A 255161-nucleotide genomic window follows, 5' to 3' on the forward strand; every position below is an offset into this window, starting at 1 on the left:
GGAGGAGGCGGCGGCGGCGGCGGCACCGGACCGGACTGGACTGCGCCGCGTGCTCCCGCGGGCGCGGAGGTGAGCGGGGGGCGCGGGGACCGCCCGGCCGGGCGGGGGCTCCGCGCTGCCGGGGGCGCGGCCGGGCAGCGCAGGGGTGTTGCCGTCCGCTTGCGGGGGTCCTTCGCCGCCTTCCCGGGGTGGCGGAGGGGGGAGCGCTCCCGGGGAGTCGGGCTCCCCTTCCCGCGGGACCCCGAGTCCGGCCAGCCCCTGCCACGGCGGGAAAGCCGCTGCCGCCGCTCCTCTCGCACGGCGGGGCGGGCGCTGTCCCGGACGGCCCCGGCTTTCTCCGGCGGAGCGAGCGCTGCCCCCGCCACGTCCTGCGAGGGACAGCGGGGTCGGGCCGCTCCCGCCGAGCCCGAGGGCGCGTATCGGGGCGCCGGGGTCCGGCGGCAGCGGGCGCGGTGTTACCCCGGGTGCAGCCGAGCCGCCAGCGCCCTCCGCGCTGCCCCCTGGCCTGCGGTGTCGGTGGAAGGGAATTACGGAGCGAGGATCTGCGTCGCGGCCCCTCGGGTGGTCCCGGCGGCAGGGCCCCCTCAGGGGCGCGTGGGCACCTCAGCCAGACACCTGCTCCGCGCGGAGAGCACGGCGGTGGGGCTGGGCGCTGCTCCCCTGGAAGCCCTTTCCCTGCGGCGGGGCGAGCGCGGCCCCTGGGGAGCCCGAACAAAAAATAGCCGGAGTGGATCCCCCCGGCCAAGCCCCGTCAGGTCCCTGCCTGGCCCGGGCCGCTGCCCCGCGCGGGTGCCCAGCCCGGGCCGGCTGGCAGGGATGCGGTGCCCTACAGGGCTTTTGTGGGATGCATTGAGTGGGGAAGTGCGAAGTCGCCGTATCGTGTAAGCTGCGTGTTCTTTGTAACCTGCACGTTTTGGCAGGATCAGGGGCTGGTTATCGGCGTTTGCAGCTTCTCTGTCTGCAGTCAGCAACTAGTTGCTCCGTTTGCCTCTTTGGAGGGTTGTTATTGAGACTGGCAGCAAAGACACCCAAATGCTGTGGTTGGGCTCGGCGTTGTTCTCATGAGAACTTGGAGGGCGCCTGATACAGAAACGTGGGCAGGGGAGAACATAAGGTGTGGGTTAAAGGGAGTCGTGTCTTGCAGCATGAATTATGAAATGCCCTTCAGTGCATCGTGCACTTCACCTGTTAATTTGTGTATGCAAACACAATCTCTGTCCGTCTCAGTGGCAACTGCCTTTTTTGCAAGAAACAAATTACTTTAGAGTGCTTCTCTTCTTGCCTGGGGAGAAAGTTGTTCCCACCCTCTAACTTTTAAATTACATTTCCAAGTTAGATTAGCTTGGCTAAAACAATGAATGAGACAAAGAAATAAAATATTTCTGTTATGCCAAATATGGACACAATTAAAACGTGCAGTAAAGCTGTTACTTTAGAGCTTTGGTGCTTCTCGGGCTGTTTTGGATAACAAACATACAATAATGAGGTATAATTGCGACATCTTAAACGTTTGTTCTTTGGTCCATTTTTTTTTCCCCCTTTAATCCTTTGAAAAGTGTGCAGAGGCTCCTTAGGAGTTAAAATTTTGCTTGGCTTCTATTACGCATCCCAGTCCCAGCGAGTCTTGGTAATCTGTAGTTCACAGTTGGAACGGCTGTGTTGTTCCCCACCTCCTCTTGCTGTGCTTCCTGCTCAGAGGCACCTGCTGATACCAGCAAGCAGCCCAGAACCTGTCCTAGCTGCCAGCTTCTCTCCTCTCCCACCCACGGTAATGGTGGGAGCCTCCACTGGGAACAACTTCGAGCTGCTTCTCCAGAGAGGCAGCACGAGAAGGGAATTCTGACCAGTCTCCTGGTATCTTTGGTAACTCGAGACCGCCATCCTCTTACAAGCAGGTGACCTCTGTCACCTGGATTGTGCTTATCTGTCAGAAGACAAAGCTGAATGCCAGCCTTTATGCTGTGCCTTTTCCTTTCATGCCTTCCTTCCAAATACTGATTCCTCCCCTTTCCTGGTTCTGGCTGACTGTTACCTCATCTAAAGCAGTACAGGGCTCGTTGGATTGAAAACAGTTTTTCCTGTTCTATCTGTCTTTACATCTAGGTTGGGATGTTTTCTTCCCCGTGTCTTCTCCACTCCTTTCACTAGGAGTGTCTCTTGTCTAGCTCAGAAGGACTCAGGTCTGAGATCAGTCGTTTTCCACTCTTGTGTATTAGTGCTGGGACTCTGATGATTCATTGCCTGCAACTCTGTTTCATTAGGATTTGATCCTGTTTTTCCTAAAGCATATGGATTTATTGAAAGTTTCAAAATGAGGTTCTTGAACATTGCCTGGGGCATGGTTGGTCAGTCTGTCTGTCTGTCTCTCTTTTTTTTTTTTTGGGGGGGATGTGTGGGAACCCAAGTTAGAAAATAATAATGTTGAATACTGCTTTGTGATGGTGGAAAACTAGCTAATACATTTTTCATTTTTAAATAAGTAGTAGGGAGGAAAAGTGTTTTTCCTAGTTGAGTATTTCTTTAAATTAATGCAACACTTCATTGCTTTGAATGGTTAATCTCTTTCCACCACCTTGCACCTGCTTTTTTATGCCTCTCTGCTTCTATGATCATGAACTTGGGAGGAGAGGTGTGAACATACAGAGCCCTGTAATAGCACCTGGGTATTAATGCTGACTTAAATTTGAAACACTCTATCCTGATCCACTTTCTTTGTAGCTTCTCTCCTTTTTACCATGCCATTGAAATATTTTCCATCACTCCTGTGATTTAAACCTCATACAGGTTTTTATATACGTTTTCTATTCTTGTAAACACCCGGATAACGTAAGGTGTAAGATTAGAAAATCCGAAACAGGAGAGAGGAGTTCATTGCTACCTGTGCAAGCTTTTGAGAAGAAAAGGTACAGTGGATGATTTTGTGTTCTTTTCCATTGACTTCAGTGAAGCTGTGAGTGGCTGAGTCCTTGCAGACCAAGAGAGAATTTGCCCTAAGGCTCATTTCTATGATTTGGATCTGTTTGTTCGTGTACAGTCTAGTGATGGATCTCTGGCAAAAACAGTGAAGTTTTTTCATCACCATTATACAATGTCAAATTGATCTGGGTTGCTATTAGCTCCATGTGAACCCTGCTGAGGAGGCATACCGCTAAGCCAGTGCCAAATTTCTGATTTGATGTTGTTCTTGTGCCAGTGCATTAGCTGAACTTGAGCTTTTTCTGTTGAATTTTCCTGTGACTGCTTTTTGCTCAGGGGCTGTCTGTCTCCTATCTGAGTTTGTATTGTGTGGTATCTTTGAATTTTAAAATTGTTTTTTTGTAAATTCTGTTTTGTTTTTGAGATAGCTTCCAAATTTCCATAAAATCATGAGATTCCTCATGATACATACAAATCATACATACAAATCAAATACATACCAGATGTATTTGAAAAACTTTAATTTGTTTTCTCTGAGACTTTTGAATTAAATCTGTTTCAATAGATTTGGCTTATCAAAATTGTGGGGTTTGTGGAAGTCGTGCTCTTATTTGAAGATTTGCTGCTAATAACAGCATTTTTATTTAGAAGGAATCTGTGTAAGAAAAATGCTAAAACCCATTGTGATTCTTTTAAAGTTGTTTCATGGTAATCTACAGGTAAAAACTCTCCTAATTATTTAAAGCTTTGCATATGTTCAATGCTTAGGATGTATAGGGTCCTGTTTCTACCAGCTTCTCTGTCCTTTCTCTCTGTTATTGAGCTGGCTCTGTTAACCTAGATGCTGAAGTAAATTATAAAGGGCAGCTTAATCAAACTGTGGTCTTTCTTCTCTGAGTGTATTTTGGGAGGTAGTGTAGCCAGACCAGTAATACTGTAAGTTTGTGCTCAGCAAACATAGAGACTTTAGGGGCTACACACTATTTTTTCCCTTATTGACAATCGTATGAAAAATAGAAAGGCTAAAAAAGTACTACATTAGCCTAGATGGTTAAATCATCAGCATATTGTTAGGTATTTTAATGCAGTTTGGATTTGAACCATGAATTCAAAGGATTTAAACAGGGTCTGTTTGATCCAGTTAATCCAGTACCATAGTTAGAACTGTGTGCAGTCAGCATTAAAAGCATATCTGAAATTAGCAGTGGAATAATATTTGTTTTAATAAGTTGAGATAAATATATTCTCTTACAAAATTGCTCTGAGCTGAGATTAACAGGTAGTTTTGGTACCTACTGTGGGTGATTTAGAGGTATTCTTACTTCTATACGTTCTTGAAATCTAGGCACCTAAAGCTGTTTGAAATCTCGGTGTGGATAAATATTAAACAATTGCCCTGTGAAAGACTTTTGATTCACTAAATTTTCCTTCTGGATTGAGAACTTGATAGCCATTGTACCTTAGATTTGGTGTCTTTTCAGTGCAAGGGACAATGTCCAGTGTCTGTGATCTGAGTGTCCCTATTGTCCTTTGTTGCAGGTTGCGGAGATGGTACAGTCCCCTCTTGTGCTGCTGCTGCTGCTGGCAGATAGGGTTTGAGAGGGCGTGATCCCAGTGGCTGCTGCGCTGACTGTTCAATGTTTCAAACCCATCCAAGGAAGTAACACTCTCCTCTTCAGGGAGGCTGTAAAATGCATGTTATGAATTGTCTCTCCTTGGTCAATGATAAAGAAAATGGGGCTATTCCAGTCGCAACGGGATTAATGAGCGAGGATACGACGGCAGCACCTCAACTTTCTCAGCCTGCAGCATCACTGCCCCCTGCGCCATGTCCCCTCACAGGGGCTCCCCCGGCCCCTCCGCTCCCCCCGGGAATGCCGCCCCCGCCACCCCCCCCTCCGCCACTGCCTGGCCCCAACATACCTCTGCCTCCACAGCTGGTAAATGGGCACGACAGCCACGGCAAAAAAAAACGAATGCGGAGCTTTTTCTGGAAAACTATCCCTGAAGAGCAAGTCCGTGGTAAAAACAATATCTGGACAATTGCTGCAAGACCACAGTATCAAATTGATACAAAGACAATTGAGGAACTTTTTGGGCAGCAGGAAGAAGCCAAACCCCAGGACTCCCGAAACCGATCTTTAAAGTCTTCGTTTAAAGAGACTAAAGAGGAGGTAAGAATTAAAGTAAAACCTCTTTTTTACATAATGCTGTAGGAGTTGATGTGAATTCTGCCTCGCCTTTGTCTCTTTCTCTGTCATGTTTCATCCTTACGGCAAATTTGTCTTGATTCAAAGGAGAGGGGAATGATGGGAAGCATAAACTCTTTGTTCTTGGTGGCACATATTTGTTTTTCAAAGACCTAACTGTGTTTTATTATTTTAACTTGCTAAGTGCTGTGATTTGATCACCTGTTAAAATAAATATGAATAAGTGGAGAGAGCTGAAAGCATCTGTATTTACTCATGTTGGATGGCCTGTGAGTTTCCAGTGTGGAACACAATTGTATTGTCTTTTCAGCTCTTCCTCTATGTCTGTGATGCAAACAAGGTGTTGTACATGCAAACATGTACCAGGCAGGAGAGAAGAGGGTCCTATTTGCAAGGGTTAATGCTGTATATGCCCACAGTGTCCTCGAGGCATCAGGAAGGGAAGTATGACACCAAGGACATAGAATATAATATTGTGATTAAGAGTACTTGTTATTTGGTAATTTTAAAGTTTCCACTTTCATAAGCATGACTTTCATGCTAAGGAAAATTTTATTTCATCTTCCCTGCTTTTTCTGGACATGAAGATAACCTTCCAAGAAGGTCTGAAGATTGCCACTGATTTCTGTTCTGGTGGCGAGGAGTGCTCTGTAATGAGTACTCTCAGGTTCAGACACTCTCCAGGGAACTGATAAGTAGCTTTTCTAGTTCTTAAATCCTCGTTTATAGACAGCCTCTTTGTGACGCCTGAATTGAATTGTCTCAAGTGATCTTTCTCTGAAGTAATTGGAGGGCTGAAATGCAGATTTAATCACTGGTGTGTGTCTGCATACGTGTTAGCTTGTAAACAAAATACGGAGGGCATGAGGCTAAGAGATGTAGCAATGCATCAATTTTTAGTGAGAAAATAGGTACCTGAAGTTGCTGATATCTTGCAGGACTCAGGAGATGTCAAAATAAGATCAGAAGGGACAAGATGAGAAACCAGTGCACTGATAGCATGCATGTTGTACATATTAAAATTAAAGGTTTAAAAAGGCATGTGTATTGCAGGCTCTGAAACCCTGACATTGGGAAGTAGTAATTGGGGCCATCATCAGAGGTAGTCGTTAACCTCTGCGCTGTTTTCAGGCTATGTTCATCTTTGAATCAGGAGTGTGGTGAGTGGACTTCCTGTGCCATGTGCAGATGTACAGAGCTCCGGCCTCCTGTGTTTCCTCAGAAGCTCCCCCTTTCAGGACTGCTGTGTGATAAAGATCTAGTTCTATTAAATATTACAATAAGTTTCATAAACTGAACGTGGCCCATAGAGTGCAGTAGGTGGGTCAGAGAAAACCCCAGTGTGCTCCAGAACTCAATGCAATGTTAAAGATTAAAATCAGAGGCCTGCAAAACCAGGGATTCTCCAATATACAATGCCTTGGAAACAAAACCCTGCCTTGCTAAAAGTTACTGGTTTTGTTTGTCTGTCTGGATGTTTGTTTGTCTGATCTGGTGGTGCAGTGTATTTGCCCTGCTTGATGCCTGTGCACGCCGGTTCAGGGCTCCCACGGTGACTTTGCACGTGGCAGGTGACGAGGCAACAGGACTTGCCTCTGAGTGATGCCCCTTGAGTGACAAAACTCACTTAGCTCGCTCGCTAAGCTTTGTCAAGCATGCTGCAGCAGTGTGTCAAACAGTGGTGAGCAATTTCTGATGTGTTAATGGACTTTGCAGTCCTATCTGCTTAGGGAGGAGGGAAGGAGATAATCCTTCCCTCCTCAGATGCTATGTGTTATTGGAAGTGCGGAAGTACAGATGCGCAGCAGCTCACGTGCTTAACCCTGCTGCAGGCATGGTTCAGCAAGGGGCTGGAGATCGGAGGCCCAGGCCTTGTTTGTGACTCCTGCCACTGGTGCTGTCTGCTGCCAGCACTTGTTTTAATGTGGGATGGTTATCCTCAGCTCGCCCTGGTAAAACCTACAGAGGCTGACAGGAGCTGGGGGCAGGCTGAGGTGCGCAGAATCAGTGTGACCTTGTGGAGAGCGTGTTAGTGTGGGGTTGAGGGAGCTCTAGTTCTGTTTGTGGCCGTGTTGCTGGCCAGCAGGGGCAGGTGGACAAGACATTTTGTGTTTCAGGTACCTCTGTTCCTTTTGTGTAAAACACGGTTGATTTTAGACAGTGCTTTATGGTCTAGCAATGAAAACTGTTCTTTGAAGTTTACATAATGGAATTAGCCTAGCTGGCACAGTATATCAGCAATGAATTTTCAAGATAATTTCAAGTGCATAAACTCAACTTTTGCTTAGATCCAAATCTGAAAAAAATAGCACATGTCTGAATTGCTGTGCAGAAGTGCATGGCCAGAGAGTGCACTGTTGTCACTATGGGGTCCCTCTTGGTGCAACGGTGAAGTTTCCGTGGAAGTGGTGAAGAGTTACTCTACAGCCAGTGTTGAGGGCATTGCCCCAGAGACTGTGGAGGAGATTTGGGGTTTCATACCTTTGCCAGAGATCGCTGTTGATTATGAAATTATGAGCAGTTTTGGTAAAAGTTCTACACATGTAAGGCTTACAAGACTGCATGTCCTTCTAATTCCTCACTTGACAGTGATTTATACAGGGAATTTAGATGTAACATCATCGTTATAACAGAAGTCCCTTTTGACGTTTGAGTCAAACTCCTACAGCAAATGCTTTCCTTTTTGTAAACAAGCCCTCACCAAGCCCTTAGGAGATTAATTAACATGTTTCCTTCACTAAAGGCTTAATTTGCCCTATGGTTCCATGTAATTTGAGGCTCTGAAAAATAGGGGGTGCAAGATTAAGTTTACACACCAATTTACTTTCCCCATTCTTCAGTGGTGTCCCAGTGTGGCACAACATGCACTCACCCAGGCTGTCATCAGCCTGGCAGCGGAGTGGGCAGAACAGCTTCTGGTTAGCCTGGGGAATTAGTCTTGCTTTCTCCTTCAAACTGTGTCTTTGCTCCTGTCTCTCACCTCACCCCATCTGTCTGCTGGCTCTGGACAGATATTGGATAATATAATGCAGATACTGCACCCTCTGTAAACATACTTAAGCAGCTCAGCAGAGTGCTGTGAGGTTCTTAGTTTGTTTTCTGCTGCAGTAGTCTTCTGCTCTTTGGGTGAGTTTTGATGACTTTGTGAAAGGGTGCAGTGAATTCAAGAACCTGTGCAAAGGGATAGCGAGAACAGAGAGAAGGAAGATGGAAGAAGTGAACAGAATCTCTCTTTCTTGTCCCCTCCCCTAGATATGCCCTCTCTCTGTTTTCCCTGTGCCTGCTCAGATGCTCATTCCACCTTCTTGAGAGCTGATTCAACCTGTTAATCCAGTGAAGAACTAACAGCAAGAACCAGATGAGATGAGTGCCAGTACCTGCCTAAGAGAGCAGGCTGGGAACGTGACAAGGGAGGATGACACGGAGTGGGACAGCGCTTTAGTAAGCTGCTAGGTTCACTCTGCTGCACCGTGACTCCAGGCATGGAGTGATGAGTAGTGTGTTGTAATGTGAAGTGGAAGTTGAAACAGGAAGTTATTTATATCCTACCTAAACTTCAGCACCAAACCTGAGCCACCAGGCTGTTCCACGCTTGCTGTAATTTGTAAACTGTATCCCACCTTGTGAGCCCCCATTGTTCTTATGCGAAGAAAGCATACAATGTTTTGTTTTACTGATCTGTTAAAGTAAATCCACTTTGTCATGTTTCTGTTCTTCATTGATGATTTCATGGCAAGAAACTTCTGTTCCATTTCTCCAGTCACTACAAAGTCAGTTTTGATGTGGGTCTTTTTGTGTCTCCCAGGACACTCCTCTGAATCTTTTGCATTGATTACAAATTTGTGTTGGGGTTCAGGAGTAGATATCCTCTTACCATCAACACAGCTTCACCGTGGTATTCAGGCTAATTTTCCCCTTCTCATAGTGCCTTGAAAACTGAATATGTCTGTGGTGGATTAACATTTGTCAAACTGAGGCCTGTTATTGTGTGATCTGTGCCCACTGCAGATTTTGGAAATGTGCTGGGTTGAATACTCTGGTGATGAAAAGCAGATTCATGAGTAAATTGCTGTCCTTGGTTTAAAGATTGCACTGTTTATAAAGCAGAGGTGGCAAGTGTCTGACCTGTGATGCTTTGCATTGGATAGCAAAGTGCAGGTGTGGAGATGGTGGAAAGTATCTGAGAGAATTGCAGTATTTCCAGTTTCAGAGAGTAGAAGATGAGAATGGAGAAAGCTCTCATGAATTTATCTAAAGTAAATCATAAGAAACCGTATGAGAGGTTTTTTTTGCTGTAGAGAATCCCAGTGAGACTAGGAATGCCTGTTCTCAATTCTCAGTTACAGTCCAGTGTAACTTTTTGAGTCAGGAAGTCCGGGGGTATTACTGGTGGACAGCACTTCAAAGCCTCTTTGGGTGGTGAACAGAGCCCTGAAACGTGCAGTGCCGGCAGCAGTGTGTGAGCAGAAGACAGGAACAGACTGAGCAGAATTTAGAAAAAGCTGCGGTAATGTTTAAAGGGTAAAAAGCAACAGCAGACAGTGCTCTGCATGAGCGAAATCAAATGAAATCTCAGTGGAGAAGAGTAGACATTGTGAACAGATGTTCAGGCTGAGGTTATGAATCTAATATGTAACTGAATGTGAGATGGAAGATCGTGTATTTGTGTGCAAGGAGTAGGAACTTGTATTTATGGAGTGTCTGCCAGGTTCCCCTTTTCTCCTCCTTGTGCTCTCATCTGGAAACTCCTCGAAGGTAGTTACATAATGACAGCATTTTCAAACACTTCTGATAAGCTTGAAGTAGACACCAAGCAAAGAGTGACCAAAAACTGAGCCTTGTTCTGATTGTGTGCTTAAACAAGAAATCAGGGGAGAAATAGAGTACAGTCATATACAGAGCAAGAAGTGTGTGTAAAATCCTGGTACTTGAGAAGAGCTATGACATTTTTATGTTGTGCTGATAAGACAAGTGCAGCTGTGTATGTTCCCGTCTGTTGTTTTCTTCAAGGGGAGATATTAAAAAAAAAAAAATTCTGTAATTTGTTTGAAGTTGTACTGTAAATCTGAGTTGTGCCATGGAAAACAGAGGTTTACTCAGCTGACGATCAGTCTTCTTGTAGCAGTTACTGACTGTGATTTAAAAAATGTGCACAAGATTAACTCTGAGTATGCTTAAATACCCCAAACAAACCAAAAGCCAAATGATGGTGAAGCTTATAGGCTTAAAGTAGTACAGAGAAATCAGAGAATTAGGGGTGACCGGAGCAACTGGAGACTGGAGCTACAGTTAGAGAGGTCAGTGAGAGGTCCCTGCAGTAAAACATTTGAAAAAGATTAGATACTGCAGGGGGAGAGATAGTTGAACCTGTCCTGTGTTAAGGGGCTTTTCCTTAATGATCTGTTGGGGGCCTCTCAGCTCTTAAGATAACAGGAGAATAAACCACAATCTGTCCCCTTATCTCTGCATATGCTAAAACTGAAGGTCTTCAGGCTACCAATCATCTAATTAAAACTAATATGCTGATATTTCCTGTGTTTTCTAGTCTTTGCTGTTTTCAGATGAGAGGAAATTCCAGGATTTCAGAAAACTTTTCGATATGACTCACTATTTCAGGAGAGGTGTATGTTGAGGGTAGCCCATTAATCATACCTTTATTTTCACTGTCACCAGCTGACTGCAGGCTAATTCAATTTCGTGACAATGCCAATGTTGCTTTTATATATCTACTTCTAATCTGAGCACTGTTACAAAGGTCAAAATGCCTTTCCAGTTGTCAAAACCACAAACAGCATGCGAGTCCAAGAGTAGTCTTGAACATCTATATGTACTGAGCTCTTTTATTGTAGCAGTCAGGTGGAACTGTTAAGGTGAAACAATTCTCTTGTCCTTGTAAATCTCATGACTTTTGTAGCTGTTATCACTAGAATAGCTGTGGTAAAATTTTAACCTTAAGGACACAATTTGCTGAAACAGGGCAAGCCTCTCAGGTTTAAACTTGTATGCTGGTACAGGAAGAAAAACTAGTATAAAAGAGGCACTTTTATTTAAAAATTTTTTACAAAATTAGGGGAGAATATTGCAGGGTGTTTTGTTTGGTTTTTTTCCCCTCTGCCTAATCCTCAGAATTGTACATGTAAGATGATACAGCAAACCAACTTTGAAATACAAAGCTGGGAGAGACTGTTATTTTATTATGGATTTCTGTTTGCTTCTAGGTAAAGCAAACAGTTTTGAGCATCATCTGTTTCAGGGTTTGATTCAAGATTGACTTACTTATCTTCCCCTGAATCAGTGTGGCTGTTAGTTGGCATGAATTAAATCAGTAATGCACCTGACCTCTGCTTAGAAATCCCATCCTCACATTTGTCAGAAAACCTCTGAATTTACATGGGTTTTGAAGTGCGGTGTTCACTAATCTTGGGGCTTTCAAATGCAATATAGTGTATTACTGCATAAGCAACATTTTGTAGATGCAGGGTTATGAAATAAGCAAGAAGAATGTTTTTACTTTGTAATGAAATAGAAATATTGATTCCTTCCTTCCTTATATGTTGCTATGGAATTTTTTGCTTCACTTGGAAAAAGGTGATGTGAGTGTGCTGTGTATTTCTGTGGTATAAACTAGTTTTGCAGTATATAAGTATATATAATATATATTTTGCAGTTGATAAGAAGTGACTGTATATTTATTTGGCCTGGGATTTGGTGGCAACTGCAAACAGTTACCTGTAGCAATTTAAGAAATTATATCTGCATTATACGCTATTTTCTTAGGTATTGTTAGATTAATCTCTCTTGCTTTCTCTCCCAGGTTTCCATTTTGGATGCAAAACGAAGTATGAACATTGGGATATTTCTCAAACAATTCAAAAAGTAAGAATTCTTTGTGGTTCTCATAAAATATATACATTGTGTTCTGTTCCTTGTGGAGTTTTCAGTTTTATGTCGTTTTCTCAAAAGTAATTTGACATAATTTGTTTTCTAGTATGTTTAGTTTTGAGCGCCTTTATGACTTAGCAGCAAACATTTGGAGTTTGCTGATGTTAACCAGTTGAAGGGAGTTTTCAGGTATGGTTAAGGGAAGCCTCATGTAACCTCTTGTAACACTGCCCATGAACTGCCTTTCCTCTCTTTAGAAACAATTAGGAAGGGGCAATGTGAGGAACTTTTTTAAGAGCGAGCTGTTTCACTCCTGCCTGTATTCACTGATAATGTTGCCCTTTAATAAAGGCATCACCGAAATGGTGTTGGAGCAGCGCTGCTGTGGACACTGATGCATCCACAACCTCTTTATAACTCTGTTGAGTAGCCCAGGCATGGCTTTTTGAATCTGTGCAACTGTTCACCCTGCAAGTGTTAGAAATGTATATGCTCAATTGTTTTTTCAAGGTCTGCTGAATCCATCATTGAAGATATTTATCATGGAAGGAGTCAGCCCTATGGTTCTGAACTGCTACATGAGTTTCTTAAATTGTTACCAGAAGCAGAGGAGGTAAATAATGGTTTTACGTGGAACTTACTTTTGGTAGAATTTTGCTTACTGGGATTCCAACATGAAGCTCTGTAAAACAGGAATCTCAATGCCTTCCTGAGAGTAGGGAATAGGGAACCACTGAGTGCAAAAATTTAATCTTCATTTGACTTATGGTATTGAGGTCGCAGTGTAGTCATTCCCTTCACATCAAGTAATTTGACCTGCTTTTAGGGAGCTGATAAGACATTTTTTTGTTTTTATGATGTCCCTTTTGTCCCATAGACAGCAAGATCTGGAACCTTCCTATGTACAGGTAACTTGCTCTAGGGAGGTCAGAAAATTCAGAATCCAAGTATATTCTAAGCAAACAAATTTCCCTTCTTTGGCACCTGCCTCATGCTTTCTCATTGCAGTGCCTGTGAGTTGGATATTGGTAGCCCTGTGCTGCTGCCTTTTTGCCATCTGGTTCACTGCCTGCTTGGTGCATCCGGGATCTGTCTGTTCCTGGGCCTGGTCACTGGGTTCCAATAGTGCAGCACCCGTGGAATTTGCTACCATGGCTTAGTGCTCAAAGGAGACGTGTTAGAAGGCACAGAATTACTAGCATGACCTTCTCAGTGTTCCTGTGATCACCATATGACCAACATCCAAGAGCAGCTTTTCCCCTTCCAGTCCCAAACTTCAAGTCTATTCACATGATTAAAGAGGTGAAGCTCCATCAACTGACCTAGGAGCCCTGCTTAATGATGTACAGTTCCTTGGCTGCTCACTATTGGCACTGACCCATTTGTATGTACTTGAGAGAAATGTAAACCACAAACCTGACAAAATTAGCATTAGAATTGCCTGAGTGCTTCACATCAAAGTGAGTGACTGAAACTTGGGAAATTGCTAAGTTAAGGTCCACATACAGATCAACCTCAACTCACATGCTTTACTATTTCGAGGTCATACTGTCAAAGCACTTTGTTTCCTCTGTAGAGCAGCAAATCTCAGGTCCAGTCATCAGTAGAACATGTTAAAACCTTTGCTGTCAAATTTATGACCCTAAATTGGGCTGCCTTTGCAGAGAATCTTGTAAAAATTGTGTTATGTTATTTTATACTTGATTAATGTATCTCTTAGAGTTGGGGGGATATCACCAAGTTGAAAGGTAATTAATAAAAAAAAAAAATAGGTGACAGTAGTTCTGGGACCTCAAAACCTCTTCCCTCTTTGTTTGCGTTTTAGTACATATTCCATTATATAAACAGAACTTATCTCCTTCCTCTGAAAGTCAGAGAACAATGGAGTGCTCACTTGAAAGAGAGTGACTCCTAGTTAACTTTGTGTATAGTCAGAAAATTAGACTGAAAGAAAAGTACTTTTTCTTCTTTTCCTCTTTCTGGCTTAGATCTTGGTTGTTATTTTATGACAAGTAGAAAATCTTTCTATTAATGTAGTCTGTGTGATATAACTGTTGTCATTCAGCTAGCATTGTAATGTAAGTTGTTGAATTTTATCAATTTTGTCTGCAATGCTCAACTGGATGCATTAGCTACCCAATAGGTACTACTAAGAGTAAAAAGGTGTGTTTATTGATTTGACAACAGGTCTGTCCCTCAAGATCGTGGGGCCAGAGAGCTTACTAAGTGCTTTGAAGGAGTCACTTGAGAAATTAATGGAAGATATTCTGTGATACAGGAGAGTATTAGAAATTGAGGGGTATCAGACATGAGATTTGTTGCTGTTCCCATGGGAAAGCTGGAAAGAGGCTACTTTCCAGTGTGCAGGTGTTTGTATGTATTTAATTGATTTCATGCATCAGAAAAAGGAAATTGTTTAACCTTTTTGGATTTTTCCCCTTGAGAGCTGGGTAGGTGGTGGCAGGCAAGACAGGGAGAAAATCCTGAATGGAAGGGACTGATGATTCTGCTGGTATGGAAAAATGTTTCCATGCCTTCACGTCTTCATGCTTGATGTGGCCAAGGAATAAGTGGGTCCAGTAAGTCGCTCACTACAGTGGCTCCTAAAATTTTAGTGTAGGCAGTTAAAAAATTCGTTCTTTTTAGGAGCCTCAGAGCTTTTTATTTCTTTTTCACTATTTTCCCCCTAAATGTATGTTCATTGTTCTCGTGCTATGTCCCCTTAGTTTTTCTTAGTTTATTGCCTGCCTCCTAGTCTGAATAGCTGTCTCCTAGAATAGTGATTCACCATTTGCTAAGGGAAAGGCATCAGAAGTTTACGGCCCCATATACAAATAATCCAGAATCACTAGAGATACCAGGTGAAGTGGTGTTATTTGTTCTGCTGTTCCCTCTTCTGTTTAATACTCCCTTATTTCTTTTTGCCATATCACATGAGATACCTTTGGCAAGCTGTCATCACATTGGCCTTGCACAATGTTGCACCCATCCTCAGCAAGGATTCCCTGGGATTGCCCTTAAGATACTTCCTATTCTCCTAAAGACCTGCTTTGTTGTTGTAAGAGTTGGCAATTACTCTGAGCAGAGACTTAAGCACTCCTATCCTAAAAGGTTAGTGGCTGTTCAGTTACCAGGGCAAACTGTCTCGTGTAACCGTGGGTGGGCTTCTGCAGTTCCTCTCTGTATGCCCTTTGCAGTAGCTCAGGTATTTACAGTCACATTTGCCTGTATGCACAGGTTTCTTGCAAGCTGGACGGAGAGCCAAGTGCCTTCTGCTAGGCTTGTGCTCTGCACCAGTAACTGTGCTTTGAGATGTCTTCTGCTTTTTCTTTTCCATTTTACCATAAATCCTTAAACTGTAAAAGTGAAAGGAGGGAGAGGAATGCCATTCCTGCTCATAGCTTTAGCAAGGGCAACTCTGGACTATTTTGTTTCTTCTTTTTTACCAAGAAGTTTAAGTTTACAGTTTACCTAGTGTGAATAAACACCAGCTTTGAACTCCAATCGTATCTTCTCTAGAAGTGTTGTGATACACAGTCACATTACATGAATGTGCCCCTGGTCACTTGTTTGACGTTTTTGACATATTTTAGATCATTTCAGTTTATAGTATCTCAGGCACCTGAGATGGTATTCGAGATTTTTGACAATGGAGGCCAGGTACTTGGACTAACAAATACATTTAACATCTGTTGTCTTTAAAATTATTCTAAATGCAGTACTGTAATGTGGCAGCTCTATTTGCATGCAGAAATAGGTGTCAGTACTACTAATTTTCTAGCTGTTTTCTATGAAAAATCCCAGCAGCTATCAAAGCTGTTGAGATTTTTGCATGTAAATGGCAAATACCAGCTCCTTACTGAATGTTTTTCTCGAACTGAGTAAGACTATTACTGACGTATTGGCACTGCTGTGAAGTCTTTCCTACAACTTAAAACGTTTGGGTATTTTCAAATGTTTAATTTGAAAAACTTGACAAATACTTGAAGCTGGCCATCATGGAGCTTGCTGCAAGGCTCCGCTCAACATTTTGTTCAGGGCTGTTTGTGGGTGTATGGCCTGGCCACTATACAGTGGTTAGAAAAAAGTCCAAGCAAATGTATAAAAATTCTCAACACATTAACAAGTAGGGTAAGATCACTGATTTTGTTTAAGCCGTCTTAGATGTCCTGCTGTTTGTACCATACTGTGCTTAGAAGTTTTTTAAGGAGAAAGAAACACCTATTTGGAATCTCATCTGCTTCATCCCTTTTTTCAGTTTGGTTTTTTTTCCAGGGAACCTTGACTGAAGCACTGGTCTTCTCTGCTGTATCACTTCTGAAAAGATTCCTAGCTGTTTCTGAATGATATCCTGTTGAAATGGCTGACAGCTTTAATTTACTGGAATCCTGACTAAAGCAGAGAAGAAGCTTTTAGCTGCTTTTATGTGCATATCATTGCAGTCTTCAGCAGGCCCAGACTGGAAAAGTTGAGAGAGTCCAGTGTTTAACGAGCTAGAGTAGCCAGAATTTGTACTTAAAATATATACAGAAGAGCGCATATAATACTGGCAGTCAGCTCACCTACACACATGCACGCCCAGGTTATCAACACAATGTCTTAACTTCCTTAATAATGTCTCAAGCCTGTCCTTTGCTTGTGTGCTCTGATTTCAAACCCTGGTCATCCGTCACCTGCTTTACTGGAACAGCTCTACCCTTTATGAACCCTGTCTGTAGTTAACTGCTCCCTCCTTTCCTCAGCTAGTGCTTTACAGGGCAGACCATCCTTCAGAGCTTTCATCTCCTCTTCCTTTTTTGCCCTTTATGATTACCTGCAGGTTTTTCTCCATTTCTTTTTATCATTTGCTGATAGTGGTTTGCCACTGCCCAGGCTTGTGAACCCCATGGTGCCTCACTCCCTCATCCATCAGCTGGTTTCCCACATGCCCTTGCAGTTGGATTCCACTGTGATGCCTTTTGGGGCTTTGGTATTTTTTAACTCTCTTTTTTGTTAGTGTCCTGATTATTTGCAGAGGTATGGACATATTAAATAATAATTAAAAAACCACAGAGAAAATGTTTATTCTTCTTCTTCAAAGCTCCTGCATAGATACAAGATCTGCAAGGTACCTGTTGTATGCCATAAAGTAAAATCCCACTATAAGTGCTACTGGTAGCTCAAAAATTACCAAGAACTTGAATACAGTAGCTTTCGTGTCTGCAAGGTATAATGACATACTTGCAATGGGCATCTCTACTGCAGTTGTTCACAAATCAAATCAAAGATCAGGCTTTCTATGTTTCATAACTGTTCTTGAAATAAAGCAAATTACAGATGTGAGAACCTTGTGTATCTAAAATCAGATTTAGTGTGCATGGGCATGCATGGACAGTGCAAATGCATATTCCGTATACAAATATAATGAAAAATTAAATTAGTAGCTCTGCACCCAATTTGAGTAATACAGAGCTGAGCATACAATGTAATTATGCTCTCTTGCATACACACATTACACTGCCATATCTCAGTACGTGCCTGCCTACTCTTGTGGGAAAGTTTTGTTGTGCTTGAAGAGAGAAGGTCAAGGCCAGAACTGATAGGGTTATTCATTAAAATTTTATAATAAACCACATTTTTTAGCTCTCTTGTGTTCTCGGACTAATTATAAACCGATCTACTATATCTGTTAACATTATTAATAGTGAACATAGTTGTCAATCCCCATAGTTTCTTTGCAGCTCCTGGCTGCAGTTGGTATTTGAATTTGACTCCCATTTCTGGGAGCCATCAGAGAATCTTAGGTTTTCTTCCGGAATACTTGGACAATATGGCAGCAGCAAGTAGAGACAGTCCCATGGGATTTTGAATAGTCTCCCTTGGAATGTGTAATGACAGACATCCAAAATGTGTTCCTGTAATTTTTAGCTTTGGGGTTCAGAAGTTGGTTTTTTTAGTTTATTGGTAGTGTTGATAAAGTCAAATAACTTTTTTTTTTTCCCCGCATGGTGAGAATTATTTTTCAATTATGAAATTTTTAAGAAAGAGGGAACACAAAAATTGCTATCCTGTCTTTACTGTAGCTTCTTCCCAGACTACTTACTGTTTCAAGGCCAAGATAAGAGATTATTTAGTCTTGTCTGTGAAAAACTTAAGACATGTATGGAGAACGAGGCTATGTTTGCCAAATTCCGTGGTGAAAAGGACCATACAACTCTGTCATGTTCCTGTTTTGTCTGTTTGTGGAATGGGTCACTGTTCTCCACCATCCTAGGGTTTTGGGCTTCTTGGGTGAGCTGCCTTGATGCTTCTTACAAAGGTAGTTTGGGATATCTAAGGAGGAGACAGTGTTAGGGTTAGGCAGTAGATGTAGGCTGGGAAAAGTGTAAGCAGGTGGTGAGCACATTTTTGTTTCAAGTCTGATTACACAGACTTTCTTCTGGGTTGACTATTGGCCAAAGCTTTCTGCATAGTGACATTCACACCCCATCCTACCCATCAGAAGGCAGGCTCAGTCAATGTCTTCTGTTGTGCATGTGTAGGAATGTTCCTCCTCTGAACTAATTCTGGGATTTAGAATCCCTTGTACCACTTCAGGCCTTTTTCCTACTAGGGTAGAAGAAAGAGGTTTTCATCCAGTGCATGTAAAACTAAAATTCCACATAGAAAACATTGATTGCTACTTACTGTTGAAAGTATATTTAAATACAGTACTGGTAGCATCAGTAAGTTAATATTCCTGTGAGTGCCTCAGGATCTCTTCTTGTTCACTTTTTGTATATTTAAGTCTTCAAATTGCATCTTCCTATAATTACCTGTGGCTTATATGCTATGAATTTGGTGAGGTGGCGTGGGTTTTTTTGGTGGGCTGCTTTTCTTTCTTTCCTCCCTCTCTCCCATATCTGAATGCCTGTATCCTTTTCAGGCAAAATCTGATGTTTGCAAGATACTAAAATGAGGTTGGAGAACTTGCAGGCTTTTTTGTTTAGGTTGCAGACCACTATTTTTGGGAAGCTAGGTTAAAGAACACCTTTAAAGACTGAGATAGGAGACATCTCCCACTCCCCACTTAATGATGTAGAAAAAGTGTTTATTTTGGGTTTGTTTCTTGCTCGTTTAACACCTTAGAATTATCAGGAATGTCAAGTCTGGTCTTTCCTGTTTTTTTGTTGGCAGACTTCTTGAATTACTCAGTAAATTAGGAGTTTTCTCAGGCCTAAAAAAAATGGGTATGCTGTTTATCTTTAGAAGGAGCTTTTGTCTGAGTGTCTTGAGTTAAATGGGGGTCTGGCAGTGTTAGGAAATGGAGTTAGATAGCCTGAATAAAAATTGCTCTCTGATTAGAGGTCTCTTTCTTGGTCATAAGAGTTTGTTAGGTTTTTTTCCTGTTCATTTGTTTGTTGATGTGTTTTTTAATTCGAAAGGAAATTCATTTTTATTCTGGGTTTAATTCGTATTTTTTGTTTTCTCTTTCTTTATGTGTTCTCAGCATTTCCATTTTTTTATGATGTGGAAAAATGGGAATAAAGCAGAAAAAAGCTGTTAAAAGAATCCTTTTCTCCTACTAGTTCAGAACCCTGATTTGGCATAGCATAATTGTCTTTCACTACAGATCAATTACTTTTTTACTGTCAAAGCAGAAAAATACCTGAAGTGATTAATTTGTAGGCTGATTCTTTAAAAAAAAAGTGTATATCTTGCTAAATCATGGCAGCTGGGTAACTGTTGATGCCCTGGTGTAGTGTCCCTCTCTCAAATAGCTGAATATGCTTTCTAAAACTGAAGACTATCTGTGTAAATGTGGTTGTGAATGGGCTTTAAGTGTGATGTTACACACAGGAAGGATGATGAGGTGATGTCTAAATCAGTGGAAACATACAAGTGCTGCTAGGTGTGAACTTGTTGGTCTGGTTGAATGAAGAAATAGTGTAACTGAGAGTGAGCTTTGCTTTTGGACACAGTTGCTGTGTTGGAAGATATGGAAGAAATTCCAGTTACGCTTAAACATATGTGCATGTATTTTTCAGTTCTTCTGTATAAACAAATAGTAAGTAAGTGGGTGGATCGGTGGCTTCCAGATCATGCAAATATATGGATTTTGGTGGAGCTGGGAAGGAAGATCAACAAAATTAATGCAGTGGTATTTCCTTTGCATGTAAATGGTGTCCTCAGAGTACTGGGAGTACTGACAACAAATTACTTAAAATGCAAGAGTGCATTTATCTTTAAAATATTTCATATGAATGAAAAATATACAAACTCAAGATGATGAAGTTTACCCCTTAAGAGCATTTTAGGGGAAATGGTTGAAGCAAGTATCTTGAAAAAAAACCTGTAACTTAAAGTTTAGTTGCATCATGCCAGTAAGATCAAGGCAGTCCTATGCTGGATATTCTGAACACAGTTAAATTATGTACATCACAGTTGTGGAAGAGTTGAGGGTCATTTTTCAGATCATCATCAGTATCCTAAACATAGTGATGAAAGCAATCACTGATCAGAAATCAGAATCACCAATCCGAGTGATGGCATCATGGTTTTTTCTGTTGGACTGTGTAGCCAGTTTTTGGGAGAAGAGTGACATTATTTTTTAGATTTTTTTGTGGTTGGGGTGTGTGCAAATTACAGGAGCTTGAGACAGTGAAGCCATTCAGTCACTGGGTGGACTTTTCAATGCCTTCTGTTAAATTTACTGCTTTTCAAGGTGTTGCCTTCCAAAGTCAAGTTGATCTTTGATAAAATTCTTTGCTAGTGTTTTTTTCTCTTTTCTAGGTAAAGAAATTAAAAGCCTTTGATGGAGATGTATCAAAACTGTCTCAAGCTGATTCCTTCATGTATTTACTAATCCAGGTGCCAAAGTAAGGAGATAGTAGGTTTATTCTGTTTATGATAAGTGTTCTTTTTTGGCTGTCAGTTCTAAACCTGTTTGTGTACTCCAGCTATGCTCTTAGGATTGAAGCCATGGTGTTGGAGACGGAGTTCTCACCCTCCTGTGCTTCTCTACAGAATGACATGAAAATTATAAGACGGGCAACAAAAGGTAATTAAATATGTTGGGACATGCCTAATACTCTTGTTTTTGTTAGCATGTTAATTAGTCTGCATTACGAAGACCAGAGCTTGAATTTCAGGTACCTTAGCTATTAAAAGGAAGCTAACTCCCATCAAATGACAAATGCCATCAGGGTGGATCTTTCCTTCCAAAATCAAGAATCTGGAGACTTTCCATACACTAGCAACAAATTCATTTTCGAAGCCTATAAGTAATGTATCCTAAATTAACAGAAACAAAGGTGTCCATGACCAAATTAGGATGTCATCTTTTGAGTACAGTTTGCTCGCTCCTGCACTGCTCTCCCTCTGATGGAATGTGGTTGTTACACCTCTCTGCTCATTCTTTCAGAGATCCATTGAAAAAAATGACTTTTCTAAATTTCTCTGTGTGCCATTTCCTTTTGAGGTGTCAGTATTGATAGGTTAAAATCTTTATTGCAGAGAATACTGTTGCTATTCCTTTGTTTTCTGCTAATGTTCTCTATGCTTGTCTACGTGTTTTGTTCTTTACATTTCACAAGTTTTGAACTGCTGCAGCTGGTTACTTTTTAGGTAATGTAGTGTCTTGTACTCTGCAAGAAAATAGTTGATTTCCTGGTTTCAGTTAAACATTAATGTTGACCCTTTACAGTATCTTGAGTACCTCTTTGTCCTGTCCCTCAATATGAAATTCCTATTTCATGTTGGAAATTTTTTGACAGGCTAGTAGATCACTGCTTAGACTGCTTCTGGTGGTATAAAAAGGTGCAGTAAGTAAAATACTCAACTATGAGCGCTGGTGATTAGAATAGTCCTTTCAAGTGAAAGCAAAGGGAAAAAAGCCTTTTCCCACCAGTGGGGATTGAACTTGTCCTTGACTCAGGAAAGTGTGCAGTACCTTAGGATTAGGTCTGAGTTTGGCCTTTTATTGGGATCTCTTTCAAATCATTGTTCTTTGTGTTTTGAGCAACAGACATATGTGAGGGAATATGTTATGTATAAAAGCAGCCACACCTTAATGTCCTCCTTGTCCTTCACCCAGGACGTATGTAAACTGGTGAATTAATTCCCTCCAGAGAGGAGACACTTTGGTCTCCAACTCCTGCATCAGGCCAGTCACGCAAATCACTGACTGGGCTGTCCCTGTGTTCAGTCCACTTTGTCATGCGCACTTCTCCATTTGGTCTTCTCACTTCAGGGTTTGTTGATAGCCTGAAGTTGTTTAGGAATTTTGTCTCCTTTTCTACTGCTGTCTCCTAGGCTTCTTTCCTGTAATTAAACTGAGAGAATATTTACTTCAATTCTAATGCTGGTAATCACTAAGGGTCAGGATGGTCTAAACAGCCTAGTGGATTCTCATCTAGCCTGCAAATGGATGTATGCCACAGTGACGCGGAGCAGGCTCTTACTGTGGGAAGTCTTTAGAAGTTGCTTTCTCCTCTTGGCCTTGTGAAATTTGCTATTCTCTGATTTATTCTCTCCTCTTTCTTCCTCCTTGCTTCCTCACCTATAGCTTGTTAGATCGAAGGTTATTTAATTATTTCTGTGTTTTTAGGCCGCCAGTATTGAAATCCAAATGTACAAGGGCTGTGTGCTTCCAAAATGATTGATTACTGTATTGTGTTGAGCGGCTGAATGCAGGATAGATTATAGAATGTGGACTTGGAAGCAAAATAGTTTTTAAAAGTATTTACACTGCAATCAAGAGGATTCCACCTTTTATTTTGTTCATTAATGTAAAATATAGTACCTTACATTAAAACCAGCTCATGGTGATTTTCTTGCCATATGGGCACTTGCAAATTTGGAGTTACTTTGTTTGTTGTACCACATTTATTAACTCTTTATAGTGTTGAATTTCCACATGTTATTTCTAAGGCAATCCCTCTGGTGCACATACATTTTTTTTTGCACATATATTGGTTTTTTGCTCATATGTGGCTGGGTGAAAAAGTGTATGAATTCAGATGGAACACTGCTGTGCATTTTGCACATGAATGAATATATTTACAAATGTTCAGTGTTACAAATGGCTTGTGTGATGGGAAAGCTTTAAAAGGCAGTTTTGTTCCATTTGACTCTTTGTCACACTGAATGTAACTTTGTGCTAAATCATCTTTGATATGACAAGTAAAATAAATGCTGCTCTGAGTTGGTGATCATACAGAAATAAAATGATGATTCATAGTGGGAGTGGGATAAGCAAGGAAGATTTAAACATTGCCTGTTATCTTTTCAAGCCTTGTGGCCAAGTCTCCTAAAAAAAGAATAATTGTTCAAAAGCCCAATCCTGGCAGATGGCAAATGGATCCTGCAGGGTGCAGAACACTTGCCTCACACTGGAACAATGAGTAGGTGGTGAGGATACTGAACTGCTTGCATGAGACACTTCACACATTGCAGGATTAGGCCCCAAATGTTTCCTTAGCTGCTGGAGGTTGCCTTGGAAATACTACACTTGCTAAGTTAAAGTCTGAACATACACTTGAGGTCTGTTAGTTGTGCTTGTGAATTGGAAGTATATAGTGCCATTATTTTTCCCACGACCTCTTCAGTTTATTATAGTTTCCTGTCAAATTTTAAAAAAAAGCTGAAGAGGAGATTGGTAACTGACTATATTTCTAAACAAACAATTGTTAGACAGCAATTTTCTTGTTCCTTACAGAGTTAATGACTTGTGAGGAACTGCATTCCATATTGCACTTGGTCCTTCAGGCTGGGAATATTATGAATGCGGTAAGTGACATCCCAAAGGGAGATGGCTGATGGACCATACTTCCTTGTTAATACTGCAGTGCTCTCATGTCATGCCTCAGCTTCTCATGTGCTCTTTTGCAAACTGTGTCTTTTTAGGGAGGTTATGCTGGCAATGCTGTTGGATTTAAATTGTCGTCACTGCTCAAGCTGGCGGATACGAAAGCAAACAAACCTGGGATGAGTCTGCTGCATTTTGTTGCTCTGGTATAGAAAAACTATTTTGCTGGTATAAGCAACTTCTACAAATACAGGTCCATTAATTGATAGACAATAAAAGGGACCATGTGCCTCAGAAAAAAAGCAGCTTTCTCACAGCTTTGATCTAATCTTCACCTTTCTTCTCCTGCCACAAAATTCACCAAAAATACCTGGTCATCCTATCTGGAACCCCATGGAAAGCTTTAGTTTTTATATCATGTAGAAACTTGCCTTCATCAAACCTCTTCATTTTAGATTTTTTCTTACTGTCCCAAATTCTTACACTGTAGAAGTGTCTTATTTTGATAAATATTCTCTCAATCTTCCCATTGAATCTTCTGAGCAGCCTTTTTGATAGCTTTATTTTCTCCCTTGATGACTGATTTGTGTTTTTTAAAGCTGCTGCAGTCTTTTTCCAAGCTATTTTTCCTTCCTTTCAAATGTCTTGATTTTAGAAGGGAGAGAATTTAAATGCATCTATATGACTTTGGCTATCTGTGTATAAACTGGCTTAACAGATTTCCAACCAGCAAACAATAGGGTATTAATTGATGTTTGTGCAGGAAGCATCATATCTGCTCAGACAATGGCATCAGTACATCATTCTTTCCCTAACATTCCTTATTGATACATCTGGCTTGTGTTTACTGGCAGAAGCAGCTGTTATTGTACACTGCAAAATGGAAGCTGTAGTTTAAAGTCTCCAGTTCTGATCCCTGCCTTTTTTTAAGGGGTGTCTTCCACTCAGTTGTGTTAGGATTGAATGGGAAGAAAAACAGTGCGGGAGAGAAACCTTTAAGTGCCCTCCCAGAAGCTTTAGAACAGCCAGACTTAGGGACTTTGGCATGGTGGTGGAATGTTAATGGATTGTGTGTGTTTTGGTTTTGTTCTGTTTGTTTCAGGAAGCTCAAAAGAAAGATGCTGCTCTTCTCAACTTTTCAGAAAAAATTAGGAGTGTTCATGATGCTGCCAGGTGAGTTAAAAGAAAACTGAAAACTTACGGTTACACGGTGACTTGGAATTTTCTCATTTGTGAAACAGTGAGGCTTATTCAGGAAAGTCTTGGCACAAAAACAGATTCTTACAAATGTTTACTGCAGCTTTGAGGTCTTCATTTCCATTTACTAGCAGAAGTATGCCTGCAATGTGCCTTCAGGTACGAGGTTTTTTTATTACATGATCTCCATAGGTTTTTGGTATTTCTGTCTCTGTCAAATACATGTGCCTGTTCATTACTTTTAAGGGATTGAACTAAAAGCATGTTTACTGTTTTTCCTTAAACCAATTTTCATCAGTCTCTGAGTAGGCTACAGTACTTTTCCAAATCTGGTACCAGAGACAGGTGCTGGCCCTGGCTTCACTGAGATGCTTTTTGAGGTTTCATTTGCTGTCTTGGTTGGAAAATCTGAAGGGTTTGTGGCTCTGAATTTTTTCAGCTTAAAGTCCTAAGCTGCATAATTTTAAACTGAACCTGATTCGTACCTTGATAATTGTACTTACTTTTGTGAGACAGTGTGATCTAAGTCTGAAACCTGGAAGCTAGCAATGCTGAAGTTCTGTTCCCAGTTTTGCTACTTCCTTACTCTTGAGCTTAGGGCAATCTATTTACATTCTTTTCCCAGCTGCACAGTGGATCCCGTTTCTTAGATCTGATGGAGGGTTAAATAATGTCTGCAAAAGACTGAAATCTTCTGAGGAAAGGAGTGGCCGTGGAGTTAATCAGAAAATTTTTGAGGGACCACCTGTGTGGCTCTCTGCCATCCAACCCACACACCTTTTTGGCAGTTTGCCATGTGGCCTGCTGGGGAATGTGGCTTTCCTCAGCATCCAAGCCCCCTGGCAAACAGGAGAGGAACAGGCAGAATCCCAAATTTCGTGATATTTATTTTCTAACCACTTTGTCCTTTGATCACATTTGTTAACGCTGGAAGTCTTCTGCTGTAACTCATGCTGAAGTCTATTCAGGGAGTGCATTCTGTACAGGAAAATGAAACAAAATTAAATATGTACCTCACCACTGGGCACGAGGAAGGTCTTTAGAGAGAACTGTCATGTACAAGTTGCTCATAAATCTTCTCAATTAGAGCATGTTAAAACAACTACCATTATGTTCTTTATTTTTTGTTGTCTTGCCTTCTTTACTTGTAGGCCACCCTCTTCCTCCTTCATGTTCAGAAAAATGTAGCCTGTATTTCCTACTGCTTTCTTTAGTTGCAAAAACACCATGTTTTCCCAAAACAGGGAACTAAACTTTGCAGGTGAAGTAAGCAAAGAAAAACCAGCACACATTATATTCATGTGTCTACTGACACACGTGTCACCGTCTGCTGCCATGTGCATTTTAATCAGGCTGCCACAAGTTCTTCAGCTTTACTGTTTGAAAGTCATGCTGGTGGTGAAACAACCTTAGGAGGAGCACGTGTACAGTTGTTTGTTCTTATCATTTGGCAAACTGTAGTGCTTCAATTCCTAGGCAAAGCTTAGTTCTCTTATGAAGGAAGTGCCACAGGTTTAGAAGCATTTACCCTTGAAGTGACTGGGACATTTAGGTGGGAACTCCTGTTGTGTGGAATGTGGGCCTCCCAGGAGAACACTTAGATTACACCAGATCAGAGCTCTTTCCTGTGATCTTCAATTTCTGAGTTCCCTTTTCACAGCAGCAGCTCTGCTGCTGGTATGTGGTAGAAGGATGAAATATTGTAACTGCTGGGTTGAGACTGTGTAGGTTGGATTGCTGTGACTGCTTAGAAGAGTGTAACATGCAATTTCGTGATGCCAAATGCTACCGCCAAAATTGGTACTCCTGGCTGACAGTCTCTTGTGGCCCCCTTTTTGTGGTAGCTCCTGCACTCAGTCATGTAATCAGTTGGACCAAGCAAAGGCTCCATCTGGAAGCAAATTGGCTTTTTCCTTTTCCTAGGTTAATTTTCAGTTCACAGAAATGGCTGGCCATCTCAAAAAGGAGTGCTAGGACAGGCACCAGGAGAGAAAAGGAACACCTAGTCAAAGGCAGGGCAGCATTAACCTTTCTAAGGTTAGGTGAGTAGGGTGGGTAGGACTGGCTGGAGCTAATCATGAAACCACACCCCATGGGAATCTTTTCAGGTTGCAAATAAGGAGAAATGTGCTTATCTCTCTCCTAACTTTCAGTGTCTACTGTGGAAAGATTTCCTGAACAGGCAGGTCTTGTTTGATAGCCCGTTTGCACCTCATGTAAAGCATCCGATTTTGCAGCATGTTGTGGCTAACCTGTGGGCCACTCCTTCTCCTTTGATAAAGATTCTCTGTATATGCTGTTTTTAGGTTATCCATTGACAATGTAGAAGCAGAGCTCCACTCACTGTCTGTCAAGACAAGATCTGTTAAAGACAGCCTCCGACGAGACCCAAAACTCTTTCACCAGATGGAAAGCTTTCTCCAGGTTTGTAGGATATCCGTGTTTAATGTGTTACTGTCGCCTGAATACAGCAGCATTCCTCAGCTGAATGTAATTTGTGTGGACCTGTTAATAAACAGAAGCATTGTTTTTATATGCCTGCCCTGTCAGTTGTACAAAGGTGTTCCAGCCTCATGCTGTTTGTCGAGTAAGAGTGTTGGAAGGACTGTGTTTTTACAGGGAGGGATATTGAGTGTACATTGCCCAAGGCTTGTTAGGCAAGCACATTTAGTGCGTGCGAAATTACTGATGAAGATCAGTAGTTAAAATGTAAGACAATTTGGAGTGGTCTCTGGTTTTGTACTTTGCAGCTGCCCAAAGAATAGTGTCTGCATGTTACATTATTCTGGAGCACATCAGTTTTAGCTGAGGCTGTGCTGTGCATATGAATCTTGATTGCTGGGTGACTGAAGAGATATTGTTAGAAGCTGGAAGGTTAGGGGACTGTTTTCTCTACTAATTTACCCTTAGCACAGAGTCTCTTATTCAGAGACACACCATTATTTCTGTGTGGGTTCTCCTTTTTTATTTTTTTTTTATTAGGTACTGCAGAGACTTTACAGGTCTGGATGCATATAGCACTTACCTTGGAAGCAGAGTTCTTGCGATTTTCTGAGTACGTGGTGATGCCTGGAGAGATACATATTATACTTCAATTAAATGATTTTTTTCTGTTTCACACTATAGGTAATTATTAAAAGGAGGCAGGTGTTGATCTGGAACTTAACCCACCCTGATTTTCAACTTGCAAATGTAGTTAATAGTCCCTGTAGTTTTTCAGGAGATAAAAAGCTGATGAAGAAAGGGGCAGGTTAAGATTGAGATACCTGTCCTCATTCACTCTGAATTGTTGGCTTTTATCCATTGCACCCAGACTCTTTAATGTTATGTTTTAACATGTTTGGAATTTTTTAAAATTTAATAGCTTGCTCTGTGTAACATGACAATCTTGTTTAGGCCACATTCCAAAAGAAATGTTGGGGAAAAAAAAAATTTTACAAATGCATACCTTACATAAACACTTCCAGTTTTTGTTTCTAAATTACAGGTGATAACCAAGCTGATATAGAACTCAGCTTTGATTATTTCACCCTTGTGAAATAATTAGTGAAATATGTGGAGGAACTAATTTTTAATGTATGCTTTTATCAGTTGTCCAGTTTATCTTCAGGTTTTATTGTGGGCTTTTTTCTTTTTCCTCTTTTTTCTTTTTTTTCTTAAGACTAGCAAGTCGTATTTGTTCCTATCCTAGTGGTATAATTTTCCAAGTAATTCCTGAAAGCAGGGTTGGATTAAGTGGTCACAGGTGCCTCCAGCTGCATTCTCCCACCCCAGTGATACATTATGAAAAATATTTAGGCAACCATGAATTAGAGACTAGATTTGTGTGAAAAATTAACTTTTCTCATCAGGTTACTTTGAGCTACAGGTGGTATCAGACGTGGGGTTGTGCAAGAATGGAACTGGACAGCTGGTGATGCAGATAGAGGAGGCAGGGGCACCTGATCAAAGTGTTTCAAGTAGCTGTGCTGCTCAAAGTCTAATCACAGCCTTATTCTCTTCCTCTTGAATCTTCTTCCACTAAACTACTCCCATCCTGTCTGTATTGCTCTACACTTACGATTCAAAATGCTCCTTTATGGGAATATTTTCTGGGTGTCTTAAAATACACATATTTCCAGCAGTTCCTTACCTTTCAAGCATGAAAACCTTTTTTATTGTGGTCTAGGGTCCCCTTAGGAAGGAATTGATTTTGTGATGTGTATCCAGGAATCAGGTCACATGTGTTCTTGGAAAAGTGAGGAGGAGCAATTAATCCTTTATGCTTAGTTGAAGGTTGAAGAGGAACTGGGAAAATAAGGAATGAGGAGCTTTTGAGGAGCTTTTAAGGATCTCCCAGGTGGTCTGTCAATGTTCTAGTAGAGTCTTTGGTTTTACTCATCTAAAAATTAAAGCTGTAAGTTTGTTCAAGAGCTTTTGAACTTTTTCCTGGTTTCTGTCCTAGTCACTAGAATGGACATTTTGATCAGTCCATTTTTCTTGACCTTGTTTACTCAGTTTGCTGAAATGGCATGTTTTCTTTTGTTAGTAGGAGCTCTCCTTCAAAATGTTAATTTCCTGGGCTCTGTAACAATTTCTGGGTTGGAACATGAATTTCGTAAGTTCCTAATATATACATGACCTGTTGGGACTTTAATTTTTCTGTCTGGTTCATGTGTGTATGGTTTTTGCTACAGTTTGCTGTAAGGCATCTAAAGGAGCTTGAACACCAGAAACGAGAATTGCAAAAGGAGGGAAATGCTCTCATTGACTTTTTCTGTGAAGACAAAGAAACTATGAAGTTGGATGAATGTTTCCAGATATTTAGGGACTTCTGCGTAAGATTCAACACGGCTGTTAAGGTAAGAGCATTGAATGAGATTCTCACTCTTTTGAAATGGATATTGGCTCGTGTGAATTAAGTTGGTTTTTCTGCTTAAGGGGCATTTTTTATCTGATAGTATTTGATCTATTTGCTCAAATGGCTACAGAAAACTGCACTCCTGTAAGCATTCCTTGCCAGAAGCCAGGTGGGAAATGGCCACTGTGAGCAGCTCTGCTGCTCTGCATCTTCTGTTTCAGGCAGGCGAGACCACTGGGATGATACATCAGGTTTGTTCATTTGCCTGCTTGTAAGTGGGCCCCTTCCTCCTCTTTCGGTGAGGAAGGCTTGTGACTGCTAAGCTGAGCTGTGAGACATTGCACAGACTTCCTGACTATTGCTCGCTGTTCAGGCCTTGGACTGGTAGTGTTGGATCACTGGAAAGGCCTTGAGGTGTGGCACGCCATTCCTTGGATGTACTTACTAGCCTGAATCCACACTAGCTCGGGCTTTCCACTGCCTTCCTTTACATGACTAGAGGCACTTTACCAAGTAAAGTAAGGGCTGTGTATTCTGCTTTGTCCTTCCAAATTATTTTTGTGGGTGAAAACTTAAGAAGTGGAACAGGCCTATGGCAGGCAAGATACCTTATCTCCAGTGTGAGCATTCATTCACCAAGTACCCTGAATTGGTCCTAAATAATTCAGGAACTGTACTAAGATGGAGGAGTCAGTATTGGCATTGGTTACAGTTTTGGTTCAGCAAAGTCTGTCTATTGTTACAGATATTTCTTAGGTCTTTACAAATGGCATGCATTAATTGGATCCACGCCCTTATGCAATCTGCATTTGGCAGCACTTTGGATAAAAGCTTTAGTTCAGAAAGAAGAGAACAGTCTTGATTTGTAGTGAGCTGACTGGATGTTCAGCTAATGTGTCTGTTGTACCATTAGCTTACCTAACCTTTACCACCCAAGACAGCACATAGTTATGTGAACGTTGCACAAATGTATAAAACCAAATGGTGATAGCTATTGCAGTCAGTTAAGCAAGAGGTGACTTCATCCATATACGTTCAAATATTTGGGGTTGAGGATTTCATTCATAGTCACATATTACAAGTGGTTGTTGGACAGCTATGACTTTTGAGGTCCTCTCTCTGTAGTAAGCAGCTACACTCTAAAAAATTACAAATTAGACTCTTGCTTGCAAATTTTGAGAAGATTTGCTTGCTAACTGTGGATTGACCGTTGTTCCTACAAAATTGGCAGAAGAATTGGGAATAGAAATGGCAGTTCTGACAAAAGAATGTCATGGGTAGACAGCACATCCAACAGTCTAAAAAGATGGCTTATACCACAGTGGCCATGTGTACATATTTCAAATGTTTAAACATTTTTTGCAATTTTTTGACATGCTTAACTGTGTGCATAAAGTAGATTTTTCCTTTGAATAAAATTTCCTAAAACATGTCCTAGGTGAGGTTAAAATGTTCTTTTTCTAATATGGAATATGGTAATAATATCTGCAATTTTTTTAACCATTTCTCTTCACAAGGAGATATTTAAAGTTGATATTTAAATTCATTCTGTAATCCCATACCTGTGAAAGAAAGCTCCTGCCAAACATTTTTCCTGAAATGCAAGTTTTTCCTTTCTTAGATGTTCAGGTTTCTTAGGTCTCTAATGCATCTTATCTTTCAGAGCCCAGTGTAGTCTCAAATCCACTTTAAGAGGTGTAGATTAATCCATTCATCACAAAGCATTAGGCTTTTGTTTACTGAAAGCTTTCAGGTGACTTCTTCTAGCTGTGCAGCTCTTCTGTTGTCACAACAACAGGATGATCAAACTACACAGAGCTTTAGACAAATATAGGTGTGATTTTTTTTGAACAGTGTGTCATTGATCAGAACAGATTTAACAACATGCTGGAAAATCGTGCAATTTTTGAATCCTCTGTCAAGACTAGCCTCCCCCTTTCTTTTGCTACAGCTGTACTGGCTGCAGCAAGCCAGGTTCTTCATTTCAGAAAGTAATGCAGAAAGTTCAACCAAAGGTACAGTTAGATTAAATCTGAAGCCTAGAGGTAACAGTTGAAATGCTGATATTCACAGTAAATCACTGCTAATTGTTTTATTAAAAAGGCATTTACTGTGTTGTCTTTCAAATTCAAACTACCTCTTCTATGGCTTCCTGAACCAAAATCCCTCAGTTTAGCTGCCAAAATCTCCATCCTACCCTGGGCAATCGCTGTACAACAGTTGCCAGTTTTTGAAACCAACAGTGATTATGAGATCCAAAATTTGAGCGAGACATTGAGTAATGGTCCTTGAGTGGTGTCACTTGATATCTAAATCTCATGCGTTGTATTAACTTTTCTGTTTGCTTTCATATGCAATTAAGCAATGCCTTTTTGCAAAATTTTCAATCTGTAATGTTAGAGGAAAGTAGCACTGTGTAGAAATTGCACTTGCTGAGGAACAATTGCAGTTGTAGTAAGGTAGGTTGGAAGAACCACGTTGGCCGTGCGCTGGTCAGACAAGTTTGTCTTAAAATATTAATATAATGATTAGGTAGAGGTTTACTCACCTGATAAGACCACCACCTTTACACCTAGTGGGGGTTTGATGTTCTCCATCTTGCATCCGGAACTCTTTGGCTCAACCAAAGAGTGGTCGGGCACTGGAAGAGGCTCCCCAGGGAAGCGGTCACAGCACCAAGGCTGACAGAGTTCAAGAAGCATTTGGACAATGCTCTCAGGCACATGGTGTGACTCTTGGGGATGGTGCTGTGCAGGGCCAGGGGTTAAATTCAGTGATCCCTGTGGGTCCCTTCCAACTCAGTATTTTCTGTGATTCTAAGATGTGACATCTGCTTGGGTTTGATGGGTCATGTTGTTGGTCTTTGCAAGGTCTGGTGCATTTCTTTTGCCTACGCTGACTGGCTGGATGTTTCGTCACCATTAGTTATGCAGGGAGCTGCTCTCCATAGGGTTAATGGTTGCAGGCTGTGGTTGCCACGGTGATTTCATGTGTGTGTATGTGTTGGAGGTTGGGAGTGGGTGATAGCAGTAGGAGCTAACTTAGATGGGAAGAAACAAAGGGAGAGAGAAAGGAATGTGTCTTGTTCTCATGCATAGGACACTGTCCTCTGAGACATATATTTGTGATTTTCCTCCTTCAGGAAAATAGGGAACGAGAGATCCAGGAACTTCATAGTCTGCAAAGGCGAAAAGAGCTGGAGGAGAAGCGTCGATCCTGGGCAGCTGGAGAGCTTGGGAGCTTTGGGCGGAGCAGCAGTGAAAATGATGTAGAGATGTTGGCTAAAAACGGACTTGGAGAATTTCTTCCCTTCTTGCAGCAGAGGCCTCAAAGCCCTTTGTACAGAAACACAAATTCCAGACGTTCTCGACTTTCTTTGGGGATGACTGCAGACAGGGAGTTGCAGAGTTTCCTGGAAATCTCAAAAGACGAGGATCCAAACAAGTTTAACAGCCTTCCCCGTGCAAACACCCGACAAGCAAGACCAAACGTAGCCTGGACGGAATCCAAAGAAACAAGAGATCTCAACTTAAATACCTTGCACTTACACCAACAGTCTGAAATGGAAGTGAAAAATGGTGGCTCAGGGCAGGTGCCTCCAGCTCAGCCCAGTCACCTCTGTGGCTCGGCTGGTCCTGGTGCCCATTACTCACAGAGGAGCACCGACTACAACGTGCACACTTCCAACGTGTCCTGCGAGGAGTCCACAGATATAAATGCTCTGGCCCTTGCAATTGAGGAGCATGAACTTGTTAAAGGGTTATGTAAGTTTGATATTCAAGGAGCAAAGCGTGCAGAGAATGCACCTTTAACATATTTAGAGGATGCTGGTGGAACAGACCTGGAGACTCTGGATGATCTCAGCTTTCATTCCCTGAGCACTGCCGATGATGAGCTGCCTCCAGCTTCCAGAAGTTCCAGAGAGGCCCGCAACCATCAAGCCAAGGCAGTGGGTTGCAAGAATGAAGCTTTAGAGCCCAGCAGCAGCAGCCCTATGTCTATGGATACAAGTGTTTCAGGAAGCAGGGAAGATGGGCCAGTGTGCTACATGTCAGATACCACGACTGATTGTTCTTTGACATTGGACTCTGAAGAGGGAAATGATTTTAAATCGGCAGGCAATGAAATAAGAAGTGAGGCTGGCAAAGCATGCTCTTCTGGCAATGATGCTCAACACAAGGCTAGGTCATTCTTCTCAAATCTGAATTCCACCTGTGACAAGGAGCTGCCACTTTCTGCTTCTGCAAATGATAAGGATGATGCCGATAGCGAGCACACCCCTCCTAAAGAAAAACCCATAAAAAATAAAGATCTAGCAGGACCAAAGACAAACTCTCTAAAAGATCGATCTCAAAGCTCCACAAAACCCAGTGGCACTCGGCCTAGCCACACAGCTCCTTCCAGACCTGTCAGAACTTTGAATGCCTCTGAGAACGAAAGTATGAGGAAAGTGGTGCCTATTTCTCGGTCAAACAGGGCACCAAGCAGCGTGAAAAAGCCAGAACCCAAGCCAGCCCTTCGTGAAAGCAGTACAGTGGAAAGTCGGCTGTCTCACCGCAGCTCTGTCCGAGGCACAACAGACACGCTGCCAAGAAGTCCCTACAGGCACAGCATGTCAGTGGAAGAGCCAAAGTTACGAAGGGGCACTGTCACCTCAAGCAGTGCTCACTTTGAGAGGGACAGAGTCGCTCTCAAGAAGCCAAGCTCTAAACCCATTAGAAGTAATGTCAAATCAAAGACAGATGAAACAAAGATGTGTCGCTCCAGTGTAAAACCCCAGACCCCTGCAGAGGACACCAAGGTTGCCACAGTCAGTATTCCCAAAGCACCACCCGCGGTCCCAAACTTTGCGAGGAATACAGTGGCCTCTTCTTCAAAGCGTGCAAAAGTGGATCTATCCAGTTCATCCAGACCTCCACCCATTACCAGGTCTGTGTCCCAGAGGCTGCCTAAAGTGAAGCCAGCAGCAACCTCTGATGATCCAAATCCAAAGGAGAATAGTGTGAGTACCTTAAAGAGAGCAAGTAGTGCCAGAGTGGTTGGAAGGAGCATCCTGCAGGGAGAAGCTGTCAGCACGAAAGCAGAGCCTGCACCAAAGGAACAGGGAACAGTGGAAAAGGCATCTCTTAAACTGAAGGATGCAAACCGAACCACAATTGGTAAAATACTAAAGCCATTATTGAAATAAGGGAGAGGGGTTTTTTAACCTTGGAATGTGAACACTTGTCCAACCACTGGATGTCTGTGTAGTGAAATTCCTTAAAACAGTAACCTTGCCAATACATGGCATCATGTGCTCATTGAAGTACAGCACACTGTTGGAAAGGGGGCAAGTAGTTGTGTTCTGGTCTAAATCCTTTTTTATTAATCTGAATGTATTTAAAGCTACTGTGATGGAATGTGAGCAGAACAGCAAATCTTTGCATTTGTGATAAAAAAGGTCACCAAAAGCTGAAAAGTTTTAAGAAGTTTTAACTACAAGATGAAACACTTTGTGACAAAAAACATGGATAAAGGCCAGTTTTTTTGTGTACATAAGATTCTTCCTAGGACTCAAGCCTTTGTGCTTGTTGGTTTCTTATTTGATGTCAAAATGAATCCTGTGGAACAGTACTGAAATGAACTTAGGTGATTGTGCTTTCCGTTGCTTTCATTGGAATTCCTTGGATTTGGGAGCTCTTTTTGCCTGTTGCAAAGTCCATTGCTGGCAATTGGACAGACTGGGAACTGCTGGCCAAAAAATTGTAAAACAAGACATTTGCTGTTTGCGGCTGTCTTTAACCTCCCTGAAGAATTTATAGCATGTTTTATGAATGTGTGTCTGGGGAAGGCTTTCTGCTGGGCAGGAGGCTTGTTCTCCAAGAATGTGGCAGCATTGTCTTGCATGCACAAGTAGATATGGCCGGTGCTGCATAGGATAGCACAGCTGGAGGCTGTGCCTGTTGGAAGGGCCATTGGCATGACGACTACTCCTGACTTGTTTTGATCACGAGCAAACTTGCCAGCTTTTGGTCATACAGAAGTGCCATATATTTATGATACATATCAGGATGTTTGCAGTTCAGCTCTAGAAGGCTGCAATGCAGTGCTGAGCACTTTCTTACCATTCCATGTTTCCACTGGTTTGTATACTACCAAACTACTTGAATGTTGCAATGGCTCTGATTGAGCCATTAGTTTCCCTGCCTCCTCCTCCTCCTCCACTCCCTCTCCTTGTCAACAAGAATATTTAGCATGAAACACAGAGCTTACGCATGACAATGTTTTTGTAGAGTTTTTTGGTTGCTTCAAATGTGGTTTTTAATGTTTAAAGACTTTAAAGGAATTAAACTAGCATTTGATAAGCTTTTTGCAAAGTAAAAACACCCCTTTTCCCCTGCAGATATGAATTTTAACTTCTGCCAGACTTAAGATACAGAGAATGAGGGAAAACTCAGCATGCTGTGCATCTTCCCAAGAGAAATATATTTAGGTGGGGAAAGTGCTGTTCTCCTAAGCATTTTATTTAAAGAGTTGCCTTTTGTTCATTTACAAATGAAGCCTCATTTAAGAATAAAATTTTTTTGAAAGGGAAATTCTCTTCGGACAAGTGGCGTTGACATACTAGTGATAGATCTGTTTGTCTGCTCTATCCCTTCGTGCTGGGAGAGTGTAATTCAGTGAGAATGAGCTCACATGCGTCTCATGGGCTGGTATCAGGAACAGCTAAGTTTGAATCTGGCAAGGGGCCTTTAGCTCCTCCCACATACCAGCCAATCTTGATGCAGACATCATACCCAAACACCAAAAAGTATTGCATAGGGCCTCTTGTTTGAGTCTGTCCCACAGGGAGAATTTATAGAGCCCGCTTTTCTGCAAGGGCAAATATTCTGCTTTTTGGATAAGCTTTTCGGATACTGCCTCCCTTGTGGGTTAGATACAAAAGCATCTCCCTTCTTTTTTGTACCTGTGTGGCTGTATGCACATCTGCAAGAGCAGATGATTGACTTTTTTCCTTTTTTTTTTTTTAAGAAACCAACAAATTCTATTGGTAGCAAGCTTGAAAAATAATTTAAATGTGTTTGGAACATGTAAATAAATTTCTATAAACCCGTGTAAAAGAAAACTGACTGTATTTAATGGAACATTTATACATTTCGGAGTAACTCAGTAGTTTAATAAAGTTCCCATTTACTGGGTATGAGGTTTGTACTTTCTCCTTCCTGTTACACTCTTGGCTTTGGTCCTGAAGATCTCAAGCAACTGAGTCTGGGTGGGTGACTGTGGGAAGGACTTCACAGCAGAAACTGTGGTTTGTTTTTATACTAAGATGTGCAATTGAACTTCAGTTTCTGAACATTTTTGGGGTGAGACTTTCGGCATGGGTTTGGGTATAACACGGAAGGCATTAGATGGTAGACGCAGCACTTTGTGTACACACTGGATGTTGTGGCCAAGACAAATGTTCATGGCACTAACAAGTCTGGATCTGTCGCTATCTTCATGCCTTTGAGCTTAGCACACTTTATTGAGAAATTCTGGTCTACAACTCCCAGGACTGTGGAAATACAGAACAGCCTGTTTTGCAGGAGCGGGTGGTGACTTTTGCACTGCAATTGTGAATTTTTCAATTTTGTCCCATTCTCCCATTATTTTTCCTTCTTTACTGCATACAAAAGAACATCTATTCAGCAGAAAAAAAGCGAAATCCAGCCAGCCTCCTTGTCCTCAGGGAGCACTTCCTCCTCTCTGCTATGGAAATGATTTCTGGACTGGAATTGCTGCTTTTTGCAAACTTGTTTAGCCCCTGACTTTTCTAGTTTGGTGAGTGTCTCTCCCCATTTGGAGTGGCAAGCACCTGCTGTCTGCCAGTGCTGAGTGATGGCTGCTGGTGGAATCTACATGGGAAAGCCCTTCACCATCAAAAGGTGTGTCTCAAAATTTTATGCTTTTTAAATTTCATTTTTATGTCAAAAGGGTTTATAATTACCAATTCATTATTTAAACTACCAGGTGTCAGAGACAGCAATGCCCTGTAGGTTAAATTTCCCATGTCATACAATTTTCCCGAAGGCTAGTAGGGCATAGCACTCACCTGGTTGCAGTTGGCTTTCAAGAAAGAACAGATGCCTTTTCTCCAGCTTTGTTCTACTGAATGGCTGATGCTTCTGACTGTGACCAGGGTGCATCAATCTCCTCTGGTCACTACTGAGGTGGCAGTGAAGTGGGGGAGCCCAGGGGACCGTGAGGGGAATCTGGAGCTGTGGAGCTGGTGAAGATTAGAGAGATAGAGGGAAGCTGTGGGAGTAAGAGGTACTGATTCATACTTGGAGGAATTTAATATTCACATCTCATGTGGGAACTGCATACAAATGAGGGGCTCAGTGCATCCCTCATTACAACAGCTCATTAAATTATCAAGAAAGACAGAAAGGGTTCCCATCACACCTCCCACAGTGTACAAGCCCGGACTATGTCATTCAAAATAACCCATCAGTATCTTTCCAATCTTAGGGTCCGTCTGTGTGGATGGATGCAGAGAGCCACATGCTGGCTCCAGCCTAACCCTTCCTGAGCCAGCTCCGTGCTGGAGGCGTTCCCTGGGCGCTGACCCTGAGCTCCCACCCCGGGGCTGTCGCTGCACATCCTCCTGGGCTCGGTGCCTCTGGCCCTGCTGTTCCGCCAGCGCTGCCCAGAGCCCCGGCTGCCGGCAAGGCCTGCCCGCTGCTGCGTGTGAGAACGTAATCCCGGTGAGAGAGGCCCAGCTAAACACTGCTTCTTTCAGATTTGGCTGCACAATGTTTTCCATTAACTTGATACATGCTGTTTACATCCTACTGTGGCCAGTGCCAGAGATAACTGCCTTGGGAACAGCTCCCTACAGGTATTGTTAACAGCTGCTGGAAACAAAGGAGTTTGTTTTAGCCACGTCACTATCTAAATAGCCAAAAATACGTTACTTTTTTATTACTTGTAAGCTGATATTAAAAACTCTGTCATGTTCTCCTGGTTGAAAGATGCCTTCTGGAAATCTTGTATGCTATTAAAACTGGCATCTGTGCAACTCTAAAAGAAAGTGACACTGAGGCGAGGGACATGCGAAGGTACTTGTTGCAAGGTGTGTGATTGGCACCACCAGCATCAACTACTTGCACTCAGAGAAAATTGTTTCTAGCCAGTGGTTGTTCCCTGCCGTGTAACTGGTTCCCATGCCTTTTCAGTCTGAAGGCTGAGGTTGCAGGATAGGCAATGGTTGCCTTGGCTGGCAACTCGCTCTGCTTAAAAAAAAAAAAAAAAAAAAAAAAAAGAGAAAACAAAAATCCTCAATCTCCAGCTGTTGACGTCCTTACTTTCAGCATTGAAGCACTGGGGATATGAGCATGTTGACCTTAGTGGTGGTGTTTAGGGTGAGGTTGGCAGTGGCTGAGCAAATGCTCAGCAAGGGTGGCCTTGTCGGCATGGAGGGGAGAGAGTTACACGAGTTTCTGAGTTTCTGAGACCGTTCACACCATCTGAAGCAGACAGACTCCCTTTGAACAGAGATGTGCCTCTTCTGCTTTTGATCAGGTCTGAACAGTAGCTCCTTGTTCGTCCTATTCTATCCTTATTTGTTGGGAAGAGGAGGTGGAAAAAAGCGAGAAACTTTGATGCTTCATTGTGGGTCAAGTGGAGCAAAGATAGGAACTCTACCTACTTTGGTTTTTGTCTTTTTTAAACAATAGGACTTTGACTCATAAATAGAGTTGTTAGCTTCAAATAACTCTCTGCTGCACAGGGGCAGCCGATATTTTCAGTGGCTGCAGTGATCCAGCAGCAAAATAAGCACAAAAGCAAGAACTGTTTAGCTCCAGAGCACATCCCAGTGATTGTTTCCTCTTTGCTCTGAAAACAAACCCTAGCAACTGAACCCAGACAATGTTCATTTGGGCACCCAAGAGGAGCTGGATAGAAAATATTTTATTCCACTTCTAAATATTTATTTACAATTAATTTTACTTCCCTTTACTCTTCCATTTCATTGTCATTAGAAGTAAAAAGGTGACCTTCAAGAGAGCAGTAAAGCAGGGCTGAGGGCTGCAAACCTACTATCACCTTCACTTCCCTGGTGCTTGCTCCTCGTGGTCCTTTTCTGTAGGTTTGGGGAAGCAGATTAATAGACTATGTGCACTTTTGGTAGTTTCTTCAAAAGAGTAAGATTTTACATCTTTCAGGTGAGCTAGCACAAGTTGTGGGAAGAAACTAAATATATATCTAAGGTGGATATGTGCTCCATTGGTGTTAGGAATTACCCAAGCCCAGTAACTGGTGTGCTTTGTAGGGAAAAGTGCATAAGGAAAAAAGTGACAACAGAAAATAAGCACAAGTGGAGACAAGTGTTCAGAACCCACACAGGTCCCTTTCTGTCTGCTGTTTCTGGCAACTCCAGGTTTAAACCACAGTCTCCAGGAGAAACCAGAACTCCCCTGTGCCTGACTCCACTGAATCACTGCAGAAAGCAATTGCCTGAGAGCTGCTGGAGTCGCTTGAGTTCTGGGGCTGAAAACAGGACACGTTGCTAACCTCATATTTTGGTTTCTGGTGTTTCTCACGCAGCATTTTAAACTGATTCAGACATATTCCCTATGCAAATCTTTAATCCCTGTTGTTAGGAAGAAAAATGGGTGTAAATGTGGTTTTGATTTTTTTCCCCACCCTTTTACAGCTGTATTTATCCCTATATGTCCCATGACTGCTTCCTCCCACTTTTGTTTCCTCTGTTATAATCTTCCATCTTCCTCTTAAATTTTCCATCATCCGCTAATAACTCATCCCTCTATCTTATTTTCACGTGGCAGGCTTTCTGTACTCTTCCATTTGCTTCATCCTGCTTTCTCTCCGTTTCTCAATTCCAGTGGCTGTTTTGCTCCATCGCTTTCTTCTTTCTGCCAGTGTGAGTCCTTCCCAAACGTCTGTCTGCAAAATCTGCAAACTGAGACTTTTTGCTGCCAGCTTCCAGTGAGGTGTGGGAATAGAGGAACAAAATGAAGTCAGGCTTTTAAGGCTCGCATGTCTGTATTTTGCAGCTTTGCCTTGTCACTGTCGCTGGGGGAGGCTGTTACTGAGAAGTGCATCTTTGCATCTTTTCTGTGTGAACGTCGCTCGCCCCCTACGCCGGGCAGCTAATGATGGAGCTGAGAATCTGAGCGCATGGGGTGATTTTGCAGAGGTGGGTGAGGAAAGTCTGTTCAAATAAAGGTGTGACTAATTTAGCTTTGCGGTGTCTAAAAAGCCCTAATGAAAGACTGTCGACGACAGCTTCAAAAGCCATTTGGTGAAGTGATTTCTAACCCCACCCATAGTCTTGGTACCACGAGCAAATATGTTTGTGCCGTCAGTTTGGTGCTGCTTCCCTGTGCACCAGAGCAAAATAATTGTATTACTGTTTCTTAAATTTGCACATAGCTTTTCATGGTACGGACTAAGGCTCCAGTATATTTTGGGTTTCTTTGATAGGGTAAGGACAACAACCTTTTTATAAGAGCACATGAAAGCCCAATGATGGCTCTTGAGGAACATATACTCAATTTTCCTTCTGCTGAAAGTATCTAATCACTCTGTGAAAGAGAGAGCACTTGGAACACATGCAGTGTATTCATACAATATGCACTGCTTATTGCTGCAAGTACTTGGTGCTCACGTGTTCTTTCTAAAAAGAATGGAATCCTGTTTAAGACAGTCTTTCCTCCCAGGAGGTTATAGCCTAAGCAATTGAATAATAGAGCTGAGAAGGCGTCTGCAGAGGTCACCCAGCCCAGCCTCCTGCTCCAAGAAAAGCTAACTTCACACATAGGTCACTTTGCTGGGGGCCATAGGGTGTTGTTCTTAGCACAAAGTAGTTATAAGAGGGAGGAGTATGATTTTGCTACTGAAATAAGGGTTCTGAAGATGGGAAAACCCTAAGGAAAATGCTGGTCTTCTGTAGGCTATGGCTTGAAAGCTGTTTGCCACCTAGTTCAAGGAATATATTGCAATTTTTAATGCTAGCCTGTCTGAGGCTGATGTGAAGTCAATAAAGCAAGTAAGGACAGGAGCTTGGCAAGAAATGCGAGAGAAAACTCAAAAGCAGCAGGGAACCTACTGAATGCAAGAAAGAAAGAAGTTTGTTGCTTAAGGGACACCAGAGGAAACAAAAAGAACAGTGAAAGTTGCAAAGGCTTGTGGGAGCAGTGGACATTTGCAGTTTGGATGAAGAAAGAGGAGGAGAGGTGAGCCAGGCTAGCCAGGCTGAGAATTGATCCAGCACTGTTAACCTGAGCACAGGTGAATGTGGACAGGTGCTGGCAGCTCCATAACCGATCTTTGGGAGACTGAGGAATGACCCTTGTGAGTTCAGCAGCTCAACTCTTCCTGACAAAAGTTTGCTTACCCTCTTCTTAAAGGAATTAAGTGCCAAATAGAATAGTAAGTTACAGTATGTGTTCCCAATGACTAACATGTGTCCTGCAGGATGTGATGCATCTTTATATACATATACAGTTAAGCAGCAGGTCTCCTGGCAAAGGTGATACTTCTGATGCTTGTTTTTTCTTGCAGTGTGGCTTTATGAATGAAACCAGCACCCTGACACTTACAGTAGAGCTGCTGTGGTCATCCCAAGTAGTACAAGTACTCATATGGAGAGTGCAAAATGGCAGCTAACCAGGAAGCCTAGAAATCTAGCAACTATTTCTACACTGCTGCAAAATACTGTCCGAGCTGCTGTGATGGATTTTATGCAATCTGTTGCCAGAGACTTGAAACTCAACTGGATGGAGCATGGGCTGGATCGTCTGGCAGCTCCTGATGGTGCTTTTAGTGGCATCTAAAAAACAATGAGACTGGTTCATACTCCAGTGGAGATGGTCCCAGATCAGAGTTCATGCTCTGAAGGACCTCATATGGAGTAAGGCAGCAAAGGAGATGACAGTAGGGAGAATATGAATTGCACAAGCCAGATCTTAGTCCCTGCCCTCTCTGTGTGTACCTTGCAGTAGGAATGTTACCAATTTTCACTGACCACTTGGATCTACTAAAAGATATAACCACCAAACCAGACCCTGCAAGACAATTTACAAATTATTTGCCAGTTGAAGGTACACCACAGAGGCCATGAGTGGAGTGTTAGCAAGGGGAGCTCTTTAAACAATTGTGAGGAATATCCCTGAAATCTTGGTCTATTCCTCATCTGTGCAACAAGCAGAGGAGCAAGGCCACTGGGCACAGCCCTGTGTCCATGGGGTCCCAGACGTTGTGGTGTCCCCAGCCCTGCCCAAAGACAGAATCTGAAATAATGAGAGATGTGGCATAAGCAACACATGGGAGAAGGGCATATGGAAATACAGCAGGAGACTTTTGTAATTGTAGAAGCAACCAACAATATTAGAAAAGACCATAAGGCAGAGATTTACAAGAATGTGTAGCTTGAAAATTTAGCATAAATTGGCACTGGGGTCCATGGCTGATCAAGAGGTCCATTGTATGACTGAGTTTAAACTCTTGTTTAATGGAAGTACTTCTCTGAATAAGTCTCATTTAAAGTGCAGTAAATATCTCTGAATAAAATGTCCAGCCTTAATATACAACATTTTAAATGACAGTAAAATCACCCCAACCTTTGGTAAATAGTTTGAACACATAATCACGCTCTCTGTTTAAAACTGTCATAGGACTTCTAGCACAAATTAATCGGGGTGGAGTGTCTAATTGCTGGTAACTGGATCTGTTACATTGCTGTGTGCCAAACTGGCAAGCTCTTATTATCATATTTCTGCTTGATTAAGCCTTTGCAGGAAAGGAGTTGTGATTTGCCCCGCTGAGGATCCACAGTGGCTCAGGGGTCAGCCCATGCTCCAGGGACAGCGCGGGGTGTGGAAACACTTGGGAGATGGGAGTCCCAGTGTGCTCCCACTGCCAAGCTGGGATGGGGGAACCTTGTTCTCAGCAGGCCATGGTGGCTTGTGGCATTGGGGGCATTGTTGCTGCTCACAGGCACTGGCTCTTGGCCTCAGGCTGGTCCCCCCTCAGCTCCATGCAGTCGGAGGCTGCCATGGGATAGCAGCCCTGGCTGGCAGGGTGCTGCCTGCCCTCTGGCCTTGGGAGACCCACGGGATCAATTTAGAAACCTGTTCAGCAGAGTTAAATTTGACAGCAAAGTTAAGTGGAAGTTCTGGGACGTTGGATCTGTGATCACTGTTTCCTGCAGTGGTTTTAAAACCACTCTAGGTAACCCAAGTTCAGTCTCTGTTGCATTAAAAATGTGCCTAACAAAAGGGACTTGTTTCAGAACTACATGATGGTTGTGTTTAAAAGGTTGCTTAACCAGGCATCCACTATCTGGCCAGTTAGAGTCCTCATGCTGCTGGAAATCACCAGGGTCGTCTTTGGCCAGACCTGTTGTACTTGCCATTCCTTTCTCCCTGATGGGAACAGTGTGGATGCTGATAAACCCTATGACTTTCCCCTTGTTGTCTTCTGCAGCTGGCCTGCAGCTCTTTGGCCTGGTCCCCCTGTCCCTAAGCAAGGAAAATGTATTTTCCAGTAAACCTCTCTCCCTTCCCCTCATGACTGTGTTGAGCATTCCATAATTAAGGAGACTGTGGTAATGTCTAATGATTCATTTACTGATACCCTTTTAAAAGGGAACTCTGTCCCCTCTTCTCCTGGATTTCCTTCCCTCCTTTCCTTCCACTAAAGCTGATGAGAAACGTTGAGCTATCCTACAGATTAAATGGCAGCTATTCCACTTCCTTCTCACTTGACCATTTTTTGACTGGTGACCATTTTCTCTATTTTAAGGGTGCATTTTAGAAGAGGGAACTCTTTTTTTTTCTTTTCCTTTTCCCCCCAATCTTTTCTTTTGAGCAAACGTGAGCTGTGCTGCTCCCGGATCGCTCCTGGTCCCTGTGCTATGGCAGTGAAACGTCTCTCAGTTGAGCACAACATGTTTGCTGCAGTGCCTCAAGGTGACTATAAAACAGGTGCCCTCATCTCGGGTCATTCTCCTTTATTGATGTTATTGCAGAGTCCCGTGCTATGGCAACCGAAGGAGTTGCACCCTCTGGAGCTGGAGTGGGGCGGAGGGATGAAGGACTCTGCGATTGCTGTTGGGGACCAGCCCTGCTGCAGCCGGTGCCAGCGCCCTGCCAGCGCAGGTGTTTATCCAGCACTGCGGTGAGTCACGGGTGCCATGCTCCACCAAAGCCACCTCCAGCAGCCTCCCCATGAATCACTGCAGCCTGAGAGGACTTGCAACAATTCCTGGGCCACCAGAAGGATGATCTCATTGCCTGCTGAGCAGAATAAGGATAAAGTCACGTGGAACTCTGCTCCTGAAGCCAGGAACATGGCATCCCAGCAAAGAGCTTTCAGGTGACCTAATCAGGCATGTGATTCAACATTACAGGACCAAACACGGCAAAGATCCTTCTCGCAGGGAAGGAAGAAAGGAAGGAAGAAAGGAAGATACTGCAATATACAAAGAATTGACCTGAAGTGGCTTTCATAACAAAGCTTGTAAGGCCAGGAGGAATGATATGGCACAGGGTCTACAAAGGACTTAGCTTTAAGCAACTCTCTTAGCATTGACTGTTTTCGTCTCCTTTTATGATTCTCCAAGTGGTACTGCCTGTTTCGAGTGATCACAACGTGAAGTCTGATGATGTAATCTTTGCACACTGTGTCCAGCCCATGGAGCTGAGTTACTGCAATACCGGTTCAAACTCACTTGCCAAACCCAGCTGAAGGATTTACTCAAGTTTTTCTCCAGCTGAAATAAAGTGCTTTTGTCTCTTCTAAAAAATTAATTTGTGGCAGTTTTCCATTTCCATTGAATTTGTTGTTATTTCTAGGAACGTGCTGATTTCTGAGCAGCCATCAAGTGGTCTTTCCTGATTTCAAATATAAAAAATAACATTGTGCTCCATCTTGTAAGACAAATCTTTAAATGCTATGAAAAGTGCTAGTTATTTTAAATGCATGGACTTCTAAAATCAAAACCAATGCAGAAAATTGGTAGACTTTTTAAAATCATCTTGAAATTGTACAAGGCAGATCATTTTACAAAAATTAAAAATCAACTCTTTTTTTTTTTTGGTTAAGAAAGAGTGGGGGGTGGATTTGATGAAGTTGGAATTTGCATCTATGACAATGAAGCAGCTCAAAGCTGTTTCTTGCTGCTATTGCTGTCAGCTGGAGTTCAGATCTCAGGAGAAAGTGGAGGAAATTTATTCCCAGAGATCCCTGGGGTTTCCAGATGCCATATCTGCTGGCTCTAAAGCATGCGTGGGAAGCTAGTGGGTGGCAGCGAGGAGCAGTCAGCAGGGCTCAACTCCTGCACATATTCACTCCTTGAACTGTGAGTGTTGGCCATCATCCCTCTTCCTGGGCAAGGTATCCACACGTGTTGGTGCTAATTGGATAGTGCTGACAATCCCCAAAGTAGTATTTTGGCAGCTGCTTTCCATTCCTTGACTCTGTTAGGTGTATGTTGGTGGCTAACCACATGTAACAAGCACGGGTTAGATAATGAAATCATTGGGGTAAGCACTGATAGGACTGAAGAAAATGATCCCAGAAGGGACTTCCTCACTGTAGACCATCAAACAGCACCACCCAGCTCACATCCATTAATTTTCCCTTCCCCAGGCCTGATATTGTCTTACATCATGGAAAAGCCTTGTGAAAATCTCAAATGAGGATGAATGTGGTGGTTCTCAGCAGCAGGTTGGTCCAATGGTATCAAGCACCACACCTGAAACACTTGTGAAAATTGGCCTGATGTTTTCCTCTTCTGTTCAGCTTCTGGTTCATTTATTGATTTCACGGCAGCTGAACTGCTTAGTTAGTAAAAGGGATGAGCTGCTACACTAGAAGAAAGAAGCCTGTGGGATGCACTGCATGACCTGAGAAGCTCTCTAATGATTTTGTAGGTAAGATGGAAACTATCAGGTAAAAGCCTCTTACCTTTCCCAGGAGAGCTACTTTGCTGGGGAATGGTGCATCTGGGCATGGCCCAAGCCAGGGCTGGAGCACCAAGGGCACGATTTGCACGGCCTCTGCGAATACCAGCTCTGTTCTGGCTTGCAGGGTTTTAAGGAAGTGAACTGCAATTGTGATGACATCAGGCAGCTAACATCAAATTCAGGCTTGGTGAACTCTGAACGTGCCTGCTCCATGGAGGTGAATCTGGAGCCTTTTGAAAGGACTTTCCTTAGCTGCTGTGCTCGCTCATTTGAGTCATAACCACAGCGTGCGTGGTGCTGCCCAAGTGCAGCAAATGACACAAGGCTTGCACGTTGGGAGAGGTGTCTCAACAGCTTTCCCTGCAGCATGTTGGGTAATCTTGAAAATTCTGATATTTTTCTGTTGAGCCCACTTTAAAAAGCCAGAGTGTGTGTGCATGAGAAGGGGTGCGGGGTAGTTGCTGCTTTCCACATTTCACTCCTACGGGGGATGGAAGGGCGCACTGGCTGCTGGTTCCCCAAGGTGGTCCATGCTCTCTGAAAGCTTTAGAGATGAGGAGGTGGGCAAGGAGCTAAAATCTTTGAATTATGGCTATAAATGGAAGAGGGGGGTTGAGATGTTCCCCACTGAAGTGGCTGAAAAGCCGAAGTGTTTGGAAATGTTCTGAGCACAGAGGAAACAAGTTGTTTATGATCCCACAGCTCTCTCAGGCCTGCTTTATGCACAGATATGGCCATAAATGATTTTTGAAGAGCTACACAGGGCTGGAGAAAGACAAAGAAGCAAGTTCTCTTGGTCGGTTGCCTGGCTTGCTGGAGGGAGCCCCAGAGCCTCATGCCAGGGAGCAGATCCTTCGGGGAGGGGATGCTCCCAGGGTGACTGTAGGCCGACAGAGGTGACGCACAGGTCATACATCCCTGATACTTAGCAATGACCAAGCCAAGGCTACAGTCCTGCCAGGCACAGGAGGCAGTATAGCTCCCTCCTCTGCTTTCTGCCCTCCCCACAGAGGAGCACACAGGTGAGCATGGTTGGGGCCTTGGACCCCCCAAATCTGTTGCCCCCAAATCAGTGCTCAGCTCTGCAAGCTGGATGCAAGCACTTTGTTTTCATGGATGAGAAAGCTCAGTGTGCCCCAATATTTTTTTTCTGCCCTGTCTTTTATCAGTTTACTCGTCATAATAAGATTATGCTTGTGTTCCTCTTGGCCCATCCCAGAGGTGCCTTGTATCTGCTAGGAATAGTCAACAGTCACAGCCAAGCTGTCTTGTTTCAGGATGGCTAGCTGGGGCCATGTGAATGGCACACCCTGAAGTTAACTGTGTGACTGCAGGACTCCTCACTGCCAGATGATGTCTTAATTGCTTGAGACTGCAGCATAGCCCAGCATGTGAACCGAGGGCTTCCTTTTGGGATGCACCTGGGTCTAACTAGTGAAATGTACCATGAGGCGTCCAAAATACGAGATAGAGGTCTACTTTATGTGAAGGCACTTCGGTTGAAGGAAATGTGTATGGTTATGGTATCTAATAGAAAATATCCTGAAGACTCCCTCCTTTCTTCAGACTGTTTTATATCACAGAGCTGTGCTGCTTTTCTGGTAGTTTTTGATATTCTGAGCTTTTGAGAAGTAGAATCCTGATGCTTCCTAGTGAAGAATCTGGCTGTACTGCCGCATGTTGGAAACAAAGCTTTGCTATTTAATTTTTTTTTTTTTTTTTTTTTTTTTTTTTTTTTGAGAGAGAGAGAAGAAGGAGGAATACGGTGGGCAGAGCATAGGGGATGAGATGATTGAGACAAGTGGAGCCAAAGGCATCAGCAGGTAGTGACCAAGTGGTATGAAATGTCAGCAGGTAGGAGCAGGTGCCCAGTGTGATTCCTTGAAGAAGAAGCTGCTCCAGGAGCAGTCGGGTTGAGGCATGCACCATGTAAGTGGTGAGTTGTTCATCATTACTCAGGGGAGCAAAACAAATGAGAAATCAATTGAACATCAAACCATTGTTTCTGATTGCCTGTGTTGAAAATAATGATTCATTGAGTGCTTTAATTGATTCATATACATGGCTAGGAGCTCCAGTCTTGATTTATAGATCTCTTCACCAGTCAGGCTGGAAAGTCTTGCTCTCACTCACTTTATTTGTACAACAAACATCCTTTTCTCTTGGCCAACCCACTTAGAAACTTTTTCTCTCTCTGATTGTTTACTTTGCCTTTAAGAGGCTGGTGATTCCCCTCACTTATATGGTGCTTTTTAATTCTTTTTCTAATTAGCAGAGGAGCCTGGAAGGGATGGGGATGGCTGTGCGTAAAGTGCTGGGCTCTGTGCCCAGCAGGGCAAGCAGACGACCCCATCCTCAGAGAGCTGCAGTCTACAGTGTACCATGGATTTATAGTGTCCACTGCCAAATAAGTGGGAAAGAGAACATTTGGTAGCTTAAAAGCCTTTTGTAACTCCTTGTGAGATATACTGTGGAATACTTTATGTCTGGCAATCTGTATGCCCTCTGTACATAGCAGCAGCTGCTTGCAGGGGTAGAGGAGGCTGTGCCTTGTCCTTGCTCCTGTCTCTGTTATCCACATGCCCAAGGAGGAGGTGTTGGAGATCTGTCTCTGCCACAGCAGTTTGATAAGTCGTCAAAACAGAAGGGAAACAAGGGGGTGTTTGCTGTAGGTGAGCAGAAGGAATGGGAAGGGAGGTGTATGCCGGCTTGTGTAACCTGTGGGTGGTACCATGGTGGGGAGAGGTATCAGGAGAGCTGCAAGGGCAGGGAGGTCCCATTGGGCTGATTCAGGAGAGCAGGTCTCTGGCAGTGATGACTGAAGGGGGCACAAGTGGAGAAAGGAGGGAGAAAGAAATTTGACAGTTATCTCAGAGTTTATTGGGTGGCTAAGGCAGAGGCAGCCTCTCACTAGCCCTGTGTGCCCCCAGCCATGCAAAGGCAAACGCCCTGTCCGTCCCTTCACCACCCCAGCCTTATCGTGGCTGGATTCTGTTGGGTTGCATGGCTCTGCCTACGTGTGCCCTGAGGTCAGGCTGTGGGGAAGCAGAGTTATCTGGGAAGAGCCTTCTCCAGCCAAAAATACCATCATGCCACCAAGCTCCTTGACTCATGGCAACCAAGGTGAGATGGCGACCAATAAACTGGGCAAGAGAAAACAAACAGCAAGAGAAAAAAAACCCCAAACGGTGGCAATCTCTTGCAATTATTTGCCACCAAGTAGAAGAGTCCTAACTCAGTTGCCCAGGGGCTAACTAAGAATGGAGCATGACAAGTTGCTCACAGGAGCTGTTACAGGATGAACTGGATTTATCTGTCTGAGAAATAATGCTTTTCACCAGGTTGTTTTTCAGTTGGTTAACACTTTTTTTAAACACTTCTAATTTAAACACTTTCTTTTTTGAACACCTCAAAAACAAAAGTTACCACTTTTTTCACTCAGCTCTTCGCTGTGGTGCTGGGGCTGGCAGGGAGAGAGAGACAGCACAGGAGTTGGGAGCTGCAGGGTGGGCAGGAGCTGCTTTTTTGCTGTTCCTGCACTCCACACCATGGCTATGGGGCTTTGGCTGGCAGACCTGCAACGGTCTGGTGAAAAGGGTCTCCAGCTCTGGACCCACAGGTTTCCTCTCTGATTTGATCAAATGTCTTGGCTGGATCTGTTTGGCAGTAGAACAGCTACAGTGCTGCTACATATGTTTGTCGGTTTTTGGGTGACACATTTTTGCATCGAAATGGAAGGAGTTCATGTCCTGTGTCTGCTCAAGAGAGCCCTCAGAAGTGAGAATAAATCTAGAAACACCTCCTGGTCTGTGCCCAAGCTGTCTCTGATGCTTGGAGCCCTGAGTCTCCCACTGCCTGACAGTGTAGCACAAGTGGGTTATCCGCCTTTTTGTTCCACCCAGGAAATTCTGGTGTGTTTCTGCAATATTTTGGAATTTTGAAAGGCTGTAAGGGAAGGCTCTGACTCCTTTGCCCCATCCAGAGAAGCTGTGCTGGCAGGTGCTGGTGGGTTGGTCCCTGTGCTGACTGTCCAGCTGCAGGAGATGAAGTGACAGTGAGCTCTGTTGAAGCTGGGTCTACTTGTTCCACTCTTTGATGTGTAACTTCCCTCTTTCAGAAATGATTCAGTGAAGACAGCATGGATTGAATATGGTGAGGGAGGGCAGGATTACAGAGCGGGAACTCTGGCTTTGAAATAGGGTGTTTTGGGGAGGTAGGTAGCTTGGAAGTTCAGACAAAGCAGTTTGTGGTGAAAAGAAAGAAGAAAAGAAAAAGATGCTAAGGATGTTGCTGGGTTAATAAACAATGTGATCATATAGCCACAGACAGGGACCAACACCTGGAAGGATGCTGGTGTGCTTGTGCTGCCTTTTACTTCTTTTCTCGTTACTGGTTAAAAGACAACAATGTAAAATAAATCTGGGGATGATTCAGTGTTCCCCTTCCACAGACCATACGTTTGCAGGGAAGTGTCTCTGTAAGCCTTGCTTCAGTCCTGGTTCTGCAAAGAGGTTGCAGGAACTCATTATTCATGATCTTATCTTGCTACCTGAAATACATAAATAGCCTAAAGGTTCCTCTTATGGACTTCTTCCAGTTCTTTGATGTGCCAAAGATAATTTCTATACATACTCCCTCAACCTGTCCCCACTCCCTACCTAAAGTTTAATGTTTCTACTTGTTATGTTTACCTGTCTGTACTAGACTGTAAGGTCTCCAAGGCAGGGACCTTGCTGTCTTTCATGTTGAAGTACCTTGAAGGAGTTGTAACTTCAACAGCTATACAATGTGATATAAATTATTAAAGCAATGTCAACTAACAGAACTCTTTGGCCTTTTCTGCACTAGGCAAGTTTTCCACAGGGCTGCCAGCTGTTCCTGACACTGGCTTGGCATGATCTGTGCCAGCAGCACCAGCAGCCCATTCCCAACAGGCAGCCACTGTCATGAGAACACACAGTGCCTTGCAAGACAATCCTGTGTCTGTTACAACAAGCGGGCTGATGTAGCCTGTGCCCACTTGCAGTCAAGCTCCTTATGAGGTGTCAGCAGTGGCAAGGCTTTTTGGAAAGCCTCCACTTGAGAGAAATCACCCTGCCAGCAGCAGGACCCCATGCCCCCATTGGTTTAAAAACTATCTCCCAAAACTTCTAATAACTCGAGTCTCACAGTGCTCTGGATTTAAGCTCCCTTGTGTGAGAGTGACCAGTGAAAGCAAACAGATGCATCTCTGCCTACAGGAGATAATGCAAGAAATAGGAAGAGCCAAACAACATGTGCTCAGATTCCTCATGGCTCTGGTGCATTCCTGGGGCTGGAACCCCCATCTCACAGTGTTTCTGGGAGCCTGCCCCTGGCACTCGAAGTCCACAGTGCACTTGTAGCCGGGACTCTCTCACCTTCCTCCCTTTGGAGCCGGTTTCTTTGAGCAGCCTGGGATGTGTCAGGGAGAGACCTTGTTTTTATAACCTCCTGTTATGGCTGGAGGTGATGCCTCTGTGGTGACAGCTGGGGAGCAGGCTTTGATCTGGTGCATCAATGCCTCCTCTGGGAATTCAAGCCTCTGAGTCTTATTTGCCCTGGGCAATCATCAGGAGGATTTCCCCTAAATAAAGAGCCATCAAACCTTATCAGCTGTCTTACCATGCCTGTGTCACCGCTCTTTGAAGACAGCATCTGCTACAGAGAGGTCAGCCAGAGCAACCTCTGGGTAAAAGTCCAGTGTGCAGACCAAAGCAGTGCAAAACTGGAGGGACATGTCCTGGCATTGGTTCAGCCCATGGCATCCCAGCATTTCAGGGACTAGCAGCCACTGGGCCAAGAGCTCAAGTCCCTGTTAACTCCCTGCCAAGAACATGGCCTTTCTGGCCTCCCTTTAGTTTGCAGTAGGTGTGGGCAGGGTGCCTTCAGCAAGGTCTCACCAGCAGCGGATGCATCCCGCTCACCTACGAAAAGACTGCAGAGAGCCTGCTGAGCCTTGGCAAGGGGGCAAGTTGGGCTGAGGCTGCTGGCAAGCAGGTGTTTGGTCCTACAAGGGGTCCCTGGCACTCACCAATAACAGCCTGAGGCTGGGCTGTCCTGCTGCAGTGGTGGAGAAAAAGCAGGGCTTGCTTTTGGGTTTTGCAGCGCTCATCACTGCAGCATCCTAGAAATGAACAGGGGCTGGTGGAGGAGCAGAGTCAGGATTAAGGATGGGAAGCTGGGACATCCAAATTCTGCTTCTGGCTTTACTACATGCCCTTACTTTGCCTAACTGCAAAAATGCTGATAATGCCATCGTGTTTTTCACACCAGTTTGCCTTGAAAAGATTGACCATGACATTTGGAGGTAAACTGCAGAGCTAAAGTGCTGTTGCACATACAGGTTGTTTTTCTTCTTTAGAGAAGCTTATTTCCAAAGACAAGGGAGTGGTGATGTTAAAGGCCCTGTAAACTGGTTCACGTGCGGAGCTGCAGACCCTACGCCCGGCCAGACTGCCTTGCTCGGAGCAGGCTCTACAGAAGACCTCAGAAGTGCCTGTAGTTTTGGTTACTTCTTTCACACATCTGCTCCTGCGTACTGCTCAAGGCTCTTCCATATTTCTTTCAATCAGAACTATTCTTTCACTGACCCAAGCCTGCTGTTCACTGATGAATTGGATGCTGTTCATTGCAGCTTGAAATACTGTTTTGCTACTCTTAATGCCTCCCATTCATTTTCTGTGGTGATTGGATTCATAACAGCAGAGATGCAGCTTTCATTGATACTTGATGCAGCAGCAATACCCTCAGCAAAGGCTTTTTTGTACATAGGCTCCAAACCTTTCAACCACGCTATCATAGAAAGCCATAATGTCCCTTTTCTGCAACGGCCCGAGCCACCTGCAGCCCCTGAAAGAGGACATTGTTTCCCCAATTAACCAAACAACATGGGCAGTGTCTGTGCTGGTTGCAAGGGAGGGCTCTGGGTAATCTTTTGCCCTGCCCCAATCCCTCACCCTCCACATCCCCCCATCCTGTTTGAGGCTGAATTTCAGCCCCACTGTTGTTTAAAATTAAATGCAAGAATGTTTGCAGGGTGGGTTATTTTAGCTGCTAAATGAGCCTCCTGATGTTATGCTCCCAGGTGAGGCTGGCTCTGCTGGGGTGGCAATCCTGCTAGGAGGGATTCTTGGTGCTGGGGCTTCACATGATCAGACACAGTTTTCTTCTTGCCTCAAAGTGACCACTGGGGAAGTGGGGGTGTTTTTCTTTTTCCTTTTATTTTTCTGTTTCTTTTTTTCTTTTCCGAAAAAAGCACTTGTGTGGGGAGAAGATGCTGCACTATTCTTTTGCTCACAGAAAAGGAGTCTGACAGCTTAGCATGGTTCAGAGACAGGAAAATTACTTTGTCTAGTGAATATTCTAAAGAGCTGAAGTTACAGGGTGCAATCAAAGTCCCCTGTTTAAAAGAAGAGCTGTCTCACTCCTGCTAAGCCAACAATTTAATTGTTTCACTCATCTTTGCAGAATAACTTTAGAGAAGGAACGGTGGAAATGTCTGTAAATGCTTTCTGATAAAGAAAAGGAATATTCAGACTGCAATCCATGCTGACAACCAAAGAAAAAAATCTCTGCCTCAACAGTTAAGTGGTGGTTTATTATGGGCATATCCTTGCCTATTTCACTGAGTGGAAAAAGGAGTTGTCACCTGCAGCTCAGCGCTGTCAAGCACCACCCAGCAGCAACACGGTTGCCATTTGGCATGGTGTGGTACCAGCCCTTGCTTGTTTTGAATAAACAGAGTTATGTTTTGAAGGGAATAGCAATGCTGTTTAAGAAAAACAGAGTACTAAAAGAAAGATGGATTATGTACTGAGCAGAAAAATGCCAAGAGATGGCAAAGATAATCTCTGTGCTGGCCCACTGCAGGCCCCTGGGAATTGTGGTGCCTGGAGAAGCAACTGGTGGGTTGTTATCCCAAGAGATGCAGAGAGGTGGGCATAGTGCTTTGAATCATAGCTTTTTCTCTGCCCCAAATTTTGTCTTTCTTCCTTGTGGTTGTCTTGGAGGGGATGGAACACTGGAATCACCTCTGGATCTCAGGAGCAAGAGAAGTCATCTTAAGTGTTGGGCTCTTGTAAACATTCCCCCTCTCCTTTCAGAACCTGTGCCTATATTTGTGTCCTGTTCAGTTTCCAAACAACTGCTGACACAAAGCAGGCACGAGCCTGCTCTGCCCGTGGTGTGCACGGTTTGGGGTGAGGGGCTCTGGGGAAGTGGGGGTGCAGCAGGGCTGCCCTCAGGCAGGGCTCCTGCGGGCAGGCAGGGGTGAGGCCATCCTGGGACTCCCAGATGCAGTTCCTACTAAAGCCCTGCAAAAAAATACCTGGTGCAAGAATAACTTGCCAGGATTCCCCTTTCCTGCTATTTTCCTTGAGGCCTTAGCCATTTGTTTATCTTGTGGGAGAAGTCCACAGCTACAGTTAGCTTTGCATATTTGATCCTGTCTGAGGTAATTTCTTCATCCTATCTGCAATATTCCTATTGCAAGCATCTATAAATGTTTCATTGAGGTAACACAATTGCTCAGTGAACATATTACCTCTATTGTCCCTGTGATCTCAAATACAAATGTTGTGGCAGTCACCTCTTGTTTGTGGGCTTAGTGACAGAGGCCCCAGGAAGCAAGTGCCAGAGCTGGCCGTGGCTGGCACTTTGGAGCTGATGTCTGCAGAAGCCCTGGGAGCCAGGCATGGTGCTAAACGCAGGGTTAGTGCTGAATGCCTCCAGGACATCTGCTGAGAGGGCTGCAGTCAGTTTTGGAGCACAACCCACAGCAGCAAGTATGATTTTTTAAAGGAGGCAGGGCACAGTGCCTTTGGTTCCTACTGAGCAACCTTGGGATTGTGGGTGTGTGGCACTCTTGAAAATCAGGCTGTACTTGAATGGGAAAAGGCAGAGAGATGTATGACAGGAATGATCAGAGATGCACAATGCTTTCTGTATGAAAAGAGACTGAATCAGTCAAATTTAGCCTAGAAGAGGGAGGACTCGAGGCTGTAACAGGTCTGCAATGTGAAGAACAGAGAAGGAATGGCAGCAGTTGCTCGTAAGGCAAGAGCCGAGGGATGTTAAATGAAATCATCAGGCAGAATTTTTTTAAGCCATAGAGAAGGAAGTCTTTTTTTCACCCAACCATAATTAATTGGTGGAACTCATTGCCATGGGATGCTTCAGGTGCTGAAACTATACATTGGTTCAAAAAGCAATTAGGCAAATTAATGGGAAAGCAGACTATGGAGGCCTGTTAGAGCTGCTGCTGCAGATGCTGCCTATGGCCTGGGAAGTCCCTGGACTGCCTAGTGCTGGGATTTGCAGGGTTGCATCAGGCTCACTGCACCCTTCCCCAATAACCCCTATGGGCCAGAGCTGCAGAACAACTCTAGTGTATCTTCTTTTCCCAGGGCACATTGTGCCAGACTGGAAATACTCCCTCTGTAAGGATTTTTCTCAAAGGTAAAAATCAAAGGACTTCTGAATATCATAGTGAGGTACTGGGAGGGAGGAGAGCTTGGCAGCCCTCACTTGTCTGAAGTGCATTACTGTGGGAGCTGTGTCTTTGCCTTTGTTCCCCTCCCTGACTTTCATGCTGGCAGCAGTGTTTCCTGACCAAGGACAAGCCAGCAGTGTGGGTACCAACACAGTCAATGCAGTGAGGGTAGCAGGACACAGAGGGGAGACAGGGTCAACTTAGCTGCTGTAGCTGCACCTTTAGCTTTACTTCCATACACCTGGACACCTTGTCCTTCACTCCAGCGCACTCTGGTAATTGTGGCATGTGAGATGCTACTAGATGCAGGCATAACATCAAGAAATTGCAAGGAAACAGCTCCCACATACATACAGATGGAGAGAGAGGTGTGGTCTGCAGACTGTGATTAAAGCTCAGTGCATTTACATTTTAAATGCTTTAGTACCCAGTCAGTTTAGATAGCTTAACCTGTGAGAATTAGATAGCTTAATTAGACAGAAATAGAAGCTGCACAAAGAAAGCTCTGTAAAACCTCAGGGCTCTAGGGACAGGAGCCCCAACCTTGACTTAATTTTTGTTTAATGCGGCAGTTGGCTAGGCACTTTTTAGACAAGCATAAGAAGAATTGGAAAGAAATTTAATGTGCAAAGATATGAAAAACAAGACTTGTGATTTGTTTATTACATGAAAGAATACAGAGCTTAGGATAAAAGGGTATGAAATAAATGCCATGGGAACTCAAACAGCTGCACTTTTTTCTTGGCACAGAGAGAGGTAAAACACAGATTGTGTCAGGTTGCTTCATCTGAACCTGCCTGCTTGGGTTAAGTGATGCTAACATTGGCCCTAGGTCTGCCCTACCCAAAGGTCTCTGCTGCTTTGCAAGGAGTCACAGTTTTGGGGTGGGCTCTTGTATGCAGCCATCCAGAGTGTGCTGCATGAAGGGCATAGGAAACCTGATGAGGTGTTTGCTGTGGTTGCAGGAGAGCTCCCTCAGGGGCTACAGGCTTGGGGTCATAAGGATACCAATCACCCTGATAAGGGGACAGTCAATGAAGGTGATCTACAGAGAATAAATCCGGAGTGACTCCAAGGCTGTTTATCGCAAACCAAAAATTACCTTCGGAAACCGGTCTTGAAAAACAACAGAGGTGACAGCATTGCTTACTTGTGGCACAGCATTCCTGGCCTTCCATGGAAATTTGTGAGCTCTGCTGTATAATCTGGTCTCTTACTCCTGGTTATCCTATCTTAATCACTTGGAAAAACTGTATTCACCCAGGAAAAATGTACTCGCCTCAAGGCGTGCACGCGTGGGATTATTTACCTGTGCTCCGGAAGGGCAGATCTGCTCGGCACAGGGATGGGCAGCGCGCCCTGCAGGGAAACCCTGCTCAGGCTGTGAGCAGCCGTGCTCAGCCTTTCCCCCACTGGACAGCAGACAATTCTTCCATAGAACTGGGAGCAGTTGTTGGAAGGAAGGATCTGCAAGCTGCAAGGGCATCTCCTATGCCCTTCATGCATCTCTTGGATGTGCTATTATTTTTGGTTTAAACTCTCCATCCAGTTAATATCATACTTCTTCCTTCATTGTTTCTTTCCTTTGTTTATTCTCTTCTCTCTCGCTTTCCTCTGCTGATGCTTGAGAAACACCAGAGAAAGGTTCATTTCAGACACTCTTCCCCCTTGTCCTTCCTTGCCCACCCCATGTGCACTCAGCTAGGCTTTCTCTCCTTTCTCTTTGCCTGTTTCCTACTTTGAGACTGGCCCCAGGGTTTGTCTCTGCAAACAAGCAACCCCCATCAGGGTGGTGGGAGTTCCTTGGGATGCAGCAGGACACCATTGCCCCCTGCCCTCTCCCCAAAGCTGAAGCTCTGCTTTAAGGCCTGAAGTGAAGGGGAAAACCTGTGCAGTGTCAATCCCCAGCTAGATAGCACAAGGTAGTGAGGAGGGAGAGGCTAATCTATTCAGGTCATTAAGACGTGGGCAGAACTTAGTGTGTCCTAACGATCTCCTTCGAAATCCTATATGTATATAATTCATCTTGTGCTCCAGTGGATCCTGCCTGAAACTGGTATTGCAATTCTGTTTCTATGCATCTGGTTTTGTATTCAGTACTTTGAGGTAGTTTACATAAATGGGTGGCTTTAATTTGCATTCCCATTTGTAACCACCTTGCAGCTGTGCGGGGTTAGGCTCCCTCCACCCAATTTTTGGCAGGGGCAGAGTTATGAAGGTGTAAGGAGCCCTCTGTGAGGTACCAGCTGGAATGTGCTCTGCATGTAGCAGAGGATGGGGAAGCTCTGCAGTGTCACCTGCCCTGCTCTCACTCCTCCTGGCTGCTAGGAGGAGTCTGTGCCACCCTGACCACACAGAGTGGGGCTACAAAGGCTGTGACAGTCTGAGTCAGCCCATGAAGGACGCGGAGAGCTGGCTGGGACAGCTTTAAAGCTAACTGGCTTTATCTGTACAAGGGTTTGTTTGGTTTCCTTTATGAGTGATTTTGAAGGATCAAATTGTTCCTAGGACATGCTTTCCAGGCTGACTGAGTTGCTATTAGCCATGACCACACCTGCAGCCAGTTGTTGGCACCCCTGTCCTGTTCCACACCAGCATGGCAATTGTGGCAGGGCATAGGACTGCTGCACCAGTGTTTCGCTTTGCAGCATCTACCACAGCCCCACTGCGATCTTGATTTGGGGTCTTTGGATGTGACCACAACAGATACCTTGTGAAAGGCCAGGCAGACCACTTGTAGGCACGAGTATTTCTGCTGTTGAGAGGCACCATTTATTCTGGCAAAGCAAATAAGGCTTTCACCTGTGAGGGCAGGGCAGCAAGAGGCCTCCCTGACAGTTGTTGTCTTTTCATTATTACCCAGTGAAAGGGTCCTAGGAAAAAGACACCATCCTGCTATCTGCAGGGCATCTCACACTGCTCTAACCAGCTTTAATTTTAGCAGCTTGGCATAACTGGGTGTGTATGTCTTTCATGTCTCCCTTTGCCATCTGTCTCTGAAGGCTTCACTGGAGCTTGTGGCCTGGAGCCTACATGTACAGCAGATGAACGCAAGGAAATGACAGAGAGATTTATGTTAATTCAACATTCTCCAACACTCAGAGCCATTGCATTGGTTGCAGGTCAAAGCTGAAACTTTCACTGTAAACAATAACTAACAGATGCTATACTTAAAGCCAATCTCTTGTCTGTCCTGGGAGGACACACAACTCCTTGGTAAATGCAGGAACCAGTTGTGGGGATTACAAAGTGGAGTAGAAGGGGCAGGGAGGAAAAACAACACCATGTTTAGTGCTAAACCTCTGGTGAACAGTGTCAATGGTAATATAAAGGCAGAGAAAAGACACCTCACCTCACATCTTTCCTGGCTGGATGTTTTCTGGCTGAAGAATTGATTTTGGAGTTTGGCAGACAAAGAAAAACTGAGACAACACCTGTTGTTTCTGGCAGACCTAAAAAGTCATTCTGTCTCCAGATTGTTCAACTCTCCTCAGTGTCACCTGTAAACTCAGCAGCAGAGTCAAAACAAAGCCTTGCCATTTCATCCTGGTGAATCTTCTCATGTGACAGCAGCTTTTAGCCAAATTTTCCTGTCTCTCAACCAGGGAGCAGGGCTTTTCCCAGCTGAACCCTGGTATCCAAGAGGACTGGCATGGCAGCACACCCCTGTGCCTGGCTGGGCTCACAGTTTTGGCCAGTGACTACTATGAGGCAGAGGCTGCTTTTACATCTCCCTGTCCCAGCTGCCTGTGTGTAGGCAGTAGTTACAGGGTCACACCTCTAATCAGTGTGTGGACTCAAGAGATGCCACCTGAGCGCCGGCATCAGTTTGGACCAGTATAAACCTATCAGAGGACAAGGGATTTATTAGTCTTTTTTCTCCCCACACCAGCTATTTGGCAAGCTCAGCCTGCTCATTAGCAAGGGAGAGCCATTTGCCCAATACCATAACTAACAGGAAAGTGCTGTGAACTATGGCCATATGACAGGGATTTGGTGGTGTTTGCAGTCTTCTTCTAGCTGAAAGAGGCCCTCTCCCTCTTGCTCCCAGCACAAACCACTACCTTTCAGAGAAAAAAGTACCTTCCATTCAGCTTACTCTATCAGTAACCCCTGTACTCAGCTGTGCTGTGCTGTGAGGGGCTCTGGGTAGAAACAGAGACACCAGGTCTCCTTGAGCCTCCTCCTGCATGCTGTGACTCACCAGCTCTTCTCTTTCATTCTCCATCAGGAAGATGAGAATGAAAGACCCCCTGAACAGCAAAACCAATCCATGCCTTTTTTATGCAGTGTCTCAGGGTAAGGTGTTGCAGCTCATGGACAGGATTGCCTTTGAAATGAAAGGTGATCTGAAACTGTCAGAACCCCTGCAACTGGTCTCTGCCATGTCCCTAGCACAGGTGCCAACACCCCAGTTCCCTTTTTAGTTCTCTCTCCCCCTTCTTCCATTTCTTGCACTGAGCTCCTTGGCTGCACTACACTGTATGAACTTGTAGTAGGATTAATGTGACTTGAAGCCTGAGGCTGTATTCAGCTCAGATTTATGTCAATAGGCATGGGGTCCATCGTACTGGAAGGCAAGTAGGCCAGCAGCAGCTGAAAGTGCTCGTTGTCGCCTCTGCAGCCTGGATGTGCAGGAGAAAACATCAGGTTTGAGGGGCCAGGAGCTGGGGATCCTCTGACAGGACACTCACATGGCTCTGCCTCTGGGTCAGGGCCATGCTGCCACCATCCCCTTGTGCCTGTGAGGATGAAGGAAGATCTTCATATGCACCATAAGCCATGGTTGAACTGGGCTTTTGGGCAGTGAGGTTCCATGTGCTGGCTGCTCCAAGGCCCCATAAAACTGGGGAGTGCAGAAGCCAGAGAGGACCCCTAAAAGTGCAAGGTGACCACATGTTTCTTACAGGGCAGAGGCAAATCTTGCAAATCCCCTCGGGCCATGTCTGTGCTTGGGGCAGGCTTTGGCATGCTTAGCCCTGTGACTTGCCTGCTCTTGCAGAGTCACCAGGGGCTGCCCAGCCAGGGTGCATGGGGCTCAGGGCCATCTGTGTCCAGCTCCCCCAGCACCGCAGGTGTGATGGGCTTGCACGAAGGTACCTGAGTTTTCCCTCTCCAAAAGGTGCTGCAGCAGAACTGGAAGTCCTGACAGGAGGCTGCTGTGCGAGCGTGCTGGGTGGCTGACGAGCCTTGGCAGGTCTGGTGGCAAGCCTCCTTGGTGGCACAGGGAATGGTGCAACGTGGGACCTGGGAAACGGAGCACCTCTGTACAGCCAGGGAAGCTTTAATGTGACAGTAACACACCAGAGCTCCCATTTGCCTGTCAGGTAGCACAGCTGAAGTTAAAGGATGAATTACCCTTGGCCAAGGACGCCATCTAAGTTTGCCTAAAGCCCAGTAAGGTAGGAAAAAAAGTTTTATTTTACATCTTCCCAACATTAAATTTCAACTACAGCAGATACTGATTTGCTTTCTGAAATTAACTATCAAATTAGCTTAGTAATTATTAAAAAGCTATTTCTGTTCATTACAGTGGGGTAATACATGGCTAGACTCTTCAAATTTATTAATCTCCTCACAGCTGCTCACCAGGCACAGAGGGCCTATTTTTTCTATCAGGCTATGATCCTACAGCTTTAGTCCTGTGTGCTCCTTGAGGCTTTCTGTAAAGCATCAGGTGCTTACATCACACTTCAGTGCCTGCATGTAGCAAGGCTCACTCATCCTTCTGTTTAGTAATAATGCAGCTACCAAATGTCACCTGTCACAGGCAACTAAGCAATGTGACATTGGTGACTCACCCCACATTCCTGGGAACACCTTGGCCACAGACACACTTTTGTGAGTGTACCACACCCTTTCCTGCAGGCTTTAACACACCTTGACTGCAAAGCACCTTAGCACTGTTGGCTTGAAAAAAGTGGTCTTCCGACTGGTTAGCCACTTGGCTACCATTACAGAAACCTACTACTGTACGACCCGCTCTGCATAATGTACTGTTAAAAATCTCAGTGGTGTCTGCTTGCAGGTGTTTGCCACTTAAAGAGCTGGGATGCAGAAAGCATTCATTTTAGACTAATCGTAAACTGAAGTTATCATAATATGCGGAATAAAGAAAATAAAAGATGACACACTCTTTGTAGATAGATCCACTTGATTAGGTAAATATAAAAAATAGGCCTGTTTTGGGTAATACATTTAGACTTGGACAGAAGCACTATATTTGCAGATTCATTCCATGGTTTATTAATACTTTTTTTCTCACATTACCATGTAATTTGTATAAGTGCATTGCAAAGTTCCAAGATTTGGTTTTGTTTTCACATTGGTTTCTCACTGTAATGCAGATTTACCTTATCCCTATTCCCATTTTAACACATAACCTAAAGAATATTTAATGTTACAAGCTGTGGTTGTGTTTGCATTCTGCCCCTAGCTCACTACAGTCCATTTTATTTGTCAACAGATAAAATGAAAATCTAGGCTGGCAATCTGCATCCTAAAATTTTTTTAGATGTTGCAATGACCTGATTTGCTAATATATTTTATTTTTACGTTTCCCTCCTTTTGTTTCCACATTCACTTATCACCTCTGTTTATAACATCTAAAAAAAATTACAAAGCAGATTTCCCACCACCACACTTGTTTAGTTATGGAAGCATTTATAAGTAAAGAAGTTTACAAAATAAATGGGATGGTTTTAACATCTTTACAGTGGGATAACCCTTCCACTGTGGGGAGCAGGGCAGACTTAAGCCTGCCTGTCTCCAAAGAGATGGAGACAGAGCACAGCAAATGCCCTGTGTAAACAAGACCTGGCAGTGTCACTTCTCTCAAGTGTTTCCACCGAGCCACTTTTCAGCCTCTCAGCACCACTCCCCATGCAGGATGGGCGTGACAGGTGCTTTGCAACCTGGTGTGCCTGCGTTTTGATTGTTTCCCTGAAATTTTTGCTCTGTTCAAACCATGAGGATGGGGTTTCATTTTACAATTGCTTTTCCTGCAGAACCCCTCTCCAAGGATGACAGACAGGCAGTTTTGTGTCCAGTTTTCTGCCACCAGATCATCTGAAAGGCTGGAAAAGCAACCACAGGGAAAGGAGAGATTCCTCCACTCTCCCAGGCTCTCGAGGGGGCTGTTGATAAGCAGAAGGGTTTTCACTAAATGGGCAGGCCAAACTCCCTGTTCTCTAGATAACCAAAATAAGCTATTACAGAGACGGCTTTTCCACCCCATAAACTGTGGGCCATACAGAAGCCCCTCCTTTCATTTCCCAAACTCAATTTTGGCTGCCAAATCTACCCAGACTGACATCATCCTCTGCTAAGGGTGAATCAGCGTAGTTGGGGAGTATGGTTTTGCAATCCCTTAATGACAATTCGCCACAGCTTGTCCCTGTATCAACTGTCCAGGGAAACAACATTAGTGCCCAGTAAGCAAGAAACAAGTTGCAACTTGTGACTTAGGCAATGCAGCTGATGCTGCAGCCGTGCACACGGCCTGCGAGGAATTTTGTTGCTCAGCTCCATCTAGTGGCACCGGCTTCGGAAGAACGGCGGTAGCCGTGGGAGGGGACACGTCTCGTGGGGACGGTGGGTGTCCATCAGGCGTATTTAATTACAGCTCTTCTTCTTCGGGTAGATGCATGCATAAGCGTGCATATCACCGTGGATCTCTATAGTAATACATACATAAAAGGGGCAGAAGAGTTGAAATGATGCAGAACCACCAAAATTAGGCTCAAAGCTGCTCTGCATAGTCTCTTGTTTGCGTGTCACTCTTCTGCTTTCTTTAGGGGATGTTTTGCTCAGTTACTGCATCTTGTCTCAGTCAGAATATGAGCTCTGGAACCACCACTGGGTGTGCCTGCATGTCACTTCATGAGACATGAGTCTCAGGTCCTCAATCCTGAGCTAAACTGCTCCCTGAAATGCAGTAAATAATACTCTAAAAGGAGTGGTGAGATATGACAGGAACTAATGCAAGCATGATCCAAAGTAGCAGTGTGGGTCTCGAATCTGTTGGGGAATGCTTGGGCTGGGTCTCAGCTCCAGCCCCAGAAAGAGCTCGGCCAAACAAGCCTGGATATGGAGTTGCAAAATGCCATTTATTCCTGGCCAGGGATCAGCTAGGCTTCAGTGAACCTTGGGAAGTCAGTTCAGCTCCAGGAGCCAGAATGAGTAAGATTCATGTCCATCTGTTGGCAGGTTGTAACACTTTTTCTTTTTGTATTTCCCATGGCAACGTAATGTAGGAGAACCAGAAAGTGAGAGTGACTCAAAGCAGTGGAGAAGGGGTAATGCCAAAATCAGCAGGATTGTGAAAAGCCTATTTGCATTTTTCCCCAGGGATGCTTGTTTTTAATATAGAGAGGTGCTAAAACTAAAGATATTTGCTTATAATGACATGGGTTTTCTTAATGACATCCTCAAATAGGAATTTCTTGGACATACTGCTCCATTTGGAGATCACAGTGAATAGCAGGGGTTCGCACTCTGCACTTTGCTGAGTAGAGGCATGTTTGGAGCAGCTTTTTGAGTCCTCAAGATCAACAAATCCATATGAAAGCAATGCTCAGCTTTTACATACAGCAGAACCTCTCAACTTCAAAGTGCTTTGCACACATTAACTCATCTGAGATGCGTTCCGTCATGAAACTGTTATGCCCTTGGTTTTTTGTACCATGCTATTATTATATATATTAACCTGGTGCCTAGAGGCCCCACTGAGCTCAGGGCTCTGCCATTCACAGACAGAATAAGAAAACAGCTTCTCTGTGTATGAGCTCACAATCTAAAAGAGTAGCACTGGATGGGAAAGGAGAGAGAAATACTGGGAAATGAAGCACGCCTTGTGTCACTCAGCCAGCAGCTCGCAGGCCACAAGCTTTACGAGTTCGAGGCCAGCACGCAAGCCCTGGGCTTCCATGCTTCCTGTTAATGTCAAAGTTGGCAAGAAAGCCTGACAGCCATTTTACCTCCAGATTCGAACAGGCCAATACAGTCAAAATTGTGTGCAACACCCTCTCATCTAGTCTTTTGCTTGGGTCCTTTCCTTCTTGTCCCTGAACCCAAACTAAGCTTTATTCTTATTGAAATCACTCTTTACACACCACATATAACCGCCCCCCGCCCCAGTTATAGCGTCTGGTGTTTGTGACCTGAGGGGGACAACTCACACATCTAACTTATAGGGTTGTGTATGCATACACACATGCTGAAGTGGACACTGTGTCAAGTCTGACATTTCTCATCTATAGGTTACCATTGTACCTGCACTGCAATGTCTTGAGAGTTTGGCCACAGAACAAACTGATGGGTTTCTGAAATCTGAAATGCTGCTAGAAGAGCTTTTCTAGCAGCTGCGAGAGTTAATTTGTTCAATGCTTTGAAACTACAAAATAACAGAAGAATAGGGAATATCATTATTACTAACAGGACTTAACATAAAGAATTTGCCCACACCAGTGAGGAGCAGACCCATGAATTCAAAGTAAATTCAGAAATGTGCATGTAAAGTGCTAGAAGGCTGTGCAACCTGGAGCATCTTTGGGGGGCAAGAAAAAACAAAAAAAAGGAAAAGAAAATCCAAGGAAGCTGCAAATACAAATAAATTGATTGCAAACCATATGTTGCAAACCTCAGGAGTCAATAGGTACAAGAGGGTATGTCCAGATGTCAAGTATTTAACTGCATGTAGGTTTGGAGACCTGATGCCAGGACCCTTGAAACAGGAGGACCATTAGCTTCCCAAGAATAATTCTGTGGGAAATCAGCCCTGAGCATCAGGGTCCTAAGAATTTACTACAGACTGGAGATCTTCTTGTGGGATTTGACTGTGGCTACTAGCTGTGTAGCAAATCTCTGGAGGATGGCTTTGGAGCAGTATGGAAAGGCTGGCCTTCTGAACTACTTAGGTAGACACTTTCCTCCTAGAATAATTTCCAGTGTGCTTTAGAGTATTATCTTAACATCCTTTTGACAGCTAGTTTGCTCAGCTTATATTTTATTCTCCTCCCTCCTGCCTTGTACAAGGAGATATACTTGTGTAAGTCTTTCTGGGGCAGAGGCTTGTTCTGCTTTTATGTGCCTAACATAATAAGGCCCCACCTTGAGGGGCCCTAGGCACTGCCCTAATAAATAAGCTGAATTAATTGCACGTTTGTCTCCTTTAACCATGTGGGAGGAATAATGCTAGTGGACCTTTATCTTTTGTCAGTTTTCCAAAGTTTGTTTTGGATGTTCATGACAATTCAGGCATGTGCCATAGAACTTGCCCATGCAATCTATCTTGGTGAAGAGCCTAATTCCTGCGGCTTTTCTGGGGCTTGACACCAACTTTTAAAGTAATCTTCTACTCTGGTAACTCAAGTTCTTGGGACAGCTCTCTGTCCCTCTGATCAATTTCACACTGGCTTGATAATGGCAGTCAGGAACAGACAAACAGCAAATACACAGATTATCTAAATTGTGGAGAAGCAAATAAATACTTGTAAAGATTTTGCTTCATTTGCACTTTGCCTTTATGTAATTTATCACCTTTCAACATGTTGCCTGCACTTTTTAATTACTGCAACCCTTCCATCATATTTGTAATTTTAAAACGTAATCGTTGTAGTAAAATATACACGTGTAAGTCAGGATGATTGTTCTTTCTTGTTTGTTTTTGTACTATTCGCCTTTCAGATAGCTAGGTTATATAATTGTTCCCTTTGGCTTGCGATCAGGTTTTCAGATTAACGATGGCTCTCCTGTAGTGCACTGGGGAGTTGACATATGGCTAATCCACCTGGCGGGCTCTGGCTCCTCATTCCTTAAAAGCATGCGGATGGAGGATTTTAATGTTAGAATGGCACTGTCAGTCATGTATTAAGTGAAATCAAGCCCCCAATCTCCATCTCTAAACAGGTGCTAGGAAAAACAAGTTCAGTGCTGGAATGCAGTGCTGCCACTCTTGCACATGGGCTTGCAGATATGTAGGAGCCTTGGCTTCCTCTGCATAGGGGGGTATTATACACACTTAGCAATTCTGAGTGTCAGACATGTATAAAACTCAAACCCATCTTTGTTTTCCCTAAAGTAATCATAATTAAAAAACACCTTTTTGAACCCTCCTCTGATGGATGTAGGACATATGATATTTTGTCCTACCTCCAGAGACACCCTACCAGTGAGGTTTCCATGACTCAATTTATTACTTGCTCTTGCCTAATGTGTATTGAGTGAGTATCCAGCAGACCATCTAATCAGACTGCAACACTGAAGTGGCAAGCACTGAACAAACAAGAGATGACAAGGTGGTCAATACTTTTTAAGGGGTGTCAAACAAAAAATCAGCTGCAATGTACACCTCAAGTGTGTCTTAATACAACATTTAACTGTAAGGATGTGACTAGGTTGTGCCCTCAAGTATTTGCAGGAATGCAGGCTCAGGTCCACCCACACAGACCACCAAGCAAGGTTTCACGTGGGTATTAAGGTATGTGTGCCCATTAACAGCAATTTGCAAGGGAGAAACCTGATAAACAGCTCCTTTGCCAGTTGTTGTTGGGTCGTTGACACAACAAGGCAATAGAAAAATAACTTTTCAAAAAATGCTTCTTAGATACAGCAGGCGGTGTCCCTTCAGATGGATGAGGGCAGGCTGTTCTGGAGCATGTAATTGCATTTCCCTCTTCAGAAGGAAGATACTTGTAGAGTTCAAAAGGGAAGTATTAAACAGATATGCTAAGAAAAATGCTATTTTCAGGATTTAGAAAGAGGATTCTAAAAAGCCAAAGGTTTTGAGAAGGCCTGAGGAAAACCACACAATTAGATTACCAGATCACTTTGCAAGTAACCAAAAAAACCCTGTAATAAAAATTACAGGATATACAAAGGAAAACAACTGTGAAACACTGAGATGCTGTCTTCCCTGAGAATAACGATCAGTTCATTGCTATCAAAACAAGACATAAACAAAACTGTGCCATAGTGATATTGTAGCATGAGATGGTGGAAGTATATAGTGGTAGGGAGAAATAAGGGGAGGAAGGAAGTGTTTGGCCTGCTGGTGCTGCAGGTGGGGAAGTAGCATGGGCACTTAGGATACTCCAAGAAGAGACTGAGCAAAGAGTGTGCTTTTTGGGTGGAAAAGACAGAGAACAGGAGCTAATTCAGACCAAATTTGAAGTCTGCAAGTTATTATTAGATTTTATAGCTTAGTTCCTTCAGATTTTGAGAGTCAAGAGGTTAACACATTACATTAAACACTGAATTAGTTCACCTACTGTAAGTAGGAGCTCTGTAATATAAAAAACCCTACACATGCTTTCATTTAACTCATTATCAGTTAAATGGTTGAAAGAGGCAATGCATCCAAGGACATCTGAAGACCTTACTGTATCTTTTTGTTGTACTCACTTCAGTGTGGTCCTACCACTAAGCTTTGGCAGCAATTGTTAGAAAAAACATTGCATTTAAAAAAAATTTGCATCAAATTTGCAGGCCTAGCTCTCACAGCTGGGGGCAGAGGAGAGGCTGCCTTTGACTTTTTTTGTCAAAGTTGGGTTGCACGCTAGAACTAAAAAAACATTTTCCCCAAATGAATTTTCACTCAGAATGAGCAAATGGAATTTCCCCAAATGAATTTCTGACAGAAGGGGAAAAGCTGAGAAAACTCGGCTTGGCTGCTTTATGCTTAGCAACCTGTAAACCCTGCAGCTCGCACCTGGCACGGCTGCCCCGGCCGGCCCTGACGGGCGGCTGCAGCCTCGCCGCTGAGAAAGGTCACGAAAAGCCAGCAGAGGCGGCCACTCCGCAGCGCTTCCCGCTAGCAGATGGCACCGACGGAGCTCTTTAGAGAACAGTTGGGAGATTTTCCTCCTCCTGCTCGTTAAGGCGAGAGGAGAGCCCGGCCAAGGGTTAATTAGCGAAGTGGGTGTGGCAGCGTGCTGCAGCCCAGCGCCATTCCAGCCGGCCCCGGGCGGCTTTGGGGCTTTGCTCCTGGGGTATAAACGCCCGCAGCTGGGACGCTGCCGGCTCTTTTGGGAGGTGCTGCAAAGAAAATGCTGGTTTTTGTGGGGGCCGGGCGGCCTGGAGCACCCCCCTCACGGCTGGGGCGGCCCACGCTGCCGCTGGGTGGCGCCAGAGGCCTCGCGGCGGGCGCGCGGCCGAGGGCCATTCCCCGCTGCCCGGCCGCCGTGCTGTGTAAATTCACGTAAATTTCCCACTTTTTCGTGAGGGGAAGGGAGTGTGAGGCACACATAGGGCATGGCACAGGCTGTGTAGCAGAGTAAGAGATGAGGCTGCGGTTGAGAGCTGTTTAAAGTCTGTGTTAGAGCTATTTATGGCGGGGGTGATGTGTGTTTCCCTGGGGGTCTCGGTATCTGCTTGAAAATGTTACTTTGTCTTTCGTGACATGCGTTAAAAAATGGTCACGACTGCTGACCAACATGCTTAAAGGTACGTGAAGTAAAGGAAAGTAAAGAAACCTGAGACTTGCTGGTGCGAGAAGATGAATCTTGGCGGCCTCTTGGTGACTGATACAAGAACTGGATCTCAGCGCTGTGAGCGAGACCGAGACCGTGCAACTTCTGAAGTAAACTACCGCTGAGCACCACAGGCTGAGCGCTGGTGCTTTTGGCAGAGTTTCAGTTTTGTTTTCCCCTTAGTCTGAAGAGTCAGACTAAAGTTTCTGTTCTCCATGAAGAGATCCAGTCTTGATTTGGAAACACCCAGCAAAGATGAAATCACTTTCCCTAGGTACCTTGCTTATTTGGTTAATCACCTTGTAGATTACACCTTTGTCTGATTTCACAAATTAGTTTTCTTGGCTTGAACTACAGAGTTTTTCTGGTGTGTGTGTGTCTTTCTTTACTGTGTTAAAGATCTCTCTAATTTAATTTTCTCCTTTTGAAGGATTTATATACTGTAACTGAATAATCTCTTTTGTCTTCCTTTTGATAGCCCAAACAGCTGGAGCTCCATAGGCCTCTCCTGCAAAGTATTTTCTTGAGCTCTCACCTTTTCTTTGTGGTGCTTTATACCTCCTCCCAAGTTCTTAATCAAAGATCTGAGAAACAAGCTCTTCTTCCACTGCTCCCTTCCCCTGCAGCACAATGCAAAAATAGGGACTGTACATACTCATTTTGCTTCTTCCGATGTATCTGTAGTATCTTAATTTTGTCTTAAAAATTCTTCTCAAGTTCTTTGTTTTCTAGAATACGCTGTAGTCCTGTGAGGTTTGTGCTTGCTATTCTAACATTTATTGTGTTGCATTTGCTTGAGTGCTATCTGTTACTGAGCTGAATTTACTTACTATCTTTTACCCTTTGTCAGTCTCACTATGTTAAACACACGCGTATGTATCAGATGTACAAACGTGTGTGTTATATACAGTTTTATTTCATAGAAGAGGTAGGAAAAAGACTTTTATTTCTGGGCTGTGTACCCAGAATGAAACCCTGCAAAACCCCACTAGAAACTTGCTCAGCTGATAATGTTTCCTCACTATCTTTGTGAATTTGCCAGTTAGCCAATTTTGAGTGCATGTGTTTTCATTGGTGCATGGTAAGAGCTACCTTTTAAATTGCAGTACCCTGCAGCTCTGTGTCAAGTGCTCTATGAAAGTTGTTACACTTCCATGATAATCATTGGTAATCGATCCCGCAGTCTCAGAGCATGCAATCAGGTTTGTGAGCCAGTGTCTATTTTCTGTATAATTGGACAGGCCAGCCCTACTTATGTTCTCATCCTTTCATTCTTTATTGATTGCATTGCATGGGTTTTGCCATTATCTTGCCATGCACTGAGGGTTGTAATTACTGAGGTCAACCCAGTCTCCTCTTCAGTGAGTATCAGTACAGTGCTTCAGTCTCCTGGCTGGTTCCCAGTTGTTTGAAGGGGAATCTCTTCTCAGTGCAATCAGAAGAGGTATGAAATTAGATACTGCTGCAGCCCCTAAGTCTCATGAGCAGCTTGATGCCAAAGGCCTGGATAAATGAAAAGTAATCATGACACTGATACTGTACTGATTTGTTGATCCACAAGAACATCTTGTGTCTTTAAACCTCCATTTGACCTTCATGTTCCTGTAAATTTTATACTCTTTAAAACATTAGTCTGGAAAGGCAAATACTGTACTTCTTCTATAGCAATATGTTTTGCATAATCCCTAGCATGTATTTAAACTCCATTTTCATTCTTAGCAATGTATTTTATTTTCTTCATATGTACAATGAAGAGTAACTGAAGGACTGCCTGTATCATTTTACCAGACTCTAATCTTTAACTGGGTTGTAACCAATTAATCTGACTAGGAACAGACACAGTTATCAGAGCAAACAGCCATCTGCTCATATCCTCCCTTTTAGCCACTGTACAAAGTAGTCTGAAAGACGCAGTGCAGGAAAGAGAATGGGCAGATAAACCGGTCTCCAGAATGATCCTCCAAAGTATCTTATCTTTCTTTCCAGGAGAAAGGGATAAGAATTGAATCCTCAAATTGCATTTGTAAAGAGGAGTTTCATAATTAATTTCCTTCTGCTTTGCCTGATTCTCTGCAGTTGGAGCTGTACGTTTTGCTAATTGGGAAACTTCTGTTTCAGTAGTGAGCACTGTTTGGCATTTCCAAATCCTACAGATAGATGCAGGCAGCCATCTTAGATTTCACAGTGTGGTTTAGCCCTACCCATTAATATCTATAAAAATAATTTGAGAGTTTTGGAAGACCAAAGATTCACACATGCAAAATAGGGAGTTAATTAGAGAGGGGATGGTTTTTGTTTGTTTTGTTTTTAATTTGGATTTTTTTTTTATCTAAATTATCAAAAATATTGGTGTTTTTTTTTTTTTTTTTTTAAGTTGGAATTATATTGCTAAACTTAGGAGATTACATCTGTGCTTAGCCTCCCGAGGTGTGCACCGGGGTGGCTTTTAGTGGTGACTGTAGTTGTGGGTATGCCTAGAAGTTTGGAACAGGAGCTAAAACCTTACTGACTATAGACAGCAATTTCATTATTGATTGGAATGGAAGGTCACTTAACCATTGGTCTTCATAATGTGGTTGTTGAACAAGAGGAGAGGGGTCTGATTTCAGTCGTATTGGTAATTTTTTGCTTTTTCATTTAATACTGTGATACACTGTGTGACTTTTGTGCTCATGAAAAAGTGTTTTGTATGACAGGTGCTTTATGAACTTAAAAGAATGAGCTTGTTCTTCACCCTCCCCTGATTTTCCTGTTATTCCAGTCCTAGCTTTAAGTCCTTCCCTGAAGCACAGACTCAGCAGCATGTTGGATGTAGGGCTGTGTGGTGACGTCAGTCAATTGCATGTGTGTCAGAGCTCTGAAATGCTGTATGAGCTATTAAATGAGGCTCCTGGGTAAATGTGTAGCTGCTCCCAATCTGTAGAACTGCAGCTGTTTCTGCTGGTGGTGATGTCCCTTTGGTCTTGCAGCCATACCCCAGGCCTGCTGCTGTCACTATTCTGCATGGGGTGTCTGAGTGATGGCTCTGCTCTGTCACGGGGTACAAAGCTGGTGTGCGCAGATGTGCGCGATGCAGTGATAATGGGCAATGTTGAAATGTTGCCACAAGGAAAGTTCCATTATGATGTGGAAAAAAAAGTCCTTCCCATGGGGGTGGCAGGCCACTGGAAGCAGAGCCAGAGATGTGATCGCTCAATAGACATTGAACCTCAAGTGGACAAGGCCCAGGATCTCAGTATCTACCATGGAGTTACCCCTGTGTGAAAAATGTTTTGACTAGGTGACCTCCGCATGTTGTTTTTAGTCAAGAATTTTTTTTTTTTGGATGATTCTTCTGCAGTCATTAGTTCCGATTCCTCATACCAAAGTTCATTCTGGCTCTCTGGACGATAGAAGTCATGTTTTCACCACAATATGATTAAGAGACGTCCTTATGTTTCTCTCTGAAAATTACCTTTTTTTTCCAGGCTTCCTATCTTGGTGGCACCTATCTTGGAAGTCACTCAGATTCCCAGAGTAGCGGAATTCTTGTCTACTTTCCCAGGTGTGGGTCAAGGCCTTAGGCTGGAATACAAGCTCTAGAGCATAAGGAATCAACAGTGGTTATTAAAAAAGGTGATTTTGAACTAATGGGTGTGTTCTTCACTAATGTGAATCTCCTATTTACTTCAAATTACAGTAGTTAAGATCCAAACAGTAAATATTACTTTAAGGTACTGAAGCAATAGCTGCATTTCTGATTTCCTTGCTGGGAGTGAGTGGCTTAGGTAATTGGGTTCATTGCTATTTGGAGCATAATCAGCAAGCATTCATTCTCCATACAGCCAGCATATAAAATTTGCAAGAGCTGCATACCGTGCGTGCTCAATCAGTGTAAATCATTTAGCAGCCCGCATAATGGATGTCTGGCTTTTGGACTAAAAAATCCACTTGGTAATACAGGCAGATGAGTCATGAACAAGTCTTCCTGTTATATATAAAATTATTATATCCACAAGAGACTCTGAAAGCTGAAGAGATTTTAGCTTTCCAGACAGCAAAGGCAAAGATGAAATGCTGTTACAGTATTTTCATTTATTCTGAGTATTTTTATTCAGTACCAAGATGGCATTTTGTTCACTTAGTAATTATTACTGACATAGCCCAGCTCTAATCTCTTGAGGGACTGCAGAATATTCTTTTGTTCAGTGAGGGTTCATGGTAGTGATGAACAGATGTAAGCGGATCTGTCTTGAAAGTAAGTTTGCAGCAGTGTTGAATAGCTGCAGACTCTTTCCTGCCTGAATCGGAAGCTGGCGAATCTCCTCTGTGCTTGAGGAGCAGTGTGCAGTTGCTGTGGGAGTCAGAGCCTTGCTAATAATTCAGCAGAGATTTCCTGAGATTAAACTATCAGAGTATGGCTCTCATTTAGACCACTGACATCAGAGCAGGAGTGTGTTGGCTGAGTATCAGCAGCTGCAAGGGAGGCAGATGATGAGCTTCCTCCTTGCCAGTGGATGTCATATCCCTAAACATTTTCACTTGGTATCTCTGCCAGTCAGCAAATGCTATGAGCAGTGAACCATGCATTTGAGCTCACTTTCTGTCCTTCCTTGAATAGCTCCTGTGTAATAGGAGAGGAAACATTGCCTCCTTCCACTGCATACCACACCTCTTGCTTTCAAAGTCACAACATTAAGGAATCAGCAGGAAAATCGAATACCTTACTACTTCTTATTTGAAATGAAACCTTGTTTAGCTCCTCTTCAGATAAAACCTCTCCTCACTAACAATTATTTTTCCTGAATTTTGTCTCGACTCTCAGAAAATTTTCTTCTCTTGGCATTTTGCCATTCTCTCTCCATTGCTTGTTTGTGCGCCCATATCACAGATGAACTAGGACATCTTTGTAAGTGTGACCTTTAGCTGGTTTCTTGCAGAGAATAAAATGCCATGGGTCAAACTCACTGATTCTTAGGGTTTGCCTGGGTTGCCTCATTAAGCAGGATTTGGCCTTGTAAGTCCTAAAGAAAAAGGGGTTAATTTTTGTATGACATTTTAGTTGCTGGTGTGAGGTGATTGTTTTTTGGTTGGTTGATTGGTTAAGGTTTTTTTCTTTGCTTTTGGGGACTTTAAAGCAGAAAGCACTGATCAGGGGTTTCGAGTTATCCTTGAAGAGCCTAGGAAACTCTATCAGTTACATTAGAGTAAGAGAAGAGGGAAGAGGCTCTCTTGGGTTTTAAAATGTATGTACTGATACTCTGCACTTGTTTTCAGTCCAGAGCCTCCAAGTGCTCCATAATGATAGAGAGCTAGCAATACCTGCTGCATCAGGAAAGGAATCCTGCTCGCACAGAAAAATGCAGTTATGGAAATCTGTCTTTTTAATGCTGCCACAAAAGGATAAAGCACTTTGCGAAGATCTGGTCTCCCCAGACTCACAGTTCTAGCTCCAAGTAAGATAAGGGATAACAATTGCTCATAGATGTATAAAGAGGAGGAGGAATAAGAGAATGTAGATTATAGATCAAAGCTGTAACATTTTGTAAATGGTAATATGAGAACCTCCTCTGGGTCATGGATCTTTTTCATTTGATTTGTCTTTCCTTCCTGACTTAGCAGATAGGGTTCTCTGTGCATAATTCTGTTTCTCTCTTCTTCCCCCACCTCTTTTCTTATGCCTAGAAACCCCTGCCGTAGGTCAGGGTGATGTGAGCTAGCTGCTTACCTGCTGTACAGCATCAGGATAAAAAGGGCCCTGCTGGAAAGGGTGATGAGTGATTTGCGTGAATCTCACTAAACCCAGCCTCCAGTTCAGTTTTCTTCAGTGCTAATGGAAATACTTTCTCATTTATGTGGACAGTCTTGAGGTGACAATCAGACTCAAAGCTGCCCTTTGGAAAAAAAATAAGGTTTGTCCCTAGGACATGATGTATACCCAGCTGCTTCAAAAAGCCATCCTGGGATGGCTGGTTCAGTTGATGGAATCACGTACTGAGGTGTCACCAGTATCTCTGCCCTGTCTTGCACAGTGCTACAGCTTCAAAGCACTGAGCAACAATAATCATGAAAGACTTCAGGGAGCTAGTGAAATTCAGCAAAGTGCATTAAAAAATGGAGGAAGAAAAGACTCTGGTAAGGCAATTAATTAGATTAACAACTAGCAATGTTTCTTTCATTCTCTTTCTAGATGGGGAACAAAGAGATGACATAGACTTTTATTCCAGAAAAAGTCACTCTTCAGTGAGAGAAACAAGGTCTTCCCAAACTTTGCTGGTGACAGAAGGCAAGGAAGGGTAATTGATGAACCATTGTAGGTACAAAAATGCTGTTAGTGAGGATTTTCTTGCTATTTTTCTAAGTCCGTGAGAGACTTTTCTCTCTCACAGAAGAGGTAGCAGGGAATGTAAACAACCAAGCCACCTGCAACCTTGGAAAGTCTTGTTTATGGTATAGTAGAAAATATTTTGATAATGGATGTTTTAGGATTTTGGCCAATCACCCCCAAGGGGTGGCTGGTCCTTTGTCCAATTAGACTATGAAGAAGAAAGTCTATAAAAGGTTTGTAAAATAATTAAATAAATTAATCTTGCTACACAATTCCTGCCTGCTGGATCTTCTCCTCCTCCTCCTCCCTATGGCTGCGGGACACGGTGATATACTGTAGGAACCAAGCCGGCGGTAATAAACCATCATGCAGATGTTTACAGAGCTGTTAAGATTTATGTGTGAAGACTGTTCAACCCTGAAGATGCAGTGTTTTCTGTAAGGAAGAAACTGACAGGTCCGTGAGAGATAGCCTTTTCAATTTCTCTTCCTGTCAGTGTAATTCTTCAAACCTGAGAGTGAACTGCAAATTACCCACCTGCAGTTCTTGGGTGGTACAGTACTCAGTGCAATGGACTAGGCTATTTTTTTCTATGTGATTTTTTGGGTTAGAGATAACATGTCCAAGTCTATGACTGGACTGATACAGAAAGATAAAATCACCATGTACATGACATACCATGTACATGTATGACGGAGTCCTGGGATAGAGCATTTAAATATTTTGGTGTTGAGACATTACAGTGTTTGTGGTGGTTAATGTTTTGTGTCTATGTGTTTGAGATTGGTAGCAATACCAGGGACTCTGGTACTGATCTAAAAGGATAGTCAGCATGAACTGTCAAATATCGGGCACTATAGCCAAGGAACGTTTATGACTTTCCTCCTCTGAAGGCATTAAAGGCCTTGAAGGAACAATTTGTGTGGAGACTTCAAGTAAAAGGTAATAGAGTAAAAGGCTATTTTACTTTCTATAAGCATGGGGGGGGGAAAGGGAAGAAGAGTGTTGTATTTTTAGGGTAGTGGAGAGAGATACAGTTGATGCAGTCTCAGTGTTTTAAATTAGTCTGGTGCTGAATATGTACCAGCTAAGTAAGGAAAAAGATACTATCTGTACTGGAGAAGAAAAGTAAGCAACTCTTTATTTAAAATTTAATCAAATTTAGACTTTAGTCAATTTCTACAAAGTCGTTACATACCTACTAAATCACTTTAATTCTTGACAGATAATGTTGTACTAAAGAAAATATAGTGGGACTGTAATTGGGTTTGGAGGTAATATACTTTGTGGGAAACCAGATTATTAGGATAATTCTTCAACTTGACTTAACCTGTAACCCTGTGAGGTTCCTGTCATTAGAATGGCAGGCTGGACTCCCTCACTGACTTGAGATTCTGTAAGGTGCCCTGCTCTTGTACCTCCCTCTGCTAAGATATCCTATAGCTATTTATTTTCAGCCCTTTCCCTTCCTTAGACAACAGCAGGCTTGTGAAATTGACCAAAAGTGGAGGGAAAACTTCCCGACATTATGCCATTATCCCAGTTTTTGATGACACATGGCCATCTTGAGACAATTTGTTATTTCTGTACTGCTTTTTAAGGTCACTACTTAACCAAAGTAAGCAAATACATGAATTGAGTGGATGTTCTGACACTCAGATCAGCTTTCAGGATTCATAAATTATCAGAGGACAGGTCTAAATCTGTCTGAAAAAGTCATTGAGATTAATTGTGAAGATGAAGCACAATATGATATTACGCAATACAAGCCAAAGCAAGGTGAGGTGCAGAGTTAGGCAGGGCTCTTACATCAGCAGTGAAACTGCCCACAGTGCAAGTGAGAGCACTTGCTGAGAAAGCAGTAGTATGTAAATATTTTTCTTCTTGCACACAATTTGCAGCTTCTTACTCAAGTCTTCCCTAGGACATTCATTTAAAAGAAAAAGTGTGACCCAGTTTTGCAGGATCTTAATCTTTAGCTTTTTTAGATTGCTTGTAGGTGATATTTATATGCAGATCTCATATAATGTCACACTGGCTGCACACCTTGTGCAGCTGATGGCCTGAGGCCAGCTACTCTACCTACATTCAAGCCAACTTTGACTATTGACATTATCCAGGAAATGGACTGCTGAATGGAGGCAGTTTTGCTCTGTGAAGAGCAGTGGGTTGCATTTGGGTGTTAATAACATGTTCAATTAAATTTGAAGGCAGGAGTTGAAGAGCTAAAAATGTGGTAGAATGCTCAGCAATGGATTTTAGCTGCTGCAGAATTCATACAGGCAAAGAGCTCTGGCTGTATGGATCAGGGTAAGGAACTAGAGAAATTTTGGCCTTTCATATAGGCTATGTTCCACCCCTCAGTCTTTCTGTTTTAGTCTCTGTTATTTATTTTGTTTATTGACAGTTAACAAGTCTCACTTATTTGGTAATACTGAATGCAGATTGTTTGAAACAAGACCTGAATCCTGGCTAGTTTTATGAGGTATCTGATACGTAAAGTAATTAACAATTAAACTGGCAACTGAAATAGAGAAGTCCTCCTGGCATGAAGACATAATGCAAATATTAATAGCTTTTATTACAAAAGCAGTGCTGTCTTAAAGCTGTAACAGGGAATAAATGTAATTGAGGATACCTGAGTAGGGAAAAATTCTGAAAGTGGGACATGAATTCAACTTAAAAGGCTCAATGCTATTTGTGGTAAAGAACCTGGGTACGTGACAGCTGAGCATTGCACACTTGGCCCTTCAGGGTGAAAATTTCTGCCTCTAATGCTTGTACTTGGGCCACTGTATAAATCAGTGAGTCTTTTACTGCATGTATCATTGCTACATGCAAATAGGTGTCTATAAAGGGGAATTTACAGAATGGTATGAATGAATGATTTTTTCTGAGCTGCTAATGCAGCTCTTTCCGTGGGGTGACTGGTTGGGTTGTAAGCCTTTTGGAGCAGATAAATGCTTTCTTGTGTAAGAGGCTCCAGTGTTCTTCAAGGCCCTGTAGTCCTCTTAAGAGTAACCTCCAATGTGTAACCTACAGCATGCAGTTTGGCTGCTTTTGTGGCAATGTCACACATGGAATTAGGGTTTGGTTGTGGAAGAGAAGTAGGTGAAACAGTGAAGGCTGACTTTTTACATGTGACCTACTTTATCTACTGATGATGTGATAAACAAGAGAAAAAAGTGCGTGAAGAAATAGTTCTTCCTCTTTGTCTATAAATGTATATAACACACTAGATATATTTCTGCATACTTTTTAAAAATTCTCTGCAGCACTCTCTCCTCTGTGGAGAGAGCATACAGGATTATGCATTAAGATGAAATTAATCCCTCATTGTGAAACACACAGGCTCAGCATTTGCCTCAGCTTTGCTCTAAGAAAGGGATTCAGACATTGTGGTCTCCACCAAAGAATGGCAGATTGTTGGCAGAGTCTTTTTCCATTTGTTTCTGCAAGTGAAACAGTTAATAAATCAATCATGCATTATTACTGGATTAGCACTCACACTCCCGAATGCTAATAGCTGTTCTCACTCTTTCTCCTGAAGATTACCTTTAAATCCTATCAAGGGACAAGATTGCTTTTGCCTTGCCTGGCGTTAGCACCCTAGTGACCTTATAGCCAAAGTCAATAGTCAGTAAACTAGCTCTCTGTCGTGGTGAAAGAACAGCATGCCTTAACCAGACCCACTGTTTCTTAAGATTTTAGTTTCTCCTGTCAGTGCCTTCACTTTTTATTTTTTTCCTTTGTTTAATTTTTTTCCACCTCAGTCAATCTGAAGCTGAAGAGAAGGAAGTTTGCCACAACGAATCACTCAAGAGTCTGTTGTGGGGTCACACAGAATGGGAGAGTTTTGCAAGGCTGAAGACTGCAGAGGAGCTGGAACCAAGAAAATGAGGAGAAGCTAGGTACTTAACAAATTCATTCTTTCTGGTTAATTAAGCTTATTTACCTCTTGTCTGCAGCTGAGTGTGGTCTGTAAACCTGCCTGTTCCTCTTGGTCTGAAAGCAGAGAAACAGCACTGGAGACAGGTCATAAACTGAGAGAATTCATGGTCTGTGAGCTCTCCTTGTCTGCAGTTTCATAGGAGAGTTACTTAAAATTGCATGTTGGACATATAAAATAGTGCAGCACTTTTTTTTTTTTTTTGTTTTGAAATGCTCACCAATGAAATGGCTTAACTCAGCAGTGACTCCTTATTTTGCCTTATAAGCTACTTTGTGTTTGTTTTCGTGGCATTTGGTTTGTTGTCACTGGGATTCATGTACAAAAGCACTGGAATATTTTATATGCAGAAAACATTCAAAAGTAGGATTACACTTAAGTTACCATGTGCTTCATTTTTAAGGAGCAGTTATTTTTAAAATGCTTGGGTTTGAAACCTGAAATACATAGATACTAAAATATTTTGATAGTAATTAGTATTTTTACATTTTCATTATGTTTTACTGCATGAAGGATTCGTGCTGTAAAATATTTTTGTTATAGCCTTGTAGGTTTTTTTGCTAACCTGTTACTAGACATGAAGGATGGTCTGGAGATTTAAAATCTTAGTATGCAGACAAAGATAACAGGATATAAACAGAAAGGTATAAGCAGGGCTTAAACTCTGCCTTGAACCCAATGATGCATGATGGTGCAAGTAACTTCTTCGAGTGCCTCCCAGTAAATATGCAGCCACAGTATGTTTGCAGCACTGTGCTTTCTGGTATGATCAGCATTGTTATCTTCTGGGGCAAATGGTTAGATAAAGGAATAGGCTAGCATTCAGATCAGGGCTCACTGTATCTAACTGTAAGGTGTTAGACTATTTAATTCAGAACTCTTATTTCCTTGATTCACCAAAATTTCAGTTTATAGTGTTTCTTTTCTAGAAACCGCAAACAAAAATGGTGGGCAAAGATGTGTGGGTGGGGGCTAATGTGAGAAACCAAAGACCAATGCAACTGGACAAGAAAGAGCAGTTAAATGTTTGAGCATTGAATGGAAAAGTAAGAGAAAGAAAAAATTACTTGAGCTGACTGGAAAAGCTATGTGTAGGAAGAGCAATAATGTGAAAAACAAAATCTGTGAGGCACCCAGACTGAAACCAAACTTCAGTTTGTACCAAGTACTTCCTTAAATGAAGACGTAAATGGGCCAACTTGCTACCGTTTAGTCCTTCACCCTCACGTAATACTTATTCCTCTGTGGACAGTCTCAGCTCACAAGACTGCATTAAAAATTCAGGTTATGGACTCATGATTGTGCATGGAGTATTTTGCTGGCTTTCAAACCACCTCTTCCCTTTCTGCTTTTCAAACTATGTTTTTCTGGCTGCTTACAGCTGTGCTTCATGACGTGTTCACTGACAGATGTGTTGCCTGTCTATGACTGTTGGAGTCCCAGCCCAGCAGACCATGCACGTGGTCATGCCAACAGGAGCCAGAGGGTTCACATGGTATTTCTCTGATGCTGGATTGCTTTCTTGCAGACTCAGATCACTTACTGTGTGAAATTTCATTTGTTCTCTTTGGGTTTCAGCTTCTCCTCAAATGGGGTAATAAAATTTTGCTTGCTGTATAAAAAATGTGGAGGAAGTGCAGTGCGAGTGCAAATACAACTATACAGCAGCTACTTGTGAAATGATGTGACTATTTTAGATGAAAGATGATTAAGAAAATAGAGAGGTCTTAAGATAATTTTCAGTCCTTCTCTAAAGCTGTGGAACCCTGTAGTGTTCAGGGCCTTTTGGTAGCATACTGCTACCTTACACTTTTCTTTTTAAAAGGAAAGAAATTAGATGTGCTGTATAAACATTTGCATCTTAACTTTTAATATGGTGTGCAAACCTAGTGTGGTGTAAGGAAAGGTCATTCAGAGAATAGTAGACTAAGCTCTGTGGCCACCAGGAAAATCTAAATTCAGTTCCTGCTTTGCCACAATATGTTTGGTTTTTGTTCAATAATCTTGGGCAAGGTGCTTTGTCAGTAAGGTCTCTCAAGACCTAAGCTGCCTCTTTACAGAGGAGGCATTGTAATGCTGAGTACCTGAGGGACAGTGAGCTGCCTCAGTGCTGCTCTGGTGGGAACCATGTGAGTACCTACAGTAGTCACCTGCCCTCCCTGCAGCAGATGCTACCTTGAGGAAGGTGGCTTCATATTGGGATAGATGATATGTAATATTTCAGCATTGTGGGTTGGTTCCCAGGCTAGTATTCAGTGGGCAACAGGAAATCATGTGTCCACAAAGAGCCAAATTTGAAATACTGAGCCATATTGCCAAGCTGGAGAAAGATGCAGTGCTTCCATCTTGTGGTGTGTACTCCATTATTTTTCTTCAGGACACTGGAATCTTGAGCCATGACTAGGTTTTAGAGGTGCTGTTGTAATACAAACAGTACTGCTACCACTAAGCAGCTTGCTTTTTAATAGCAGTCTTCACAGCAAAACCCCAAACCCAAGTTAATTACACAAGGCAGGGGAATGTGGAATTATTTCAGTTAGACCAGGACAGCAGCTTTAAGCACAACTCTGCTGGAGCAAGTTCAGTCCAGCTCATTAACCAAGTGTTAAGACCACAGCCAGATCCTAAATTCTCTTATAACAACTGCCTCTTCTACTGGTTACTGTTGTCTGAAGAGCTGCTCTGCCTTTGCATGATAGCATCTCTTTTTCCTCTCCTGCCCAGCCAAGCTGAGACCACTAGCTCTCACCTAATGGTGACTCTGCTTTCTGCACCTGTCCTGGTATGGGAAGTCAGAGTTTGTAAAGCTTCTTTCATGTTCTTGAGATAATTTCCCATCCTAATGTGTGCTTTTGTGCTGGTTGGTTAGATAAACATAGGTAGAGGAAAACGTATGTATGTCTGTCATTAGGGTTAGTAGTTACAATTTATTTATGGCACCTTCTAATTCTTGAAATTCTGTGGGACCAATGGATATCTTATGTTCCAATAATATTTAAGCAAGCTCTATGTGAAGAAGCTGATTTTGCAGTTTTTCTCCTTATGAGTACTGACCTCTCGATTTTCTTCTGCCAGGTGAGTCCCACTGGATCTTACACCTGCTGCTCCCTCACCTGTTTAGAAATTAGTCTGGATATGACTACTGTCACACTACCATAGCCAATGACTCCTCACAGGGCTGAGGTTAGGCTTTTGAAACAAATGAAATTTGCAGTCAATCAGAATGGAAAATTTTAACTGCAGTTGTTCGAAAGATCAGTCCAGGATTAATATTGATGAAATGTTGTAATCCCCAACTTCTTAAGTCTCCTAAGAGCAGGTTGTATCCACAGTGGCATCTTCTTGGTCTCAAACAGCTATGAGACAGCAATTCTTGGGCTTTAATTTGAGTTACAAATACCCATTTCCTGAATGGATGCTGACTTTGAAGAAATGAGTACTGCTCAACTGTCCAAAGCCTGTGGACGCAAGAAACAATTTATCAGTTTGATAGTACTAGGAGTAGAGGAAGGTGATGCACAGCTGAGGGGGAAAAAGACTGAAAGAAAAACAGAGATGGAACAAGTTGAGGACTGCATGGAGATGAGGAGAGAAGTAAGCAATATGGGTGTATTCCTTATGAAATGGGACAGGTGAGATTAAGGAAACCCTAGGAAAGTAATAGTGAGGAGATACAAAATATGCTTATATCTAGTAAATATGAGTACAGAAGCAAGAGGGCTTGGGAGGAAAAAGAAAGCAAAAAAAGAGAATATATAATGAAAAAGGTCTTGCTGAGCTGACAGAAGAATGTCCCTGGAGGAGACGAATGCAAAACTATAAAGAATTTGGTATTATGACTAGCTTGAGGCAAAGCACAAGTTCTGGCAACAAGGGAAATGAAATTCTTTGGAAGAAGGAAAAAGTAGATTTTCAAATAGAATACAAACTATATAGATTTAGAGTTAATTTTAAGTGTTACTCTACTGAAAGTTGGTTGATCAGATATTATACTAAAATACTTACAGTGGATTTTCCTGGGAAGCAAAATCACTGAGAAGTTTGCTGTAATTTTTTAATAGCTTTTTCTACAAAAAGTCTCATGCTTTCATTACGACTACTGGATGGTATGGTGAATGATCCAGAGAGCCTGATACACAAGGATTTGAATTTTCCTCGATATGGGTATGCCTGTGATACAGAGGAAAGATGCCCCAGACAGCTTGAGGTGGGCTGAATGTAGTTATTGTTGTGTGGTGGTGGAAGTGGCACAAGACTCTGTTCTGCATGTGCCTGCGTAATGTCAGAGCTGAAACCTCTGCTGTTGTCATTGCTCTTCTTTCATGTGTACCTTGTGGCAGTCAGGTGCAGGACTGTAGTGCAGATGTGTTAGGATTGGACTTCATAGATGTGAGAACAATGTCAGCATTTATAGAAATGCGTTAATTAATAATTAAGAATATTTAATGTTCTATGTACTGGCTTCTGCTTTTCCACCTGCTGACACAGCTTTGTGTTTCACTAGTTCTAGTTACTGCTAGAAAACTATATGCCAAAAGAAAACATGCCATTTCAGCAGGACTGGCTACTGAGGGAAACCTGAGCTCCTGAAAGCCTTCATTCACTTTAAATGGAACTCATAATCTAGGCAGTCTAATTTTCGTTGGCAGGAACAAGAATACAGTCAGATGATAATCTTATTTTCCAGCACAATGAAGGCCATAAAAAGAATGGTTTTGGAAATGGCTTCCTCTGTTTCTAGCTGAAGAATGACATTTCTTTAGAAGAGGAGTTGCTTTTTCAGCTAAGCTTTTGTTGAGACCGAAAGATTTATTTTAGGTACCTCAAACTCCTTAGCATAAATGGTTATAAAAAGATCTTTTCAGAACAAGACTTGGACTATAACTTAATGTTGTTTCAAGTAAAAGGGGTAAAATTCCAGTTCAGTCCTTCATGAATATGGTAAGTGGTGTTTTAAATTTTTAAAGTAACTTTCTTAGAGAATCTTATCCTAGTGCAGGAAAATAAACCCCGTCAATTCAAACTGGTACATTTCCTAGGCCTAAAATATTACTGAAAATTTACAAAGAGAGGAGTACAACAAAAGCAACTCTATTTTTCTTTAGGTCTTTGAAAAAGTTTATTACTATCTCTAAGGGTCATTGTTGCAAGTTCAACCAGGTTAGAGAAAGTGTTATTTGTTCCAGTTTCTGACAAATCAGATTTGATGATAAGACCGTGGACTACTGTCCTCATAACAATCCCCTTATATATTGCTCCTGTTGTATTTCTACACAGTAGCTCTTTAGTGCTTTGTCTTTGCCAACTTACTCCCTTCTATTGAGAAGTTTTCCACATACAAGTTACTCTTGCTCCCCTTGTTGAACAAACACGCAGGTGGTATAGCTTGTTTCATTTACTCATATTTGTGCTTGTTCTGAAGGAGAAACATCTCTGAGAGATGGGGAGTTTGACCCTACCACTGCCTTTGTGAGATTTGTCTTTGAGACACATGATGTATTCAAAAGTGTTCTTCAGATCAGAGTACGTAGCTAGAATCTTCAGGCTCTGGTAACATTTTCGGAAAAATCCTAAATGCTTGCTGGGATGACAGGATTGTTCAAGGGAACACCACTACCTCTAATACTGAGTCTTTTCACTAGCTTAATTCTGGAACAAAAACATTAGAGCAGTCAAAGAAGCCATTCGGACAAAAAAAAAAAAAAAAAGAATAAAGAGTCTTATTTCTGTAGCACCTCAATTGCCTTCAGTAGTGAAGTGCAGCCAGTTCTTACCAGCCACCTTGTATACCCCTTTAAAATGAGAGAATGCAAATGTCTGAACAGGTACTTTGTCTTGAGCCTGATAGCAGCAAATGTTCATACTGTGAGACTCCTACTAAAAGCAGCTTTAACACACAGCCTTTTGAAGGCAAGTAGCAGGAATCTGGACATTTGTAGTAGGCCAAACTGGAGATACATAAAGGCATAAATTGTGATTCCCCCATCTAAAAGGAGGATGGGTACAGCCTCCAGATTGCGTATGTGCTGATGGTGGAAGAAAAGTCTGTTTCTCAAGACTTTTTCTGCAGGCTATTAGGATGGATCTGCTGAGATCTTTTAGCCACTGTTGCTATAAAACATAGTGGTTAAGGCTGGCAAGATAGCAGAAAAGGGAACCCTCGTAAATGTAATAACAAATAATTTTAATTCAATGGTCATGAAGTCTGTGGTGGCTCTGTTATTTGCTAGTCCTTAATGATTCTACAGTAGTGTAATAGTCATGGGGATGTCTGCAGATTCCCCAGAAATAGTAATGGAAATCCATTCTCTGTTGTTTGCTGTTGATTATTTTCCGTGAATGTTTCAGAAAAAAGGCAATAGTTGAAAAGCAAACACATAACTCTGGCAACAGCTGGTGTGTTCATGAGCAACCAGCATCTGCAAAATGGGCTTTGGCAAAAGCACACAGGGACAACATGTATTCCTTGACAGTGATAAATATTTGTGAATGACTGTGAATTAGAAAAGATCAAAATTGGTGTCAGCTGGCAAGTAATATTCAGCCAGTTCCAAAGCTGGCACTTGAAATTTCCAAAAAGTTAAATTCCTGGAAGTGTAGAAAAGATTCTGCCTGTAGGGCACATATCTGACATAAAAACAGTGCCTCTTTTTAGTCAACCTTAGATGGACATGCTGAGAACATTCAGTCCAAACAACATTAGAAATTAAACTCTCAATTTTCTGCTGCTGTTTAATTTGTTTGCTTGCAGACAGATGTCCAGCACTGTAAAGAGTGGAACATCAAAAGTTGACCTAATTATTCCATAAAGAAATCTGTGGGGGAAAACATTAACAGCTACTTTAGTAGAGTTACAACAAGGTGCTTCATGCCAGTCTCCTGTTGAATCAGGGTAATGTTTCAGCAGTGGGGTGTGACAGAGTCACAGAATCATCAGGTTTGGAAGAGACCTTCAAGATCACCTTGTCTAACTGTCAACCCAGCACCATTTTAATCACCCCCAAATCACATTCCCAAGTGCCACATCCAGATGCCTCTTAAACACAGTGACTCCACCACCTTCCTGGGCAATTTATTCCAATGCCTGACAACTCTTTCAGTGAAATATATTTTTCTGTTATCTAATCTGAACCTCCTTTGGCTCAATTTGAGGCGATTTGCTCTTGCTCTTTCACTTGAGGCATGGCAGAGGAGATTGACCCCCACCTCATTACAACCTCCTTTCAGGCAGTTACAGAGAGCAATAAGGTCACCCTTGAGCCTCCTTTTCTCCACACTAAACAGCCCCAGCTCCCTCAGCCACTCCTCATAGGACTTATTCTCTAGACCCTTTCCCAGTTCCATTGCCCTTCTCTGGACATCAAAAGTGATAAAAGCAAGATGTTTTCTGTTTGTTTGCTTTACTTCTGACAATGCAATTGCTGGCAAATTAAATGCCAAGTTAGAGTATTGGAAAAAGACATGTTCAGGGAGAAGGTGTAAGATGAAATGTCTAGTAGCCCATGCTGGAGCTCTCCAGACATGTGAAGTCATGGGGCTGAGATAATGTATAAGAAATTACGCAGACTCTCTATAGTGGGATGGTTCTCTTCCTAATTATAAACAACTTTATCCATAGGCACACATAGGCATCCCTTTGGGTATTGAAGCCCCAGTGCCTATATTCATTACCAAATAGAACTTTCTATTATGTTACGGTTTTTGTAATTCACTCAGGTTTTTTTTATAGAGACTGTGGAGGTGACATGTTAATAGCATATAATAAATACACAGATATTGGAAGCTATGGTGCTCTTACCATACTGGATGTTCAGCACTGTGTAAGCGTGGAATAAAAACCTGCATATCCCAGATAGGGCTGTTCTGTTTCTTCTTTGAATGTTTCATTGCTTGGCTAAGTTAATTGTACACAAGCACAGCATGATGTTCCTTAGATGCTTCCTTTTGAGCTGAGGGAAGAGGCTTGATAAAGGACAAAAAGACTGGTTTGCAGTAGATCAGTCAAAGTAAATCCCATTTTAATTGGAAAATGTGGAGGCATTTATTCTTATTTAGTCATGTTGCCTGCCAAATATGTGCCTTCTATCTCCAGCCATTTCAGCACAAGTCTCTTTAATGTTCTTTGTGTGTGTATGTTTAGAAATGGGAAAGTTTGTGTTTATTTTTCATACTGCAGAGTTACTGAACTGCTTTTGCTTAGATTTGATACTTATCTTTTTAAAGACTAGCTGGAAATTACCAGCTTGAAATGTGAGTTTCAAAGCTCCTCACAACTGATCCTGTAGAATTATCAGGAGATAAGAAGAGATGAAAGGAACTTTAAATAGAATGTTTATTCATTTTGCTTCTTACCTTTGATTACTAGTTACCTACAAGGAGGACTCTTTCCATAAGGACACTATGCTAGCATTTTGGACATCCAGACTGTTGTTTCCAGATAGTATTCAGTTTCCAGTGTCTTACTTGTCTTTTTTTACTGGAAACTATCTTACCCTCACTTGTACTAGTGTGGCTGACTTCAAACCTTCTGTGAAACATTCAATTTAAAAATGAAATAAAATATGTTTGCACTTCACTAGGGCCAACCCTTTCTGCAAGTCTGTTTTGGAGTGCAGTCCCATGAGCTGTTGGATTGTGCAGGGTATAACCTGCCATGGGACTGTGGCTGTGAGGAGCAGAGCTAGGACCCTGTGCCAGTGGATATTCTGTTGAAGGAACAATGACAAGGAACAACAGCCTGAAAATACAGATTCTCTTTAGAATTAAAAGGACACTATTCTTGCCATTTCTGCAGAGAGTCCTCTGAATATTTTCTCCTATTACAATCAAGGAGATAGTCCCTTTTTTAGGTAATTCCAAGTTCCAGTTTTACTAGAAGTGTGTTTCATGTGCCCTGTGTGTCATGAAGGAGTTGAACAGGTTGTACCTAAATTTGGAGGAGGATGATGCGTAAATAGATGGGGTTTATTCTTTTAGCATCTGATTCAAAGACCTTTTAAATGTAGTAGAAAGTCACGACGATTTCAGTGAACACTGAGCCGGTAACTCCTGTTCAACGATACAGTCACTGAAAGACTGTAAGCAAGTGGATAGAAGCACTTTTGTAAGGGATACCAATCATCATATGGCTCAGCCTGATTTCTTATCCCAGGTCCCTCATCAGCATGAGTGCTTTCATCTTTTTGCATAGCTTTGCAATAGCCTGAAGCATCATAAAATCCCTCAACCCTATGCCCTTTGTTGCATATAAGTGTATTCTTTAACAAACTGCCTGGAACAGGCATACTTCAGCTAGCATTGAAGTCTATCTAAATAGGAATGTTTTGAGGTTCTTTTGTTGCTGTTGTTTTTATTTTGTGTAGGAGGATGGTATGTTTTGTTGATTTAAGATGTTTCGGGAATTTTAGAGACTTTTTAGTGGTGCATTTGGTGTTTAAAAGCAGCTGGATTCTTTTATCTCTAAACTTGCCAAGTGGAATTTATTCCACAAACCCTTTGGCATTTTCCAGAATATGCTGCCAACACTGACTTTTTCAAATAACTGTAGCTTTTTTTCCTTATGCTGTCTGTCATCTTGTTTTCCAGGTATTTTTTGGTACAGAATAAAAGCTTGAAACCATATGCATAAGGTGGGCGGGCACATTTCAAAAAGAAGTTTGAGTTTTTAAAGAAAAATGGGATGAGATACAAAGACATATCAGAAAATAGACCTGCCGGGCATTTAGCATCAAACGTAGATCATTTGTTTCATGCTGTGGCATGTAGAGAAATCTCAGAATTCACTTGTAGCCAGAAATTGAACATATGAAAGTTGTTTCTGTGAAAACGAAAAATCATTAAATATTGCTGTCCATGCAGTGAACAATGCTATTTTGTGGATCAGTTTTCTATGCAAATGGTTTTTATTTTGCTTGGATTGGTCCTTTCAAAAGGGTGTAATTCAGAGTCCCTAGTGAAATAGGAAGGAATCCACATTCTGAGCACTTTGAATGTCACTACAAATATTTCTGCTGAGTACTGTAAATGGAAAGTCCAAATTTGTTAGAAAAAGCCTTTCTAATCAAACATGATACAGAGTATATAGCTGCAGCTCATGAACCCTATAACACATAACCTTACAAAACTTTGTTTTTCCATTTATCTGGATGCTTGTATTGTATTGAAAATCTTAAGAAAGAACAGTGATTATAAGCAAGCTAATAATGCCCTTACAGAGGTGATACATGGGAAATTGTTGCCTGCTTTGCAGTCTTGTCATACATTGGACTTAGGATTGATAACTACTCTTTCAGAGAGAGTGGTATCTCTTGTCATTGCTGAGCAAGGAAAAGGAACATTCCGTCTTGGGGATGTGCAAAACATTTCTGATGCAGTTTAGAAATATACTTGTACCCATCAGGTTCTTGCTCAGCACTGCCTGGCCCAGATGGAGTCATATGTCATGAATCATCGAAGAGGTTTGATTCATGGTCCTGGCATTCTCCCTACAGGTCTCTTGCATGCTGGGATATCTCCAGCCAGTGCTAATCAGTGGGGATGACATTTTCTCCACACTAACGCTGGATTGCCAGCTTCCCAACAGGCAGAACAGCTTACAAAAACAAAGTCCTCCTCATTTTTTCTTTATTCTGTATGATTAATAGTGGTGGGGACCTTGGGCACCTTGAAAATGGGTCCAATACCCATGTCTTACTGATCATCCACACCCATCAGAGCAGAATGTTGCATTTATTGCCAGTTAACCTAAAATTTCTTATAAGATAAATCAAATGATAATATATTTATATAAGCCAAATATAGACAGCAAAGTTAATAGGTGTAGAGGCAAGCCAAAATAAATAAAAGCAAATCTTGATATCTACCTTTACTTTAGCTCATCTTCAGCTAGCAAGCAGTCAGAGTACTTTGGTGCTTTGTGGCTGGGATCCAGTTCTTGGACAAAGCCCACTGGTTTGGATTTAAATGTCACTGAAAAAACTCCTGTATTTACAGGCTACATGCATGTGGCAAGTGGCCAAACTTTTCTTGGAATTCTGTTCAGATTCAAGCTGTCCCTCTCTTTTCCTTCATGTTTTCCTGTAATTTGTCACTTTCTTAGGGGTCAGTTTAAATATTCTTATACAGGACACATAACAGTTCACCTTACTGTAGAAATGCTTATGTATTTCAGATGTTATGTGGCCAGTATTCTCCTTTCCAGATGACTTACAGGATGGTTGCGTTACTGAACTATAAACAAATCATTATTCCATTGTGAGATAAGCATTCTTTCATCTGACTGATGATGCACAAACCTCAGTACATAGCTTTTCAAAAGCCATATCCTTGTACCACCAGTAATACCAGCTACAGGCATGTAAGAGAGATCAAAAGTTAGGTACATTTCCAATTCTTGAGGCTCATCTTGTCAATAACCAGCATCTTTGGTGAGACAGTGGATTTGAGATCAAGGGTCCCAGGCCTTGAGAGATCCAGTAACAAGTTATATTCTGAACCAGCAGGTGGAAATGATTTACTATAGTGATCAACTTTTTAGGTGCTGGGTACAACTAAAGAAACATTGTTACTAGTGATAGAAAAACTGTTTTTCATGCTCTATTTATAAATACCCAGGATAAAAGTAGATTCTACATAATTTAAGGGAGTCATGGGGGAGGGAAAAAGTGCTTTCATTGCTGCTGAGGAGTAGGGAATATACAAGGTGTTTTTGGATAAAAGGTGACTTTGTTGAATTATTTAGCAGTGATGCATTTTCTCCATCCAGCAGGAATAAACACTGAGTCTGTGCTAGGTACTAGGTACTGTAGTACTGTGGTATATGATGGTCTGTTACAGAGAGGGTGTAGGTCAAAGATCAGAATGAAATGTGACTGTGAAGACCCCTCACCACTATTTTGTAGCACTCAATAATGTTACATGTAAGAACAAAAAGAGGTCTTTGAATTAGTAGCTCTACTTTGTTCTTTATTACCCTATGTAATTCCAGCTACACCCAAGGGACTGAATATTAGTGGAACTATGCTAATGAGAGAAGAAAATGAAAAACAACACCTATCTTGGCTTGTACTGTTTTCCAATTTCTTTGCGTCTGTACGTAGATAAATTGAGAGTTGCTTAGAAACTGTGTACAGCACAGGGGAGAAAAAAATCTTACCAAAAGCTTGGATTTTACCCTTTAGTGTTTATTGTGACCTTTTTGTTTGCAATGGAAAACAAACTTCTTTACTTTCTCCTTTGCTCTTCTTCAGACCATAGCCCCTCTTCTTAAATATTATGCATGAAAGCCCAACTCCACTGAGGCATTTAGCAAATATCCCATTGACTTCACTGAAACCGAGATTTTTTCCTGAATTTGTAAAATGGTTAAGCAGTACTAAACCACACATGCCATAATGCACACCCAAAATGCCAGTGGTTTCTTTTCAAGGACTGGCAAAAATGCTGTTGCTAGATCAGAGAATTAAAACAGTGTTTCTGTTGTCAGATATCCAGCAGAACCATTGTTGCTATGCAGAGGAATGTTATTAAACACTCCACTCCCCAAACTGTTCTTAATGTCAGAAGGAGAGTGTACCTTTTAACATGCTGCTTTGGATTTTAAATATGCTTGCCTGTTTGCAGTGCTTTGGAATTTACCTTTTATAAATACATTAGATGCATCTGCAATTGCCCAAAAATGTCAGTATTGTCTTTTAACTTGGTTTCAAAATATCCCAATTTTGTGTATGAGCACTATGTAGGACAACCAGCCTCTGAAGATCTGTTATGAGCATCTCCAAAGTGTTTCTGATTTGTTTCAGAAGAACTTTGTCTAGGCATAGAAATGTAAGAATCCTTGGTGCTGAGACTTTCAATAAGGATAGTTAACTGATTCTGTATGAAACCTCCCTAGGAACTGTAATAATTTTGTATAGATCACTGTACATTTCCATAAGTGGTACTGTCCATCACTTCTGAATTGATGTAGATATAAACTGCTTAATGATAATCAAAGAGTCTGTATTTAATGCCAACTTCAATCTGTACTGATCTGCCCAAGAACTGAGCACCATTGTAGTCACAGGCTGGAAGTGCCAAAGGAAACATGGAACTGTCATAGTGGGGCTGCTTCCAAACAGCTTGCTAGGACATGTGAAATAGACATAGATGCACCAGAGCTGACACATCTAGGACTGTTAATGGGTTTTTTCTTGGGTATACATGGATTGCCCAAAATTACAGGCCTTCTTAAGGATATGTTCAGAACAGATTGCTTTTTGCAAAGGATTTTGTTCACACATTACACTGTTCATCTTGTGTCTCCACATTTAAAGGGAGTATGTTTCATTCATTGAATTAAATCTTACTTCCTGCAGGGACTTAACATAGAAGGGAGGCTTCCTAAAAGTGTAGTTCTCCTTACAGTCAAAAGATGGTAGTACAATTTCTATTCCAAGCGGCCCAGCAACACAGAGTAATAGCTATGCATCCATTGTTTGCACTTATAGGATGGGATATGACACGAAAAGAAAGGTGAGGCTCCTTAGATGAGATCACAGCAGCCAGCTGTTTGTCAAGCACTGGTTATGACCATGATCCTCTCTGGTAGTCAGTAATCCTGAATGTGGCCAAGATGGCCAGGTTTAATTGACTCCAGGACAGCCATCAAGCCACCTGGTGCCAGAATGGACATCTGTACTGAGGGGATTATTGAAAGGCTTAGGGGGTTGAGAGAGCATGAAATGAAAGTGTCCTTCTTATCATCTCTGATGTTTTCATAGTGTCTCTAAAAGCAACAACTTATGTAATTAAAATAGCAAGTTTAATTAGACCTAACTATTGATTAGTTCAATGTTAATCTCAAAGTATTTTATACAGAGGTGCAGATAGTTCATAGCAAGAAAACAGTGCTTCTGTGGAAAATAGTACTAGAGTCTCCTTAATTTAAAAAGGAGAGAGGTTGCCACTAACTGCTCAAACCAGAGACTTAAGACAGGCTGTTCCCTGATAAATGTGTGCTCTTCCCAGCACATTTTATTTTCTAAGAATACAAAGCAAATAAGATGATCATGCTGAATAAAATGAACTTGGGTTTTTTTCACTAATCAACAATGGGATTTCAATCCCATTTTGTCTGTAATGAATCCTGTTAGAGAAGTTGTTTGCTTGGGCATACTGCTGATTCTAGCAGAATCTGGGAAACTAATTTTACACAGAGGATACATGATGTTCTTCAGCAAAGTAGAATCAGTAAGGATCTAATATTCCTAGCACACAGATATTTAGATGCATATGGTGCTACATCTGAGCTGAGAAAGCAGGAACATGTCTGCATGCAGCATGTGCAGAGATTGTAATGGAACATTAGTATCCTTGAATAATAGAGTATTTCTGTACACACTGAAATGCTACTGTGAATCTGCTTAGAAGTAAGACTAATAATTTGAGACAAGTGCTCAAATATAAATACAAGTGCTCTGCTTTTAGGTGTGTAATATCTGTTTCAGGAATTCCAGTTCTGCCAGTGCCAGTAAAAATTGTGCTTGGTCCTAAGAGGTTAAGCTCAGGCACCAGTATTAGGCACTGTGTGGGGTCAGTGAAGAGCCTTCAGGCTCAACATAGAAGTAGCCAAAAGAAAACAGTGAGTACAGGAGTTTGTCAAAATTTTCTTGCTTTCAGGAACGAAGGTGTGGTTGAAAGCCACACATCATCACATTTTCCCAAGGACTCCCTTATGGATGTCATCTACTGCAGCAGGACTGTATTTGGAGAAGGCAAAACAAGTAGTGGTATTTTTCAATTCTCTGGCTTCAGATTGAAGGATACAATGAGAGATATTGCCAAAAAAAGGCTTGGCAGATCAAGGCAGAATGCCATGGAGTGGGTATGAGAGCATTATGCTGCAAAACCAAGGGTTTGTTTTCTGTTCCCCAATTTCAGGCTCAGCTTGGAAGCAGGAGGAAGTTTGGGACTTCTAGGAGTTGAAATTTTAGTTTCAGGCACCGGGATTATCTGAGACATGTCTAAATAATTCTCTGAATTCTCTGTGTTATCTATAGAAAATTATTGTAGAAGCAGACTGACATCTTTGGTTCCTTCCCACCCAGCTAGAGCCCATTTACCTCTAGAAATCAAGGAACTCTCTGTGCATGGAGAATGACTTCTGCAAAACCTGAAAGAGATAAAAGATGCTGCTAACATACATCCTTGCAGCTCTTTCCTCCCTCTTCCAATGATCTTTGTCTTAATTCATAGTGGTTTCTGAAGAATTCTAGTTATCTCTAGGAATTTATTTTTTTAGGCATAGCATAGTGTGTGGTTCCTAAATTATAAGTAATCCACTGAAATAGTTGATTTGGACTGGAGTGCTGGAAAAGATTGCTGATGAGTGTGTTGAATGAGTGCTTTCATCATTTCCATTCCCCTTGGAACCCCTACATGCCCAGAAAGTTGCTCAATTCATTCTAAATTGGAGGTAAAGCTGTGAAAAGGTCTAACTAGCTGAATGTGTCAGTCTCATTGGAATATCATTCTCTTGGTAAATAGTTTTGGTTTGTATGTTTTAACTAGTTTCCTTGTATTTAACAAGTATAAAGACATTCCAAGTAAGCAGTGCTATAGGAAGTTCCCTCTGGATGTCCCTGGAGTCTGGTGGCATCCATTTCAGTTCAGAACTTCTAGGGCACAAATGGTGTCAGAGCAAATGACAAACTGTCTCCATGCTGAGTTGATGAAGCAGGAGACCTAAAGGTAATTATTTCTTGGGCTCCCTGGTCTGAAAGGGCTAAACAGAGAAGTTGTGAATGCTGATTATGGTGATGGTGTCAAAGTACTAAAATGCCGGAAGAGTAGGGACAGTGGACAAGGCAAGGACTAAAATGTGCCACCAGCTGTTCATTTGTTTTCTAAACAAACTGTGTTTGACTTCCCTTTTACAGGTCCGCCTTCCCCTGTGTATACCAGCACCCCAGTTTGACCTGCTGTCCCTTACTATGTCCTTCAGTAACTGTAAGCAAACCTAACAATTTTATTTAATAATAAAGGCAGGGTAGACCACTTCAAAAAGGACACTACATGTACTGTGTTCTAGAGGCTTTTTCTAGATACAATGACATTAAAACTTGTCCAGATGTGGTTGAAATCACTAATGGCTGTTAAAGGCAGAACCTGCAGCACTGAAAAACAGGTCTTCCATGTGAATAAATCTGTGAGACATCTAAGAAGCTGTGCTATGCCTCTTGGATGCAGTGCTCTCTGGCCATAGGACACATTCAGCAGCACTTCTTCTTTCTTCCAAAATTATGTCAACAGATACAATCCAGATTTTAGCAGAGAAACATGGAAATTCATATAATTTTCTGCCTGAATTAGAAACCCCCTGTCCTATGGAAGCTTGCAGAATTGTTTCAACTTTTTTTATTATAATGCTAGTGATTATGCAGCTGAATTTCCTACCTTTCAGGATAAAGTAGTGAGGCACAGATGAGGTTATTGCCTTTCATTACAATGGGCCGAGGCCAATTGTCTGAGTTTCAATAAGGCAAACTGCTGAGTCTTCACTTCGGTCTCAGCAACCCGAGGCAGTGCTACAGATTATGGGCAGAGTAGCTGGAAAGCTGCTCGATGGCAAAGGACCTGGAGGTGCTGGTCCACAGTTGGATGGGTTCCCAGGTGGTAAGAAGGTCAGTGACATCCTGGCCTGTATCAGCAATAGTGTGGCCAGCAGGACCAGGGCAGTGTACTCAGCACTGGTGAGGCCTCACCTCCAATCCTGTGTTCAGTTCTGGGCCCCTCACTACAAGAAGGACATTGAGGTGCTGGAGGGTGTCCAGAGAAGGGCCGTGAGGTTGGTGAAGGGTCTGGAGCACAAGTCCTGTGAGGAGCAGATGAGGGAGCTGGGGGTGTTTAGCCTGGAGAAAAGGAGATGTAGGGGGGAATCTTATCACTCTCCACAACTGCTTGAAAGAAGGGTGTAGCAAGGTGAGGGTTGGTGTCTTCTCTCAGGCAACCAATGACAGGAAAAGAGGAAACAGCCTCAAGTTTTGCCATGGGAGGTTAGGTTGGGTATTAGAAAAAATTTCTTCACTGAAAGTGTTTAACCATTGGAACAGGGTCCCCAGGGAAGTGGTAGAGTCACTATCTCTAGAAGTATTTGAAAAACCAAGGTAGACTTAGTGCTATGGTTTACTGGGCATGGTGGTGTTTAGTCAAAAGTTGGACTTGAGACCTTGGAGATCTTTTCCAGCCTTTATAATTCTGTGATTTCTATACTGCTAAAACTGTTTAATTTCAGATGCTCAGTGACAAATTTGATTCTTCTGTGTATTGTTATCTTAATGCAGCCTCCTGTGGTGTAGCTGTATAGAACCAGTGAAGTTTCTTTCTACTCTGGGCCTACAAAGAAAGATTGATGGATAACATTCTCATTTTGATGTTAAATGGTAACTTTTCAAGTAGGACCAATTTTTTTGGTCTGGTGATGTAAAAGAAAATCTGAAAGTGTTTGGAGTATTATGGATTGAAAAGGGAAGTGCAATAATGCAATCTTTGTCATTAGAAACTTACGAACGCACCACCCTGATAGAGCAAGAAAAATCATTAGGTTGCTAGAAGACAGTAGAACTAGGAGACCATTTTAGATTCAAGACAACCTTGCCATAAGCACAGACGACTCAGAGACTTCTTGACATTCTGATATAATAATGTTTGATACAGTAAATGAGGGACTATTCTCAAATATTTCTTGAGGGAAAAAAAAATCTTAAATTATGAGAGCTATGGACTTTGCATAGGGAAAAAAGGCAAGATACCCTGACTGGGATGGACTGTTAAATTCCTGTGTTGGCCTTTTGCAGGTCTGATGACTCTTTTTGTACATCGCTCAGCCCTCTTTGCAATAGACAGACTTTTATTTAGCTAGTCACAAGGTTTACTTGAGGTGAAGCACCTTGTTCAGAGATGGTGCTTTGCAGCTTACATTGTTGTAACATGTAATTTCACAGAGTAGTCTATGTTCCACTCTCCAGGCAGTTGAACATCATCTCTGCTTCTCACCCTAGGGAGTGACTAGTTCATTGGCCGTATCATGCAATCATATCACAAAAAACCTTGGGGACTGTCAATGTTTAATCTGCCCTTAATGAAGCCTGCCAGATCAGCTTACACTATTTGTCACTATTTTCTAGCCTGGCTGCCAGAGCCTTGGCAATGATTTGTGCTTCTAAAACAAGGAAAGAAATAGGCAGGCCTGCAGTTGTAAGCATTAAATAAAATTGAAATCCATGTGAAACCCAGGCAGAAATCCACCTTTGATCTGTTTCCTGTGTGTTCTAGGCTAGATGAAATCAGTTTAGTTTTAATCCCCATAATGACTATTCCTTGGCTGAACTCAGGCAAGATCCATGCAGGGACTGAGGCCAGATGTAGGGCCTGCCTACTCTCTGGGGTAGACTAGAGTTCAGGAACTGTCAATCTGGAAAAGTCACAATGGAGTGCAGGCTTGTGCACAGCACAAAGGCTCGTTAGTGGCCATGCACAGAGCCAGATTGTGTGTTTGTGTGCTGAACTCCCTGGCATTTCTGTTTTATGAGTCAGTATGCAGATCCCTGCCAGCTCAGGTGGCCCTGCACCCACATTTGTAGACATGGCCTTAGATACCTAATGGCCGCCTTAAATACTTCAGGCAGGAATGTCAGCCTTCAAAACCTGCTGCGTAACCCAGATGTCTGGAGATGCTAAGCAGCAGCAAGGGCTGAGTAGCTGGGCATCTCTGTCATACCTCGGCACAGAAGACACTGTGCCTGTCCTGTTTGAAACAGTTAGTCTGGCAGAGCTCAGAAAGCACCTGTTGAACCCCAGCAAAACAGTTCCTGCCATCGGGGGCACAGAAACCTGATTCTACGCCTAATGAACAGCCAATTACGGAGGCAGAGATTGGACTTTCAAGGTTAGTGCTTTAAACAACAGCCTGACTACAGGCTACGCAGTGGTTTTTGTTCCCTCCTGCATTCCCTTTGCTATTTGCTAATATCAAGACAGCAGCTTCAGGAGGATTCCAAAGTTACAATAACCTAAAAAGATACAATTAAATAAGGGAATGTTGGTTAAGCTTTTATCTGTCTGCTTGGAGATTTGAGCCCAAATCTGTCATCTCTTGAGTACTGTAATTGGCTCTCATCTCTTCCCCAGTCAGCTTTTTTAAGAAATGGAACTTAAGAGAATGAGTATGTATGAATCCCAGTTGGAGACAGGCATTTTCCTGCAGCCCAGATGAGGATACCAAGTTCATGGAGAGAATTTAAGATCACAGCATTCACAGTAGCTAAGTTAGAGAGCTCTGTGCTAATGTGCTGGCTTTTGTGGGTGTCATTCTTGTGGATTGCTTAAGCACAGAAATCTTGGCAGGAGGATCTGCAGACTGCAAGGCACCTTGTGGTTAGGAGCTGACACCCCTGCCTGTGCTTCTTCGTGAATCTGTCTCTTCCTTTATTTACTGCTAAGATTTCTTTTCATCACCCAAAGCATGTCAATTCAAGTAGATGGGAAGTAGGACTTTTTCACTATAATAGGACCATGAGAGAAAAGGGACTGCAGTATCACATCAATACAAATCTGATGAGCGGTCAGTGCCCTAGAAATGTAAGTCTTTGTAAAAGCCTGGCATGGAGTTAACTGAGGTGGTGTGGCAACAAGAGATTTCTTTTGGAATAAGTGACGTAATATTGTACAAAGGGTTTCTATTGACACTTCTATCTCTGACTAAAGTCATATGTAATATTGTGTTGCTAATATATTTTTTCATAGACCTGATGTAATGGCGTGGGAAAAGATGCGGAAAACATAATAAATACTGATGGAATGGGTGAAAGGCATTTTAAATAAGCACTGAAAGTCTGCCTTTCTCAGCTGTATGATAGACTGTAGGGCTGCTATCATGTTCCATGCGGTGTGCCAAACAATGTGCAGGTCATAACAGCTCAATTACATTTTTTTCTGAATCTATTCGCTGAGAGGCCATTATTGCAGATCTTGGGCTGTCAAGAGAAGCTTGGACTCCTAGAGTAAGCTAGCTCCCTGCTGGAAAGAAACTAACAGCAAGTTCACAGGTTACAGCTGCATCTTTGTGTGCCTGAGTCCTGCGATGAATGCTGATCTTTCTTTTGTTAGTCTAACTGCCTTCTCAGCAGTATCTCAGCCAGGTGCCTTACAGCATGATCAGAGTTTGAGGTAAGAAGTGCTGTATGTTAACTTACTGGAAGTACACTGGCACTAGTGAAATGTCCACTCCTGAGCTGTGTGCCCAAACACCCTGTCCTTTGCCTGAGGAAGCCATAAGTGTTCATGCGTTGGATACACCCAGACCATCTACGTAGTTAAAGGAGAGGGATCCAAGTTCATGCTGCTTCTGTACTGAGCTGGCTAGATGTTACTTAGCTCAGTCCAGAAGTCATGTAACCATGTTGGCTTTTGCTGTGCAATGCTTTTCTCTGTTGAGAGACTTGGCACAGCTATGAAAAGTAGTTGAGGCCTTCTCATTCTATGTCAGATGTTTGCTGCTTTTAAAAAAATAAGCTATTAGGTTCATTCCTTTACCTTGTTATAATATTAATTTCTCAATTTGTCCCTGTTGCTGTCTTTGTTCAATGTACTCTTTGAAGTTCAAGGTTTTACATAGCAAAATGTCAGAACTACATGAGTTCGTGTGACAGCTTAGCTCTTTATAATCTGCTTAAGGAATCTTTTTGTTTTATTGCTTTTGCTTTTGAACATATTGTCTTTCCTAGGGCTATTAAATATATGTTTCACTGGTCATTGTCTAATTATTCTTTAATTTTGTGTATAAGACTAATTCAGAAATGGATGTAGATTTTTTTTTTTTCCAATTTGTTTTTTAATTTTAAAAAGGAGAAGATTGATTATAATGCTTTGTGGTTGTATGTCCTGGGGATAGAATATGAGAGCCCTGGGGTTTAAAAGTCAAATGCCAGAGAGGACTGACTCCTGTGTAATGTTTGTCTAGGAATGTGATACTTGATAAATCATAAATTTTTCAGTCATGTAAATTTTAGACTGTATCCTGCTGATGCTGAACTTCCTTAAACCCAATTGAAGTTAACACCATGCATCAAATCTCCTTCGTTTTTCTGTGTAAAAGAAAGAGAATGTTTAATGCTCTCACATCTTCATACAACTCTTGAGTTTCATGGACAAAAAGGTGTGTTTTTGTGCACAGCCTCTGATAAAATACTGCTCTGTGTGATTTTCAGAGTAAAGCTCCTGTATAGGTCAGTTTGGGTATTCAGTGCAATTTATGGAGCAGTTTTCTTCTTTAATTTAAAAGTCCAGGGACTTTTGCCCACTACAGTGAAACCTCTTTGAGGGATTTTGTATTAGAGTGTGTCTGATTACTTGTGGCACCAGCAAGTTTTTTGTGTAGCCCTGGTCTTGAATATCTACTTGGAGAAGCCACATCCCAAACAACCCTTCACCTTCAGGCAGCATGAGTCTCTTTTGTAAAAATGTCTTCACTACACAAGAAAGAAAGATAAATGCTGTGGGCTTTGAAGCAATGCTTCATGCCTGCTTTGTCTCACCTGGAGAGCCCCTTTGCACTGCAGAATGTAGGAGGACCTTGCTTAAGTTTTGGGGATATGTTCTGTAGGCTGGGTGCTCTCTCTTTTTCATCTTCTGAATAGGAGAAGAAAAATCAGTCTCCTGTCTATATTAATGTAGTTCACTCTAATAACAGTTACTAGGTTGTCAGGTCAGGAGAGATACCAGTCCACTGAATCACAATACAGATATTTCAGAGGTTGGATTTTAGCAAAGCTTCCCCAACAGTATTGTTCAAACTGAAATCACCAATTTTGTGTGGAGTTGAACAGGTAGCTTTGCCTTCTTAACCATTTGACTTTTGATTTGTATTACCAGTATAAGGGTTATCTACAAGGGTGGCTGCAGATAGGGCAGGGAACAGAGACCTGTTTCACCGGGGTCACAAAACATCTGTGATGTGACTACTACTTCTTGTCATTCCCAACCAAGCAGGTCTTCAGCTGCTGACTTAGAAGGTTCTCCCTGCCCAGCCCCGTTGCTGGGGCCCTAACATCCCCCTGTCCCTGATGCAATCTGACAGACCTGCCCTGCCCTCCCCACCAGGGCTGTGTGCAGGTTTGTCTCTGAGCTGAGAGGAAAGTCATATAAACAGCAGTGTGCCTTCTCTGCTTCTGCTCTACTGCCTCACTGACTCACACAGCACCTTTCAAGCACTTCCTCGAGTTTTGATGTAGCATGATATCATAGTGTAGGGTAAGTGACTTTGAAGCTGATGTTTCAGTTTTGAATGGGGTAGATGTAGGCAGTATTTGGGCTTACATCATTAAATGAAGTCCTGGTTGCTGGAAGAATAAACATACAGAGAAAATTTCAACTCTGCAAGATGCAGTATTGATTGCTGCAGTGAGCCATGATGTCAAGTCTGTGCTTCCCTTCCTCCTTGCTTCCCACAAGTGCTAAATAATAGACCTTGTTTACTGGCATTTAGAAATTATTTTGTCTTTGTGACTGATGCAATGACATGCCCCCTACAGTCTCATTTAATTTGTAACACCATTTTGGATTTTTTTTAACCTACATTTCTAATGCAATTTTTAAATAACTATATTTCCTGCCCCCCAGACAAATCAGCTCTAATTTTATAATGAGAATTTCAGGGTTAGATATTTTTAAAAAGAATCTAGGCCATATACATTATGTAAGGTTACCATAGTAACAGTTTCTCCAAGGGGAAAACCAACTGTCCGTAGTTTCCACAGAAACCACTCCCCGCTGAGACAGGTGCCTCCAAGGGAAGTGAAGGGAATATAAATGAGAGCGAGAAAAAGACGCGCACAGATGTCATATGACCTCTGCGGCATCCCTGCACTGTTGCAGATTCAACTGAACGTTTCTGGGTTTATTTTCAGTTTGTTATTTTGACTGCACAACTGGCACCTTCTCTTGTCATGTAAAGTCTGGCCACCCTTCCCTTGCGTGGAACTGGTTTTATAGCTGGAGGTACGGCGATGCTCCACCTTGGCAATGAACTGAACACAGCAGATACTAAAGTCCAGTGCTCTAGGAACCACTGTGCGTGGGAGAATTTAAACGGTAAAAGAGAATTTCCCCCCTTTTTATTAACTTTTTTTTTGCCTGAAAGAAGTCAGCAAAGACAAACAGGTATGGAAATACTTTTTTCCAGAGAGGAACTGGAGAGGAGGGAAGCTCAACTAATTTGTCAGTTAATGTTTTTTTTCTTTTGGGGTACAAGCATACACTGCTAGGAAAAATGTTATTCTGAAAGGAAAAAAAATTAACTCAAGTCCTCCTAGGATTTCTTAACTGAGAGAAAAACAAAGGCAAAATGTCTTTAATATACTTTCATGTCACTGAGGCAGGTATGGATTAACATTTCTGAAATCCTTTTGCACTTTTCATTTTCACAAATAGTGTTGATTTGTTTTATTTTTTTTTTCAAGGGCATTAAACTCTGACATTCATTCAAGGCTTAGTGCAGCCATAACTAGAGATTAACGCACTGGCTACTTCATCTTCATCCTGTCATCTCTCTGCTGCTTTCTGGGAAAAGCAGGCTGACATGGTTATTAAATCTGGCAGCTGTGTTGTACGCACATGGGAAGCAAGTAGAGCACAGCATATAGAAAATGAGTAGCTTTCAGATAGCAGCCTTCATTTCACTGCTGCAAGACTTGAAAGGGAGCCTAAAAAGCTCTTGCTCTTCTTTGTAATCACCAGTCGCTGGATCAGTGCGCAAATATCACAAATACAGTTGCAAATGTAAGTATTCCTTGCCTGTGTGGTGCTTTCAGATTGCTAATTAAGGTTTCTACCTTGGTCTTGTGCTTGAAAAAGCAGAGAGATGAAAGCTGAAAACATCCTGACAGGGAAAGCTTCTCTGCAGTATTGTTCTGGCTTTCAGTGGAAGAGCTGCTGAGGAAAAGGGATGCATGAAAGCTTTCCAGAACAAATAGTTTGCAGTTGTGTTTGTTGATTTTGGGGATGTCTGTTTGCCATATTGTTTGTGAGGGGAGAAGTCCAGCAAATGCAAGAGGTACTTATAGAGAGATGTTTTTCTGCTTAGATTAGATAGTCTTAGATATACAGCAAGAAAGATACTTCAGCAGTAATATATAGTTTGTGAGCACATAGAAGAAAAATTTTCCATGGTATTTTTCACCTGGAATCTTTTCTTTAAAAATCCATAAATGCAGACCCGGACTTCTCATTAAGAAACTCGACAATACCTTATTATCAGAAGCGCAAATAGTCATCATAAGGGGCACCAGTAAGTCTGCATCTGACCTGATAAGAACAATGAACATAGCACGGTGAGCAATGCATGTTTTTCACCCATCTCACTCTGTCTGTACATGAAATGATCTTTATCTGCTACAGTGGCATCAAGACAGGATAGTAAGGTGGTTGGGAAGCAGTGGAGCTGAAGGTTTCTCAGTGTTGTGGTGATACTGTAAGGAAGAAAATTTACACTTGTCAGTGTATTTTTGGTCTCATAGCACTGAAGAAGCAGTACATTGTTTTTTATTCTCCTTTCTAATTCAAAGCTTCTGTATTGGCGTTGTCCTAGTGAGTTTATTGCTAGTGAATTCTTACTGTGCTGTGAATGAAATCTGCTTCCTGAAAACAGCCTGTGATCAGTACCAAGTATAAATGTCAGATAATTGCACAAGAAATGCAGACTGTAGCTAGTTTGTTTCTGTTGCTGTATCATGTTTCTTGCTTTATTCACAGGTTTTGTTATTTCTTGGGGACCATTGGTACTGTCAGCTTTTCATGAGTCACATTAAAATGTTATTTTCACTGTTAACAGGTGACTGCCATTAAGTGACTAGGGAGAGAATGTGTGTGTTGTTTGCTGCAATAGAGGACTAAACATATCCATGGTATAACTGCCTTGATAATGCTGCTATAACACAGGTAGTTGTTGACTCTGTTGTGTTTATAAGCTGCTTTTGAAATACTTCAGCCTCATCTTACAGATGTATACGTATAAATGCCAGTCTTCACTGTAGCAAGTAAAAGCTGATTTTCAAGCTTCCCTTTCCTTCCTCTTGTCTTCTTTTTCCCCTCATAGACATAAATTCATAGCTTCCCTGAAATTTAGCTGTGAAAATGGTCCTTTTTGATGACAGCTGTGGAGCTAAGCTTCCCAAGCCTGAGTGGCAGCCAGCCAGCTGCTGAGACAAGTGGTGACCTTTCAGGACAATGTCTCTCACAAAAATGTCAAAATATTAAAATGGCAGACATCAAATGTCATGTGCGTGGGAAGAGTAGTTGTCTGGCAGGCTTTCAGCTGAAGACAGTTAATCCACTGCTTGTTTGGATTATATATTGAAAGCCCCTGCCTAAGTCTCTAAAATAGAGAGAAATTATTCTGTGTCCTGAATAATTTCGGAAGTTTTTCTGGGAAGATTTGGGACATGGATGGAAAATTTCAGAGATGTTTTATTTAAAATCTGCTCAGGCATCTTCCTGACAGATATCCAGAAAAGCAGATTTTGGCCTTTAATTTTGCTCTTTACATCATATACCAGTTTTCCTCCCAAATCTCTTATCCAGAATGTAAATGGATCCTGATGAAGCTTAAGTGAAGTTCATTGATGTGCACAGGATGCTGAAATTCTGATAGCATGTGCACTGACTTTTTAGGCATATGCTCACTGAATACTAAACAATGCCCTGCAGTTCTTGGTGCTGCAGCCCTGAGCTGAGATCTCATTTGCTATCACATGCATCGATGCTTTCTAACTTTCTCTGAAAGCACTGAGGTGTGAGCATTCCCGTGCTTGCTGGTGTGTCAGATTCTCAGATACCTTTACCCCTGGTAACAGATCAGTGACACTGATAGGCTGCCTCACTGGTTTCAGCCCTGCTGCATAAATATTTCTGGGAGGTGTGAAACTGCCTGATGCTTTACCTTGGCCTGTAGGAAAGCCAGGCAGTGTGCATGGCTGATCAGGGAACAAACCTGTTCACCTTGTGGTTGACCTCTCTTGGAGAGTAGGAAGGGGTACAACACCAGTGACTGCACCAGACCAATCTTGTCCAGCTGGTTTGCAACTGGCCACAATTCAAGAGAATTCTCAATATTGTCTCTGCAAAGCACAGAGTGAACTGCCAACACGGATAACCCCTGCAAAGCTTTAAATATTTAGATTTAATAATGCCAAATCCATTGTTACTTACCAAGATGCCTTACCAAGATGCTGAAAAGGAAAACAGTCTTTTCTAGTATTTCTTACCTTTTTTCTTTTCCTTTCAAGATAGGAGTTCTGTGTCACTCCCAAGTTTTTTCTCTTACTACAAGCAAGCAGCTTTTTGTAATTTTATTTTAGTGTTCTTCACTTCTACTCATAGTGGAAGTGTTTCCCACCCTCTCAGCCCTTTAAAACAGGGAACACTGCATCCCATGATCCCCTTCTCTCTGCTGTAGTCATAGGAAAGGCTAAGTATCCGTGTTGGTCTTGTCTTTCCAGTTAGTATTCTATGATCACTCCTCCTTTCTCCTAATTCCCTACGAGAAGAATTCTGAGGCAAATGAACTAGGTAAGAAAAAATTCCCATAAAGATCTTACAGTAATTAATCCTTCCTTCTTCCCTTCCTTTCTCCTTTCCCTTGTCTTCAAATTTTTATCTGCTTTTCCACAAAAATTTCTGTTATTTGAGAATTACTAAGATGTAAAAATCTGTTTGGAAGAACAACATTAAGCTCATCCAGTTGAGGAATAAAAAGGTAACTGAGGCATCAATTAATGTAACTTAACACAGCTCAGATACCTAGGCTGAGTTTTGGATTTTGATTTTCAAATGGCAAACCACATGTAGGCCCAATCTATTTAATCATCTGATAATGTTAAAGAAAAAAATAAATAGGGATGCTTCTGTTTTCTGTGGGCTTTGCTTGAGGAAAAAAATCTGAGAAAAATAACTGTAGCAGTGATAATTTCTTTTAAATCAGATTATACAGGAGTTAGTTGCTTCCTAAGAACCATGCAGTGTCAGATTGATTCAGTGCAGTTCATTAAACATCCATCAGTATACCTCATATAAAATTCTGACTTGCCCCAATGGCATTATCATTTTATTCTGCATTTATATTATTATTACTCTTCACTATTTCTGTAGCACCTAGGAATACCTTTTTTTGGTCACTGTGCTAGATATTGTATAGAAACAGAAGGTAATCCTTGTCCCCAGACTGCTTACAAGCTCTATTACAAATAAATGAAAACCTTCTTTGCACACACTTACTACCTTTCTTGTTTGGCTCTTTATCTGAATTCAGAACACAGATGTCAGTACTGTGTTATCTGAATTGGTCTTCAGGATACCAGACTTTGCTTAGACATGGGCTTATAATTGCACATAATTAAAATTCGGGAATGACATACACTTACTGTGACCTTATTTTAAAGCTGTCTTACTGATTCACTTGAAGTATCTCCCTTAGGCTGTTAGTGTTTAGGAATAAAGTTAGTGAAGTATATTAATTGAAATTAACTCAACTGACCAAAACATGACTACAATTACAAAATAGTTCTGGACCACCAACGAAGATTTCCCTTAAAATGGTTAAGACACTATTGCCAATTACTAAGTTAATAACGTTCATGATAAACTTCATTAAGGTAGTAATATTCATTATTAAGTTTAATGAAGTATGTTTACTTTTGGTTATTTACAGAATCTAAACTTCAGTGTTGATTATTTACATGAAAGAGCAGCAGCATGCCACATGACCATCACACTAATTGACTCATGGACAATGTACTATGATTTGAGGTGGACAGTGGGGATCACAATATGGGTGAGATGAGAGTCTCACAGATGAGAGTCTTTTATCTGCATTTGCTATAAGACAAAATTTTCCCATCACTCTGCTCCTTATCCATCTTACAAGTAGATTTCAGGAGCAGTCACATCTGTTAACATCACCTTTTCTGCTATCTTTTGCTTGAATGATATGGTGTAAGGTACACAGTAGGTTTTATACTCATAAACTAGGACTAAACTGCCATCTGAAATCAGTCAGGACAACTCTCTAGTTCACAAAGCCCCATTATAACACACTATTCCATGCTGAAGGTATTTCATGTGTTCAGTTTGTACACTTGTCAGCTCATCTTCCACAAGGCAAGGCTGTAGTGTATGAATACAAGCTATAACTTAACTGGGCAAGGTAACCAACACATCTGAGCCAAATGGCATAGTTATTCTTTCTGGAAATGTATATTGCACAAACTGCTATGATTTCTAAGTGCCATTTTTATTTTGAGGTGATAAACCTAGTTGTATATGCAGGAATAAAAAATCTGAAGGATCCCAGAGGGCCAGATCACAGTTGAAAAGATATTGTACCTTGAATTTCCCAGGATTTTTAGATTTCACTTTGAAACTCTACTTTGTGATATCTCTTTTTGCATTGACACTGCAACTTGTATCACTTCAGTGACATATTAAAAACTAAATTTAAATTTATTCTGACAGTGTCACTGTTGTCCCTTCCATAAAGCAGTTGAAAGGATTTATGCAAATGCAAGCTAACAAACATGAAGGGCTGTTGTACTCCTCAACTGACACTTTTTTTCATACAGGGAATGATGAATAAAAGTCTGAAAGATTATTTGCAAGCATGCAATTAATCATAAATCCAGCTTGATCCGGAAGGATAAAAGAGTAGTTTATCAATCTGGTTAGCTAGTACTTTGAAAGGATTTTGCAGAACTCATTAGGTCAGGAATATTAAGATGGGTGCCTCTTTTCTTATGAGACAATAATGTGATTCCCAAGGGGATAAGCTAGAAGGTCAAAGACAAAACAGTTTATCCTCAGGAATGGTATGGATTACTCTTAAGAGCATTCTGAAGTCCTGTCCTATCATTCATTTATTTCAAAGCATTCCTAAAAGTAATGGCCTAATTTTAAAGAAAGTAAATCAGAAATAACCAAATCACTAAAGCTTGTTTGTCTTTTAGAAACATGGATTGTCTTAATTTAAAGGCTTCAGTACTTTTGAGTCTCCTTTACCGATTTAGGGGAGCAATCAAAAAAACGTTAAAGACCTTTTCTATTCTGTTCCCCTTCCACTCTTCAATTCAGTGGAAATTCACTCACGCAAGGGCCCTTTCTAAGAAATTACAGAGTTGCAGACTGATATGGAGCTTCCTCTGTTGAATTCCTTGTAATGAACCAGCTTCCGTTCTTCTTCGGAAATAGGTTCACTGAAATAAGTGGTTTTGGCAGAATGCAGAGAAGTAGATCCTGCTGGATGCCATAGCTAGGTTTTTGAAAGAGGAGGTTGACAACAACTCCCTTGACATTCTGAGCATTGCCCTACTGACACACCTGAAATCCATAGGTTGCCATAGCTTTGTTACAGTATGTGTGGCCCTCAGATTTTAAATTAGTCAGTAGTAAGTGCGGTGTAAAAGTAATGCAATGAGGCTGAAAATTGATTCAAGAATTAGGTAACTAACGCCCAACTTGTTGTAGTATGTTTGGAGTTCCCAGGACAATATGCTTACTAACCTTGGGCCAAGACATAGCCATCCTAAAAGTGAATGCAACTCATACTGCATATTCCCATAGCAAAATTTTACCCCCAAATGGGCTTCCAACCATCAGTGTCCCTCCTAGGTGGAATGGCCAAAGTACTCTTTTTCTCTATAAAATTAAGATTGTATGCTATAAAAGGAGAAATGGAGAATTTGTTCAGCTTTTGTTTTTAAGAACATATTGAGAGTTAACATAGGGAAGCTTGTAACATAGATGCCATTGTATAATGGTTATAATGAATAACATGCTATGACATCAAAGGTCTTGTAGGAATCAATAACTACTGATGACAAAATAAGTCATTATTTTCACTGTAATTATCAGGAGACAAGTGATGGTTTGCTTTGGTTCTGACCTTGATTGTTCATGCCCTGAAATAATAATTGCAGTTAATTCCTTCTTTTCCATAAATATTTATTGCTTGTTCAGCATCAGAGAGTATAGGTAGGGGAGGACCATGTAAAAGACTTCTGTTTCTTGGGAAGTATGAGTTTGTCCTTTTGGGGCAACAAAAGGCCTCACCATTGGTTTACACTAATGCTTTTTAAAAATGGTTCTGTCTTTAAAATGTTTTCTGAAAGGTTTTTCTTTGCTTTATACTTGGAAGATGTGAGGGCAGATAGACACATCTGATTTGCAAGTGCTATGGAGAGCAGAAGGAAGAAAGCTCTTTTTGATGCTCCTTGATCCTTAGCCAGCTAACCCTAGGAGAAATCAGAGCTGATGTTATGATTTATGGAGCTGGGAAAAAAAAGTTTAGATCCTTCAGCAGCAGAGACCCCACACTACTCTGGCCCTATCATCTGGAAAGCATTTTCCTGTAAATATTCTCCCCCTCTCTTTGTCACTGAGGAAAGCTGAGTGTTGTCAGAGCAACAAGTGGTACAACATCACAATGTCATCTGTGCTTCTGGTGAACTGTCTAAATAAAGGTGTTAATAGAGTGCCTTTATAAAGAGATCCCTTCAGCTGATGGCTTTAATCAGGTATGGGGATTAAAAGTAGGTATAGGGCTGCCTATCACACTGGCAGTGCAATTCTCTAGGTCAGTGGGCCGCTGTCTCTGCACAGGACTATTTGTCAGTGGCTCTGTGTACATACCATAGTCCATAGTAGTTTGTTTATCTACCGATTCAGAACAGATGCTCAAATCGCACAACTTCCATGAAGGAGGAATTGACAAAGAGTGCAGCTGGGGTGAGGATGGTACAAGAAACTCCATCTATCATTCTCCAAAAGGCACAATGAATGGCTTAATTGTTGCTGCTAACAATTGTTGGCCATTTTATTTGCTATAGCCAAAGTATGATCGCACTAAGAGCCAACTTGGAGAAATACAGTGACAGGGCAGTCTCTTTGTTCTGTTCACTTGGCATTATTCACTGAATAGATTTCACTGGCTCTATCTGGACCAAGACCTTCCACTATTCCTCACCTGCGAAGCATGCTTCTTGACCACAGGGAGGTCTTGAGCTGGCTAACATAGTTGTAATTAGGAAGGAACAACCCTGACAGTGAGGAAATAGTACAGTATGCAATAAAACCAGCATTATTTCATAGTGGGGAGATTTGTAAGACACTATGTCTTCTGAGAGAGCTGCCCATGAGAATACTTACCCTCATACCAGAGTTTCCTTCAGTGCCTTGTGAACTTAATCTGTTATCTTTCATTGAACTGGATTGGGTGTGTCTGGTTTAATATCTTCCTCTGCTGCAAGGCTTGTATTTAAGGGGTGCTACACAAATGCTAGGAAAGGACAGAAAGCAAGCTGCCTGTATCACAAAAAAATTCATCTCCCAAGTGAGTATGCATTGGGTCATAGTGAAGTTAATGTACATATTCATGTGATGTTAAAAAAGTCATTGTCTGGATTAAAGCCTTTCCCTATTGTTTAGTATTCAGGCTCCTTCTGAAAAGCTGAGGATTTTCATAGTTCTCAAATAAAGACACCTGATTTTTTGTCATGCAAGGCAATCTGATTTTTCTTAATCTTGTTCTCAGAAATTACTCAATTATTTTGGCAGTTTTTTTTAATGAGGCAAACATCTAGTATGAAAAATTTCATAATAACCACTAAAGGCTGTTAATCTATTAACAGCTGAAATAGGGTCACTTAATGGAGGAATATAAAATTACCATGCTTATAGATTATAGTATTAAAATGCACTAAAAATGCACAATTGACAACAAAATTCTGCTTTGGGCAAGTATCATGGCATTCAGTACCTCTGTGTAGCAAGGAGGTTCCTAAGTATGGCTGTAACAAGATTTCTTAGAAAAAAAACCCTGAATGGTAATTTTTTTCTGTTGAGGATGGTATAAAATACCTCTGTGGGTTCTTCCTCTTCCAAAAAGTGATATTGGAACTTGCTGTAGAGTCTGAAATTACTGTGGGTGAGGAAGGAAGTGAAAGGAAAAAAGACTGGACTATCTTCAGTTTCATTTTTTGAAATGCTACTGAGAAAGTTTAACTTCTTCCCTCATTCACAAGTTAAACAGATTTTTGAACCTGCAGAATATTTCCTTTTCAGAATGCATATGACCCGTTATTCTGTGTTGTGGACACTAATGTTCTTGAGTCCTCAAGAATATCAAGGGGTTCACATGTGTTTGGTTTTAGGCATCATCATATCTATGGATGCCAGTGGGATGGATTCAAGATAGATTCCTTTCCGGCTGACTTGTGATTTTTGCTGTCTTTCACCTGTCCTTAAAATGACCAAGAAATACAGCTTTAAAATAACTGCATTAATATGAGCAATTGCTGAATTTTGCAATTTTCCATTGCAATAATCATTACCTCCTTCTGTGAGGTCTCTCTCAGCTTGAGCTTGAGTCAGAAAGCAGCCAAGAGCAAACAACAATCCTTTCAGTGCAAGAAGCTTCCTTTAAACGTGCCACACTGCTGACCTTGACAAGCATGCAGAAAAGCACAAGTTGAATGCACACAAACTTTCAAGGCCTGCTGTTCATCCAGACCCTGGGTACTACACAGTATTACCTCACACAGATTTTGTTCCTTGCATGCAAATAGAGTCTCAGTGTGTGAGCTATAATTTAATCCATGCTGTAGTCTGGGTCAACACAAAGGCCCTGGTGGAGCATTGTGTTGCAGTCAGGCAGCTCTGGCTGTTTTAACAGAATCAGGGGATCCTTGCTCAAGGAATGAGGCAGAATAGTCAGTACTTTTAGAGCGATAAGACGAATGAAAAAAGCGCCACTTCTTCCAGCATTCATAAAACAATCTGTTAAATAGGAAAAAAAACCCCAGACATGGAACTGATTTCCCATTACTATAAAAATACCATAGTGATGCTGGATGCAGGTTATAGTGATTGTAATTTTGTTTCATGCTACATATCTTCAGGAAACCCTTACTAATTTAGATAGCATTGGCATTGCTTTTGCATATACATTTTTAGAATATACAGTATCTCCAAGTTTCTTTGCTGGCTAGGTAATATTTCAAAAGACTTTAAGTTCCTTCTCCCCAGTTAACATTTGCAAGAAACATATCTAGAAATATTTTGTTAAAAAAAATTTCATTGATTTTATACTCACACTGAAAAAATAATTAAATGTTATATCCTTTATACTTTCATACTAATTACAAGTATGTTCTTATATAGATTTCTCCTTGTAATTTATAGTTGCTATATAAACATAGTCTCATACAAATACTTTCTTATGGAGAATTTGTTTTAAATATGTGTAGAACTCCTAAGAAAAGATATATTTCTGAAGAATTTCAGCATTCCATGAATTCCCTTTCTTTTCAAATCAGTGAGCACATATTGAACAGAACTCTATCCTTTCAGTATGCATTAGTTTTGTAGGTTTGTTTGAATTTTGGAGACCATATAGAAATTTGTGGTAGGTACTATCACTCTGAAGTGAGCCATTTGTCTGTAGATTTCTTTGTTGTTGTTCTTATCTTTAATTAGAACCTTTGTACACTCAGTCTGCTGATGTTGTCTGTTATTCATTCTTACCCAGGTTCTTAATATGTGTGATTGACTGAAGAATTATTCTAAGATTATTTTGACCCCCAGTCCAGTTTTCTTAGGCTGCTGTAAAATGGCATGGTGTAATTAAATCCAGACATGGGGGTGGTTTGGTTCTCTTTACATGACAGGTTTAGCCATGTGCTACTTGATTCAAGGGGACTTTTATATTTTAATCAAGTTCAACTGCATGGCTGAGGTTTGTAGTATCTTTAATGTTAAGGTCTTCTTTCCCTCTCCTGCTGCTCAGAATACCTTTATAATAGAGCTTTGCTTGAGAGCTAGTATGTCCCTGTTTTTACATGGGATAGGTAATCACGAGGACCTTGACTTGAGAGCACCTGGAATTCATTAAAATTCCTCTTACTAGCCTGTTACATGAGGATACCGAAAACTTGGACTGTTGTGTTTGCTTGCAGACTTACACAGTACACACCACCATCTCTTTGGATTTCTTTATCAAAATGAATGATTCTGACCTTTGTTGTGCCTCTGCAGTTTCAAGCATTTAAATTATTTAGGTGTTTCTGCATGGTTGGTAATGGGCACACTTTGTCTAGGCTTGCTGGGTAGAAAGGGGATGTAAAAGTAAGTTGGGTATAGCATTTTTTTTTGGTATCCCACTCACTCCTATTCAGCAAGTAGGCATAAAATGCATCAGTAGTCTCATTCAAGGAGAGGTAAACTCCTGATCCACACTGGGAGAGGGGAGGGACAAGTCACATCTGCACCATTGGGCACAGACCATTCTGGCCATTATTCAGGGGGTGTGTATGTGTGAAGGGAGTTAATTCCTTTTAGTTCCTGGATAAATCCATGGCTGACCTCATTGATGTGACAGTGAAATCAGCGGGAGTTCTCATATGCTTGACAGAAAGGCATGTATTAAAGTGCTTTCTTTGAAACAAGGTCACTGCATTGCTAATCTGAGCATTTTTCCTGTGATGGGCAAATCCCTCTTGGTCTCTGAGCATCCTTTGCTCTTGTTGATGCAGAAATTTGGTTCTGTGCCAAGGAAACAAGTGGAATATTTACTGCTGAGTTCATGATGAATAGGTTTCTTATGGGAGCAGGAACTACAGCTATCTTGAAGGCAGTCTTCTAATTAATGCTGTCTGTTTGTTGTGTAACAGCAAGGTCTTCACAAAAGAGTTCTTTTGGCAACTTCCCTTGAGATCTTCTGTGTGAGCAAGAACATCTCAACCCACAGAGAAGTGCAAGAAACTGGAGAGGCAATTTCTTTTTCCTTGTGAGCAAGCCCACATTGTAAAGGACATACCTAATAAGGAACTTGTCAGTTCCAAAGATACTGCTGGAAATGTTTATACTGTTTTATAGGAAAGCATTCCTTGGAGACAAGTCTTCTTGTAATTTGAAATTAGGGTGGATGTGTGTGCTGCTGGGTCTGTAGCTCTTTTTTGGCTCTTTGTCTGCATACCTGACACTCTGTAGGTGTGCTCCAAAGCCAAAGTATTTGTCCTTCTGAAATATTTTTTTGGACTCTAAACCTAATCAGAGATAAGGAGTGTTTCAGCACTGTTTGCAAAACCCCTCTAGAAGTGCATAAATCACCCCATAATAACAGTGAAATTCAAATGTTGTGTCTAGATTAATTCACAGAATTTAACTGAGAAATGCCTGTAGTGTAGTAAGCAAGGCTTAAAGTAGCTTATAGCCAGCTTGGATATAGAAGCCAGTTACGGCAATATGGTGCCCAAGACAGGCTAATTGGCTTTGCTTCTTGACTGAGTTCTCTCCTACTTTAACAGCACATACATTGGATAGCTATTTTAGAGGTAGCTTTGATACTTTTGCTACCTTGCTGTCACAGTTCCATCTAGAAAAACCTTAAGGCTCAAAAATTTTGACTGCCAGACTTCCAGGTGAGATGGGAACTGCAGCCTTTAGTCTGCAAATAAGGTAGAGCACAACTGAGTGGGGAATGAAGGGCATGTGCAAAGAGTAGTTTGTACTTGAAAGGCTTCGTCTGAACTCCGTGGCAATTGAGGCCTGTAAACCATCTCTCACCAGAGCATGGGACACAAAGAAGCTAGGGAGAAAACTTGCATAGATGGACTTCAAACTTGTATGTTTACTCTGCTTTACAGTGCCAAAGTTAACCTTTACCCACAGTGCATGTATTTTTGGAGGTGCATCTCCTTTTATTAGTGTATTTGTGTTGTGCTTGGAATGAGTGACCTTCGAGATGGTAGGAAATTTTTTAAAAACCCCCTTATCTTGCCAAAGTAGTTATCCTGTTTATTTGCTTTCAAAGGATATATTTCTTAAGTCAATAGTGAAAATAATAACAGTTTTTATGTCTGAAATGTCTTCAGTGAGAGCTTCAAAGAACTGTAAATGTATCCACACAGAACTTCTGTGAAATAGGTAGGACATAATATTGCCACTTTACAAAGGGATATAAAAAATGAAATCACTAGTGCACATCTAACTAGAACACCAGTGATAGTCATGACAGCTGTTGATGTACATCAGCTGTATAACCCGTTTCTTTCTACACAGCTCCTAATGCTGTAATTGTATTTTTAGTTACAGTTACAATTTGATAATACTCTGCTGCTTTTACACTCCTGTGAAGCAGAGAAGCAGGTCTCTGTGTTCAGTGTGGTGTTATTTACACTATTAAGTTGCAGTGGGTATCTGTTTGATCTGATCCTTGATGTGGCATTACTGATGAGGCTGAAGGAATCATTCTCTCTTGAAGACAGGCAGATTCTGGATGGAAAGCTGGCACATTAGGGGGAGATCCCAGCAGTTGTTCAGCAGTGCAGGAAGGAGTAGCTGTAAGCCTGATCTTTCTGTGTAGAGACCCACGAAAAGAGATGCTGACAGCACTTGTTTCACTTAAGCCATTTAGAGCACAGGGATAGGTCCTATAGTCTGTGTGGCCTCCAGGGGTTAGACACATCCCCACAGTCTCTTCTGGCATTTGCTACACCTCAGGAGGCACCACCAAAGGGTTAAATAGTTCCACAGAGTGTCACTTGCTCTCTAATTAGGAAGTGGTCCAAGAGCTCAAAGTTCAAAATGCACATGCTCTGAGCTGGGACTAAGTCCAAGTTCCCACTGACTGCAGTCTCATATGTTAGTGTGGTGCATCTGCACACAATCTCTTCCCCTTCCCATTTCTGCCATTTGTTTTCTTTTTTAACAGAAAAATGAGACATTTCAGCTACACAGTTTCACTTCTTTTGTCGCTATCTGAAGTCTTCCATTGCTTGAGCTAGTGTGTTTTCTGGGAATAACTTGTAACCTCCTTTATAACTGAAAGCAGGCCAGTAAAACATGACAAAAATCTTCTCACTCCACTCCATTCTGCAGCATCTGTGGCTTCTTCTGGAGAACCAGGGCAGGTCTCCTCCCAGCAGCAACATAGATATGAACTGGTCAGGCTGAGCCTCAGGGAGCCTGAGGTTCCTTCTTGGCCCCAAAGGGAGATACAAAGAACAGGCAAAATAGCATCCAGCTTAGCTTGTTTTGAGAAGAAAGGGCAGAGTGAGGGTGGGCTGAGGCCACAAAATGGTAAAAAAACAGTTTTCGAAACAAACAATAAATAGTAGAAGCCAGATGCATGGGTGGTAATATAAAAGGGGCAGAGTCAAAATGTCACCCATGGAGCCCGCAAATGAGGGAGTGGGCAAAGTTCTGCTGAATCACAGAATCTAGAATATGCTGAGCTGGAAGGGACTCATCAGCTTTTGGGATCTTGTGTTTAAGAGTGGCATGGGTTTGGGGGTTATGGTTTTAAGTTTCACCCCAGAATAGATGGTAGCTTCTGGGGATGATGGCCATATTTTGCATACGAAAAAGAAGGTAGTGATTTTGGTCTCCACCTTTTTCCCTCTCCATCTTCAGCTACATATGTTTATTGTTTCCCTCCACTGGCTCTTGGGGTGCTTAACATGGCACAGATATGAGTCAGATCATTAACCTGTCTGAAAAACATATCCAGCAAGACACATTTGGTCTGTGAGCTTTCACACTGTTCCTGGAACACATGTGAGAGGAGCAGGCCTGTGCAGCTGGGAATGGTGATAAAGAGAAGGGGATGATGACCTTTTTGGTGAAAGTAGGTTATTAAATCAGCTTGGCCATCACACTTAACTGGTGCCTGGGTTGGTATTGTTGGCAATGCTGGTAACAATTTTCCTGCGTCATACAAGGCTTAAGGACAAAGAGGCAGCTTCATCCTTGGCATAAGGGTATGACTGGAGTCACAGGAGTTGTACCCAGGGTGACTTTGTCTAAAGTGTGCCTTTTCAACAAAGTCCACTAAATCAGCTCATTCTTGCTCTCTCTTTTGTTTCTTTATTTGTGGCTACACTGAATTAGCATCTTAAATAAATTTCCATGGGAATCAGAGATGCAATAGCTAGCTTGCTTTCTCTTGTGCATCTACAAACAGTCTTTTCATAGCAGTCTTTTCACAATCTTATGTACAGTGTTTGGGCACTTGATCCATATCCATCAAAGGCTTTTCATGCCTATCCTGTTCCATAAAAAATCTAACAGCGTAAGGTGCATAACTTGCAGTACATAGTTGATGGTAGAAGATTTGTAGCACATATATTTTATATAGACGGATGAAACATCCCTCTTTCTGGAGTGACTTTTTGCCTATTCACATTGTTTCTCCTACTCTCATTCTGATACATTGTTTCTATATTTTGTGACATGTAGATTGTAGAAAAGAAAGAAAAATAGATAATTTGATTTGATGAAGAAGGGCATTCTCCGCATAGAAGACAAGGTAAGAAAAGAGAGCTTTGTAGGAAGAGAGAAAGCTGAAAAGTCAGGCCTTGTGATGAAGAGAGCTGGGGGAGTCGATCAGTAAGAAAGGAGAAACTCTGAAAAGGCCTTGGAGCTCAGGACATAAAAGCATGGCATTCATGGAGGTGTAGGCAATGTGGCTGTGGTATGGAACAAAAGATTACCTCAGTTGCTGAATTTTTTGTGGAAAACAATGCAGGTGCATTGGGAATAAGATCCAGACTCAATAATCAAGATAATTAAAGTAATCAAATACTGTGATCACACTGTCGACCTAGACAGAGATTTACATGTTAAAAATACTAGAAGAGAGCTCTGGTAAAATAATGGTGTTGGTGTGGATAGCACAGGCTAAGTAAGAAATCTGGGCAAAAGTAGAGGCAGTGTATGTTATGTACTGTGTGGCAGCTAATGGAGCTGTGCAATTGCATCAGAATCTGCGATGTCATTGAAGAACGTGCCTAGTATGTCTCACTGTGAAGAAAAACTTGCAAACGTGACCCCAGCACGTTGTGATGCAGTGCTTTGTGCCAGAACTCTCGTGCAGCCTGTCAGCAGAAGCCGGGGAGCTGCGATATGCCCGCCCATCTGAACAAGGTGCTAACTCCAGCATCTGCCTCTGCAGGGAGTTCAGCTCCTTTATCAAAGGAGAGGGGGAGAGAAACGACTTGTGCTAAGACTACACAGAATGTAGTGTGATTGAACTGCTTTAATTTGACCCCAGAAAAGGATCTTAAAATTAGGAGCTGTCAGGGCATTTAATACGACATGCCTAAAGCACAGGGTGAAATATGTGACTGGAGAAAAGCAGAAAGCTGAAAAATACAAATGGATGCTCGTAAATCCCTGACATAAAGTGGTACAGGAGCCTGCACAAGCAAATAGTAAAAGCTGGATAGAATATAACAAGAAATAGGGTGCCTTTGGGAGTGCAAGAGAGGGAGGAGTAGATGCTGAGGGAAAAATTAATCAGAAAGATCAGAGTAAAAACAGTGAAAGCCAAAAAGATGGCATGGTTTTTAAGGAGGATTTTAGTTATTTCCAAAGCAAAAAAGCTCAAAGAGCCTGAGGCTTGAAGCACAACGCATGATATTTATGCAGGGAGTTATTATAAAATACTTGATGTGGCAGATTTTGGTGTCAGACAGGCCTCACAGCCAAACTAGAGGCACAAGAAAGTAGGACAGAGCTGGGATGAAATGGGATCAGCAGCTGTAAGCAGGGTATTCAATTAACTAGGAACAATTCAGTTCAAACAACAAAGGAGAGGAACTTGGGCAGACAGGTGGGATCATAAATGGCTGAGGCAAGCTCAGAAGAAGCTTATATTTCAGGGAATATTCACTCCATGCAATACCTCTTTTGTCTCTGTTTTAAGATCAGTAAACTGACAGAGAAGCATTTACTTCTGTGCTACATTACCTTTGCTTGAATGATGGGGGGACAGACAAGGAGGGCACAGTGTGGTGCTGAAGGAAAGGGAGACTTAACACCTCTACTTTTGACAGTAATAACTTGCTAGATCAAATTGGTTGTCTCACAGAACCTTACCCTAAGGTGCCTCTGTTGTGACACTGCTCTTTTGGGGAGATCAGGACCAAAAGAATAAGCAGTTAAGATGGAGGCAAAGAGAAGCAGTCATAGGAGGATCAGTGAAGGTTGAGAGGTCAGGTCAAGAAGGTCAGGGTAAGACATTTGTGACAGAGAAATGAGAAATGCCACTGTCAGCAAATAAAGCAGATAGAGCATGTTAGGAAGGATGAAAATAAGAAAAAGAATGGAGAGAATTAAAATTAGAGACTTTGCAAGTGAAACTTCTAGACAGTGAGTATGAACTAAATTTAATTTGGAGGTCTTTTGTTTGTTTGTATGTTTGATTGACCTAAAAGAATCAGTGCATTGGAGATACCTGCAGGCTCCCTAAAAGTGTTTGTATGAATACACAGCAAGTATGTGCTTTTCCTGAAGTGATCTATTGATTTTTGTTTTCCCTTCCACCTTAAGCATTTTAATGCCTAGCAGTAAACCGTCGAGCCCTAGCCCTTCCCAGTCAGTCCTTCTTGTTCCCCTGCTTAAGAATGAAACGCAATATCTTGAACACCCAGAATGCGAAGAAGGAGCTAATCATTGGCTCGCATTGTGGCTGGCAGGGCAGGCCCGCCTCTTTGGCTTGTGCTGACAAGCTGTTTATGTTTGTGCACGGCCACCCTTTAACTCAGCCGCCCGATGGGCCGTAATGGGACCAACTGTCTGAATGCTGCAGGGAACTAAATCTTCTCATCAGAGGCACAGTGAATTTCAGCCTCTGATACTCCCGCCTGGACTCTATGGAACACTAGTAAGTAGCCTTCTGTCTTGTTGTGGCTTTTCTCATAAGACTAAGGGCATGTTTTAGCAAGGCAGGTAGGTGCTGTCATTCAGAGAGGCAGCTATGAAAGCATTTTCCTCTGTCTGAAGTAAAAGAGCAGCTACTTTGTATGCAGTGTCATGACTACAAGAACCACACAATTTCAATCTCAAATGAGACCTTCCTGAGAGGCAAAAGGGAAGAAGTTAATAAGGACAAAACCCATTTAAACTTAGTAAGTTGTTGGGGTTTATATATGGGTTTTATTTGTTGGGGTTTTATATATATATATATATACACATACACTTCATTTAGTCTGCATCTAGTTCTTATTTTTAGCTGCATTTCCAGTATTTGATCATCCAGGCTCATTTCAAAAAGCAGCAATTTTTGCAAGGTCATGAATAGTGTGGTTTGGAAAAGTGTGAAATGGCTGGAAATGAGATAGTATAAAATAAGTGCTCCCCAAAAGGCTGATAGGTGCTGTCATATTTGAAGATACATGCCTAGCAGTAGAAAAAGAAAGTTGTGGTCAGAGATTTCAGTCCTCTTTGTTGACTGCTGTTGGGAACTGTTCAAAGCTCCACAGAGCAAAAGACTGCAGAGATGGAATGGTGTGACTTCTTGCATCTTTAGTATGCCCTTTCTGATTTTCAGAATTCGAAATCAAATATTGCCTGTTTGGGCAGTATTCTTCAACTTACCCCTGCACTGCATGTATTGATGGAATTTTTGGACTTCCTCTTTTACCATTTATACCAGCAAAGAAAGTCTTAATGTCCCTGTCAGAGCTGGCCACCATGCAGAATGTCAGAACTAGTCTGCTCCTGAAGTTTGGGCAAGTCCGTGTGTAGATCTCATGTGGTAACTGAGGCTCAGCCTGTGAGTTCAAGACACCTGAGGGGGAGAAAGGTGGCTGTCACTGTAAATAAGCATGTTCATTATTCCTCGATTTAAAATCACAGGAAAGTAAGTTTCAATCAGATATTTATTAGCCTTGATTCATGCCAAAAAGAAATTGAAAGCAAATCCAAAGCAGGGCCTGATGCCATGTTCCTTTCAGCTTGTTTAGCTTGCCCCCTGTGGATGTACCCAACAGGGGGATACCCTGGGGGTTGTGCCTTTGTCTCTGCTGTGCTGCTTGTGTTTTGGGGCTGTGCATAGCTTCTGCAGAAAGCCCTGAGGCAGTCTGGAAACTTTTGGCTCAACAGTCCTACTCACCTATAGGATCTTAATGACTGCATCATTCAGTGAGTCGTGGATTGTAGAGGGCCAGTCAAGCAATATTATGTTTAGAAAGCAGTGGCAAAGAGACAGCTAGACAGAAACTTTCTAATAAAACTGATCAAATTATAGGCAGCTGTTGTAGTTAATACATTTTAGGTGGGTCTTGATGCTGATGATTGTTAGCTCTGAATCTGAGCTTTCTCTACAGCAGTACAGTGCATGTGTGGTAGTGTATGAATTAAAGCTAATTACAGCAATAAGCTGCTTCTGTGCCAGGCTGTGAATACAAGCCAGAGTGTTTCAGTCAGTTGTGCTAAGCAGCAGATAGATACTAAGCCTTGATTAGTAAAGATGGAAATTAAATTGGTTTTTGTCTATAGATTAAGAAAGCAGTATCTCAGTACTTAAATGAAAGCCATGAGATACACCACGCACCTAGGAGCTGTTGCTGTGCCCTTGCAGTATATATTAGGAGTAATCAATATGCTTACCACATTGTCTGTCTCTTGACTAAAGAAAGAAATCCCTTGTGAATCACGAGCTCAGCACAACGTGGCTGGCTCTGAAGGGGCAGATTGTGTCTGTTTGATTTGCATCAGGGTAAACAGGCAGAAAATTAAAATTGATTTTTTTTTTCTCCTGGAGAGATAATTTTAAAGATGTATTTACAGGGCTTGCTAAAACAAGATGCTGAATCAACATCCTTCATAAAAGAACTGCTCTGAACTGAATAAGCTATAATTGCACTTTTTGATTCTGAGATGGTAGGCAGTTTGTGAAAACAAAGTTATTTACTAATACTCATTAACAAAGCTTTCAGATGGTCTGGAAAGCAGAGAAGCATATCATGCTCAATCTACAAAAGAGGGAGATAAAATCTGCAAGGAAGCTGGAAATAGAACTGCTTACTGCAATTCATTTTCTTCCTCTGGTTCTGTAGGTTCACTTGCCAGCACTTTCCTGTGGCTGAGTATTTAGTCTGCAGGCACATTTGTAATATAGCTATTATTCAGTTGTTCAGAACTTAATGAAAGGTATTAATTTGGGGTTGACTGAAACCCTGATCTCTTACCAATATTTCCCAAATATACTCATGGTTACCAGATTATTAGATCCACTATATTCCCCCTACATTGCCCTTGAGGATGTCAGACCAGCTCCCAGAATTAATCAATATCTTGGGAAAGAGGAACTCTCTGGATTACTGAGAATTTTGAGCTATTTGAGCTGCAATTCATGACACTGGGCATTTGAATTTTTACTGAAAGCAGAAGGCTTTAGGGGTACTTTTTGCCTCAGGGTTTATTATTAGCAGGTGCTCTGCTGATGTGTCCTATATGCTTGACACACATCAGTTAAGGTTATGATAAGGGAGAGCCTGTGAGTGAAATACTGCATGTGCTTCCCTCCCATCAGCTGTTTGAGTCTGACCAGGAAACTGAACCATCAGGTAGCAGGAAAAAGTCTGAGGGTCTGAAAGAAGCAGCGACAGCCTTCTGTAAGGTTTGGATAGATTTCCTTGTAAAATCACTCACTATCAGAACTCAGGTCTCCATAGGGATAAAGGCTGAGATTGCCTCCTCAGCCTCTTTGGGTAAGTTGTCCTCTCTCTTAAATCTGAACCCTTGGACTGATATCCTCAGTTTTCACCCATGGCTGTGAAAGCTTTTAAAATCTTTCATTGTGGCTTGTTTTTTTTGTTTTTTCCAGGTCCCTTTTCCTAGGTATTAGATGCTATGTAAGGGATGTTGTTGCCACTAAAGTGGAACATACTGGTTGGTTCTAAAAAAATGGAAAATGCTAAGCATGCAGCTTTTTCTGTTAAAAAGAGCAGCAGGGCTGTAGTACCCAGATCTCACTCATACATTAAAAGCAGAGGGTCTTCTTCTAATGTGTGCATTTTATTTTGGTGGTGCTACCTGGAGAAGGTACTGCTCTTAGGAAAGAAAAGGACTGCTAGGCAGGTTATGTGCAAAATTCACCCCAGGAGAATAATGAAAGTCTCTCAACCAGGTATTTGCCACAGGTCTCGTTCTGTAGGGTGGCCTGCCTGAAATATAATGGAAAACTTGGGTCAAGACAGAGAGAAAATGGATCACTTCCTACCTTCCTTGCCTGTGGCAGAGAGTGAATGGCAGTGACTAAGTTGTCTTCAGGTCTGTGCTGCCTTTAAATCATCAGTATCTACCAGTTTCCACAGGTTCCTTTGACTCCTCTCCCTCCTGTCTGATATATCTGGCTTCTGTGCTAGCTAGCTATGCTGAAAGAAACAACTTTCAGTGGCATTCCAGCACTCGTGCTGGCTGTGCTCTGCTCTTCTGCTGGGAAGATGTTTCCTTGGATTCCATTGGCAAGCCCTAAACTTTCTGCTTACGTACTGGAATTACTGGCTTACAGAACAGGCTCTCTGCATTGCTGCTATGCTTCGATGGTGTGTAAAAGGCACAGTTGTGCAAACTACCTTCTTTTAGGGTACATACAGGATTGGTATATTAATTGTAGCCTCCAGATGGCTCATTCCTCTCTCTAGCTCACCTCTCTTAGGCGAGAAAGCAAATTGTATCCTAGTATGTGCTCAAGTAGGCAGGAAATATTACAGATGCCACTGTTTCTTCATCCATGAAGAAGCTTTTAAATATTTCAGTTTCCTTCTTTTTGCCTGTGTAGTTGCCAAAGGTCTAAGAAAGCAGCAATTTTAGCTTGTAGCATAAAATGTCCCTAATTAAGAGGGTAGCTTGCTGTGTTCTTCTTCGTTGCTGCTGTCTAAAGAAATTATCACGGCTGTCATCAGCCATTTCCTCTTATCACTGCTGGTTCACAGCACGTGAAACTGAGAAGCATTGTATCCACTAAAATTCAAGGAGTGCGCTGCAGTCTCTCTCACGAAATGAAATCATACTGTGGCTTGTTTTCTTCTTGACATCTTTCTTCTTATGCAGCATCTTCAGTTGACACTTCACCTAATGCTCCCTAATGTAATCCCCTAATGTACTGTCAAAAGTTAACGTTTTTTATAGTAATATCCTGGCATGGAATTCTGCAGGTTTTACTCTGGCAAAACTCTTGCTGAAGGCAATAGGGAGGCTGGTTACTTGAGGACTGAAATGGGACTGTGAGAATTACAATCTTTTGTCATATGTGTGGTTTAATTTCTGCATCTGACTGGGATGCTTAACTTCAGTGTGATACTTTTGGTCTTCTTTTCAATTAGTTTTCAAATGAGTAAGAGCAAGTTGATAGGTATTTGATGAGGTTAATATCAACTCCAGCATTGCAGTGGCTGAACTTTCAGCATATTGCAGTTTTCAGACATTGCCTTCATGAGACCATCTGTCTAAAGAAATGCCTCCTTCTCTCTATTTTCCCTGTAATTTTCTCCCGATACCCACTCTTCTCTATCACTTTGAAATCTATGCTTAACACTCATATACACTTTGGGCTTCAGAGCTAGATCAAAACATTTCCTTGGAAATGGAAACTGGCTATGGAAAATATAACACTGTCACATCCCAACACACAGATGGGACAGTGTGAGCCAGGGCTAATGTGGCTCTGGCTGCAAAAGAGAGTATGAAAAAGTGGGAAGAGATGTTCATGTGGGTGGAGCAGGGACAGCATCTTTTATATGCATGCAGGTATGTAGATAAGGATATTTTCAGTAGAGAAACCCTTGTTCCCTACCTGCCCCAAAGCTCTGTACAGCTTCACGACTGTCAGCCTTTCACTCTGGCCTGTAGTGCCTCCTAGCCTCAGGCCCCTCATCCTAGTCCAAGTCTCCAGCTCATGCCTGTGTAGGGAGGGCATGTAGCTTCTCCCTGTCATCCGTGCCCCCTGCCTCACTCGCAAAGTTCACAGCCTCTTCATTGTTCTGCCACAACTCTTTTCCTATCCTAGAGCCACCTTTTTTCCCAGGCATCCCATGTCCCATCCTCCTGAACCTCTGTGTTCCATGCCATTTAAGATGCTTGTTCTCCCTGTCTCTCAGTCCTTAAGAGCTTCCCCATAGCTCTTTGATCCTTGCTGTAGTCTCCTCCCACTGTCTTCCTCACTACAGCCCAGTGTTTGCAGTCTGAGAGACAGGGGGCTCTTTGTTCTCTCCTGGAGTCTCAGGTTCTTCAGTGCAAAGGTCTCAACATACTTTCTTTTTCCTCCTTATTGTATTTGAAGGCAGGAAAGTAGGGCAGGTCCAGGGTAAACCAGGCACATACTAGTTTTATTTGTGTGCTGTAAAGGGGGATAGCTCCAGGCAAGGTCAGAGAAAGACTAAGCCAAGAAATATATAAGCATGGTACTTTTGTGGTTTTTTGGTTGGGGTTTTTTTTCCTTTTTTTTTTTTTTTTAAGAAAACATAGCCTGTTCTATTTTTCTTGGCAAACAAAGTGTCCAGTATTCAACAAATATCTTGTGAACCAGCTTCAGGCCCAGAGCTGCTTTTGAACTGTTTGCTGTGATTCTTCATGTGCTCATTTCTTTGTGTTACCAGTCACATGGTAACATTTCTGATTCTTGGATGAATGATGTTTTCAAACAAAAAGAGGGATTTGGACACATTACTTTTGGTTCAGAACTTTTCATGAATGCAGACATATGAAAATGTCTTACATCAGTGTTTCCTGGATACTTGCTTTTAAAAGGAAGCTTACATGAATGGAAGTTTGTGAAAAACAGTAATACCGAGACAGTACAATTTTACAGGAGCCAGGGCTGGTGGTTAATTTCTCAGAGTAGCAAACTATGATTCAGAGCAGCACAGAACAGAAGTGTGAGCCTAGCACAGACTGAGTGTATGCCCACATTTACGGGACATGGTTGCCACAAAAGTATGACTGAAGACCTTGAAGTAGGATTACAGTCAGGAGGAGTGTGGGGCTTACCTGCTGTTTCACAGTATATTTTTATAAGAAGCTTGAGCATTTGGCTGCAGTTGTCTTTCTTCCCCTGCTCCAGTCCATAATGTCTGCAGCACTCAGTGGACCCCTGTGAGCTAATTCACCTCTCTCAAGTTGCAGAAAATGGATGCATTTTTTCACAGGGCAGTTTTCTGTCAGGCAATGAACTGTACCTATTCCCTGGGAGTCCCACAAGTGCCTCAGTGCAAGGTAAGAAGTGTGGGTGTTCACTCAGAGGGGAACAGGGGCCTCTGAAAACAGTCTAATGTTTGTCTTTTGAAATTATGTTCTTCTAACATTTGACCTTCCCTGATGAAAACCACCGGGGCATATGCATTGCATAGTGTTTGTTGACTTGCTGCTTAATGAATATGAAGTATCCAGCCATTAACTCCTGTTCTGTGGACTTCATGGCGGGAAAAAGGAATTACCATTTCATCTCACTTAGAAGGGAAAAGGCTGCTTATGTCTCCATCACCAATGTGCTCAGAATGAGTTTATGTGCCCCAGGCAAGCCCAGATCGCTGGAGTCACAGATGTAAGTGAGACTTGATGGGAAAAGTGACTTAGTTATGCTTATTCTCCTTTTATTTCCTGGGGACAGCCAGGGGCTACTGCAGTAGTGAAAACAGAAGCAGCCATGGGGCTTCTCCAACAATGACATCGAGGTTATAATGCATTGCGTTTTTGTCTGAGCTACGTTTTTTCTTTCTGTGGAAGAGAAGTGATACATTATAAAGCAAAATACATACATTATGAAAAGAAAAATACCAAAAGCACCGAAAACAGCCCTCTTCTCACCTGAGAGTTGGAGCAGGCAGCAAAAGGTTATCACATGGTATCTCTTTGGAAGATCAGCTGACAATTATGTGCCTTTCTGGAGGGGGGACAGGCTTTTGCCAAACTCAAGCCACTGGGCACCAAGCTGAAGTGCTATGATAAAATACATAGTAAGTGAAGCCAGACCTACTGAGTACAAGCTTAGCATTTGAACCCAGACCCAAGGCAGCTGTTCCATGTGCTAGCTTTGAAATGCTGGAGATAAAATGATTCATAATATCACAGCTAATCTGTCTTTAAAAAATGAGTTATTGTCAGTGCCAAAATCGACATTTTATTTAATTGAGTGAACTGAAAGCTTCACCTTGAACTCCTCCAGGGGTAGTTTTGTCTCAGTTTATCAGACTTGTGGTTTTCAGTCTGTACAAAACCTGCCACCTTGTTTGCATCAGAAGATTCATCTAGAACTTGAGTTGTGACCAACTAGAAATCTGCATAAACATATTTAAAATCCTACACCAAGTGGTATAGTGTTAAAACCAAAGGTCGACATATACCTGTGATGAAACCCAGGCTTGTTAGTCTACCATCCTGAGCTTCTATCATTTAGGTAATTTCACAGATTCAAATTAAATGGAAGGTGCATTTCCCACCCCAGACATCTCACTTGTCACTTTCTCAGTATTTAAGCTGCAAAAAACTGGTTGAAAAACAGATTGCTTTCAACTATACCTTTGCAATGCAGTGCTCCCAATATAACCACACTAGACTGGATGGGAGCAGAGTTCAGACCAAGAGAGATACACATTCTACCACCCACTGTGCATCACAACCTGTCTGTCACTGACTGAGGAGGGACACTTTTCCCTTGCTTTAATGAACATGCAATGGCGTTTGAAAAAACCTTTCAAGTGTCTATATACAAAGATACATAACCAGCATAATCAGTATCTAAGTTGCATCCTACTCCACTCTTGTCCTACTCATATTGCTAACATAGTTGATGTTGGTGAGAAATCAATATGGAAAATAACAGGGTGGTTTTGTAGCTGGCATTTGAAAAATATCCTAAATGGAAGCTGCCATTTTTCTGAGAAGACAAATTGCTCCTAGCAGGTTGTTCTTCCTATCTGATCTATTCTTTGTTGTAGTCTTTCCTATATGAAGCTTTCTACAGTAAATTTTCTCACCATCGAAGTGATGAATATCTTCCACCGCCATTTCTCCAGAAAGCTAGGATCCCTGTGCTCAGGAATATGGTGCTTGACTGCCCCAAAATTCATGGAGACAGAGTGTGAGAGTGTGAGCATCAAATGATGCCTTAGAACCAGGCAACAGTGAGGGGACACACAGCTGTCTGGAGGCAGGAGCTGTGTATGGACTGTAGGTTGCTGGTACCTCATAGGGATGAGATAAAAGAGGAAATGAAAAATACAAAAAAAGAAAAAAAGGAGAAAAAGTTAGTGAATAAGAATGAATGATCCCCAGAGCCTGGAAAATGAAGGGTCATTTAAAATTGATCTTCTGTTTTTTAATTTTCTTGGGGTTTTCTTGCGGAATTGTTATTTGTGAAAGCCACCTTTGATGTAAATGGACTGTTTTTTTGAGAGAACAGATGTATTGAAGAGCACGTGAGAGATCAGTGTGAATTACTGCATTTTCTCCTTTGGGGGAAAAAACTTCAGTCAGCACAAGCATCACAAACTGAAAGTGGTTATTTCCACTTACTCTCCTCTTTATTACCATGTCTCACCAAAAGGAGCGTTCTTATTCCAAAGGTAACAGTCATTCAATTTGTCCTTGTACAGTGGGGAGAGGCCTACATACCCAGCAAACCAAGCAAGGACTACTCTGCTGTGGCCCATGAAATAATTTCTGTCCCCAAACCTGTAAGTTTGCTCTACCAGGATCAGGTTCTTTGGTATCATGGAAAGTATCACTAAAAACATGAGGTAGTCAGTTCACCCCCCTTGTTTACTAAGTGGGAGAGTAACTCAACTGTTACCAAACCCTGCTTATTGCTGTTTCAAAAAATAATATTATTTGCCTCAACTGACATCTGTGTATTTTGTGTGTTTTGCTGCTTACTACCTCGACAGGAGAACAGAAGAGAAGAGAGTAAAAATGCTAGAATGTAGGCAGAGTTGGCCAACTTTGGTAGCAGCTGAGCTGTAGGGCACATGAAATCTCTTCTCATAGGCCTCTTGTTTGTGTGGGGTGCTCTGGTGTCTAATAAAACAGCTGAGTTCATGTGTAGCCTTTTACACTGGATCACTGGATTGTATGTCACTCATCTGGACAGCTGCCTTTTTTTCACAAAAGCTGTAGGAATATAATACCTCTGGGATCTCTACCTGTTGTGACTGAAATTACTCAATGGGTTATTCAACTACTGGAAGGAATTGTGTCAGCACGGGCAAAAATAAACACAAAAAGTTAATTCATCATTTCCTCCATTGCTTCAACTGACTAGAAAGCCTTGTTTTTTGGGTTTGATGTTGGTTTTTGTTGTTGTTGTTTGCTTGTTTGTTTGTTGGGATTTTTCTAATCATTCAACTGCTTTTGGCTTTAACAGTCCAGTTGTGTCAGTCCTGATCCAGGTACAGGATGAGTTGACAATCAGCGCAATCCTGATTGTGCCAAGATGAAAAACTGAGCAAGTGACAAGGCTCAGGACTTTTAGGCAGAGTGGTTACAATGGTGTTTTTATTTTGTTAATGACTCACTGTAGTGATTCACCGATGCTTTAGTGAAAGATGCCTTGTTTAGAGACAAGTTCTGAGACTCTGTTCAAGCAGAGTCAGATTATTCCCAATAGAAAAGCTTGAAAAAGTCCTCTGCTAAAACTTAACAACTAAATAAAACTTGTTCTTTTAAAGAACATACATATAACAACAACTTTAATTTTAAGCAACGGCAAAACTTTTTTATCCACCATAAACTTGTTTTCTTGATTTTTTTATTGGGAAAAAGAATGTTCTTCAGTTCTGACACAAAAGCCATGAAACATCCCAAAATATAGGTGACTCCTTAAGCCTTTGGTACTTGAATTTAATCAGGGCACTAGACCTTTAAATAGATGCAAATAGGGGCTGAAAGTGTCTTCCAGGCTTTGAGCCATGGACTTTCATGGGGTGTGTATCAAAACTTTGTTTCTGATACTTTTGGTAAAATGTTCATTCTTGTAATGAGTTGCTTGAACCATCCCAGAAGTTCCCTATTAAGCAACTGTCTACTGGCTCTGAATGGACAAAAACCCAGCAAAACCTACGAACACATTAGATTTGCTTCCCACCTGGAAGCATTGAGAGGATGTAAGGGGATCAGCATTCACTTCCCTGTTTATAAAAACCAGGTTGTTCTAAATGACTTGCTAAACTGTTGAACGATTTCATACAATGCACTGGATTTTCCTGCCCCTTTTCAGAGAGGCTGTTTGTGCTGGGAGCGAGGGAGGGCTGCAAGGTCGGTTTGTTTCCACAGCGGGGAGTGTGGGGACCCGGCTGCCACTTTCTTGAGTGGTGGGTGGTGCTCTGGGCTGCTGGACGCTGCCTGGGGGAGCAGTCGGGCATCTGCAGACGGGAGACAATCCCGGCATGGGGCCAGCTGTTTATTTTCAAAGCCTTTGTACCTCAGGTTACTTGTAAGGCTGATGCTTGGGGAGTTCTGCTAAAACTGGACTGTGTATGTTCCCTGCTTTGCCTGTAATTTGCAGTTTATGAAGACCAGATGGATGACTCAGTGCTGTGCGAGTTAGGATAGGAATGGGATCTTCTGACATAAGAGCAGCTTTTACAGAAAACTCTGAGTTAAGAAGATTCAGGCTCAAGCTAGATTGCTTCTTCCCTCCCCCCCCTTTTGTCTATTTTTACTGCATCATTGGTATGTGTCCAAGGAAAGTCGGCCATATCATTTGGAAATACAACGGAATAAACTTTTGACTGTCCGAGCTCTTCAGGCTGAGAGACTCCAGAGTAAATGAACTGGGAGAGAGAGAATTAAAAGGAGGGATTTCTTTAGGTGAACTTTTTTGGTTGTCTGCTCTGCCAACAGCAGTGTAAAATAACGAAGAAACTGCAGCAGTCCTTTCCCACTGTCTTTCTGAATAATGTAAGTTACCCTTTCACACTCATCTCTAACTGTTCGTGTCCTTTTTCTGCTTTCGGATGTTTTGTGAGAGCAGTGGCTTTACAGCAAGTGAGCTCTTGCCAGGAGCTCTGCTGTGCGAATGAGTGAATTGCTTTGTCTTTCTTTTTCTTTTTTAAGTCAGGGTGGTAGCGGGGAAGCCGAGCAGTTTGACACCACCTTTCTTTGACAGTCGTGTTAGCTCGGCTTTAGATGGCTGTCGAAACCTTTAAATATTTTCAGTGTTTGTGCAGAAATTTGTTTGTAGTTGGCAAAAGACAATAAGAAATGTTTTGATTGAACTGTGCATGTCAGGCTTGCCGTAAAGCAGGCGTTTCAAAGGGGACTCTCTGATGCTATGTAAAGAGGACAGGATGTGACAAGGGAAAACAAATGTTTCCTGCTCTTTAATATTTAAAAGAAATAATTGTAACAGAGCCAAGGAGTTTGCCTAGGAAAGAAATAGTGATGTTTATTGAAAGCAAAATAATGACTCTGTAAATCTGAGAGGACAATGCCAAGGTCTAATTAGAAGAGACAGTTTACTTTTCAGAGTTGTTCATTTTTGGAAGCTGGAAGTTGGCATTAATGTTGCCATATTCTGTTGTGCTTTTGTGAAGAGTAACTTGAGCCGTTACCTGGTGCATAGCTCTCCATAGGTTATTGAGATGGGTTGATTACTCTCCTTTTGGTTCATTTTACTGTTTTCAAAATGCAGTCTAGGCAGACTTTCAGGCAGATTGATAGGTTTAAGTAAAACCAAGGGATTTTAATGATAGATAATATACCAGGTAATATACTAATAATAAAACAAGAAATAGACCAAGAAAACGACCCTTAACTCAAACATTCCACATTGTTGCTTGTGTGAAAACTGAAATTAAATTGACTAGCGATAGTAATGAGGGCTTCTAGAAAATGTGAATATTTTTAATAAACTTGGGAATATAAACTGTATGTCTTGAAAAGCATATTAAAAGGTTTGTTTTGTTCAAATCTGTATAAACTTACTTATTTTCAAGCTAGTCCCATAATTTTCTGGATAGTATCTAAAGCCTGGAGTGGTTATAGAGAGAAGGTACCAGAAAGCTACTGCACCTGGTCTTGGGACTGCATCATTCTGCTCGCAAACAAAGCCAGCAGGAAGAGGAGGTTATTCCCTGTTTCCAGAGAGTTTGGGGGAGGAATCAGTCTGTTAGCTGCTGACAAAATGAAATAAGGCTTCTGTACTTTGACCCTCATCCAAAACTGCTTACCATAAACCAGAGGTTTCCTCAAACTTCTCAGCAAAGCATTTGACAAACTTGAGTGGTGAATAAACTCCCATGTCTGATCTGGACCTGCACTGCCCACAGTTTGGTTATAAAGAACAGGTTTGGGTTTTCTTCATCCAGGGTTCATTTCAGTCCCTGAGATTGATCCTTTTTCATGAGAAATGGCTTTCATAGGCCTTTAATAATTACATCTTTGCTCAGGGAGAAGGCTACACAAAACTTTTCTTCAAGGAGCATTACTAACACATGCTGCTCAAGGGCCAGAAGAAAGCGTTAAGTGGGTTTTATGACAGAACCAATTCTAGATTTGATTATAGGGTTTCTGGGAAGAGGGAAGGATTAAAATCATGGAAACAATCATTTCAATCAACTGGGGAAAATCTTTTGATTTCTGTATGTAATGTCAAGGGAGACAGCGAATGTATCCTTCCAGACATTTAAGGCTTTTGGGGGGTGGTGGGAGTGTGTGTGTCTTAAAAGTTCATCTTTTTCATGGCATTGATTTTTCATGAAATCTTAGGTTTGAGGATATACATTTGAGACAAGCAGTGTCCATGGTCCATGCAAGTGCTGTCTGAATTCTGCTATGTCCAGCAGCATGCACAGCGTTTGGAACATTAGACCTTACCTGGACAAAGATGATAATTCTGCTGGGGGATTTCCCCAGCCCATGATACCATTCTTCCTAGTTTTAGCTTGAAGGTCAGGTTGTTTACTGGAAAATCCCAGATAATTGGTGCTTGAAGCCATCATGAAAACATGCTGGGCCTGTCTTTGCCTGATAATGGAATTTCATTAATTCATAACAAAACTAGAATTTGGACAGCTTGTGTAAACACAGCAATGCTCCTGATTCCTTTGAGGAAAACTAAGGAATTAAATTAACTGAAAAGGTACTGGGTGTTCTAATCCAAAGAACAAAGTGTTGTGCATTGCTATACTGAAGCTGAAATTTAATCATCTGCATAAAGTATTAAAGATACACAGTTTTGCAGAAACATGTAATACTGTGTCTAGACACATGAACTATTTTTATGAAAACAAAGGCACAATGTACAGTAGGTTAGGATAAATCCTTGAGCCACATGTAAAAGCCTTTGATTTGATCTGCTGGCAAGCATATTGTCTTATCAGAATTAAATGTGTCTGAGGGTACAAGTGTAGCTAGTTTGAACTATTTTTTTATACACAGCAGCAAGCATATATTACTCCAAATAATAAGTTCAGTTTATAAATAATGTTCCTTAATACAATTGCATTATATAAGGGAATAATACTTTAATTAGTTGTTTTCAGGATAATGCAGTATTCTGTATTATAAAATACCACTAATTCCAAAACCCTAAAAATTTTGTCCTGGAATTTTGCTCATCCATATTTTGCCTTTTTCAGTTATTGAAGAAATCCAGTTACTCTCAGATTGCAATCCACTGTTGCAAATGCTATACTCGGCTGACGCCTTCATCAAAATTATAATTATCAATAATTATGTGCTATTTCCAGAGACTGCAGGTTGTGGTTATGTTTTCTGTAATGTTTCCTGGTAAAAAATAAAAGGTGGGGAGAGCTAACCATGGGAAATGCATGGCATTAGCTGTTAAAAAAAACTAGACTAAAAAAAAAAAAATCAATATTTGTTGGAAGAAATCAATATTGGAAAGGAAATAATGACTATTTAGAGGTTTTTAAAATAGTGAACGGAAAAGAACAGGGCTTAGCAGTCACATAAATGGACTTCACCTATCTGTATCTCTATTTTTGACAAATTACTTTTCAAGACATGCTCCTTCTGTTAGAATTGGACTTGCTCTTCTATTTGTTATGAGACATGAATGGATTGGAGGCAGTCCCTTGGTGTGCTGTGAGGTTTGTATTAACATGTCTGTAAAGGGAAGAGCTGCTTGGTTGCAGACATTTAACAAATGAAATTTGGAGGAATTCCTGTTTTGTGCACAAGATGTCTTTTTCTCCCTCTTTGTTTTTGATCAACTGAAAGAAAGATCACCTTCCACTGAACAAAACTCAGGCTGACCTTTGGAGAAATGAAAACGGAATTTTATGTCAAACTTTCTGAATGGTTTTATTTCTATAAAGACCATGTTTTATTTCTGTGGTTTAAATAGATAAATATCTATTGTATAAATTGTAACATTAAAGGCATTTGCCTTTGTTTTCTACCACAGGCTGTCTAAACATTTTCTGTCCACGGTCTGTAGACATACCTTGGCATTGCATGTCGCTCCTTCTAATAATTGGGATGGCTGGTTATGTTTGGATTGGGCATTACTTATTTTGAAAGGTGATTTTAGCTGGAAGTCAGTAGTTTAGTTTGATCAGAATTAACAGTTTGTAACTGGAATACTATACAGAGAAATAAGTGACATAACATGTCACTAATGTCCCATGTGGGGACAGCCAAGAATCTAGTCAGCTGAGAAGTCTGCTGGCAACCAGGCAGCCTTCCTACTTGCTAGCTGGACTTTAGGGCAAAAGCTCAAAGGTAAATCCCATTCAAAAGGAAGAATCGAAATTGGAAATGCAAATAGAATATATTTCTTCAGGTGCTGAACAGGTAGATGTAGCAGGTAGATGTTAGCTGGCTCTCTACATCTGGCCGCTATCTAGTTGCAGTAGGGTTAAAAGAGGCACAGCTAAATTAAGAAGAGACTAATCATAGACATGTGAAAAATGTTAGCAGCATGTATTCTGGCACTTCTTACATTACATGGTGACCCTGCTAACACAAGAATCAAAAGAAACTCATGCTGAAATGGCTGTGATGATTTATTGTTAAATATTAAATCTAGGCGGTAATAAGAACGTGCCGTGCCACTGGAAGAATAGAGGTCACTTAAAAATTCACTGTTATCATGTGTTCCCCTGGAAGAACTCCAAACAGCTCTGCTTTTTATGGTCAGCACTTTTGCTCATGTGTAAAAGTATTATTCCGTCTCACTTTAAAACCATCTGAATATTATCAGGTTTGGATGCATTGTAGGAGTGGTTAATTAAGTGGATGGTGATCTTCAGTCATTATGCCAAGGTGGATGCTCTTTTTGAAAGAGACATAAAGATCGGAGTAGATGCAGTTACTTTTGATCAGATTTTAAATGCTTGAGATGAATATTCAGCAATTTGCTTGCTCCTAATCCAGTATGGATTTGTCTTGGTGTTATTAGTCTGCCTAAACATGTGTATGATCAGTTTATTTATGGGTGACTTTCTGTTCTTTTGTCATGGAAAGCTATTTGTTTTGTGCTTGCCATGAGCTTCTGTTCTTGATTTTTTTTCTTGTAGTTCTGGAAGCACAGAGTGACAATCCCCCTCCACCCCGCCCCTTTTTCTTTGTTTTAATGGGTTTTGAATGCTAGTTTTGAGGCTACTCTTTCAGTGAACTTGTAATGTGGAAATTTGTCATGCCTGGACTGATGGCTTTAAAAAAGCTTTCTGCAAGGATCTATACTGTGCCTGCCTCCTTCTACATCAAAGTTCAGCAGAGCCTGATTATTTGTGAGCTTGAAGGTGCACTATATCTACCAGTGTGTTTTGTGAAGTGCTCATGAGTTGATTTAGCAAGGAAAGAACAGTGTCCAGATTATTTTGAACTACATAACTCTGACTAGTATGAAAACATGAATGTGCAAAATGCTCCTGCACCTTTTGCAGAACAGAAGCCCTCCAAAGTAGTGATGGAATCTTGAGCAAATGTGCTTGAAACAATTGCTTACAGAAAAACAACAACAAATTGCACTCAAAGGATTGTGCTGAACTTGGAAATGCTCTTGAAAAGATCCCAACAATTATGGGGGTTTTGTGCCTCTTAATGCATTAATCTCTGTAGTGGTCCTTGGAGAGACAGTATGTGTCCCATATTTAGCCCCAGCCATATTTGGCCCATTATCTGTATTATTAGACAACTTGCATATACTGTGAGAAATGGGACTTCCAAAAGAGCAGGTGCCAGCAAGTTCAACGATGTCTTCAGGGCCCCTTGGTTCTTCTGAGAACAGCTGTAAATTGCAAATACTGTAAATCCCACTACTTACAAATTCCTCAGGAATGAAAATGCCCCCAGGAATAAAAATGCAGGACTGAGGAACAAGCCATTCACAGTGTACATAAACTCCTGAAGAGGAAAAGATGCCATGGTTTCTCTGCATTCACACAGTTATCTGGTTTGCTTTTGCTTCTGCTTTTTTTTTTTCCCCCAGTGAGGAAACAGTATTCATGAAATTCCCTTCTACAGCTTTCTCTCCTGTAATCCCTCTGTTGGTGGAAGTGTTAATGTAAACCTTAAGGGATTAACTCCCACAAGATAAGCTTCTGCAGGTGTTGGTTTGTTTTGCTTCTGTTTTTTTTTTATCTTGAAAGCAAATTTCATTTGATATCTAGAACTCAAGTAATTGCACTGTGCTGAAGTTAGGAAACCTAGGGCCAAAAAGTCAGGTAGAGCCACAGATTGCTTTCATATCATGAGTGGTTTTTTTTTGTCCTGAGTGTTACTCTGACACAGTACTACGATTTGGGTTAATATGTGGTCTTTCCAAAGTGCTTTTAAGTTTTAGTGGACTCTCTGCAAAGAACTGGTTCTTCTCTTATTACCTAATTCTTAGTCTGCTGTGTGTAGTTTTGGGAGCAACTGCTCTTTGTGCATCTCAGCTCAAAAAACATAAGAAAGAGATAAAATTAAGTGTTGCACCATGAAGATTTCATTCTATTTATCAAATATACTTTTTGTCTTGTGTCTAAAACAGCTGAAAATAAATTTTGGTTGAAAAACACAAACATGTTCTGAGATACTTAGTTCCTGACAAATAATTTTTCATTAATTTAAAAAGTAATCCTTTACATAAAATCTCTCCGTGGAGATAAGTGCAACTCTTTATTACACAGAAAAAAGAAGACATTAAGTGTTGGAGAACTGTTCTATAAGAATTGCACTACATGTTCTGTGTAGGCAGAGAACCCCCTCATCCCTTAGGTTCCTCATTCTAATTAGTTTTTTATTACTCCATCCTATAAAAATGAGTAAAAAGACAGACTAGATTAGAGCATGCAAAAATGTTTGTGTATATAAGGTGGATTTGGAAAAAAAATAAATGAGTTTCCTCTCATTTCCTCTGTTCGCACAGTTTAAAATTTTTGTTAGTCTTACCAGAAGCTGACATATTACACAGTCTTGAATACAATTAATTGTAAAAGCAGGAAAGTTTCTTCCCATATTTAGCTTTTGGGATGTGTTTTTATCTGTGCTCCTGAATGGTGACCTTTATCCTCTGAACAGCCATCATTGTTTCACCTCTGGGATGTGCTTGTGCAGAAGGCCTGCTCTGAAGATGTGCACCCTCAGGAGGGACCTCTGATGATGGAGGTGGGCAACTTTTAAATGAGAAGAACCAGGATAGTGATCAAGGCATGATTTCCCCAATCTCTATGACATTACTTAAAGCAGATATTAATAATCCAGAGTACCTATGCAGAGAAACCAGAAAAAGGAAACACCACTGGAAGTCTCTTTTTTTTCTTAAGGATAAAATAAATGTGAAAAGGTAAGAGAAGGGAGAAGAGAAATGCTAGGTTAGTAATGTATTCACTATGAAAGGGTTCTCTTCTTGGAGTGATGATTAGTCATTCACGGTTGTTGGGAGTCTTGTTTGTATGACCTGAAAGGGGTGTACCTGCTAAAAGTACTCTGTGGCCCTGAGTGACATTCCTCACAAGGCAGATGTCTGAGGGATTCTTTTCACCTGACATCCCTAAATGGCCCAGCTTTGCGAAGTGATAGAAGCAGCCACGTAGAGCCCTTAATATCCATTAACTATGCCAAAAGGGAGTGACAGCTCCTGTGATGTCTGCTTTGAGTAACTTGAAGGTTTGTCTGGGTCAAATCAAAAGTAAATCTAGCCTAGCCTTATAATTTAGATGGTTGCTGACAGTAGATGCCTGCAGAAGAGCATAAGAATGGATCAGACATGTTTGCACAGGAACTTGTGTGCTGTGAAGCAGGTGCCTATCACAGCAGGATTCTGGTACTTGAAAGAGATTTCCAGGTGCTATCACAATCCAAATGATAATGCGGTTGATTTAAGACAATACTGGTCTTATCTGTCCTGATGCCAGGTTTTTTTCCAACTTCTTTTTTTTGTTTAAACAGACAGTTGCATTCACATGGTTATTATAGTTTCCTATACTGTCCCCTAATTTGCTTTTCATGTACACAAAAATGTACTGGTTTTCCTGTAAAGTAAAATGGATGTCTTTTCATGTAGAAATGAATGTCCTGTATATCCCAGTTCAGCTTGGGAGAGTCTTAAAATTGTGGCATATGACTGGTTCTGCTTTATTCCTCTTTCATTAGTTGTTGCTTCCTAAGTTGTGATGCCAGTTGAAAAGACTGATATTTATGCAGGAGTGTATGTACAAGCTCTCCTGAGAATGTAATTTTTGTGGAAATCTGATCTACATCGGAGCTGAGCATTTGCTTATGAGCAGTCTGGCAATGCCCCATGATGGCCTTGGGCATCTGGCCTGAACCTGCAGTCTCAGAGAAAGCTTAGGAGAGTTGTTTTTGGAGATGAAGGATAAAGGCAGATAACTTCGTGTCATGTATAAAACCTTGTACCTCAGGGAGAAGGCTTGAGTAAAACCTGGGCTGAGCCAGAGTAGCTGCTTGGTAGGACTGTCTGGGGGTGCTGCCCACTCAGGGGTTTGCAGGCAGGTAACACATGTTACTGTGGCTGTGGTAAAACTCTGCTGTGGAAGCACATGCTGGGAATTGATGTATTTCTGCAGGCAAGGCACAAGGTGCAGGGAGCACTTAATCCGTGCTGTAGAATGTTTCAGCTATTTCCAATAACAACACTTCTTTAAATAGGAGTGTTGGCATGCAATCAGCAAATGAGTGTCCTTGCTGAGGACTGGAAGGACGTGTTTACTGGGTGAAGTTCAGCCATTGGGTGTTTCCAAGTTCTGAATTGCTGGAGCTGACTGCTGGGAAGTGAAATAGTGTCCCTGTGAGTGCAGAGGTGGAGGACACAGCGTCACAGCTAGCATGCTCGGGCTCAGAGCACTTTGAGCTCCCACTGAGAGCTGTAGATGGCTTTTTGCTATGGTTGGTTGGTCTGTTCAGCTCCTGTGCCCACAACCATTGTTCAAACCCACAGAGCTCCTTTTGCCAAGGTTGCCCTGACATTGTTTCTCACCACTGCTGGTGCTGCCAGACTACCTGCTGCACACAGCCATGTGTTTGCCTACTTGCTGTGGAAGTTCAGTGTTGCACTTTTGCCAACATAAAGAGCCTGCCTGGGTAAACTTTTGCCTGCCACTTAACGCTTGAGCAAAGTTTTCTCTGAACCCAAGGACAATATAAATGTGTAGACACATCGCTGCGTTTTTCAAAGATATTTTGGTTCAGAAGAAGACTTGGCAGATACAGACATTGCTGGGCTATGGACAAGAAAATGAGGTGGGTACTGTTCAACAGCTAAGGTACATATGGAGGTGCAGCAAGGAATATTTTGTTTTTTAAACAATATAAGTGTTGCAGAGGATGTGTGCCCGATTTCAGCCTGCTGACATGCTGGAGAGGGGCTCTTTTTTCCCCTCCTTAGTTCTTCTCCTAGTATGTGGTTTTGTGCTTAGAAGATGACAATTCCTTCCCTTTCTGCCTCCATTTTTGCTTTTTCAATACTTATATTCTATCTGCTGTTTCTTGCTGTGAGACACCTAAAGTGTTTTGGGGTTTTTTCCCTCCTTTCCCTCCTGGTTTGTGTTTCATATGTTGTATTTAATGGGAAGTGGGATTTTTGAAGGCTGTGAGAAAAACATTCTAAAGGGTTGGCACTCCCTAAGTTAATTTTGTGAAGAAGTTACGTGACTTGTAGTGATTGCTGAGTGTTGCCTTCTCCCTCGCTGATTTGAACTTCATGCTAGTTCACCAAAATCCTACTGAAGTAAATGGAAACAACAGAGGGACTTTATGGTGGTCATCAGAGAATGTGTGACTAAACTCCAGCACCTGATGTGTATTACCTCCCCTAAAGGGAGAGGTGCAGTGGACATGCAACATGGGGCAGATCCAGTCTCAGGAGGGAGTGGAGGGGATGATCTCTACAGTCTTCACCACACAGTTCAGTACCAAAAGCACTGAGCATTTTCTGCTTGCTTTTACTTGTCTTCCCCGTTGCTCAGCAACCGTGAAGAAAATGGCTAGAGCATTTTTCAACATACCTTATATCTAACAGTATGTAGAAAAGATCAGGGACCTCTTTCCAAATAGATTCCTGATTTGCTCTACTGCCTGTTTTCCTGCTCCTGGACGTGTTAACAGTAATTAGTATGGAGTCTTCATGGAGCACTTTTATTTCAAGTAGCATTTCACAGCAGATGTTTATGGAAGCAGCAGTGTTTTGATGTGCAGTTTTAATTATTTGTCAGTTCAGCTTGGTTTTATTTGAGCCTGTGTATACCTCTAAAGGCTGAACAGAGATCTGTCAGTGTTCACAAAATAGGTAGACCTAGAGAGTCAAAAATGTGCAATTGTAAGGGTGATAGTACCAGTAGGGTAGGGTTTTTTCAGTAGAGCTACTCTGACTCACTGCTTTGGATGGCAAGTGTACAATTTAAAATTCTTTTACTTATGACTGTACAACATCTAGCCCCTGAAATAATTACTTCAACATACCTCACTGCAGATTTTTTTTTAGGAGCTCACCTGAGAATATGATATTTTATTAAACATGGAAAGGGCCCTAAATTAGAGTTCTGATGCTGTAATTTAACCTGATACTTTTATCCTATTATTTCCCTTGGTGTGTCCTTTTCCATTAATTTCCTACCCCTTCTTTCTGAAATCTCGTTTTTGAGAATTTGGGGTATTTGGTTGAGGATTCATGGTTGCCCACTGAGGCATTGTCCTTGCATGTGCAGTAAATTCAGTGTGTTACAGCTGTTTTGTGATTTGTTGTGCAAGACCCTGACCCAGAATGAGGCCCTGAAAACCTCAGACAGACAAATAGCCTCTCAGTCGGTGATGATTGTGTGATCACACAAGCTCTAACCTGCCAGACTTGTCCCTTGGTGTGTGCAGGGCAGCCACCAGCAGGTCCCCTCTCCTTCCAAGGACAGGACAGCTGGGAGATGGGGTCTCTGGGGATAGAAGCAGGATTATTCACCTCCAAAGGGTGGTGGAGAAGGGGGTACTGCAGAGGCATAAGTTTTGGGGATGAGGAGAGAGAAGAAAAGTAGGTATTAGATGCCAGCCATAACCTTCCCTCTACAAACTGGAGTATAAAGCATTAGTATGGTGATGTCTTAAAAGGTCCACCCATGTTTCAGGTGCTCACCCTTTTGTAAGCTTTGATTACAGGCTGGGGAAAGGAGGAAGAAAAGAAGGAACAAATCATTAAACATGTAATGCTATTAAGCAAGGCTTGAATTTGTAGTAGTGGCTTCTATTCCTGTTATTCCTGTGCCTTTAGCAGTTGAAAACCTTTAAAAGAAACCTAATTCATGATATCTGCATCTGACAGTGGTACAGGAGGTGACCCCATTGCCATGCAAAAGGAATGATGGAATACAGAGCTTGTTTCTGGTGACTGCAGAGCCACCTCAATGGCAAATACCCAAATGGGGGAAGAGACAGAATAACACGAAGGGGAGAAAAGCAGTTTGTGTCTGGTGCTGCCTGACTTGCAACTTCAGTGGCAGAGAGAGGCAGGAAGTGCAGTCCTGCCAGAAAGGCTCACGCTGGCTGAGCGGGGAGGCCAGGCTGTCCCAGCCGTGCTGCAGTTGTGCTGCAAAAGCCGCAACCTTGGCAAGCTAAACCAGGCATAAGCAGAAGGTAGAAGGAAATAGAAGAAGGTGGCAAAGTCACAGGAGGATGGATGCTGGGCTGCTGGGAAAATTTCCAGCAACCCAGCATTACATCCCAGGCAAGTTGTTTGCCTCCCAGGCTATGACAAATCCCTTGTGTTGGGTCACAAGCCCTGGGAAAAAGCATCTGCTCTGCTGGATCATGAGATGAGGGAGTGACCATGGCTCACGGCTGTGGCTGGTGGGGAGGAACCAAGACCTAGCAGAGCTCCTTCTGGGGCAGACATGCCCTCTGGCTTTTGGCTACAGACATGCCCTGTGCCCTCCACAGCGGGAGGAAGCTGTTGCTCTTCTCAGCTAGTGTGAGCTACAGCCTGGGCTTCTGGAGGATGTGGAGTGAGGGCTGGAAGTTGCACTTGCTCTCTGGAAGCTGCTGGATCTGCGTGGGTGCACAGCCACAGTGGGGAAAGGTAAAGGCCAGTGGCTCATGAGGAAGACTAAGGCCCTTTGATTCCTGGTGTAGGCATGGCTCCACAATGACAAAGCTTGGCTGTTTCACCCCACTTGCTCTCCTGGCAACAGGGTCAAATTAGGGCTGTGTGGAGCTGGGTGATGGCTGTAACAGCCCATCCTCTCCTGTATTTGTGTTCCTAAACTAATCCTCATTTCCAGCATGTTGGCTTTGGGTAATTGATTTCTGGTCTCTCACACCTCTTCAGTCAGCCTTAATTGCCAGGACTGTATTTGCTGGTGATTTAGTTTGAACGAACCCAATAATTTTTTTCTGCTGACCTTAAAATCTCTTTTGTACAGCAGCGTGACTTAAGACTACTCCGTTCAGTCAGTTTATAGTACAGGCTTCAGTGCAGACCATTAATCTTAACTTGGAGTGTTTGGATGATTTATTTAATATTAGAGAAGATACCAATATCTACCTATGGCCTGTAAGTTAACTGTGAGTTTTTTTGGTACCTTACTATTTATGGCCTCCCTAAGAATATGAATTTAGGTTGTGTTTGGAACAGGGAAAAGAATAAGTTATTCAAAGCCCAGGACGTTTACAGGGAATGACAACAGAAGCTACATCACTCTTCCATGGCACTATGAAGATGGCATGTACTATGTATTTTCTTCTCCAGAACTTTCTTCACTGGTCAGCAGTAACACAGATAAGTCAACAGCAACAATGAAATGCAGCAATTTTCTGAGGAAAAGTAGCCTATTATTTTTTACTTAAAAACAGAAAAACAACAAACAAAGTGCAGCATATAATGACCATCCCCACTTCCAGCTCCGAGCACAAAAGACATACACATACAATAAACCTGTTCAGAGTCTGGTTGTAACTGCTGTGGGGGTAAAGTGCAAGATCGTTCCTGGAGCTAAGAATCCATTTCCTCTTCACTAAGGAGAAGAAACCCACATATCAACATGTAACAAGTAAAATCTCAGGGGGAATGCTATGGCTTTTGTCTCATTTTCCTTGCCACAGTAGCACGCTTTTGTTTTGTTGAAGAAGCAGGATAATTTGTGGAGTATCAGCTCATTGTCAGCAGGCAACTTCTCAGAGTTCATGATAAGGGAACAGCACTTTGAAGCAATGTCTCATTTGGAGGTGTATATCCCTGTGAGAGTGGCTGCAGCTGTGGCTCCAGCAGTCTCCTCTGGCCATGAGGTATGTTATGGGATCAGTTCTGTTTTGAGGGGTATGCAGTCCTTACTACTGACCATAAATGGAAATAGTAATTTGAGTGATACTGGTCATTCTGTTTTAGTGTATGTAAATGTGGCCTTTGAAATGAGCAAGGGAAAGCAAGCAACTATATGATGTCTGCATGCTTCTGTCCGACAGTCTTCCACTTCAGTTCTAGGGGTGCCACTCCTGAATTTTCTCACTCAATTTTTGTTTTAAGTGTCTTTGTTCCAGTGGCAGAAACAAAAGGCCTTGGATTGGATCTTCTTGTTGTGGGAGTGAAATCTGTTGCTTGTTCTTTGCAATAGGGATTTCCCACACAGTGTAAAAAGAAAACTAAAAAAATCCCCGAACCAAACATAAAAAACTCACCTCTCCAAAAACATGCCTGAAATCTCTGGCCTTTTTAAAAACTTTGAATCCTGCTGTACAAATGCCTTCTGCTTCTGAATGTTAGAGCTAAAATGAAACACCTTGTGCTCTCTCTTTGATTGAGTTCAGCACATGTTAAGGGAATCAGAGGGACAGTATTTTGGCACAGGCACCCCAAACCCTAATACATGCACACACGCTGCCTGATGTTTCATTTCAGGTTATAAACTGGATTACAACATGCCTTCACCCTGTGGGCACTGTCCAGGGAAACCAGGCTGGATCTGCCTGATGCATAAAATGATCTGGCTAAATGATCACCAAGTGGAAAGTAAAGGATGTATGCAGAATTTGTATTTTTAACAGGAATTTAGATTACATTTCAATCACACTAGATGATTAATAATACTATTTAGCTCATCAATTCAAGAATGGAATAAGTATTATATTCTGGAAACTGTGCTTAAAGAGCTTAGGACAACATTTTAAACTTCTAAAATAACTTTATCTGTCCTAATTAAGTCAGGGTAGCAAAGAGAGTATTTAAACCCCACGCGTTTTCTTCTTGATGCAAATGGAGCTTTGTGTTCTTTTATTTGTGGGAAGCTTTGTTAGCCTCAGTTAGCTGAAATACTTGCATACGATTTCGTTTATTCAAAAGAAAAGATACACTGTATTTAGAGATGCAAATACTACCTTGGTCTGCAAAACCCACCAGCTGTTATACTGGAAGACAAAGCTAATTCTATGTTGCTTTACTTCAGTGGTGTCTGTGTATTCACAAGCATCTTTTTAACAACCTTCTCTGCATAGCTGAAAAATAGCAGGCACCAAATTTCTTTTTGATTTCTTTGGTAACAGCCTAGTAAAATCAGAGTTGATCTATGAATTTTAAAATTTTTAAGCAAGTAAATAGATTAGCTATGATAATACACCTTTGCATTAATGTTTATAGAAAAGCTGAACAGTCTGCTAGCCTTGATTCTCAAATTCCTTGAATATGAGTTTACTAATTGCTGCCTTGAATATTTGACTTGAGATGGAGTTGGGTCAAATATACAGCTCTGTGGTACAAGAAGCTGCTGCTGGTTTGTGTGTCACTAGCACAGTTTCCTGGAGAGGCTCTTTGCTTCTGCTTTAAACATCTGGAGAGAGACAAAGAGTGTTTGTGGGGTCTTTTGTTGCTTCTGAAAGTTGGAGTAGGGAAGAATTACGTTCCAAGAAATACCCTGAATCCTGGAAAAATCGGAGTGGAATCATTAAGTGTTAAACTTTATCTTCTTTATAAACGAAAGTGCTTTCATTTTATCTCTGGCAACTGTCCTGGTAATGGATGTTACGTAATATTTACTCTCTCCTTCGGAGTTAAATCCTTTTTCCGTTTTGTGAGTAATATTTGCATATGTATTTCTTAGCTGCATTGACATGCCAGATGCACAGTGGTAGCTGTCTCCGCCTGCTAATCCTGTAATAACATTCTGGTGACCAAATTCAATGGCTCTGCGCGGAGCCTCGGAACAGCTGATTGCTGAGTAGGGAAGAAAAAAAAGTAACCCAGCGAATCTGGTTGCAGCTCTCTGCTGCATCCCCATCCCACAATCCCTTGCACCATTTGCTGCAGTCTTTCTACACAGGCTGAGTGAGAAAAAGATGTGCTAAATAAAGATTGATTGGTTTGAATCCTGAAGGGGTCTCCCACTTGTAAATGACCCAGGGAGGAAAAAAAATTCATGACGACTTCACTGGGCCTCCTCTTATTCTTCCATTTTTCTTTCCACCTGTCCTCTTCATGGAATGGAGCGTCATTCCTTAGAGCACAAAATCTCTTGTGCATCTAAAAATGACTGTACTGTGATAGGGATTCCTTAACAGTTTTATGCGTGAGGATTGAAATATTAACAGACGATGGTTTGTTCGTTTGGATTACTGCGGAACTGCAGCTCCGTCCCTGCAAGGATTTTATCCTCAGCACTGCACTGATTAAGCTATTTTTCTACAAAGATGGGTAGGTCTGAAATGCTCAAGTTTGCTCAGTGTTATTCCTGGTGGCTGCTGCTGGGTTGCTCCTGTTTTGGCCCTCGATCGTTCATTACATTTCTGCATGCTGTAAGAATGAAGAGGGTTGCTGTGTTTTAAGCAAGGCACTAAGCTGATTGCAAGAGTGGGAGAGAAAGGAATGCAAATTTAGCTTATCAAGCCTTTTACACAAGTGGACTGTGTGGCGGTTCTGATAATTAATTTGCTCAGTGTGTTCTTATCGGCTGATCTGGGGGCTGCTGCTAGAAATGGCTTGAATCTGTTCTTTATTCCTACAGACTGTGGACAGGTGATCTATCTGTTTTAAGGACTTTTAAGCCTCAACTCCCCCAGTCCTTGAAGCAACATTATTGAGGGCTCCCCACCCTTTCTTACGGCTCTGGAGGCCTAACTGTTCCTTTGGAAACGTTGCTATTGGAAACCTATTCATTCATAGTGCATGAATAGACCCTCTAGGTTGTGAATACTATTGATAAGAAGAGGATGAACAAGCAGCAAGCAATTTGTTCTCCTCAGGCTGTACTTTCAGGCTAGTTGCAGCTCTAGGTGGGTTGATTTCAGAGACAGCAGTGTATCAGTAACACAGAATTCTGCTCTTTTAGGAATAAAATCCTGTGAACAGTTACTTGATTCCCCAGTGTATTTTCTCGGCCGGGAAACTAATAGAGAATTTTCAAGAATTCCAAAGCTCATTTGAGGATACCTGTAGAAAAGGTGCATTTTTCTATTACATGTCTCTGTTTACCTGAAACAACTCTTCTGGAACTGTCATTTGCTATACCTAATGTGATTTTTTCTTTACCCCCTTTTCCAGTGCTATAGGAAGTTCCTTTCATATGGGTGGGGCCGCACCCTGTCTTCGTTCCTGAAGGCATGCATGCATGGAGGGGCAAAGCTTTCCACTAGCTTAGAGAGCCATTGTTTTCTCCTTTCTTTGCTGTCTAGTATATTTTAAATAAAAATCGATGGTCGTATCTCCAAGCAGAAGGAAAAGGAGTTATGCTTTTTCTGGGGTGGCTGGGAAGATAGCGATCTTTGAGCCTCAGAAAAGTGACAAAGGGTGTACATTTCAGAACCCTTTACTGCACTTGGTTTAGCAAACCCGAACTTGGTTTTGAGTGTGTGTGTTATAGATAAATGGGTGGGGTGCAATGTAATAATTGTTTGGTGCAATGTTTCCTAGTCCTTTGGCTTTGCATTAAATTACGAAGTGTAACTATATGGAGAAGTGATAGCCTTGTTTTCGAAGCTCATGCTTCAGCTGCTCTTTTTTGATTGAGAGACATAATGAACCTCTGAAAAGCGCTCTGGCAGTTTTTGAGCTCAGAAGATGCTACTAAAAAAGAGAACATTTTTCTTGTAAAAGTAGTGTTACTTTGCGAAATTTCCCACTGCTAATACATTTAAAACTTACGTTGCTGCAAGCATAGCAGTAAATCAGAAAAAATACTGTCTGGTGAAATTCAAAAACATTGTCTAAAATCCCCAGATTTTCTTCAAATAGTCTTTGATTGTACAGTTGCTTTCATTAAGTAAATGGGAAAATCATCCTTCTCATAGCTACATCATATTCATCAAAATTACATCAAAGGTGGAGTTGCCTTAGAGAGGCTGCAGAATCCTGCAAATCCCATACTCAAAAGATTCTTTAAAAGGGACCATTTGTGTAAGAAGTTGTTGTACCAGGTAGTGGCCAAAGCTTGAAATGTACAGGTGATTTTCTGTTTCCAGGTGCATGTTTTAAATCTGATTTATGTGAGCACAGGGCATAAATGACAGTCATGGGCTGCTGCATTTCAGACAAAACATAGAATATTAAAAGCACTTATTTCTGAATCATTGATGGTTTCTTTCATTGACAAAGCTTAAAGCGTGAGCATTTGAAAAACAAAGCGATTGGCGTGAGATTTGTGTATGAAATGCTAAGAATTACTTCATTTTGCAATGACATCAGGGGAATGTGAAAAACTAAGATGAAAACCAGATTAAATCAATATTATTTTTTTCAGGCAGCAGCAGATTTTCTTGTGTAAGCACTATTTGCTGGTGTAGCTCTACTTGATAAGGGAAAGATGAAATACAAAAAATACCTGGTTGCTAGAGAACTTTCTTCTGTTAAATGACAGGCAGCATTCACTAGTGACCTATTCTTTCATATCTTAAGTACAGCTTTTTCCAGTAGTTTGTGTTCAGTCTATAACAAAAAAATTATACTGTTCGTGTGTCCAATTTGGAAACTCTGCTTTTGATAAGAAATCCTCCTGCTTCTGATTATCTTCCCTGTTTTGTTTGGGTCCCTGCCCCTAACGTCTGGGGAGGGAGAGTGGGAGGCAAACACAGCTGTGTAAGTGGTGAAATTAATTTTCCTTTTGAAACATGTCACCGATGTTCTGTGTGTTATGCTGTCAAATGTATGAATACATTAATAGGTATTTGATTGCCTGGTCTTTCTACTCTATTTTGTAAAAGCCAAATGTTTTGGTTCCACTTCTTGTAAAGCCACCTTTAACTCAAGCTTTTTAAAAGTAACATGGTTTGCTAATTGATCTCCTAGGGTTTATTTTGTGTGATTTATGGCATTTAAATAGGAAAAAAAATTTTGCTTATGTAATACTCACATTTTATCTTACTGTGGGGAAAGAAATTTTTAAAAAAATTTAAAAGATGAGAAAGACATGCAAATATTATCAATCCTGAAATCATGCATTTTTGGGTCATGAACAAACATGATATTTTATGAGTATTAGAGCAATTTTTATCATTGCAGTTTCCCCTTCCTTGGGAAAAAAGGAAATAAAAGGGCCTGCCATAAGTGTTTTCCATCAAATTAAATGTCAGTTACTGCTGTTGGATGAATTTGAACTGTGAATAACTTTATGCTGCTGTATTTGCTAACACAGAGGCGATGCCCCAGGAGCCTGTTATCAGGGATGTCAGCACAGCTGACTTATGATCCATAATCACTGTCATTATCCTAGAAATAGCCCCTTGCTCGGTGCAGTAAGTAAAAAATACTGGTATGGCTAAATACACAGCTCAGGAAGAGCAGCATGGGTTCAACTCTTGACAGATTAGTGTGCCATTCATCCAAGCACAGGAAGAAGACCTAATGTAACACTAACAGTAAAATGCTATACAGGTCACACAAATCATTGTAGAATTGAGTGACTTTTGAATGAGCATGATCAGCAGAGGGCTTGTTGTTTCTGTCTTGGAAAGCTTGAACTGCCCTCAAGCTAGATCTCAAATTGTCTGAAATGGGTGACTGAAAAGGGGTAGAAATTGTTTAGGAAGAAGTTAGACCCCTCAGGAGTGTACCTGCAGAGAAGAAGCCCAGCTAGGCTTGCAGCTCACAGAGAAGAGGAGCCCCTGTTCCGCTGTGGATGCGGGAGGTCTGGCAGAACTCGGTGCTGCGACAGAGTCGCGCCTGCGCCTCCCGGCACTTCAGCCTGCTAGAAATCCTGATGGAGAGGAGCTCTTGCTGGGCCACCCTGCCAGGGACTCTGCTTGCCAGGTTTTCCTGAACTATTTTAGCAGGCAGTTTACTTTTTTCTGTGGTTGCTTTCTTCCTTTTCCTCCTGCCTTCTCTTTTCATGTATTAATTCTGTTGGTTATGATCTGTATCTCCAGCTCAAAAGAACCTACGTTTTTCTCTCCCTGTGCCTTGTTGCAGGACAGGAGGTGTTCCAAGCCTGCTGCCATCCCTTTAACCTGCAATTTTAATTCTAACAGTTAGTAGACTTTTTTCTTAGCCTTTTATTTCATGCTTTATATGCCAGGTTGTGAAGAATTCTCAGTCCTAGAAACATGATTCTTACTACTAGTTCTGCCTAGAATGACATTTTTCTTGCATTTATTATTTGGATGCGCTTCATGTATCCTTCACCCTACTGTTGCTCATTCTCAGTGGCTACCAGTTGCCTCTTCTTTGCTCTGTTTCTTTTATCAGGAGGATTTTCATTTTGCCTACCTCATCCCCATTGGTGATGCAGAATTTGAGCATTCCCTTTCCAGGGGCTGGCTGGTTCTGGAGCTTCCTTCTTGGGGGCTTCCTGGAGTCAAAATCTACCATATTTTTGGCAATACCAGCACTGACAAGGGAAAAAAAATTGTTAGGTGAACCATTTTCAAACTCTGTCTGTGATGCAGCCATTTGACTGGCTGGTGCAGTTCCAGTTAGAGCATTTTGCCAGCGGTACTGTGGATGTAAGAAATCCGATGTTTGTTAGCACTGGCTGAACCTACTGGCGCAGGAACGTTTTTATCATGGGATTTCTTTAAAACCAGACAGCCCCTTAACTCTTTCAGTCCAGAGGCAGCATGCCTTTCCCAAATGCTCAGACAGAGGTGTTGTAGATGTTGCTGACTGTTTCCCTGGCTCTCATCAGTGATAAACCATGTTTGAAGTTCAATTCTTTCTTGTTTTGGTTTGGAAATATGAGTTCCTGCATAAGGATAAAACATGAGTGGATTAGTCAGTGATTTTGTTATTTCATGGAGTTTATAAGCTGTTTTTCTTCTTTTCTTCTTTTCCACTCCATTCCAGCAGTGTGCAGGGTAGAAGGGAACAGGACCCATATGTCAGTGGTCTAGGATGGCCAGTGAAGGCTCCAACATCCCAAGTCCTGTGGTCCGTCAGATTGACAAGCAGTTTCTGATCTGCAGCATATGCCTGGACCGTTACAAGAACCCCAAAGTACTTCCCTGCCTGCACACTTTCTGTGAGAGGTAAGTGCTTTCCTCCTGCTGGTAGCTCAGTGTTTGTGTCGTGCAGCAAGAACAGGACAAGGCATCCTTTAGTGGACAGGGACTTTTCCCTTTACTTGTGAATGTCATGTTAAGGCATGATAAACTCTGGGAAGGCTGGAGAGGCAGGGATGTAGAAAAACACATTTGTGGCAGGCAGGAAGAAGAGACAGCAGTGGCGTATTTGGAATACCTTCCCTTTATGCAAGAGTAAACAAAAAGCAAATCCAATTAAGCTAATGAATACAGTTAATACAGTGCGAAAGGTGATGATAGCCAGAATTTGGACCTCAAATTAATGGTCTCAAATTTATTCTGATTATCATATAATTAGAAACAATAAAAAAAATTTCTTTGTTGATTTACTAAGCCAATAAGTAATTATCTCAGCCTTTAATGTCCAAGGGTTAGACATGATATATACATTATTAATAACCTGTGATTAAGTGTCTTCATTATTCTGCAGTTTGGTTGACTGAAGTGGGAAAACTCTCTGGAAAGAGATGTGATAAACTAGCAACCTGCCTTTTACTGTATTTAGCTGAGTGAACTGAATATGCTTAATAATACTTCAATGTTGCATTATCCATCAAATTGTGGAGAAAATACAGCATCTGCAGAAAAGTTGAAAGATGAAGAATTAGTGGTTAGAGTTCTTCATCTGTTGATGGGATGCAACTCTGGATTGTATGTTGAATGGCAGGAGAATTTTTGTAAATGGTATGTGGTGTAAACACTAATTTAGGAGATTTCTACCTCTTAGCAAGAATTGTGGTCTCTAACTTTGCACAGGGTGAAAGAAAAATTGTGGATCTCTGACTGTGTCAGGTGAACCGGTCTTGTGTAGAATAGGAAATCCCAGCATTAAAAAAGGCAGCACTGAAACTCTTACTGAAGTCAGTGAGACAAGATTTTCACCATCATGTGTTAAGTTTCCTGACTTGTGTTCATGTGTAAAACCTAAGGTCAGCTTCTGGTTTACACTGTAATCTTCTTAGGCTGATCTGGTTATGGAGAGAGGCTGGAAGAACTCTTCCAGTGTAGTGCTGATGTGCAAAGCCTAAGCTCTCCTTTCACGGAGCCCTTACTGGGGGGTTAGGAGGAGGGCTGCCTGGGGAAGATGAAGAGTGGTGCAGCCAAAGCCCTTGGAAAAGGATAAGAGCTGTGGAGCTGTGTGAGGTCACACTTTCTCAGTTGGCATCTCATGAGGAATCTGGAGTAGCACTGCTTCCCTTAAGAACTGCATTCTGCAAAGCTTCTGCTTACAGGACCATCCTGAATATAGTATATTGCATGCAACCATATGTTGCATGCCCAGCAGGTGTTAACTTCATTTTCAAGGCCAAAAGTGGCATTAAGTCTCACCTAAGCCAGCCTGCTGGATATTGTGCATATTGTTGGTTGCTGAACTTTTGTGTCAGATTTATAATCTGTGAAATGTATTTTTTCTGAAAAACCCCAACACTGTCCTCCCAGTCAAACACAAACAAAAATTTCCTCCAAAACTCCTTTTAACACAAACTGTGATAAGCTAGCAGGTAGTTCCCTATGTCGTAAAGAAAGCTCTGTTGATTTTGGGTAGCTGCCAAATAACTTTCCTAATTGAAATAAATGAAAAAAATTTCCTTTGGTTTCATTGGGACCGTGTTTTACCTCTCAAACACTAAACCCACAAATACAAGTTATTAAAGGAGATTCTGTTGGAAAGACAAGGGTCAACCACTGGTTAGTCAGTTAAAGGCACAGGCTCAAATGTTGATGCAACTTCATGTCTGTCAGACTTTGTCTGATAGTTTATAATTTTTACTGTCCTGTGAGCAGGATGCAGTAGGTGTCTGGAAGTATGATCAACTGCACGAATATCTCAGAAAAGGGCATATAACTCTTTTAATGATGTCTGCTTTTTTTCATGTGGCAGAGTAAAAGAAGCTTTAAAAGAAAAAGAATAGTCCCCATAACTTCTTTTGCATCAGAAGCCTGTTTGATGTACTTTTCCTTTAATAAGTAGGGGTAGCACTATTTCAAACTATCTTCTCTTTAACTGATGAAAGGGGTTTTTTTCCTTCTTTGATGGTACTTTTCCTTTCTTTCTCCTTCTACCTTCCTTCCCCATAGGTGTTTACAGAATTACATTCCAGCCCATAGCTTAACCCTTTCTTGCCCCGTGTGCCGCCAGACCTCCATTCTGCCAGAGAAAGGGGTTTCTGCACTCCAGAACAACTTCTTTATTACCAACCTCATGGATGTCCTGCAGCGAACGCCGGACAACAGCATTGAGGAGTCCTCCATCCTGGAGACTGTCACTGCTGTTGCTGCAGGCAAACCGCTCTCCTGCCCCAATCATGATGGAAATGTAAGTGAGACAGCCTCCTGTGCTATGTACAGGTATTGACATGTGCTGACTTGTCTGGATTTCATGGATACTTTTTACTAAAGAGATAGCAGGGGAAGTGGAATCACACTATTTCTTTGATTTTATAGTATATCAGCAAAAGACAAGTAATTCTTCAAATTGACTCAAATGTTCTTAGTGGAGCATCATGAAGTAGTCAGCATATTATTTCATCTTACCAGTAATCTGGGATGATACTGTCTTTTGGCACATTTGGTCAAAATTATTATCCTGCAAGTACTGAACCTTGTGCCCTTACTGCTTTGGGTTGGGTTTCCCTAGCCCTCGTGCTTGTAGCATCAACTGGTGCTGTGGGTACTTGGGTGTTTGTTTAGGCAATATGTGACAAGGACCTTATGAGTTTAACTAACCTGCACACTGGGGCAGTACCAAAAGTGAACATATTAACATATTTAACATAAAATGTGAACATATTAACATAGAGCCAGATAAAAGTGAGTCCTATCTGAGGATGCTTTGGGTCAGCACAGGCTAGAAATGGAGAGCTTCTGTTTATCTGCAGTGTTTTGTGGGTCTCTCATCTCAGTCTTTGGAGGCTGCTTTGTTTTTTCCCTCCACCTACTCTTTTTACCTCGTGTGTCCCCACATACATCCTCAAATCATATCAGTGTATTCATTGGCAAGTACCCCCAACTGAGAAAATATTCACAGATTACTGCAAGAACACCTCTAACTCTGCTTACTTCACAATTTTCTGTGTTAACCTGTGTAACTTCATGGTAGGCATATGAGCTCCTGACTCACAGCCAAGCTTACGCAAACATGTAAGTGGATCACGTTGCAAAACTCAGTGATGTTATGTTGTAAACTGAATGTTGTGCTTCTGTGCAAGCCAAGAAGTATGTGTCAGTAGTTTAAGACAACTTTCTGGGAACTGTTTTATTTGATACTCAGTGTAGGTACATTGGTTGTAGAGGAGTAATTCAGCTGATAGGTAATGATTACTGTAACAGAGGAATATCTCTGTTGGAATTAGGTGGACTTGCAGAACTGATGCTGTACACTCTGATTAATGAATAACTGGTGTAACTTTTTTTAATGGGTACTGTACCTATGTGTGTGTACTGGTTACTGATTAATGCATTCCTGGGTTTTGTTTGCATTTTATTTGCTTTCTTTAAAATGAACCGTTGTTTTTTTCTGACATAGCCATTCTGTTAGGAGCCATTTGATTGTGAAATGCAGAAAAAAGGCAAAATTAAGGTGTTACTTGTTTTGTATTTTAAATTATCAGGTGATTATTCTTTGGGTATGTTTAAAAAAAACCTGGCTTGTCTACAATCAAAAATATGCTACCTTACACCTCTCTGAGAACTCCTTTATAGGGAAAGGTGCAGTTGTAAGTCCTCTAGCTTACTTGGCTTGCCTTGAAACATAGCGTGTCTTTTAGGATGCTGAATAGTGCGTGATGGGAACATCCTCTCGCTTCAGTAAGTATCTGGGAGGGTTGGGGATAGCCTGAGGATGACTCCAATTTAAAGCTTTGTGAAGCTAAGAAATTAAAAGCTAAGTGCACGTATTAGTCCTTGTGATGGGAGGAGCTGAGGGAATTTGGGAAGAGCTGAAGATTTGGGAAGAGCTTCTTGAGGCTGGCCAGGTGGGTCTGGCTGGAAGGGTGCACAGGGCAAGGTGCTGGCCACCTTAGGCCTCACTGAGGAAATGGGCTTATGCTGGCTTCATAGGTTCAGAACAGAAGAGCACTGTGGGGCAAGTAGGTTAGATGTTACGAAATATCTAAAAAATCTTCACCCAGAACGTCTTCCCTGGAACGTGGGGAAGCGGTCACAGCACCAAGCCTGCCAGAGTTCAAGAAGCATTTCGGCAAATGCTTTCAAGCACATGGTGTGACTCTTGGGGTGGTCCTGGGCAGGGCCAGGAGTTGGACTTTGATGATCTTTGTAGGTCCCTTCCAGCTCAGGGTATTCTATGATTTCAAGTGCCTGGCTACTAGTAGCTTTACTGGGGGCTTCAGGAAGTGAAAAAGGATTGAGCTGGCAGCTGGAGGAGAATGCCTTTGCAAAACCAGCAGTCATTCTGCACTAAATCCACCCTCCATTAATTTTTACATGTTGCTTGGGGTAGGGTCAGACCCATTGTACTTTTAGTATTTGCATCAAATATTTATTTTAAATATTACCAGTTTTTCTTCGTATTAGCTTGGAAATAAGTTTCTGTTTAAACAAGTTTCTTCAGTCATTTCAGCCATCCTGGATTTAAACCTCTCTGATTAAAATGAGATAGAAACTGATGCAGAGATATTTTCTCATTTGCTTGCCTGTCAGCTTGAAACTTAGCCTTCCTCAGGCCATGTAGATTAGATACTTTCCCTTCCCAGTTGGTCCACTATTCCCATCACTCATATTTTCCATTTGTGTATATGTTTACTTTATTCCTTCTGTGCACATCCTCCCATCCTCTGTTATGGCATCTTTGTTCTGTCTGTTCTTACGAAAAGTGAAACTCAGCTTGTGGTATCTTAATACAGAATATGGTTACCTGTGCCTGAACTATAAAAAAATGCTTTCTTATTTTGACACAACACGGAGCACAAATGTATGTTCTTGTTAAATCAGGGTAATAGGGCACATATGGAACTTTTGAACATACTAGAAGATTCTTATCTTCTACCTACACATTAAAATAAGATTGGCTTTATTCTCAGCTGCTAAACACGTGCAGCTCTTGCTGTATATAAAAGCATTCTGGATTGGAAACATTCATCTACAATAATTTAGGGGCAGATACAGCAGCCAGAGCAGGGAAGGCTATGAAATTCTAACTCCATTGTATGTAATGAGTGGTGTAGCCTCTTTGCAGTCACCCATTGACCGTGTTTTTACAATGTAGAAGGTGGGGCAATGTATTTTCTGCCTCTAGATGTAACAAGAGAGGATACACAGTATTAAATTAAACACTTTTAACAAGAGAGAATGCCTTCTCTCTGACTAGCTTTTTCTCAAAAGATCGTAGCATAGCTTGGCAACTTGACAGGCATAAGATCTTGCTTACAAAAACATTTCCTGAACTTGTGGAGGTGTTGCTTACTGCCTGAATGCTTCTCTTGGAAAAATAAAAAATCATCTATCCTTGATATTCTGATGAAGTGACTTCATATCTTACTTACCTTTTAAACACTTCTTTTTTTCTCCTCACCTCTGTACTTCTCACCATGTCACTTACTCGTGTATCCCATTAAAGTGTAATCTATGGGTAAGGCAAAAGCTGTGACTCAGGAGGAAAAAACTCCACGTTCTAAATTTTATCAGGTATTTCAGAGGTACCCTCAGGTAATTCAAACTTGCATTCTTCTGAAAGCCAAATCATACAAAGCTAAGGTACACACTAGCCCTGGGACAGAAGAATTAAGCATGCGTGTGTGACATGAGGAAGGTGGGTGGCAAAGAGCTGACTTATCCTTTTTCTGTAGACTGCTCTTTCAATTCAAACAAATAGAAAGCAGAGGATGAGCAATGTGATTTTAGAGAAGCGGGGCTTGGGATTGGTGAGAACTTTTTCCTCAAGACCTGAACTTTGAAGGGCTGGAATTAGTGTGTCTTGGCATTGTGAAATCTAGTTCAGAAGTACTTGCATCCTTGATTATGCAATTTTAAAGGTTTCTGTAAATCCAGTTGAATTACAGTAGCGAAGATGCGCATGGGTCTGTAATTACATCGTAGTGCTGAAATATGCTGGTCTGGTTTAAGGTGGGAATTAGTGGATGGGATTTCAGAACCAGTGGGTTCTGAAATTCAAACTTCATTACAGCTGATGGGAATGTTCTCGTTGAATTTGGTGGAAATACAGCTGAAGCCAGAGCTGGATGCTATAGTATGTCCTGGCCAAGAGCTCTCTTGAATTTGGAAAGGAGCGGTTCAGGCAAATGTCATTTTCTGAGATGTTTTGTAAGGCAAACCTGTCATAGTGAAAAGTTTTCTGGGAGTGTACAAAATGTGATGCCCATGTTTGGCATGGAGGGGAGAGATGAAAAGCCAGTAATACATGTCTGTCTGTAGTTAGAAATTAGTCTTGTCTGATTAAGAGATGCTAGAAAAAAAATCTTAGGAAATCAGCCTATCTAGAGAGTTGAAGCCTGAATTGTATTAATATTAGGTTTTCCCTCTCCTTCATCTATGCACAGTACAATAATTGTAGTGGGAAATGAAAGCTGCTTCTCTCCAAACATTTGGAATTTGAGGCAAAGACAACTATTTGTATGCAGAGATAGATACACATTAGGTCTTTGTGATCTGTTTGCTATTATCATTTGAGCTTACGTGTTTCTCTGATGTTTGAATAAAGAGGAAGAAAGTTGTTTAGGCTGAACTTCATTATGCCAATGAGATGCTTCCTTTCTTATATATGTGGCTGCAAATATAAAGATATGTGTTATGGGGTGTTCAATAGAAAACAGAAATACTAAATTATTCTAATCACTGTATCCAAAGATAAAAATACTGAATAAATAAAGGGCTTGTTGAAATATCTTGAACCTGAGCATTAAATTATTAAGAGCAGAAAGATTAATTTTGGACACTCATTCAAAAGAAATGAATTTTTTTTTTTTTTTTGGGCCATATAAGAAGATTTCAGAGTTTCCTAATAGAATAGTCTTACTTTTGGCTGTTTCTGATTGCAGACTTTTGAAGCCTTTGAAAAGAACTTAAATCCTACACTTGGTTTAACTTATTTCCTCCATGCACTGTAAGAATGCATCACATCACAGTGCCTACCAAAGTAACTATCAGGCCTCGGAGGATCTACTACAATGAGACTGCTAAATTCACAGTGACTGGAGTAGTGTTCATGAGGGTTGACATTGTTTAGAAGGTCTACTTTTTTTTCCCCTTGCTGATCTACTTGATGTTACACAGGTTATTTGGAGCAACTTTTAAATTTTCTCCGAAGTGGCTTACATGAATGGCCAACAAATGACTAAACCCTCATGGCATGTGAATCCCATATCTTGTGAACTGAGATAAGAGGGAAGAATGGGAATAAGATGGAAAGGAGCTTATCAGAGGAAAATCCCTGTTAATGCTAATAGCCACGTGCAAATCATGGTTCTTTCTTTCCCCTCCTTAATTCTCAAGATGCCTTGGAGCAGCCAGCTCTTTTGCCCCGTGCTGTTACAAATCCCTCTGCTCACCTGAAAACAGCTGGTTCTACACAACCATCTCATCAACCAACAACTCTAGCACAGCCATCTTTGTGCAAGATATCTGAGTGCCAGAAGCATCAGCTGAATTATTCAAGATTCTGATGCTATGCTCTGAATGCAAAAGAGCTGCCAATGTCTTGCTTTGAAGCATATACTATGAATTCCCTTATATCCTTTTTTAATAAGCCTAAAATGCTTTGTGCCTAAGGACTTCCAAGCTGTAAAAAAAGGTCTCATGCCAAATTTGCACGTGTGCATTATTTTGACTAACATACGATTTACAGCACTTCTCTGTTTCTTTCCCTTCATGAATATATTCAGAATCTATTACATGTAAAGATCTATTTTTATCTCTAAAGAGCATCTTGCTGGGTACTTAACAGGTTGAAACAATCTCCTCCTCTTTCAAGTATAGATCAGCCCTCCTATTACAATCTCAGATATGAGGTTTTAATGGTTTTAAGGGATTAGTAATGGGATATGGAGATTTTTCCCTGCAGCACATTGGTTCATTTAGGGTGCTTTCCTCTAACAAATAAACATGCTGGTTGGTGATTTCCATTGAGTTTGTGTTCCAAGGGTGGCCTTGTTCTGAAAAGCAGCCTAAGTTTACACTTTCTTTAGCAGACACTATGGGACAACTAAGGATCAAGTTAGTGAGGGTAGTTGAATGCCTGGTTTTTTGAGTTGTTTCATGGAGTGCATGAGAGACACCAAAACTTACTATTACACAGTGTAAAGACAATGTTAAGACCAGCAGTGAAGTCCAGCATTGTATACAGGCTGCTGTTCTGACACTTTATGATAGAATAAGATGCTTTTAAAGGAGCATTTTGATGTAAAATGTGTAAGAATAACAGCCATCTTTTAGGCAGTAAATTATTGGTGCATAAGAAAACAGAAGCTTTGTCTCAGAGCTTGGCTAATAAATGAGTTCAAGACTCAGTAAGATATGCTTTGAGTTATGTTACTGCTGCCATGTTTGAGTGTAGAGTTGTGCACTTTTCCAGGTGATGGAGTTTTACTGCCAGTCCTGTGAGACAGCCATGTGCCGGGAGTGCACAGAGGGAGAACACGCAGAGCATCCCACCGTACCACTCAAGGATGTGGTGGAGCAACACAAGGCTTCCCTCCAAGTCCAATTGGATGCTGTCAACAAAAGGTATGGAGACTCTACTGACTATTTTCCATTTTCAGTTTTATCACTGGCTTCCTGTGCTAACTGGGGTAGATATTTTAATGTGCTGGTGCCATGGGTATTTACCTTGGAAACAGGGATAGTGCAGCTAGAATAAGGACAAAAAATCCATTGAGTGGGATGTACTGAGGGATTAGTGAAAAGAGATTCCTATATGTCTTTCACAAAACAGAGGTCATTCGAAATGCAGGTGTCCTCCAAAGAAGCGGCATAAAATGCTAAGGAAGAAGCTACTATCCAGTTGTTAATTTAATGATAGCTAAATAAATAATACTGGGTGTTAAAAAGACTGGTACAAACACTATGGTGGCAACAAGGCTTAAAAAAAAAAGGAAAAGTGGGGTAGATCTAGTTATATCTTCTTGAGTAGATATACAGTATAAAGTACAGAGGATCCAAGGTCTCACTGTTGGTAATGCCTAAAGTCTAATGGATTTGCACAGGGGAAGACTGTGGCTTAGCCTTATTTTATCAGACCAGACCCACTGTGTGGTTATAAAAGGAATGAACTTACTTCTGGGAAATGACCAAATGTAAAGACAGCCTGCTGATGAGAGGGTTTAACCAAAAGATACCAGGGCAAGGGCCAATGTTTAATGACTTTTGAAACAGCAATCTTTGTAATTTAATTCCTCCCTCAGGCTTCCAGAGATTGACTCAGCACTTCATTTTATATCTGAAATCATACACCAGTTAACCAACCAAAAGGCTAGCATCGTAGATGATATTCATTCCACTTTTGATGAACTCCAGAAGACTTTAAATGTGCGAAAGAGCGTGCTGCTCATGGAGCTGGAAGTGAATTATGGCCTTAAACACAAAGTAAGATGCATGTTTTGTTTCAATGAAAAGCTGCTAATTTAATCAGCCAGTTTTTACAAATGGTGTGGGACGCCAGTTTGACAAATTGTGTCTGAGATCCAGAGAACTTTGTTTTCCTGAAATGAAGTGCTGCAGAGCCTCACTTGTGGGTGCCCAGCCTTATAAGATGAGCATGAAGATACAGGCCAAACAATTTTTCCTGAAGAACTGAGTAAGGCTGCCTGTTTTGCTTCAAGGCACTGTTTTCCTTTCCAGTGCTTTGATGTCATGATCTAACATATTTCATGTTAGACGTCACGTGTTGGAATACAAAAAGATTGGAGGGACATCTCACTTTCTTAGGGGATTGCAGAGAGTAATAGATTGCAAAGCTGTATTCACTCTTTTACTTCCTATGATGATTGAATCTGAGGGTCTTCCCCTTATACTGTAGATTAAGCTTCAGAGGAAGAAAACAGAAACATGTACTTTTACAAAGCAAAGCCTGTAGCCTGGTGGGTAGAAATTTTGTTGCGGATTATTAGGTCTGAATCAGGAAAATTAAAGAATTTAGACCTTATTTTCCTGGGCATCAGTTCTCTGCTTTATAAAGAAAGATTTCTTCCATGAAAGTAGCCTTTAAAAGGAAATAACACCAACAACTGGAGTTTCAAGAGTGCCATTACCAAGCAGCTTGAACATCTCCAGATGTCTGAAGTGGAGGAATGCTGCATTCCTGGATCTAGAATAGGCTTGAAAACATCATTAGAAAGGTATTGAACTGCTGAGCCTGTGGAAATGGAGGAATTCTAACATGTGCACAAGATACGTACTTTTAGGAACATAGGGAGCCCGAAACCATTGGGGCACGGAATTTAGTCATCTCCAGAGCTAAGGAGCAGCTTAGAGAAGTTTTAGCATCAATAATGTGGACTTAGATCCCAGGTTTATCTAAATGTATTCCTGATGTCACAATCTAATCAAGATGTCACACTTCCATAGCAAGCAAATACACTCTCTGTGTGTACAAAGTCTACACAAAATAGAATATGATGTTATTGTTGTTTAAAGAGATTTAAAATAATTTAATAACTACTTTGAGCATTAGAGAATAAAATTTTTATGAAGTTGCACATAAGCAGTAAAAGAGGCATCTACCCTGTTTGTATAAAAAAACCCCAGTTGAAACTGGATTTTAATTTGAATGCACAGTAGTCCTGCAAAATAAGTCAAACCCAAATCATCAATTTTTCTGATCATATGCTTTTAAAAAATGTAACAATAAAAAGGGTACACTTTACTAAAAAAAAGTTGGCAATTCAGTTTGTTGCCCAGTGGACTGAAAGAGTGTAAGATGTAAAATACTCTCTGTACATTTTAAATATTATGTATGTTAGGATTTAATATTTTCCATTTTTGTAATGAAAGAAAGATGTCTTAAGAAAGTATTGATTTTAAAACATAGCTGCAAATTGTCTTTCTTTTAGTTTGTGACCTGTTATCTGAAGCATATGGGGTTTTTTCATCCTGGGACCTTATTAGCTATGCTCTCTCTTTAACTACTTATGTCCTTGAGTAAAGACCAAGCAGATTAGAAATGCCTTGTATTGCATCCTGAAAAATTTCTGTATGTCTAGAAAAGCAGAAGACTTGAAATTTCAGTGTAGTCTTGAAACTTGTTCATTCTGTTTTGATTGCAATAGATTTTGTGTTGTTATCACTTTCCCATGTCAGTAACATGGGAGCCTGGATTTTCTCCAGTGGATGAAAAGCTTAAAGCTTTGAAAAATTCAGAAGAAAATGCCTTTAGAATCCAATGTCTTTACATAGTGTGTCTCAGCAAGGGAAGAGTATTTCATAGCAATAAATACATCCAGTCTCTAAGTTTACTTTACATCAACAGAAACGTTTCAAAAATATTTACTTTACAGTGATGGTCAACAAAAAAGCTTCTCTAATCCACAGTCATGTCTGTGCCCTGGTTCTTCTCTGTAGGAAAAACATACCAAGTGTATGACTGGGTACCTTCGTTTGGGGATTTTATCAGTGGAGAGTGTGGGGGGCAGCTGCAATGTTTCCTTGACTATCATGAATGTCTCTGCTAGGTTGCTAAAATTCAGGGATCCTTTTTCCAATTCACTGCAAAATTGGTTTAAAAAAAAAAAGTTAGCCCAGTTGCCAGCCCGCACTTAACAATTTTGAGGTCAAGGATTTTAAGGACTTTAGACTGAGGGCCAGAACTGACCCTATAATAGAAGCTCTTTCATAGTCTTAACTATGGAGTGGCTGCTTGCTGCCCACCAAAATTTCAGGCTACTCAGTCCAACTCTTCCCACTATCCACAGCCCATTCTGTATGTTTTGCTTTCCTGCCTGCTGAAAGTGAGGAATCAATTTACCTTCTTCTAGGGAGATTTTTCCTTTCTTCACTTATTTGGTTCAGGAATCCCCCTTTTCCTCAGAATGGATGTGCATCCAGGTCTTGAGGCCTTGTTGTCCATTTCCATAGAGGAGTAACCCACATATTCCCCTGGCTCTGAAGAAATAGTGTCAAGAAATTTCTTGCAGCCTCTCTTATTAATGGGCTTCATGACTCCAAAATATCTCTGCATCTGTGAACACAACTAATTTCCAGTAACTGTCTCATTAACCATGACTGCTGAGAGTTAAATGGAGCAGGGTTCAAGCTCCTACATTTGTTGCTGGGTTTTTGCTCAAAAAAAACCAAACCAAAACAAACAAAAAACCCCCCCGCAACAAGATAGGTGGGGCAGTAATTCAATCTACTGTGCCAGTGGATCTGTAAAGTCTTGAATACCCAAACCAGGTTGTTTTTTTGTGTTGCAGCATTATATTCCAAATACAGGTTAGTGATCAGTGTGGTACTTCTTCTAAAATGAAGGTTTAAATTAAACTCTAAAATAAGACATCATAAATTTGGTTCCTACAAAGACCTTTAGATGCTACATCTTCATAGGATAGGTCTTGTAACACAATGCTAATCTGGTGTTTGGTAATGCACACAGGTCCTCCAGACACAGCTGGATACCTTGCTAGAAGGACAGGAAAGCATTAAAAGCTGCAGCAACTTTACAGCCCAAGCCCTCAACCACGGCACCGAAACCGAAGTGCTGCTGGTGAAGAAGCAAATGAGTGACAAGCTGAACGAACTGGCCGAGCGGGACTTCCCGCTGCAGCCCCGTGAAAACGATCAGTTGGACTTTATCGTGGAAACAGAAGGCCTGAAGAAGTCCATTCACAACCTGGGGACTATTTTAACCACCAATGCTGTTGCCTCTGAAACAGTTGCCACCGGTGAGGGACTGAGGCAGACAGTGATCGGACAGCCCATGTCTGTTACCATCACAACCAAGGACAAAGATGGGGAGCTCTGTAAATCTGGGAATGCTTACCTCACTGCTGAACTGAGCACGCCTGATGGGAGTGTAGCAGATGGAGAAATACTTGACAACAAAAATGGCACTTACGAATTTTTGTATACTGTTCAGAAAGAAGGGGACTTCACTTTGTCACTGAGACTTTATGATCAACATATCAAGGGCAGCCCATTCAAACTTAAAGTGGTCAGGTCAGCAGATGTGTCCCCTACCACTGAAGGGGTTAAGAGGCGTGTTAAATCTCCTGGCAGTGGTCATGTGAAGCAGAAAGCTGTGAAGAGACCTGCAAGCATGTACAGCACTGGCAAAAGAAAAGAGAATCCCATTGAAGATGATTTGATCTTCAGAATAGGTAGGTGACTTGGCTGCCTGTTGACATACTTAAAAACAGTTCAGGGAAACTGAAAAAGTTTAGTTATTGTAAAGCTAAAGATGTAAGTAGAGCAACCTGGTAATACCATTCAGCCTCTTGACTTTTGTTTATATGTAAATTTTGGAAGTATACACTTCAAAAATAGTTTGCAGCAAATGTTTAATTGGGATTTTGGTTGAGAAATGGATACATTTGATTTGGGGTATTTAAAAAATTGTTAATATTCTTATTACAAAGCTTTTGGTATGGATTAAAGTAATTCAGCTTGTAATTTCGCTTCTGTATCCCTTGCTTCTAGTGAGCAGTTTCTGGCTTGACTACCAAACAGTGGTATGGTTCTGGTTTGGCCTTTGTTGGTAGTGGTGCTGTTTGTTAGATTTTTTTTTCCCCTTTTTTTTAAACTACTCTTTCCAACACACCATAAATTCTAGAAGTCTTAAATGTTTTCCCAGAAGTGCAGAGCCTTTTAGTTGTGTCATGATGCAACCATGACCATGGGCTTTATTTTTGAGTTCTACCTTCTCCCCTTCACCACTCAAAATAGGAAGATGCATTTCATTAGAGCAAGAGCTATGCATGTCTCAGAACTTTTGCTCCATGAAACCTCTTGGAGTGTCCATATTTGGGATATAATGATCACTATTTTATAGAAAAAACAGAGCTGAAAGTAATATTTCATGTTCAGTTTTCAGCCACTCATTTCACAGAATGACCCTCTATAGAGATGTTCCTCTGGGCTTCTGTGGGCTTATGTATGCATTGTCTGAAAGGTCACAATGCTCTAGGGTTTTACAATCTTCCAAATTATGCAGTAAAACTTCTGACATTTTCACAAGGATTGCGTTCATGGAGTTCATTTACTTCCAGTTTCAGCTCACTTTGAAAAGTTAAGGTTTGATTCATTTGTTGATGAGGTAATGTAAAGTTTATCATTGTTCTCCAGCACAACTGTGTATCTGTTTTGAACCCATTGTTGAATTCCTCCAATGGCCCTGACCAAATCTGAGTCTGTATTGTAAGCTGGGCAAGATAAATCTTCTATTTGGCTGCCAGAAGCTCACACAGCTGTGTTGGAGAATCACACTGTAATATTCCTCTGGGCATCCAAGTATATGGAGTGTGCTATTGTATGTATGCTGATGTATGGGCTTTTATGCACACAAGTAAATTGATCAGCTGCTAGCAGGGGATTGTTCTCCTGCTAGTATTAACAAGAGATAGCACAAATGCAACATTAGTTCATTTGTTCATGGGGATGTGTGTATTGTATCTTCTGCCAATTCTGTGTTATTTGTGGCTTTTAAAATGGCATGTGGTTCTCTTCAGACATTCCAAGGTCAAATTATTGACTATACGCTCACAGATTTCATTATTTACAAGAGCAGAGTATTTCTTGCATCCTTTTTCTCTCTCAATAATTTATATCCTCAACCTATTATTTTTTTTAAACAGGTGTAATCTCTAAGAGTGTGTCCATGCAATATCTGTGTAGCATGTCCTTAGTCTATACAAATGAAAACAAGAATGTTCTTATGAGATCTAGAAAATAATTGTTGCCCAATGATTTTTCTACCTCTACAACTGGTAGAAAGCACTAAAGTGAGAGGGAAGTCTTTCATTACCCTGCTTTTGTGCCCTAGACCCATGCCGAGCAGAGGTGAGGGGTGTTCGCAGTATTAGCCACTTCCACCTTCCCTGGTAAATCTCTTCCATGTCCTTCAAAGAAGGGTTAAGAGACATGGTTGTTATCAGCTGCTCTGTCTAGGACCCCATCTTATGTTCTAGCTCTGCCATGCTGCACTGTGTGCCTTGGTATTTTTTCTCTTCTGGCACTTTTTGTGACTGGGTTCTTTGACACCATTTAGCAGTAGTGGTTCTATTTCCCACTTTAACTGCTTTTTTCTCTTCGTTTATTTATATTTGGAATTGGCATCAGATACAGCCAGATGGAGAGTTGGCCCTCTGCTAGAAAGTTCAATTTTCCTTTTCCTCAGACTGTTAAGTTGTCTGTTAAGTCATGTAACTGAGCATCTAAGTTTAGCTGGTACATTAATATGTAAAATAAAACATTGCCTTTAACAGAACTTCTGTCAGCCTCCTTACTAGGTGTGAATGTCGTCTTCTGTTCTGTTATCAATGCTGAAAGCAAATAGGAGACTTACTGTGAATTTACTCCACATAAACCCTTACAAACAAGGCCTATGTAATAATAGCTTTAGTGCAGTTTAAAAAGCAGGCTTAGAGGGAGCAAAAGGATTCTTGATTGGGTGAATCACAAAAGAAATAAGGTTGGAAGGGACCACAGTGGGTCATCTGGTCCAGCCTCCCTGCTGTAGAAATAGGAATGCCTAGTAATGGGAAAAAATAATTTCCGTTTCCAGTTTATTGGCTCAAATCCCTCTGATGTTCGTCGTGAACTCTATGGGTTTGTGATGGCCAGTGTGGAATTTTGCCAGGCCTGCACTGCATTGCATTGCATTGCATTGCATTGCATTGCAGTCGTACCTGTATTGGACCGGGGGGAAGGAAGAACTCTTGATATCACATTGCTGGCAAAGTCCCCAGCACATTTCTGATGTGCTGATGACAGAGACCTGGCCTGGATTTGACTCTTTTTATTTGAGGTTTGGCTGCTGTGCGAGCAAAGAACTTTGTAGGTGCACCTACCCCTAGGTTTGTCCATGCCTGTCTGTGGTGACAGGGTCTCTGCTGCACAAGCAGGGCTTGGGGGTGGTCTTGGCCAAGCTTTTAGGGACAGATGCTGTGTAAAGCAAATTAACACAAACCAGTCCATCTTCACTACCAACAGTGTGTGGGCATATCTGCCAGAGTTCCTACTGAATTATTCATTCCTCTTTAAAGGTTACAAACAGTGTGCCTTCAACCAGCAGACTGACTAATTTTAAAACATAGAGTTACGTGGGAAGGATTAGAAAGACTGACATTTCTTTTACAGCAAGCACATAGGGTTAACAATCCAGTGCAGTTTTACTCCAGAGATTTCTGTGTTTCGGCTGCATCCATTATGAGAGGGGGCATCACAGCCTCATAATGTGTAAGATTTGACTAAATATCTTTTAGCACTCTGAGGAAAAAAGAAAGGAAGCTGGGAAACAAGAAAATTCCTTGATGCCTGTCTATGCAGTATGTATGTAGACCTTTCCACGCAGTTTAGTTTTACCTTCTGTTCCAGTACCACATAGGAAAGAGTCCAAGAAGAATTACTTGTAGTGCTGTAGGCAGGAAAGAAATGGTTCCTACACAACAGGTTATGGCCACTCACAACCTCTAAAGTCTTCCAATAATCTATAATATTTCTGCAGTTTGATTTTATCTCTCTGAATCTATTCCCTTCCTGCTGGAGGAACTGACACATTTTTTTCTTTGTATTTTAGGAATCTGGGGAATCTAAGTTAGCAAGCAGGGGGGTTATTATTCATATTAGTAAAACTTAGAAAGCAAAACCCACTCCTTCTCTTACTGTGAACATTAAAAATATACACTATACAAGTTTGTTCAGATTCCCAGGACTTGAAGAGCAAATTGTTACTACAGTTACATGGAGTAATTTTTAACATCTCCTGTGATTGTTAATGGGCTTTTAGATTATTTTTTCCCTTCTTTTTGGTGAGATTCAGTATGGCCTCTATTGTGCAAGAGTAAAAGATTGAAATTATGAAGCATTTTATGTGTGCTAGAATTGTCTTGAGAAGAAAATGGATACCTTCTTTGTTGAAAGCTAAATTAATTGGTTTGTGCAGGCTATGCTCAGTAATACCAGACAGAATTAGACAGAGCTAAAACAAATCTGATTATTATCTTTATACAAAAATGGTATAAAAGGAGATACTCCACAGGCCACAGATCTGCTTCCTAATAACTCTGTTCAGCCTTCCCCTTTTGAAATCTCTCCTGTTTTCTCCCAGTCCCCAGCAGCTTGCAGTAAAATATCTGTCTTTTCCTCCTTTGTGCCCTGCACTAGCTCAGAAGAGGAGGGAGATAAAGCTGGGCAACGAAGGGCACAAAAGATGCAGGCTTTCATCTCTTGACCAGGCTGCTTGGGAAACACTGGAATGAGGCTCCTACTGGTTCCAGCCCTGTGCAATTGAAATGTTGGTGCCTTCCTAGGCTAAGGAGAGATGGGTGATTGCCTGTGATGGAGAGAAGACAAAACATGAAATGCCTTGATACAGAGGGGTAGTATCTTGCAGTAAAAGACTTGCTGAAGACTCTCTCTTAGGCAGGTATGTTCATAAGGAAGGACTTTCTGCTTACGAAGAGAGCTATCATCCTTTGGTATTGCAGAGTCAGTTGCAAAAGCCTGCTTTTCCAGAGGCTGACAGGCTTTCCTCTCATCATCTGAAGTGCCTGCGCTTGGCTTCAGATCTTTGCTGGAGTAGTGAATTATTCAAAATGGAAAGTTCAAAGTTATCTGATTTCCTCTTGAACATACATTAGAAAATAAGCTTTGTTCTACAGAGGAATTCTGCAAAGGAATTTCTGCCATTGCAGAGCAGGCTGTATAAAGGCCTGTATGCAAATTAGGACCTAGGTGATAGGTTTAATAGCTGCAAAGCGCTAGGTGCAAGGACATTGCATGGAGCTGAATTTCATCTGCACACTGTGCTAATAAATTGCTATTTCTTAAACTTACTGTGAAACGTGACTGTGGCATTCCTGTGTAATTTCTTCAGTTTTTCCTTTGATGTATATTTACAAGGTTCCACTGAAGTAACTTTTTATATAGGTCTCTCTTATCTTTAAAAACAAAATTCCTTGACTTTCAAGAACATTTTTCTAAGGCTAAAGAGCATACATTCCATGAAGTTTGTGCTAGTTGGTTCCAGATGCTCTAGCTTATGCCTTCTCTTTTCTAACAAATGTTTTCCCTTTACTCTCAGTAGTAAAAGGAATGTTTCTCCCTTTTCATCCATTCTCTTTGGCTAAGAAGCAAAAAGGAAACTTGTCATTAGCATATGGTGGAAAAAAATTGCTGCATGCATCCCTCAGGCACTGCTTATTAAAAGAATAAACAGAAAGTATGGCTCAAGTATGGCTAATGTAATTGGTATGTAACTCACTATTCCTTGAATATGTACTTTTCCCTTGCAGTACAAAAACTGAGAAGCATTTGCCTTATTTAGAGGATGAAGCAGATGGAATTGAAGAAAATAAGTCTTGAAACAAAGGGACATTCTTGCAGCACTGAGTGCAGAGAAATTAAATGTTACTTGTTTGCCAGTGACAGGAAATATGCATCCCACAGCCATCACCACAGAAGAAAGAAGGGTTGTTACGAGCATGCACATCCCTGATGAAAGCTAAATACAAATTAGAGCTGATATGTATGTCTTACATTTGGCATCACAGTCAGAACAGTTTTAATCACTGAGCTCCAGGATATTTTGGACTAACTAAAATGAAATACAAGTTTTTCAGTTAAAACCATATATTGGAACCAGTTAATGTCTGATACACAGCCAGTGAATGCTTGTAAAAATATTTCACCGAGAAAAACAGCGCTGCATCCAAATCTTAGAAAGAACAGCTTATAGAGTTGGTGGTTGGTTGGTGGGGTTTTTTTGTTTTGTTTCAGAATTCCTTCATTTATTATGAATAATAATTGGAGTCCAAGATCATAACTGCAGTCTTTTTTAAAGACCCCTGAGCCTCCTTTACAAACAAATCAGGAATTTGGATCCTGTTCCTGTGTTCCAGGTGTAATTTGGACCAGCCACTTCAGAGCTGATCTTTTAAAGACATCAGTTTGCTCTGTGCTGCTCCTTGGAACGTCTCAGAACAAACATCTAAGTAATAAGCCACCTAAACTTAATGAGCTGTTGTGAAAAATTGACATTTTACAACTCCTTATTACCTTAAGCCACTGGGTAAAAGACTTACAGGTCTATGTAAATCACGAGTGCATTTATCCTGGGTTAAAATGAGACTACTGTGTGTGGACACTGCTTCTTTAGAACAACCCAAGGTGTCTGCAGAAGCATTCAGTCTCCAGGTGTTGGTCTTCATTGGACCACAAGTCCCAATGTTCAAAGCTAGTTCTTCATCTGAATTTCCCTGCTAAGGGAATTTTTGAAGCCTATGACTGAAAACTGTATATGAGGGAATAGGAAACTTCCTTGTCTTGAAATGGCCCCATCCAGAGTGATATGTTTTATCCCAGCTTTGTGATTTCACTGAGGAGTCTTAGCTAATGGTACTAAACCCATGTCATCCGTCCAAGTTCTTACCTAAGCCTCTGTCTGTATGTTCCCAGGTACTGCCCCTTTAACTGCCTTTTCAGTGGAATAAAAAGCTGCAGTTTAAAAAAAGTTCATCACTTATGTAAAAACCTTTTACTACTTCCCTCATACAAGAGGCAATTTGTGAACACTGATTTATGAAGGCCAAAGAGACAATTAATGTTGATGGAGGCTAGGGTGACACACATGCTGAAGAGTGAGAACAGTCCCTTGAACAATCCCTGCTTGTAGGTAGATTTGTGTATCTGTTACTGAGAGGGTTCTTTGAAGTTGTAGCAGTGAGAACAACTCTTCAAAATAAAAATCCTTTGATCAGAAATGTAATAATTGCATGTGTTGGCATTTGGGTCCTAACTGATTAGTCCTGTCTAACCTGATTTCTTATGTGCTTTGTGTTCAATTTTAGGCACCAAAGGAAGAAATAAAGGGGAATTTACAAATCTTCAAGGTGTAGCTGCATCTACAAATGGAAAAATATTAATAGCAGACAGTAACAACCAGTGTGTGCAGGTATGAGAGGATGAAGATATGCCACTTCCAGTGTTTTTCTCCTTGCCCCTACACCTCTGCCTGTTTTGTAGTCCCAGAAAGACACACTTTGTACAATTCAGGCAGAACAGAAAATACAAGGGAAGCTCAACTTATCACCCATTAACATTCCATCTTCTTGACCTGAAGCTGTGTTTTTCAGATCTGTACTATATCTAGTATATAATCAGAGTTTATTTCCATTCCTTATGATGTTTGGCAATGAATGAAAAAATAAGTTGTGCAATAATCTGGAAAAATGCCTTTTTGTAAATATAATTTTACATTGTAAATTTTATCACTCTCATGTTTTGCAATATAAATCTAGGGCAAGGTGCCACAAATATAATTTCTTAAGGAAGTACAAATAGAAAAATAAACATGTAGATGTCATTTTCAAGTGGCTTTTAGTCTATTTAATTGATTTCTCTTTCTGATATCATGATCCAATCTTTTCTGTGGTAGTACCCCGACACCCATAATTTCTTGGCTTCTGTAACCTGTGTGAAAATCAAGCTGTATTTTTTCTTTGCTTGCCATGTATCTTTTTTACCATTAACAATTTGTCATCACTCTCCAGGCTGCCCATGTGGTAGCAATGAACACGGCAGCAGCATGTGGCTTGTTCTTGTATGTGAGAACCAGCAAGCCACATGCCATGAGAACTCGTTTCCAGGCCTTTTCAAAGAGACAGAGTCAAGTATTCATCAGCACCCTCATGCTTCACAACTTGCAACCACTTCAGAGGAACTTCAGTGTCTAGTTACCTGGCTTGGGGACACAATCAGTGGACATGTTTCTATGTTTTCTACAGACTTAGTGTTTGACTGTGGCTGAGTCACTCAGTGCCTCAGTTTCCTCATTTCTAGTAAGGGAATAATACCATCCCCTCCCACCTGAGAGAGACATTGTGAAGCTTAATTCACTAATGTTTGTGAAGTACTTTGAGATCACTGAAGAAACAGTGCAATGTAAGTGTGGAAAATTTTTTTTTTTTTTTTTGAAATTCGGGTCCAGATGGAAGCTTCTTCTTAAATTAGACAAATCACTTTCAAATATGGACTGTGTAAACGTGGTTCATGTTTCCAGCTCTCTTCCTGTCTATAGTGTTCATTAGTGACTTGCTAAAATCTAAGCTTCAAGAAATAGGTGATGGTCATATGCGGACATAATTTTAAAAGTCATGTTTTCTCTTACAGATATTTTCCAATGATGGTCAGTTCAAAAGCCGTTTTGGCATACGAGGAAGGTCTCCTGGCCAGTTGCAGCGGCCAACAGGAGTGGCTGTGCATCCCAGTGGTGACATCATTATTGCAGACTATGATAACAAATGGGTTAGCATATTCTCATCAGATGGAAAATTTAAGGTATGAGTTACGATGTTAACTCTCCTAAGCTTTCTCTGTCCTACAAAGGAATGCAAAGTAACATTGTTTTTCGAGAAACTGCATAGTTTGGCTGTAACTTAGTCTAAATTCCATTGTTGTGCGCTGGGAACCCCTGACACAGCCACATCGTATAATTAATAGGAGGAGATCACAGCAGTAATGCTAATGTTATACCAAGCAGAGACAACATGTTCCATACTGGGTGCTTAGATGCCTTTCTGTAACTTATGGTCGAGCATAACAAGTACCAGCAAGGCTAGTTGGACTAGCTCAGCAACCTTCGCATCATTAGTACTCTGATTGTACAGAAGGGCGTGTGCAGGTATATGTATGCACACAGACAAACACAAAATCTTCCAAGGAGTACATGAAGCTCTTCAGTGACATATGGAGGAGAAAAAGAAGGTAGCAGACTGATGATGACTTTGTCTTTTGTTCCATACTTCTCAGCAAATGTAGTGTATAATTCATGTATGATCCTGTTGCTAATAAAAGCAAGGAAAGGTAACCCAGGGTGTTGTTCCAGTGCTACAGCATGGACAGGACTGTTTTAGGTGGTGTGTTGTGCACTGAAAAAACTGAAAGACAGTAATGATATTGTAGGTTTCAGAAATCAGAAATTCTAAGGAAAGCACACCTCATATTTTCATAGCAACTCTGATCCCTGTAATGAGAGTAAAATAAGACAGCTACTACACTACATTGATGATTTCCAACCTGCAGTATTTATTTTGCTTGGGTTCAGGTGCAGTTCCAGAGAGAATTGAAGGTTTCCACCATTTGATGCTGTTCTCTGAATGCATGTTACCACGTCTGGTGATGCACATTAGAGAGAGCCACCTCTGGCAGAGGTTAGCAGTACTCACTCATTGGGATAATGGACCTGCAGGGAAATTTCTGCCCTAGGTACTTAGTTCTGGAGTACTTAGTTCTAGATACTTAGTTCTGCATTGGAGAGAAATGACCTGTTTGGCTAATTTTCTGGTAGCGTAATGACCAAAAAGCTCAGGTTCTGAGCTGCTTATGTGTGCAGCAAGAAATCGCCTTCCTCTGAATAGTCTTTGCAAAGTGACAAATACAAATATGCAATTGTGCTTACGTAGTCCTCAGTGAGCTCCCTCTAAGAAACTGGTGTGTATGCTTTTAGAAGTATCCAGATCATGTATAGACTTCAAGCTAAAATAAAACGATGCTAAAATGTAATGCAAGTGTTAAAAAAATACAGATTACTTGCATTTGCGGAGAGAATGTGATTTTACTTGTCAAGTAATTTTGAAAATGTACAGTTACACAGGAAAACCTTGGTTTTGGCTGAAGTCCCTAAATGAAATGAAAACACCAAAACAAACCCAAAGAAATACGTGATTTAGTAAAGAATCCAAATACTCTGAGTATCCTAAGCATATTTTAAATAATTATTAACATCTTTGTGAACTGGCTTGATCAGGACACAGAGCATGGAGGGCTTGTTTTCCTTCCTCCTTAAGATAAGCTCTAAATCCAGCATTTTGGATGGAGCCAACTCTGGAGGAAAAAAACCCTGGAGAAGGCAGGACCCTATGTACAATATACTACCAGCAGAGAGACAGGTATTGAAAGAAATGAATTATTAATGTAGTTCCTCTGATGTGAAGCCTAGCTTTGTTTTCAGTCAATGTTTTTGTTGGATTGCAAAAGCTATGTAATGTTGGCAATGTTTGTATGGTTAATACAAATTAACGCATCAGACTTCATAGTTCTTGGGACTAGATGGATTAAATGAGAGATGAAACATCAGTGATATAAAATAATATTTTTAGATTCAATGCAATCAATGCATTATGAGAGGGAAAAGAAATGTTTGTAGAAGAATTTTTTTATACAGAGGGTAGGCATATATGTGCAGGGCAGGTGGCAGAGCATGTGTGTGGGGAGAGCAGGAGTGAGGCAGGGGGAGCACTGGGATGGAAACAGGGATGGGCATTGAGCACAGGGCCACACTGAGGAACTGTGATGGGAGTAGGGGGATCCTGTATTGGTGCAGCACTGGTTCAGGGGATCCTGTACTGCACAGTGCAGCTGGACAGCTGTGCTGGGGAGGAGGGGTGCAGGTGGGGTGAGCACAGGGCCTGGGGGAACTGTGGGGGGACACACACAGGGTTGGGAGGTCATGTCCACCGAGGGTGAGGCTGTGATATGGGGGGCAGTCAGTACCATGAAGGGATGGGGCTTGTATTGGGCATGAATGGTGCAGGACTAGGAGTTAGACTCGATGAGCCTTGTGAGTCCCTTCCAACTCAGGATTTTATTCTATGATGGGGTTAAATAAAATATATTGGAAGCACAAAACATAGATATAACAGATCTAGCCTGTGGGAATCTGGGCAAAACCTTGTAATTTCTTGTGTGTTGGAAGTGGTAATTCTTACAGGAGTCTTGTCAGATTAAATTGGGTAGTGTTTGCTAAGGTAACAGAGAGAGAGAGAAATGGATTATGGCATTTGCCTTCAAAGGACTGTGCCTGCAAGTCCTTGTGTAAGACCTCTGATGCAGGTGGCCTGCTAGTTGTTAACTCAGCAATATCAGGGGACTATTTTGAGCTTAAACTAACTATTTTTGATGTTGTCCCTTTCCTTCTGTATTTATTTACACTTACTCTCCCTTAGCAGAGTTTTAATAGTCATGTGAGCCATAAGGCAAATTTCCCTGGAGCCAGACCCAGGCATCTCCCTGATTACAGCACTGGATTGATTCCCCTTGGCAACCTCCACTGCCAGGCAGAAAAGTGTCACCTTCCTCAGTTGCTGGCAGCAAGAAAGACAGAGCTCTGTTTTCTCAAGGCTGTAAAACTTACATAATGCAGCGGCGGATAAACTCTAACCTAAGGTTGCACCAAAACACAAGCTTCTTCACATGAAAGGCTGTATTATCCTGGAAATGATAAAGACTCCGATTGGGTTTTAGGATTCAGGGATTCTGTTTCTGGCTGTGCTACAGATCTCACGGGTACCTAGTTATCTTCATTTCACTTCCCAGTGTTTTGTTTTTTTTTTTCATCTGTAAAGGGCATAGAATAGTGCTGGCTTCCTCTGTCAAGTACTCTGAAATTGCTTAAGAAAACCGTTGCAGCAGACACTGCACTAGGCTAAGGAGAGAGGGTGTGGTGAAGCAGCTGTACCAGCTCCTCACCAGTGTGGTGTTCAAACCTAGTGAAGGAACTGGACAATAGAGCCAAGAGAATGATTCCTGTTCCTCTGAGAAGAGAATTGTTTTCTTTCTAGTCTTGAAGAGTTATATATAAGATGATAACCTTGTTATCAACCAAACAAGGCTCTGCAAGTTAAGATCAAATTTAGGTAAGTGGGAAAAGATGAAAGGATACATTTCATATGTCAAACTTCTTTTTCTTTGTCTCACTAGAGGAATTAAGGAAAGAGCTGTGCAAAGCTGGTTGCATGTTCAGATGGGAATAGGTAGTGTAGTTAAATGGTCACAATTGAATTTTGACAGTCACATGAATGATAAATCCACTTATTGTGTGATATTGCAATGTGTGACAAAGCTGTATCTCCTTATTAGAGAAGTTCTCAAACAGAAAAAGATGGTATGTTGAAAGTTTGTAATTAATTGCTGACAATCTTGAATCTTTCAGACAGCAACAAGATTGGTAAAGTTAAACTTAAGCCCTAACACACTTAGTTCTACAGAGGAAAAGTCTTCATAAATTTTTATATAGGCTAGCTGAATTTTTTTTTTTTACCTCTAGGAATATCCCACAGTAGAATATTTTCCAGCCTGGTAGGGTGACTTTATAAACACATGTTTGAAAACCAGTCTAAATTCCTAAAAGCCTATAAAATAAGGGACATTATGTCCTTGACTGAATTCAATTAAACACATTATTTGTATTAAGGGTTTACATGATCCATTATACTGTATTCATTTCTAATGGAAAAAAAGCCTGAAAATACTTCCATTCATACACTTAACTGGAGTGACTGGGTTTCATAATGTTCTGTTCTAAATAATCAAACCTATAATTCTAAGAAACTTTCTGAAATAAAAATATACAAAGATTATGTTCAGCCAGATCCAGTAATGTGTCATCAGCATATTTTGATCTAAACTGGAAACAGATTTTTAGTAAAAAACATTGCAAACTTTAGCTGGGCATACTTTATTGCTGCTTGCAAATTATATTTTAAACCTGGCCCAAGAATAGTGATTTTTATTACTCTTCTCAGCACTGAGTGCCCATTAATGTAGTATGTGATTTATTCATTATATTTTTCCATATGTGTTTATATGGGCAGGAAGACACTGTACTCATGAGTCTGAGTCATTTTCCATAGGAATCCTGGAAAGATGGTAAGGAGGTGGTGCAGTGCTCAAGCAGACAACCACGCGGGCATCCCAAAGGAAAGAGGGGAATATGATTTAATCACCCCAAAGGAAATACATCCACAGATTTGCATCTAATTTATGGTTTGGCTGCTTTGTTGTTATGCAAACGGAATACATTTTGTAGCTCTGCTCATATCTTCCCCCTGGTGAATACAAAATAATTTTTAATAGTTTTTCCTGGGGATATTTTAGTATGATTCAATTAGGTAGATTTTGCCTAAATATTTTGCAATTTATAACAGTATATGCACACGAACATAAAACTGACACATGATCATTGTATGTGGCTAAGCATAATCTTGGACCTGCAAGATTTACTCCCTGGAATTTTCTTTACTGGAGACTGAAAAAGGTTGTGTAGTGGCTTGGTAGCAGCCATCCTCAGGGAACCCAGGTGGCTTTATTTTAGGATCGTTCCTATTTTTACCTGCAACCCCACCTATGAGAATGTACCATGGAATAGGAACATGGGACTTAATAAGGGTAGGAGAGCTCCTTCTGTTTGCTTTGAAAACATCAGGGACATGAGAGAAATGGGTTAGGCAATAAATTTTCTCCATGCCTTGTAATCTGTCCCACTGCTGCTCACTAATTGCAGGAGGGAGGGGAGAGGGGCAGAGAAGTCACCAGTAAATGTGGTAGTTGGGGACATGGTAAACATGACAGTGTTAGGTTAATGCTTGGACTCAATCTTAGAGGTCTTTTCCAACCTCAATGATTCTATGATTCACAGCATTGCTTTTTCTAGGCAGTGATCTGTCTCACTCTGCAAAGGCAATGAGGTGAAAGATGGCCTTGTTTTGTAAATAAGATGAATATCTTAGTATATATTTCATTTAAATTCCAGTGGAAACAGAAAAGTGTGTTCTTCAGCAAGATATGGACCTCAGTTTGTAGGATGTGTCTCTCACAAATTACTACAGGATCTGAAAGTTCTGGAATCCATAATTGCAACACAGCCTGTTTAGTGGATTGTCTGTCCAGCGCAGACTTCTGAAACCTGAATAAGTGCTTTCAAATCTGTCCATCAGTTTTATAAAATGGCTAAAAGCAGGATGCAAGTTGCTCCATTCCAATGCAAACAATTAGGTATTTACAACCTTTTTTAACTGAAAGGTAAAAACTCAACTGATTTTATGTAGATTAAAACAGTTTCTAGAATCTCTGCCTTAAAAAGAATTGAATGGGGAAAAATGTGGAATGGACTGGGAGGTGATCCTAGAGTCTTCTTGGGTATATGCCCAGGTAGCTCATGGATTCTTTAAAGGCTTGATCTCAATTTCTGCTTGCTCTGCTGCTTAGATCCTCTTTTTAAAACCCCCTCTTTTTAAACCTACTAAAGAATGTTTCTGACAGTTTTGGATTTGACAGCTCTCTAGCCTTTCCAAATAATTTACTGTTGTGAGATCCATCTCCTCTCCACTGAACGTTTTTCCGTTGAAATATTGTATACAATTGCCCTCCTGTTGCTGATTATGCTGGCAGATGGTTTTGGTAGTCACAAGGCCTATTTAAAATGATGGAAATAATTTCATTTACCTAAGACAGGAACAAGCTTTGATTTGTTTAGTGTTTCAAAGATTGCTTCATTTGCTGTTTGGCAACATGATCCTCTCTCCTTTGCATTTTTCAGCTGAGACTTCATGTGTCTAAGCAGCAAGTGAAGCAATGTCATGTGGAATCTGGTGAAAGATAGGTTAGCCTGAGCTTTAGCTCTGCTCAAAATCTGTCTGAGAGCACTCAGAAGGTGCTGGTGTCTTACTAACCCAAGAAAGGCAACAGAGTACATCATAGCCTACATCACACCCAGCCCTGGTGCTCCAAGAGCTCTGACTTCTTTGGTGCAGTGATAAAGGTTTTTCCCTGTCCATCAAGGTGGTGGTTGGACTCAGGAAAGGCATGCAATTGGAGACAAAAGTCCTTTCTGCTTGTCTGCCTATCCTGCTGGTACCCTAATGCTGGACATACAGACATTTCTGACAGGTGCTGCAGTTTATCAAGTCACACAAATCTGATGATTATATTTCTTGTGAGTTGTATATTCGTACTCAGTTGCTGAGGCGACAGACAGATTTTTCAGTCTAGAAAAGACATACAGAAAGCAGACTTTATTTTCAGCTGAAGAAAAAATTATAAAGTACACAGTAACAGCTGATAAAAACAATCACTTCCAACTTTTGATGAAAAAAATGCCTCTCCATTCTGCTGTGTGCCTGTAATACAATCTTCAAACTGTACTAACTCATTTCTATCATGCCAACATATTTTCCTGTTTTGTGTTTTCCCTTTTAGGCCAAAATTGGGTCTGGAAAGCTCATGGGCCCGAAAGGTGTTTCAGTGGATCGCAATGGACACATCATTGTAGTGGACAATAAAGCATGCTGTGTCTTCATCTTCCAGCCAAATGGGAAAATAGTCACCAGGTTCGGGAGTCGAGGAAATGGTGACAAGCAGTTTGCAGGTACACTTGATGGTAATATGTAAATCCCCTTTTCTTGCTTCTTCTGCTCACATTTGCATGATGTTTGAGCATGTTGAAGATGCTGTATCCAACTCCTTTATCCTCCGGGAGAGAGGTTCTGCTAGACATACAATACAGCTCCTATTCACTTCACCATTTGCTTGAGTGGTCAGGCAGACTGCAACATCTGTTCTGCAAGTGTAACTGTAACCAGATTGTTTCATCTACCTCCCTATGCCTGGAAGCATTTCAGATCAGTGACCCAAGAATGACTGATCTTAACTAGCATTTTATAAGTGCTTTGTAATTGCCACACTAAGCTGTTCATCATAATCAACTCAAAGGCTGTGCTTTGTGTTTCTAGTCATCAGATCCACGAAGCCCAATGCCCTAAGTGGTATCTCTTAGAAAATGAGTGTAATGGGGTAGTGATAAGATTGAGATCAGGAAGACAGAGTTATGGAACGGCCAATGTAAGTTTGGGGAAATTGCAGTTTATACTCAAACTGACTGCTTGCACATGGTGTCTTTCAAGCAGAACACGCAATTAAGTTAAAAAAACAGAACAACCTCACTGATATATTTTAAGTGAATAGCTGTTCTTTAAAAATTTGAAATGAAGATGCCAATTAAGGTATGCAGGTCATTTTACAGGTGTTGGGTCACACTTAGTATGTAGTTTCATTGGTCTGATGTTTTGACTGGTTCACAGTGAAAGAGAGGAATAGCATCAATGTGTTCTTATCCTGAGACCTCTTGCAATGTCTTATGGCATAATATATATAATTTATGAGAGCTTGGGTTCTAACACAACTAAATTTTCTGGGTATCTCAATTTCTTTTCATTTGAAAATTTGCAAGAACACCTCCTGAAAAAAGTAGGCAAATACTTCCTAACAGTGCTTTTGAGAAATGTATCACCTCTTCTTGCTGATAGGCTACAGAAAACAGGTAAATTATCAATACTTGAATGTTTTGAATGTAAAATTTTTCACCTTTTTTATAGTCTACTCTGATTTACTGTGAAAATTGAAACTGAGTTCTGTTCTGTTTAATAACTCAAAATAGCACCAAGTGTTTTAATTTGGATACTTGCCTGTTTTCAAGCTATCCTTTGTTTTTTACTCAAATTTGCACACATATTTCAATACACAATGTAAAGCAAAAAATGCCCTTTTTTCCTTGACAGTGGTCTTCTAGTAACTTTCTTATTTATCCTAAAATTTGTTAGCTCAAATGCTTGTAAGACGTGAGCACATAGGGCATAAAATATTTCAATTAAGAATTTACAGGGACATTTTTGATAACAATTTTCAGTATATACACAACTTTATGCTTAAGCTCTACATGTTTTGTCTTGTTAATAAGCCCATAAATCTCTGCATAGTCAAATGTATACAAAAGGAGGAGAAATGAACAATGCTTATTGGTAACAATAGCTGACAACTGCTTGAAAAAGAAATTATTTGTGTTTACAAAAAGCATGCTGAGCTTTTTAAAAAAACCATGAAGTAAAATTACTCTTAATTTGAAATTCATATTCCCACTTTGACGACTATTGCTCAGAAGCCAAACATAATATTCTGTCAGGCTGATTTTTTTTAATTTAACCATACTTTTTATTTTAATGATATTACTATTTTTTTCTTCTTCTGCATTGCAGGTCCTCATTTTGCAGCTGTAAACAGCAACAATGAAATTATCATTACAGATTTTCATAACCATTCTGTCAAGGTACTGTCAATGGCAACTTGGAAAGTTGCCATTTTAATTTTATTATGATACTTTCTTGGGGAAAACAAAATATTGTTAAAACCAAAGAGATCACACCCCATATGTATGAGCTCTGCTATAAGGACAGCACTTTCAGAGAACTTTGTGCATGCAGTGCATTGCTTAGTGAAGATACAGTCCATTGCCTTTGGTGTCACTATAATGGTCTCTAATTCAATTACTTAAACCTAAGTTGTACTTGAGATAAATAATTTCAACTTACTTACTTGTATTAGCCCTCTGCCAAACCTGTTATTGACCCTGTGTTCTGTCTTCTTTTAAAAGTTTGGCTTTTGAATTTCCCAGTAAAAGCTTTCCACATTTCTAGTTGAATAAAATTATAACAAAGTAAAGATACATGACAGTCTTTAAATTCCACACCTATAAGCTTTAAGATTGCTGGGTCTATTTTACAACCTGATTCTCTAAAACTTGTGTAACAACTGGTTTTCATTCCATACCTCCTGCACTGGGCTGGCCACTAGTCCTTACACCCGTGGGAAGTCCTGACTCACAGCCTGTTAATGCCATGGTATGATAGGAAGTTTATTTGTTTGTCCCAGTAATAAACTAAACCAAGGAAACATGCTGAGATGTGTTGGCAAATGTCTGTGAAGGAGATACAGGCCCAGAAATGCCTCACGTCTGCGTGTTTGTTCTCGGGCATTCCCTTTCATACACTTCCTTCGTGCTCTTGTGCCCTCCCTCTACAGGAAGCAGCAGCGGGAGGACACAGGCAGGATGCTGTTCTACCTGGGTTCTGAGGACACATCTGTCGGTCCCACACACCAACAAAGTCCCTGGCATTTCACCTACTGGCCTATTTTGACTGAACACAAAGATGAACTCTCAGTCTAGTTCTTCAGTGTTCTTGATTGAAAAAATAAATTTTATATATTCACCTGAAATAGGAAGTTGCTGCCTAAGCATAGACACCTTTGTGTCCTGAGCAGTGCTGAATCACCTAGGTTTGGAATAGCAACCTTGCTTGCATATCCTCTTGGAATTTGTAAGGAAGTAGCAGCTCGTGGTTTGGATTACAACACAGAAACCAAGAGTGCTGCAGGAGGCCGATGACTCCATAAATTACCTCTCCACAAGCAAGGTTTGCCTGGTAACGAGAGTGCCTGGAGAGGCTTAACAGTAAGGGGTAAACTGAAATGAAAAAAAAAAACAAGTGAAGAGATGTAAGAAGTGTGGCATCCTAGAGGATTTATAATTATTACATTTCTAATGAGAACAGGGTGTCCCATCTGTCTCTGGTGTGACTCAATGGGATACAAATGTTACTTGTTACAATTTGGTACTAACTGGAAAAGAGTCTTATTTTTGTAGTGTTCTCTAAATTAGTACATATAACTGTTGACACTCTGGAGAGTTTATAATCTGAGAGCAGAGAGTACATCTTCTTTTAAATAATAAATTAGTTTATAAATAACTAAATAAATTAATTTCACTCTTGTGAGTCCCAAAGCCACTTCCTGCCACCAGTGTCTTGAATTAAACAAGCTCACTCAGCAACATTTTTCTCCCACCCCCTTAACTTTAAAGGATGTTCCTTCCCTCAGGCATCTTCTATGGAAAATCCTGCACAATGTAGTCTTCTCTCTCATTTGGTCACTTTAGCCCAGGGAGAGAGCAATATATCTTTGCCTGTTTTTTTCATTAGTTGGCTTTTTTTTTCTTTTAATTTTCTTTAATCATCTGAGGCACTAACCTGGTGCTTCATTAAATTCCTTTCCCAAATGTTTTTTCTCTGTTCACTGGGGTGTTCAAGAACAGAATGGTTTCCTGACACCTTCTACCTTATCAGCACTTCAGTGTGTACTTGGCACTTACCAGGTCTTTGCATTTTCTTGTGCAAGCCACAGTCAGTCTCTAAGAACACTGTTGGACCTTGCGCTGTAGCTGGGCCTGGGCCCAAGGTAGACCAAAATATTTTAGGGATAGCTGTGGTACTGTGTAAATGGCACATTTTGTTTCTCTTTTGGTCCCATTGGTGCATCCAGGTCACTGGCAAAATAGTCATTGATCAGCTCCATCTCTGTGCTGTCTAACCCTGTTACCATCAGAGAGAATTCAGTTGCTGAACTGTCTATACAGAGAGCAGCATGCCACGATTCGCAGTGTGTGTTAGATTATGGCAGCAGAGAAGAGAGCGTCTGCTCCATTGTGTTTTAGTTCCACAGAAACAAAGAACCCAGTGCTGTATCTGCATTCAGCTCTTTTTAGCTCAAGATGCACAAGCTGCAGAAGGGTTCTGGTGCCCTTTGCCTCTGTATCTGAGATGAATCAGATCTTAAGTGAGAAGGGAAATGGTGTATGGTGTGATGGAGTGGAGGGAGAGATGGGCACCTTTTCTCCCATCTTCTCTGTGTGTGTGTGTGTGTGTGTGTTGGGAACTCTTCAATTCCTCCCTTAATTAGCAGGTGAACTGGTAGTACTAGATTACTGATATTTGATACCATGCCATATTCAGGTTTTTGTTTTAACCCATGCAGGTATTTAACCAGGAGGGAGAATTCATGCTGAAGTTTGGATCAAATGGAGAAGGAAATGGGCAATTTAATGCACCAACTGGAGTAGCTGTAGATTCTAATGGAAACATTATCGTAGCAGATTGGGGAAACAGCCGAATACAGGTAGAAATTTCTGTATTTCAAAGGGTGCTTGATTAACAAATGGGTTGGTAACTTTGGTAACTCTGGCCGTCAGACTGCCCAAGAAACACCATCAGCATTAGAAGTGATGAGGTTTCTCACACCATCCTTTAAATGCCTCATTGTTGGCCTGTCCACTTTCAGAACTGGTGGTGTCAGATCGTGGGATTTTCAGTGTGGCTGCTGGCAGCTCTGATGGTCACTGTGACCAAGGATTTTGGTGCCAAGTAGTTCCTCAAAAGTTATTTGATGACTTACGAGACTTGCAAACATTGATGAGATGATAGTCATTTATAATCACTGTAAGAGAAGATAAGAGACATAGTGGAAAATGTGAAAAACCAAATGGCCTGAGGTGAATGCAGCAGATTTTTATCATCTTTTTTAAGTGTTGAGAAATTACTCTGCTTTATGTTGTGAGAGTTGCCCTCTTTTTATCTTTTAAGTGTTCATCACAAGGTCTTGTTTGCCTAATACCTAATAAATAAGTATATGTATTATTTCCACTGAATATAAAATTGAGGGAGCTGCTTATGAGTTGTTCTCAGGAAGCACTGTCAACAGGATAAACAAATTCCTGAGTTTTCTCTGTGTGGCAACCTAAGAATCAGGCTAGCCAAAATAGTAATATTTGTTAGGAAAACAAGGTGTTGGTTGAGTGCCCGATTAAGTTTGATTTATTGTAGTTGACTATTTTTAGAACAAGGAACAGCCGAGGTTCTTATTTTTTATTATTGTTATTTCATTGTGTGCTAATTCTTGCCAAAGATCCTGGCACCTTTAATTAGTTCTTTTTAATAAGAAAATACATTTGTATATAAACTTGCATATGAGATAACAGAACGGATTTTGCCCTTGTTTATTCTAGTGTATGTCAACTGTTTCAGAAATTAGAAGTATAACTGAGAGCAGGCTTGTGTCCACTACTTTCCTTTTTTATTCATAACATTTATTCTGTGCTTTCTCACCCTCAAAGGTTTTCGATGGAAGCGGATCATTTTTATCCTACATTAACACCTCTGCTGACCCACTGTATGGTCCCCAAGGGCTGGCTCTTACTTCAGATGGCCACGTTGTAGTCGCAGACTCTGGAAATCACTGCTTCAAGGTCTATCGATACTTACAGTAGCAATGAGCTCTGGAGCTGGATAATCACCCACCCTTAAGAAAAGACTCGTTCTAGAGATCCAGTGCAGGATATCTCCTACTTTGCGTTCATTTTTAATAACAAAGGAGTCTCTTACAGACTTCTTGTGATAATTTCCAAACTTACCTTGTTTACATAGGACTTGCACCTCTTATGTTTCTCACTGAACTTTTTGTTGTAAGTGTTAATAAAAAAAATTCTCTGAGTTCATAAAGACAATGTGAAATTAAACACAAACTTCAGCCTATGGAACTGGAATTAACTAATTAGGCAAAAACCAGAAAAGTTTGGGAAAAGTTCCCAAAGCTTTTTGATGACTGCAAAGGATAGCTCCTGCTCAGAGCTTCCAAATTTAAAGAAGTATCATTCTTACGTGTTATTTAACCCAGAGGTGATCCTGGGAATCTTCTAGATCTCATTATCATGGTAGGTATTACACTTTTAACACTCTTCAGTCTTACTATGTATAACAAGTAGGTCCTTTTAGTATAAGGTTAAGTCTCACAAAATCCGTCTAGCTCTAACCGTCAGACCTAACACAGCTCAATGTTTAGCACTTTGAGAATCAATGCAAATTCCCTACTCATGTGGAATTAATGAAGGATTGTTTTGTGTGACCGTTTTTCACTCTTCCTCTTGCTCAATGTGCAGGAAGGACTTTGCAGAGACCTGACATTTCTAAAGCTCTGGAAAAACTTAATTGTAGCGATACGTTAGTGGGAGCGGAATTTCTGTATAACCACAGACCTTTTGACACCAAACTAGTTCATTAGGATCAGGGTTATTACAATGTCATCTCAATTAACCTCATGTGTGCCACTCTTTCGTACGTGTTCATTGCCATGTTTCCTCACGGCAATTCATTGTATTAACCGATAAAACAAAATGCAGCTTCAAACAGGACAGAAAGCCAGAGAAGTACCCCTGTGGAGGACCTACATTATACAACCAAAGGAACTGTGGTAAACTGAGGTTGTATAGGAAAGCCAAGGGTTACCAAAGCTATTTGTTTTTATGTGAGAAAAAATACAATACAAATAAAAATGAATTTGAACCTATTCCTGAAGTCCTTCATCAAAGGGAATTTTGTTAGAGGACAAAACAAGGACTGTGAGATTTGTTCCAATTTGTTTGTATGTATGTATGTATGATTGATTGACATAAAAACAGGAAAAAAAAGTAAATGTGGGTTATTTCAGCAAACTGGAACGTATGTATGATATTTGACAATGGCAGTACTCCGAAAAATGACCCTTCTTCCTCTGTCAGATCTCTCTACGGTGTTCTTTGTTAAAGTATTAATTTAACTGGAAATGCTTACAGGCATGGTTCTTATTTTAATGTTTGGTTTGTTGGGGGTTTTTAAGTATGAACTTGTCTTTTCTAAAGTAGCATTGGCTTTATTCTTATTTCTATATCCAATGGTCAAAGGTTGCATTGCTACTTTAGCCTGATATAGATAGAGTGGTGCTCCCTTTTAAGTGTTGTTTGAGGAGCTGGTGAGCTTGCTGCCAATGCCTACAATAGCCTGGGAAGTGCTGTCGTTCTTTTCTCATTTTTAGGGCCTTGAAACAAAAGGGCATTGGGTCAGAAACAAGGGAGTATTTGAAGCATGTTTGCGAAATGGAAAGAAATCTTTGATAAAATTTCTTGTTATAAGTATTTGTCTTATTTCTAAAAGGTGGTTGTTTCAATGAATTTGAGAAAAACTAATGGTTTTTTTGTAAAGTTGCATTTGACTGGTAAAAATGCAGACCCCAAGGTTCTTAAATGGGGGGTCTGTCTGGTTTTTAATTACTGTTTCCTAAAGATATTTCCTCTTCTTTCCTTTGTTTATTTTTTGCACATAGAGCCAATTTACAATTTCTCGTGCAAATATAAGTTTTCTTATTTCATTGGAATAAATATTTTGTGCATGAAGCTTAAGGTTGGACTGTAATGAAGCTAAGAAACTGGTGGTAACATTTATGAAATACTAAAACTCAAGTTTGTTATTACTAAGGGAACAAAATATCCTCTGCTTGAACTGAGTTTGTCCTAAAATTCTGAAGATGGTATCTCAGTCATTACCAATAAACTGTCCTATCAAAATTTAACAAAGTTGCAGATCAAATTTTCATTCTAAGTGTCCTTACAACACTTTTTGATATTGGGAGGCTCTTAAATGGCACATTTATCAATGAAGAAAAGGTGTGTAGCATTTGAACTGTATTTGTTAATAAAGAGAAGGGGTTGCACAGATTGAGGTAAAAACTTTTTAAAAATGTGCTATGGCTGTCAGTTATCATATTTAGTTCCAAATATGGATTTTTATAATAACAATTTTACTAAGCTTGCATGTTTACCCCTCAGAAAACATTGCCAAATCCACTGTTGTCAGGAACTTTGAGAAGTATGAAAATCAGATCCTAACTTATACATCAAAACAGATACTTAAGACTGTGCTATTTCATGCATACACTTTTCTTCAAAAGCTTTTCACTCCCTTTAGTCCAGCATTGTTTACCAGGATTTTAGATAACCCGTGTGAACCAAGTGCATCCTGATGAAATAGTGAATTCTGTACATAACCCCCTCACAACCCAGCTCAAAGCTGTTAGGGGTTTTGTGGATTTTTTCTTCAAAAAAACTGAGTAGACTTTTGGATTTGCAGACACTATCAGCAGAGCAGCACCTAAAAAATGTCACTAATTTGAAGTTCCTTCTGATAGCAAATGCTGTCAACTGCAATTTCAAATTTAGTGGCATAGGGTATTCCCTTCCAAGGTCTGACCTTATCTGCCTGGCACCGGGAAACTGAGAAACACATTGCTTTTACGGTGTGCTTCTGAAGCCAGCTTCACTAAAATGCTTGGCTTACAAACCTTACAAAGAGCAACCAAAGCAGAAATTCTGCACTTAAAAACTGGCAGGCTTTTTTCTCATCCAATTAAGGGAAGGTCAGAATTGCACTATGTGATTTGCTGACTTGTTAGCATTTATTAAAGGCTTTAGAGGCACACTGTTGCCAGATTTCAGGTATAACCAAATGTCCCCTTGACTTCTCTGGAATGCTAATTGACTAGCAGCACAGCATGAATGGTGAAAGTATGTGCTTCATTTAACTATGCTTCAACTCAAAAGTAATCTCAAAAGGTTATTAGATCTCGTGTCATATGGAGCATTTTAGGACAAACTAGCCAACTGTATTTTCATGGTTTTGTGAATAGAATAAAAAGATCTGTTCAGATAAATCCAATATAAACAACAGGAGAGTTTTACATAGGCTAAACCAGCACCAATGTATTGAAAAGGAAAATGGTTTAGGCAAGCATTTGCCTCATGAAGATGGAGAGTTACTTACTAGTAAATGCTCATCTGTTCTGTAAAAGCTAGAGGGCTTTTGATTTTATGTCAATATTTTTTATAACTAAGGATCTAGTGTTGCCATCATGAGAACTATAAGTGCCCAATATGTTATGTTTGTTTTAAAGAAATGACTTTCAGTTATGGGAGACAGCTCGTTATGAAATCATGATGTATAATCGAAATTTCCTCCAAGAATTGTGAGCAGTGATTATTTGACCTGTTTGTGGAAAGTGCACAAAAGGTATTTGTGTGACAGAGTGGGAAGGTTCCTAACAGGTCATTTTATTTCTGACGAATGTACAGCACTTCAGTTGATGTTTGTGAGCAACACAGCCTTAACCCTGACACTTTTCCTTTGGTTTATAACATGGGAATGTTCCCTAAGTTGCATAGTGTATGGCAGCAGCCCCTGATAGAAATCTCTATCAGTTGATATGATATGCTGCAGCTTTCCAGTTCTAGGAGTGTTTCCAGTTCTTTTTTTCATGTTTTTTTAAAAGTTTTTGTACATTCCATCTTTGTAAGTCAATATATGTTTTGTGTACATGTAAGCCTTGCACTCTCTTGGCACTCATAATGAAATATTTTTCTCACTTGTTTTTTTGTTGTTGATGATGATGTTTTTGTTTGGTTTTTTTAAATCCCTATGAGGCTAAATACAAACCTTTTCACCTTAAGGTCAAGGATGAAAGATGCACAACAAAGTGTTTGTGTGTGTGCGTGTGCGCGTGTGTGCGTGTGTAGTTTTAGCTTCCTGTGTGCCATGGTATTCATAATGCTTTAGCTGACAAAAAAAATTACTCTGTCTTGGAAATGTAGGAAAACCAGAGTCAAATGTGTACCTTTACCACGCACAAAAATTTCAAATAATAAAAATAAAGCTTGTTTCCTCTGTTATTTTCATGGCTGAGGATTTCTTTTTCATATGTCTCATACTCACTGTCCATAAAAGTAACCCCATAATGCAAGAAGACAGGTAATTTTTTCCAAATTTCTTCCCTGACACCGCAGGTCACAAGCCAAGGAAACTGATTTTTTCACGGGTGTTAAGCTTTTATATAGACACAGAGAAAAGAGGGGCTGGAGTAGTTCTTGGGACGAAGGTGCAGAGCTGGAGCTTCCTTGTTCCACCCTTCCTTCTTCAGTCCAGGATTCAAAATTAAGATTTTCATTGGTGGCAGTAAGATTAAGAGCTGTAAGCTTTTCTGCTTGCATCACAGAAGTACACTGTACCTTTTAGCTCAGGTGTGCTATAATCTTTCAAGGGTCTGTTGCAGAAAACCAAACTAAATTATTGTGGAGTACAGAAAATTTGCCTTAGGAGTTCAGTCTGACTCTGTCCCTGTAAGAATAAATTTCCAGCTTGTATTAATTTTAGTTTTACATATTACCTATGTCTTGTGAACTCTCCAAACCTGAATCATTTGAGAACTCCGTGTGACTGGGAACTTGCTCACAAAGTAAGAATCTTCAGATGGATCATTTGTCTTGGACATGGCCTCAATGGAGTGGACCAGGGGGGTCAGTGAAACCCTCAGTGATGAGTGTTTGCTCAGTGGCAGGACAGTCAGAAGTGGGACAGCTGAAATACTGAGCTGCTGTCCTTTTATGTGGAACTATCCCCCAAACCCTGTAGAGGAATCTGTGTTTTACTCTTTCTTGCAAGTCATAGGGAGTGTCAGCAGCCATGTTTCCATGCCTCATTTTTCTCCTAATGACAAACTTAGTACAACATAATGGATCAGTTTTGTTTTTCTGTCAGTCTCCAGATGAATACACGTTCAGCAAACAGACTCTTGGTGCTGAATGTACTTGTCTATCTGCCCTGAAAAGGCTTTATTTGGCAGCCAGCTAAAAGAATATCACATCTTAAAGCCGAGCAGTGTTGGTTTGACATTCAGAGTTGCAGAGCACTTGTTCCTTCCCAGGAAAAAAAGATCACAAAGAAGAACAGAAGCAACAGCACAGGATATCCTGGATCCACCGGGCTTAGTAGGTAAGACTCTCGTTACATTCCCAATATTTTCTTATTGATAGGCTAGAAATGTTTTCTGTTCCCTGGATTATTAGAGCAGAGGCTCTTCACCACTGAGCAAAATCAGACAGACAGGCAGAACACTAATACTGGGGAGCACTGTCATTTACCAGAAAAAATCTGCAGTAAATAGCCAACTTCCTCTTTGACACTCTTGTGGTACTTAGTTAAATACCTAAATGAGGCAGCAGAATCTTTTAAAAGTTCTATGAATAAGACTACAGAACCCAGTCTCACCAATGAGAAACAATGTCAGGGAGAATAATGCCAAAGTAGCTAAAGGAGCAGGTACTTTGGGCAGCCACCACTAGCCCGGCTCTCTCTCTTTATAGTGGTACCCCCTTAACATGCCCTTGCATGTTCAAAAATGTTTCATTGTTCCTTAGGCTGAAGTTCCCTCATATCCAGCTGTGCTGCCCTGCAGTTAACTACCCCACAATTTTGCTGACAGTTCATGTGAAGCCTCCCTAATTTGGACCAGACTGAACTATCTCAGTGCAGTGGAACAGTCAATGTCATTTCTGTGGACAGATGTTCTCCCTACACAGGCCCCAGCTGTGCAGGAAATACCCAGCACTTGCTGCTCATTGCTATTTGCAGTTGGAGGCTGCTGCCCTCAGATCTGTTCTGAGCTAGGTATATGAATGCCTTGTTCCTTCAGTGAAATGCCTTGTGACCAAAATCCTAGGGCTTAAGCTACTCACCTCAAGGATAACCGTAATGCCCACTTCAGCAGCTCTGCCTAGCAAAGCTGCCGAAGCAGTAAATTTTGGGGGAGGGCCAGCTAGCATTTCTCACCAAGGGTTTCTCACTCAAGGGTTAAATGTTTGTAGGGAGAACATCTGCTTACAGTCCAAAAGCTCATTTGAGGATGAAATGAGGCAGCAAATGCTGCAGAGACTGGCCTGTATGGGATACTCATGGATCATACTGCTTCCTGATATGTGGCCACAGCCCATGACAGACTGCTTGGATCCCAGAGAAGTTGGTATCACCCCCCATGGTAAGCATCTCCTCAAACCCTCCTCATCCTCCATGCTTAAGCTTTACTGCTGTCAGTCATACAGGTGTTGTGGGAGGCAGGCACAGGACTGGAAAGGCTTGCTCTCTTCCAGAAATAAACTGATCTGCTATTCAACTTGAATTCTTCCCTCCTGAAAAAACAGCTCATGTAATTAAGACTGTGCTATGGCACATATGTATGAAAGGAACAAAATTAAAGCAGGACAATTTTCATTCTCCTACTGCCTAAGCTTCCTGCCATTGTTGCTTTATTGTCCTTTCAGAACAGAATTTCTAATTGTAATTCAACTACAGTCAATTGTAAGAGCAAAATGAAGGAGAGTACAAATTTCATTTCATCCAAGTATAATGTAACACTGACAAAGCACTGTATTTTCTCTAACTCAGGAACAGTGAAAAATTATTTCGACCCGTACTTAAAAATCTCAAACTCCTAGAATAGAAAATGTAGCCCAAGTTGTTAAAGCTTAAGAAAATCACAGGAAAATGAGAACAATATTCTAACAGAAAGACACAGTAATGAGTGTCTTCCACAGTATTCCCATCCATTGTCTTATTTTTATATTCATAGCGTATGACTAGCAGTTTTGTGAAATACCTGTTTCAGAATGTTTAGACATTCTGAAGCCCATTTAAAATGCCAGGCCTTTATGTATTTTAGGAGTCATTCATTCCACTTTATGCAGTAAGGAAAAACCACCCCTCAAATGACAAAGCAAAAGATAAACCGTGTGTTCCCCTTTTTTTGGGACCTCTTTCACCCCATGGTCTTTCAACTAATTAGTTTTCATCTGGTGCTGCAAAATGTGGGAGGTGTTAGGGAACCTCCTATTACAGAGTAAATTGGAGCCAGTGATGTTGCCGATGAGAGGAAAGCTCATGTCTTTACAAACAGTTTGATGGGTGAAGGTATGGGTGTTAACATCTTTGAAATGGGTCTTCACGTCTTCACTAACTTTGGGCACCAGGTTTGTTGCAGAGCCCAGACAGTTTGGCTCCTGAAACAGACAAATGGATCTGCATAAGCCCGAGTTTCTGAACTTTGGGGTAAAATAGTAGGTTCAAGGGGGGATATGTGGGAGGCAGTTCAGGAAGGCTGTACCTTCCTGGTACCTTAGCCAATGGGGAAAGGAAGAGGGCAACATGCGGCCGGGAGTTTGGGATAAAAGGAGGCTGCGCCCTCTAAAACCTCAATAGGGGAAACCCTGTGGGTGTGTGCCCCAGTGGAGTTTCTTCCTTCATTCGAATAAAGTTGCAGGACTGCTCTGTCTCCTCTTTGGACGTAAACCTCTGGCGTTTGTGGATTTTGCTGACACCGTGGAAGGGCTTCAGGGCTGCCATGGCACTCGGGGCAGCTGAGCCCGGCTGTCCCCAGGGGCCATGGGCAGAGAGAACCTGCTGAGCCGCCTGCCCCACCACTGCCCGAGAGCATGGCCTAATGTTTCAGAGGTGGATGGGCTGTCTGGCTTGCTGCCATCACATTCAACTGCTGAAACAAGGAATGCCTTCCAGCCGTGGTTCCAGGTGTGTGCTCCAGCCATGTGCTGGCTCTGTCTGGGGGTGACACCAGTCTTACCTGGGGTTTGCTGCCAGTCTACTTTCATGTGTAAGGGGTAGATGGGAGCACTGCTGCCTCACGTGTACTGAACATAAGACACGAGGTACGTGCCCCAAGCCCACTTCAGAGTCAGTGTCCCTCTGAAAACCCATCCTCCCTCTCTTCTTCCTGTACTGCAGGCAGCATGTTCAGCTCTGACACCCCCCCGTACCACTCACACGTGTCGCTTGGAGAAACCCTAGGGTGCAACGGGGACTTTGCAAATGTTGCAGCAACCATTTGCTTGGCAGCAGCAAAAATCCAGCAGAGCTCGGTTTTGCTTCAGTCTGTGAAGGAGCAGGAAGGGGCTCTCACCCTTGGACTGCAGAGGTGAGTGTGACAGGAGGAAAAGAACTGTCACAGGGAGCGTGGGGACATAGTCACTTTGAGGGCTGGCCAAAGGAGATGGAAGGCAGGGAGACAGAATATGAGCTCTCACAGCAGATGAGGGGGTGTACCAACAGATTTCATCCTGCGTTAGCAAGTTGCAAATGAGATGCACATGAGAGAATGAAAGAACAAAAGGCTTAGTATTAAAAATGTCTTTCCTAATTTGCATTTCATTTTCAGTAATATGCTAGTGTGCACAATGAGGAATGGGATCATGGGCTGCACAGAAAAGAACCTCAGGTTCCAGGGAAGGGGTCACCTTGCATAAGGCACGGAAAATCTTCCCAAGAACTGCCTAAACAATCTCAGCTTGCACGTTTTCATTTGCTTGAATTTAAACTCTAAATTTGAGTTTGATTTCATAGCAGATATGAACCCACTGCTGTTGCAAAGCAATTTCCCAGAACTGCTGCAGCTGAAGGAAAGTGATTTACAACACAAATAACAATTAAAACAAGCTGTCAGTAATTAAAAGTTGCTAGAACAGTCATCACAATGAACAACTGTTTCAAGCAACATCAGATGTGGCCAGGCCCTTCACTTCCACGGGCAGCGAAGGCTGTATTTCTCCACGTCCCGTGGCTCCTATGCCAGGCCAGCCGTACAACACACGTCGTGTAAGACCACAGTTCACGTGTTCTTTTGTCCCCTCAGTTTTATTCTACGACACCACCCGGCCGGTAAAAAAAAAAAACAACAACAAAACAAAACACCAACAACCACAAAAAAACCGCCACCACCACCAAAAAACTGAAAACAAATAAACAACAAGAAAAACCCCCACGCTCACGTTCGCGGTGGCCGAAACAGCCTCGTCTTGTGCAGCTGCCGCGGGCGCTGTGAGGGCTGTGAGGGCCGCGGGGCGGGCGGCAGGCGGCGCTGCGCACGCGGCCTCCCGCCGGCCTCTTCCCGCCCGGTGGCGCCGGAATCAAACCGCGCCGCCCGCCCGCGACATGGTAAGCGGGGCCGCCCGCCCTCTGCCTCCTCCCGGTTTCTTTCCTGGGCGGCCGCTGAGGCTGCGGGGCTGCGGAGGGAGCCGTGACCACGGCCGGCAGCAGCCACGGCTGCGGGCGGGTGATGGCGGGTGACGGCCGCCCGCGCCTCGCCGTCCCTCCGGCCCGGCGGCTCTAAGGGGAGCGGGGCTGCCGCTCCGGGGAGGCCCCACGGTGCCGGTTCTGGGGGCGTAGCGTCACCACGGTGTGGGCCGTGCTTTTCGTTTGTTGAAGAGCGATGTAAATGAGCCGGCACCTGGAGGAGTAGCCATAGCCCCGTGCTGTGGCTCGAGTCGGGCCCGGTGCCCGCTGCTTCCCCCCAAGACACGGGGGCCCAGGTGTGGTCGGGCTGAGCCTCTGGCTGCGGCTGTTGGGAGGTGGGAGCGGGCAGAGCGACTCGCAGGTGTGCCCGAGTGCGCTCACAGCACCGTATTCTCGCTGCCTGGGGTAGCGGGAGCGGCAGCGAAATGGATGCTCCTGGTGTGGTTAATATTTGTGGTGGGGACGCCTGCCAGTGAGGTAGGAGGGAGAAATTAATGTGAAAGTTAATAACCTTCATCGAGAGAGCTCTTGGCTTCCTTGTTTTGCTGCGCTTGCTGAAGTGGTGGTGTGAAACTTGGCGCCCGAGGGGCGTAGCTACAAGCACATGCTTCCAGAAACGCTTCCATTCCACTCGTGCGCCTACGGGTTTTGTTCCTGTTGCTGCTGAAGGTGTCAGCGCTCTTGGGGAAGGCAGGGAGGTGGAAGTTAAATCTGTCTGCTTTCTGTTCGTGCTCCTACTTGCATGTACGTGGCAGCTCCAGGTTCTAATCCTGCAATGTACTGACATCGCAGGAGACAGCAGTGCCAGCAGTGCTGACCTAGGGTATCGCTGGCTAAAAGAGGAGAGAGGGGGCCTAAAAAAATAGTAATGGTGCTTTCTGTTAAATATAGCATTGAATTGCTTCTGCTCCTGTCTCTGTGTTACTGTAGCTGCATAAGTTAGCTTTTACATTTGTTTTTTTAAATTACATCAATCTGGCCGTTTTGCTTTTGGTGTATGTTTTAAGTGTTGTGTGCTGCCCAGTTGTATTCCTTAAGAAGGAAGCAGGTGTTAAAAAGTAGAAATGGTGTTGACTCCTTTCTGTTACAGACTTGGAAACGTAACCATGTCTTTCTCAAAGCATCTTGTTATTAGACTACCCACTTCCATTGACTTAAGGGCAACAATATGCTTTTTTTTTTTAATGAGACCTTTTCCTGCCAACATCCTATTTTGCCCTTTCTATCCCCCTTTCCCTTTTTTGTATCTGCACACAGTGTGTGAGGCAGGGAGTGGGGCAAGGGGAAACTTTCCAGATTCACGTTGTGCCTGCTGCTTTTGGGTTGTTGAGGGCTATGCTAAATGCTATTAGTAAAACTCCAATTCTTTGTGAAATATTTTATATCCTAATTTCATAAGAGGCATATCAAAACAGCATCTTTGAAAGTGATCAGAGGAGACTATTTCTCAGTTTTGTACTGCTGGTAGCAGTTTGTGAATAGCCATTTCTGCCTTTTGCTTGTATTTCAACCCAAGTTATTGAATGCTTGGTCACACAACCAGAGAGAAAAGAAATAAAACCAGCACGGTTTTTAAAATGTGACCTTGACATTATAAAGTTGGTTAGGACCTCAAAATGCTCTTTATCTCCTTAAAAAAACCTGTATGGCCTACAACTCACACTGTTGTCTGTATATCACAAGAAGGAAGGCAATTCTTAAAACAAAAAGAAAATAGAAGGTACTCCTTATCTTTTTAAGGGTTATTAAACATTTGTGTGAGTTTTATATAAATGTAGATTTTGGGACTGGTATGTGTCAAGAAACATTGAGGCTGGAGCCAGGTTGGGTTATGTGAAAGGCTGGCTCTGAACTAAAAGGTAGGTCCCTTCATTTAATAGATGAGCTTGGTGTAGTGATTATTTGCAAAGAAAGAATTTATCTGAAAGTCTGGGCTTATTGGTAAGGTATTTTAGAGGATGGAAAATACAACTTATAGGGAAATAATTTGAATTCTGAGTAGATGTTAATTATTCAAATTGCTGAATGTCTTGGTTTGTTTTTTCTTTTTTTCCCCTGTTCTAGTCCAAGAAAAAAGGCCTGAGCTTTGAGGAGAAGAGAGCTCGCATGATGGAGATCTTTTTTGAAACAGTAAGTAACTTATAATTGTCCTGCATTTACGTTGGTGGGAAAACAGGTTCTAAAAGGAGCTTAACTGTAGCTGCAGCTGAACCCTATATCCTGGCATGCATTTCACTTATGCCCTGTGACATCAGGGTGTAAATTACAGAGGCAAAACTTCATTAATTTAACCTCTGATCAGGTGGCTCATCCCCAGGTAGAGCCAAGGAATGAAGATGCACAGGTGGTGTTAAATTCTTCGTGTGCTACCTATGCACATCTTCTCATTTTAAGTCTATTACCATAAGAGGGGACAGCAGGAAATTGGGAAGTATCTCACTGCATTTTATGGGAGGAGGAAGAAATCTGAACGTTAGAAAAATTGAGAGCAGAGCTGGAAAGGGTCACTGGGGAGAAGAAACCTGGAGATCCAAAAGCTCAGCTACAGTTGTATTGGTGGCATATATAATCCACCATGTTTTATCTTCTGGAAAAAATACTGTGACACTTGAGCAATGTGGTGCATCTGTGCTGACAGTCTAACCTGGGCTTTAAGGGCTTTGTAGTCTAACTTGAGATGAAATATAGTGACTACAGAGCACCAAAGGAAAGAACAGGGCTTGTTACAATAATAGTGTTTTTCTTATTATTTAGTTCTCAGAATGTTTGAATTCTGTTGAGGGATATGCAGGCTATTTCCCTAGCAAAACCAAAACATACAGTGCATTTCCTGCTTGATTCTGTTGGCATTGACTTAGTGTAAAAAACACCCAGACTTAGATGATGCTGTCATTTGGAACTAAAGTGTCTTTCATGTTCTGTACAGAAAGATGTCTTCCAGTTGAAGGATCTGGAGAAGATTGCTCCAAAAGAAAAAGGGATTAGTAAGTGTTTACAAAAGTTGTTTCTCTTGAGCAAGTAATCATTTTTGGGACAGGTCCTACAGTGTAAATTTTCCTGGCTACAAGTTTAGGTTTGCGAGTTTAGTAATGGAAAATGTAGCTGGAATGGGATACTGGTCAATGGCAGGTCTGTAGTGTTAAAAGTGACATGGGATGGGGGCTTTCTTACGCTCTGAGCTGCCTGACTTGCAGTGACTTTCAGTGTATGAAATCATTATGTGCACTCAGGTATTAAATATCCACCTGTAAAGTCACAAGTGTTTAAAATGCTAGTCCAAATATACATGGGCAGTGTGCTGTTCAGCTTTTCACCTCCAAAAATGGCTGGACAGCTATAAGTGGAAGGGGTTTGTCTTTTCAGTAAAAGCCTTCCTGATGAGATCCATTGGTTTAGAATTAGGTCCAAGAGGATTTCTGTATGCTCTTGGATTGTTCTGTAAGTTCCTAATTCTTCTTCCTATTATGCTCATTTACAAAAGGAGTGGGAAAGCATTATGTTTGTGTAGTTGCCACTGTCCTTGACTAGCATATCTTGGTGGCACTGCAAGAATAAATGAACTTGCTGAGAGAACTGCAGATGTGAATATCACAAAGCAGAGTTTTTCAGTTGTGTCAGCAGCTGACAGAGGCATTCATGGGCTTCTGAAGAAATGTGATGGTGTCTTGATTGGTTTGCCAGTCCATATGTTTAATTGTAATTTGCAGTAAATTTGAGTTTAGAGTTTCTAAAACCATTAACACCTTTGAATAGTCCAAATTTGTCCTGTCTCTGCATATGAAGGCATTTAGCCATACAACCCAAGCCCCAGTTACTCTGAAAAGAAAAAATTAACTAACATGTGGAAATGCTGCTGTCCTGGCATCCAGGCTATAGCTTCCAAAAGGTATGGGATCCCCTGTAGTCTTGAAGTTGAATTTCGGACTCCAAAATATATAAATGAGCTCAGAAGTCTTTATATCTGCAACACCTGAGGATAATGTAACTGCTTAGCTTTGTGGAACAGGTATCATTTTTTAAAATGGTGAATTATACCACAGATTTGCTAGGAAATGATCAGTTATGTTCAGAAATGTTGATCCTTGTGAGTGTAAGTGATGTTCTGTTTTGGAAGTGAGTATAATCAAAATCAGAATCTGTCATTCCTGAGTCTGTAGACAGATGGCTTTAGTGCCTCTGCTGCTATGGAATACTTTGTTAAGCATTACAAAGTGAAATGTAATTACACTCCCAATCAAGAAACTTAAACAAGTTAATCCAAGTTAGAATTAAGATTGCAAGACAACTTCTCAGGTACCTCCCATGGGTTTGTTATAGTATTGTAGTGTTATATGCATGTATTTTGTGCAATACTTATGAGCAGTGTTTTGCAAACATCTGGTAGCAGATGTGCAGAATAGCAGTGTTCAGGAGCAAACTGCTGGTTTCAAAGAGATTCATCCCTTCAAGTGAAGCTTTGGGCATGTTGTCCTTGTGAAATTTTCCAGCTAGTTGACTATTAGAGGAAAATATAGATGATTGTAGATGGTGGCTTGTGGTACTCATAGTTTAGGTGCTATGTGGTTCTAATTTTATATTTTTGCTTTTATTAGCCTCGATGTCAGTGAAAGAGATTCTGCAAAGCCTTGTTGATGATGGCATGGTGGACACTGATAGAATTGGAACTTCCAATTATTTCTGGGCTTTTCCAAGTAAAGCTCTTCATGCCAGGAAGCGTAAATTGGAGGAGTTAGAGTCTCAGGTAAATCTGTTTTATGAAAGCACTTGTTTATCTGAATGGGTTTGCTTTTTCTTACACCCCCTTGTCATTCTTGTTTATATCTCATGTGTACAAGTGTGCATGTCCACACACAGAGATATTACTATAGGAATTATCTGTCATTCATGGCTGGGCATTGTCATTATCTTACTGTTAAGTCAGGAAAACTGCGGAGGTTCTTGCTGGAGCTTGAGAAAACTCTTTGTCTACTTGCTGCTGAAAGCATGTTAGTCAGGAAGCAAAGCATCATTTAAGGACTCGAAATATTTAGGTAGCGTGTTCTTGCGTCTTTTATGTAATGTAGGCCATCATGTGGTAATAACCTAGAAGTGATGACACCTGAAATGCATAACTTGAGTAAATGGGACAATGGTTTCTACTTACGCCATTGTGCTTTCATCTGCTTTTATCGGTGGCTTAATTTGTGAGCACATACTGCAGTTTTAGCAGGAGAAAAGAGCAAATTGGTCATGAATCATAGAATCAAGGAATGGTTGGGGTTGGAAGGGACCTCCGGAGATGTAGACCAATTCCCTGCTAAAGCAGGTTCACCAGGAGCAGGTTGCACATTGATCACATCCTGGTGGATTTGGAGTATCTCCAGAGAAGGAGAGTCGATGACCTCCCTGGGCAGCCTGTTCCAATGCTCTGTCATCCTCAAAGGAAAAAAGTTTTTTTCTGATTTAGATAGAGCTTTGTGTTTGTGCCAGTTGCCCCTTGTCTTCTTGCTGGGCACCACTGTAGAGAGTCTGGCTGCATCCTCTGGACACCTGCCCTTAAGGTATTTGTATTGATGAGATCCCCTCTCTTCTGTAAAGTCATTTCTTTTTCAGGCTGCGCTGGCCCAGCTCCCTCAGCCTTTCCTCATAAGAGAGATGCTCCAGTTCCCTCCTCATCTCCATAGCCCTCTGCTGGACCCTTTCCAGTAGCTGCTTGTCTTTCTTGAACTGGGGAGCCCAGAACTGGGCAGAGCACTCCTGAGGAGGCCTCACCAGGGCAGAGGAGAGGGGGAGGAGAGGCTCTCCTGCAAAAGAGCAAGGCATCTTTTGTTGCAACGTTGCTGTTCTATTCATCTGGTTCTTTCCTGCTTTTTAGGAACTGTCTTTCTTTCTGCTTCTGATGGGAGTGGGAAAGCATCTATTCATCAGTTTATTTGCAATGGAAGTATATAATAAGATGATGAACAAATGAGCTTTATGAGATCGTGTGGTGTGATTGTACCACAGCACTGCCAACTCTTCCCATGATTATTTAGCATTATGTTTTTTCATCAAAGAATCATTTGAATTAATGCAGATTTACTGGTAGCATCTGAACGTTTTTACAGACATTATTTTCTTCAGGCGTAGCTGTGAATGAATCTCACACACTGCTGTCTTATGTACAGTGTTGTCAACTTCAGCTATTTCTTTATACAATTATATCAAGATAATTAAAAAGAAAAGTTTTTTTTCCACATCTTGAATTGAAAAAGGGGTTTGATTTAGCTGACTATGGTTGTACTATTTTCAGGCATGGACTTAATCCTGGCATCCTTGGACTTAAATTAATTTTTATACACTGATAGTAACGATGCACTGACTCTTACTCCAGTGAAGTTTCATTTGTCTGAAACAGATTAGTTTAACTCTGCACTGACTTGGAACTGAAATTCCTAGTAAAATTACTCAACTTATTAGTATATTTACGCAAGTTTTGGACCAGGCTACTTAGTCTGCCAGCACATAAATTGCCAGCTGAGCAATTGAACAAATATGTTCCAAAACTTCTGCTTTGTTCACCAAACTCTGGTGCCACTGTTTTGCTGAATGCAAATGATTTGCTCTTGGATCCTCTTTGTTGTTGCTCATACTCCGTATTGTAGCCAAGTAGCTGAATGAAGGAGTTGGTATTTGTTGTCCTTGCCCTTGGGCCCAGTCCCATCATGAATTTTAAACATAATTGGTCAAGCAGGTCTCTGGCATACCCTGACAAGTATCTCCTTGGAATGTCTTGCAGAATCTGCCTAATGTGCTTCATGGTAAGTATCCAGGAATTACCTACGAAAATACGCTGTACTGCTTTAAATGTACTTTTACTTATGCAAACATCTGTTATTGTGAAAGTGTGATGGGCAGGTAGTTACTGATTTGTAATGTTATTTTATGGTTTATTTCTATGTAGAAATATACTATTCTGATATGAACAATTCTGCAATATAAAACTGTTCCAGTGGAAAGAAATAATTTTGTTACCAGAACCTTTTTTGCAAGCCAAGCCCTGCTCCTGACATACGGACTTATTGGTGTAAGAGGTCTCTTTAGATGATGCTATGAGTCTTTAAAAGTACTTGTCTTCATTACCTTGCTTCTCTGATGAGACTGGAAATGTTTCAGCATTTCAGGAAAAAACATTTTCACTAGCTGAAAGTAACTTCTCTGTTGAGTGGAAAGGTGGCATTTTCAATGAAAAGCTCTCTGAATGTTTTTACAAGATGGGAACTGGTTCTGTCTGTGAGTTCAAATTAGCTCTTTTGGTGTTTGTATTCTTCTTGATGTGCACACATACAGATTTTCTTAAGGGCTTCTAAATCTAGTCACTGACTATCACAAAACTTCTTGTCAGAACATACAAAGCAGAGGAAAGAAGTCAGCTATTGTACCATTTCTGTTGCATGTTGCTTGTCTTTGATCATTCCCATATAGAGCTTGTGGCATGCTGAGAGATGTGTTTTCTCTCTGTGTCTTGTCCAGATTGATTGTTAACTACATGAGTTGGTCTCTTTGTTCAGCAGTTAAAAGCCAGAATCAGGCTGCCTTACTTAAAGCATGTTTAAAAATCCAGCAGTTCAGTTCATGCTACAATTAAGGCTTTTTGCCAGGAGGCATTATCTTTGTTTCCTGAGGGCATGGATAAATAGTCAAGGGATAGCAGCGATCCCAAGTGCTGAACTGTCATTTGAAAATAATGTGGAGGAGCAGAACAGGCTTCTTCATTATGCAAATTCCCCTATTAATTCACAGCACTGAGGCTTATGTTTGACGAGTTGGGCCTGCTACAGGAACTTTTGCCTGCATACATTGGTACTTCAGAATGTTACAGCCAGGTTGCTCATAGCATTCTGCATCTTACAGAACTTGTGATTGTGGGGGGCTGTTTTAGGAGCTGTTCTTGAAGCAATTTTTTTGTTTCCAATTTTTTAGTGATTATTAAGCCACACCCTGTCTTAGAGACCCAGAAGCAGAGAAGTTTGACTCAGGACTCATAATGAAGATCAAGCCAGTTTTGTCCGGATGTTTAAAGCTGCACTTCACAGGGGTTCTGTATACCCTAGAGTTTTTTCAGGAAGGATTTATTACATCATCAGCGTGCAGAGATATGGCAATTAAAAACAATGTTTCTCCTGACAGCTTCCCTGCCTGACCCCATCTTTTGCCTTGCTTTTGTGGAAGCAGGTGTTCGGAGAGGGGCACTAATCCCTGACTTAAATATATGGCAGATCTTGTGCTGATCTAATTAGGATCTTGGTGGTGCCCTCTAACCCAGATTTACTGCTTGGACCTCTTCCTGTTTTCCTGAAAAACAAAGACAGCAAATATCTTTAGTTTGTGTAGCATCTGCTGGAACAATTTCTTCCAATAGCTCCGAGTGAGAATTGCGAAGCAGGTCCCTTTGGATTTTGTATTGATTTGTTTTGCAGTGGCATGGTTGCTCCTAAGGGTTTATGCCTTCTGCCAGGTGCTTATTCTTTACCTCTTGGTTACGCTTATGCATCTGTGAAGAGGACCACTGAAAAAGCGAAATGTGTTGGAAGCTGCATTCTGGTTAGATGGGTTTATACACACATTTGGTTTGTTTGCATGTGGAAGTTGCATTTGGTTAGATTGGGTACGGGTATGAGATGATGAGACTAGAGTGAGGGTGTGGACTGAGAAATAATGTTTTAACAGTGTTTGTAAATTGAGAAATTTTTAATGTAACCTCACCTGTCAAGAGAACTTTGGAAGCTTTACTGATGAGGTAGTTAGGTCGTGGTTTGCTTCCTTCCCTAAGAAAAGCTGAAATGATGTGATTTTATTCTTTATCAATATTTTCCTGGCTGTTGGATTCAGAAGCTTTGAATTACCTATGATCAGTTATAGTTTGACAAAACAAGATGTTTATTCTTGGTGTAACAATTGTGAGTGAGGAAAAGAGAAGTCTTTCTGATGTAGCCTTAGTATAAGCAAATTCAGCTTAGATTTGGTTTCATTTTTTCATCTGTGTCTCGGGCAAACACTTGTGTCTGTGCTGAGAGGGACCTGAAATACTAAGCACTTCAAAGATGTTGCGGTTGTTAGTGTAACTATTGACAGTACTATGAGCACTGTCGTTCAGTAGCTTGGGAAAACAACCAGTTCGCTTCCTTTCCTCGGTGTGGTGGTGTCCGTTTCACTGCTCAGTTTAAAACCATTCATTTCACTGTGTTTTTATTTGTGTCATTTCTCATGGTGTTGTGTCTTGTGGATTAATCTTCTGTGCTCTGAGGCTTTGCAAGGGAAAGTGTAGCAGCCAAAAGTATTAGAGCTGCTGTTCCAACTGAGAGCAAAATGGTGTCACCTTGCACTGCAACAAAGATTGAAGAGAATCTTTTTAGAGCAGGATACAGGACGGACATTTTGTGCTGTTCCCCTGTGCTTGCTTCAGCATACTCATGACCAAGAGACTTGAGAGTTTCTGGCAATTTTTTTCTCCCACTAAGCATTGCATTGGGCCAGTGTTAGTTAAGATAGAAAGGATTAGTTGATGTTTCATTCCTTAAATCCCTGCCCTAGGGTTGGTAAGAGGAGGGATTTTCACTTCCTGTGACTCATATATTGAACCAAGGGGAGAATTTGAAGCGGGTACATCCTGCCTGTCATTTACAAGTGGGTACATCCTGGCTCACATTTGGTAGCTAGTTTAAAAAAAAAAGGAAAAAAAAAAACCCCTCCCCCACCTCCCTGCAGGAATGAACTTGTCAAAATTAAGTGAATTCATAGGTATTAAATTGTTTGTACTAATGAGCACTGAAATATGAAACATGAAAGAATTTATTTTAGTAAAAAGCAACTAAGGGAATGCTCTATTAGGAAAGGCTTATGTTAGGAATGCACGTTATTTGAAAATAGTTAGTGGGAAAACACATTCATATTGTGAGAAATCTGGCTTGAATCCTCCTGAAGATATTTGACAACATAATTAAAAGGAGAGACCCTTCTTTGTTTAGAATGCACACAAAAAACTTTTGAGTTTTAACCATCAGAAAGTTCTTTCAAGACACAGCTTGGTTTATATCTATCCTTTTAGGTATATTTTTCTTCCTTATATACTGTGACTGGAAAGTTGCTGAATAAAGTCTGCTTGAGACCACTGACTGAAGTTCAGGAAACTTCTGCTGTCCCCATTGTTTCAGTGTGAGCAGCCTCCTCCTTCATCTGATTGACTGACTCACTCAGTTGTCAGGGTATTTCCACATGGTTTGGAGGTTGATTCTGTTAGGTACAAATGCTCAGCAGTGGCTGGCAAAAAGCAGCCAATCCTGAACTGAGGTACAAATCTGTAGAGATGACAGATGAGCAGTGAGGGGTAGCAGGCTCCTGATGGTGCTTGGAGTTGGGTGATGTTGCTGAAGATACTGGACAAGTTGTGTGCCCTGGCTGGAGCTTTGCATCAGAAGGGAGAGTCGGTGGGACCTAGTTCTGTGGAGCAAGCTTTTGGCATTGCTTTGTTGAGGTGTCCTCAGCAGATGGTACACCATCAGCTCTTAGCAGAGCTCCATACATGCCTCAGGTGTGTATTGCAGTTTTCAGCCTCTGATGGTTCTAAATGCAGGTTCTCACTGTTTTGGGGTTTTTTGCCTCATAGCAGTGATGAAGTATTCCTAGAGGTACATGTGCAACACCTTTGGAATCCATGGCCTAATGCTTTTGATAGAACAGTTTATTTTTTGGGTGTAATATTTTCACATTATGATCCATTGAAAAGCTGTATTCAGTGTGTTTTTAAAAATTCTTAATCTATTTATCGAAAAAGAAGGACTTGCAGATATAAAATGTCTTAAGGTTTATCATGATTGTAAGGTTTGCTGTAATACCTTTAGAAAGCTTAGCAATATCTTTTTCATATATATTTTCTAAATTTCAGGGAGTAGATAGCATGGTTAAAGAATCGTCCTCCAAACCAGAGAAGTACATCAGAACGTTTGCAACTAATGCGTGTGACTTGTGTTAGGAATTACTTATTTAGACATTTTTCTCATTCTTTAATTTAGACACATGTATGCTTACAATTTAATTTTATTACGTTGCAGGAAATGTAATAAATTGTTCCTTTCTAGGAAAAATAAAATTGTGATTGCTGAAGCAGTCTTTCTTTTAATGCCAGTTATAAGGAAGGCCTTGAGCAACGTGGTGTAGTGGGACGTGTCCCTGCCCATGGCAGAGGGAGTTGGGATTGGATGGTTTTAAGATCCATTCCAACCCTTACCATTCTATGATTCTGTAATACGTAGGCAGGATCCCAATGTGTTGACTAAGCTGTTAGAGCAGTCTTCCCCTATGCATGCTGGGCCTCCTTTTTTCCCTCTTGTTTGAGGACATGTCATGTAGCTTTGTGCTTATTTAGTTATTCTTTGGATTGCCCTGACCATTTTGATAGTCTGCACCCCAGTGGGCTGGGTGATTACATTCTGTGCTGGCTCACTTTTTTTTTTTTCCTCTTGCCTAGTAATTACTCTCCCAACAGACACAATTAGTGATTCCTTCCTGTCTTCAGCCTTCTGGCTTTCACTGACCTGTACATTTTATTTGAGCTACAGGACTAGATGCATTAAAAATGGCCTCCTGCAAAGTTGGTATAGTATGACTAACTCACTTCAAACCATCTAGGGGGAGCTGTAGCAGTAAGGGCAAGAGGCTGAGAATTTGCATCATTTAAACCTTGTGAATATGTTGATTGTATCTATGCCTGTTTGTTTGTTGATCCTGTAAGGCTTATTTCCTCTTAGTCTCCTGGAAAATGCTAATGAAATTTTATTTGAATAGTCCACAGTTTTTGTTACCTCTGCATCTTGCACTTGGAAAATGGTGAGGTCTTAAAATGATTCTGCATTTAGTAAGTCCTAAAATGTCCAGCAGAGAAGATTCTTCTAATGCTGTAACTTATTAGAGCTTTCTGGAATTACGTTTCATGGCATGCTACAAAGCCCTGGAGAGTATGCTTAGTTACTGCTGGCATGGCAGACTTCTAAAATACAGTGCTCTGGAGGCTTCTGTTGGAATTAAGCAACTTCATAATTTGGTGTTCATTAGTTGAATTTCATGCTTTTCCTTTTCCTTGCTGTTAATATGTGACTAGCTTGATGGCAACTGTGAAGTGTAGGTTTTCCTTTCCTTCCTTCTTGATGAGCGTAAGGTAAAATTGTCATGATTTAAGAGCAATTTCTTTTTTCAAAATGGTCTCTGTAATAACTAAAGATTCTAATGTACATTAGAAGGAAGATTCCTACTATACTAAAAAGGATATATTGTTCCTGTCCCTCAGGAGTTTATATTATATATTCATTCTGATATAATGCAGGAAAACTACTAGGTTTTTCAAACACGGTTGTCTGTGACACTGACTTTTTTAGGTAATATCATCACACAGTGTACCTTTTTGAAGAGGTTTGCATTCTGGCTGCTGGCTCCATTCCTGGCATTGCAGTGAAATTGTTAATCTGAAATGAAAAGAAACTGGGAGCAAAAACAGGGCTCTCACTGCAGAAGCCCAGTCAGGTCTGGCACAGACACAGCCGTGCACCCAGTATCCCAAGAAACTTTAAAGACTTAAATGTTCTGTGCTGTCTGGAAGTTTGCCTGTACTGTAAGGCTGGGAGCTTCCAGGCTGGTGATAGGTCAGAGGCAATACTACTTTCAAAGTTGGATTTGATGGACACAGTGAGTTGTAATCCTATTTAATTTGAACTTTGACTTTCCCCTTAAAATATTGTATTTCAATTGATACAGCGTATTTTATTTTAGAAAATCAGCATGCATGCAGAAATAAACTACCAGCAAGCAATTATAGAAGTCTCACTCTATAGAATTTTCCTCTTCTGAAAGGAGTAAAATTTTAAAAAACCAACAAAACAAACAAAAAAATAGAGTATAAAACCAAAATGTGTTATTTTTATGCAGGGAGACTTGAGAGGAACAGGTCTTTCTTGTCGCAGCCAAGCAGCTCATTATTTTTGAACACATGGTAGTTCTGTCAAAGACTCTTCTTTGTATCGGGAATTGGAGATGACTTGGTTATCTGTCTAAGCATTACTTTAAAATGATGAAATTGGCATGAAGAGTGAGTATGTAAGACTGCTGTCAAAACTCTGAAATTTGATAGATGTATTTTACTGAGGTTTTTTATTTTACTGATAATATCTCAGTGTAGAATTTGGGCATTTCTAAAAGTCTGTGAAATAAAGTTTGATTTGGTTTTTAAAGTGTTTAAGCAGAACATGAGCTCAGGGAATATTGGATGATTATTGTGTTTTAGCTTGGGCCTGTCTCTACTTAGTCCCTGAAGGCATTGTAAGTGTATGGTCCAGCTGCTTAGGATAGCAATCTTTAAAGCTCTTTAGGGAAAAGTTAAAACTTTTCTTCATTTTCTCCCTTTCTTTCCAAGGGAAAATATCTTTCTATGTTCTTTCTGCCTTGAACAGACCTGTTAATTACCACCTTAGACTTGTAGGGTTATTAAATACACTAATATGCAGTAACAGGCATATCCTTCATGTCCAAGTATGAAAATTTTCTGTAGTTCTGTCAGTCATGTGAATGTCTTTTGAAGTTCTTTAAGCTTTCCTTATTAGATTGCTTGCATTTGTGAAACAGTGTTGAATGAGGTGCTTCAGCTGGTGTTTTGTTGGTTTGGGGTTTTTTTAGGTTGATTGGGGTGTACTTGATATTTGTATCTGAGTAGACAGCCATCTGTCCCTCAGGTCGTGCCAATTACGGCAACTCTGAAAGCAGCCACAGAAATTCAGTTCTTTCATTGAGCCTGCACAACTGTTTCTTTCACCTTTTGTCTTTTAAGGAGGTTGGCCTCGAGCAGTTATTTTTTGTTGCGTAACCACTACTTATCAAATGGTGTTGTAAATGAACGAAGCAAAAACAAAAGCTCTTGGCAAGGTATTTTCTCTAAATTAACTTAATTATTATGGCAAATCTAAAAAGATGGAAAATAATTGAATTAAAATACTTCTAATGTAGAGGGATTTGCTATATAGTAATATCTTTAAACTAATTACAGGTAACAACATCAGGTTTGTACATGGATGAGTGAAAGTTCCTGTGGAGGGGGGATTTCTCATTTTTCTTCTGAATACCCCACATGTTTTATTTTATTTGCCAAAAAAAAAAGGACTCATCTCATATTCTATATGCCCTGAGAACAGAACCATGCCTAATTTACTATGTGATGTTTCATCTCACTCTCATCTGTTAGCATGTTAAGCAAATCAGGATTATAGGTCTAAATTTAGTCTTGAAATGCAAAATGAATTGTTTGTGGGAGGGGCAAGTAAATCAGTATTACCCACATGAATTCTCTAGCAAAACATAGTAATATTGCTTATGAGTGAAGAGATCTAACTTCAGAATTACTAGTTTTGAGAGTCTTTGTAGTGCTTTGTCAAACAGTTGTATGGAGAGTCAGATATTTTTTCAGTTTAGTCCCCTGGAAAAAACCTTCACTTACTTAGCGTGAGTGTCTGATACTTCCTTTTAATCACTGACATGTTACAGTGCTAACCTAAAAAATTCCCACTTGGTACCTCTTTGGTACTTCTTCAAAAAGACAGAACTTGCACCTTGGTAGGATTAGTAGTATGGTGTTTTGGAGTGAGTGTTATTTGCTTAAGTAGTGTACCATCCTTTCATTTTGAATAGCAAATGCCATGTGTTATGGGGGGAAGGGAATGTACTCAGCTCTGTCTTGATGAGCATGATGAGCGAGTCAAGAGCTTGTGGGTCAGGATAAAAGGGAAGAGTAGAAAGAGTGACGCTATTGTGGGTATGTGCTACAGACTGCCTGATCAAGGGGAGGAAGTGGGTGAGGCCTTCTACAAGCAACTAGAAGCAAGTCTCAAAGTCACAGGCCCTGGTTCTTGTGGGGGAATTTTAAGTACCCTGACATCTGCTGGAGAAGCTGTACAGCAATGCGCAAGCAGGCCGGGAGGTTCCTGGAAAGCATTGACAGTAACTCCCTTTCACAGGTAGTAGAGGATCCCACAAGGAATGGTGTGTTGCTTGACCTCATACTAACCGACAAGGAAGTCGTGTTGAGGCAGCCTTGGCTGTACTGACCATGAGATTGTAGAGTTCAGTGTCGGGTGAAGAGGTAGCAGGACAGCAAGCAAGATGATGACCATGAACTTCAGCTGAGCTAACTTTAGCTTCTTTAGGGATATTCTTGGAAGAATCCCATTGGAGCCAGGCTCTGCAGGGAAGAGGGGTCCAGGAGAGTTGGTTGATGAGCAAGGCTCACTTCCTGCTGGCTCAAGAATAGTGAATGCATCCCAGTGAGGAGAAAGTCAGGCCAAGGGCACAAGAAACCTCCATGGATGAATAAAGAACTCCTGTCGTTACTCAAGTAAAAGCAAAAGGAGGAGACAGAAGCAAGGCCAGGCCACTTGGAGTGAGTATTGAGAGGTGGTCAGGAGAAATAGAAATGAGACTTGATAGACCAAGGCGCATCTAAAATTACATCTGGCCAAGGATGTCAAGGATGACAGAAAGAGGTATTTCAAATATGTAAATAACAGAAAGAAAACAGAGGATAATGTGGGCCCATTAGTAAATGAAGGGGGGACCCTGGTATCAGAGGATGCAGAGAAGGCAGAGCTACTGAATGCCTTCTTCGCATCAGTCTTCACTAATAAGACCAGCCTCAGGGGTCTCAGAGATCAGGGTAAATGAGTGTCAGGAGGAAGACCTTCCCTTGATCAAGGAATCTAGTTTATTCCCCATCTTCTCCCAAGTTTTTGAATTGACACTTTCAAAGATTGCATTAAAAATTAGGTAATCTTTTTATGGTTAAATTGTCAAATTTGTATCATGCATAAAGAGAAGAGAGTTGTTGGATTGAACATTTTCCCAGTATACCTATATTGCAGTATTTAAAAAAAAAAAAAGGTTCTTATGAATACAGAAATGTGGCAGGCCCTAACTATTCCAAGATTTTTTTCTACAGTCTGTTTTCTTTCCATTTTATGGTGTTCTCTTGCTGAAAAAATCTTGTTTATTCCTCAGTTCAGGAGTTAAAAATTCTTACTCTATCTTGCTTTGATCTCTACTCTTGTTCTTACCTATATTTCCTGAAGTATTGGAGTCTCCAAGTTGCTCCTTCTAAGTCCCACCAAACACAAATCCCTACTTCATATTGCTGAAATGACTTTGAGTGACTCAGGGTAAGATCTTGCATGCTGCTTTATCTTCCTTTCACAAATGTTAAAAGATAAAAATAATAGATCTTAATTGTATTTATGTAGTGAGTGTATGTTTGCTGTTTGTGCCTCACTAAGAGTTTATCACATTCCTGACTGAAGTCCCAGTGGTGGCTGCTTCTACTATAGTTCAATTGACTGGGTGGATTATATGGAGAAACGGCATTTCATGAGTGGTACGTGACATCCTGAGATCAGAGCAGAAGCCACAGTACTGCAGGTCACAGTGCTCTCCATGCTGCTGTGACTGTAGTTAGCTGGCTGCAAAGTTTGCTTGTGTGTATTTGGAAACCCTGGGAAGTATGGATATGTGACTTGAGTGGCTGAATGCTTGCTTAGTGTAGTACTTTAGAAAGCAGTTCTGCCCTTCAATGTGCTGCCCTTTGGGATTTTTCTTCCTCTTTAAGTTTTAGTCAACACTAATTGTTAAGTGGTTTCTTTCAGTATAATGTTCTTTGCCTTTCTTTCAACACAACAGGTCTGTTTTCAATATTTTCAGATTGTTCTTTGTTAATCTATATTTTTCCTCTCTATATATTATTAGTCTGTTTTTTGGCTTCAATTTTTCGTTATCTCTCTTTAAAATCTGGAGGAATGCTTTGAAGTACTTTCTCTCCATGCCTTCTGTCAATTCCACTTAAGTTTTTCAGTAGTGAGTTCGTTTTCACATAGAAAAGAAATACACCTATCTACTGCAAATGTTACCCTAAACCTCTTGAACTGCTTTTGTTTAAGCCAAAAGCAAACTAGCTTTGCCTTTTACTGAAATAAAGCACAGCGAGCTTCAAACCCACAGCAAATAACTTTGCAAGTTAGAAATAATTAAAAAATATGTGTCTTTAATTCTTCTGTAGTGCCACAGTGAGTGGTGCTCACAAGAGCAGTCATTTTTAATACCATTTTTGGTTGAGTGTTTGGCCAGAAGAAAACGAAATGGATGCTATTTCTCTTTCAGACCATAATGATAGTGGGCTAACAGCTGTGAGCACTCTTGGTGGTTAGCATGTGAGACCTTGGCTTGATTCTTGCCCAGTGAACATACTCAGGGGCTGGGTTTGCATGGCTTACACTAGGTTTGCAAATATTTTAATATGCTGGTGAGACAAGCTACATGTTTGTGGGATACTGGTGGTTAGAGTGGTTAAAAACGGAACCAGAAGGCATAGGACCAACAAAAAGTTTTGCCGGAGGAAAAAAACAACGTATTTTTTTTATTCTAGAATAAAAGTCTTATCAGGCAGGTTTTGACATGGAATGGAACTGAAACCTGCTGCTGCTGTTTGTTGGGGGTTAAGTGTTCCTCTTCCAGGTGTACATCAGTGGCTTGCTGAAGTGGATCCCTGGTATTAATGCAATCATACTAGGTTATAAATTATGCGTATACGTCTAATCTGTGTCCTTTGATACAAACCAGACCCCAAGTTCTGTGATGGAACTGATGGTTATCAGCACGTAGCACTTTGCACACCCAAACTGCTGCACAAATGTTTAGCTTAACGTTGTGAGACCTTTGCAGAGTAAGAAAAATCATCCCTTTGAGGGACTTTGGATTGAATTAATATCTAAGGGTAGTGGTCATTTAATTGATCAGACTGGTCTGTAAAATTAAAGAAATTGTTCCCCAACTCTCCTGTTTTATAGATGCTAGTTATTTTCTTCATTAAACTATCTTCTTGCAGGCTCCCACTGTGTTTTGAAAACATGAAATGCTCTCGTGGAGAACATTTTTAACTTACTAATTTTGAATTATTTAGTCTCCTCCTTCTTTCACCTAGATGATGTTTTTGCTGCTTTCTTGCATCTTGCTTAATCATGTGCTGATTCAGAGCAGTCAGATTGGAATGAAACTTTGTGGTGGAGTAGACTCTCTCTGTACTTCTTTTCCACACCTGGTCAGTTACACTTGTGGCAGAAGTGCACTTGGTCCTGTGTCAGCCCAGACATCCCTCTCCAGAAACATAGAGGGGAGACAGTATCATTTTCTCTGGATGGGTCTCACTGCTGTTGGCAGGAGTCAGATTTCTCTGAGAGTGGTTAATGTTCCTTGCGAAATTGTTTGCCAGTTCCCCTGAAAGATGTCCCCAAGGTTGCTCCAAGGATTGAAATACTCCATCTGCTACTGTGCTTCTTTGCAATCGGGCTTTTCTACAGCTGGTGTGTGGGAAAGTAAGTCACTGTCCAGATGTGACCCTCTGCTATCATACATACACAATGTTTGTAAATTCTGCTTTTTTTTTTTCTTTTTATGCCCTAGAACCTGTCATTGCCATTTACACTTACCTTTCAATTAAGTATTATATCATCTGTGTTCATCCTTTTTCCGACTCCTTTATCCTTGCTGACTGTCTTCCCTTCTTTCATTATAGTTATTTTCGGCTGTGTTCCCACCTCTCTATCCAAGCCTTTCTGCTTCCCCCATAGTCATGGATTCTTTGCACAGACCCTGGCCATCTGTTCCTCACCCTTTGAATCCTTGTCCTATGTTAGGATTTTTTCAATAGCTTGCTTCCTTCTGCTATTCCTTTCCTCATCTTTTATTTGTTGTCATGGGGATAGCCACTGTGACTTCTAAATAATACACAGAGCTGAGATGTCATTTTATTTTGTAAATTTTTTGGTTATGTGAATAATTAAAAAATCCGAAAACACCCAAGAAATTAAAATCTGTGAGTGAAGAAAGCAATGTCTTAAATAAGATTGTGTAAAAATCATCTTTGCTTTTAGGCAAAGGAGGGTCTTCTAACCTCATGGCATGGCAACCTTGCATGTTGTGTAGGACAGAATTGAAGAAATTGCTTTATCTCCCACAGTTTGTCGTTAGTGTCTCTTTCATTATTAAATGATGTGGAATATAGAGGACCAAGAAAATGATAAGATACCTTATTAGGTGCTTTTATGATTTGCATTGCCTGGAGGGCTCCTTTTGTACATCCATTTTAGAGAGAGCAGAAACATTCCTTAAGAACTTAATGAGTATGAAAAAAACAGAGAAAGTGACACCTTTTGTGACCTCTTGCAGAGAGCATTGGCTTCTTTGCACTTGCAGTATAAGGGTCTAGATAAGCTCCTTGCCTTCTCTACCTCCTCCGCCAGTTTTGTTCCAGAAAAATCCTTTGTCCAGAGATGCCAAATGACATGGTCTGGGGTTTGTCTTCCCTGGACTTTGTGAACTGCAAACTGTGTCTAAGTACTTAGCCTCTTCTGAACTGTATACCTCTGTTTAGTATGCCATCCTGTGGGGACTAACACACCTACTATTTTAAGTATTTTGTGGAAGGAGTACTCTTTGACTATCCGCCAAAATTAAGATGTTGGTGTACTTCAAGCCACATAGTGAAACCCATGCTGCCTCTGTGGTTACTCGCACTGAGAGCAGCAAGTAAACAGCTGGACATATTTTTCCTCAAATTATGTCTTACCATTAGTATAATTCCTGTATAAATCGAAGAAAACTAAAACGTTCTTTTAGAAAGGAGACTTTGTCTGTATGCATGCTCACACGTGCATGAACACAGAGTAATTATTTTAAAAAATCAAGCTATGAAAGGAACCACTAAACCCCGTGAGCTGCAGTTAGACTGTATCCTGATCTCTATGGACCACCAATATTTTCTTTTTACTGTTACAGCTGATCTCCAAAACTTGGCAGTAAGCACTGCCTGATGTCTATCATGCATTTATATTTAATACGTGTTTCTGAAAATATGGACCAAACGTTAGTTTAAATAGAAATTGAGAAGTGATTAGAGCTCCAGAACAGTTCAGTTCGTGTTGTATGAATGCGTTTATATCAGCTACACAATATAAACGATATGGTTAAATTATCAAGGTTGGGGATTGCAAGAAATATCTGGGAATGCTTTTGTACTCAGTGGGATCCTCAGTGAGAAAGGGAATGTAGAAGTGGAGGCTTCATGTGGGGGATTTTGGGGTAGGGCAGAGTAAAACCTGACCTGACAGCTGTTCTTTTCACAGTCAGTCTGATATACGGATTGGTGCTCAGAGCATTTTAAAACTAAAACAAAGGGTACTTAGAAAGTGTGCTGTTGTTTCTTTTTCTTTTTTCCTTTTTTCTTTTTTTTTCTTTTGTGTTGATTTCAAAGCAGTAAAAGGTTTTCAAACTATGTTTTATTAAAATTTTGTTTTCATTCTCTTTCATCTCATTTAATATTTCGAGGTGCTTTGTCTGATGCTGAACATGGTGTCCTTGAGGGTTGAGTCACACTCCTGCTCAGCTTAAGAGTTTCCAAAGTATCTCTGGAAAACTGCCAACTAAGCTGGAAAGGCCTGGTTCAAGATGGGTGGCAGGTTAATGGAGAGAGATCTCTCTTGGCAAATTATTTCTCCTGAAGTAACAGGAAAATGGAAGGAGTATTCACACCAGCCCCGTGAGATTCCTGTGCCTCAGGCCTGAAGGAAGGGAGCTCTGTGAGGTCTAGCAGTGCAAGGGCCACACAGTAAAAGAGGGCCACAGCTTTACATGCCTTTGAACAGAGGCTTCAGTTCATCAGCATGTAAAAGGGATTGGGGCAGTGCCAGTGGCATACCAGACTTTAGGAACACTGCTATCCGCAGCTGAGCAGGTGGACCTGCTACAGCTTTTGTCACTGCTTCCGTTGAATAGGGACAGCTGGAAAAGGACCAAAGGAAATCATCAAATCCAAAGCCTCCATGTTATGGAGTCCTTTGCATAGAGATGCCAGATTATGTTATGAAACAGGATTTTAGTCCCATGCTGAACATGCAGTATATAACAAGATTATGTGCCCCGGGAGTGAAAATTTCTTAGACTTGAAATTGCTTCCTATAATTCTTCTCTGGGGTTCAGAACCTCAGATTTATATTTGGGTACTTTTGTATTTATTTTGTGTATATTTTTATTATGTAAGTAATACATGTATTTTAAAAAGATATATCCACTTATTTAAAGACATTAATATGTATGCACATTTTATAGCTATGTTTAATATGTTACTGAAAAAGTTTGATTTTTGTTCTTTGTTTTCTTTATCAGTTTGCTGAAAGCAGTCAGAAAAAAGAGGCTTTACAAAAAAGCATTGAGAAATCAAAAATTGGACGTGAAGATACTGTAAGTTGCTTTGGGGGGAGGTAACCCTACAAGGAAATAGCGCTGCATGTATGTACTTCTTGTAAATACTAATGTAGTACTTCCAGGTATTTTCAGATTTCAATCTGTCTTAAAACTTGAACTACCCAGAGGTGTGTACCAAAGTTGCCCATAGTTGCTGAACTGCCAAATCTAGTAACTACAAACTTAAATGTTGCTTTGGGTTTTTTTCAACATATTTGTAATATAGATACCTAAATTACTGTTCTGAGCAGGTGTGTAAGCCCAGTGCTCTTTGCATGCTGAAGCTGTTAACACTGCAAAAAAATATCTAGGCTTCACCTTTATCATAACCAACATGCTAGTTAGAAATACTTCATATGGTATTCTAAGTTGCTGACTTGCACTGAGATGCTCAGTCTAAAGTGATTTAAACCTCCAATAAAACAGGGACAGCCAGAAGCTTTCAGGAGGAATTGAATTTTGCAGGAAAGTGCCAAATCTTTGAATCCCAACTGTTTTGTAGAAACACTGTAGGTTTTTCCTATGCATGTTTCATTTATCTAGTAAGGAATAGAGTGAACCTTTCCATCGAAGTCTGTTAAAGTTGCAGTTACACAAATTCAATTAAAATCTGCTTTTTGCCAGTATCTTTAATGGGGATTCTTTATTCATTCATTTGCAATGGACTGTAATCACAGGCAGGTTTCTCACATAGTTGTGCTTGTCGTGTTTCCAAACAAACTGTTTCAGCCTTGGGCTTCTCCAGCATGTGGCCTGCCCTACAGAAAGCTATTGGTCTGGAAATCCTGTTCTGGCTGATGTTTCCAGCATCTTGGTTGCTGATTATGTATCAGGAGGAAGTCCTAAAAAATCTAGATTGCAGTGTAGGTCTCCAACCATCTCACCTGCATACCTCAGCATCTGGAAACTTTTGATTTCCATTCTGCATTTTCAGAATATGCTGAATCCAAACTGATGGCAAAAGCACTGGGAATATGGAAGTTTGGGGGGGAAAAAAAATACCAACAGCCATAAACAAATCCCCAAATCCACAAACACCTCAGACTGCTGGGTTACCATGGAGATTGCCATTGGTAAAATCCTGATGGTTTACAAACTGTGTGGCTCTTCTAGGCTACCCTAGCTTGAGTTACTTGAATATCAGCCAGTTCCAGTGTTTGTGTGTAACTACAGACTGAATTAGAAGTATGTGCTGAGTTGGCTGTGGGAGAGCTTATGTTGAGTCAGTGTCTGCAGACTTTTATTGATCGATAGAATCTCTGAGGTCAATATTATGTACAATCCCAACAAAGACTACCATGTCATAAATATCTGAATTTATTTTTGAGACCATTGCTCTTAAATTGTGTGGAAAAAGAAAGAAGACAAATAAATTCAGAGGGTGTTTATACACAGCATCTCAATTTGTGGAAGGGTGGATGGTAGGTTTTTCTGTAATGCCATCTTTAATTACAAGACTAGCGCTCCTAAATGCTGCTTAACCTTTAAGCCCAATAATTAAGAGATCTCTTTGGAGTTCGTTAAACCATGTTGAGTTTATAGGTTGTAGAAGATTGTTTTTTAGTTGATCCATTTTTGGCCTTAATTTTTTTTCCTTCCAGTTTGTATTTGATATCATTTAGTGTCACTGAGAATTCTGTGTAATAAAATAAAATGCTCAAGTGGGTCATAGACAGAAAGCAGTAGTGAAAGCAGCTTTTAAATTTACATGTTTTTATTTTTTGAAAAACTTTGTGTGATAATTACTATTTTTAATGTTTGTATTTTTTTTTTTTGTGTCTCCCAACATCCTTTGAATCCTCAGGCAGAGCGTGCAGCTCTACTGGAAGAACTTGCTACTCTTCGGCAGAGAAAAGAGCAGCTAAAGGCAGAAATAGACAAATACAGGGAATGTGATCCAGACGTGGTTGAAGAGATGCGTAAGTTGTGTATTGTTTAAAGTGATCTTTTGCCTGAAAAGGCCTGCACTTTTTAGCTTAAAATCTGGTATTCAGAGGTTAGTCAAAGAATAGCTGCTTTGCTTTTTAAAGCTGAGCCACACAAAACAGGTACACTGACCATTTCTTTTCGTGTTCTGTTCTATTATATGTGAAGAGGTTTATTGATATTTACTCTGCCAGCTGTTAAGAAACGATCCTATAATTAAAGTACTCTGATGCTTTAGAATTAATGTCAGGATCATCCTTTCCAGAACCATATTAATTCTATAACTTGTGCTAAACCCTAGAATGTGTGTGGGAAGAGGAGTCTCTGGCTTCTGTTTACCTTCAGTTCCATACTGTTAAGACAGGTATCTTTCTACTTACTTCGTCTTGCCTATCTAAAACATTAGCATTTCATTAGATACACTTAATTGTCACTTACATGAAAGCATGTTATCACACTCTTGACTGACTGTACTGTCTCTGACATGCTGGCTTTCAGTGTGAGTTTCTAATTCTAATGGAACACAAGGAATGATGAGAAACTGTAATACAGAATTTAGCACTGAAATGTACTTAATATTCTGATCCTTAGCATGAAAAATGAAAAGCATGCATGAAATTTTATTGAATTTTCTCTACTGCAGCTTTCATGTTTTATTTATTAGGCTCTTACATTGCTACCCAAACACCACTGCATATTCAGTTTGCTGTAATGCCAAAATGCTGTTACAGAGTGACAAGAAACAGGCACAGAACTTTTTCTGAAAAGAGATGTGGCTAAATTTTTCTCTTTCTTTATTCTACTAACAAAGTCCACAGCTTTAGAACTGTTCTGAGAGAAAGCCAGGAACATAAACAGAGTTGGCAGCACTCACTATTTGGACAGATATTATTTATTTTAAAGGGCTGTGACATTTTTTTCAGCTGTTATCTTTCCCCAAGGATGTAATGGTATGCCACGGAATAAGCAAACTTGAGACCTGAGGTTAGTTACTGTGCTGTAAATCCCTCGCTGCCTGCTCTCCTGAGGAGAAGACACATTCCAGCTGATTCCAGCTGTAAAAATGAATGAGGTTAGGCAGATAGCAACAGCAGAGAGATGTGTAGTGTCAGGTATTTTAATGCTGAGGTACCCCTACAGTAAGCACAGAATGGTTTGAGAGCCTCTTTTGAAACAGTCACGATGAGCACGTTCCTAAGTATGGCATGAGGGAGTAAGTCACAGCTGGAATGCTAGGGCAAGCTGCATTAGCAAGCAACACAGAGACTAGTCTCCTGAAAAGAGAGAAAGAGAAGGAAATATAGTACTTGGTTACTTCAGTCATGCCCTTCTCTTTTGTCTGTATGCTGTGGGTTTGGGTTTTTTTATCCAAGTGTGTGGAAGCTCTGTGTGAATTTCTTGTGATGGGACATTTAAGGGACTTGGTGAGGTTAGCACTGTTGAACTATCTGTAGGATTCCCAGGAGAAGATGCAGTAGTGTTTCAAAATTAATTTGTCTTTGAACTTAATTTAAAAAGTTTCTGCTTCATTATATGTTTTGTCAGTCATTGTTGCACTGGCAGTGTGCATTGTTGCTGGCAATGTATGAGTGAATAAATAGTGATGTCAGTTTTGGGGAGTTAATGTCTTTGTCAAAACTGAATGGAAGTTGACAGGCTTTATGGAAAAGAGGGAATGGGGGGGGGGGGGGGGGAAGTGGGGCATTTATCTTGGTTCCAGAGGGCAGAAAAGTGCAAAGGCAAAACAAGATGCAGGAATTTATGGGTTTTAGTGTAAGAAGGCAATAAAGAATCTCAGGCAGTGAAATGCATTCAGCTAGACATAAAAGTTGCTGCTGCTGTTTCACAGGAAAAAAACCGTATAATGAAAGTTTCTCATTCACAGATTTTCGAACTGCACATGGGTGATACGATTTTCTACTTCTGTACAATTTAGATAACATAACCCTTGGAATTATTTTCAATTAAATCACCTGAGCAGATTTTTGACTACCTTATTTTAGAGTCAGAGATGGCTGTTATGTAATAACACTCTTTTTAAGAGTTGAATTGTTCAGTAAAATACATTTTGTAACAGGCAGTTGTCACTTTCTACCTTCGGGTTTTCCCTCTTCTTCCTTAATGACTTCAGCCTGTAAGGAAATCTTTCTGATGCTCAGTAAAAAAATTTCACCATGGTAATTTCTTATCCCATATCACAGAGAGCTGCTTTGGTTCTTGTGGTATTTTAGGTCTATATCAAATTGTCATCTGTTCTCAGTGGCCTTCAAATTTGGTGAATGCTTTGCTGTGTCTTCTTAGTTGCCCTCTCCCTCAGCGGAGTTTTGCAGAAACAAACCACTTGCACAGCAGTAAGCCTCATTAAAATGTGCACACGCACACACACACATATATATATCATTTTCAGGGTCAAAACAAATGTTTGAATGATTCATAGCAAATATCTGAAGACTCAGCTAAAAACTGAACATCTGTCTTTGCTTCCTGAATCTCGTGGTGGGAAAGTCAAGCTTGACCATGTAACTAAATATAATATAATGCATATTCACAAGGGAGCAAATGGGAAAACTAAAATAATAACTCTGATTTTTGCTGACTTCACTGTTTATTCTTTTAGTGTCACTAACAAATGTTTTGCTCTATGTCGTGGCTTAGTTTCCTTGGCTTTTGTATTAGAAGTACATTGCAGTATAAATTTTAATGCCTTCTCAAATTTACAGAATTTGAACACAGAATTTGAGTGTAACAAGTAACTAGAGTAAATAGCAGAAGCAGCAAGATTTAGGAACTGACCACTAGAGGAAGCTACGTAATAGTCTAGTCTTGTGGATATACTCAGATAATTCCATTTTACAGGTATGGTATTGTAAAAATATGTCTAGAACAGCAAAATATGTGGATTTTTTTCTAATGACCTTTGCAGTTCAGAAGCTGGTCTTTGCCACTTGGTAATGTTGTTTAAGACACCTTCTGTGAGTTAGGATTGAGTAATAAATTACTTTCTCAAAGGCAGTAAAACTGACCAGAATCATCTGAAGTAAAAAAACCCAAACAAATAAATTAGTGGGATTTTATACTTTCCTATTAAACTTGTGGTCTGCTTCAGATGGTGCAGGCCAGGATCATTGTTTCTCAGCTTTGAGGCATGTCTATGTAGGCTGGAATATATTCTCATGGGAGAGCAGCCATTGTAGAGAGATTTGTCTCTTATGTGACATAGCATGCGTGTATGCAAAGCTGGATGCATGTGATGATGCTAGACTCTCTAAACCTTGTGGTAGAGGACAAAGCCATGGTGAATGCAAGCTTACAATAGTTCATAATTTACGCAGATTTTCATGAAGTCTACAGAGAAAGCTCCACCTAACATCAAGATTAACCTGCTGCATAAGTTTAATTTTTTCTGCCCACCAGAGAGAGGTGTTAGGGAGCTAATAAAATTTTTCTCATAATTAATTTTATAGAAAAGTTTGCCTGGCAACATAAGTGTATAAATGATAGGGACTTTACTCTTGAGTTGCTGGTCAGCTTGTAATTGGAAACAGCTAAACATTTTCAGTGCTCACTGTAAAATAAACATTTCTAGAATTTCAAACTTCTTGTTTTTTCTCTGCAATAAAAGAATGTTGGTTTATGCTTTATTAAAACATTGTCAGGCCTTTGCTTTCTTTTTTTTTTCCACAATAGTCATGCTTTGTTACTGTGTGCCTTTGGATAGGGCAGCTCTCAGAAAGAGTTACATACTGACTGAAGTGACTTCTGTGTGGTATAATTGCTAATATTTATGGGGCCTGGGATCTTGCCTGTCAGCATTCCTTTTTTATTTAGCATGTTTTTAGAATGTCTGGTTACTGATAACTTTTATGTCTTAGGTTTTTACCTTTAAAACACTGATCTGAACATGTCTAGGCAAATTGTTTTCTCAGAAATTAGCAAACTTACCAGATACAACACATGTAGCAATTTTGGTGTCAACCTTTTTACTTTAGTTCTCTCTGTTTATTTTTATCCTGTAACAAGAGAGGCAAGTGGTTCAAGTGGACATGATTTCAAACCACAAATATCCACATAGTTATCCTTTTGACTCTCTGAATGTATGATCTCAGAGGCATCACTACCAGTCCAATTCAGGGTTGGATTATCTTCTAAAACTAATACTTACATGATTCTGTGAAAATCTTGGTAAAGCATCCAGACTTTACTGAATACCATGAAAATGTCGTGCTATATGTAATACGTACTTGAAAACATCTTTTTTCATTGTAGGTGCTTCAAAAATTTCTAATTCTGATGTCTCCAAACACTGAAAATTTCAGCTTGACATACTGTTTTGAGGAATTGTCAGGGTATACAGACAGTATGAGAAAATAGTTCTGGATTGTTCAGTTTTTTTCATTCATCTTAATATCCGAAGGGTGAATGCTGAAAAGTTAATGTTGATTTAGCTACTGGATTTTGTGGGGTGCATAGTTTGGGGATTTGTTTTTTGGGGGTGGTTTTTTTTGTTGATACACCCAGCTATTCTCTTATGTTCACATCAGTTTGAAAATATGTTACATATGCAGGTGTACTTCATGTTACAAAAACTTTAGTACCAAGTGTTAGATTCTTTGGGGGATTCTTAGTAATGCTGGAATAGTCCCTGTTCCCAGAAGGGAAACAGTGGTGAAGAAATGAAATGAAGATTGGACTATCCTGGCTAATGGAAAGACTTTAAAATGAGTTGCATCAGTTTTGCTTGAAATCTGTCAGAATGCCACTAATTTACAAAAGGATTTAATGGATTGTCTTTTATACTTTGTGGTAAAGATTGTTGTTCAGAAATCATATCAGAAAGGTGATTTAAACTAAAAAGTCTTGTCAGCAGTATCAGTTAATGAACTATTAAGTATCTGTTTTTAAAAATGTAATGTTTCACTTGGGAAAGTGAATGTCTACAAATCATTTTAATCCTGGTCTAGGTGCCACCAAGATCAATAGTGTACAGACGAAGCCTATAGAGACAATGTTTTTTTAATCACCTCTAGATGTGGTATGTTCAGTTTGCAATTAGGAGGATGTTTCCTACCTACTGACCATGAAATATGCACCTGGCATCTGAGAGACAAGCTGTGCTTTTTGCAGTTTGTGCAGCAATGCCCTTAACAAAGGTCTGCAGTTAGAAATTAGTCATTCTGCCGATGTTAGGCTTGTGTCTTCACTCACACTTATGTTAGTCTTAGTGGGTTAAACTAAGCTTTCTTTGGAGTGAACCAGACACTTGCTTAAAAGTACATAGAAAAATAATAGTTTTAAAAGCAAGGACTCCTTTTTTTTACTTAGTCTCATCTTACAGAGTATTGTATATTTATTACATTCATCTCCTGAGGATCTGGATGAGGATATGACAGGAAATAGACAATGGATGTTTGTGTATGTAACTTGCAGGCTATCTGCTACTAATCAAAGCAAAACTACACAGCTCTCACATGCACCCCTTTTTTTTCCTCCTTCATCATGGAGTACCAGAGTATATATAGATGTGCACCAGTAATGAAAGGACACATTTACTCTACTAATTCTCAACTAATTGCAGCATCAAACTAAGAATTTAGTTTTGCTTCCCCTGCACCCTGTACTGTTCTTGGAATGGCTTGTCATCCATTTGGAAGGTTGACAAATTAAATTACCTGTTCAAAAACTACATTAAAAGATAAATCAAACTTAAAAAAATGAACCATAACTTAGTTTCTAGGAAGAGTGAGGAATAATAAATGTACTTGTATGTAAACACCGTTACATATAGTAACGGTAAAATCTTATGTGTTAAGTAAAGTTGAGAAAAGGAACAGGGTACTTAATGAGTGGAGTTACAAATGTATACCTGGATCACTGATCCAAGCTCCTTTGGTAATCATAGGATGCGAGATGGAATCGCAAGTTCAAGCAGTGTATCTGCTCCTTTATCTTCAGCCCTTCCATTTTTTTTTAAACTTGAAAATCAAGGGAGGCTTGTTTGCATTTTGGTTATTTAAAAGGCTGGTCCTTTGACAGAGGAAACACTTGCTAAACAGAATCTGGCTGTGATTACCAGAGGCTGTAACGTGGTGGTTTAAGGACTTTCCCTGACAAAAGCAAGTTAAACAGTTCTCACCTTGGCCCTTCATTCCGGTGCTGAAGTTCACCAGTGATAAAAGCAAGTTGTCAAATCAAGTTAGGAACTCATGGTGGAGATGCCTGTGTCTTGTGATGGACTCTCCTGAGGTGTTTGAAATCTCTCTTTCCATCCAGCAGATCTGTCTAATGAAGTCTTTCACTGCCTTCTTCACAAGACTTTCATACATGTGGTCATTTGTCATGTACCTCACAGAATTGTCTGTTGTGTGATAGTTGCCCTGAAGAGCAACCAGGGATCTTCTGACCAACTGAGCAGGTGACAAGTTTTCATAAGGGCATTTTCATGAACTCTGCAATGAGTTGAACTCTTAGAAAATGGATGTGAAAAAACTGAATGAGGGAACAACAGGAGTAGGTAAATGGGTGAGCAGTGGGAAAGAAAGGAGAATATAACAGCTGTGAATAATGATGAGTGAAGGGCCACCAGGACAAACTGGGCAGCTTAAGAAGTGTTTGTACATACATACCCTAAGGCACAAAGCTTAAAGTGAAATGTGGGGATGTTGGCTGAAGCTGGAAAGCTTAAGTCCAGAAGGGTCATTTGGCTTTCAGCAAAAGGCCCTTACTCTCTGCATTTCAGAGAATTTCTCTGTGTTTGTGTTTGGTCTTTGGGTAAGAGGTTACTCTGCAATGAAAAACTGTCCTAAATATTTGGACGCATGCATACTTGTGTTTTTATACCTCAGTCACTTTCTAGCAAGACTGTTCTCAGGGAGTGTCAACTTAAGCCAACTTGCTTTAAAATGAAGCTGCATTTTAGCTAGTTAAGCAAAAAGCTGTGTTTTGTGGGTGGGGCTTGTCTTGGACGCACAGAAAGGAGGCAGCTGGAGGACCAAATCTTTAGATAACATATGTAACAAACACCTTACTTAAATAAATTTGCCAGTCAGACAAGGTACCTTTTCTTGAAATCAAATGAGAACACTCACAAGACATGGTTTTGTTCTTTTCCTCTATTTTGTTTCTTTTTTGTTTATATTGGAATGGCAGAAAAAATATGTAGAGTGAGGGGCTCATGGGTGAAATATGTGGGAATAGCTTTATTGTCTGAGCCAGTAAATCCTTATGGCAAAAGCTGTTGAGCTGTTTAGGAATGGTAGACACTTGATAAAATTTGTGATGTGGAAAATGGCTACTTAAGGCTACATTTATGATACTCCTTGATTTAAGGAATGAATTGGTAGCAATCCATTTGACAATGTTTTAAAGCCCTTGATGAAAGCATCAAATCGAACTAATCTATAGATCCATTTATATACGAAACAAAAAGGCTTTTGTGGAATGAGTATTTTGCTTCTGTCTCCCAGTGTTAGACCTGCTAGGGTAGTTGTGTATAGTAGCACTCATTCAGATCATTCTGATAAAGTTGTGGTGAAATTCAAAGGAATGTACTGGTCTATATCTTTTCATGACTTTCACATGCAAAATTAGGTCAGGAAAGGTATTGTGGATTTTAGTTCATTGTCTTTAGTGCTAACAGGCAGGACTGTCAAATTGAGGTCTTCCCTGGCCTTGTTTAAAAAATGAATTGCCAATCTCATATGTTAAGATATCTCCCATATTTTATGGGATGGTATGTTACCATCTTATGGGTTTATCTGGATTATGACTGTATATTCCTTATATAGATACCTTGTTCTGTGCTCTTTAACTGCAGTTTTTGCAAGGCAGGTTGTATGAGTGCAAGACTAATGTTGGCACATTTGACAGTATTTCCAATGGTTTTTCTTCTCTTCTCACTTTAACATGAGCTAGTTTCACTGAAAAGAGCAGGATATCAGAGAAAAATTCAGAACAGAAAACCAATTGGGAAACACCTAGAACAACACAGAGGGTTTCTCTCTGCCACTGTAAGAGACCTTTGTAGATTGGGGGAAGTTTGTCTTTGGTGTTTTGACTTGGTTTTGCATGATACTGTTTTAAGGAAAGTAAGGAAATACAATCCTGATGAAACAGCAGTAGTGTGAATCTCAAAGTACTTTATAGTTTGTGAGCAATTCAGTATCAGAAAGGGAGGTGGAACTGATCAAGCTCTGTAATATGGTCTGTCATGTATGTGTATCTGCTCAGTGGTTGTATTAATGAGCTGGACAGTGCAATAGAAGATGTTCTTTTGTTACATTCGCAGATGATGAAACTAGGAGAGACTGCACAGAAAAAGGACAAAATGGGATTTCAAAATGATCATGACAAATTGCAAAGATAGTCTAAAAAACACTGGATAACATTCAGTAGTAGCAAGTGCAAGGGTGTTACCTGTATTCAAGGATATTGTGCTACACAAATGATCTGAGGTAGCTGGTTAAGTGGGGACGATTTGAAAAAAGATGTCAGAGTTACAGTAGTTAACAAGATAAGAATTTTCGTTGTGCCAGGAAAAATCCCCATACTAAGATACAAAGCAGAAGTATAACCAACAATGAGATGTATGAAATAATCTTTTTGCTCAAGGCAGAAAGTGTGGCACTAAAGGCTTTAGCATGGCTTCATCTGTACGACACTGTGTCAGTGTTGGGATATCCTACCTGGATATACCCGATTTATTTCAGAGCATTCGTATATTGATCTAACTAAGTGTTCAGAGCAGAGCAAAAGGACATTGAGCAATCATATTCTAAGAGACAAAAAACTTTACAAGAATAGGGCTCAAAAGAAGATTGTTCCTGGTGGGTTTTGCATATCTGTATCTCTTCAAGGAAAGAAAAGGAACAGCCTGTTACTCAGGTTCGTGGAGAAGATGGCAAAAAGTAATAGCCTTAAATTGTAGGGCCAGAAAAAGTTAAGTGAAAAACTAATGATAGCAATAATCAAACATAGAATTAGACTGCCTGGGAAGGTTATAAAAGCTTAATACTGGAAACCTTAAAAACAGGCAACAAATGCCTCAGAAATGCCATAGGTAAAGTTGAACATGCCTTGAGTTGTGGTTACAGAGACCTTCTTGTGATGCCTTCCAGACTCTTCTCTGTGACATGTGAGGTGACTGCAGACTGCAATCCACAACTGGCCAAAACCCATGGTGTCCTGGGATGGGCCTCCTTCCGAAGTACAGTTCAGCAGCTCAGAAGTGTACAAGTTCCTATAACTGTGCTGAAGGTGTGGAGTATATTAGCGAATGAAGTGGGGAAAGAGGAGTTGTCCACTGCAAGAAGAACAGAGTGGTGTCAGGGAGCCCTGAATCAGCCCTGAATCAAGTTGACGTGCTTGTTTATATTTTGCAAGCACTTTGCTTCCCTGTGGTCTTTGGATGAAAATTGATGTATTTTAGTTATGCAGCTGAGATTTCAGTGTGAGTTTTCGGGTACAATACTTGAAAGGTAAATGGTCTTTTTCTGTAGGTACATGAATATAGTAAACTTAAGTGCAAGAACATGTCTTCCATAGAGGAATTTCTTGGTAGCAATTCTGACAAATTCTGTTGGACGTTTTTCAAGGAAACCCTGTGTACATACTGATGAAATTTGACAGTGTGACCTTTTCATATGGGACAGAGGGAGCTTTTTGCTGATGAGACTTGACACATTTTTCAAACACTTTGACAAAGATCACAGACCCTTTAAAAGCATATTCTCGGCAATGTGGATCAGCTTCTTAGTAGCTTTACTGTGCCTCACCAGGCAGACAAGTCTGGTACTGTGGCATCTGTTTGCTCAGGTTTATTTTCAAGCACATATACACAGGTATTGCAGCAGAAATGCTGATTTAATTAATTACTATATCAGTATTCTTGAGTATTTTTCTATCACAAGTAGCTTATATTGTGTTCTATGCTTTTCAAAATAGTTGTAGATCAGTAGGTAGCATTCGTAATTGTCAGTGTTTTTCTTGCAGTGCTGAAACTTTATTCAGAGTCTAAAATAAGTCAGTATAAAAAGTTCTGTTGAGTTTTTGATTTAAATGAGAACTCTTATTTACACATTGACTTAAATTTAGTCATGAATTCTGAAGCTTTGTGACCTGTTGATTAATATCATGAGGAAAAGTGTTGTGTGGGATATTGGAGTGTGGGGGAAGAGTGATGTGTTATTTTGGATTCAAAGGAGTTGACAGAATTCTGATGTGCTATCACTTTTCTACATGGCAGCTCTTTATTCTAAGAGGAAATGCCTCTTTGGGAAGCATGGGGGAGGATAAAGATTTCCAATAGTGTGGAGGTATCTGCCTAATACAAGGTTACAAAACATTCTTTTAAAGCTCTTCTTGCCACATTGCAATTCACCCTGTTGACAGTGTTGTAGATTACTTATTCTCAAGGATACTCAAATACGGACCTTAAGAAGCCACCTCATCACATCACTGCCATAAATAGTCTCCAATGGCAAGCCACAGGCTCTTGATCAGAGTCTGTGGAGTCAGTTTGTGAATGGATATGTGGGTAGGAGTTACTAGGCAATAACCTTTTGTACTTTCTGTGGATGACAGGTGTAGAATTTCTATGCTCACCTTCTACCCTGGCCTTTGGAGATGGGATCTTTATTTGCATTAGATATTTTCATTAGTGGGAAAAATTTTGGAAACTGCATCACGGGATATTGTAGTGATGCTGCGCCAGCAGAAGTAGGGAAGCAAATCTGTCACAGTGTGATGATGGCAAGGTAATGCTTCTGGAAAGTAAGGGCAACCTATGTGCAGGAGAATGGATAACTCTCTGCAGAAGGCAGTGGATAATCAGAGTCATGGGAGGTTCAAGTTCACATACAGTTCCTGTGGTAGTTGCCATTTTTCATCTTTGAATTCAGTCTAAGCAAATGCAGAATTATTATGGGAATTCAAATCCACCTAATGCACTTAATTTACCCTGACCAATTTCACAAGAGAGATTGGGAATCTTTGGGCTAATAATCCTCCCTCATCCCCGAGAACAGTTGCAGCTGTTCCCTGCATTTCATGCAGAGGAATTGCAATCCATGCTGTAAAATTACTCCCTCACCCACATGCTGAAGACTGCAGTTGTATTTTGCGTTAATCTGCTAACACCCCACAGGCTGATGGGTGACTGCCTCCTTGGTAAGGTGCTAATTCCCTCTGCAGTCATGTGCCTTTTAAGTGAGGAAGTCCATACAATTTCCTTGTGGCGCTAGTTGTGGTAGGTCAAAACTGGCACCGTAGTGTGTAAGCTTTATAACTACAATTATCTTTTGTTATTCTAGGGAAATAGAGGTTCCTGGAGCTAGAAGTCCTTAAAGTTGTCCAGAAAATGCCAGAGTAGGATCTAGGAGATCAAAAACAGCTACAGCTCTTTGTCCATGTCTATCAGCTCAGGTGGTTGTGAGCTGGATCTGGCTGCTGGTTTGTTGTTGGTTTGTTTCTTTTACTATAGCTATTGGAACTATTATATGTTGCCTTTACAGGTTGAATTTGAGTACTATTCCATGACTGTATCCTTAGTGTTCCCTTAATGATATGTGTGAGACTTAAAAAGGATTTTAGGAAGAACCCAAAGTAGGTTTGGAAAATGTTTGTGAGGAAATGGTGGTGGTTGGTGCTGTCACAATTGTTTTTCACCCTGTGGAAATATTTGAGACTTCTACAGCTCTTGGCCATTCAGTTTTGGAATGCAAATAGGACTTTTAATTCCAACCATCTCCACCTTCCAGTGAAAAAAGTGAGAGAATCTGGGGGAAGGAGGAAAGAAGAAAGGAAGGAGGAGGCTGTAGTTTTGCAATATGCTTAGAATGACTGTAGGTCTTCCTGAGTCAGATCAGAAACATAGAGGCCTTATGATGATTTGAGTCAATATATAATGCCTGTTGAGATTTGTTAGAAACACTCTTGTGCTGATGTTCTGTGCTGCTGGCCTTGACTCCTGACCAGGTGCTGTCTATTTGCTTTAGAAGCTTCTCAGTGCACCTCTGACAGCTGTCCATGTGCCTTTTTATCACCTCTGTCTCCTGGCCTGCTCCAAAATACCTGCAGGTCACTGGTAGAATGCCACTTACCTGCATTGAAAAGCATAATTCCAAGCCACCCTCACTTTCTTTTTAGACATTTACTGCAGCTGGACCTTCTTTTCCATACCTTTATTTTCTTCTGTGGGGATACAGGGGTTTGTCCCTGTGATAAGGACAATCACAGATGTTTGGGATAATGGTTCAGCTCCCAGAACCTGAGCTTTTTGAGTTCCCTGCAGCTCTCCAGAGATACCTAAGGCTGAGGGGAAAAAGAGACTTTCACGAGGACCGGTCAAAATAACTCTGCCCTGTATCCTTTCACTGTTAAGGGCATATTTCCAGCTGTGTTTTGCTGACATAACAGACCAGCACTTTACGTCTCGCTGCTTCTGGGCCTTGGATTGCTGTACACACAGTGGTTGCTTTTGTTCAGTTTTGGAGACAAAATTCAAGCTTCCATTTTCTTTCATATAAAATGCATGAAATTAGTCTGCAGAGGATACAGGTATGTGCTTCAGCTAAATAAATGACTTGTATCCTGCAGACATGGGACTGGGAAAGTCTGTTTGAGGCCTTGTTACACAAATAGGTGAAATAAATATGTAATGTCCAGAACAAATGGATTGTTTTGCTGCTTCCAGACAGCAATCCCATATATTGTCAGCCTATGTGTAGATGTATAGATACATACTGTAACTAGAGCCTAATGGCAATGAGAACATCTGGAAGCATCTGGAAGATGTTGCCTTCTGTATTGCTCACCTCTACTGCATATTTGGCCTTTCATTGTTTTGTGCAGATTCAGTACTGGATCACTATTTAGTAGCTGCCAAAAATCGAGTTCAGTTAGAGCAGCTCTGGTGAGCAGAAGAATCAGAAGGACTCCAGCCAAGTTTGGGACTCGGTGGTTGTGGTGGTTTTGGCAATTAGCCAACTGCCCTTAGTGCTATGTTTGAGTTTCTCCATTTCACAGTTTGCACAGTTGGTGTCCTGATTCTGCTTTAGAGTGTGTGTTTTTGAGTTCCCATGCTATTGCTGTCCTTAGATTTTGAGCTTTCTTTTTCAGTGCAGTCTGAAAACCAACACGGCTTTGTGATCCCCTGGAGCTAGAGAACAGGCAGTCAGAAGTAACATGACTCTGAGTTAGTTACACCCATACATAACAGTAGGTGTGTCTGGGGGGTGTCTGCTTTACTACTCCTGCTTTCCCTCATCCTCCACACGTGTATACATACAGACGATGCAGCCAATGAAAGTCCCAACAAGCAACTATAAAAAGAGTTTCAGAATGTAGTGAAGGTGCAGATTTTCTTCATTTCTGTCAGTTCTTGTGATGGAGTTGGAGGAAGATGGTGGCAAGGATGCAGATGTGGCTGGTGTCTTCAGGAGATGCAGGTCCATAGCTACCAAAGCCTGTCTCTTGTTTCTCTTCCAGGCATGGTATTGCTTACAGCAGACACACAAGATCATGCAGTGGAATCATCGGCAAGACTTAAGACTGATCCCAAGGGACTTAAATCTTGCCTTCAGATAGCTAAATGTTCCCCTGTAGCTGTGAGACATTGTGGGGATTATATGTCTGTCTGTCTGTCTATCTATCTATATGTTATAATGGGATTTCCCCAGTGTAGCTTCCTGCTGCCACTACCATATTTTCTTTTTTAGCCACAAATCAGTTATAGGCAGTGACTGCCCTTCTAACTTGTTGCCCAGCCTATGTCTGCTGTCACTTCAGCCTTTTCTTTGACAGAGGTGTGAAGTCACATTTTCAGAACACATGATCACATATGTATATTTTAACACACATGAGCAGTGTTTGCAGGGTGACAGTGCACCATGCTGCCACTGTTGTGCTGGTCAGCTGCTTCCAGCAAAGCAGAGCTTTCTGCTGAGACCTCACAGGTGCTGTGGAATAGGTTGGCTCACCCACCACTGGGATGCTGTCACCTCACTGCTCTGGATGCATGGAGTTTAATGCCATCCTGATTTCCCCCACTTCATTTCAAACTTCGTTACTTGGAGTCAAATACAGCTGTCAAGTTTTACTGTAGAATTTCAGAAAAATGCTAAGGGAAGTATCGTAGTTCACACATTTAAAGTCTTGACCAGTGGAAGCTCTTACTCTGCAGACTTGCTTTAAATAGGGTTAGGTTAGGTACTGTTCCAAATGCCATTAGCTGCAGGTATATTGTCAGTGCTGCCAGTCATGGAACTGAACAAGTGGGGATGGCAGCAAGCACTCAGCAAAGGAAATAAGTATTATCTCTCTCAGGCTAGGAACAACTTGAATTTCTGATGCATGCAAGCAAACAAAAATGCCATTTTCTCTCCCACTCATTTTTTTGCCCATCTTTTTTGCTTTTCTTTGTGCTGTGCCCAAACTTTCTAATTGTAGGCCATTTTTAGAAACCATTTTATATTGGTTTTGAAATAGCATATAACTCCAACGTAAACATTTTTCATTTCAGTTACAGGAGTATTAAGGTTGGAATAATGAGTATGTGCTAGCAGACGATTTTTCAACATAATTTATTGTTGCTTAAAGTGTAGTGTGTATAACAGTAGATACCTGATCATATATTCACATCTCAGTACCCTGGAGACAAGTTTCATGCTGACCATTCAAATAAGTATTATCATGCAAGTACTAACAAGACTAACTGGGAATAACTAAGTTACATGTAGGCGTGAGAACCAGAATGAGTCTGATAAATTCCCACGTTACAACCTAACCTGCTTGATTCGATTCAGTACTTACTGTAACTGGGAGTAAGGTGATCTAAGGAATTCTTCTTGATTGTTTTGTCTCATGGAAACTGTACAAAACCTGTTTGTAGTAACAGTAATTTACTATTATGTGTTTAGTTCTGGAGTGGTGCTAAGGGACGTAAGCCAAGTTTAATAGCCAGAAACATTATTTTGTCTTCATTTCATTGAAGGGGTTCTCAAATGATACATGATAAACTATTTATAAAAGTTCACATGATAAACTTTTGGATTGATATGATAGACTGCTGCCTTGTCATTTCCCTTATCTATGTAGCATCATGCATACCTATGTGATAGTTTACTTATGTATAGAGAGGATTATGAAATATTTTCCATCTCTGGTATCTTCAGGCCATGTATCTAGTTCTAATCTTGGTGAAGACAATTAAGCCCGTAGGCAAGCCAAACTGGGGTTATTTTATTTTAAGATACACTTTAAAAACTTACAGTTGATCATATGGTATCTTTTACGCTCTTTGCTCCTGTTTTTTTTTAACCTAGCTTTGTGCTTGGTGGAACCTTAAAAGTGTATAGCAAGTGTTTGGAAGCAGTAGAATAACTTCCTCATATTATGTGGTTCCCTAAAAATGACATCAATAAAAATCTAGTCTCTGTGCCTTGAAACTATGTGGTGATTTTACTGTGAGGTATGCTTTTACTGTTGTTGGTGTTTTTCTTTGTTTCAGGCCAAACAAACCAAGTGGCTAAGGAGGCAGCCAACAGATGGACTGGTGTGTATTGCAGCGACACAGCTTCACACTAGAGCAGTTTCAGTAAAAGACCTACTCAGTGTTAAATTTGATTAGGACTTGATGTGGGATAGTCCTTACTTATAGAAACATAGAGAAATTTATTTTACTTATAAAACTACTATGATTCAACAAAAAAAAAAAAATCTTCCCAGTTTAGTTACTGAATGTACTTCATATGCCATAACAGATTTGTCCTTCTGGTGCTGTCTTGCACACTGTATAAATCCTGCAACTTGTTTCCTTGGCTGAATTAAATCTTGTAAGATCAGGAAAGCAATAGAGACTGGAAATGGTGATGCCCAGGTATTCAGAAAGTTTAATTCTATTTTGAATGTTCATTTCTTTCAAAAGAGTAGGATGGTTTGTGGAATCTTATTGCTGCTACCGTGTGATGGATGCCAATACAAAGTAGGTATTTCTCAAACTAAGTGATCAGTTTTGATAGGTAAAATGATGCATAGTTTTAAGGAATGTTACTGTGATGACATTTATATGGAAGTTTAATTCAATTTTGTTGTTGCTTAGCTTTGCTGTATTCATTCCCATTTTGCAGAGGAAGCTATTTATATGTCCTTATGGTTTTTTAAATTATTTAGAATATTGTTCGTAATTTTTTGTCTAGAATAGATCTCCTGCTGATGGACTGCTGATCATTGGTTATGCCAAATGCAGCAGGATATCATTGTCTTAGTCTTTGGACTATTATTTTATATCTGGGTTGTTTACTCCATATGGGGAAATAAAATTATGTATTTGAAAATAACTTCTGGGAGTTGTCAGGGCTTTCTGCTGTTGATGACAGGCTGTTCTCAAGGCCTCGAGTGAGGTAAAGGAACTGTGCCTCAGCCTGTGCGAAGTACTTTGCTATTTAATTAGACAATTTGGTTATATGCTGCAGCATATTTTTCTTTTGAAGAGACAGTTTTAAAACCAAATGTATGATAGTTAAAGAAAAGAAAAACAGATCTCTAAGCTGTGCAGAGACAGAGAACATTTCCTCTCTTAAGGAACGCTTCAGTTTATGGGTGTTAAAAATGACGTAATGAGTTTCAGTAAATGCTGCAGTGAAAAATTATGTTAAATTGAACAAAATGTATATGTTAAAATAATAACCTGATGCTAAAAGAGAAGTGCTGACTAAAGCTTCTTGAATTTTTTTTTTTAACTTTATATACAGTGTCTGAACAAACACGCAGGACTAGAAAGGACCTTACAGCTAATTTAAATCTAATTTTTGTAGCTGTAGACAGTCACATAGTAGGTGTCTAGTTGAAGAAGGACATATAAAATACTCACTATGCATATTCACACTTACCTCATCACTATAGCAGGCTTACACTGTAATAGTAGCTTTCAGTCTCCTTGTAAAAGAGGAGCAAGAAAAGATAAAGATAACATATTTTAGTCATTGCTAAGTAAATGATTTCCTCTTTTTTGGAGGTTATTAACAAAAGCCTTGTGTTTTCTGTTCTAAATCTACGTAATAATGATGTTTCCCACTATATACCTTTTTCATACACACAAGAGATACTGCAAATGGAAGGATTTTTTTTGGAGCCAAGACTATAATTCATGCTTTCCTAAATAGTCAAAATGAATGTTCTCCATTCTGTTTACAGATAACATCTTTTCAATAAAGTCCTGGGCCAAGCGTAAATTTGGATTTGAAGAGAGCAGAATTGATAAAGGTTTTGGAATCCCAGAAGATTTGGATTACATTGATTAGTGTTCAGTTGATGACTGACACAGTTGTACATAGTTTGTTATATATTCACAGCTGCCATTTCAATGCGAATCCTTTCCAAACAGGTGACCACCATTTAATTTGCTGGTTTTGTTAAGGTTAATAAAATTCTAAAAATATTTGTTGCAATTTTTTTTCTTGTACTCTACTGTAGATAGTAAATCTCTTGGTTTCTTCTGTGAGACAGAATGGACAGAGGTTATAGGGAATAATTATTACAGAGTCTTGAGACTGGATTTAACTCTTCTTTTGGTTAACTGGGAGTAGTAAGCACTAAGAGCTAGAAGCTCCAAGGATTTATGTTTAAACATGTTGAAGGCTTTGGAGTGGGAATAACAGAGGACAGTATGGAATGGGATTAATTTTTCCTTTGTCTCACCAATGAAATAGAAAAGAGGCATAATCCATTAATGGAAAACAATGAGACAGTAAAGAGGTCAGTAGAAAGGCTGAGGTCTGATTTCAGGTAATTTTTTATTGTGTTCCTAGTACTGCTTTTAAGTTTAGTGACAAAATTCTGTTTGTTGTTGAAAAATACTAGTTCAACAGAGCTGAATCTGTTCCAGCAAATATATTGGATTTGATGCTGAGAAAGCTCTCTGGTCAAGAGTGTATCTGCATAGAAGTGGGAACAAAGAGCACCCATCCATTCACACCACAGTGCACCGAGATTTAGGATGTTTATCTGGGATGTGAGTGACTAAATTCAATTTGCTATTCAAAATTGAGCATTTTTGGGGTTATGCACATTTTTTCAATTTCAGGCTAAAAGTGCAGCCAGCGAAAATAGTAAGATTTCAGAGCGCCTCATTTTTGTTTGGTGAAATTTCCAAAGCACCTCACGTTGTATCAGCTTCTGGTTTCTAGTTCTGAGCAGTGCATGGCTACAGCAAGAGAGGTGGACAGTGGAGACTGGTGTTCACCTTCCGCAGCTGTGGATTGCAAGATGGCATTTCTGCTGTACAGCTCTGAAGGATTTCAGGTTTACCTTTAGGAGGCTGGTGGGCCTCCTGCAAGGTATCGCTGAAAAGTGTCTGTCGCCTTTTATGTAACATCTGATGAGAGAGCATTGCTGAAAAGGTGGCATTTAGCTGGAGATATGCCCAGAAATCTGTCTCCTGTGACCTTTCAAATTAAAAAGTTGCCTAGCAGTTCAGTGCAGTTCAGTTAAAATCCAAGGATTTCAGGTATGCCCCTGGCTAGTGTCATCTCATGTCTATGAAGACAGCAAAGTTATTGGGAAGATAGCAGGTAGAAGATTTTCCTCTCATAGTGTAGCAAGCTATCTGTTGCCTGAGGAAAATGTATGGGATGCCTGGCACGTAGTAAAATGTCCCTATGCTTAAAATTGTAATGGAGATGTTTCCTTTTATGTGTTTGGAAAGATTTTATTCCTAATATGTCCAATATTGAACATTGAGTACAGCTTCTGACTGGTGAAGGCGTGAGGCAAGCAGGTGGCACTGAGCTGAGTGCAGTGTTGGAGTGTTCCTTCCCAGGCCTGGCTTTTGCCCCATGAAGGGGGTGCTGTGCAGCAAAGCTCCCTGCTGGTGCCAAACCAAACTGTTGATGCACCTGTAGCTTGGGTGGTTGGATTGCTCTTGGATTTTGTACTGTGAAACAGTAAAGAGGCAAGCTTTTTTTGCTCTTTGTGGGAGATCTCTCTCTTTTTTTGGTTTTGCTAAATGTTTGGATTTTTCTGTGAGTATTCTGTACTACCTAACAGGTGTGAGAAGCTCCTTGGCACATCTGTGTTCAAGAACATATAACTGCCATACAGTTATATGATGACTCAGAAGGCTTGTTTGTGTGAAGGAACATTGAGCACATGAAGTTTGGCCTGTTAGAATCACTTTCATGTGGCTGACCTTCTCCTTGTCAAGGTGCCTCAGGTAATTTATGGTCTGTAGCAGCTTGTGCACCAAGACTTCCTCTGGTACCTTTGGGGATGAAGGTTTCTTACTGACTTTACTGCTTTGGCTACTTTCCAAATTCATGAGGTAAAGGAAGATGACCAGCTATGTAAGTTTAGCTGCAATGTTGTAGCTTCCTGTCTGTAGGGTGAAAGCACTGTGGACTGTAATAAAACCTCTAAATATAATAAATACCATCTAAATAACTGTACTTGAGGTAGATTTGCCGAGAGATACTACAGTCAGCCAGCATGAGCTGGCTTTAAAAATATCAAACACAGCCATTACGCTTTGGACACAAAACTTTGGTAGTTCAAGTGCAGGGAATTTCTAGCAATGTAATTTTCTGTAGAATTTTGGGTTTGTTTTACAGGTACAGAACAGATGTAGATGTACAATTGTACTCTATTTTCTGTTCTGTCTCCTGGTGTTGGTTAGCAAACCTGGAGGGAGAATATGTCTGCTTCTGTAAGGACACAATTTTAGAACAGTCAGAACAGAAATTTCTCAGCTAAAGAGCAACGGAAGAGGTGATGCATTACCAGAAACTGATTCTTACTCTTCTAGTGGAATAGGTTTATTTTGTGCTACCTTTTTGTGATTCTGGATTTTTAGCATAGGTGAATTTCAACAGGAAAAGCAAAGCCAGATCCTTTCTGAGAGAAAAAGAGACAATTTGTGTATCTTGTATATTCCAAGTTACTTTGAGACTGCTGCATCTGCTCACTTTTGGAAGCTTTTCTTCTTAAAAAGATATGCAGCAGACTGCTAAATCCCACAGTATGAAACCATGTAGGATTGTGTGGTTTGAGATGTGTGTTCACTTCACTTTTTAGGAGAAGCTGAGACTTTTGCATTCCGCTGAGTTAAAAGTCAGTAACTGTTAAAATTATTTTCCTTCCGAGAAATTTTTTGCTATTAGCCTATAGCAAAAATAAAAACCCTCAAGCTGATTGTGTGTCCCAGTTTGTATTTTCAGAGTTTTCCTGAGACAGAATCTGAAATATTTCTAAAGAATCTAACAAGAAAACAATGGAGTTTAAGTGCTTACTTCTACTGTTATTCTTGTGGTTATGTCACAGCTATTTTATGTATGTCTTCCTCTTTTCTCTTTTTTTCTTGTGCCCTATAGGTTTTTTTGCCCATGTAAGGTAAATGTTTTCAACTGTTACAGCTAAGTCAGGAGGTCAGGCCCTTACTACAATTCAGGTTTATAATTAAAGTACTTACTAGTGCAATGGGTGAAAATCAAAGTTGTAGCTCTGAACAGTACCAAGAACAGTATCAGGTCCAGCTTTTCAAAATCTCGTTAGGAGTTTATCTCTGCAATACTAGGCTGAGGTGTTGGACAAGCCTGCTCTTTGGGACTGATGTTGATTGGCCACTGTGAAACAATATAGATACAGCAGAAAATACTTATTTCTACCTGATCTACTAGGAAACCTTACTCGTTTAAAGAAAGTTGCTGATGATATCTGCCCTGAAACATCCCATTCTTCCTTGTCTTTTAACTTGCCGTCCACATGCTCTGTAGAACACCAAGCATCAGCTCTAGGATTCCCTTTATGGTACTTGCAGAGTGTTAACAGTCACAAAGGTTTAGGTTTTGACAAATCAGGTGCTAAGCCTTTCCTTAATGCATCATCTAAAATGTCATTGTTGTTTGGGGGTGTTTTAAAAGGGAAAATCCAGGCTCTGACAGAAATGGCACAGTGATGCTGTGATCACGTGACAGGTGGACCGAAACTTCTTGGGAGAATGAGGGGAAAAGGAACCCAGTTTGTGATGGTGACTAAGAACTTCAGTGCAAGAGCTCCTTAGAGAGTCCTTCTGTCACCCAGGCATATTTCCACCAGTCAGGTGATCTGGTTGGTGCTTAATCTTCACCTTTTTCGTTGTAGAGGTGAGGTTTGTATGATCATATTTTTCTGTTGTTTATCCTCTCCTTTTCCCTCCCAGTGTTCTTAAATTATCCAGTTATTTCAGCTAAGTTTACTCTGAGGGGCTCTGGTACAAGCTCATGATTTATCTGTTCTGTTTGGCTGCTTGCCTGATAAATGCAGGCTTTCCCTTCCCCACCTACACTTTAGGGACCCAAGAAGGGGTAGAGCATGCTGGGGGTGGGAGGAGGAAGGAAAGATGTCAAAGATGGTGGTGGAGTGTTATGTGAGGGTCTGGCAGCACTGCTGGGGCTGAGATGGGATGGTGTGTGCATCCTTTCAGTGGGAAGGAGCAGATGACTTCAGCAAGTGAAGTCCTTGTCTGATCACGAGTCACACACATGACTGGGTTCTTCCATGATGGCAGCAGTTAGCTGCCATCTAGACACAATTCCTGCGTCAATGTTCTTGTGCATAAGGAGTCTGCCTTCACAGCAGGGATAGCCTTTCTCTTCAGCTTCTTTTTCTCCTTGTCCTATTTGCGTTCTCTCCCACCCCTCCACTGTCATTTCCTTTTTAGATCTGCTTGTAGAAACCATGTAGGCTGAACAGGTGAAGCACTGCAGTCTGTACAGATGGTTGTCTGTCTTACTCCTCCTCCTGCTGACACCGCTGTCAGCACACGCACCTTCCAGTGCACAGGCATACAGGAAGGGAAGCATCTATCTCTGTGTTGGACTTGTCTCTCTGAACTGTATGCATGGAAGGTTGCATGTCAAGAAGGACCAGGAGGCAAAGAGATCTGTGAAGACCACCAAAAGCCCCACTGAACTTCTCAGGGTTACTTCAGACTCTCTTACAAAGCATCACAAATGAATGAACAGTTTTGATGCTATGTGGGGGTCATACGTAACCTAGTTAGAAAAATTTTCCTTATGAAAAAAATGTTCCTGCTGAAGTATTTATAAAGAACAGTTTTCAAACAAAACCTGCTGGGCAATTTTCCGTTTCCAGTATTTGATAAAAACTCAAGTTATTCTGAGAAACAATGAGCCTTTCCAGATGAAAAACTTAATTTTAAAATATGCTCCATTCTTTTGTTTCCAAAAAACTGTACTGATCTGGCAAGCAGTGGTAAATTAAATCCTGTAACCCGTCTGAGGGGCACCTTGTTTCAGGTGAGATGATGAACTTCAGCTGTGCTGCTGCTGAAGCTCAGAAGGAAAAGCTGTTTAAAATTATGGCTTCTAGAGAAAGCCAGTGGTGGAAGAAGTTGTGTTTAAATTAAAAAGGGCCTGAGTTACCACCTGCATACTGAAGCTGTGTCGTACAGGAATCCCCCTCTTCCCCTGGACACTTGATCATGTCATCTTCCTTCAGGCTGCACCTCACTGGCATTCTGGAGATGGGATTTTTATGTTGAGATGCAAAAAAAAAATTTCTTCTCATTTTTGCAGGCTACAGTGGGAAAAATGATCATGTTTTCTCTCTTTCCTTTACTGCTAAGAAAAAAAGGAGAGTAAAAAAGTAAATAACATGTTTTCTTGCATTATCATTATTAGCCGTGCAAAGTAATGCCTCTGGCTGATCCTAGCATTTTGGAGGATTTTTCAAGGAAGATAAAAGTCAAATTTTCATACTTTGTTTTCAGTTTCTCAGAAAAATTAATTATCTATTGAATTGTACTTTTTTTCCTTGTTATGCTGTACTTGGTCAAAGACACTCCCAGTGGCAGAAATGCTTTTTGATTAATTTTTTTGCATGGACATCAATTAATCATCATAATAAACTGTATTCTTCTGTGGGCTTTTTTCTCTCCTGAAATATATTCTAGGCAATATGCTCTTCACTATGTTTTTAAAAGTCAGTCAGCTCCTGAGATTAGTATTAAAAAAATCAAAAGGCTCTGCAGCAGACCTGTTTATTATTCCCATGGCCATTGATGCTGTACCTGTCTGAAAAGGATATGTAAGAAATAACACTGAAGAAAATGATACTGTGTGCTCCAGAACACCAGTCTCTGTATCATCTGGTGAAAGGCAAGAAGCCTGGATGATGTGTTCCATTTCTGGTGTAACTACCATAAGAGGTTCAGTGAATGAGTAATTTTTTTTCAAACAGATACATGGAACAAAGCAGCTTCAAGTCCATCTTTGGAATCCATCAGCTTTTTCTGGTACTTTCGAGTTAAGCTGTTATGGAAGTGCTGGTTTACTATTCTGACCTTGGATTGGAAGTGGTAAAAACGAAAACAGATTCACAATCAAAACTTCCAATTTAAAATGTTATGTTCAAAATTGGGTATCACATTGTTGAAGCTGTCTTTTTATTCAACAACAAAAAAGTCCAGGAGCCCTTTCCTTGTCAGTTAACTGCTTAAATTATTAAAAGATTATACAAACCTAGGAGAACCGTGCATGTCTGGGTAGGACATATGGCTTCACTCTTTCAAGTAGGCATGATTTAAATCTGCATTTTGGGGTTGTGTGTTTTCATTCTTATTCTTTCTTCAGTGCTCATGTTAGTTACTGGAGCAGAGAGAATTTCCTGTTAAACAGCCTTTACTGATAGGCAAATTTGACTGATAACTGGATAGGAACATGAGGAAATGAAAAAAAGGGAATTTAATATCAAATTTTTTGGTTCTTTTTAGATTTTTGCCTTGTCAGTCTTGAGCCAACAGAGTGGGCATTGTCTGAACCAACTTCCCAAATCAGAAAACCATAAGTGAAAAATATTGATTCCTGACTTGATTTTCTATACCAACTCGCCAATTGTATCATCCAGCTTTTGACAGTGAGCAGATAGAAAAAACAATAGCAACAAGTTTATGCTAGGTTTTTTTTTGCCTTTTTACTATTACTGTTGTTGCCTAGTATGTCTCCATCCTGAATTAGGGCCAGAGGGAGGAGGGTTCACTGCTTAAAAAGCACAAGTAAGATCTATGCTTAGATCCACCTTTGATAGCAGTTCGCCTCTGTGCTCTTCTAGACAGCTTTATTTTTGACAGATTTACCCTAGCAAATGCTTATCTTGGCAAGTGAGTGGTGAATAGTCTAATATAGGTGCACTCTATTATAGGTGCTTTTACATCGTAAACTAGTATGCAATAGTGTAAGCAATAATTTACAATTAAATAAAAAAAATCAGAGGGCCAGGCTTACAGGTGTATTATGGAGTTACTGAAAGAAACCCTTTGATGCCAAGCTGTCTCCTCTATCATGTAATTTTTTTCAAGGTAACATATTTCAGAGGCTTTAGTTTCATACACCATGGCAATGCTCGTTGCACAGTTCTGTCACCTCTTGTACGAACAACAGCAGTGACAGTGGGACATGTGGCCTTAGCTTTTACCAAAATGAAAGAAGTTTTGCCAAGAAGCCAGCAGAGTGATTCTGCTCAGAAGGTTCGGTCTTCTTGAAAAAGAAACATTTCTGCAATAAAGTCCTTACAGCTTCCTTGATTTCTGGGTACTTCAAAAAGCATCAAGATCTGATGAAGTGACTGTTTGCTCATCAAGCCTGGGGTTTGCCTGTTGTCTTTGCTCCACCTGACAGGTGTCATCTTATCTCGGGTTTGAGCCGTTAGAGGCTGGCCCGGGAGTCAGGGCAGTGAGGTTGTTCTCCGGTGCTGCGGGTGGCTGTGAGCAGAGATACTGCTTCTTGGCTGCTTGTGTGCAGAGAACAGCCTCCTGTCTGGGAAGCTGGAAAGCTCTTGATAGCCTTGCATGAAAAATATTTGTGGCAGTGTCAGTGGAACATTATTGCCTTTATTTTAGAGCTCATGTTCGTGTATTTCTCTTTTCAAGTCTGTGGCCTGCCTCCCATCCCTTAGCCTTCATAGTGCAAGGAGAAGCAGTAAAAATAAAGTAAATGCAAAGCAGACCAAAGACTGAAGATGAGTGGAAGAAAAAAGCCTCATGACTTCTACTCTGAAGTCAACATTTTAACATGGTGTTGAGAGAGACCCTAAGGATCCCTCCTCCCTCTGCTACCTTGGGTAGCAGGCATTTCTCAGTTTCCCCGGTCTGTGCAGCAGCCACAGGAAAGAGTGAAATCTGTGACTGCAAAGGCAGCAGGAATGCTGCCCTCCTAGATTCAGCCAGTCCCATGTGCCCTTGCATTTGACAACTGAATTTTCAGTCTGCCAGGGGAAAAACCACCTCCTTCACAGTAGAACTGAATGACAGAAAAAAATGACAGCCTGAATGAACTAACTTGAGTAGAGGTGCTCACCTGTCTCTAGCTTTCGCATGCTGAGAGATGTGGTGCCAGTCAGCCTGGCTAAAGCTGTGTCCTGGGAGAAACTTTTGAGACCCATATCCATAGCTTTGAAGGTCATAAAAACAGAGCACTGGGAAGCTGTGGCTGTTCCATTTAGCGGTGCCATTCTATGCCACTTTAAAATGTGTTATTTCAGTTCTCTGGGTCATCTGGTCAGGTTATCAGTTCAATTAGGGGAATGGGATGCTGATGGTTCACCATCCTTTAAAATAAGCTCTGTACCATAAATGCTTTCTTGTTATTCTCAAAATTGGTTTCCATGGTAACTCTGTCACTGGAACAATCTTTCTGTCGATGAAAAGGAGGAAAATAATTTCCTTTTTAGGCATCCTCTACTCAGCCTAGTAAAATTCCCTTTTTGCTTGAACCCTGTTTGCCTCTAAGGAATCAGGATTCTTATCTCCATTCACATCCACCAAGATGCTCAAGGTTTCACCCCTACAATTTCGTTCTTCCACGCCTTTCTGCCTTTTGAGTTTAAATCATTACTTTTTGCTTTGGGGATAAAAATCTGTGATGCTTGTGCTCCAGAATTCCTTGGCATGTGGCTTCCATCTTAACCTTCCAGCTAAAGCTTCTTGAATTGCACCTGATTTTTTATGAAAACAGAATAACTTTGCTGTAGGGCTGTCTGCAGCAGGTCTGGGAGGCTGTAATGCAGGATGCTGCTGGATATCGAGCATCTCGCCTTTCCCTTCTTATTGCTTCCTTGCATTTACAGCTCAGCCCCAGGATGCCTTTCAGCCAGAGCACTGGATGCCAAGGCAGAGCCCAGTGGTCTGTGGTACAGTGTGGAGCTTCTCTTGAAGAAAACTTGTGATTGCTCAGAGGTCAGTGGTGCAGAGACTCAGCAAACAAGCCTTGAACTCTGCGTGTGTTGTAATGTCTTGCTGCAGAAACAGCTGTCAGTGTCAAAATGAGATGCAAGAGGCAGCTTTAGCCCACTGTGGGGAAAAGTAGCCTCTCTGCAGCATCACGTGGCTTCGAGACTGAAAAGCTTTTGTGGAAAATATGCTTTTGTGGGAAAAGTGGCTTCAAATGCCACTTAAAGTCCAGTTGCATTGCAGCTTGGCCTATGGAAGGGACCAGCCTGAACCAGCCATATCTTTCCATATGCACCATAAACAAGTATTGCTAATTTTTTTCCTTGAAATTAATTACATTTTACTTACACCTCTGTCTTACCTGCAAACATAGGGAAAGATCTTACCCCACAGTGCAGTTTCTCAGCTGAAGGTCTCCTGGCATGCTTTAAGCACAATACAGCATCTTTTGCTCCTGGCCCCCAGGCAGGTTATTGAGCATATTTCAGCATCTGCTTGGACATCCCTGGGGATTCAGAGTACAGCTGTGCTAAATGCCATGCGAGGCATTTGGGCATCTGTGTCTCTTCAGAGCTTTTCAGGAGACCAAGTTCTACTGAAATCACTGGGAGCCTGAAAATCTGTCTAAGTTAGTCTCACGTCTCTTTGCTACTAGATGGATTAAAATACGTAAGGGAGATTTTTGAGGGTCTTTTTCCACTTAAGTTTTCTGTTGTTAAAGACAGCAGGATTGTAAAACATCTTTTACTGCAGGAGCAATTGAGCCTGGTTCTGAATACAGCAGGAATATGCAAACTAGATGAATATAATTTTTCTTACTACTGTTTCTAGAGCCCGAAATACATTGGACAGAATCTGAGGTCTCAACAGAGATCAGCAGTAAAGCAGATTATTTTTTTTTGGAATAACTGGTTTTGGAGTTGACAGCAGTCTCATGTCCTGTTCCAGTTTGAGAATCAGTCTTATCCACATTTAATGCTTTTGAAAGATGGATGCATAACCTTCAACTACTTAAAGCAGAAATTGAAACAAACCAGGTTTCAAGTTTAGTCCATTATGCGTTTTCCTATGTTCTCTTGATTGCAATGGGAGTGTTTCCCAGGAGACTTAGAGGTGAGTTTCCACTCTTCCTTGAGAAAGTTGCATCAAGCATCCTCTGTTTTCACATGCTCATCATGCTAAGTATAATAAAGAAAATCTTGAATTTTTCCCAAATGGGTGGAATTGAACGCTTAGATTTGGATAAAGCTAAGGAGGATAGCTTAGCTCTCCAGCTGAAGACTTATGAGTTGGTATAAAACATAAGTCCTTTTGTGGGTGGAGTTAGAGTATATCCATGCAAACTCTTAACCTCTGGTTCTTGGGACTGTGAATCGTGTGGAATATAATATTCTGTTTTTTTCATCTTACTTCATGTTTTTCTGGTTACTTGCACAAAAATTTGACCTTTTAGAAATATCAGCCTGTCCTTGCTATTGTATGTCATACTAGAATATATAAATATAAAAAAAATTAATAATTTCAGAACATCTTCTGACTTTTTTGACTTCTTAAAAAAATTTCTGTTTCTAAGGTGATTACTTAGTGAATGCATTTAATCGATTTTGATCATCCATAATTGTATGGCCACAGACAAATCCAAGCAGTGAGGCACCAAATCAGAAGTCTGCATTGAGTAGTGATCTGTTTCTCTATATGCTCAATTAAGAGCAAATTAAATAAGCCAACAGACAATATAATTCCTTTAAGCAGTATTTCTAGCTTGAGTGGTAACATGCTTTTACATCCGTATGATTTACTGTCCCTCTCTGTCTGTGTAATCCTCTAGTTCATGCTCTTTACACGTGGCAGTTACCAGACCACAAATGTATTTTCAGGCTGAACCTTTCACCCTTTTTTGCTGTAGGAAAAACAGTTGCATCCCTCCCCTTGGTGTTTCAGGGAATTGTGATAGTGCTTAAATTGCCTCTTGAGATTCTTATACTACCAGTTTCTAGCATACCTGTAAAAGAATATTCTTAGCATCAGTTCTACTTAATTATTCAAAGTCTTTAACCTAATTGTGAACCAGAAAAAAAGGTCAGTTGGGTTTTTTATTGTTCTCATGAGTGCACAGATATGTGCTCCTGGACCTCAAGAGCTTGGAGACTGAGAACGAGGTACTGGGGTTACCCCATGTGCTTGAAAGGTACCGAGGCTACCCCATGTGTTTGCAGTACCTCAGCCTGGGAATGTTGGGTTGATGAACCAGCCCTCCATAGCATGAAGCACTGGAAGGGAAAACATGGGCAGATGTTGGCACTGTGGCATTTGGGCTTCTCGTTGTGTCCGATGCAGGGCTCTGGGCAGCTGCGTGGCGGTGCAGGCTGCGCTGCTGGAACAGTGCTGGATAATGCCTATGGGGAGTCAAACCATCCAATGGAATTCTATCCTGGTTTTATTCTTCAGGGATTTGGATTAAACTGCTAAACCGAGCAATATTAGTGGTGGGCAGGGAAATTCCCTGTCCCACAGGCTCCAGCACACAGCTCTAACAAGCCTGCACTGTATTTCTGACTGTATTTGTTTTGAATTTGCTGCTCAATTTTAGTAACTGAATTGATCTCAAAGTTGGAACAAAACTGCAAATGACAGGGTCCTCAAGGTGCCCCAGAGCTTCAGCAGCAGTGTTCATCCATGGCCTCTCACTTGCCAGCCAGCTCCCATTTGGCCCAGGGGCAGGGCAGAGGGGGGACATGGCACCCACCAGCAGGGACTTGAGACCCTCTGGGACCTGCCCTGTGAGCGTGTGCCATGCACACAGCTGCAGGAGGCTGTCCCATCACCAGGCAGCCTCCATATGTACATCTTTCTCCTACTTCTCCAAAAATTAATACACTCAAAGTAGTTTAGCTGCACAGATACACTGTAAATTTCCTTAGTTTAAATGAACTGGTGCAGGGACTATATTCCCAGCTGGGGTTAAACAGAGCATGTATTGTTGCCTGCCTTTTTACATCTGGGAATAAGCTAGTAGCTTGTTAACAGTACCTAGCAAGTGGGAGAAGAAAAGTGGCCTTAAACCTGACTCTGGCAAGGAGAAAATCAAATGGAAAATATGCATTTTTAATACACCACTGGGTAAGTATACAATAGCAGAACAACATTCGTTGTAACCTGATATCCCTCAGGAATGAGGGAAAAGCTGACTGCTTGCTCCACTGAGCCAAAAAATAAGAAAACATGTAAGTGCAAGTGTGCAGTCAGCAGCATAAGGAATAATGCTTCAGAAAGCTGAGAGCAAAGCTGGAGTTCTGAATGGTAAAAGGGTAACAGTCTTACATAGAAACACAACTTAGTATTTTTAACCTATTTGTAGGGCTGTCTTCAGCATCCTAAAGAAAGTCCATATCCTTGTGCATTTATCCAGCCACAAGATAGCTGTTATGGCAGAATCTAAATATTTCATGTTAGCCATCTTCTGATTTCTTGCTGGAAACGAAACAGATTTTGGATGTAAAAATGTAATTCATTACAATAACCAAATGTATTTCCTAGGGCAGATGTGTTGTTTTCAGAGGTCTGATGTTTGGATCAAGGCCTGTAGAGGAGCACCATAGTTGCATTTCATTTGAATGTCACTCAGCGTATACAATAGGTTTGGAAAAGCAGCCCTGCATGGCCTTCAGGCACCTGGCCGAGTACATTTTTGGCACAACAGGCGAAGAATGAGGCACCCAGCTCCTGTGGCTGATGATGTGCATGGCTTCTCATCCAGACTGTGCTGGAGCTGTGCTGCTTCCTGTCCAGCTGTGAGTGCCATGCCACTGGGAGTAGCTGGTGAGCAACGGGCCACAGCCCTTGGGATGTCAGTACAGCAGCTGAATGCTTGCACATCCCTGGGGAAAGGGCAGAGGTGCTGTGAGGTGAAGACCTGTGCATTGAAAATATGCTCCTGTAATGAACAGAAAGTTCCTGCAATTATTTGGAAGGAGGCTGTACAAGTGTCATTTTCAAAAGACAATGATAGGAATTACAGTTGCAGAGAGTTGCAGATGTTCTGTGAAAAGAAATGAACAAGCCTAAAATTGGTCTCTGGGAAATAAAGTAAGTCTTCAAAATGTCCAGATCACCTGATTTTTCTGCAGTGCTTTTCTAGGCAGCATTTGAAAGTAGATTAGAAAGTTGTAAATATCTAGGCTGATTCCTGGCTATGCGAATAAGAGAAAAAAATTGCTCTTTCAGCTCTTCCCAGAACAGCCTGGGCCTCCCTGATCCCCGTAGTGCTCTGGGGTCTGCCATGTGACATGGGCTTCTGCAGAGACTCCTTCAGCAACCCGACCATTTCAGGTGGGGGAGTGTCATGTGGCTTCTGTCCCAGGCCAAGGCATTGCCTCCCCACCCTTGGCTGAGCTGTCCTGTGGGTACCACTCAGTTCCAGGTCAGCAGGGTGGGGGTTCATGGATGTTTTGTGCCTTGGAGGAAAGCTTGTTTGTAACTGGGCACCCATGCCTGCCACCCCTGCAGAAGCGTCCCGCATTCACACATGACATTTAACTTCAGTGGTGATGGAGCTGGGCCCCTGGAGAGGACCTCAGAACCCTGTATTGCAGGACTGCCATGAGATACTCAACTCCTGCCTAGGATTTTACTGCTCTGTGGTGTAAGTATCCAGAAAGGACTCTTCATGCTGTGGGTTGAGTGTAGGAACCATTAGCTTTCTTCTCCCCATGTTGTTTGAGTTGTACTGCTCTAAGTATCCTGTCACCCATGCCACTGCTGTCCATGCAGCCTGGGTGCAAGGCAGTGCTTCTCCTCGTCCCACATTAAAACCAGCCCTGACATGAGTGCTGTTAAATGCCAATGCTTTGGGGTGGTCAGGAAGGCTTTGTAATAGCACCCCTTGTCCTCAGGGAGGGATTTATTTTCTCCTTTGTTATACTGTGGCTTTTCTTTTCCCTAAAGGAGGAAAGAGCTAGGTACTGGGAGAGGGCACTTGGTGAGAAACTGGTGGCTGCAGGTACACAAGTTGTCTGCAGATAGGTGAGCCGAGAAGTCAGGCCATGCCCAGAGGTGATCCCTCCTCATGGCAACTCTCACACAGCAGGCAGGGAACCTGGCTCCTGTTGGAGAGCCTGACCTGCGCATGCATCCTGATGCCCTGGCACCGAGCTGGGCAGCAGCCAGACCCCTGGGTTCTTTGATGGAGTAAAAAAAGAGGTGGCCTTAGGACTGTGGCATGAAAAATCCCTGGTACTTCACAGACTGTGCCCATTACGTCGTTCTGGGTTACCTAAATTCCCCTGTAAGTTTTGGATGGAAGTGAAACTCTTACGTGCTGTCAAAACTGTCAGGGAGGTGGCGGAGGGGGGAGGATAATTTTGCATGGCAACATCTTTTTTTCAAACAGATTATTCAATCAAGTAACTGCAACTCACAGGTTTCCAGTTGCTCCCCTAACTGCCCTCTGGCCGGCACCATGAAAGAAATAAACACATTCAACTTCTTTTTGTAAAAGGAGAACATCTGTGACCCATTAACACTGGATCCTGGGCTGCACAGCCAGTTTTGGAAGCACAGCTCTGGCAAATTCGCCATTCACTTCTCCAGGAGTTTGGCATTGCTTTTCTCTTATATTTCATCAGCATGTTTATTTTTGTTATAGTAACACTTCAGGACTTAAAAAAAAAAGAGCTACGGCAATATTTTACTGTGTTTTAGTAAGCTTCTAACAGTAGTGTTTCCAATTTGGGTGTATTTTGAAACGTGTTCTACTTTTGTGCTATGTTTTTTCAATGTCATCAGTGTATTTTCATCCTTCAAGAGCATCTGCACACATGTGGAAGTGCTGTATTCTTGACAGCTACGCTTTTTTTCTGACATACTGTGGTACTAAACTGATTCTGGTTGCTTTATACTTTGACCAGGCTTCAACCCTTTGAGCTCAAATTTCCCATGCCCATTGTCTGCCTCCAACTAGCTTATGTTCATTATTTTCAGTTGCAGTGAAAAACGGCTCTGGTGGGCTGAGGACTGAGGTTAAATAAGACTATATTTTACCCCCATTAAAACCTTCTACAGCTATCAAAATTGAAAATAAAGCACATGGTAACTCTGCCATGGCTCACGCCATGTCCTTTTCCAGCCCATCAAGCTTTGCCTGCAGCTGTGCCCCAGTGAAACACTGGTCTTACAAATGAGATGCTGCCTGCAAGACATGACATGGCTCTCCAAGTGCTGCCAAGGTGTGCCCAGCTTTTACTGAGCAGCATTTGTCATGCTGTGAAATCCTATTTTACTGTTGTATTTCTAAACATGCTCAGGCACCATGGCTTCTTAAAAAGCTGGTATTTATTACACCTGTTTGCTACAGACTGTGCTTTCAATCTACTTATGGGCATCCCGTACCTGACTTGATCCACAAGGTGCTGTTTTTCATGGGTCATTGCTATTTTTGTGTGGGTCTCCCTCTCCTTGTCATATTCCCTGGTGATCAAGAGCACCAGGGTTTTTGCCAGGGAAGCCTGACAAGGCAGGAGCAGGGACTTCGTGCCACTGCAATCCAAGAATAGCTGTAACCCTCACCACCTGAGCGAGGTGCCATGGATAGGGTGGATGCTTATTTTTGGGACTCAAGAGGATCTTTTCCTCTTGCCTTGAGATGTTACCAATGCAGTTTCTCACTGTGTTTATACAAATTGCATGCCCTTGCCTAGAAATGGTGACAAGCAGGGTTGTTCATTGCAAAATGAGTGCCTGTTCGGGAAACCACAGTTTTGCTGATGCCTGTTTTACTGCTCTTTCCCTTAGCTTGTAGGTAGTGTAGTTCTGCATTAAATGCTGCCTTTTGCACAGTCCAGGGATGTGCAAACCACTTAGACCAAGAGCTGGACATCTCATGGAGGCATGGCTGCTGCATATTCCCGTGTTTTTATTGTGTGTGCTCTGGCTGTTGTTTTCTTTTATTCATAGCAGCTTAGAGATACACATAGCCATGGCTTAAAAATCATTATGGAACAAGAGAGTAAATATGCATAGGTACAAATCTCAAAGGCAGGAAAAAATTTAGAATGCTCTTCCTCTCCTCAGTCCAGGCATGACCTTCAGTGGTAGAAACTTGATGTGCACCCCAGATTTTGTGTTGCCCCCGCTTTTGTGCCTAGGTACTGCCAGGCTCTCAGAGCAGCGTGTCATGTTTCCTACATGATGCCATCACTTCAAACCGTGCAGTGAACTCATGGGTTTAGGGAGTCCAGCGTCATTGTCTCTGAAGCTTTCAAAGCTTCGCTTTAGTTTTAAATGCCTCTTTAAGCACAGACAATGCTCCAACAGGCTTGCTGAAACTAAATGAAGCTTATAAAGCTTTGAACGCTATTGTAACATGGTGGGTCCCGCAGGAGACTGCAAAATCCTGCTGTGTGCAAGGATCCACCACGCTTTCAAGTGGATGCACTGTATGTGCTAAAAAATGTAGGCAGAGCAGGGCAAGGAAAGGACAGAGCATGTCAGCATATTTTTTTAATTACCTAGCATTTGATTGATACCGCAATGGTAACATTGCTTTTTAAAATAAAAATATTTACTATCCTTTCTTCTTCAGTACACAGAGGAGTTTGGGAGATATATATATATATGTGTACTTGAGATTCCAGAGCAAGCAGCTTTTTTAAAAATAGATCACTTAACCATACTATTTTTCTTGCCAATATTTCAGAAGTTGCACTATTAACATAACTTAATATTGTCCTACATTCATCACACTTTTTCTGTGATCATACAGATGCATGTTTTACCATGCAGATTTTTTCAATCAAAAATGCATGAGAAGAGGGAAAATGAAAAAAAGTAGGCCAGGTAACCACCCTGTTTTTCTGTGTTTAATCACAGCCTAGAAAGTTAAAGCGAGCTGGCAAAAATTCTGCTTAGAAACAAGATGTTTGTTATCTGCAGTAATGCGTACGGTGTCATTAACAGCTTATTGGGGCAGTGCCTATTCGCTTTCCCGTCCTCAGAGAGGCGATGGATGGGCTGCTGACCCAGATCGGGTGCGTTGAGAGCGATTCCTCCCTGACAAGCCCCAGCAGTGACAACTGGTCATTAATTGTAAAAATTCTGCCAGCGTGTGGTTTTAGAAACAATTTGTACTTCTTTAATTACGCTGTCAGGGCAGGCTTTGTCCCAGGCACTCTTATCAGGCTGAGTTAGTCTTTAAAAGAATTAGGCTCAGCCCAGCTCGAGCTGCACTCACCATCTTCGCAAAGAATCTTTGCTAAGAATCTTTGCTAGGAATGGGGGGGCGGGGGGGAGCATGCAGTGGTGGAGCGCATGACAGTAATTGTCACCAGAAGGAAGAGAGAAACTCTTGTTCCCGTACTGTTTTATTATTCTAATGATGCAGAGGGGCCCCGGCGGAGATCGCAGCCCCGCTCTGCTGGGAGTTACACAACACTGAGATGGAGGGAGAGTGCCTGCTCCCAGAACGCTGGCTGGCTCAGCAAGGCAGCGGGGCAAATGCCAGGGAGAAAAGGGAGGGCTGCTTATCTTAGCTGTCACGCGGGCAACCAAGCAGACATTTATGGCTGTACCCTGCCAGGTCCTCTGTCACTAAATTTTTTTCCCCTCCCTGTGCATTCACCCATGAGCTGGTCTTTGGGGAGCGCATAGTCCTATGGCACAGGTTTGAAGGACCTGGCTTTCCTTGTGTGGGACTGAACCTCCGGTGATCTGTCTGGTCAGCCAGCAGTGGGTGTTTGGGGAAAGGCTGCCCCTTTGGGGAGGAATGAGCTAGCTGGGCGGGGAGATGACCCAAGCCATGGCGTTATCACCTCTCCATCTCTCTTTGGGATTTGTAGCCTTATGGGGGGACTGCTGCAGTTGCTGGTAAGGCTGGCCCGGGGTGTGTGGAGTGGGTGTGGGGATGTATAGCCATGGGGCTGATAAAGAGGAACTTGGCAAGGAAGGGAGGCCACTGGGGAGGTTGAGGAGAGGCCCTGAGCTCCACTGGAGCCTGACGCAGACCCCAGGATGGGCGTACCTCAGTTCATGCCAATGGAGCTTGTCACTGCCAATTTCCTGGCTGGGGATGGCAAGGTGAAGGTAACACTCCAGAGTGAGTTGACTACTTCCCTGGGGCTTTTAAAAGAAAAATATGTCACCTTCAGTGCATACTGTCTCTCAAACTGCCCCTAATGGAAATACCTAAATAATGCTCAACTTATGTTAAGCATTGGCTGCGTATGGTGCAATACATGGCTGCAAATTATATGATTGCATACTTCAACTAGAAGGACTTCTGCTGGGCTCAGTTCCCTCAGAAATTAATTTTGCCTAGTGTTTCTGTAAAGTCTCACATCTCTTTTGAAAGGCAAGTAGATAGTCCCATGCTGCAAATAATGGGGATTTGTAATGGCATTTAGGGCTGGATTAATTTCTGTGTGCTTTATGATTTGCAGAAGTTTACAGCAGTATCTCCAGACTGCTGTAGGTAAAACTCAGCTCCTTTTCCTTGTAGTTCAAGGGCAAAGCAAACAGTAAAAATAAATATTTCAGCAGCACATTCTACTACTGAAAAAAACAAGTCAAAGATTTTAAGTATGACAGCACAGGGATTTGTTTTGCATGAATAGTAAGTATGTCTATAGCCTCAAAAAAATCTTCTCTGTCTGGAAAACAGCATCATCAATAGGTCTGTGAGCTTTGCAGAGCACAGTCACATTTGCAGATAGCAGGGGGTGCTGCACCACCACACCAGGTTCATGAGCCATGCCCTCGCAGTGCATTGTCCAACAAGTTCCTCATCCAAATACTTTAGCAGTTGTTTGCTTTGCCGGGTGAGTGGGGCGAATCTGTTTGCTCCAGATTAGTCAGTACTTTCTGAGGAACAGAAGAGTACCACGGTAGCCCATCAAAGAGGGCCGGCAGGACTTGCTGGCAGCCTTTGTTTCCCTTTTCACACCGAGCTCCTTCTCACCGATGGGTCTGCAGTCAGACTAGGGGAGCAAGGTTGCTCTAAATAAAATGGAGCTGTGGCAGCGAGAAGGCGGCAAATGTAGGTCGGATGCAGCTGGAAACCTGCTGGTGGCGGCGCCGATGTGCACACAACCGGACGGTGAGGGATGTGGTGCTAGGGATGCCCAAGCTGCCTGAGGAGCGGGGCTGCGCGTCACATGCCCGCTCACTGCAGGCAGCCCGGTGGGCGAGGAAGAGCAGCTCAGCCCCGCCAGGCTGCGGAGCGAGGCAAACCCTCCCTGGGCGAGCTGGGGCCGGCACCCGCCAAGCTGGCCGAGAAAAGAAGGGGCAATGGGTGCTGTTAGACACGGGGCTCTCGGGTATCCCGCTGAGCAACCGAGGCCAAAAGATGCAGGTGTTTCAGTCTGGAGGAGCCCAAATATCCATTCTCATGATTACGGAAGTAATTTGTAGCCTTACCGGGGAGGAAAACTTTCCCGCTCTGCTTCCCTCCTGCTCTGCCCACCCACCCTGCCCTGCCCTGTCCTCCCCTGTGCTCTCAGTGGTTGGTGACATTCCTAGAGCTGCCTGAGGAGCATCTCCATGTATATGGCATCAGGTACGTCTCATCTCGTCTCATCTCATCTCATCTCATCTCATCTCATCTCATCTCATCTCATC

At 41.2% G+C, this 255161-nt stretch overlaps 3 protein-coding genes across 19 annotated transcripts; all 3 read left to right on the plus strand.

Annotated features, from left to right (window-relative positions):
* Positions 1-36992, plus strand: FHDC1 (FH2 domain containing 1). Its single transcript, XM_042050013.1, has 12 exons — positions 1-69; positions 4456-5090; positions 11941-12002; positions 12519-12621; positions 20760-20845; positions 20927-21027; positions 23686-23756; positions 23874-23981; positions 24878-24948; positions 27279-27396; positions 29649-29813; positions 32955-36992. The coding sequence occupies exons 2-12, from the start codon at positions 4608-4610 to the stop codon at positions 34998-35000; spliced, it is 3414 nt and encodes a 1137-aa protein (XP_041905947.1). The 5' UTR covers positions 1-69; positions 4456-4607; the 3' UTR covers positions 35001-36992.
* Positions 36993-102883: 65891 nt separating this feature from the next.
* Positions 102884-189900, plus strand: TRIM2 (tripartite motif containing 2). Of its 15 annotated transcripts, none has more exons than XM_042049546.1 (13): positions 103586-103820; positions 104255-104371; positions 151516-151697; positions 153831-154068; positions 160297-160448; positions 161126-161306; positions 164311-165034; positions 171722-171825; positions 173043-173210; positions 179907-180087; positions 181739-181809; positions 184350-184490; positions 185485-189900. In XM_042049546.1, the coding sequence occupies exons 3-13, from the start codon at positions 151564-151566 to the stop codon at positions 185635-185637; spliced, it is 2247 nt and encodes a 748-aa protein (XP_041905480.1). In that variant the 5' UTR covers positions 103586-103820; positions 104255-104371; positions 151516-151563; the 3' UTR covers positions 185638-189900. The 15 variants fall into 15 exon arrangements, with proteins under 15 accessions (XP_041905487.1, XP_041905482.1, XP_041905483.1 ...); XM_042049551.1 differs by lacking the exons at positions 103586-103820; positions 104255-104371 and adding exons at positions 120602-120750; positions 129464-129544; XM_042049553.1 differs by lacking the exons at positions 103586-103820; positions 104255-104371 and adding an exon at positions 102884-103040.
* A 5049-nt stretch (positions 189901-194949) lies between these two features.
* On the plus strand, positions 194950-235772 carry MND1 (meiotic nuclear divisions 1). 3 transcript variants are annotated; one of them, XM_042049876.1, is made up of 8 exons: positions 194950-195004; positions 197147-197212; positions 198009-198066; positions 199675-199823; positions 216338-216412; positions 218220-218334; positions 233844-233888; positions 235529-235772. In XM_042049876.1, exons 1-8 carry the CDS (start codon positions 195002-195004, stop codon positions 235633-235635), a joined length of 618 nt encoding a protein of 205 aa, XP_041905810.1. In that variant the 5' UTR covers positions 194950-195001; the 3' UTR covers positions 235636-235772. The 3 variants fall into 3 exon arrangements, with proteins under 3 accessions (XP_041905810.1, XP_041905812.1, XP_041905809.1); XM_042049875.1 differs by lacking the exon at positions 194950-195004 and adding an exon at positions 195392-195559; XM_042049878.1 differs by lacking the exons at positions 194950-195004; positions 233844-233888 and adding an exon at positions 195389-195559.
* Positions 235773-255161: the final 19389 nt, after the last annotated feature.

This window comes from Corvus kubaryi, unplaced genomic scaffold, assembly GCF_017639235.1.
Source record: "Corvus kubaryi isolate FWS band 111438036 unplaced genomic scaffold, C.kubaryi_AGA036_p1.0 71, whole genome shotgun sequence".
Lineage (NCBI taxonomy): Eukaryota > Metazoa > Chordata > Aves > Passeriformes > Corvidae > Corvus > Corvus kubaryi.

Bases quoted from the DNA above. Each gene is read 5' to 3' on its own strand.
- FHDC1 (XM_042050013.1), top strand. From the start codon at position 4,608: ATGCATGTTATGAATTGTCTCTCCTTGGTCAATGATAAAGAAAATGGG. The intron at 23,757-23,873 runs GTAAGTGACATC...GTGTCTTTTTAG, and splicing joins CTGGGAATATTATGAATGCG to GGAGGTTATGCTGGCAATGC. The intron at 23,982-24,877 runs GTATAGAAAAAC...TGTTTGTTTCAG, and splicing joins TGCTGCATTTTGTTGCTCTG to GAAGCTCAAAAGAAAGATGC.
- TRIM2 (XM_042049553.1), top strand. From the start codon at position 151,564: ATGGCCAGTGAAGGCTCCAACATCCCAAGTCCTGTGGTCCGTCAGATT. The intron at 171,826-173,042 runs GTATGAGAGGAT...TTTCTCTTACAG, and splicing joins GTAACAACCAGTGTGTGCAG to ATATTTTCCAATGATGGTCA. The intron at 180,088-181,738 runs GTAATATGTAAA...TCTGCATTGCAG, and splicing joins GTTTGCAGGTACACTTGATG to GTCCTCATTTTGCAGCTGTA.
- MND1 (XM_042049875.1), top strand. From the start codon at position 195,512: ATGCTCCTGGTGTGGTTAATATTTGTGGTGGGGACGCCTGCCAGTGAG. The intron at 197,213-198,008 runs GTAAGTAACTTA...TGTTCTGTACAG, and splicing joins TGGAGATCTTTTTTGAAACA to AAAGATGTCTTCCAGTTGAA. The intron at 216,413-218,219 runs GTAAGTTGCTTT...TTGAATCCTCAG, and splicing joins AAATTGGACGTGAAGATACT to GCAGAGCGTGCAGCTCTACT.